General features: G+C 40.5%; 15 protein-coding genes across 25 annotated transcripts; 5 read left to right on the top strand and 10 right to left on the bottom strand.

The window, feature by feature from the left end:
* Nucleotides 1-13,321: 13,321 nt before the first annotated feature.
* On the bottom strand, nucleotides 13,322-18,505 carry krt8 (keratin 8). The gene is made up of 8 exons (XM_026368096.1): nucleotides 17,985-18,505; nucleotides 16,042-16,250; nucleotides 15,309-15,369; nucleotides 15,093-15,188; nucleotides 14,830-14,994; nucleotides 14,553-14,678; nucleotides 14,182-14,446; nucleotides 13,322-14,090 (listed from the first exon to the last, which is right to left on the bottom strand). Exons 1-8 carry the CDS (start codon nucleotides 18,390-18,392, stop codon nucleotides 13,867-13,869), a joined length of 1,554 nt encoding a protein of 517 aa, XP_026223881.1. The 5' UTR covers nucleotides 18,393-18,505; the 3' UTR covers nucleotides 13,322-13,866.
* Nucleotides 18,506-50,865: 32,360 nt separating this feature from the next.
* Nucleotides 50,866-56,254, top strand: krt18a.1 (keratin 18a, tandem duplicate 1). Its single transcript, XM_026367932.1, has 7 exons — nucleotides 50,866-51,413; nucleotides 53,333-53,415; nucleotides 53,837-53,993; nucleotides 54,728-54,892; nucleotides 55,019-55,144; nucleotides 55,375-55,595; nucleotides 55,689-56,254. The coding sequence occupies exons 1-7, from the start codon at nucleotides 50,982-50,984 to the stop codon at nucleotides 55,801-55,803; spliced, it is 1,299 nt and encodes a 432-aa protein (XP_026223717.1). The 5' UTR covers nucleotides 50,866-50,981; the 3' UTR covers nucleotides 55,804-56,254.
* Nucleotides 56,255-58,163: 1,909 nt separating this feature from the next.
* LOC113167163 (keratin, type I cytoskeletal 18-like) lies at nucleotides 58,164-60,900 on the top strand. Its single transcript, XM_026367574.1, has 7 exons — nucleotides 58,164-58,570; nucleotides 59,106-59,188; nucleotides 59,255-59,411; nucleotides 59,575-59,739; nucleotides 59,842-59,967; nucleotides 60,133-60,356; nucleotides 60,789-60,900. Exons 1-7 carry the CDS (start codon nucleotides 58,169-58,171, stop codon nucleotides 60,898-60,900), a joined length of 1,269 nt encoding a protein of 422 aa, XP_026223359.1. The 5' UTR covers nucleotides 58,164-58,168.
* Nucleotides 60,901-81,307: 20,407 nt separating this feature from the next.
* On the top strand, nucleotides 81,308-120,063 carry tns2a (tensin 2a). Of its 6 annotated transcripts, XM_026368803.1 has the most exons (29): nucleotides 81,308-81,652; nucleotides 81,746-82,071; nucleotides 94,140-94,245; nucleotides 94,584-94,621; nucleotides 105,535-105,573; nucleotides 106,005-106,046; nucleotides 106,369-106,418; nucleotides 106,587-106,770; nucleotides 107,058-107,108; nucleotides 107,199-107,321; nucleotides 108,414-108,478; nucleotides 108,903-108,986; nucleotides 109,395-109,507; nucleotides 110,025-110,085; nucleotides 110,443-110,518; nucleotides 110,860-110,989; nucleotides 111,769-111,834; nucleotides 111,972-112,088; nucleotides 112,281-113,840; nucleotides 114,073-114,238; nucleotides 114,416-115,608; nucleotides 115,709-115,840; nucleotides 116,002-116,097; nucleotides 116,251-116,328; nucleotides 116,467-116,544; nucleotides 116,822-116,990; nucleotides 117,316-117,384; nucleotides 117,712-117,741; nucleotides 118,079-120,063. In XM_026368803.1, exons 1-29 carry the CDS (start codon nucleotides 81,634-81,636, stop codon nucleotides 118,215-118,217), a joined length of 5,400 nt encoding a protein of 1,799 aa, XP_026224588.1. In that variant the 5' UTR covers nucleotides 81,308-81,633; the 3' UTR covers nucleotides 118,218-120,063. The 6 variants fall into 6 exon arrangements, with proteins under 6 accessions (XP_026224588.1, XP_026224586.1, XP_026224585.1 ...); XM_026368801.1 differs by having other exon boundaries at nucleotides 81,308-82,071; nucleotides 106,008-106,046; XM_026368800.1 differs by having other exon boundaries at nucleotides 81,308-82,071.
* A 1,025-nt stretch (nucleotides 120,064-121,088) lies between these two features.
* On the bottom strand, nucleotides 121,089-125,831 carry tmem106c (transmembrane protein 106C). The gene is made up of 8 exons (XM_026368970.1): nucleotides 125,695-125,831; nucleotides 125,177-125,466; nucleotides 124,802-124,865; nucleotides 124,416-124,575; nucleotides 124,148-124,288; nucleotides 123,200-123,249; nucleotides 122,734-122,787; nucleotides 121,089-121,915 (listed from the first exon to the last, which is right to left on the bottom strand). Exons 2-8 carry the CDS (start codon nucleotides 125,388-125,390, stop codon nucleotides 121,819-121,821), a joined length of 780 nt encoding a protein of 259 aa, XP_026224755.1. The 5' UTR covers nucleotides 125,391-125,466; nucleotides 125,695-125,831; the 3' UTR covers nucleotides 121,089-121,818.
* A 132-nt stretch (nucleotides 125,832-125,963) lies between these two features.
* Nucleotides 125,964-128,213, bottom strand: LOC113167706 (PTB domain-containing engulfment adapter protein 1-like). 2 transcript variants are annotated; one of them, XM_026368515.1, is made up of 7 exons: nucleotides 128,150-128,213; nucleotides 127,975-128,047; nucleotides 127,701-127,772; nucleotides 127,075-127,173; nucleotides 126,817-126,954; nucleotides 126,548-126,652; nucleotides 125,964-126,444 (listed from the first exon to the last, which is right to left on the bottom strand). In XM_026368515.1, exons 2-7 carry the CDS (start codon nucleotides 128,020-128,022, stop codon nucleotides 126,382-126,384), a joined length of 525 nt encoding a protein of 174 aa, XP_026224300.1. In that variant the 5' UTR covers nucleotides 128,023-128,047; nucleotides 128,150-128,213; the 3' UTR covers nucleotides 125,964-126,381. The 2 variants fall into 2 exon arrangements, with proteins under 2 accessions (XP_026224300.1, XP_026224301.1); XM_026368516.1 differs by having other exon boundaries at nucleotides 127,975-128,066; nucleotides 128,150-128,198.
* Nucleotides 128,214-128,433: 220 nt separating this feature from the next.
* sars1 (seryl-tRNA synthetase 1) lies at nucleotides 128,434-134,939 on the bottom strand. Its single transcript, XM_026368856.1, has 11 exons — nucleotides 134,804-134,939; nucleotides 133,706-133,776; nucleotides 133,512-133,592; nucleotides 133,230-133,388; nucleotides 132,237-132,380; nucleotides 131,947-132,102; nucleotides 131,070-131,291; nucleotides 130,790-130,919; nucleotides 130,064-130,221; nucleotides 129,599-129,728; nucleotides 128,434-129,454 (listed from the first exon to the last, which is right to left on the bottom strand). The coding sequence occupies exons 1-11, from the start codon at nucleotides 134,937-134,939 to the stop codon at nucleotides 129,294-129,296; spliced, it is 1,548 nt and encodes a 515-aa protein (XP_026224641.1). The 3' UTR covers nucleotides 128,434-129,293.
* Nucleotides 134,940-135,298: 359 nt separating this feature from the next.
* si:ch211-207e14.4 (interleukin-17 receptor D) lies at nucleotides 135,299-142,975 on the bottom strand. Of its 2 annotated transcripts, none has more exons than XM_026367099.1 (12): nucleotides 142,738-142,975; nucleotides 139,890-139,974; nucleotides 139,007-139,165; nucleotides 138,527-138,645; nucleotides 138,275-138,398; nucleotides 137,994-138,032; nucleotides 137,741-137,886; nucleotides 137,523-137,597; nucleotides 137,184-137,250; nucleotides 136,787-136,933; nucleotides 136,523-136,695; nucleotides 135,299-136,360 (listed from the first exon to the last, which is right to left on the bottom strand). In XM_026367099.1, exons 1-12 carry the CDS (start codon nucleotides 142,858-142,860, stop codon nucleotides 135,821-135,823), a joined length of 1,797 nt encoding a protein of 598 aa, XP_026222884.1. In that variant the 5' UTR covers nucleotides 142,861-142,975; the 3' UTR covers nucleotides 135,299-135,820. The 2 variants fall into 2 exon arrangements, with proteins under 2 accessions (XP_026222884.1, XP_026222885.1); XM_026367100.1 differs by having other exon boundaries at nucleotides 136,787-136,930.
* A 326-nt stretch (nucleotides 142,976-143,301) lies between these two features.
* Nucleotides 143,302-149,521, bottom strand: fam50a (family with sequence similarity 50 member A). The gene is made up of 13 exons (XM_026366926.1): nucleotides 149,263-149,521; nucleotides 148,159-148,243; nucleotides 147,935-148,034; nucleotides 147,056-147,204; nucleotides 146,715-146,791; nucleotides 146,499-146,565; nucleotides 146,317-146,378; nucleotides 146,121-146,197; nucleotides 145,627-145,681; nucleotides 145,309-145,357; nucleotides 145,119-145,189; nucleotides 144,813-144,923; nucleotides 143,302-143,556 (listed from the first exon to the last, which is right to left on the bottom strand). Exons 1-13 carry the CDS (start codon nucleotides 149,371-149,373, stop codon nucleotides 143,548-143,550), a joined length of 1,023 nt encoding a protein of 340 aa, XP_026222711.1. The 5' UTR covers nucleotides 149,374-149,521; the 3' UTR covers nucleotides 143,302-143,547.
* A 1,207-nt stretch (nucleotides 149,522-150,728) lies between these two features.
* Nucleotides 150,729-154,080, bottom strand: zgc:158296 (uncharacterized protein LOC791212 homolog). Its single transcript, XM_026368632.1, has 4 exons — nucleotides 153,676-154,080; nucleotides 152,836-153,071; nucleotides 152,193-152,380; nucleotides 150,729-151,009 (listed from the first exon to the last, which is right to left on the bottom strand). Exons 2-4 carry the CDS (start codon nucleotides 153,064-153,066, stop codon nucleotides 150,826-150,828), a joined length of 603 nt encoding a protein of 200 aa, XP_026224417.1. The 5' UTR covers nucleotides 153,067-153,071; nucleotides 153,676-154,080; the 3' UTR covers nucleotides 150,729-150,825.
* Nucleotides 154,081-154,518: 438 nt separating this feature from the next.
* Nucleotides 154,519-177,787, bottom strand: arhgap4b (Rho GTPase activating protein 4b). Of its 3 annotated transcripts, none has more exons than XM_026367550.1 (24): nucleotides 177,357-177,779; nucleotides 171,061-171,421; nucleotides 169,187-169,358; nucleotides 168,937-169,099; nucleotides 167,720-167,782; nucleotides 167,437-167,610; nucleotides 167,057-167,185; nucleotides 166,540-166,761; nucleotides 165,981-166,082; nucleotides 165,685-165,870; nucleotides 165,427-165,511; nucleotides 165,063-165,090; nucleotides 164,709-164,805; nucleotides 163,488-163,548; nucleotides 163,278-163,355; nucleotides 162,665-162,793; nucleotides 161,809-161,914; nucleotides 161,495-161,722; nucleotides 160,501-160,556; nucleotides 160,069-160,240; nucleotides 158,769-158,867; nucleotides 158,447-158,554; nucleotides 157,797-157,899; nucleotides 154,519-156,566 (listed from the first exon to the last, which is right to left on the bottom strand). In XM_026367550.1, the coding sequence occupies exons 2-24, from the start codon at nucleotides 171,128-171,130 to the stop codon at nucleotides 156,360-156,362; spliced, it is 2,838 nt and encodes a 945-aa protein (XP_026223335.1). In that variant the 5' UTR covers nucleotides 171,131-171,421; nucleotides 177,357-177,779; the 3' UTR covers nucleotides 154,519-156,359. The 3 variants fall into 3 exon arrangements, with proteins under 3 accessions (XP_026223335.1, XP_026223336.1, XP_026223337.1); XM_026367551.1 differs by having other exon boundaries at nucleotides 177,362-177,779; XM_026367552.1 differs by lacking the exon at nucleotides 158,447-158,554 and having other exon boundaries at nucleotides 177,357-177,787.
* Nucleotides 177,788-179,097: 1,310 nt separating this feature from the next.
* On the bottom strand, nucleotides 179,098-181,379 carry zgc:103759 (uncharacterized protein LOC449987 homolog). The gene is made up of 5 exons (XM_026367553.1): nucleotides 181,263-181,379; nucleotides 181,010-181,141; nucleotides 180,747-180,787; nucleotides 179,639-179,879; nucleotides 179,098-179,534 (listed from the first exon to the last, which is right to left on the bottom strand). The coding sequence occupies exons 2-5, from the start codon at nucleotides 181,139-181,141 to the stop codon at nucleotides 179,289-179,291; spliced, it is 660 nt and encodes a 219-aa protein (XP_026223338.1). The 5' UTR covers nucleotides 181,263-181,379; the 3' UTR covers nucleotides 179,098-179,288.
* A 1,589-nt stretch (nucleotides 181,380-182,968) lies between these two features.
* gss (glutathione synthetase) lies at nucleotides 182,969-191,420 on the top strand. Of its 2 annotated transcripts, none has more exons than XM_026369026.1 (13): nucleotides 182,969-183,063; nucleotides 183,475-183,616; nucleotides 185,405-185,550; nucleotides 185,732-185,807; nucleotides 186,399-186,538; nucleotides 186,712-186,828; nucleotides 187,139-187,219; nucleotides 187,431-187,508; nucleotides 187,672-187,741; nucleotides 188,324-188,518; nucleotides 188,858-188,939; nucleotides 189,311-189,500; nucleotides 190,081-191,420. In XM_026369026.1, exons 2-13 carry the CDS (start codon nucleotides 183,485-183,487, stop codon nucleotides 190,202-190,204), a joined length of 1,431 nt encoding a protein of 476 aa, XP_026224811.1. In that variant the 5' UTR covers nucleotides 182,969-183,063; nucleotides 183,475-183,484; the 3' UTR covers nucleotides 190,205-191,420. The 2 variants fall into 2 exon arrangements, with proteins under 2 accessions (XP_026224811.1, XP_026224812.1); XM_026369027.1 differs by lacking the exon at nucleotides 182,969-183,063 and adding an exon at nucleotides 183,068-183,159.
* A 2,313-nt stretch (nucleotides 191,421-193,733) lies between these two features.
* On the top strand, nucleotides 193,734-202,292 carry LOC113166867 (glutathione synthetase-like). The gene is made up of 13 exons (XM_026367051.1): nucleotides 193,734-193,783; nucleotides 194,571-194,715; nucleotides 195,013-195,158; nucleotides 195,448-195,523; nucleotides 195,627-195,766; nucleotides 195,877-195,993; nucleotides 196,084-196,164; nucleotides 196,608-196,685; nucleotides 197,490-197,556; nucleotides 197,736-197,930; nucleotides 198,179-198,260; nucleotides 199,771-199,960; nucleotides 200,336-202,292. Exons 2-13 carry the CDS (start codon nucleotides 194,581-194,583, stop codon nucleotides 200,457-200,459), a joined length of 1,431 nt encoding a protein of 476 aa, XP_026222836.1. The 5' UTR covers nucleotides 193,734-193,783; nucleotides 194,571-194,580; the 3' UTR covers nucleotides 200,460-202,292.
* A 13,452-nt stretch (nucleotides 202,293-215,744) lies between these two features.
* pim1 (Pim-1 proto-oncogene, serine/threonine kinase) lies at nucleotides 215,745-219,447 on the bottom strand. The gene is made up of 6 exons (XM_026368553.1): nucleotides 219,002-219,447; nucleotides 218,713-218,819; nucleotides 218,536-218,586; nucleotides 218,030-218,396; nucleotides 217,308-217,484; nucleotides 215,745-217,199 (listed from the first exon to the last, which is right to left on the bottom strand). Exons 1-6 carry the CDS (start codon nucleotides 219,081-219,083, stop codon nucleotides 216,985-216,987), a joined length of 999 nt encoding a protein of 332 aa, XP_026224338.1. The 5' UTR covers nucleotides 219,084-219,447; the 3' UTR covers nucleotides 215,745-216,984.
* Nucleotides 219,448-271,064: the final 51,617 nt, after the last annotated feature.

Below are 271,064 nucleotides of genomic sequence, written 5' to 3'. Positions count from 1 at the left end.
GCATGATGGTAGCTCTGTCAGTAGGGCAGTGCAGTAGTCAAGACGAAGGGTGAGAAGTGCATGCTCAAGGAGCTGGATAGTGGTACTAGAGTAGTAGTAGAGGGTGAGCCTGCATGCCTGAGAAATAGAGGTGATGTGGTTAAAGTTAAGCTGACACATGATGACAGTATGGTTTGCTCTGCACTGGCTATATGCCAGATGTCTGCAAAACCTGCAGGCTTGTAATGCACTATAGGCAACATTTTAAGGAAATCTGTTGCATTATTACACTAGAAGTATTAGAACAGTAGTACTACTACCGATACACTAACTCTCCATCGGCCATGGAAATGAAAAGAGACTGCATTACACTGCTTTTGTTAGTAAAATCTTATGTGTTAAGACGCAGGAAGCCAACAATAAACCTGCCATTTCTGTCAAGGATGAGTGAGCAACTGTCACTAAACAATTTTACCGTGTATCAAAGTATTAAAGTCATCGAACCATATCTTGTTAAACTAGCTAATAACAAAGTGGCTTAAACATGATGTGTCATTTTCTCTTCAGCAGTTTCTGGGAATTGCGTGAATAAAGAACTGAAGATGGACACACTGTCTGGTCAGTTCTGTCAAAATCTTCCACCTTAAATAACAGCTGCACAGACTATTTGTCTGTAAGTCCTTTCTACTCAGTGCTACTGTTCATTTCTATATTTTTAAGGGCTGTGAACAGAAACTTTACAGTATTACGTGATTCTGTAGTGTTTCGTAGCCAATATTTCAATTGCCTCTCCACTCTCCTCTGCCCTGATTCCTTTTTCATTTAGACACCTTCCTGCAGTTTGGTCTGACCTCTGATCCTGTTGTATCCCTGATTAGACTTTATGTTGTGTGATGTGTATCTGATCACGCTGTACGCTGGCCTTGCTATTTTCCCCCGTCTTTAATATTCGGACAGTGAACTACGAACTCTGTTTTCCTTCTCAAACTGTGTTTTGTGTATCATCCTGTATTTTACCCAACACCTGCTTTGGTTTGTTGTTTGCATTATACCGCTGCTGGTTCCCCCCAGTCTGCTTCGTTTAGCTGGATACTTCCCTGCCTCCTGACTTCATTACCCAGTATCTCCTGCTCGATTCCCGTCATCCAATTGTTTTTATGTTAAACCTCGGCTCATCGCTTCTAGTTCCTGTTTCCTGTTTAGTTCTCTGTTCTCCCTCCTTGTCTCCTAAGACAAAAATAAATCTTTGTTTAACCAATTGTAGTGTTTTTCAAGTCAACTTGTCATTCTCACAGTTAATTTATTTTGTCAACAAAGATCAGCGCATTCATCTCTCATCTCCTCTAAGCTATAGGTTAATAGTTGAGTAGCACATGCTATAACATGCATGAACAAAATGTATTTTTGTCCCAAAAAGTGGCAACATGTGTAAAAGTTAAAAATGTAAACTTTATTGAAACCAAAAATTTTATTAACAATAAAAATGTTTTATTTTTCTAAAACTGCAAGTGTGGCCACACCACAGTGCAATATTAAAGAGAAGTGAATCTTAGATATTATGAAAAATAATTAAATAAATCAGAAGTTGCTTTGTTTTTTCTAATTAGTTTTTGTCTGCATCATGCTTTATATTTAAACAAAGCAAAAACTATGCTGCTCTACTTTTATATGTGTTGATTGAAGTTGTTAAATCTGAGTTCTTGATAAACAGCCCACTCAGTACTAATACATTTCCATGAGGTGTGTGTGTGTGTGTGTGTGTTAAGGTGTGGCATTGACTACATCTACTCCCTTTTTCACATATGCACATGCTAAATTACTTTGTTGTCCTGAAGGTTACAAGGGAGTGTTAGTGGTCTGAGTTCATCACGCCAGGAGGGAATTCTACTACGTTGTATAAGGGGAAGATTATTATTGTTGCCACACCTTCAGACAAATTTGCAAGATGAAGAAAAAGTGAAGTACATTACTATGTGTGCAATGCTCCCTCTGTGTAGAACACGTAGCCTTAGTTTTATGGGTATAACGCAGATGGCTGCAGAACATGTCTGATAGTGAACAGCACCAGAGAAGAGACTTGATTGACTTGATAGGATTTATAGCCTAAAATAAATATAACTGCAATTCTTGCAAAACATTTGTCATTTGCATTGTGATGGTGAGCTATACTAAAGTTGCTAAAAAGCCGAGATGGATAAACACCTTCAAATTAAAACTAAAACACAGACAATTTGTGCACAGAGCCAACACTCTTTCATACTGTACTTTGTAAAACTGCAGATAACCCATGACTTCACAGCTTCTTCTTCAAGATTTGTGTCATAAGTAGCATAGAGTATATCAGTATACTGAGAATAAGTCAATCACTGGGCTACACCTTTCTACAATTCAAATTTTCTGCAACCACACCCAGTAATATATTAGCCAGAGGGGAAACTGGCACAGTACAGGCATTACTCAACTTGAAGGTGGCTGTGCAGAACAGCCTCACACGTTTCTTTGCTTCTTTGCTGCATTCACGAACAAGTAAAAAGGAGCAGACGTATGTGTGTGTCTGTCTCTGTGTGTTTGCACATGTTGTTGGTTTTGATAGTCATGTATCATTTTATGCTGTGGCCTGTATGTGTGTGAGTGTGTGTTACGCACCACACCCTGGCAACAATACCTGCATCTTGAATGCACACGGGCAGACAAAATAAAATAGAACCGACTTCAGAAAAGTACGGAAGCTGACACCTGTCTCATCCTCCAGAGTGATTTTGCTTTATTGCTGCAGATTCAGCGGTGGTTATAAGGCTACCAAGATTATCGGTGGTCCCCTGCTTCCCTCTTTCTCTACTTTCAGCCCAGTTCAGTCCTCTGTGATGCTGAAGGAGCAACAGGGGCAGGAGCTTTGCTACTAGCGCTTTACTCTTTGCTTTAAGTAAATAAATAAATATGTTTTAAATAAAATGAGTAACTGCCAGAAACTCCTACAGGAGCTGAAATAATTAACAGGCTGCATACCTATGATGCATTTACACGCATGCATAATCCCATGTTAGATTGACTTTATGAACAGCACTGAGTAATCTGGATCACTTCAGATGAGCAGAAAGCACCTGATACATATTATTTTGCCAGTTCTGTCTCCTTAAGTAACGCAGTAATGACACTTAAGGTACTGCTGTCTCGAACATGACAATATTTAATCAATCACTTCTCATTATGTGTAAAACGGCTCTAGAGCGGAGATGTTATTATTATCCATGATATTAAATAAGCTATAACACAACATCACATGTCCCGAGCAGGTCAGATTTATTATTGACAGCAAATAACAACACTAATCTGCATAGCTGTGCACCTGGAGTGAAAAAAGGTGACATTCAATTTGAATTAGACTTCATAGTTCGTGGGACAGGGTGTCTGTGTTGTTGGTGGCTGAGCTACAATCCCTCACATGATGACACTGGTCCTGTTTATGGTCCATGGTATTCTGGGTGTTCAAAATGACAAAACAGATAAAAATGGCCCCTGATGCTCGTTCAGCACCACAGAAACAGAAAGAGGGAGTAGGTGACTCTTTTTTTTTTTATTAGTAGCCCGCAGGATAACGGCAGAAAAATTAAGAATAGCATCCATGGTCGTTCCAAGCTTCCATAGAAAAGTGCTTTAATGTAAGCGTAGCCACAGTAACTCCCACTTATGTTGTATCTTTCCTATGAATCTCATGTTAGCTAGTGTGGACCTGTGACTAATATTCTTATTGGCACAGTTTGTAAATCACTTCACGTGAAATGATTGTGTTGTTGATCAGTGATCTGTTGTTTGTACACAGCCATTCTTTGGCGCTCTAACGAATCAGTTAAATTATGTTGACAGACACACAACAGGTTTGGAAAACCATGGATAACCATCAACCACAAATTCACAGGAAGAGGCTGTCCCTAAATCACACTGGAGAATAGAAAGAGATAAGTATGAGTGTCTATTTTTGTCCTTATGGTGTAACACAGAAAACAAAACAGGTGACTAACAGACCGGGGTCCACTTTGCCTTAAGCACCTCACTTGAAGCATTCTGACCTCTTGACCCTGAAATTAGTTTGGTCACTTGTGGCCACTGGGTGCAACACTAACATATCATGAATTGGGAATGCAAATATTTCAGAGTTTTCTTCTTTCCCTTGATTCATATTTGTGATGTTTTATATAATTTGAAACCATTTTAAAAACCTCAAAGCCAAAGGGAACTGCAGTCTCTCAGCAGAACCTAAAACTATTTTTAAACTATATAAAACTATTCTTTTTTGTAGGAAATACAAATCAGTCTGGTTCTATTCTTGTTTCTAGTGATGAACTCCTTTGACAGACGTTCAGCATTAGTTGCTGTAACTTTACTTATAAATAAAATGTGTTTTATTTCAGCGGATTAAGACCAGATCGTCCACTGTTAACCAGCCGTATGGAGACATTTTTTCAGTTTTGCTCCTGGATCAACTGAGTTCAAAGAGGAAAAACTGAAGGGGTTTGAAAGCTTTTTTTAAAACAAGCAGACCCTTTGCTCAGTTTCTTGTCAAATAGAGTAAACAGGCCTGTTCCATAGAGGACAGTGGAGTTACCTGCCAGATACTCTCTGGTCTGGTTCTTCTGCTTCTGCTTGTATTTAATGAGTTAGTTAGTCCTTGTAAGGTTTTCTAGCTCTTGTGCAAACTCATCTTATGTAATTTGTATGTCCACAACTCAAAGGGTTCTGATCAGTATTATTGTTTCTCTGATGACATTTTTAATTATGTTGTGCATTAGATTGTTAAAAATCTAATCTAAATAATTAAATATTGTTCTAAAACAAAGGAAACCAACTGAAAATGAGCACTGATCACAACATTTAAATAAAATCATAACCTAGACCGTATCTTAGATCAGATGGTCATTGAATTGATTTAGCAGCAGGGGTGGAAGGTCAGTTGTCAGCAATAAATAGTAAGTAAACAACTTCAAGATTTAAAAACATATGGATGCCGTATTGTCACAAACTGTCACGAAGGCAGGACAGGGGTGCAGGCTTCTATGACTATAAGGACCTTAGGTATTCTCATGTGTATGTTCCATATCATCAATCATGCTGCATTTGCCGAACAGAGCATGAACTTTCAAATGAATGCACACATATAGATTCCCTAAAATGCTCATTTTGCCATGCATGTATGAGTGACATGTACCTCTGAGATGATGGACTGGGACTCGTCCCCTGAGTAGCTGCTGCGAGCATGAGGCAACTTGCCAAAGTTCAGCTGTGATAATATACATTTTCACATTGGCAGCTGCATACGCTTACAGAGTAGGCTGCCCTGGGGGCTGCTCTTTACCTTTAGTCTAAAAGGTCCTCACACTGTGGGTTGTGGTATCATTAATTTCAGTGTTTTCGGTTATGCTTAAGTTAGTTTATAAGTGCATCACAGCGGTTTATTGATGTAATTCCAGACATCACACCGGAGACATCACATGACCTTGACCTTTGATCTTTGGCCACCAAAATCAAATCTGTTCGTCACTGAGGACAAAGTGACAGTTCCTTAGATATCACCTTCCCATGAACGGCCCCGGTTATCACTGGTGCAGAGGTATAAAAAAGAATTTACAGTATACATATAAAATAACCACTTATCATGCCATCATGTTGCATAAAACATCATGTAAATCACATAAATTATTCCCACTGCAGATGTTATCGAGATAAATCTGATCATTCATCTTGTTTTACTGCGCTTATACTGTATTAACATCACTACTGATGTATGTACATGTAAATAGTAACGAAAGAAAGAATTTGCAATGCAGGAATGCCAAACTGGATTAGAGACATCAATATAACATAATATCTTATCTAACATGTTGTGCAGCATAGTCAGCCCATTTTAGGCTCTGGGAGAGTCTTACAAAATCACCATGTATTTTTGACTTGTATAGTGTAAATCTTGGTCACAATCCAAATTTAAAAGAACAAAATGAGAGTTACGTATCAAGATTGGTCATGTTACTGTGTTTCTTTGGTTCTGTCGTTGTCAGATGATATACTGTTGAATGCATTGTAATTGTGGCATGTGCAGATTTTACTGCAACTCAAAGCTTCGTTAACATATTGGACCTGACTAACTGATCATTTGCTGCAAGTATTGGTATTTGTTTTTCCTTTTTCAATTTAAACAAATCTATTAAACATGGAATTTAACTCAGGGCTGCCCAAGGTGTCTTAATGGGGTGAATTGTTTAATTGTCCCTTAATTCATTTGTTTGTTGCTGTTGGCAAATAGTTAAGGTGATCAGGTCCAAAAGTTGCAACAAACAGTGTAATTGCTAAAAGTGCTTTTTTAGCCAAGGTGGCATGTTTCCACATTTGCCCCACCCTGCCCCACCTCGCTCCACCTGTCACAGAAACTCATCCTGTAGTCTGCACCTAAGATACCTAAACTGATCATTTCTTCTTTTCTCATGGTTAATCACTTCAGTGTGAACTATCCTGATGAACAGGCTTTCACATTTGCTTCTGAATTCAGGACGTGGTCTGGTATTCAACTTAAGTAGATAGTGTTACGACCTTTCTGTGTGACTGCATGCTCAAAGGACACTCACATGGTGATTACATTCCTCAGAGAAAGGTGAAAGGGACTAAGTTATATTGTTGTCTTTGTTTTGTTAAACCTGTTAGACTGTCATAAATGGGAAAATTTTAACGCTAAAAAGCTTTAAAAGCTTTAAGACAAACACCCCAGTTTAGTAAGTGGACAAGACATGCTGCAGATACAAGAATACATGAAGCACATAGATGATGAGTAGATTTATAGTATGCATTCCTCAGCAGTTCTTTTTTTGGCCTACATTTTACTGCTCTAGGCAATTGCATAGTCTTGTGCACACGAGATAATGTGAATTTATGAGAATTTATTTATTTTTGGCCCATGTCCCTTTTGTGGCTCCGTAGTTAGGCAAACTGTACTTACAAACACCAGCTAACTAGTTCCAGCTTTTCATACAGACTTTAATTCACTCTCTTTACGAGTTGCCATCGCAGCACATCCAATTCATGCAGCTTGTTGTTTGCCTCTGAACGGTGGAAGCTGACTGATTTACGTTTCGTTTGGATTTGTGCCTTTTTCCATCACACCTGTAGTTAAACACTTGGGACAACTTTGTCAGAAAAGAATGCCAACCACCTTGAGGTAAAACCACACCTCTAAGCATATCTAAAATAAGGACAGTGGCTCTTTCACGTTTCAATTCCCCCTTCAATCACGGCTTTATGCCCCAGTTCACTTCATTCAAACAAGATTTATCTAAAAGGTAGATACGCCACCAAAGACACTGAACCTGCTGGAAAAGTTTTGTTGATGCTTATCAAAAATGCCAACGCTGACACTAATATGTTAAATAACAAAACACATCTAGTTATTTTCTGGCCTTGTGTCAATAATAATAAGTAGACAATCATGGCAAGACGTGAAATCTTTTATGCCTTGTGTGCCAGAGATTCATGGGACTGTACTATTTTTGACCAGGCAGGATGCATTTTAAAGCCGTTATGTACTGTACATCTCTGGTTTATATGGAATTAAATATTTAAATTAAAAACACAGATTTGTATGGTGTAGTTGCACCAACTTCTAAACTGTAGTGTGTTGCATCATTTTATACTTTGAACTAAAAGTCTGAATAAAAGACAATGGATTAAAGATGAATCACATCACCTGACTATGAGCTCCTCCTCAACTATAACCCTGTCCTCTCTAAGTCTCTTTGCACCACATGATTCTGCTGTAAGGACAATTTGAACTACAACCCCGAACAACATGTTTTATTCCTAAAGATGTAGAGTAAACCTCCGCCTTCCTGTTCTTCCAGCCTTTGTCATGGCAACTAAACAACACTAATGCCTCACATTCAACAAAACTCATCAGCCGCTTATTTCTTTGGCAGCAGACTAGGTTTGCTGTTAGTCATCATAACTCTGTCTCCAACAGAGCTGCGATTTAAAATATATCACCAACACGGCCTGGACGAGTTAAATTAGACCAAGCAGCAAATGCCTAACAGGAGCAATCACTTAAGGAGCAAGAATGGCAAAAGTAAAAGCCACCGATTACTCTCAGATTGTCTTCAGTTGACTCCCATGGGACAGGTGTAAAGATTCATGAACGCTATCACTTGTCACTTCAGAGACTGTTTCTTCCCTGAAGCTGTCAGGCACTGAGTTTTTCTTTCAAAACTCCCCATTGAACCACAGATCTTATCTCTGATGCACTGAAGTCAATTGTTGTGACCAGTATTTAACATAATGCAAATACAATCTTTTTGTGCCTGAATGTATGCTTGAAATTTCCACTGGGATGTCTTCACAAAACCTTTCTGAGCTGCTACACTTTACTAGAGACTCTGCATCCATTATTTGTTCCACCACGCCCTTTCACACCATGCACACACCTACCAAACAAGCACCGACAATACACACGCTGACTGTTCTGCATGATATTATCTCTTGAAAAAGAGAGGCAGCGCTGCATGTTTACACTGTTGTAGTTGGTTAAAGATTAATTTATGATTCACTGCAATTAAATGATCTCAGATTTTCATTGATGACTTCTTCCATCAGTCTTTGGTTACCTTTGCTTTTTGTACCACTCCCTGCAGCACCAAAAAAAAACCTTACATGAAAACAGGCTTCGACAAGAACTAAACCTACCTGTAACCCCTTTGAGAGGTACTTTCTTTTTTTCTCACCGGTAGTCAAATCTGACTTGTTTCATACTTAGTGAGTTACGCCGCTGCCTTGCCTGAACCTGCTTTCTGCTGGCACTGGTAAAAACAAGCCCTGCCTACAGGCGCCTATGATAAAATGCACAAACTGTAATTGTGTTGGGTGAGCCTGATCAAAAATGCAATGACAATGAAAGCAGGTGGGATTACTTTGTGTCCCCGCAGACTGGAAAAGTCCCCAGTCCTCAGCCTGACATTTCAAATGATTCTTCAATCTACCTGCTCATCAGTCTAGTTTTTACTCCTACATTTTCCTGGACTTAGAGTGACAGTGAAGCTGGAACCCTTCCAAGCACATACTGTACTGGGTGAGGGGATAGGAAATACCCCTGCAGACAGGGTTACATAACACACCTCACGAAACAATCCAGCTGCTCGTACTGCTAATGGTGAGGATCAGAGGTTAAAATGAAGGGTGCAATCTCACAAGCACAGTCTTCTACCATGAGTATTTGTAGGTCATTGGTTTAAAAGCAACCAAATCATTGTGCCCAGGTACTGTACTGGGCTATTTTGATCTTGTTACAATAAATGATCACATTCATTGCTCAACTATTTCATACCACTACCTAGAGTAACTTTGCAGATCAAGATATTTCAAATATGTATGTATATGATTATTTAAGTCAATACAATGCCTTAAAATACTGAGTGACTTAGCTGAAGTGACCTTTAAGGAATTACTACTGACATACTGCTACTACTACTATACTATGAAGTATATAAAGATCAGCATTTCTTATACATATTATTCAGTCAGTTGTATTGTTCATTATATAACTGACTAACGAGCACTAAACTGAATCTGTGGCTGATGGAAAAGGTCAGAGTGGCACCAAATCTTTGATGGTCTGCAACTAATGGATGTAAAATCGAAGCAGCAGTGATCTGTGGAGCAGACATATTGTCTCCTTGCACTGTGGTCCTCAAGTTTAAACTACACTACAGGTATGTGAATAGACCAGTGTCAGAACAAATACAGTGTGAGTTGGCTGCAGCACGGTGCAACACAAACAAAGTACAGAGAGTACGTGGCATGCACTGTAAAACATTCATCTATGTATTTTTACACTGCGGTATGTCTATCACTTACTGCATGGAATGGGTCTGAGACACAGAAAACAGGAAATCTATTCATACAATCCAGTCAGTGAAAGTTGAAGTACCGTTTGACTGTTAATGTTGCAACAGTCAGCTGATAAAACATAAAACAACACCTGTCATCTATTAAACAAACAGTATTTGCGGTGAACAGAAGATGCTTTTCATACAAACCTTAGCTTTAAGATGTAGCGTCTTGGCTGTCATCCCAGTTTCTGATTGAATATATAGCACTGCTAAATATTTGTTCTTTGAAATGAATAAAGCAACAGCGTACAAGTTAAGCAACATGGATTCTTGAACGTACAGGTTGTTTTACTTTGCAGCCTGAGAGAACACATTAGCCGTTATTAACCTTAAATGAATTATATTAAGGTTAAAACGAAACAAAACTTTTCTACTCTGCCATCTTCAATCCTTTCATGAAAAACTAACTCCAAATGTTTGACATGTAGTGCACACATGAACAACATGCAGCTGTATCACTGATGCCAAATGCTAAACCAATGCAAGGTGTAGAAAAATCAGGTATTACTAAGGCCTTCTGTTGGTCCCTTGTGGTATGTATTAGATCAATGTAATGTATTAACAAATGTGACTTGTTGGATTCAAGGTTTTCATTGACAAATCAAGTGCACTATGAAGAGGCCTCAACCACATTGTGAGCTCAATCCTTACATAACAATTCCTGCACAGAGACACAGAGGGGCTTGTCGGGGAAACTACAGACAACACAGACCTTAGCTGCACAAATTGCATTAATCTTGGGTAACAAATGCTGGTTGGCTGAGGAAGAAACAAAAATCCAAACTACGTTGACACATTTTACTTAGTAAGGGCATCACAGGCCAAGTGCATAAAAATGCTGGGTATGCTGGCAGATCTGTGCATGTTGAAAGACCAGCCATCACAGGACATGATCCACCCTGCGTGCCCATAAATGATCATGAATCAGACTTTTTAATAGCATAAGAAGATGACACTTTGGGTGGGACTGCTGCACCTCATGCACACTTCAGACCCTGTTGCAGACGTATTGCATTGTTGGTCGTTTTGTTTGTTTCTTTGGTTTCAATTAATTTGAATCACAGCCACCTCGACAACATATTACGAGCTCCTTCAGGCAGAATTCCTTTCAAACCAGATCAAACAGCTTACTGAAATTGCTGGTTTAAAATGAAAAAGTTAACGTAATAAGGACAACAGCACCTCCTTGTGGCAAAGCATTTTGAATGCCAGCTCAAGTTGCTACATGCTGAAATTCTAGATGGAGCTGCTCCACCCTCCTTGATACCCTCCATTAAAGGAGATAATTACTGTAGAAACTATATTATGCAATTAATCCAAAGACTGTCAGACAACTGCTGTGAGACAGTTTTCTCCCCTTTTTTAAATGTTTCAACTGTGGATTTACTTTGTGAGAAGCTGCAGGAGGACACTAAGAGACAGCACAGCTCCATGTCAAGTATGACAAGTAAGAAAACGCGCACACACACACACACACTTTACACATGATGTCTCACTGAACTGAAAGAGGAAAGACTTTGTAAAAGGGCTGGTTAATGCACTATTACTGGGACCTCTGTTGCTTCTGTGGAACATGTTTTCTCTAATGGAACTCGCAATAACTTAAAACTTTGAGACTCCTTTCACTGCATGTTTAGCAATATTCTTTGTCATTATTTTAGAACAGTTCTTAGAAAAAAAAAGTAAATCTGGAAAAATAAGCCGGTTTTGTGCTGTTGTATTGTCGAGCAACAGTCTGTGTTGAACTTCTGCGGTTGACCACACCAGCAACATGCCCACAGACTAAAACGCTCATCACGACCTCCAGGTAAGTGCTGAGTTGTAGTGGTGAGCTCCTGCCCCCTGGTGGACAAAAGCAGGGAAACATTTTTATATTCACTCATATCTTGTGTGTGTCTGCAGCCAGAACCTACAGCATCCTCATGTTTATAATACACAAGACAAATCATGACTTCACCATTTGCAAACATTTCTTCCTCTCAAAATAGCATTTGGAGATTTCCATTTTTTAAGCATTCGGGCTGTGACAAAACAGGAGACGTGATTTACACAGCATTATAGGGTTGTGTGTTAAACATCAAGTCAGTCAAAGATGATGTTAGGAGCACTCACTGTATGTTAGAAGCAAGTACATCAACATAATAAAGAGTAAGATGTTTATCTAAGAAAGATCTTCGATAAAGACATCTTGATCAGAACCTTAAAGTTGTGATGCAGATTACAAAACCTCATTAATTTCATGAGGCTAAAGCTGCCACACAAACATGGCACACAAGCTTAACTATTAAAGTGACTTACAAATGCAATTCCAAAAAGGTGGGACACTAAAATCTATGTAACAAGCAATTAAAGTCTCAAAGTTGAGACAGAAAAACAAGCTGGAAAAGTCAGTAGTAGAAAGAAAAGTGTAGATTTTAATGTCAAGTCACAATTTTCCTTCCTAAATAATCTGTTGTCTTGTTAGAAAAACACAAGCTCCTGTATTTATGCCTTTTCATTTTTGCTGCAGATGTTTTCACAGTTCACAAAGTCATTAGCTAAAGTTAACAGCCATCTGACTCATAAAGGTTAGATAGAGCGACTAGTTTAGTCTGAAGTTTATTGTGTGTCGAACAAAGTCAAGGTTTAGACAAAATGGTGGACTCAAATGCAGGATGCTGAGGATTAAAGGGTGTTGTATTGTGAAATGAAACAAAACTAGGAAAACAAAAGAACAATGACAAAAATCACTCATAATGGAGATAAACAAGGAAACAAGACAAGAACAGAACAAACAAGAATTTAACCCCAAATTACAGAACTACCGGAATGAAAGGACATGAGTAAAGGGATATGGCAGGGGGAAAACAATCAGGCCAAATAGAAAGTGCTTAACACATAGCATGGGACATGAAATGCAGACTAGGAAATAAAACAAAACAGGAACTCAGTCCATGACCCAACTCACAAAAGTCCAGGATAAATCAATAGTCCAAGAGAAATGTGAACAGGGAACCAAGAAACACAGACACAGCAGCATGGATAAGAACACATCAACAGAAAAATCATCTGTGGGAGAAAGTATTTGTAGAGGGGCTGCAGCCGATTGATTAACTGTCTGCACCTGGACAGGTGAGAGGAGTGTGTGTGTGTGTGTGTGTCAGGCAGCGAGAGAAGGGGCGTGGCCAGTGTGGATCTGTGAGTGCAGCAAGAATAAAGGAGAAAAATACTAAATGAAGTCTGCATCACTAGGTTAATGAACAGATTGGGCCTGCACTCCATTTACGTTGTTGGGGCCTTGGTCAGCTCTATGACTTCCACAGAGAGCTGTTAAGTTTCAGCTTTATGACCATCCATCACTATAATCATTCATTATGTTTAGAGTAATTTAGTTTTAATGTAACTAATTTAATCAACTTAAATCAACGCACACACATATTGTATTTCAGTAAACACTTTTTTATTTGGTTTGGTAGCAAAAACAGCACCTCAGGACAACAGTATGACGTGGGCAGCCTCCTAAGGGGTCGAACAGTTTCAGTTACAGGACACGCATCGGGAAGACATGCACTACCTACTGTAGCAGGCAATTCTAAGACATTAGTTGACCAACTACTTTAGTATTGTTTCAATACATTCACATTCCTTTGACAACACCACTGTTTTGAGTGTGATAGCCCTTCATGTAAGAAATAGCTGTTGTATAGACTGGGAGCAGTTTCCCAATGTTTTTATTTCACTTTCTTCTTAAAATCTTCTTTAGTACAGTCAGACGTCAGACATACAAAATAGATTCTTTGGTCTCTTCCAGATCTTTGGTAGTGTTCGTTTATTGTCTCATGATAAACATGTTTATGCTGGCAAGCTTTTTACTTCAGACTTGTTTATTGCAATAGTTGTGGGGGGTAAGGGTGAACTGTGAGTATAAAACTACCAGAGGCAGAGGAGATCATAGCAGACAAGTAGCTACATCTCTAAACTAGACAGCTCAGTCTTCAATGACCTCAGAGGACTCAGACACCACTCTGCCATCCTTGGTCTCGATCATCTTGATAACAACGTTCTTCTTGCTCTGGGTGGTGCTGTAGCCGCCAGCACTGCCGCTGCTGAAGCCGCCCAGGCCGCTGCTGCCATATCCGCTAGAAAACCCGCTAGAGTAACCGCTGGAGTAGCTGCTCCTCAGTGTGTCCGAAGGGAAACTGCTGTAGCTTGCTATTAGGAGAAGGGAGGTAGAAGGAAATGGTTAGAACAGATGACAGACTGAAGCCCAACCATGAAAGCTATGTCTAAAAATGTCACTCACTGCTCTGTTGGGAGATGTTGATAGCCTTGATACCGCTTGCCAGTCTCTCCTCCTCTCCTTCCAGCAGTTTCCTGTAGGTGGCGATTTCAATGTCCAGAGCAAGCTTGACGTTCATGAGGTCCTGGTATTCTCTGATCTGGCGGGCCATGTCCTGTTTGGCTCTCTGCAGGGCTTCCTCCAGGTCCCTGATACGAGACTTGGCGTCCTTCACAGCCAGCTCACCACGCTCCTCAGCCTCTGCGATCTGGGCCTCCAGGTTGCCACGCTGGATTTTTATAGATTTTTAAAGAATGAGGCTCTGACTCATGACTGTTGTGTTTGATGTAAGATAAAAATACTGTACGATGGTGGTAAAAGACTTTTTCCCCTACCTGTGCCTTGACAGCGTCAATCTCTGATGTCAGTCTCTGGATCATGCGATTCAGGTCTGCGATCTCTGTCCTTGTACTCCTCAGGTCATCTCCATATTTGCTGGCTGATGTCTGCATCTCCTCATACTAAATGTAAATCAGACAAACAACATATTACAAACTGGAAAGTTTCTTGATGAGCAAATTCTATGCACTGATTGATGGCCTCATATTGAGGTAAGGCATGTTTCACCTTTCCAATTTGTTAAAAATGATAAACACAAGAACGAAAATTCACCTTGGTCTTGTACCATGTCTCTGCCTCAGCGCGGGTGCGGTTGGCAATGTCTTCATATTGGGCCTTGACCTCAGCAACAATGGCATCCATGTCCAGGTTGCGGCTGTTGTCCATCTCTACAATGACAGAAGTGTCCTTGATCTGGCTCTGGAGCTCACGCAGTTCCTAAAACAAAGCATAAATAAAAGAGTCCAGTCAGTAAGCCATGACTCGGCTGATTAATCACTAAGTATGCTGATGAAGAAGCTGATTCTGTGCCGTACCTCCTCGTAGATCGACCTGAGGAAGTTGATCTCATCTGTCAGACTCTCAAGCTTGGCCTCCAGCTCAACCTTATTCATGTAGGCCTCATCAACATCCTGGAACCAAGAAAGAAAAGCAAGAAAAATAATTAAATAGACTGAAGGCAATTAAATAAAAGGAATTAATTAATTAATTAAAATGAACAAATGTGTATTTGAATAAATCACGATGCCGACCTTCTTAATGAGGACAAAGTCGTTCTCACACTCTGTGCGCTTGTTGATCTCATCTTCATACCTGAGAATGGGAAAAAAATTAGGTTATGTTTAGATTTTGAACATTCAGGAAAAATGTGTGCTCATGCTCCTGCTCAGTTATTAGGGTTTATATGCTATTGTAACACTAGGAGGCGCAAGTGGTCCATCCCTAAGTCCTGAACTACCTTTGGGACGTGAGCCTCACAGTGTGTTGACTCAGGGCCAAGTGTGAGAGCTATTACTGATATTTCATCCTAGGGGAGTTCCTGGCTGATATGACCCATTTGTCTGTGGATAACAAAACAAATATCTGTGTCTCTGTTGAACCTGTTTAATTTAGAGACGTGTGCATGTCCGCAATCTTGCACAGAGAGGTTAGCTCACAGTCAGCTGAGGAAAATTAAGTTTTACATCTAGTAAAAGTGAAACGTGCTTCATCAGTGCTGTAATTCCCTTGAGTTTCAATGACGCAAGACAATGGACAGATGTAGGGAGGAGTCCTCAAAAAGATGACCTCAATGCATTAGTCGTGATGAGCTAACCTGACTTCAACAGTATGTTGGTTGTGATATAACAAACATCCAATAGTATTTTATTTGTGAATGAAGTTTGATTTCTAAATGAAATATGAATCCTCTTCACTGGCCTCTTCGAGGCCTGGTGCTGAATCAACCAGTACTCTTTTATCCTCCCTCGTCCCCTCCACACTCACTTGTTCTTGAAGTCCTCCACCAGGCCCTGCATGTTGTGCAGGTCGGCCTCCAGCTTCATCTTGTCGTTACCCAGGCTGTCCAGCTGTCTGCGTAGGTTGGCGATGTAGGCCTCGAACATAGCATCGATGTTGGAGCGGGTGGTGGTCTGTTGCTGCAGCAGGTTCCACTTGGTCTCAAGCATTTTGTTCTGCTGCTCCAGGAAGCGAACCTGATGTGACGAGAAAGATGCAGAAAGAGAAAAATAGTGTTATGATACTGTATGAATACAGGAATGTGAGGAACTCAATCAAGCAGCAATCCATAAAAGCCTTCAGTGATTTACCTGCTTGTTTACTGTTACTCATGTGAAGACTGATTCAGTCACTAGTTAGGAATTATCCTGAAATTCCTTTTGAAAGAGTGATGTGAAGATGTCTGCTTGCTGTGACATAATAACATTGCCGCTGGGTTAACATAATATTCAATCATGAGAAGAAATCCTGCTATGCCTATTTTCCACCGTCTGTGTTATTCTTTGCTATCTTTAGAGATTTGTAGGCTGCTTGTTGGATGTACTTCTATGCAGCCATGCTTTTCCAAAGGAAGGCCAGCATGACGTACGTGCATCCTGACAGGAGGTAGAGGGTGCAGGGAACAAGAGGGGGTTGGAAAAAGTCAGTGATGGAGAAATGGAGCTAGTTAACCCTTCTCCTACACGTCTTCCTGTTTTTGTACAGCGAGGTTCCCAACCACCGATGACAAATACAGGGAGGAAGAGAAGGGCGTGAGGCAAATCTGCATCTGCAGGCACACTCAGATCAGGTCAATATTTAACTGTGTCATACGTGTGATGAGAGTAGGGAGCAGAAAGTAAAGGCAATTCATTAGGTGAAGATAGGAGGGGGTGGAGAAGTAAGGGTAGAAGATGAACGGGGGGTGAACAGTACAAGTAAGGAAGTGAAAACTGATATGTGACAAGGTGGACCTTGCTCCTTTACACTTCACACTGTGCAGGTGGGAAATAATCTGGATCCCCTTATAGTATTGATTTGAACTGGACTAAATCCAGATAATAAGTTTCCTTCACATGGAGAACCACGACCAGACAGCTGATAAACGCTGCTCTGTGCTAAAGTATGCAAAATGTGCTTTATCTTCTTTTAATCATTGCGCTGGGAGAGTTGATATGTAGCCAGTCAGCTGGCATTGAACAGAACATGAAACCAATTAGCCTATTTAAATATTAACCCACTGCTGAGGCCTCAGAGAACAGACAGACTCCTGAGTATTAGACAAACTCTGGACTTTAATGCCGACTCGAATGATCTAAAGTAATTCTACTGATACTCCCAGTGGAAACTCATTTTAAAAGGTGTCACTCTGAATGAAGATATTGTCATTAAAGTAACAATAGCAGCCAGTACCGACTATGGGCCTTTTTGTGTGTGTGTTAGGCAGGGTGGGGGCCACCGGTGGCAGTAAAGAGAGCCACACCCAAGCTAAAGGAGGGACTAGTCCCAAGGTAACTCATATCACAAGCCCTGAGCTCTGCCCTGACACACCCTTAGCTTTCTCTCTCTCCCTCTCTCTCTGTCTTTCTGCATGTCTGTTTTTCATCACTATAAAAGGGCAGTCGAAGCCAAGAGATAGAGAGCCTAACCCCAAGTTTGAGCACATTCATTCTTTTCTGCCTTGACTGCATTTGTGGCAGGTGATGAAAGCAGAAATGGCTATAAATCAACTTTCTAACCACAGCAATGAGGAAATCAGCATTACAGCACATGTGGCAAACATATGGACTTCTAAATCTAAATATTGCATAACAGTGTCATGACACAAACGCTTTTTTACAATACTGTGACTGAGTTTTGCAGTTTCTGTCTCTTTGAAGAGGAGAATGAGACAAAGAAGAGTGACTGAGGAACCTGAATGCATGTCTCTGCACTCTATTACAAGTTCTTACCTTGTCAATGAAGGAAGCGAAGCGGTTGTTGAGAGTCTTGATCTGCTCCTTCTCCTGAGTGCGGACAGCTTGGATGGAGGGGTCAATGTCGAGCTGCATAGGGGCCAGCAGACTCTTGTTCACAGTGACTGCGGTGATAGGGGCCTGAGCAACCATGCCACCACCAAAGCCACCACCTAAGCCACTACCAAAGCCTCCACCAAAGCTAGCACCAGCCATGCTTGAGCCGAGGCCAAACGAAGAGGTGCTGGTGATGCCAGCCCCTCCATAGCCCCTGTTGACTCCTCCATAGGAACTCCTCATACTGTAGCTCCTCTGCGAGCTTGGTCCAGCATAAGAGTTGCTGCTGAAGCTCCGTGGGGCAGAAGAGGACTTCACAGTGTAAGTGGAGGATTTGTAATGGCTCATTTTGAAATCTGGAGTCAAGATATTCTTCTGGATGAAAAGAGTCTGAGAAGATCAGATGGAATGGCTCGGCTGGCAAGGCAGGCAGAGGGGAGAGACCAGCGTGGATAGGAAGAAAAGAAACTACTGAGGAGTTTTAAAGCCTGTTTCTGTGGGAGGGGACAGGGGTGAACTCCCATTGGCTGCAGGGCTGGCTGAAAGAGGGAGGCAGGGCTGTAACATTACCCTTGTATGACACATTGTCCAGTCATTCAAAACCATTACCTGGTCTTTCTACAAGATTCTCTGTGTTGTTAGAGAAAACCTGTGTCAAGGAGCTGTAGTTCTTCACTTTAATCTCTACTCTCTGTTTATATGTCCAGCTGAAAGTATCCAAAATACAACATGTAGGAGCTGGAGGTCTGGTCCAACTTTAAAAAGACTGATTTATGTCCAGTAGCAGCTATGTGTCAGAGAAAAGTGCAGTGTGTGTGGCAGGGCTTGGTTGGTGGGTGGCTGCTGGATAAGAGGTTATAATGTTATTGTATTTTTAACTAAGGCATGTTTATTATGTGTGTAAGGAGGGAGCCGATGATGATCTTCGTTTAGATAATGTGGACTGTACAGTGAGATGCATTGGTGTTTAATTCGATTCATTAAGGAAATCAGTAAGGTGTGATCAGATAGGTGTCCACCTGTAGCTACGTGTAGTACCACGAGCTCTGTCAGCTGCTTTACATATTAAAAAAGCAGGACAGGTCCGACTAGATGTCACGCTAGATGACGCAAGTCAAAACTCTTCCCAATAAAATGTAATTTGCTAATGTTACAGTACAGGAATGCAGTTTTTACTTTTTAAAGGAGTAGTTCAACATTTTGGTGAACACTCATTCACTTTCTAAAGTAAATAGATCCACCTACACTTTAGTTTTTGCATATTTTAGTAAAAATGCAAAAGTGTAAACTGCAATTTTACAGAAGGTTTCATGTCTGCATGGATCATGAGCATTAGAAATGCTGGCTTTTCAGATGTAGTTAACTTATCACACTAAATAAATCGGTCTATGGTTTGAACCCAGTGTAAGGCAATCATACATAAACGATGTGTGATACAAAATACAAATCTTTTTGTTGTTATTACATCGATAAATTCTTGCATTTAAATATTCAAACATCTTTCATACAGGGGTACAGTAAGTATTGCAGTAGAATCCTGCAGTAAACTGGTATTTTAGGGATCAATCACCCTGATCTGATTGCTCCAGACGACCTGCATGAAAACTCTAGTTATGTTCTGAATATAACACACGCCACATGCACTGTTTTGTATCCATGTAAACCAGGTGAACTGCACCAACCAGCTGGCTTTCATTACAGCTGAACCAGAGGTATTTTAGGTGAATACAACTGAGCCTGAGGCTTTTTAAATACAAAGAACACAAGTGTCAGAGTTTATTGATGCTTACATTCTGTATGATCGTGTGCTTGTGTCTGTTGATGTAGCTTACGTGTACTTTTGTCAGATAAAAGTCTAGCGGTATTAAAAGTGCGGTGTATTTGTATAATCTAGAAAAATATATTTCATTACTGATGCTCATTCATTCAAGAAAGAACTATGAACTGTGCAAAAAATTCCTACATCACACTGATTACAGAAACACTATCGCTTCTGTGATACCTGGAACTTCACACAATCTGTCACAAACTGTCCTTCCACCAATAACCGCCCCGTATTCCTCTCCTCCCTCGTTCATTTCCTTCTCCAGTCCCTCGCCACGATGACTCATACGTCTTGGCATAACCAGCGCAACCCCCTCCACCATAGCCTCTCTCCTCCATCGTCTCTAACGTTCTTCTTTTCCCGCCAGTGGCTCTTGGCCTTATTACTGTCATGGAAACATACCGAAATAAAATTCACTCCCATCTTCTTTTAGCCAAAAAGGTTGCCAGCTTAGGAACAGGGCATTTGCGACTGTCGTGTACAGAGTTTGCAAAAGCGCAGAGGGACTGACTCGATCATCCTAAAAAAGAACATGTGGCAATATTGATATGATCTTATGAATCTGAGTCGGTGCTTTCACCATAAGAAAAAGTCAGTATGTTAGGAAAATAAAGCGTGCCAAAGGGGAATTCCTTCCTTTGCTTTGTGAAAATTACAGTGAAATCATACAAATCAAATATTGTCACCAGGTTCTGAATCACGTAGGAACATAGAGGAACTGATCTTTTGCATGATCGTATGACTCCAATTACTCTGAACTAGCTAATGTAAATGTCTGTTAGAAAGTTAACATAAGCCTGTGCAGTTTTTACATTGCTAAAATAAAAATTTTTGCTAATAAAAAAAAAATCCTACTCATTATTTAAGAATTCAACCTATTTACCTAGTGTGTAATTCAGAGTAATGTGTTTTTAGCCTGGATTGGATTGGAGGTTCCTCCGCTCTTCTGCATTTATCAGGGTACAAACAACAAGACAATCTAACTTTTTATGGTTCCTCATGGTCTTAACTTGAATGCCATGACAGAAGCGCCATTCTAGGGTACATCCTGAGGGTCTAATGATGGACTACATTGTCGTTTAGGTCAGTGAGCTTCTGTTATGATTCGAAACTGAGATTTAAACATGTCACATGCATACATACAAGAAATAAATATAATACTGAAATACTCAATATATAAAAACATACAGTGGCAAGAAAAAGTATGTGAACCCTTTTCTGGATTCCTGCTATCCAGTAGGGGTCCTTAGACAAGCTCTCCTTACTCTCACCCTGCCTACCTTTTACGTCACGTTGGAGGACAGCGTCTGCTAAATAACTAAATGTAAATTTTTACATGTGATCATTTGCAACATATTCTTAAATGTTTTGACATTTGACATTTATTGAAGCCTCAGGTTTATACGTATGCAATTCTTTAGTAGGTTTCTCAAGCTGAGTAACACCACAACATTGCAATGAATGCACCACCTCTGTGATGATAATGAGGTAAATCCAGTCTGGAAGTGCTTAATTTAGAGTTTCAGTCATTTATCGTGGAATGGGTGGTGTCACAACACACCTGCCATTCATTCCATTCACCTGAGTGGTAATCAATGGCAATGGAGAGTTTCATCACCTCCAGTTGCATGTTTGTTGTGATTCTAACAATTTGTCATTACCACATAAATGGCTTATGTGTTGGCTAATCACTAGGTAACAAGGCCGCTGATACTTGTTGTTTGAGCGGAGCTGAGAGGTATAGTGAGGGGTTTTACCTCAGGATAAATGTGTGTACACAGAAAAGGACCTTTACTCTGTGGATGCTGTGACACTGTATAAACACCTCAGAGGACTTATCACTGTCATCTCTGCACAAAGCTGTGACCAGGCGTGTCTGACTCAGTGTGTCACAAGCTATAGTGGTGGGTGTAACTCTCTCTTAGCCCTGTGCTCCACTTGCAAAAGACAGGCAGGGTGGAGGAGCATGAAAGGTGTTAATCATCATATGGAATTCACGGAAATCACAGGATATGCAGGGTGAACAGTTTGTGACCCTTTAATAAAATAAATACAAGCTATAACACAAGCACCCATAATTGATTGATTGCTGTAGTTTTAATGCACACAGAGTTTTTAGTCAACAATAGCTGAGCTTGCCAGCCCTTCCTGACAGGATACTGTACAATACCTCAGTATTTTGAACAACCTTTGTCTTAGGGCCCTTTTGTTTTGCAACTGAACCTTCCATACCATTAAGCAGTGAAAGACGACCCTCCCTGTCAGATAACACAGACCTGTTTTTCTTCACTTTCCTCTGGATCAGCAGGTTAAGTGGGGCTGTCTGGTAGGAATGGTTTCAGAAATTATACAGACCACATTAACTCTTTAAAAAGATTCAATTTGATTACAAATGCAATGTGAAAATAAAACTGATGTTTTTTTCCAAACCAAAATGAAACCAATCAATATAATTACCAAACAATTCATTATTTAGTAGTGCATAGTTTATTTTCTATATATTTTAGAGACTCACGTTAAGATAAAAGGCAGTTAAAATATGCTATGAACAAAGGTAAAGAGAACACAAAAACTAAAATGTCTAAATTAGGTGAAATACAAGATGTTCTGCTTCTTTTTACATGTTGCTGACGGTGCACCTTTTCTCTGGGGTAATGAAAACTGAGCAGTTATACCTTGAAACTGTCTGAACGAGGAATAGAAATGTTTTCAGTTGCCTTTCTCTGCACTCAGGGGCAACAAAGTCAACAAAACAGCTCCAGGAATTCATGTTTTTTGATGGCACTTGTCAATTGTAGTCCATGTGCCAATGACCCAGCATGCAAGACCTGCAACAGCATCAAATAAAGTAAATGGTGCATACACTCATTATTTATTTTATTAGTTACACGTGTGTTTTTTGTGATGAGATTCATCAAATTGTGTTGTGTCATTTTTGTCCTGTGCAATATCTGTTTGTCTTTAACTGATTTTCTGATCTGACCACAAAGCTATGCAGGCACGCAGTGAGCTAAAGATCAAGGCTCAATTTAAAAGACTGTAAATTGCTAAATAAATGATTAATGTTTTGCCCCTCAGTGGGGAAAATTTAGTGGTGGTCATCCACACCCAAACACACAAGCAGACATCTTAGCCCTTCCTCTTCTTTCTGTAGTCATAATATGCTCATTAAAAACATTAAAGATCTTGTTTATTTATTATCAATATTATCTAAATATCACTGAATTATGACTTCAACACTACACACTGAAAGTAGATGACAGTGTTTTTTAGCAGCACTGCAGCCTAGAAAAGAAAAAGACCCACATAACTGAACAGCATTTTTACAAGTCATACACTTCTCAACATATGGCAGGACTTTCATGGAAAACATGACAAAGCAGTGTGTAATGGCAACAAACATGCATGCATGCAATCCCTATGTTTGTCAAATAGTAGAGCACAGCCAGGGTAAGATTAAGATTTCTACACACATTTAAAATGGTGCAACAAAATAAAAAACATGATGGCAATTATCAGTTTATATGTGTGACTCAATGTTCCAGATTTCAGATTTACAGTTTGTCTCTGAGACTCTGTAGGCAACCATAATGCTGAAATGGACAAAAACCTCAACCTCACCTCCTTCAGCAAAGGTATTACTGTGAAATGATCCAGAAAAATATATATCATCATGGAAACAGACTGATTTCACTTTCTCTAAATCAATTGTTAAAGCACAAGAGTAAATTTCAGTTCAGTTCAGTTTAGAAGCTGTATTTTAATGGTACTTTTCTGTTTAAATTAGTTGTTTCATTTGTACTTTTACCATATCTGGGATGTTAAAGTTGCAATCAGGCTACACAGATGTTTTCACTTGCTGTTGGTGCACATGGTATTTTGTTATTCAAGTCAGTATGAGTGTGTCAATGTGTCATTCGATTTGCCAAAAAGAACTTCAGTGGAAGCCACACCCATCTGGTTCAAACCAGCAATGCGCCTAACAGGTTTTGGAGCGCACCCATAAATGATAAGGATTTTAGTTGGCTTGTCTAATAAAAGTAGAAAACTCTGAGGAAGTCAATCAAACACAATCTGCACACACCCATACAGTCCAGAGCAGAGGTCTAACCAGACACAATAAATGACTACACTCCTTTTAGCTATCAGTTAAAACCATCCTCTGCATGAAATAAAAGTTCTGAGGCCGATGCTGGTAGGTTAAAGGACTTGGAGTAAAGCAAAGACTCATGAAGTGAAATATCACTTAATGTTTAATACTGTGGTTGAATTGGCTGTGATTTATGTGGAGATGATGAGCAACTGTAGCAGGGTTGATGTTTATACTAGATTGTGTGACACAAACACACTACGTAGACCAAAATAAAACATTATTAACATGCTGGTAGCACCACCTTGGTTCTAAGGACCACAGTGGCCTACCTACACCTGTTCTAACTAGTTGTAGTTCAACGTAAACTGACACCGTACACCTGAGTACTATTCCCCAGTATAGACTGGTGACACACCAGCTCCAGGCTATTCCCTAGCAGTAAATTCTTCTACAGACCCAGATTCATCCCCCCACAACAGGCCAGACCCTATTATTTCAAGCATACCTGTCATTCCTGCCCAAGAAGTGAAACTCGTGAGTGCTTTTATCTCCCATGACAGCTCTGTTGAGAGTAACTTTAAGACAGGTAATCACTCGCATTTGTGCAAGATTGAAAAAATATTATGTATGTGTTAAGAGTTTGAAGGCTGCTGCCTTTCTCTGGTTTCTTGATGAAACCAAAAAGAGCAAATGTGAGGAATGGATTACACAGTGTGTTGGTCTGCTTAAGTTGCCACCGCAAACAAGTTCAGGTAACTAGCTTACACAGGTTTTTACAAGAACAACCTATCATTACTGTTAAGGCCAAAGAGCCCTTCATTAACTACACACACTCAGGTTCGTTATTACATAAAAAAGCATAGATCACGACAGCACGTCCAACATAAACTACTTCCCCACTGTGCAGAAACTGGTTCAGGCTGTTCTTATTGATGTTAATTAGAGTGGCAAGAATAAGCATGTGTAATTTTGTGGTTTTTCTGCTTTAATTTGTCATTAAACATGATCTGATCTTTATCTAAGTCAAGAGTATTAACAAATGTAATGTGCCTAAAATAATAACATAAAAATAAATCTAATCTTTCATGTCTTTTTTGAGAACCTCATTGTGCTAGTGAATAATGACCTCAAAAAAGCTACCTGGAGTCTTGTAAGGAAAATTAGAATTGTTGATTTACATAAAGCTGGACGTTTACAGTTAGGAAAACAATCTACAAATGGAGACACTGTGGGACAGTGGCTACTCTACCAAGAAGTGGGCGGCCAGTCAAAATGACCCCAAGAGTACAATAAACAATCAATGAGGTAAAGAAACAACCCAGAGTGACAGCCAGAGATCTGAAGGCATCATTGGAACTGGCTAACATCTGTGTTCATGAGTCTACATTTAACTTTAGCTATTTTAGGGCCGTTTTGCAGGATCCTCGTTTTAATATGAGTCAGCAGAAAGTAAGCCAGAGGCAGTGTTTTAAACCAATTCATGCAGCTAATGATACTTTGATAAGCCAGCTAGCTGTAGGTGTTAAACTCGACCATTGCAGTTGGAATTTCACTTACATGTCTATTATTTTTTTAAATAAAAACTTAATAATGCATAAATGTGATTGACAGGTACATACTGAGGGAAAGCAGAGAGCATTCAGCAGAAATTTAAATTCCATTATCATTATTTGTCCTTTTATTAAGTTAAAGCTCAAACTATTCCAGAAATCCCCATAAAACATAATTTTGTGCATCATTGCTGCAGAACAATGAGCCAACTGTGATGTTTCTTTTTCATATTCATAACCCCCTCACGGTAGTTTGAACAAATAAAGCATGGACAGGGGAATGATGCTGGAAAAGAGAAGGAGGAGTGAAAACGAGCACGTTCCATGGAAAAATCTGGTCCTACTCAGCTCAGTGGCCCTTAGCCGAGTTTACCAGTGCCCACAAAAGTTGGGTTCCTTATTTGATTTTCTGTCTCCAGCTCTTTCCTTCCTCTCTCTCCGTTTGAACAGCCGCATTTCCTGATTTATAAAACAAAGGCCTCATTGGTAGCACGTGTGTGCATGTGTGTGTGTGTGTGTGTGTTCAAATGAATGACATATGCATTTTATCCATCGCCGTTTCACATATACCATGTTCCTTTTATGTTCCTATCGTGTTTCTGTGTGTGTGTGTGTGTGTGTGTGTGTTTGTGTCCTTGAGTGATCCTTCTGCAACAGTTTTTCCTCCACCCACCACCCGTGACACCCTACCCCTTGCCACACCCACAGTCGCTATGGCAACGGGGATTACTACAGAGCAAAGATGACTTTGCCAGATGCAAACGGGACTGCCATGGAAATTGTTTGAGTGTGGTTGCCATGGATATGACGCCACATACAATCTGTAATTAGGTATGGAGCGCAGTTATATGTGGAAACACTGGAGCATGTGTGTTTCAATGTGAGATTTGGAGTCGCCCGTCTTCCTGGCAAGTGATTGGAAAGCCAGATTAATTCAGAGATGTAGTCCCCCCTGTAAAAAAGATTCACAATAATACACGGACGCTCATACTTGAAGCATGAGTGTACTGCTCTTGGCACTTTTTCAGGGCACAATGACTGTGTGAGCACCCAAACAGTCCCTCCAGTCCTGTAGAACAATAAGAAGACAAATAAATGGTGACAAAGGCTGTAAATGGAAAAAGGAAGTTTATTATTCTGTGTGCTTTTTAAACAGAGCTTCTTTTTTTTTTTTTTTTTGCTAAGTTCAAGTACAGAAAGTTATGTGTGTGAATCTGTTTCCACTCAAAATGTTGCTCACAATAGTCTCCGCTGTCTTAGCTTGTGCGTGTGGTTTCGATTATTTGCATGCAAGAAATAGATTTGTAGGTCAAACATCATTTTAACTGATTAAAGAAAACAGCAATGAATGATCTGTCTTCTGCAGCTCAGTCAAAGTCGTTCTGTTTCCCGCAGGCAATAACCTTTCAAAACAGAATGTAATTGTGCATCTTCTGTGTCCTGTTGGTATTTGTCTGGACATGTGGTTCCTGGCAAATGCTGACTAATAATTCTTACTTTTAGGACTTTGCTAAACTAATTTGAAGATTTAATTGTGTAATGAATTACAATTATGAAAATATACGTTAATTTAAGAAACTTAAAGCCACAATCTAGTGCTTCCATGAGACTCAAAACCCATCCACTCTGCTCCACCCAGCCTGCCTTTTCCCTGCTCTACCGTGCTCTTCTACCATGTTTTACACTCTGCTGCACAGCCCTTCAGGAATTCGTTACCGTCAAATTACAATAATTAAGAAGCTGCAGAACTTACTAATCAAGCTGAAATTCTCTGGTTGGTTAGAAGATTGAACCTTATTTAAAAACCATTTAGGAGCAAATATCTCTAATGTGTTGACAAAACATATAGATTGATCCAGGCTGCAGGTATTTCAGCCTTTTTGTGCAAATTATTCAAATACATTTGAACAACAGCTGTATGAAATAAAGACTGTATCTGAAAAGTTTTACATTGAACCAAACTCTGTTCTTCAGCTTCATAATCTGCCACTGTTGTTACTGTAAACTCACTGTGTACAACTAGACTGAAAACTGGAATGCTCTAGGGCTTTTGGGGGTGCACTAAAAAAAACTCTATTGTTTACATCCCTGCTAATATCTGCAGAGGTAGATACAGTAGTGAGCTGCAGAGTGAAACAACCAGCTAAACAACCCCTGTTCTGCTTTCTCTACTTCGCCGTATACCATGTTTCATGCTTAAACAGTTAAAGCGCCGCTCTCCAAAGCATCATAAACTGAAATGCGATGAACCCCATGGAGCCCCAGAACAATACCGGCAGTGTGTTTCAAATGTCAGCAAATGTCTTTACATCCAGAAAAGCGGTGCTGAGAACAAGCATGGAAAAGGAAGGTAATAGGATAAACACTGGAGTCAAGCCTGGAAAATGGAGTGTTTTGGGTTGCAGTGTTGAATGCCCAGACCCTTGTAGGGATAAGTGCCACTTACCTCAACAAGTGGTATTTATCAGACTAATAAAAATCCAGCTTCAGCTCATCGTTGTGTCACAGCTGAATGACAAAGTGTTTTAGAGGCTTGGTGAAACCTATGGATGGCTGTGCAGGCCTGCAGCCAGTGCACATATGCAGTGTTATGTAATGCTTTATGAGAATGGTGTGTGAGCTTGTTATGGTTTCTGCCTTTTTTCTCTGCAACTGTGTATTGTATGTGTGTGTCTAAACAATTATGTGTTTGCTGTCTGTAATTATGTTAATTGCCAGATTAGATTAGATTGAAGAGTGAGATCTGCTCATACAGTAACCGTCACCATTGTGTGCAGTATGATTCATAGTCCAACAATGCTATTGACAGATATGTGGGAGATGTTATTCTTAAAAACAATGCCCTTATCCTATCTTTACAGTAGTGATGTCTGGCAGACTTGCTGTGCAACGAGGAGGCCGAGTCATGATCTATACGGCACTGACACACAGATACGGAAGCAGGCTGAGGTGGAGCTTTGTGAGAAAGGTAAAACTGAGCCGACATCCACACTAGAAGCTCTGTAAGACTCTACTTACTTACTAATACTTACACTGGTGCTCCAATTAAAAGTCTAAAACTGTTGAATGTCTGGACCAATTTTCTGGGCCTATAAAAAGTCAAGTTACAAGATTTGTTTTAAAACATTATTATCTATTATTATCTATAATGCAAAGATTATTATCTATAATGTTGAGATTTCTCCTGCAGCTGACTTCAGTGTTAATGACACCAGATCACAGTATAAAGTTCCTTGTACCAGTTGTGATGGTACCTTACTACCAGGATGAACCACAGATAAAGTTACAGACACTATTCCCACATTTTAGTGGGATTTCACCGTGCATGCTACTACATTCACATTCATACACAAAGACAGTCTAACGGGATCCAGCAGTCTCACAGAAAGCACCTTAAGCTTTATACACGTCATGTAGACTTTAATCTAATGCCGACATCAACTGTATCTTTGTGCTGACCTTCAAGGCATTCACAAAAAACAGAAACATATATCAGTGTATAATGTGTCACAGGTTTCCCTGGAAACCATGTTTTCTTTTTTGACTGTGTATCGCAGTCAAAACACAGATAAAAGGAAATGAGCTGTTACAGTATGTTGCTATGGAGATCAAATCTTTGGACAATCATACATAAGGAGGAACGTACATCCCCCTCCTTCCACCGTAACTCCACCTCCATATGTAACTAGCGAGGAGTGACTGACAGGAACAAGCTACGCCTTCTTGCCCCACACTGCTCCACATTACTGCTATGGACGTCAGCATATTTCAACATGAAATAAGACAGACGGAGAAATTGTACTGCATGCTATCCTGCTTGTGTTTGCTCACAGTTTTATTGCTTTTTATTACTTAGCTACTTCAATCAGTTCATGAAGTCTTCCAAGGAAAGAAAAACTTCTAAAACCTGTGTTTTAGAAAGAAAAATGTGTTTACTGGAGCAGTTAGTCTGAAGTTATGTAAAATGTCGATTAAAAAACTAAATCTGTCTCTCTGGTGACCTGACTGTCAATTTGAAGCCTTATTATTGCCATAAAAAGAATTTTTTTTTTTAAGGAAAAAGCGGCATGTATGATGCAAAGAACAGGATTTGAATGAGAAGAACGAGCTAGATGAGTCAGGGGTATGCCACTGACAGCCTGGCACTTTGTGTAACATTATACTGCAGACAGTCATGAGACAGTAGATTAGCACTGTGCACAATGTAGGAAGTCTGTGTACAATCTCAGTTCCACAGCATGTTTTCCTAGTTTTTAAACAGTATGTGTGATCTGAGAAGAGCTGTGTAGGTCTGCCACAGGTGAACAGACATGCAAACACCAAAACACGCATGTGTGCAGTATGTGTATACCATACATACAGCACATGTTCCTGACTTATCCTTCACTCTGCTTGCTTTGTCCTCAGTGTGCAGCTGGGTGTGTCTGTGTTTAAACTCACACAGAAGCATAGGATATACAAAACCTGATTGCAGTGTTTAAATTGGGCCTACTCTAATGTTTGACTAGTGAGTGAGGCTCTCTTCATCTCAGCATAATGTCGGGTATTTTGGGTTTAAAGAAAAAAAAAAGAGAGGCCACTTAGTGTGGGTGGTATGAGTGAGAGTAGAGTTACATAACAATTTGGTCCATATCTTATCTTTTGAACTTTGTGTTCTAATAGTAAATGAGGTGATAATATTGTATAGTGTTTAAAGTACAGTAGACAGCCTTAAAGGGGTTGAAATATCTTTTTTTTAAATTATTATACTATAAAAAACATGCATATTGTGAAGCTGTTAAAGTAGCACTAGCAGCTGGTTTGCTTGGTTTTGTGTGAATATGGAAGTAGGAACAATCAGCCAGCTTGCTCGCACGTTATCACGTTATCATTTATTTTTTAAATTGTTTAACGAAAAACCAAAATGTTTTAAAAAGTGGGGTTTTCCATGCTGGGATTTCTTGTCTGAGTGCACTGATTTCAGTCTGCTGGTGGCCTGTATGTGTCCAAACAAGATATAACGTTTTAATTATAGCTTGATAATTGGAGGACTTAAGGTGCTGGTTGGCATTTCTTGTTGTTTTTACAGAGTTGGGATAATTGTTTCCTGTCTCCAGTCTGTCTTCGCTAAGCTAACAGGACTCTGATCTAGCTTCATATTGTGTGTAACAGATTGTGCATGAGAGAGTTTAGTGCATGAACAATATATATTATCAGTTTTCACAGCTGACTAAACGTCGGTTTCTCTTTAGCTCAAACCATATTGCTATTCGGTGCCAGAGCTGCATGTGTGACAATTATGATTTATGAGAATGATTACTCTGATGCTGAGGCCTTGTAATATCTCGCAGAACACAGGAAACACACAGGACTTCTGAAATGTTTCACTATGTGGCAATATGGATATGAAACCTCTGTGTATACTTGAGGTTTGCAAAAGCATACTTCATCACAGAAATTCTTTGCACTGACAGGGAGGACACTAAATCAATGAGACCAATGCCAAAAAGTAGAGCTCCAAATTAGTTTGCTGTAAAAACACAAATCTCCACTTTAGAAATGGAGTCAGAGGAATTTTCAGTATGCACTAATCTCGTTACATCCAAAAATAACAGTAGCTTATACGTGTTGAGGATGGCAGTGTTTGTTTCCTGCACCGTGAGGAATTTATCATGTCTGTGAGGCAAACTAATGAACTATCTATAGAGAAAGTTGGGCAAATTGGGACATCACAATCAAATCTGAACTCCCCGTGTGTGTTTTTTGTAACAGATCATTCAATTTCACTTTGTGATACATAATAAATGCCATCTAGTATAACAAAGGCGATCAAAGATAACATAAAACACAAACAGAGGGGTGAAGGGTCATATGACAACTGCTGTTCTCATGCCAAGGTGACTTCTGTTCACATTTTTTGTATTGGTATCAAGGAGCCAGTATTTGGCCTTAGAGGCCTTAACTATTAAGTGTTTAAGCACATTTGATTCCTGTTTGGTCTCAGGTTTGGTTGTTTAAACATCACAATCCATCCTGTGTTTGCAAACCCTCACTACTTTCCCAAGCATAAAAACCTAAAACATTGGCATCTCAAATGCTGTATTCATCCCCAAAAGCATAACTTGAAATGTGGTTGTACAATTAGGCTGTTAACACCTTCCAAAGTAAGCAAAATTGTACGTTGGCACGTTCAGAGGAGAACAATAAAAGAGAAACACAATGGTGTAGCCAAACAGCAGGCACTCACGAAAGGGAAATAAAGCTGCTGTGACTCACACCCTCATGGCTACTCCTCAGTGAGGAAGAGAAAAAAGAAGTGGTAGAAAAAAAATCAACCGAACATCTCTAAATCTAAGCCTTAAATCTGGATCTGAGCTTCCTGTCCTGACCGCCTATGACTCATAAAGGTCTATTATATGTGGAAAGGATAAGAATCTGTGACTGCTCTCTGCTCTCGAATTTGCACACTTTGGTACTAGACTCAAGTGCTTTTTCAAACCAATGAAATGATCCCACAAGCTGAACAATCTTAAGAAGTAGAATATACACAGTGGGATAAAGAAGCATGATCAAAATCCTTAAAAGAAAACTTTCTAAATGCACAAATCCTCTGTTTCACTGGCAACTCCGCCTACTTTTTATACTCTTTTTACTGTGCAGTAGCTGGGAATGATGGGCAAAGTGTCCAGAGCAACACCAAAGAGCCTTTGTTGAAGACTTGGTTTACTGCAGAGAGGAAAACTGGTGGACTGCAGGGCCTGTGAGAAAAACAGGTATGATGGCAGAGGAATGGAATGTGCCAAAATGGGCAAATGGAGAAAAGGAACTCAAGGAAGGGGGGAAAACATGACCAGGAGTGGAAGGGAGTGACTGTAGGAGGGTGTATTTGTACAGATTACCAAACAAAAGTTGATCGATCAACCACGTTTGCATGGTTTTAAGATGGGGTGGTGATGGGTAGATGAACACATGTCATAAAGACTACTAATCCCTTTTTCTTGATAGTATATTTAGTATTTGTATGTTACGCTTTAATTCCATTATCTTCCATTTAATGCTGCAGTAGTTTTGTATTGGGTTCTGAAAGCTACCGAAGTGCAAGTGATGTACACTCAATATTGTGCCTGAATCCATCCTGTGCACACTGGAGCACTGGAGCTGCTACTAACGGACTGCTCATATAATGTCTCCTAATAAAACTCTTAAACAACGCTGTAACAAGGTCTTGTTAAGGTTAACTTTCCTTGAGTACTTAATGCCTGGCTTGTCAGTGTAGTTTATCCTACTTACAGTAGCTAATATAATGTATTACGTTGAGATAATAAAATTGCATTACAGAGTCTTCAGGCCTTCAAATTATATATTTGATTCCTGTACAGTCTAGAGGTGGAACTCTATCGAGATAATGTCTGCACAACCTCACAAACTGTCTCTCATCCAAACTATGAGACAGGGAATACAAGCATGGCTTGTGGGATAGGCAGTGGGAGTGGAATGAAGTCAAGTTTAATAAAAAAGAGAGAGTAGTAGCCAAACAAGAGCTTCAGTGTGGAGGGAGAGCCAGATTTATGGGTTTCAGGGAAGAATGTGAGGTGTCCAATTCCTCACTTGTCTTCTGTTAGTATGTTAGCAACCCAAAATCCTGCTTTTAGATTGTTGGTTGGTTGAGAAGCACGTATTTGAACCTGTACAAACCTGCCTTACAACCTCTTTATCCCAAGGGTCAAAGCTTTAGGCACCAAACTACTTTACATCCAGAACCTGAAAACTTTCTTCTGTAGCTTATGCTGAATTATTTTGATGCCTGTGTTTGCTGATAAAGGTCTTGACTTCTGGACTACACTCAAAAATAAAATGTGTGTAATGTTAGTGGACTTTATAGATGAGCAAACACTGTTTGCACTCCGCTCTAGTTTCTTGATTGATTTTTATGTATGTATGTCTAAACACAAGCTGCGTCAGTGTTCCTACTATTAATCACTTCACTTGCAATATTAAATCTACTTTATGGTTGCCATTATATTTCCCATAGTTCTTTTGTAAGCTATCTTATCATATGTTACATAACTTACTGTACCACACCCGGTTCAAAATTTCACTCAGACAATTGGACCGACTTAAGAGTGACCTGACCCCAAGGGGCCCATCAGGGAGCGGTCTGGGGGAAACTTGTTGCACTGGACTATGGGTGGTTCTTTATCCATTTGTTAGAACTAGCAAAATGTCTTTGAAGTCTCTTCCGTTCTTTTTAACTCCTCCGGCACCTGAAGCTACTTTTTTTTATACACATGCAAACTATCACGCCTTAAACGCACAAATTCACACATGCAGACATAAAGTAGATAAGAACAGCACTTCACTGAATGAATGTAGCACAGATAAGGAGCCTGACCACTCAGGTCCTCTGTCCTGTCAGTTGATATATGTCTTTGTGTTTTTGCATGTGTAACCAGTTACATCTGGTCACACAGGTTCAAATGAAACACACCTCCACACATCTGATTATCCTGTGGCAATGGATACGATGATAGAAGCTCATATGTTTGTTCAACAGGTTAAACCACCTGTCTGAATTGGGTCAACAGCTGAGAATATATGATAACTGTGTGTTCCTGTGTGTGTTGATTTAATACAAATGGTCTTTTCTCATTGAAGAGAACTTGTTGTCACAGAACTGGACTCCAATTAAATTCATAGAAGACAAGCTGAGCATACACACTTGCATGCTCTGTCTCCAGAGGGTTCAGATGTGTTGATACTAGGTTAATTTGTTCAGTGACACGATGAAGGAGGAGTGGAATTTTGTTTGGGGTTTTTTAGAGGCAACATCACCACATGCAGTTTCAGGGGCCACACAAGGCCAAATGATTCATTTGACAGCTGAAGGGGCTGGATCTGATTGTGTTGTGTAACCAAATTATGCAACTCCTATGACTTGACATTCTGCCTTTAGGTTCTGAAAATATTACTAATCGAGTACTGGACTTGATTAGTTGGCCTTCAGTCCAGTTTTCATTATTTTTAGCTTCATTTTATTTGCATAGATGGTGATGAGATGCAGGAACAATGTGCGTATCTATGTTCTGTGTTGGCTCTTTATCTGTCTGCATGCATCTGTCCATGTGAGGCTCCGTGTAAACCACCTGACTGCTGATACTTCAGCACCTTTTGTGGTCTCTCTGCCGGCTGTCTCAATTATTAATACAGGTTTACACCTGGTCTTTGTGTGTTCATGCCCTCAACACCAGTTATGAACACTTGAACGTGCCTTTCAATCTCCAATGAAGAGCACAAGTGAAGCAACACATGTTTAGGATTCAACTTTTATTGACATCCAAACAAAATTGCATGTGTTAAATATTTATTAACATGCAAATATTTGCTGATGCAGCACAGTGTTATAACATTGTGACAGTCAATGTGAGAGTAGTATTTCATTGAGTTTTTGTTTAAATAGGTACACTCCCATTGAAGTTAGCAATTCAATAACCTCTTTTTCAAAGCAGACCTGATCAGGACAGCAGCATTACAAGTAGCAGACAAACACGTACAATGGAACCAGACAACAATGTATAATAGATGTTCATTTCACAGTCATTCAGGTTTTCAAATAACTTTAAAGATGTGCACAAGAAGCCTGTTTGTAACTGTCTTCAGTATCTTTATTTGAACACAGGGGCTATTCTACTGTGCAAAGTTCTGTATGCATGCTCTATAATAGGAATTAGTAGGAATTCAAGTCTCCTATTAAATACAAATAACATCAAGAAGAATACCTGGAGACCAAACAAGGAGGAAATGTACTGTCAGTAGTTAAAAGTTGGTCTTTCTGCATGAAAAATTAGAGAAAGGGTGACACATACTGTAGAGACATACAGAAGCAAAATTTAATCAAAGCTTTGAGGTAGAGTTAGGGGAACAAATTGAGCCCCAGTGGAGCAGGGAGGGGTGCAGCATGCAGACCTGTTATTTCCTACTCCGGCTGTATGCCATGTTAAGATAACAGCTGGACACTTTTTTTATCGACATGTGGGAATGCATGGTTTATTTTCTCTATGAAGCATTGTTTTGGAGACCAGTCACAGCACCTTTAATGTTGCTGGCTGCCCTGCTGCTGATAAGAACTGATGACTCACACAAACACACCCACGCCCACGCATTCGAATTCCCACACAGAGGTACTTTCTATTCTCCACTGGATGTCCCTGTCTCTCTCTTGCTCACACACCCACTCACATATACACACACACACACACACACACACACAGATCCAGTCGCCCAGATCTAGCCTACTTCTGATAACCCGCATCTCATTACACAATAAAGAGCTTATACTGAGTGGGAGGAGCACACAGGTAAGGAAAGATTAAAGAGCGGCAGATAATTGTGTTCCTCAAAAGTCATTGAACCTTCTGCTGCTACCTGTGCACCCAACACCTGCACCATACTGCCCCCTTCTGCTGTAACTTCTGTTATAAAAATAGAAAACCACCAAAAGTGGCACTCTGACGTTACAGTCACGAAAAAGCTTTACAAAACTAGCACACTTACATGCTGAACATAAAAATGAGTCTGATGTTGCAGATACAAGTACAATATATTCTCACAAGGCAATATCCAGCTGTCAGTCCAGCACTGTAGTGAAAGTAAAGCAGCCTTTGTGTGGCCAGGCTTCATGTGTTTGCATGTAATCTGACACCATTATGTAATGCCTTACTTGGAGATTTGTGCATGAGAGGACCGAGATCCTGGGGATGTTGTGTCTATCAAGAGAACTGTCTGGATGTTTTTCAGTGAGCAATACATCCTATTTTGAAGGGAAGTTTATTCATTGTAGTCAGTGAATCAGCTGCTATGTTCATTTCTATACAGACTGGTGCATCCACACCCGTAGTTTCACGGGGTATTGGTGCAGGAATCCATGACTAATTAGTAACATCCAACTGCTACTCACTGTAACTTACCATCTCTCACTTTGTTACTGGGTTAACCATTAGTCAGTGACTGATTGGGAAGGTTAGCGTGTTGACACCAGCACAGTGTCACAGTGTCAATAAAGCAAACAAATATTTGTCATTTCGTGTCATTTCTGGGAAACCAGTGCATTCTTTTTGCAATAAATATTACAAAATACCTACACACTACATTTTGATCATATCTTATGCATTTTGCTATTTGAAGTTAAATTAGGTCAGTGAAGCACTAACACAGCACTAATTTAACTTGAAAACCTGATAGTGGGTTGTTTTGATGAACTGTGTATTCTTTTTAAACTTTTTAATGTTCATTTATCTGTTGAATCTGTTTTAAAGATATAAATATTAAAAGATAACAACTGATTCATTTAATGAAAGTTGGTTTCCTGAGATTTTCACTGCAGCTAGTTTTCATAACTTCAGTGGAAATTCAAGTCCAGACTTTTTCATGTGCAATATGCAAATGAAAACCCAGTGGATAAGAAATGCATTACTTTTAAGGAAAGACAGCTTGTTCTGTCAAATACTTGGTGAGATATTTTGGTTGTGTATAAATTAATGAGTTATGTGGAAAAAAAAACAGCTTCACTCTCCATTTTCATTATTTAAATATCTTGTATAAATTTGAACAGCAGTTTTGAATTAATTCCAGACAGAAGTTTCATTTGATAATGAATCTGAAAATAGTTTAATTCACAATTTGGGACAAGCACAGTGCATCATTAACCCATCACTCATCTCACCTGATGACAAATCTCGTCTTCCTTCCTTTGCAATCCCCCTAATAGTATTGTGTTACTGGTCAGAGATCGGCCTTTGTGCAGACACGTTCTTATCTATCTTCTTGTCATGTTTATGTACAAACATCACATTCCTGTGGGGGAGACGGGCGTGCAGGACAGGAACTGAGCAAGGTCAGGAGTTAGAAGGAGAGGGAGGTAAAGAGGGAGTGAGAGAGAGAAAGAAAATACACAGAGCCAGAAAATGATTAGAGGACTTACAATATTGCACACGACACCTGGACGGGAGAAGAATACAGAGAGTAACAGACAGGATGGTTAAGTGATAGAAAGGGAGCAGAGAGGAAGCACAACAGATGTTATAGCTAGTAGAAAGGAGGTAGAAAGTCAGGAGGCAATAAGGCCAAGGGCAGATAATGGGCTGTTCGACTAGGAGATGAAAGAAAACTACAGGACCATTCAAACACAAATCTAATAAAAGGGGGAGTTTCAGACATGATGAAATTCTGAGGAAGTAGGGAGGCCCAAGTGTGGTTACTTCTGCATTTTTCCACACACTCTCCAGTCATCAGGTGACACGCCCAGGTCAAGGATCAGGAGAAAGGACAAACACCACGCCCATGAGTTATAAGTGTAAACACTAAGAAGACACAACATGCACGTAATAAAATGAGCATAAATGGATCCACGCATGTTATCACAAAGGCAGGAATGTTTGCATAAGCACGATAACAGTCAAACGCACATGATCATGCAGTAGCTCAGTCACAGACATGCATATGATGTAAGATGGAAGTACACACACAAATACTGTTACGATTCCTCCCTCTGCCCCTGTCTGTTATGTTTGGTTCTGTGTCTCACCCTCCTGCCACACCATATATGGACTTCCTCTTCCCCCCACTCTCCAGTCTGGACTAATTATTGACTCATTTCACCTGTGCATCCTTTGTTTAAAAGCACCCCTCAGTTCTCTGCTCATTGCTGGTTTGTCGCACATTGACTTTCATGCTCTCACACTACTCCTCCAAGAATCTGGTTAGTCTGTCTGTTTGTTTGTTCGTCAGGAACCTCCATTTTGTTTGTACGTTTGAGTTGTTTGGTCTGCGCTCATGCAGTGTTTTTCAGTTGATACTTTGTCCTGTTAGTTTTGTATGTTTTGTTCTCGTTTTCCTGCCCTCTGCAGTGATTTTGGTTTGTTACTTTGTACATCTGCTTTGTCCGTTGGTTTGGTCCACATTAGTGTGTAGTTTCAGTTGTTACTTTGTATATTGGGTTATGGTTTTGTTTGTATGTTGTTCCAGCGTTTTTGGGTGTTTTATTTGATACTTTGTTAGTGTTTGTTAGTTCCCTGTGTCCCCTGCCCTTTTTGTCAATAAATGTATCTTTTTGTTCATACCCGTTTGGTCCCGTTAGTCAGTTCGTAACAGAACAAACCAGCCCTTATTGCGACCATGGAATCGCCACATTCCCCCACTGGTCGCTTCACACTTCCCCCCCGTACAAGTTTTGAGTGCTATGGGGGCCTGGCGGATATCCTGGAGGTGGAATATTTGGACCTGCGTGGTAGTGCTGAGCAATTGCTCAAGTGGCTGTACTCAGACGCAGGTCTAGAGTTCTTTGAGGCACTTCGCAGGGCAGCGATCAAGACCTTTGTGAAGAAGGGATACTTGATGACATATCCAGAGTTTCAGCGTCTTAAAGACGCTGTCATGGCTGCTCTGAGTTCCTTCGAGCGAAGGTTTTGCTTGACTGCCCTGCCTAGCCAGCACCATTTGCTCTCCTCCTCCAGTACTCCCCGGTCCCCAGCGTTTGTTAGTCCTGCAGCTAGAGCTGCTTTTGTTGGTTCTGCAGCCGATGCTGCTTCTGTTAGTCCCGCAGCCCCTGCTGCTTTTGTTAGTCCTGCAGCCGCAGCTGCTTTTGTTAGTCCTGCAGCTACTGCTGCTTTTGTTGGTCCTGCAGCTACTGCTGCTTTTGTTGGTCCTGCAGCTACTGCTGCTTATGTTGGTCCTGCAGCTACTGCTGCTTATGTTGGTCCTGCAGCTACTGCTGCTTTTGTTGGTCCTGCAGCTACTGCTGCTTTTGTTGGTCCTGCAGCTACTGCTGCTTTTGTTGGTCCTGCAGCTACTGCTGCTTTTGTTGGTCCTGCAGCTACTGCTGCTTTAGTTAGCCCTGCAGCCCATGCTGCTTTAGTTAGCCCAGCAGCCCATGCTGCTTTAGTTAGCCCAGCAGCCCATGCTGCTTTAGTTAGCCCAGCAGCCCATGCTGCTTTAGTTAGCCCAGCAGCCCATGCTGCTTTTGTTGGTTGTGCAGCTGAAGCTGCCTTTGTTAGTCCCGTTTTAGTTAGCCCCCCAGCAGCCGATGCCGTGTGTGTCAGTCCAGCAGCCGATGCCGTTTTTGTCAGTCCAGCAGCCGATGCCGTTTTTGTTAGTCCCGCAGCTCCCGCTGCTTTTGTTGGTCCTGCAGCCCAGGCTGCTTTGGTCTCGGCTCCTTTTCCTGTCACGGATCCGGCTCCTGTTCCTGTCACGGATCCGGCTCCTGTTCCTGTCACGGATCCGGCTCCTGTTCCTGTCACGGATCCGGCTCCTGTTCCTGTCACGGATCCGGCTTCTGTTCCTGTCACGGATCTGGCTTCTGTTCCTGGTCCTTCAGCTGTCGCCGCAGTTGCAGCCACCTTTATTGCTGCAGTCACCGCTGCTCTGGTGTCAGCTGCTGCTCCGGTCCCTGCAGCCGCCGGGTTCCCAGGCGGGTCGACGCACAGGCCGCCGTCGTCGCCGTCTCTTCAGTCTCCGGACGGGTCGACGCAGAGGTCGCCGTCGTCGCCGTCTCTTCAGTCTCCGGACGGGTCGACGCAGAGGTCGCCGTCGTCGCCGTCTCTTCAGTCTTCGGACGGGTCGACGCAGAGGCCGTCGCCGCCGTCCCTTAACTTTGAACTTTGTTTGTCACCCCAGGAGATGTGGTGGGATGACAATGAGGACACCACCACCCTGCTCCTGTCTCCTTGGGGGGCCCCTGAGAACTGTGCTCCTGTCCTGGCCCCTCAGCTCCAGCTGGCTCAAAGTTCGTCGCCGCCGGGCAGTCCGCCCGGGGCTCCCCAGCCTTGTTCGTCGCCGCCGGGCAGTCCGCCCGGGAGTCCGCCCGGGAGTCCTCAGCCGTCTTGCTGTTCCCCAGCTCACTGCTCGCCATCCGGCAGTCCGCCTAGGGGTCTCCTGCCTCGTGGGTCGTGTGCTGGCCCCTGGCCTGGGGGTCCTCGGCCTGCTTTCCGGCTGGCTTTCCGGTCCCCGGTTCTCCAGCCGGCTCAAGGGTCTCGGGCTCTGTCTTCTGGTTCGCCGCCTCCCGGCCGTCCGCCCGAGGCTCTGTCTTCTGGTTCGTCGCCTCCCGGCCGTCCGCCCGAGGCTCTGTCTTCTGGTTCGTCGCCTCCCGGCCGTCCGCCCGAGGCTCTATCTTCTGGTTTGTCGTCTCTGCCTTCTGGTTCGTCGCCTCCCGGCCGTCCGCCCGAGGCTCTGTCTTCTGGTTCGTCGCCTCTGCCTTCTGGTTCGTCGCCTCTCCAGTCCTGTTCGCCGCCTCCCGGCCGTCCGCCCGAGGCCCGGCTTTCTGGTTCGTCGTCTCTTCAGTCCTGTTCGCCGCCTCCTGGCCGTCCGCCGGAGGCACTCCTGGTCCGTTTGCCGCCTCCTGGCCGTCCGCCGGAGGCACTCCTGGTCCGTTTGCCGCCTCCTGGCCGTCCGCCGGAGGCACTCCTGGTCCGTCTGCCGCCTCCTGGCCGTCCGCCGGAGGCACTCCTGGTCCGTCTGCCGCCTCCTGGCCGTCCGCCGGAGGCACTCCTGGTCCGTCTGCCGCCTCCTGGCCGTCCGCCGGAGGCACTCCTGGTCCGTCTGCCGCCTCCTGGCCGTCCGCCGGAGGCACTCCTGGTCCGTCTGCCGCCTCCTGGCCGTCCGCCGGAGGCACTCCTGGTCCGTCTGCCGCCTCCTGGCCGTCCGCCGGAGGCACTCCTGGTCTGCTGCGCCCGGTCCCTCCTCCGGGCCTCCCTCCGCCCGCCCGGTCTGGTGTTTCGGGCCCTCCTCCGGGCCTCCCTCCCCCCGCCCGTCCTAGTTTGTTTGGGGCTGTCTGGGATCCGCCCCTTGCCGGGGGGGTTCTGTTACGATTCCTCCCTCTGCCCCTGTCTGTTATGTTTGGTTCTGTGTCTCACCCTCCTGCCACACCATATATGGACTTCCTCTTCCCCCCACTCTCCAGTCTGGACTAATTATTGACTCATTTCACCTGTGCATCCCTTTGTTTTAAAAGCACCCCTCAGTTCTCTGCTCATTGCTGGTTTGTCGCACATTGACTTTCATGCTCTCACACTACTCCTCCAAGAATCTGGTTAGTCTGTCTGTTTGTTTGTTCGTCAGGAACCTCCATTTTGTTTGTACGTTTGAGTTGTTTGGTCTGCGCTCATGCAGTGTTTTTCAGTTGATACTTTGTTTTGTTCTCGTTTCCTGCCCTCTGCGTGATTTGGTTGTACTTGTACAACATAGTGTGTAGTTTCAGTGTACTTGAATATGGTTTGTTTGTATTTGTCATTTTGGGTGTTTATTTGATACAGGTTGTTAACTTTTGTATAATGCTTTTGTTCAACGTTGGTCCCGTAGTCAGTTCTAAAAATGTCAAGAGAAAATGTCAAAAAAGTCAAACAAATTAAATGTATTTTGATTAAAATGTTCTCATATCTGTTTTCATTCATGTATTAAGTTGTATTTATGTTTCTCCAGTGATTTTCTGTTCTTAGCTTCCAATGGACAACTTCGATACTATAGTTTGATTGATGTATTATATAGAGAACCAGAACATTATTAGCCATTGTGTAGGCTTATCTGGGATCTGCCCACTCCTTTTGTTAATCCACGAACCTGCACATTAGTTACTCCATGTCATGATTTTAATTACATACTAAAGTACGGTGTGCAGAGGTTACAAGACTACAAGCTGGCAGTCTGGTCATTGACTGTCACCCCATCTAGGGAACAGCAGAGAGTGGGAAGCAGAGCTATGTAGACTCCCTCCTTTGCATAGTGAGGGTCAAACGGTGCTGAGTGAGCAAGGGCCACCAATGACTTTCATGGAAACCAGGGTCTAAGCAGTTAGCTAGGCTAGGCTAAGCTAGGCCAAACTCCACAGCACAATGTGTTACTAATGGTAAACAGCTGTGTTTGAACTGCACTGTTTAAGCTATGCATTATGAAGTGGCCTTGAAGTATACCATATCTTCTAGCACCTCCACCCCTGGGAACCGACCACCAAAAGGCCTGAGACATAAAAGGCTGTATAATAAACACAAAAGACAAATATGTTCTAAAAAGTTTAGATTAGTTTTTGTCTGTATTGAAAAAAATGGAAAATACATAGAGTATAATTTCAATTTGCTTTTGCTTAAAAAAAGGAGAATTAAAGATTCTGTTTGTTAATTATGATAAATACATTGGCTTTCTATCAATTCACACTAAATATTGTGAATTTAATGATGCAGGCACATTATATTCAGCACGAAGCAGAGCCTTAGCTCTACAAGGAGGTCACAGAGGGGGGACTCAAAAGGTCAGCGAATGGCATTCTGGCTGAGTTCCTGATGTGTCAACATATGGTTGCCAGACAAATTCCTTTCGAACCAGACATCAGACTCGAACAGAGAGGTACTGAGGTAGCTGCTGATTGTCACTTTGCATTTTCATACTCCTATGCTGCAGCTAGTGAACATATGCGATATTTATCAACTCCTCAAATTGGCTCTTCCTCTGTTCCACTCCAGCTTTGTTTCTCTCCAAGTGTGTCCCAGCATGAAGCAGCATGTGCACGCACTTCATTGTGCTTTCCTGTAAATGATAGAAGCAGAAGCAACATAGGCCACAGCAAAAACAACAGTGAAGGAGAGAGCTATGCATTTCCCACCATTTGGAATGAATTAAAACCATACACAGCCACAGTGGCGTGGCATGGAAAAACGAGGATGGAAACACAGACAGAAAGGGAGTGGAAAGCTGTAGGAAGATGTAATGGTTTCCAGACGTGCGTATGGTCGATGTGGATGTTGGAGGTTAGTAGAAATAAAGAGGCAAAGGGGGTATAGAGGGTTTTCTTGGTATGGGGATACCCTCTCAAGAGGGATTTCCCTCCCTTCCTGCACGTTTCATTTCCTCTACAATTTGGAGGCGATGACTGGTCAGCCAGAATCTAATTACATGGCAGGAATGAGTCAGCCCCTGTACCTGAAATAGACACAGCATGCGAAAAGACAGATGGAATAGGAAAGATTTAACCACAGGGTTTGGGGACCAGTGGAAACAAGGGAAAATAAGGGTTAACCAGTTATTCTTCTTGGGTTTTTGGCCGATTCAAAGTGTATCATAGGATATAATATAATCATTTATAGTTACTGGGTAAATATGATTTCAATCGATTCATAATGTCTGACAATACACCTTAAGACATTATACCTTTCAAACTTTTTAAACCTGTGAAACTTTTATAAATGGCACCATTGCTCACTCAATACATTCTTTTTAACTTCTTGGTCTTGGTTTATTGTGACTAATGCTCAGAAACTTTGGATAAGCAATGTTATGACTTTGTTGTCTTTATGACGCTCTTATGTGACAATACAGTTTAGCATTTACTATTATCACGTTATAGACACCTGCGGTCACTTAAAACGGAACCTGTGTGACTTACAATCAGCAAAATCTGACCTCTAGGCTGACTTATCAGAATGTGAATGTGCCATAACTTGTCATACCAAAGCAAGTAAAGCTGTGTCTTTAGCACCATGCATTTCATTCCTAATGAATTCAACATTTGATATGCTGACATTTATGACTTTCAGGTTTTCAGGCTTGGAAACATCCTGTGTACTGGGCTTCCCATGTGCTGTGACCAGGAACACTTGCCTCTCACAGTCATCTCAATCAATGGCTGATTCTTCTTGAGTCAGACTTGGCCACTTTTACCATTCTTTGAGACCAGACAGTGGCCATTCTTTCTCTCCCCCTTCTTTTCATTATTTTCTATCCTTGACTGAAGCACTTTGGAGAATTTCTTTTTTCACACTGTGCCTTTCCACTCAAATGAACCCATTGTGTCTGAAAACATCCAGCCCAGCAGCTCAGAAACAGAAGGGAGCAGTTCTGAAGAACTGGATCCTGGCTGCTGCACTGTGTTATTGCACATGCTTGTGAAATGTGGTGTGTCAACTCCACAAGGGGTTTGCCAAGAAGCGTCCATACAGGCCCACCATGTGTGCCCGGTGGGGTCGTAAACTAAGGGTCGGACCATAGTACTTTCCCAAAGTAAACTCAGCAAATTTGTTTCCCGTTGCCTTGGTGATGTGGAAAGACCCCAGTCTGGAACATTCCCAAGTAGAGGGAGGGATTCTGGGAGCAATTACTGAGCGGGAACGTGGGTTGTGACGGGGAAAAAGGAGGAGATACACTGACTAAGAATGTTTGAGGGTGTATAAATGTGAGGGATTGAAAGAGAAAAGGATTTAGACTGTACAGAATATGTATTAGAAATTGTATATATGTGATTTTCTAGTTTACTCTGAATCTATTACATGAATGTACAGAAATGTAGACAAGATACTGGCCTCTCCCTGTTTTGACACTACTCCCACCCAGAGCTCTGTAAATGCTTATGTAAAGAATTCTATACTGAACAAAACCCCACCCTGAAACCCTTTTTTCAGAACAGACACTCCCTCCATGAGCCTTTACTGCAACATCTTTATTTTTCACACACCATCATCCAACTACTCCCCTCCACCCTAAACATTATAACAATGAGATGTTCTACTATATCTGTCCACTGTGACTTGCTGCATATGACTCAACATGAATCCTACAGCAGGTCAATAAGTTAAAGAAACTGTGAGCAGCTTATCAAAATCCAAATAAGTCTTTCAAAAATGATTGGTGTACTGTTTTCTGAGATTCTATATAACCTTTAATCCTAACCTTAGATAAACTGCTTTTACTGCCTGAACCTCTTACCTCCAGTGTCAAATGCTGTGTTGTGTATGCCCTCTATCTACTATGGGAACCCCCCCCCCCCCCCCCATGAGCTCTGTTAAGTAGAAGAATGCAGCACTTACCAGAAGGGGAAATAAAAATGTTCTGACACAACCTGTCAGTAGTAATTTTACAACACAGAAGTCTGTACCACATCTGCAACATGTCAAGCAGGTCAGGACAGTATTTTGATAACCTTTGTGGTGTGAGATAGAGTTAATGCTAAAAAGTGGCCAAAGTTATGCAATGTTCTGCAGATTATCAGTACACAAGTCTGGTTTCACTTTTGAACTATAAAAAAAATATTCTCGATTCAAATCCACGTGTTCTCCTGTTGTTGGCGGCCTTGTGACTAACCTATCCCCCAGGGGGATAGGTTAAATGCATACAATTTCATTGTAAATGAGACTTATGACGATTAAAGTCATCAGGTCACAGAGTGGTTCCTATGACCGGAACACTGTAGTAGAACGGAAAAGACTTATATTTAACTTTTTGTATCCCAGCATTTAATAATTAAATGGTATTTATTTACCTTTACCTTAGTTACTTGAAAACATTTATCTTAACATTATCCTTTTTGCAACATGTGACGCTCTAGTTGCAGCTTTCCTTTGTTATTTACCAGTGCTTCCTGAAGACCACATCCCTAATTTCAGACCTCACTCTTGCCAGTGACCTCTGACCTAAACTTTCTTCTCTGGAGCCATCTGCTCCTCATAAAATTTCAGCAGTGATGGCACCCTGTCTCAACCTGTGACACTCTTGTGCCAAGTTTGGTTTCCAGCTGTCAAACTTTACTCATTTTTTACTTCGGTCTGTTGCTTTTCATTTACACCCTCTTTAAACGTACACACTGCTGATTAAAACCATCATAAAAGTTCAACAGGTTTCTCTGTCTCGTCGTGGCCACCTGCGACCTTATCCACCTCCTGCAGATCTGAATGGGCTTACTGGCACCAAGGAGCAATCATCCCATTAATCATCTGCACAGTACCTGCAAATCAGTTTGGTTTTTAACAGACACAGAAGAAAAACACCCCCTGACGCTGAGTCTGCTCTTTCTACTTTCTCACACCACAACGGGAACACTGACTCAGGCGTTTCCTGATTGTCTCAAACCATATCAGTGATTCAGTAGTCTGCAATGGGCCACTGCACCTGGCTGGAATGTTCCACACACCTGTAAATTGTCTGCTCACAACTGTTTTCCATCTGTGTGCCCGCCTCAGCTCCTTTAATTTGAATATAATCTCATGATGCTGCATATCCTTTCATCTAGTCAGATGTGTCACATAGATGTAGTGCTACCAGATAATAGCTTCGAGTGACAGTAAATGCGTGTGAGTAAGTTGTGACTAAAGGCTCTTGTGTGAAAGGACGTTTGAGTGGGAGTTGGATTGCACGATTGACTGTCCTCCTCCTGAATGAGATATTGACTGAGTGCCAGAGGATGATCCATTGGTGAGGCCTGTACATAAGGCTTCTCAGTGGTCAGTGTCAGAGTGGCTCTGATTTAGTACTTTAGTACTTTACTTCTGACCCTTAGAGTCAGAACAGAGCAGGGATGGCCCTGCTGAACAAGAACTCTTCAGTCTCAATAGGCCGTTCAAGCCTCTTTTTTCCAATCCCACTAAAAAAGAGTTTCAACTCATAATCAGATGATTATGTGTCAGCCTCTGTTGCAAATGAGTTGATTACCTCGGCATTAAAAACAAACACAACCCTTGTAACTAAACAGAAACTTTCCAAACAGGAAAGTGACTTCTTCTCAGGGAATTTCACGTTGACAGCATAGATGCCATAAATAGACAAATGCATCTCACCCTTTCCACTCAAAAGTAAAAGCGTGTATTTACCATACTGCAGGTGTGACTGTCGTGTGACTTCCCAGACTCATGAGGTTGATGGGTTTGTGGAGTGTAGGTGCACTTCCTTACCTTGCAAAAAACTCTTTATGTTTAAGTAAACAGTTTAATTTTTTTCAGTCCATTTCTCTTTGTAAACATTTAAGACCGGTACTTTCAATCTTTTCTGATTTTGATCAAAATTAGCCTGTTTGCTTTGAATAGAGAAAACAGGTCTGAACAGATCACTTTTAATCTTCCCACACGACTAAAAACGGTTGTTTTTACAGCTGCAAGTTCTTCATCATCATAGTTTATAGTAAATGAAGTGGTCCTGCAGTGAAGACAGCTGATAAAATGAAAAGATAAAAATGGAGAAAAGGATTTTTCAAAATAAAAACCAAAGGTCCTGTAAACATTCGCACCACATGACAGTTTAGATCTATTCAAATAATAGTTAAAACAACCTTATTAATCTTTGATGAAAGTGTTGTGGGAATCGAGAATAGTAAGTGGGAGGGAACCACTCCCAGTGGGTGATGAATATCTGGGCAATGCAGACAAAATTCTTGACACTGAGCCAGAAGCATTGAGGTAAGTCCAAGGTGGCATTACCGTCTGCCAAAGCTGAAACAAAGGATGGAATAATGCTGCACGTCAAACACTTTAATAGGATGTCCACAAAAACAGGTATTTTCCCCTTTTATGTTTTGAACCATTAGATCAATAGAAAGGCAAACATGAGGGATTTGATAATTAAGAGGTGATGATAGTTAGTTACAACTATTCATATCTAAGTTTTTATTATTATAATTTTTATTTTATAATATTGTGCAACAGAATTCTCAGAAGCAAAAATGTTGTTGAAACACACCTTGCATCACTTTTAGCGTTGTTTTTTCCAACACCGTGACCGTGTTTGTTTTACGTGGAATGAATGCTTCACTTGCAGCTGACATGTAGTAACACTTAGAAAACATGAGCAAAGAGGAAAAACATTACTGCGTCTGACACACCTGGATGAAAGACGCTTGTGTTGCTGATGGGCGACCAGTGTGTGAAACAAAGGACAAGGCTAACACGCATTTTGTGAAGTAATAGTTTTCTCGCCCTCGTTAAGAATCAGGAATTTGTGTGAGGACCGGAAGCCTGGTGTTTTCCAAAGTATAAAAATATAATGACTAATGAACACACACTCACAGTCATTGTTAGAAAAAGTTTGTTCCACCATCTCTAGTCTCAATGCTAGCCTAAGTTGAGCTAAGCCAAATCCCAGCTTTGTGCTCAATGCACAGATATGAGAGTAGTCACCTTTGCCAAATCTCTGAGCCCCTCTGTCTAAAACAATGCATACGATTCCCAGTCTTCAATGCATCACAGTGTCTTGTATGGGAAAGACGGAGGCCCGCAGTAATCTCCATCACTTATCTTACACAACAAGTTTGAAACTCTACACCGTTTATCTTCTCCATACCATCATCATCTCTGTTCCTAATCTTTGTTTTCTTTTTGGGTGTGGCAGCCATCAGGAACAGACAAAAACACTGCAGTGATCGCTGCCATTTTTGGACAAAGACAAACTCTACAACTGGAGAATCATAAAGAGACCCCTTGGGACCTGTGCTGGTTTAGTCTTGTGTTAGGATTAGTCATTTTTGGGAAAAGATTTGGAACGTCTGATGTTTATCTGTTTATGAAAACTGACGTTAGTGTTTGTCACTCAGACAGTGAGTAGTCACCCCGCCTTGAGTTTTAACTTACATACCTTAACAGGTATCAATGCATTATTCTGATTCTTTTCATTATTACACATTCTGATGTAACTTTATATGAAGACACGTTATTGCTATGCTTAACAGGAATCCCTTTTGTTTCCCTGCTCAATGACAGTACAAGAGTTGTTTTGATTTCCTCAGAAAGACCTTAATACTTTAATATCCTGTTGCATGTTCCTTCCTGAAAAACAAATAAAAACCTAAGAGCAGTGGATGAGACCGAACATGACTCCAGACGAGCGGAAAACCGTTAAGCAGCAACTGTATCAGAGAACAAGTTGATGCTGATACTTTGGGTTGGTTGACAAATGATAATTTCAAAATAGTTGCTTAATGGTGTACAGCCTGGAATTCATCCTTTTAAGCTCTGCTGACAGACAGGTATCTTAAACAAATACAAGCACAAGTGTTTTTTTTTGTAATGTTAAATAACCTGCAAAAGAAAACATAAAACTGCAACGAAACCAAAGGGGAAAAAAAGAAAAGCTGGATTTGGGTTCTTGTTATAAGCCAATAACAAGTAGCCTTTAAAGTTTTGTGTGCAGCATGTGTTTGTGTTAAAGACCTGGTGGGGGGTCTGGAATTTCTGGTTTAGAAAAGTCATTGTTCCTACGTATCTACCGAGCAATTGTTCCTTTGTTTGACCATATCCTTAATGGGAGGCGGACAATCAGGCGCACATCCGGCTATATAGGATAGATAACAGAATGTACTGTGGATACCATCTGGAGCTACACCTTTTAAACCTTTGTCTGATTCTGTTCTGTCCAGGTTTATTAACCATCCAGGTATTTTTAAAATATTTGATACCTATTGCTGTAATGCTTATTAAATGTCCTTTTCACACACTCCCAAGTCTTTCCTTTTTTTCTCTGTAAAGACTTTTACATCGAAATGAATGGAAAACAATACGTACCCGGAACGGTATGAAATCATTTAAAATGCTCACACCTTGAATAAAGTACACAATAGTTAGTTGTGCTGTGAAGTGTGCTCTAGTTGCTTATATCTGGTGCATTTCATTCTTTCATATCTCATTCTCTGAAATATGTACAATCGAATGAGGCATCTCACTCCTCCAGGTGTGACATGACCTGATCCTACCCACCCAGAGTGACTAAAAAGCTATGAGGAAATTGTTTCGGTGAACTGACTGACTTCTTTTTGTCCCACTTGAAGTCATTGAAAAAGAGATGTTCCCTCGCTGACATGTTGCTCTTAGGGTGGAGAGTGTGAAGCAACTGATAGCGTGTTGTGATGAGCTTAATGTAGGTGTCAGAATGAGAAATATTTGTTAATGCAACTTTGTGAGACACCTCGCCCATCTATGACCAACAAACAAAAAACGTTTCTCACGCTATGGCCTCATACACAGAGAAAAATCTATAACAGTCTATCTTTTTTTATATCATCCTATTCAATGAAAATCAACAACTATTGTCTATCAAATTATTTCCTCAGTGTCACTTTACTCAGTTCTTACTTAGCTGTACTGTTGGTTTTAGTATCACTGTGGGTTTTTCTGAAACTTCACTGTTCAATCTCTAACCTCCAAAGAATAATTCAAATAATTTTTTGTATAGGTCCAAATCATGAAAAAGTAATCTCAAGGCACTTCACAGTGTTTAAGGTCTAAGCCCTTATACAATATAATTGTATACAGACTTATATAGAAACCCAACAACCCCACTTGAGCAGCATTAGAAGACAGTGGAGAGGAAAAACTCCCTTTAACAGAAGAAACCTCCAGCAGAACCAGGCTCAGGGTGGGCGGCCGTCTGCCTTGTTTAATAGAAATGTGTAGTTTTATTTTCCATATCTCCAACTTATTAAATCTCAGTGTTTTCTCAGAATTTACCAACTTAGGAAGGTGGAAGGACAAAGGCATGCTGCGAGCAGACTGTGGTTAAGCCTGGTGGAAAATGTGGGAGGTAGCTCACATAGGGGGAGTGGTGAGGGGCGGGGCTGAGGGCCCACAAGGTTTATATAGTTCAAAATCTTCCCCTCTCCTCCTGCCTTGTGTCTGTGAGCGCTCATTTCTGCCTCCCCAGCCAGTACCTCTCTCTGTGACTCACAGTCTCTCTCTTTTTGAGTGCCACACTCTTCAGCAACAATGACAACAACCAGGCAAACATACTCCGTGCGTTCCTCCATGTCTAGCAGGCCCTCTGCTATTACAGCCACCCGTACCTCTGCTCCTGTCTACAGGGCCTCCAGTATCCATGGTGGGGCCGGTGGAAGAAGCATCAGCATCTCCTCCACTGTCAGCAGTGGGCTGGGAGCCAGTATGGGAGTTGGTTCTGGAGCTGGTGGCTTCTCCAGCAGCATGCAGGTGAGCGGTAAAGGCGCTGACATCATGGGCAATGAGAAGTTTGCCATGCAGAACCTCAACGACCGTCTGGCCAACTACCTGGAGACGGTGAGGAACCTGGAGCAGGCCAACCACAAGCTGGAGGTTAAGATCAAGGAGGCCTTGGAGAAGAGCGGACCTGACTTCAGAGACTACAGCAAGTACCAGGTCATCCTGGACGACCTGAGGAAGAAGGTGAGGAGGGGATCGGGGAGTTGTTCGCCTTTGATTGAAGTCTTGAACAAAAGCATGTGAGGGGGAAATTGGAAGGAGGAAGGGAGGGAGGCAGCATGGATTAAAAAATTAAAGCCAGGGTGAGGTGTTAAATGAAATGAGTAGAACAGAAGAGTACTACATACGTTTTGAAAAGACATTACACATCTAAATGTGATGTAGATTCTTGACAGAGGGAGTTGACTTGCTTCCATTTGCAGTGCAGTGCCCACTGCTACTTTACGAAATGGGGGCCGAGAGTTGGACCGGAAACAGTATGGTGGAGGAATGTTGGAGCAACAAGGGTCAGAGACACAGGAAAGAAAGAAAAAAACAAAGAAAAGCAGGACGCTGTGACTCTAAGTCAGATTGCAAACCCATTCATTAAGACTTTCACAACCCTTTTCCTTTTTTTTCTAAAACTATTAAACTATGTGTTATTGTTGGACAATGGGGCTGAAGAGTACAGTCATTACTATTGTATGTACATATACAACAGAGGCAGATAAGGAAAGAACAAGGGCAGGGAAACTCAAGTCACCTAATGTGAGAATGATGTTTTCCAGGTGGAGCTTATTAATTTACTGACTTTATTTTACAGGTAGTTAATTACATGATGTATTTCATTTCAAACTGACATGATGTGTCACTGGGAATTAGTTAAAAAATAATTCATAACTGAAAGTAAATAATGATGCTGCATGATGTCAATCAATATGAAGAAAAAAAATGAATAGACTGAATGAAAATTGGACTCTGTCTCCCTTCACTGGCTGCCACGTCATTCAAACTACACTTTCCTTTTCAGAAAATTAAGTCAAGTCAGTTTCCAGATGGAACATTTCAGTCGCACTCAAGGAGAAACACACAGTGGTTCTCATTGTAAGACGACGCTATGCCCTCATTTGAAATTACAACACAAATTAACTGGGGTAAATGGGAGACACAAAGACAAAATGTCTACTACATCTGTTTTCTGTCTAATTTGTTTAGATTTTTTTGCAACATTATCCATGAGCAAAACCTTTGCTCTTAATAATTAAGAATTAAGTTAATAACACCTGAGGGTCTCAATTGGTTAAAATGGCCCCTGGTCAGCTGCTTTTTTTTTGTGTTGCAAAATTCAATCAGGTCTCTCGACCTCATTCTCAATCTGAATAAATACAAAATCCCACTGCAACATTAAAACACCCTAGTTAGTAAAGCACGCCAAGTCCACTACATGTGCAATCACATGACTGAGCATATACACACAAAACCACCACCACAACCCCCATTATCACTATTATCATGCAAAACTCCCGTCTTTATCCTGCCCAACAAGATAGATCCTGTTCCTGAACAGTGACTGGACAGTTTCTGCCTGGCAGCCAATGATTGGCTCTTGGACTTTGATACCTGGATGGCTCCTCTGCCGTCCCTCTCCCCGCTTATCTACCAGACTGTGACTGTTAAAGTAAATACTGCAGGCATCTGTTTTTTGAAGTGAGCGAGTTGCAGTGTCGTCATTTACAAACGCAAACAATGACAAGTAATTACCTATTACTGCTCAGTGGAACGAACACCCATTATAAGCACACATATCAGTACACTGTGCTTGTGTTTCAGACATAATTAAATCAAGTAAGAATTTTAGAAAAGTATAAACAACGGCCCGTTTAGTTTTAACTAGTGAAGCTAATTAGTTAACACATTATTACCTATTGGTTTCTTCTTGATAATTCGTTGATCAGACACCGTGATTTTCTAATTGAGAGTGAAACTCCAGCCCTAACAGTATTGATTTATGGTAACACTATTCTTCTTCAGCTCTTTTGTGTAAATGACCACCCCACTTGTTGGGTCTGTCTGCCTCAATTTGCAATCTAAATAACCTCTTTCTTTTGCAAACCCCGTTGCAGGTGTTTGATGCCACCGTCGACAATGCCCGCCTGGTTCTCAACATTGACAACGCTCGTCTGGCAGCCGACGACTTCAGAGTGAAGTAAGGCCCACAAGCTGCACCACTGAAACTGCAAAACTCTAAGCAAGACAGCCGCAGGCACACCCTGTTTCACAGCTGAACGGGCAGTGGGATGAATACATAGTGTCACGATCTAAAAAGACAGTCATTTCTCTTGTAGTGATAAATCACCACCTTTGCATCATAGCTGGAGGAGGCGTTGCAGTTGTGTCATAAATTAAATGTCACAGCAAACACAGCTGGTTACTAGTGTGTAGAATATTGTATGCTGACCAAATATTGGTCATAGATACATTTAAATGTAAAACATAAAAGACGTTAGAAGACACACATCTATTCAGCGTGGGTTTTCAGACACAAGCTCTGATGAGTTTTAAAAAGTCGGACCAATCTCTGTGAATCTGCGAAAGTTGTCCTCACTGCCCTGTCTTGTGCTTTTTAGGTACGAGTCTGAGCTGGCCATCCGCCAGTCTGTGGAGGCCGATATTGTCGGTCTGAGGAAGCTCATCGATGACACCAACATGAGCCGCATGAACCTGGAGAGCGAGATCGAAGCGTTGAAGGAAGAGCTCATCCACCTCAAGAAGAACCATGAAAATGTGAGTATCACACGAAAATCCAAAGCTCGGCTTTTAAAGCACCTCAAAACTGTGTTTCAAACTTGAACCAGTCCAGTCCAGAGCAGTCAGTGAAAGTCAAAGGTTATGTTTATGGTACATAGTCCCAAATAAAAGTCACTTTTAAAACACCCTTGGACATCATCTGACCAAACATCTACATCTTGAGATGAGCTGAATCAATATTTGTTTCCTAGCTCATCTCAATAATGTCATTAAACACCATGTGTGCTTAAGGCACATATGGACGTTCCACGCTAAGCCACTACTGCTACCGACACATCCTGACAGCAGGGCGTTCTTCAAAACAAGCTTGAGAAAACTTCACTGGGGAGAGGGAGGGAGGTTTCTTAAGATATCTGAAATATCTGTGTGTGAATTCTGTGGGAAGCCTCATCATAAAAATAATTCCCAACCATATTTGGCAACAGAGAAGACACCAAAGAATTCAAATTACTGTCATTTAAGCACATAAACTGAAACACAACCATTTGTTTACTGAAGGGAAATATTGAATTAAATGTTTAGGGCCTCAGGCACTGGTTTGGATGCACGCCCTGTATATTTACCTGACCTTACCATATGATTATGGCTGGAAGTGGCTAGGAGTCACAGATAGGTCACAGTTCATATAACCGAAGGTTTTTCCCAGTCACATGAGAAAATAAAAGTTTGTGAATAAGTAAATAAATTAATCTATCTATTCTTGTTTTTAGGAAGTAATGGAGCTTCGTAACCAGATTTCCCAGTCAGGAGTCCACGTGGATGTTGACGCTCCTAAAGGACAGGATCTGTCTCAGATCATGGCAGAAATCAGGGCTAAATATGAGAAGATGGCACAGAAGAACCAGGAAGATTTGAAAGCATGGCATGAATCTCAGGTAAATTATTAGAATTATATATAATATTATATATAATATATTATAATTTTTTTACAAACAGAAAATCCCAGTTAAAAAACTCTTTAAGTGATTTTTAATTATCTTTCAATTGCTATAATATTTCAGATAACAGAAGTGCAGACCCAGGTCACCCAGAACACAGAGGCCCTGAAGGGTGCCCAGACAGAGGTGAACGAACTGCGCAGACAGATACAAACCCTGGAAATTGAGCTGGAGTCACAGAGGAACCTGGTGAGATGCACTCTGTCAGCACTCACTTCATTAACCCCAGAAGACGCCTATCTTAACTGCCTGCAACACACAACTCAGCACTCTCACTTCAAGTCTCTCACATTGGCCTTGTTGACACAAGCTTTGCACTCTGGTGAACCGTCACAAAGGAGCTGTCATCAGTGAGCCCAGTTCACTGTGAGATTTTAACCCGTTTTGTTCTTTGCCTCTTGCTCATCTTGTGCCAACAGAAAGCTTCTCTGGAGGGTACACTGAGGGACACAGAGCTGCGTTACAACATGGAGATCGAGTCTCTGAACAACGTCATTCTGGGTCTGGAGGCAGAACTCACACAGCTGCGTAACAGCATCCAGCTGCAGTCGCAGGAGTACGAGGCCCTGCTCAACATGAAGATGAAGCTGGAGGCCGAGATTGCAACATACAGACGACTGCTGGACGGAGGAGACTTCAGGTGGGTAGATGAATGATTCCAGAGAACAACCTTTATTGAGGTTGCTGATGAAAATTAATTGACATTTAATTTGCTCTTGATCTTTTTCTTCAGACTCCAGGACGCTGTGGAAGATCAGAAAACAGTAAAGACCAAAGTGATGACAGTCACACAAACCCTGGTGGATGGCAAAGTGATTTCCTCCAGCACAGAAACCAAGAACCTTTAAAGATCAGAAACAACATAACAAACACTGTCGCTAACATCATAACTCTAACACGTAATTGGCTAAAACTGATCTCTTTTTCCTGTCGGTTCTCCCTACTTCTTAATCATAGTCACTTCCTGGGTAAACAGCTTTTCACAGGCTAATAAAAAACTGGATTAGAAGAAAACTAAATCATCGTTTATTTATTTCATCGTGTCGTTATATATGTGTTTGTACACTGACTGGCAGATATGCACACAGGTTTAAAATTAAAGAACTGTGAGCTTTTCAGAAACAAACTAATTGGAACATGAAAATATCAGAATTGAATTTTATTTCAAAGTAATAAAAGAATCTAATTAGAAACAAACATTTGTTTTTTATAGTTCATCATCTTTTCTTTTTGTCCAGTTTTTGTCCCAGCTGTGCTGTGATGTTGAGACACTTCAATAAAGTTCATGTGAGAAATTTATCTTGGTTTGAACATGTTTTGTTTGGGACTATAAATAACTCATGGCAAATATGTCATATAATATCAATTATATATTATATTATCACACAATAAACATAAATAATAAAGTATGAATGCAGAAACACACATAATGACAGCAGATAGTGACAGTAACATCAATTGGAATCCACTGTGCAAGTCAGAGAGCTCCAGCATTGTTGAGGTGGAAGATAAAATGATCATTGCTGTGACAACTTTAAAATTTATCAGCACGGCATTATAAACCACTGGCATAGGTCTTATCACTTAGTCCTGTTACTCATTCACTCTGAGGCAACACCCAACAGTGCAGACTTGTACTGTTGGCCTGTTAAAGGTGTAATTCTAAACTTTTATTTTTGCCAGCAAGTCGCGTGGAAAGACTAAAACCAGTCTGTAACTGCCCCAAACCTGTTCTTTAAACATGCACTTTCATTTTTAAACAAAAGAAAATAATTTCCTCATACTAAATGTTTTATGTCACCCAGTGTTAAATGGTCTGCACTTATATAATGCTTTTCTAACTAGCTGGCACTCAAAGTGCTTTTACACTGCTTCTCATTCACCCATTCCCACACACTCACACACTGATGGTAGAGCTAACTCACTGGGGGGGCATGTGACAGGAGGAGTCGGGATTCAAACCACCAATTCCACAACTCGTAGATGACTATGCTACCTCCTGAGCCAAAGCTGTTACAGTTGTTGTTAATTTTAAGCACATTGATGTCTGTTATATGTTGATGTTTTTAAAAATGTATTGCTTCTGACAACGATCTATTTCAGAGAGTGATATATAAGTTCAGTCAGTGGAAGTGCAGGACGAGGGTCTCTATTGTCACCATGGGTGGTGGATATTACTACCAATCTTTGTCCTCCTGGTGCTTCTGAAAAAAATAGAGCTCCATTGTGCAGAACAATGAACATCAGTGAACATCAGGCTTTGTATGGCTGACTTAAGTCTTTAAGCTGTTGTTAGTATCATCGTCACATTGACTATCACTATAATATCACTATGAAAGTGTCATAGCACCTTTTTTGCGTTTGATTTGATTGAGATTAGTTCACAGTGGGTATTTAGTTGGGGGGCACAGTCTAAGCAAGAAGGCTAAAGGTAATAATGTATAAATATTGCCTTTCAGAGAGTGATATATACGAACCCCAAGGCGCTCCTCTGTCGTCTACTCTCAGCTGCCAAACTGCTCTGTGCCAAGACGCTTTTTCTTCTGATTGATCAGCCAACTTCTTTTCACAATTGAACCCCTGATTAAACAGCAGAGTTCTCAAGTTTATTGGGGTTTTAGCATGTTTTCCCAAACCTCTACAGATAGAGGGGGCCTACGCCCACAGTGTCATTGGAGGTGCAGGCGGCTGTAGGACCGGGATCTCCACTGTCACCTGTGGCTCAAGGTTTGGCAGCAGCTTGGGTGGTGGGAATGACTCACCATACGTGTCCTCTTGGTCCTACTAAAAACAGTAGAGCTCCAACGTGCAGAACAATGAACATCAGTGAACGTCAGGCTTTAGAAACAGACAAAATAAGCGCCTTTGTATGGCTGACTTAAATCTTTAAGCTGTTGTTAGTATCATCGTTACCACTGACTATCACTATACTATCACTATCAAAATGTCAGCACACCTTTTTCTTGCGTTTGAGAGATTGGTTCACAGTGGGTGTTTACTGGCGGAACAAAGTCTAAGTGAGATGGCTAAAGGTAAAAATGCGTAGATAAAATATAGATAGGAAAGGAGTGGCACAAGGGAGTATTGCCTTTTCAGAGAGTGATATATACGAACCCCAGGACGCACCTCTGTCATTTTCTCCCAGCTGCCAAACTGCTCTGTGCCAGGACGCACCTCTTCTTCTTCTGATTGATCAGCAAACTTCTTTTCACAATGGAACCCCTAATTAAACGACAGAGTTCTCAAGTTTATGGGGTTTCAGCAGGTATTTCCAGACCTCTACAGATAGACCGGGCCTATGCCCACAGTGTCAGTGGAGGTGCAGGCGGCCGTGGGACCAGGATCTCCACTGTTACTTATGGCTCAAGATTTGGCAGCAGTTTGGGTGGTGGGAATGACTCCCAGTACTCTGCTAACCTAGCTATTGCGAATGAGAAATTAGCCATGCAGCAGCTGAATGATCGCCTGGCCACCTACCTGGAGACCGTCAAGACTCTGGAGAAGAAGAACAGCAATCTCGAGATCAAGATAAGAGAGGCTATTGAGAAGAGAGGTCCTTTGCAGGAAAGAGACTACAGCAAGTACTACACCATCATTGCAGACCTGAGGGCCAAAGTAAGTCAATGCATAAGTTGGTCATAAAAAATAGATAAAGATTACTGAAGTAAAGAGATAAAGTAAAAGTAGGACTCTGTTTTACAGCTTTACAAAGATTGCAGTGTCTTCAAGCACAAGAAAATCAAGCATGTCTGCATGAAGGGCAACATGATGTGCACAAAATATATTTAAAATATGGTGCTGTCAGTGACAAATTTGTGAAACTTTTTATGAACTAGATCTAATTTTGCCACTATTCTTACTCAAATGTCACAGAATATTGGGCCAAAAATCACAACAGCATAAATTAATTATAATATCTTTTATAATATTTATCACCTATAATAAGAGTCTTATCTTTAAGTTGAAGTCAAGCAATGATAGTACATTGATAGCTTCCTCTGGTCTTGTAAGATTTATTATGCATGAATTTTAATGTATGAAGATTTATAAGTAATGAATGTAATTCTTTTAACAGACTGTGGGAGACCACTATAGTAGTGAGTTTGTATTTTACAGACAGGAATCACCAACAATTGTTCCTGTCTTTTAGATATTTGATATGATCAAGGGCAATGCACAGCTTGCTATCGCTTCTGACAATGCACTTCTGGCTTCAAATGACTTCAGAGTCAAGTAAGTATTCAGTTTTGATTCTCCACCCATTATGAGCGTATCAGAGTTACAATTCTGTGTGTTTAGGATGGAGTATGAGTTGTCCATGCGTCAAACGGTGGAGGCTGATGTTGCCAGACTGAGGAAGATTCTGGATGATACCAATGTCATTCGTCTGCACCTGGAAAGCGACATTGAGTCTCTCAAAGAGGAGTTGATCTATCTAAAGAAGAACCACAAGACTGTGAGCAACATTAGTCAAAAATGTTCAATTCAAAGATAAGATAGTGGCTCAAAGAGGAAAACTAATTTGATAAAACCAATATTTTAACGATCCACTAGCCCATTTGACAGGATAACCCTCATAACCTTGTTCTGGAAATCCCTTACTGTTTCCCCCTCAACAGGAGGTTGATGAATTACTTGCCCACATCACCCAGGTTGGAATACATGTAGATGTTGATGCACCTAAAGGACAGGATTTAGCCAGGATCATGGAGGAAATGAGAGCTAAGTATGAGAAGATAGCACTGAAGAACCAGGAGGAGGTCAAAGCTTGGCATGAATCTCAGGTAAAACAGAATTTGTGGCAGGTTTGTGTTCATGAATAGCACATCTTAGTTTGACTTGACTTGAATTGTTAAAGTATTGCTAATGTTTTATCATGTATACAGATTTCAGAGGTGCAGTTCCAGGTGACTGAGAACACAGCAGCACTGAAGGATGCCACAAGTACACTGAGTGAAACTAAGAGGAGGTACCAGGCACTGGACGTTGAATTGCAGTCGGCACTTAGTCTGGTAAACACCATTTTTTAACCATTATATTACATTAACTATTACATGTGTTAAAAACCAATACAATCTTAGGTTAGCTAAGTTATCACTGCCAAAGGGAACAATAACTAATTAACTACCAGCTGCTCATAAACTGGGTAATCAAACTTCTCTTTCGCCTCTTGACAGAATTCATCCTCGCAGGCCACTCTCTATGACATTGAGATGCGTTACAACATGAAGATGAAAGAGTACAACACCATCACCCTGAGTCTGCAGGAGGAGCTGACTCAGATCCGCGCTGACATCCAGCAGAACCAAAGAGAATATGAACACCTGCTCAACATCAAGGTGAAACTGGAGGCCGAGATCGCTGAGTACAGGAGGCTGCTGGACGGTGGTGCACCTTTAAAGTGAGTATGAACACAGGAGGCAGATAGGATGGGTGAAACAGGTAGAACACCTTGTGAGAATGCTTGTGCCACCTTTGTACCGCAAACATTCAATGCTGTCAAACATAAAAGCTTTGTTCGTCTCATGAACGTTTTTGCAAATTAGATTCAAATTAGCTTCATGCAAACATGAAGTGACATTGATATGGAAACTAAAAGTAATGCCTCTGGGTCAGTACTTCTACCTTGACTTACACTTTCAACTGCTGAATGTCAGGTATGTATTTTATGTCTATGTCTGAAGGTGCACCTTAAGACAGATAATATGTCTGAGGCCAGAATAGCGATGTGACAGATTCGATCCTAGCCTAAAAAATGTGACTGTGTTTTTGTTAAATTCAACTTAATGTCTAACTTGTCCAACTAAATAATGGTACTCTTACTTTATTCCAGACTGGAGGATGCAGTTGACCAAAAGAAGGTTGAGACCAAAGTGGTGACAGTCACTCAGACTCTAGTGGATGGCAAAGTGGTGTCAGAGAGCCGGGACGTGGCACTAGCCTAATCTAGTGAAGAAGTTGTTTCTGAAAACAACAAACAAAACAGAAATTAAGCAACAAAAATAAAAGAAATGCACAAAAAGTGAACCATCAACGCCTGGGACTGTTTTTGAACTTTGTGTTAGGGAGCAAAAGAATCATTACATAGATTATTATAAATGTATTACATAATAAATTATGTATTACTTTATTATGATCAGATGATCAATACCACTCTGTCTGTGCATTAAATGTGATTAGGTTAACTTAGCTTTCTGCTAAGCTAAGCTAGTCTGTGACTGTCAGTCAAGTTGTATCGCTCTTCTCCTTTTTCTGACAATATGAAAGTTAATAAGCTTGTTTTTTAAGTTTAGTATCAATTTTAAAATATTCAATTTTAAAATGTGCAGAAAACAGTAGAAAATGGAAACAGCTGCAGTTTTATATATAATTTATACCATGCGCACAAACAGTATGTTATACACTTTCCTGTTATGTACATACACACAGTGCTGACCGTAACTGTCTGGCCTCCTGCCATCTGGCTCCCACACACTCAAGTCTGCAGTGAATGAGGGAAATTATTTCAGCTTCTGAGAAAAATCACATTCTGATCTGCAATTCTTTACTCCTGTAATAGGAATACTCCTTTTCCCATGCCTTATTCAGGCAAATCAGTTCAGTCCCGTGTCTCTGCTTTCCATTTGTTTATTTTCCCATTAGTCAGCCTAATTCCTGTGTGCTCTTTGATACAAACTTAACTCTTTTGATCTCAGATAAATCAAAGTGTGACTTTTCTTAGTAGGCTGTCCATATGTTTTTAATGGATAAGTGGAGAGTGTCATTTTGAGGTAATTAGCTTGTTTTATTTCAGACAGTTGGAGATAATTAGACACATTTCATGCATCCATGTACTGTTCATAATCCCAGTGTCACATTTTTTGAGAAAATACAATTGCAGCATTCAACTGACAGCACCATTTATCATCCTGTCAGATTCTATGAAACTGTTTTTCCAGCCATCGCTGACAATGAGTGGTGGTTTTGCCCACTTGTGCCAGTTTCCAGTGCTACTCTGCACGCCCCATATCTGTTACTATTAGAAATGTATACGGCAGCATGTCTGTTGTTGCTGTTGTTAACATTCATCCCTGGCAGCCAGATGTGAGCAAAGGTCTCAATGAAAGAAGTACTCCAGAGAAAAAGCAGAAAAAGGGGGATGGTGGGACTGGTAGGCACTGGAGATATATGGTAGGATAGAAAAAGGACATATCTCTACTGCATGCCTGTGATTCCTCAGTGGGCCCCAAAGAGATCTAGCTGAACAATACTGCTTTCTGCATGAAGAGAGAGGAGAATCTCTGAGAAATAATTTTTCTTACTTGGTAACTCATCCAAACCAGTACAGCAGACAGTCTGCAATTCTGGACACGTATTCTGAAAATACATTATTTGTGAGTATTGATACAGTCGTCTATAGAAAGTGCTGAACTCTTCATTGTTTATAGACTTAATGTTGCAAGACCTACAAGCAAGAAAAGCCAATAACCACTGCTCTCAGGAGAATGAGCTAAATGAAACACTTTGAAACATGCTTCAGAGATGAGGACTGACTTCTCATTGGATTAATAAAATCTCAGGTGTCTCTGAATTCTTATCATCCTGTATTCATAGCAGTACCACACTTGTATCTTGTCATCTGCATGCTGAAAAATGTATTGGTTGCTGTAACAGCCATATTTAGATTTATTACTGACTTTGTATGCTCAGTACAGAACCACTGCACTGGTTCACTACTAAGAATTAGTTCACAGTATTTTGTAGTTCACTACAAAATACTGTTGGCCAATCCTGTTGGTTTGGCCAAGGCAGAGTGCTGAAAGCTTATTTTAGTTCAGATGAACTATTGCCTGGATTTGAACACATAATGAGCAATGTGGATTTTGTCCCTTATCTCTGAAAGTGTAGTAATGCTTGGAAGGTTTCACTTCACAACTAGTCCGGACATGAAGAATGATTACATAAACTGATAACGCTTTCAATATGGACGTGAGGATCGTGTTGAAACAGATTTGGAAAGTTGTGAAGCTGTTTTTAAATGTCAATAATAATTGAATGTAAAAAAATAAAAAATTATATGTCACTGAAGTGGAAACAAGGAAAACCCCAAGAGAAAAGTGGATCAAATTCTTCTACTGACTGTAATCTTAAAGTCTTTATATCACATGTTGCATGATTTTAAAAAACAATGTAAAAACAATGTAAATATGTATGTGAATATGACATGTTCAAGACCAACTTTATTTACCCTTTACTGTTCAGTCAGAGTGTAGAAAGGTTTTGATTTGACTAAGATCTGAAGATCCAGAGTCTATTATTTAATGTTACAAGGCTTGTAGAAAGTTGTCAGCAGCAATCTTGAAGTAAGACAAATTATTGAAGTAAGATGAATTCTAGCTCATTCAGAATTTTCTCTAAGCTGTGTATGAGTCACTCATGGCAGGTCAGAGTCCTGCAAACTAAACATGGCTGTTTCCTCCTCTTTCCACAGTAAAACAAGTTAACAAGCTTAACATAGATAAACCATGAATCATGTCTCACTCTCACATACACATAGTGTCGACCTTTCCCTTTAGCCCACACATCCGTTGGGTGTGTCGGGTGGGGATCAGTCACTCATCCAGTGCTCCCAACGTACTGGGTCTCCTCCCAGTTGGACTGAAAGAGGGGAGAAGTGATGGGCCAGTAGTGGAAGGAGAAGGGTGTGGTGTGTGTTTTATGTGTTCACAAAACTTTTAGGACACTTGATGATAGCAGGGCTGAGAGGTAAGAAAGTGAGAAAGGAAAAGGGAAAGTGACGGATGAAACAAGAGCTAGGGCAGGAAAAAGGACCCAAGCTGGTGGAAAAGCAATCAAAGAATTAATTAAAGCTGCAGTAGATTCCCTCTGATTGGCAGAATAAATCTTCTTTACTAGACATACGTACATAACAGACTTTCCACAGGAAGCATTTATAATCAAAACATGCAATCACAATCCAAAGAGTGGTGAGAAAGCCCCATAAAATGAAAGACTGACTAAGACATGACATATGATGTCCCCTTAAATGACTTCTGAGAATAGCAAATATTACTTTAAATAGTTACTGTAAGTCACGCCACTATTTGGAGCTGCCAATGTGCCAATGTGCTAAGTTGTGGAGGTCGAGGGCAGTGGAGAGGTAACAGGGTAAGGTGTAGGAAGAACAGTGAATATGAGAGAGAAAAGAAGGAAAGAAAAGAGTGTGGGAGAGCAGCAATGTGGAGTGGGCAGAGAGGTATGCTGCACAAAAGTGAGATTAAGTAAGAACAGAACTGGGCAGCGTGCCAGTGTTTTCTCTCCTATTTTCATTCTCCACTTCATGGAGTTGCACGGAAAAAGAGCTGGAAATCCAATTTTTTCCTGCCAAACTGAAGAGCTGAATTGGCTGAACTTGTTTGGTGACTCATTTGTCTGGTTTCTGTGGAAACCAGCTAAAAAGAACCTAGTGACCAGAAAGTCGCAAGCTGTACACCCAAAGGAGTACGATGATTACCACCTATCCTTAGCTAAAAATACAACTGTGCAGCTCTCTGGTGTGGATGAATCGAGCCTAAAACTACAGTTGCAGAAATATACTGCAGAGCTGAGCTCAACACGGTCGAGGCATCCAACTTTGCCCATGATGAAGTAAATATTTAATCTCCCTGAAATAGCAGTACAGAGTATTTTCTCCCCTGCAGACAAGTGACCATTTTTCATTGATACACTTGAAGCAGTTTCTCTAACCTTGACATTCTTTGAATGAATAACTTGCTCACATTCCAGAGCAAAGGGTGAATGATTAAAGCTGTGTGGTACCAGTCTGTCATGGTAGAAGTTAGGAGAGTTTATACAGTAGCATTCTAGTGGTTTAGCTGTAATGCAGACTGGTATACGCAGGGGTATGGTATTTCTGTGGTTTTAACTTCTTGTAATACCATGTACAAAAGAACAAATAAGCCTCAAATTGATTTGACAAAACTATTATTAAATATAAAGTTATAATTTCCAGAAACATCTGCATCAACATACTGTGCTTGCAAACTATACTTCTTTAAATGCACAATTATCACAAGTGAAACGTGTAAAAAACAAAAGACAGTGTTTTTAGCAGCACTCAGTGGCAAGTATGAACTATAAACTCCTCATGGCCACAGACCCAGCTCCACCCTAACTTTTCTCTCCAACCTCGCTCACACCCCCTCTGTCCACAAGATACAGGGTGGCCCATAGTGTAGTTGAGTGAGTGACAGAAGACACCGTCCGACATTCTCACAAGAGACTATAACGACAATTATTATTGAGGAAAAGATTGTAATGCCCCGTTCAACTGTTATGCATGTTAACATAACATCATACTACATCATGTTACGTTAAAAGCTAAAGAAATGGAATTAAAGGCCGGCAAAGTCTAGACGTGATTTAGATCAGAGGTCTTTCTAACTTGTCAAGCTGCCATCACCCACTGACTTTACACGGGAATAATCTGTTGTTACTAGCAACATCCTGTTTGCGTGCAAGCTACACATACCGTGTTTCTAGCATGGGAAAGGGTGATATTGACATTAACCTCATCGTGCCGTGACAGAAAATGGTGATGCCAGGCAGTTATGACATAATGCAAAATGCTGACCACAGCACAGACATTTAAATCAATTAGTTGGTGCATAACAACAAAATGTACTTTGTCTACATAATATTATCCCAGGTATTTAAATGCCCAATGACTGGTGCGGAGATGGAACATGTGTTAAATAACTTAAAAACTATGGAACGATGAGAAATACATGATTAAACAGAACAGGAGCAGGAGCATGTTTGTAGTCAGTAACAGCGAGCAGACAAGAGGAACTTCCTCAAAAGCCAGTGATAAATAACTCACCAATATGTGCAGAAATGATTTGTTTATCACTTCGTCAAACAAAGAAAACAGTGTCATGGTAAAAAAAATAAAAAAACTTGGCTTTGTTCTCAGCATTGTGCTGTAAATTTGGCCTGAGCTAAATATTTGTGTGTGACCCTGGAAGAACTGTGCACAACACCCCCCTCTATCTCATAGTCTGAGTCAAATAAGTCAAAAACAAAATATATTTTTATAAAGTTATATGAAGTCCTGCTGTGGTATGTGAATAGCTTTGACATTCTGTGCTCGCAGTGACAGCGCCGGTCAAACAAACTAGAACCCTGGTCATATTTTGTTAAGACTTTCATGACAGCATTGACACTTTGTTTAAAGACCTCTTTTCCTCACTCATTCGCTTCATTTAACCCCAAATAATCCACTTACTGCAGAAAGCTTTTGGGGACGGGGCTCTAATTATAGAGATTGTTTGGGGGGTTCTTTTTTGACAGGAGGAATTCCATCACACAACAGCAAAGTTCACGTTTAAAGAGCTTCAAAGGTTAAAATGACCCTTTGTTATGTCCAGATAGAGTGACAGACCAACACAAATACAGACACATTCACACGGTTTAAAGACGCACACAGCCACACCTGCACACCTGCACACTTCATGTTCTTGCACTTTCCGAGCACACAAAAGGTGCACGTAACATAATCTTGACAAAGCTTTGGCTTGGTGCCCCATGTGAAATCTAAATCTAAGTAAATGAGACAGAGAGTGAAAATGAGGAATACAAAGGGGGTGTGACTCTGGGAACTGAACTACTGAGGTTTAGTCTCCAATGGTTAGCAGCAAACCCATGGAGATTTAAGAGGGGAACAGGGTCTCTAAAAAAAACACCAGCACGGGTTGAGAACCCAGAATGAATCATCATTTAATATCTAGTGGTTTCCCACATAATAAATTGTTTATTACATTCCCCAACGAAGATGGGTGGGGAGCTGGACTATGTGTCTTGTTCTGTCGTTACACAGTCAGGAATGGGTAACACTAAACAGTTTGGTAGAAAAACATGTGGTGATGGCACTGGTGGACTTCTTACAATGACTGGCCCATCAAATCCTCATTTCTAAATGAGTGTTCAGGCAAAATAAGATCTGTTAAAGGACATGTAAGGTACAGTTTAAGATCAAAGGAACACCATTGTCACAGGCGAAGATTATTCTTATTGTTAAAGGATCCCACGAATGAAATGGGATCGCTCCATCACTGCAGTTAAAGTGAAACTATTGTTCATCCAACCATCACAGCTCCACACCCTCGCTTGACTTTTTAGACAGACACCATCAGATAACTTCATTCTTTGGCTACTTGTAATTTTACACAGTAGAAAAGAACAATGTTGTTTTTCAGGAGCCACATTCATCACATTAAGTTCTAAGATTAACGCTCATTCAACTCCTGCTGTCGTTCTCTGTAAAATGTTAAATTCATGTTTTAAGTTGGATTTTATGTGCATACGTTTTTCTTGTAAACCCCCTTATATACAGCTGTGTTTGTGAAACTACAGGTAGCTGTTTCCAGAAACAGGCTTAAGCAACTTAATTGTAATCTGAGTGGCTGGAGGTTAAACATTACATAGCAAACTAAATACAAAGAGTTGGTCAAGACTAAAGCAGATCTACAAGGAAAGTTCGTCAAATTCATCATGTGATCATGTACTGTCTATCAAACCTTGTCTGTACTGTGTAGCAGCTTTGGTGCCGGTTTGCTAGCAACTGCATTGCAGTTGTTGGTTGTGAGGGATGAGGGAGTAGTTTGGCCTCTTGTTCCCACCATTAAAACACTTAGGACAGGTCATGTGTTTGTTGTTCCTTGTAAACGTTCTATGTTTTAAATGAAACCCTCATTATTCCTCGGATTCCACGGACAATTATTCTCATTGAGAGCTTTTACTTGCATATAAATTCTCAGAAAAGAAAAGGCCCTCAGGGGCCCACCTGACATCACTGTTTATCCCGGATGTTTTGTGAAGGCTCGCGTATCTGTTTGGAGGAAACTTGCTCAAAGACACAGAGAAAACAGAACAGTTAATAATCCTACTGGATGGTGTTTGTACAGTTGTGGGTCAAAGGTGAAGTTGTTGCAGGGATCCTGTTGCATTGCATTTGTGTGGTTGCCAAGGTAACATGACAACATGATGAAACTGTCAATTAGTATGTAAAGCATGCGGGACACAGTGGTTTTTCATGTTTTGTTTAGGTTTTATGGAGAGAAGACTCACATACAGCCCTCACCTGGAGACAAGAGTGAATCGTATGGTTCCTTCTGGATCCTTGATTCATGTGGTTATGCTCATTCAAGTGCATGCGTGTGTCCTATTTTGTCTTCTTGTGTTTGCATTTCTATCCACCAGTGTTAGCAGAGGTCATCTATTGTCTGTCATCACAGCAGCACTTCCACCCAACCTTACAAATAGCCAGGAGGGACATGCCCAAACTGTCACAGTTCCCTGCAGTCCAGTCATGCAGGACAGCTTTTTCACTCCTGAAGCTGACACACACAAACAAACCTCTGGGACGTTAATACAAATCTAAATTCTTGAAACAGGATTGTATTTCAGGTATACCACGTCTGACCTGTGTGGGACTACCTCCGCTGGGTCAAACTCTATGGTACATATCCACCCTTTTCCCTATTCTTTAGCACATCCTCTCCAATGGAAGTGTCGTTCCCAAGGGAGCCACTTTTAGCAGTGACTACCAGACAGGAAGTGCGACAGTTTATTCCTTTCCTCTGCAAGTACTATACAGGACATCCTGCTGGATTTTGACAAGTGTTACCCGGCAGCACACTCATCTCAGACCTGACTTTCATTTTTGAGACACATGATGAACAGTTGTTACGCAAATAATAGGAGCATGTAACCAGAACCTAGTTCTAATCTCAAATATTTATCTATGGCAAACTTTAGCGCCTCACTCCCCCTTGTGTCTGTGTCGAACCAGAGTGAACCACATAAGTTCAATCATATCTATTTCACATCATTTGTATAAGATCTTTCACAAGACATAGGAAAGTCAATAAAATTCTGAACATGCCATAACCGAGGAGAAAAATCCAAGTTTAATTTAATCATCAGCACAGAAACTATTTCCTCGATCAAAATCTCTGAAAACAGCCGTCTCAGTCAGCCAGTGCATGCCTGTGAATTTTGCCAATGTTAGGTCAAGCAGTAGTAATGCAGCTCAGTGCTGAGTGAACAGAGTTCTTCCCAGCAGCTGGCTTATTTGGCCTCAGTTTACTGTAATATGACCAAAAAAGGTCTTTGGCTGTTCGCTGATATTGGGAATATGGACTTTATCTATCTGTTACAAAATGCTGCTAAAGGTCACCATAGGAGGTTTGGAAAGGACTGTGACAGCTGAGGGAGGTGGAATAGATTGCGCATAAGTTAACAATGGCTTTGTTTAAGAGTGTGGACATGTGAGTGCTTTAAAGCACCTAAGTACAGGATGAGACCTTTCTGAACTCATGTATTTATTAACTTGTCTACCTGATACAAGTGCAGGGATGTGGGAATAAAAACACAGTAAAAAAGAGTGATTTTATCTGTGCTGGTAAACATTTACAGCTCTGGAGATTATCTTGAGTTGACAGCTGCAGTAGACATAGCAGCAACACATAAAGAGCAATACGTTTTGCTGAGTTAACACCAAAACCAGGAGCTGATCATTTCCTCTGGTCAGTGCTCTTTCTTATCACACTGTGCAAACAAGTCCCTAATATGATGGGGAACAACTTCAAAGAGTGTGAGAGACTGAGGCAGAGTGGGAGGAAATGATTTCAAATTACTTCGGCCAGCTTGATCACGACCTCTTAAAGAGTGTCAAGTCTTGGCTCAGATACTCATTTATTACATAAGCAGGCTAAAGAGCGCTCTGATCTTCCTGTGGTTCGTTTGGGGCCAAGTTTGTGCTTCTGGTCACAGAAAGTACTGAGGCTATGAAAGGGAGACTCCTACAGTGATTTCATTTTAAAGGCATCTTTTATTTTGGTCAAATGAGCACGCTCAGTTGACTCTTTAATGTTTTGTCCTGACTTCACCTAATCTGGTGTGCCTCTGGAGAATTGGCTCACCTTTGCATACACACAGCTCATCCTCCCCTTCTGTTTAATTCTCACAACAACCCTTCCTTATAAGAGCAGAGAGGAGACTCCAGCTTGGTGGTGCTTCCCACAGGAAGCGTGTGAAAGGAATAACACTGTATTTAGTTCTCTTCTGATGCACAATGGAACTCAAAGTGTGAAACAGATATGACTGCACTGGCATTTCTGGCTCAATACAGAGCCAGATGATCTTTCAATCTAGCCAAAGCAGCTGTATGGTGTAAAAACTGACAGAATTTAAATATGGTAACTTTAGCATTAAACCTAAATTTTCTAGTCAGTGTCAGTTCTCCAATGTCCCTACCAAGGCCTTAACTTTGTAACCCAGCGCTAAGGGTGAGTCAAACTACCCCAAGCAGTGAAGATCCATTCACTTGTATTCGTGCAATTTACCATCCAAAGCCCATGACCATAGGTGAGGGCTGGAACATGGATCAACTAGTACTTCGAAAGCTTTGCCCTCTGGCTCAGGCATAACGCCCGCATTACTTACACTCCATTGTAGCCTGAGTTATGACCAGTCCCCCTAGACAAAACCCCTTCATTTGTGGAATTAACTCCCAAACAACTTTTTGAACTACATTTAATGATTTCATCTTTGAAAACACTGATCAGATTAGATTATTTAAATGACACAGAGTAAAAACCCACTTGAACCCTTTCTGACTGCATGTCTTAGTATGCACTGCATGTTGTGAGCTGCATTAGGATTGTCCCTATGTTTGTTTGTTTATTCATTTTTCTCCTTTATCTCCATCACTGGACAGGATTATCCTAAAAATATTTCTTTTTAGCCAGCAGCTCCTATATGGAAATCCTTTAAATCCCAAAATTGGCACTCACATCTTATCCCATGAATCGCAGAGACAAAAGGACATACGTCTTAACATATTGTTATGGGACCTCACCCAAACTCAAACTGACAATCCATCCATTTTGGCAGGATAATGCTGACCCATCCTTAAAGTGAGATCATTGTCTGCTGTCTCCATACTCAAGAGCCCTGACCAAGGCCTGGGCATGTCAGACAACAACATAGCAGCATGTGAAAAAATGAAGGATACTAAAAAAGTCAGTTGAGCCTTATGACTGTGTCTCATAGAACCAAGTGGGATTAGATGGGAAAACACTTGGAAATCTCCTCTGTAATGTCTAAGTAGTTTGATCATCTGTACCCACAGGTAATCCAGTTCTAATTCTGTGACACATACAAAGCTCAAATAGAAGTGTTAGGTTGTGGCTTAATGAAATAACTATAAGAATGTTTGGGAAAGCTTTCAAAAGTGATGATGTCAGTTTTTATAACACTGCACCTTCCTCCCAATGACATCATTGTATGAAACTATAATCCTGCAAGCTTTTTTCACCTGTAGTTGATGTCATACAAAAACATGACAATGGTTTCATAAGCTGCAAAAGTATTTAAACCTCCCCTTCATAACCTGAACTGTGATGGGTACAATAGACCTTTATCAGGTTCAAGAATTTATTGTGTTTTTTTAGGGGAGTAAGGAATGGGAAGTATTAAACTGATATCCCAGATAAATAAATGCAATAAGAATGTCTTCATTCTCCCCTTCTTGTCTTTCTTCAACTCAAGCAAACAAAACTGACTTTTTCTGTAAGCCAGACCACAGGAAAACCTCACGAGACACGTTTTCTTGCCAAGTTTAAGAAAAAAAAGCAGAGAAAGAGGAGGAGATGAGAGTAAGACGAGGGAGAAAGAACAGCTAGTTTGAGAAAGTGGTGAGATAAAGGAAGATGTAGTTATGGCAGCAGCTAATTAAAATGACTTAGTGCCTTCGTAAGCCTTTCACATGAACCACTTCACATGGTGCAGAAAGAAAAGCCAAACAAGCTGTATCTCTGCAGGGAATCACTGCCAAGCCACACCCAGCATCACAGCAACACGCTGTCAGTTCACATATGGATTTTGTGCAGATATTTTCACTTCTAAGGGTTTTTTTTAGCCAGGCTTGTGCTTCTGACTAATCAGAGAATTTCTACTAGCTTAAACATTCTTATTTATTATGACTCCAAAACAACTGATAGGCTACCTGAAGGGCTGAGCAGAATATAATGGAGCAGGTAGCGGCCAAATGTAGTTGACTGATGTTCACAACTATGTTACTGGTAGCTTGATTTCCAAAAGTTGCATATTGAAGCTTAAGAATAAAGTATTTCCCATTTTTGCAACATCATTTCCTCCCCTTGTTCAGTTGCCAAGTCATTAACGTCATCATTTCGTTTGTTACCATGTCGCAGCTCACAGTAATTCCTATTTTTGCATTTATAGACTTGCTGTTTATGACTGCAACACTAATGAGCATCTCTTTCTGTTATTCTTATATGGTGATAAACCAGCTGGGTTTGTTTGCCTGCTCTGTGCAAAAGGACAAGTCCTCTATCAATCATGCCCCATATCTGCTTCACTTATGTAATTCTGATAGCAGTGCTTGCACACGATTATGATGTTTGCAGAATAATCCGTGATGAATGTAGGACAGCAGCAGGTTTACATTTAAACATGTCTAAATGTATAGATATACAAATTGTACTATTATATAAGTATTGCATTAGTGAGCAACATTAATGATGTTTGTCTCAGTTTGCCTCTCAAAATCACAAAGCCATTCCTTTTAAGTTTTAATACAAAGATATTCAGTACAATTTAGCTGATTCACTTGATTTGAACACACTGTAAAATGATGCAGACAGTACTGGTCTTTCACTGCTCTCCAGAGCACAGCCTAGCTTGCCTAGAGGGGGTGAAGAGGTTGAGTGAAGTCTGAATTTCTGAAAGCCCTTCAGTCTTTCACAGTGTCTCCATGCTGAGGAATCCAGGAGAGGAGTCTGCCAGGAACCACACAGAGATCCTTCTCAAATCAAGCCATGTTTCACTCCAGAGGGATAATCACATTGACATTTACAGAAAGTCACTAATGGATATGGTGTGTTCTTAAGCACCCAGTGCGATCAGATTGCTTTGCCTCTAACGCAGGAAAATCATGATTTAAAGAACATTTATGCATTTTGTGCAAAAAATACAATATATTAAAAACAACTTTGTTGATCAAAGTGGAAAAATTCAGAACCCACTGATGATGGTGTAACGTCCTGTGTAGCCGGGCCAAAGTTTTGTTTTACTTTCCACAAATTCCTGAATGAAAATAACTTCAACTTGTTGCAAGTGCTGCTGCGAACTTTGCACATTAACCGTTGTATCATAAGTTTCAAGAGAACATTGAGACTCACTCAAAACAGTGTGCCAAAACAATAAGCTGAAAGGGGCTAAATTAATTAAGGATCGTTACTAAATGAGAAGCTTATGATATTACATGTGGTTATTTGATTTGGTTAAAATAAACTTGATCGGTGCAACTTTTAGAATTGTATTAGTGATGGTATTAGAAATGACAAGGGGCTGTGATACACCAAGCTAATAGCTAGCTTATCAGTTAATGTCAGTGAGCATCTGTTGGTCAGTTTTCGTGGTGTGTTACACACTGTTGGCTCTGGTCAGATCGCTGTCAGCAGCTTCTCGGTGGTACCTGTCCGTGAGATCAGCTTAGTGATCACGGCATGAAAATAGAGATGGACCCCAGTGCCCATTAAAACTTCTTTTCAGATATATTCTTGATTCAAATTAGCTGTAAACCGTCTGTGGTGAGCAAGGTTGATATGAGAGGAGGAAGCGAACGCTGCCTAATGCTGCTTTGTTTGCAGGTTGTATACCTGCCCTGCTATGCTTTTCATTTTTGGACGACGAACACAGACTACTGCCACCTGCTGGTATCGGATAAGTTGCCTCTAGTTTTTTGATGTCGACTTGGTGTAAATCTGCCCTTAGAGTACACACAGCAGGTCTGACACTGAGGACAGCTGTTGAACTTCCTGCAACCATTCATTCATACAGCTCAACACATCACTACCTATCGTCATAACATCACAATGCGAGGATCCAAATACAGATGAGCTGACATATCAATGCTTGATATGAGCTTAATTATGAGCGGTTGTTGAAAGTCTTGTGCTAGAATTCAATTAGAAGGTGATGACTGAAGCTTTGCGACTAACACACCAAGGTTAGCATTTTAAAACCACTTCTACTCTTCTAAAGAAGACTCCAGTCTTTAGTTTAGACTAGTTTTAAGGCCAAATAAGCTTTCTGGAATTGTGTCACTACCTGACAGGCTGCTGCTAACGTTAGAGTTTGGAAAGTGAGTTCTGAGGAAAAAATGACAGAGTCAAAACCACACTGGGAAATTTTCCACAAAAGCCATAGAGACACAGTCTCCAAACACACATGTGCACACAGTCTATTCATAGCGCAATAATTTATGTCTTTCAGTTACCCAGGCCCATGTGTTTTTGATTCAGTCATTTTAGTAGCACATGAGATATAAAGACACAAGAAGGACCTAATTCATGCAAAACTTTAGCCAGATACAGAACAGATGCACATATCTGCAGTAACAAATATATTTTCACAATTAGTACAGCCAGTGTTCTAAGTTAAAAAGCCTTTGTCAGTCTGTTTATTATAAATCCTTCCCAGAAACAAATTCTTTAGGTACATTAATTCAGACATTGTACCAAAGTTGAATGTCCGTCTGTGTCATGTCGAGTGTCAGTGAGTTCCAGCCATTAAAGAAAAACTTCAGTCTATCATACAAATGTCAGATCTCCAAAAATAAATTGCTCATTTCCTGTGTGTAACCACGGCGAGTAAGTCTGCTGTGCATTTGTGCTTTCAAGCGTTGTCATGGTAATAAAAAATGAATGAGAAGTACTGTACATGTGACAGTCGTGACGACAGTTTCGAAACGTCAGTCAGCCGGGTAAAAAATAAATTGCATTCTCAGTATGGTAACAGTTACCGAGAAAGCAACCTGTTACCACACAGATAAATGATTTCTTCCTCCCCTTTTTATATTTTTCTTGCTAATAATGAGCTCAGTGTGTGAGTCAGAAGGACACTGAAATGTTAAGGAGTAGACACTGAACTATTTGAGGTCATGTTAATATTTCCTGGGTGGTAAATAAATGAAAATCATATAAAACTGAAAAGTCCACCATAGTTCAGCTCCAGCGGCTACTGCAGGAATGTGAGGGGGAGAGACTGTTGTCAAAACAATGATTGAACTGTTTGGGAGTTACTAAGACTTTTCAGACTTAGTTTTGATGACCAACAGGAAAAATCTGTGAAGGAGTAAAAATCCTTCATAGCTGGCGTTCTTTTCTTCTCTATCTTAGTATCGTCTCTCAGGTTCACCATCATGTTCCCACAGATAATCAGTTTTGTACCTTGGCTTCAGGCAGACTTGTATTTGCATGTTCACAAACACACACCTTGTCCTTCAGTAAACAAGCACAAGCTCTTGCCAAAGAGATAATGATAATGAAGTTTTGGGCAAAACAGAGCGTGGATGCATGACAGCGCCACATGAAATAGTGGTGTGATTGATCTATTAATATGGTGGGTCATGCATTCACACAGAGATATAATCATCATGTGCCAGAAAATGAAATGGGCCTGATAACCTTGTGACATTTTGACTCACCAGCTGGTAGCATGCCCACTGTGCACAGGGTACATTACAATCACAAGAAGTCCCACTTCCTGTTATTTCCTAACAACAGTAACAGAAAAATAAGGGCATACTGTAAGATATATACACACATATATGCTGTATTTATCTATATTGTACATTTATATAGTGACTGGCCATTCAAAATAAAAGCATAAAGAGTGGAACAAGTTGCACTGTGCAGATATTTTTATTTCAAGAATGGAAATGACTATCCATGAAACGGTTAGATTTGTCAGTATAAGCTGAGCAACACTAATTTCTTTGCCTGCACTGCTCCCTAGTGACACCTAAATGTTTAGCTCACAGAGCTAAACTGTACGCAGGCTGTGGCAAAGGGTTGGAAATAGGTTTTCCTTGGCTTTAGAAGGTCACAAGCCAAAATGGTTCCAACAGTTGCCACAGCTTAAGCAATATTCAATGTTAGGACAGACTAATTTCCATGTACCTGTCTGCAAAAAGCACAGAACAATGTTCTGATCAGATGCACAGGTCAAAGAATCTTTAATTGTTTTGCCATCATAGTTTTTTATCTCCACTAAAGTGTTGACGTGTTCTTTTGCTGATGAGGACACAGCTGGGTGGAATCAGCATCTTTCTTTTCCCCCTCCTCTTATGTGGGATTGCCACAAGTATGTGACTGAACCTTCTGTCTTCTTCTGTGCTTGCTCCTCTCTCACTGTAATTAATCTCAGTGAAAAAACATCACTACTGTGTCTACATTAACTGAATTTGTTCTAGTGTCTCTGCAAACAGGAAATTATTTTAAAAACCATCGCCTAATGGAAAAAATACAACAAACTACCTGGAGTAACTGAAACAGGAAATAACTATTTGTCTTTTATATCCTGTGCTACAGTCAAGCGGTGTTCATGTTTAACCACAAGATGGCACAGTAAGCCTTCAGGTAAAGACACAAACATAAAAGGTTCAAGCATTTAAATTAAATGATTCCTGTGTCAAGGACATTTTATAAGTTATCAAATGTGTGATAAAGTGTGGTTTCAACATGAGCTTAATTTTATTCTTTAGCTAAAGAGTGCTTTTAGATAGCTTAGAAATTAACTCAACAATATATGGTGCTGCGTTCTCCAATTCCACGCTCACAAGAACACGTCTCTCGTACCACTAGACATCCATGGGAATATGTGGAATTCATAATCGACTCCACATGAAGCTGTTTTACAGTGGTCTAGATTAACCAAAATGGATGTGAGAATTTTTTATTTAAGGCTCAACCAGATATTTTAATCATCTACTGCAAGTCTATTGAATGTTACCCTTCCAAGAACTGTGGAACCACAGTCATCTGTGTCAAATAGTGGCAGTTTTAGATTATAGATGTAAGGGGAAGAAGGGTCTGCACAGTGAGTCACTATCAAATCCTGGACAGTTCATCTGCCATGATGTTCTTATGTTGGAGGGTTGAGCGATTGAAAACAAGATGACAGAAAGCAGTTCCATTTTTTGCCTAATACAGTAGGCCTTATAGTATTTATCCCTTAAAATGAAAATGTATTTTACTACAAATAATGCATACTTTAATGTTTCTAAATACAATCTGTCACACTGAATGTAGGATATTTAGATGCATATTAAATTGTACATATAGTAATATTTAACAAAAGCATATATTTATTTTCTTCAAGCTCCGTTTTCCTCACACAATTCAATGACAGGTTGTTAAATTAAAAGACAATCCCAAATGCCTATTAACTCATGAAAACCGCTGACCACCACTGCTCTACCCCAGAATGTCACAGATGCTAATTTGCATTAGCATTGTAATGGTATATTCCCTTTTGTTTTAGCATTGCGCTAACTGACTGGTCAAAAGCAAACTATGCTGGCTGTGTTTGGAGTTATTTCCTATTTTCTGTTTCAACTAGAAGTGAGTCATTTTGTAAATCTTTCATCTTATTTCAATTTTGCAACACTTTGATTTACTGTAGGAAGAATCAAATAAACAATCTGACCTTAAAACCTGTGTCTCTCACTCTCCTTTGCCTATTTTCCAAACTAAATATAATATATAACACTCACAGGGATGGAATAATATTCTGTTAGGCACAGTTTTACAAAATGTTGAGATGAAAAGGCCAAATTATGAAAAAATGCTAGTGTCCCTGCCAGAGTGTCCCACACTCATTACCCAATGTGAGCTGGGCAACATGTCTTTCCAAATTTAAATTATAATAAAAATCCAGGTTCAGAGCTCAATGATGGTGATGATGAAGGTATTAAAAATAAAAACTCTGATTGTCCTTTCTGTACTCTGCTAACATGAATACCACTTGTTTCTTCTTGGTGAAGCTTGTTGTTTGGGGCACTGATGCCAACAGAGTTAGTTTTAACTGTATAAAATGTGGAATTTAAGACACAGTTTTTAATCCTACGTTTAGCACAGACCAAGCATCAACATATCAACTGAACTAAAGCTACTGCCAGTGGAGTTGTTATGAAATACTTTTAACTTGGCCTTCTTTAAGCCTACTTATGTGCAGACTGAGCTGAAGAACGTAGTACTGGGCAATAATCTGACTATTCTGTCTGCAGCAACATCCAGAAGATTTGGATATGACACATTTCCAGCTTGGCTTGATTTTTATTCCAATTTCCTTCCATCTATTTCCATGATGACTAAGCTATTTTCCTTTCAGACCCAGACACTCTGTTTCCGGCTTTTGTGTTCACTGTGAGCTCTGTGTCAGATCTGACGTCAATCTCAAAGATGAAGATAAATCTAACTGATCATAAAGAAAAAGTTTGCCACCCTGATAAATAAACCATAATGTTTGCCTTCATTCGAGTTTGCAACCATTTATTCTTCAGTTTTTATCTTGTTTCTTAAGGAAATGGTCAAGATGACAGTTTCATTTTCATATTTCGGAGGGATCTAACAAGTTATTTATAGCTACCGTCTTCCTCTGTTTGTTTCAGTAATTGGAAAAGCATACGAACATATTTGTCATGTTGTCAAGTTACAGCTTTAGACCCTGATGAAGAGGAAATTATCAATTAGTTTGTAAACACTTTTTCTAGGCTCACATTAATACACTTTCTGTGTGTTAATGGGTGTTTGCAGCAGCAGGATGCTACAGGAAGAAAAGCTAAAACAGGGCTAGGCAACCATTCCCACTTTTGATTTTCTGGATCAGGTGAGTTCAGCCACAAGTCACTTAGGAAACAAGCAGGGCTGCAGCTTTGGAGGATCAGGGTTGCCTGCCCCTGTCCTAAAATAAACTACAGTGTCCATGTGGATCGTGATGACAGCCGTGTGATGCTTACTGAGATGTATGTAGACAAAATAAATGGTCTGAACAGCATGGAGGAATCACATCTGAATTAGTTTGGCCTTGACATATGTGTTGATGTGAAAAATCTAAAATCTAATGACCTTATCCTTTAAACGTCAACACTGCATTGAGTTGTCTTGGCCCAGTAGGGGTCAGACAAGCCTCAAAGGAAGCCTCAGAGGAAACTCAGAAATACACAGCCGTCAGCTCCATTCAATATATGAAATGTCTGTATGTAACATTCCAGTTGTTGTTCTGCCCTTTCGATGCTGTGGGCCTCATGCTTGGTGGGATCTGAGCTCAAGTGCACACACCCTTGGCATGGATGTGCTTGGCTAGCCTGTGGCTTGACAAACATTATGGTTGTGCATATTTCCCACACACATGGTGAAGCTGTGGTATAGTCCATTATTGACCCACAAAAACAGATGCATGGACACAGCCCAGGGGTCAAAGAGGGGGTTGTTTGTAATGCCTGTGCACAACTTTGGGAAAGTCCTAAATGTTGACAAAGTGGATAGAAGTCATCGACTTGACATATGATAGTTACATCACATTCTGTGATGATACGCTCATCACAGAATTTGGGTAGCGTCATCCCTGACATCACAGCTGTGTCCACTTCTGTATTCCTTTGTTTCTTGAGTTGGTTTCTTCAGATTACTGCACCGTCTTTTTCTTTCTACATATTTGGACTTTGTTTATCTTGTCTTTTTCTACTATTTTCCAAAATCTATCATCTCTCCTTCTCCTTCCATTATATCAAAATAACACATATTCCAGAAAACTAAAACTCTTTTCTTTTAACTATCTGAATAAGTGGCAAATATTCAGCAACACATTTATGCCAAAACAACTTTTTAGTTATCTTAGAATTGTAGGCCATTGCGAGTACCATTTCGACTTAGATTTGGCTGTTTGACAAAATAGATAATAGAAAATGAATAAAAAACCTAACAAGCCCCCTTAAGCAAACATTGGTCAATGGCAGAAAAGAAAAACTCCCTTAAATGGAAGAAACCTACGGCAGATTAAGGCTCAGGGTGGGCAACCATCTGCCTTGACCAGTAAATGGAAAGAGGAAAGAAAAGGGCAGGTTGGTAGGGCCAGTGTAAGATCCATTATAGTAATTTACAATTTTATTTTAAAAAGACAAAGGAGGCTTTAGGGGGAAATGTGTTCAATTTTAAAGCAATATGTCACAACAGGATCGAAGGTGTGATTAAAGCAATAAGTGGGTTTTTTTACATTTTGAGTAATATAATCATGTCTAATAGTGAATTAAATACAGTGTTGAGGTTGTTGTCAACATCTACATGACTGTTAAGGTCACCAACAATAATAAATTGATCTGTACTAAGAACTAAATCTCAGGCTCTCAAATGAGTTATAACTATGCTTACATTTAGGGTTGATTAATAAGCAGTAGATAATCGCTCAGTCTGCAAACCCCCAATTGTTCGCCATATTTTCCAGATGCAACACTTGGACTTTTGGCAACACCAGAGTTTATTAAAAGGGCTTAATTTCATGGCATGTAAAACCAGGAGGGGGGCTTCTTGTAAACACTGTCTGCAGTCTGAGCTCATGTCTCAGACCTTGACTAAGAAATACACGAAGGGGAGGGATTGGAAGAAAGAAAACACAGGGTTTGAGGTCAACTGGAGAGGGGTCTGCAAGACATATTGATGGTTGTGCTTAAGGGAGGAAAGAAGGACACCTGGATGGGGAAGAGGCCAAAATAACAAGTCTGCTTCGCCAGTGGATTCAGTCTGAAGAGAGAAAAGATAAATGAGGCAGCCACATGAGAAAGACAAAAACAAGTGAGGGAAAGGGGGCTTGCAGAAAATGAATTCAAAGTTGGTAGAGGGGGGGCTTTTGGAGGCGCGTCAAGAATTTGCCTTTTAAGGGGTACAGTCTCAGTCTTCCAAGCCTTGTGAGCTCTTGCGTAGCAGCCAAAACACTCAAGGGAGTAGAAATAAACAACAGTAAGGAGACTGTGAGCGAGAGAAACATTTAAAGTATTATATTCTTCACACTTTAGGGCAATATTAAATATGCAGGGGACTTGAAATGTATGTTTCCTTCCCAGTCCAAACAGAAATGATCTAAACAAACAGAAAACCTTTCCATGCTTTGTTTTGTGTTAGGTATGGTTTCTGCGCTGAAAGAGACCTTGTTTTACAAATGCAACAAGCAGGCATTTGCGTTTTAAACAAGGGAAAGCTCAGTCCAATGAAGGGTCAGTCCACTCTGAATCACTGCCTTGCGCAGCATCCTAACAGCTGCAATCACTGCTGTGGTTTTCTTGGTTGTTTTCTAGACAATACCAACAATATGTGTTCCCTGAGCTGGAGAGTCTGCCTGTATCTGGCAGCAGGAAAAAGAGGGGAGCTAAGGAGGAGAGATGGGTGGGGATGAGAACAGAGAGGTAATTGTATATGTAAGAGTGAGGCAATCGTACTAGAGGGTAGAAGCAGGAGGAAGGGAAGAAAGAAGGAAGGGAGACATGTTCTTGGGATGGGAGGACTGGGAAAGTAGACAAAAGGCAACAAAAGGAGAGAAAAGAGAGACAGAAAAGAAAGAGGAAGTGCAGGAAGGCTTCTGGGGATGGGAAGATGAATCCTTGAGCATTGACATTTGAGTCAAGGGTCAGAGAGAAAACCAGAAAGAAAAAGTAAAGTTGGGAAACTAAGTGTGTTTGAGGAAGTTGGTGATATTTGTAACAATGTGTGTGAAACAAAGACAAGCAGTCGTGGAAGCAAGAGGAGGTGCAGGCAGAAAAATGGGGAATCCACATGCAGCAGGACAAAGCTGGTGAGAGAGGTGTTTTTAAAGTGCGCATAGAAAGAAGGGGGTGGGTGGTGCAGAGAGAGCATGCAGAGTGTATCCTAATCTCTGTCCCCGTAGCAAAGCTGAACGAGAGCCAGGAAAAGGGGAAGGGCCTCCCTCTCCTCCACTCCATCTGCAAAAAACAGCTGCCCAGGAGCCTGAGCTGGATCCTGTTTAGAGGACAAGCCGAAGAGGACAGAGAGGGAGTAAGGAGGAGGGAGGACCGAAGGAGAGAGGAGGAAAAAGTCCTCAAGTCCAGGACCCCGGCCACCTATATGGGTTGCGTCCTGAGTTCGGACTGGTGTGGGGAGGAAGAGGTGCAACCGGTGCCTGTGGTCAGAAGCTCATCTGTAAAGAGAAGGACTCTGGAGAGGAGTGAGAGTGGCAGGATGAGGCTGACAAAGGTCAGTGTGCATGTGCTGTACACGTGAGTGTGTGATGATATTACAGATGAACATGTTTACTATAACTGGGCATGTGTATCTTGGGTATCCACGAGGGGTACCTGGGTTTATAGTCTCAGTCCTGGGTTCACATCTGGAGCATCGAGTGATTAAGCTGTTTATTGAGCAAAGGAAAAGGTTCAATAATAATAATTTAATCCACAGTAATGCACATCAAAGTACAATAATCTAAAACTATTTGCATGTACTAGAGTGATGTCACTCACTCAGCTGTCAGTGATCAAGTTTATTTTAATTTCTTGTAAGATAATCATTGCCAGTCACATATCTTTAGTTTTGTTGCATTCCCACAGAAGTTGTGCTGATGCTTTAGCAGCATTATATGTTGCACAGTTTTCACAAATATCCATTTGAAACAGTACACAATAAGATTCTGTTTTTGTATTGTGCTTTTAGTTGAAACAGACAAAGATGATGCATTTTATAAGAGCAAAATAAATCAAACTGGTGATGAATGTACTGGTCAGTCATCTACGAAAGAAATGATGTTACACTTTTCATACTTGATAGGATGCTAGGTGTCAATATTCAGCATGGAGGCGATCAATATCAGACCCGAACACCTGACATTCTTCTTTAATTGAAGCTCATTTAAATCTGATGTTAGTGTTATGCCTGTTTCCCACTCATGTGCAGAAGATCTGAAGATAGAAGAAGTGATTGTTTGTGTTGAACTCTTACAAGGAGCGTGTGTTTTTGGCCTCGATTCAAAAGCTGATGCTGATGACGATGGCTTCTCTGTGCTGGGGCCACATCTATGCAGATACAATAGTGCTGCTGTGATGCTGGCCAATTACCATAATATAAACAGAGACTGTGAACACAGAGAACCATGACTTCTGTGTACCGGCTTACATCACTTTTGATTACATACAGGGAGTATTTGTGGTATTTGTGTACTTTTTTTATCCAGATATGTGACCTATGAAGTCTGTTTGTGTGCATTTTTATAAATGTGCCAGGATTCTTTTTTTTCCTTGTTTTCCAATCGGTGCATGTTTTCCATGCGAGTATGTGCATGAGTGTGTGTGAATGCTTGGTTGCGCCACAGTCCCACTGGCTCCATATAACATGCCGAGCAGTGTGGGAATGTGGAGCCCTCTGGGCTACGTCATCCTGCAGTGACCGACCCCACTACATGGGTGTGGGAACCAGTTAAAGGGGGAGATGTTGTCTCTTCTATGTTCTTTTTTTTTTTTATGAACTTGTTTTTCATTTCTTGGTTGTCCTCCCTCGATGTGCACACAGTCCGGGGTGTGAATTCCTGCAGTTGAAATGCAACTATAAGTCACAACCTGCCACAAGTGTTATGTAGGTGGGCGCCTTTAATGTCTTTATATCCTGGCAAAAATCATGCACACACATTCCCAGAGAACATCCTGGAAACTTGGCAACAACACATCATGTTGCCATTAGGTTATGTTATCATAATTATGTAAGCACAGTCTGATTACATAATTTGCTTATATTGTGTCAGTAACATGGGAAAAAGACGTTTCATTGTTTTTTTTATCATCTGACGTTTTGCATCTGCAGTCTTTCATAACAAAACTGATCATTTCAACAAAATATCTCAAAGTGCATGAAGTGTTTCTTCACCAGTGCAGCTGTTTGCAGGGTTTTGCTGAGACACATGCTTGGCTTTGCACAATTGAACAGCTACTTATTGCTCTGTCCAAAGACTTCTGCTGTTTCATATCATCATTCACCTTATTTTAGCCTAAAGGTGCTGTTTTTGCTCATGCCTGACTGGGCCACATTTAACACTGTCCAGTGTTGGACAGTTGTTGATAGAGAGCAGCTGAGCATCAAAAAACAGTCTTGCAAAAAAAGGATTTGTGAAATAAACCATTCATGGCAATGAGAGTCAACAATTCATACAGTTCTCTTTTTAAAAGAACTAAATGCTGCTGCAGAATTCATGTGGGACAAATTAAAGTAGGTGAGCCTCGCACAGAAGTATTGGTGACAGAGACATGGTTATGGTCTACCCATTGAACCACTAGGCCACCCAAAATGTCATGAATTTAGCTTTTCCATTGTGTGTTGTGATCACAAACAGATCACATTGGCATTGAATATGTTAATATCTTGGCAGGTTTTATAGTAAAGATGCGTTTAATTCACAAGCAGGCACACGCACAGCTAGTGGTTCAAGAATGACAGTCATTAATGGAATCACTTAGCAGTTATGTTTTAATATGAAACACATTTTCTCTCAGCTTCTCTCAGCTTCAGTTGGGTTTCTTTTATCCATGCTAGCAGCAGGAGGGCAGCACCACTTCACACCAAACTGAATTATCTCAGTAGTATGCTGGCTTGATTGCCATGAACTTCTGAAAAGATATGCCCAAATGAAGAAAGGGCACTTTCTGTCCTCGACTCAGCTGACCAGTTGCTGCATGCAGTGGAGGTGACAGCAGGTTTCTGAAGCAGTTTGCGCATCCTCTGACAAAGTAAGAAACAAAAAGAACTAAGGCCATGTTAAGTTGACTAGTACAGTAGTTGCCTGCAATGCCAATGATCGAGAAATCTAAGTTCCTCCTTCAGTTTGAACCTGCCGTTTGTTTCTATTGAGGATAAAAAGAAAAACATGCAATTGCATCAGTTCTGCTCTTTCTCTTGTGTTGTTGATTTTAGAAATATATAGACACTGGTTTATACGTATTTATCCAGCTTCCCTGTAATTTCTCATGGACAACATAGTTTAGATTGGCTGTGACCAATACTGAGGCCTTGAACCACAAACATTCGCTACAAACACACCCAGCGCAGGAAGGAACACTGACCGCTTGGGGTTAAATATAGACCCCCAACATCCAGAATAGAATAGAAGTAATTCTCTCTCTCTGGACCATTGAAAAAGGTGAATTCCTGTGTAAAGTCCCCGTTCAGGGGGTGGCTGTCGTAGACTAGATTCCTGCGGCTTAAAAAACAATGATCTGTCCCTAAAATCTGAAGAATGCTTGTTGTGTGTAGCAGGCACGCAGATGTAAGCTGATCAAGGGAAAAGGGAAAGACATAAACCATTTCCCCCCTCAGTAAGTCTCCACACGCCCCCTGCAAATACGCACACCAGCCCAAAGAGAAACACCTCACAGCAAACTAGGCATGACATATTTTCTTTTCTTGCACGCAAAAATGTCAAGTTTCACACACAATTGGCCGAGTTTTGAAAAATATTTTTGGGACTAAGGAGTGTTGGCCCACAGACAGGATTTTATTTAATTCACTCACAATAAATGTCATTAAGCTCAGTTGTGTCCTCAGTATCTGTCCCACCCACTCTTCTTACTTCTTTCTTTCTCTTTCGCTCCTTCAACAGCTGGACCTTATCAGCCTTTGGCTTAGCGTTGCCTTGCACAATTCCTCATCAAGCTGCAGAGCCACTTTTTCTCCTCCCCACATTTCCTGTTGGCCCCAGTTCCCACTCTGTCCATATCTTTCTCATTCACCACTATGATCCAAGTCTTTCCACTTCCTCAAGATTCAAAACTCTGTGTTATGACAGACCAGGCACAATCACTTTGCATCAAGTGTGCATTCCTGCTGAAGCACCTTGCATCCCCTTGTCCTCTGTGATCATTTGATGTTGCTCTAAAGCTATGAAAAATGTTATTCCACATATTTATTCCTATTCCATCCCCTGAAAACGTTCCTCTCTTTTTCTGATCTTTCTTTTTCTCCACTGAAACTTTGTCCCCCCTCATTCCTCAACCACATCTTTGACATGACCATCCCCCACTTTGCTCACCGACTCAACCCTTCATTCCAATCCCAAGCACCAGCTTCCTGTCTCTCATGGTCTCTCAGTGGTCTCGTACATGTCCTCCCAACCTCTCCTATTACCTTTTTCACCTTACTACTTTGCTATGCACTGCCTAATCCTCTTCTCCACCTCTTCAGTGCGCTCCTCTTTTTCCCGCCACCATCCAAAAGAAAAGAAGACAAAAATTCCACAAACAGTCAAACTCCTCCAAGACCCCCGAATCCATCAGTCCCCCCTTTTTCGTACTATAAGCCGGAAATTCTTGGGTTATGAGCAAAAGGAATGGACTGCATTAGTGCACGTGTTGTTTTCAGTAGATTACTGTATACATCATGAGTCACAGTGGCATTCTGCACTGATTGGGAGGCATCTGTTGTGCAGCCTTCATACCTGCCTGTCAATCTATCACATATGGAATTGTCTAAGAGATAAAAGCAGCAGACAGAAGTAATGCTCTGCGCGTTAGCAGTGTGCGGCTGGGTCATATTATCAGCTAACAAGTTAAGACAGGCACCTCAAAAGAAATTCACTTATACTGGGATATACAGAGTGTAATCACAACCATGAGCATAAACAGACAGCTTGGCAAGGAATCAAAGATATCGTGTAAGTAAGTCTTTGCTTGTTTAACTGTGAGGAATCAGCCCAGACTGATGTCTAGATCCCCTAATATTTGAAAAATGCCTGTTATCACTTTAATGTGATTTATATTTAACATCCACAATCTCCAAACACTGGTCAGTGAATAATATCAAGGGATGTGCTCTCAGAATCAGCAATGCTTTGCCTTAACTGGATCATTTCTCTCATTTCACCACTAGATGCTGCTACTAAAGCACTAGTCTCTACTCAGCAGCTGCATTAATGCAAATGTTAATCAAGGCACATCCGTGATTGGAGTGCTGAGAAACCAGCACTGCCCACATGAAAAAACACACAAAGTCCAATATAAGGAAGGGAGACTTAATAAATTAATAAACTCAAATGTGGGAGATGTTATGTTTCTATATATAATAAGACATAACTGATGTTCTGACTCCAGTCACGTGTAGCAACTTGTTTAGTAGTAAACATGTGTTAAAATTATTAAGACAAATCACAAAAATCACATCATTACCAAACTGAAGAACATTGTTCACTCTCCGATTCTTTGCAGGAATATTCTAGTGATTCATTGAGCCAATCCAGATCAAGTCCCCTTACGCTCCCCTCCGGGAACAGACCAATCAGTGTGTGAGAGTCCAGTAATAGTACTCCACACATGCTTTGAGCTGCGTGTAGCTCCACCCTTCTACCCCAGTAAAGAGGGTGGACCGGGGTAAAGAAAACAAGCCATCTCACAGTCGCAGGCCGTGTTATTGGTGGCCTGCCTGAGAATGAGGGGCTGCTTTTAAACCAGGGGATTGTTGATTAGCGGGAAAATGAACAAGGTAAGTGGACTGCTAGTCTGGGAGGCAGGTTTTGAGGCTTCTGGGTGTGTTTGTCACTGGTGGTGGGCAGTGAGTGTTTGGACTTGGTGTGGACTGTAAGGATTTTGGATGGATGCGTGATGCAGACTTTTCGTGCGCATGTGTTGCCAGTGCAGTTGCGCACTTTGTCAATGTGGAATATCATCCGTGTAGAAACCATAACTTGTTCCATTTCACCTACATGACCTGCCCACTCTGCTAAAGTCTTGATGTTTGACCACATTGTATGTTGTTTGCAAAGTTATCCACTGTCGATGCGTTTGGAGGCGGATCCCCAACGAGAAACATGAGAAACTTGCTGCGTATTTGCGCTGATGCCTCTAATAAGATCTCACCACACCTGACTCCGTGCTCAGTTACACTTTGACAGTTTTAGCAGGCTTGCTGTTGGATTTAGGGGCTTGGTGACTTGTTGCTGTTCTTTGAGAAGTTGCTCGATGCGTCGCACTTCATTAATCTGACATAAACTGTTCTGGATCGGGTCATATGATGCACTAATCAGACCCCCCCCACCCCCATTGTTACTGCGTCAGCGCCTGTCAGCTGCTGTTCATTTCATGTTGGAGGGAAAAGCGTGACTTTAGTTGACAGGTGACTTTAACCAAGAGCAACAACTGAACCTGTTTATTTAAAGTAACCAACCTACATTTAAGTATGTGATGAAGTTAAATCTGATGTAGTTTAGCTGAAGGTGTCATTTTGTCACCACCACTAGTGTCCTGTCAACAGGTTGGAGGCTTAAATTGCAGATGTTCTATTCCAGTTTTACGCTGCCAACCTGTCAGGTTGTGATGCCAGGTTAGTTCTGAGTGCATGTAATGTATCAACACCAGTGTTGACTGAAAGGAAGCTGTGAACAACAATTCAAGCAGGTGTTTGTTTGCTTGTTTGTATGTGGACACTGATTAATGACCGTGGCGTGGTTCATACATCATGAGTGTTCGCTCCATGTCATGATCCCGGCTTGTCAGAGTTCCTGTCCTGCTTAGGGCCATGAGGGAAACAAGCTATGGACTGACTACAAGATAACATTGTCCAACCTCTCCATCCTCTCCTTTACTGATAACAGTGCAGTAATTTGCAGTTTTTCTCTTATGTGAACCAAATTTTTGTCCAGATAAGCTTTGGTCAGCTTACACGGGGATCAGATAGGAAAGGGAGCTTGTGAAGACAAAGGCACATTTTCTAGGAAAACCTGAAGTAATCCACGTGGTCCTCATCCAACAAAAATCAAAGTTGCCTTTGAGCAAGGCACTTAAGGCAACTGCTCCAATGGAGAAGCTCCGGAGTACAACACTGTAGTTGTGTTGAGCTTGCAGCAGGCATTCGATAATTGTTATTATTGGGTGTAACTGAGAGGTTTGATGGTCCAGATAAGTCACATGATGGGAGACCCTCTGTTTGCTGCCAAGTTTAGAGGCAGAAACAGAGGGGGGTTCACATTCGCTTGAGCCAGATGCAGTTCCACCGAGTTCAGATCTACAGTAGCAGCTATTCACTCCTACCTGAAACATCCTGCAGCATTAAAGCAGGGTGGGTGCAAATAGTTCCCTTCTACTCCAGCAACAGGTCTCCTGGATATACTGTATGTAGGCTGCAATCAGATCAGATCCGGTCCTAACTAATGTGCTTAATGTCACATAATCATCCCCCCTGGGTGATGTCATCCGATTACAGAGGCCACTTCTTAGTACACGGATAATGTTTTGAAGCAAAACAGATGGTGCATTTTGCAAGTAAATATGAACTACTGCAGCAGGGGGTGTTGGTCGTGCTGCTGGAGCAATAAGACCTTTCTGTGCGTGTGAGTCTCAGGGAACGGAAATGTAACTTGGAGGCGCACTGACCTCACCTCAGGAACAGGCAGTCTCTGTTCCCCGCACCGCCTGTCCCACCCTGTGGACACACACGTGCACTGAAATACAAATGAATTGACACACATTTATTACCACACGCCCGCCTTGATGCCAACAAATGATGTAGGAACCTAGATATGAGCCCACTCTCTATGCACGGTGGTTTTTAACTACACAAGAAAGAACAAACTGTGTGTTGAGGTGCATTAGACCAACATACAGTAATTAGCAGCCATTACAACATTTCTGATGGAACATTCTCATCACAAAAAAGAGACTTGGGGCATTTCCAGAGAAACTGAGAGTCACGTCTGTAAATTCCTTTTTAAGGACCCAAGAATTTTCCCCCTCTTTGCAGACGTTTTAGTTTATGATTGCCAGTGGAAAACCTGCTTTGGACTCATTTGCATTTGCAGATTAAACAAACAGTTTTTCATAGAAATATTAATATGAATCAGTTGCTGACATTAGCATTTTTTTCCGCTGTATCCTGCATTTTATTGACCAAATCATTAAACAGCCCCTTCTCATTCGATCATGAGGCTGGAGTGGATTAAGGTAACATTAGCTGCTATATAGTTCGTCATATGTAAGATTATATATTTTAAATATAACATGATTTAAATATTGACTTGTCCCAGCAGAATACACCCTTAAACATCTGGCATTTTTGTTGTTGCAGAAATGACACACAGCTGACTGACTTGAGCTCAGCCTGTTGAATAATGATCTACAGATCTGAAGACAAAGTTCAATTGTGACAATCATACAGTTCTTCTAATGACAAAATCAGTGAGAAGACTTTCCCCCTCGAGGCTAGTTTCACTGTGTGTCCTCGCTGACCATCTGCAGCTGAAGCTAAGGTCACAGGGCCCAGTCTTGTAGTGACTTATGAACCACTCCCACACAATGCACAACATTTCCTAAATATCAAGACTATATTTAGAAAGACTCAAGAGGGCAGGAGAGTTTCCAGGCCTGTGTCCGTGTGCACGAATGATCTCTCTGTTTCTGTGTATTTGTTTTTACATTTGTATTGCACAAATCTCTTCCTGTGTGAGTGTGTGTGTGTGCGTGCATGTGTGTGTGCATCTTTTGTGTATGTGTCCAACTGCTCCTCATTCAATTCATCTACTGTTCTGTGATGGCTGGCAGACATGCAGCGAGGAAGGGGAGGGGCTTTGATTAGAAAGCATCTCTTTGACTCCAGAAACCTCTGGTTTTTTTTTCTGCCAGAAGGCTAAAAATATTAGAAAAAGGACCTTCTTGTGCATAGCATATGTTGCAGGAGAGGTGGGATCTGTCCTGGCACATGGGGGGACATGGGGACGGGAAGAGGAAAAGGGAAGGCTGCCTGTTTCCACTGACTGTCTGCTGGGATGCACGTCTGCGTATGAGTAAGTGTGTGTTTTCTCTTCCTGAGGTCTCAGGTAGCCTTTTACAACTTGTCTCACTTCTGTGGAAATCCAGGCAGGTCCCAGCTGGTGGACGCATGGGTGTTTACGTTACATGGTCACATACTACAGTACATGCCTGTAGATGTTTGTCCACTCTATTTGGCAGTGATGGCAGATGGATCCAGTTTGGTTAATCTGTGTGTGTGTGTGGAAATGTGTATTTACAGTGTGTGAATAACATGGTTTGTTCAATTTAGTTCTTTGAAACTAACTTATTATGATGTTGAATGTTACATTTGCCTTTTTTATGTAGCAGTAATGTTCTAACCAGTAATGCTCCCATTTACTGAATACCCAATACATGTTTTACTAGAGGAAGATGTTTTTTATCCACTACTGTGGTGACAGTAATTACTATCCTGGGGACCGAGCTCATGCACTCAGACTCTACCAGCTGTTTTCTGCTTCCTTGCTGTTGTAATCTTCCTCGAAGCTGTAAACCTCTTTCACTGCGGTATTCACTGCTGGCTCCCAAGTTGAACTGAGAGGGACTGTTTCTTAACTCACATTGCACAGCACGTTTTCTTTAATTAGGCTGTGATTACATTGTTGCTTGTCAGGGAAATAGCTCCACGATACTGGAACAATGCGTTGGAGTGCCCAGATTGTAAAAATATGCCTGTTTTACCAGTGTAAGAGTCTTACAAAGGAAAAAGAATTTGTGATAAACAAACATGAACCAAAATGGGACAAAGAGAATCTGATTAAACAAATGGGACAAAGATACACTTGATTCATTTACTAAGTAAAAGTATCTAATCATTCATCTGTGAACCACGGTGGTGGCAGTATCATGATTTGGTCCTGCTTTGCTGCTTGTGAACTAGGGCATCATTAAGCCTTTTCAGACACTAGATAAGTTACATGGTTGGCTTCATCCTTTTCAGACTTTAGTCACTTTCACACCTTCATTTAGATATACACACAACTGTGATGGAGAGAGTCAGGGTACGTGTGTGATATTTGCCATAAAAGCAAGATTATTTGAGTTGCAGGCCACTTTGTATCAACAATATGTTGTTGTTTTTTTTTTCTTTTCATAAAAAGAGACTTTTCCCAGGACCAGAGCAAGGTGATTCTATTTGTCTTGTTATAGTAAAGTTGTAATCTTTACTATTATAATTACAGCTAGCTGTAATATAGCTGTGATTATAAGGGAGTGAGAGTTATGAGAGGAGTGAGTCTTCTGAGGCTTTGCCCCTACTGTAGAAATGCAACTCCAAATGCAGTAACTCCAGAGAATGTTATTGGACTTTAGTCCTTGGGAAAGAAAGTACCAGGAACCTGTTGGAAATGCACCCAAAGACTCAATCCTATATAAATGCAGAGGGAGGATCTGCAGCAGGCAGGTGATGCAAGGAAGCATCAGTGACATGAAGCTGTGAGTAGTTTATCTGTCCATCCAAGCCGATGAAGGGCTGATAAAGACTCAGCTACTGTTTCTAGGAATGGAAACGAATCTCACTGAGATAATTACTATTTTTAAACTAAAATAAGTTTCTGTTCAAACTGAATATTTTTGTCCCTTGGTACCCTCCCATGAACCATATTGTTGCAGCTTATATTGGTGTCAAATATGAGCCCTCATACAGCAGTAAGTAGCAGAGCTGTGTACCACTGTCTGACCATGATTGCATGTGGTTGGACTATATAGTGGTCTTGATTGTTCTTAAATAGAAGGAATGCTGCCAACCTCTCCTATGTGTTTATCTCTCGACCCACATCACCACTGTGGTTTAGCTGGTTGCTTTTTTAAATTCACCGTGAGCCTTGTGCTCATTCATAGTTTGTGCACACACATAGTTCTTCTATGAATCTGTGTATATTATACATTGAATCTTTAAACACACTCACACACGTTAGTGTTTGTTGTGTTTGTCACAGCGTGTGTCTCACACTGTTGGTCAGTAGGTATAAATGTTAAGTCAGAACTAATAAACAGAGAACACATGCGGTAGTTAAATTGAGATTTAATTGAAGTGAAGAAGTGTTTGTTTTGTTTGGGGTTCAGAGAAGGGATTTGGAGACAAAGACAGAGGGCCAAATCAAGTATTCATCAAAACAAGATCAAGATAAGACAGGATAACATGAAACTTTAATCAACTCTGTGTGGATTTTGGTTTGTTACTGTGAGAAAGGTATAAACTAGTCATACTAGTCAAAAAATTTAATAAAAAATCCTGAGAAAAACATCCATGGCTATACAGTTTTAAAGAGGGATGTCAATCCCCTGACCGCACCATATTGCATAACAGTAAGGCCCCTGAGCTCCCACTCGGTCCACCTCCACCATCCAGGGTGTTGCTGCCATAGTACACTTGTATTGGAGCAGGCCAGCAGCCACTGAACACAGCTGGTAGAGGATGATGCCAGGCAGGCAGCTGTCCAAACACTGTCCGGTCCTGAGAACAGAGTCAGAGCTTTGGGGATAATGGAAAAAGTGTGCAAACAGCTCCCTTTTTTGTTACCAAGGAGTAAAAGCACACAGAGGAAACAAAAACCCCTTTATGTGTATGTATCCGTTTAATTATCCAGAGCTATGGAAACAGGAGTAGCCTTAGCATGATCACTTTCTCATGGTGACGATGTCGATCGTGTGTGTCTTTGCCCTCGTGTTTGCTCTCAGATGAGTGAGCACAAACACTTTGTGTCCCAAGTCCTACTCTTTTGGCTGGATGCCTGTCAGTTTCCACAATATGTGCTCTGCCCCCTAACATGACATACGTGCCTGCCACTGATGTTTCCCCATCTTTTCCACTTACGTATCCATGCTTGATAGTTAGCATTCTCATTTTGAAAGCCTTTGTAGTGCCAGGTTAGGTCCAGTCGTCTGTGGATCTGATATAACACAGATTAACGCACACAGTGATACTGTATGGACATGGGAAAGAAACATCCTTGTCTCCCTCTCCTTTAAGCATCAGTCCCACACATGGGCTATTTTTTTGTCTATACACACACACATACACACACATACAATAAGAATTATAGTAGGGTATGGGCGGGAACCACAAGGATTATTACTGGAAGACAGTTACACAACCAGAACAGAAGTTCAAAAGGAAACGGCAGCAGGGAACAGATGAAGCCATATTTGTGCTCATGCATTCATAAACCCCATCTCATTCACAGAGCCAAGCACCCTGATTTAAAGTTAGAATCAAAAGTTAAGGGAGTTCTAACTCACAAACTATTACGCTGCTGTCTTCTTTCTTTTTGTGGAAAGAGTCGGGGAAGTCCAGTTCCTTTGTTTGACTTGTTTTCATGCCATCTCATGGGAGTCTATGGATGGTTGAGAGACAACATTTAACATCTGCCAAATCCAACTCTTGGATCAAGTCAAACGATTCTTGCATTGTTCCTGGAGGCAGCACCAGAGACTGTATTACCACATTTGTTCCTGTATAATGCTTCTAAACTGAGTATAAATCAAAGTTTTCTGTGTCTTTGTGAGCAGGCGGGGAAGGGAGAGCCTCACATTTTCAAGGAAAAGACCTTCAAGAAGAAGCGGCAGTGCGGCGTGTGTCGTCAGAACATCGACAACGTGGGCTCCTTCTGTCGAGGTAAATGTTGCAAGCATGAGCGTGTGAGGTGTTGCAGTGTTGACAGCTGAGCTCCTCTGAATGGTTTGAATAAAAGAAAATGACACATGATGGATGAAAACCAGCAGCGCATATGATGCATGACAGATGATTTAGGACTTGGAATAGAAGATGTGCTGCAGAGAGTTTAATTATGCAGTAATACATCAGAACAATAGTAGAATATGTACTTAATTTACTTAATTTGTACTTAAAGTTTAATCAATCTGCTGTTATTATAATTAATTAGACATTGCAGCCATGAAATTACTGATCATGTTATTTTTGTTTGTTTGTGTTTTTCCTATTCTCACTCCTAGTATGCAAGACAGCCACCCACAGAAAGTGCGAGGCCAAGGTAAGTACATAAAGAAAATCATTTGGTATTGATTACTGCAACAAATTAAACAAACTGAACTCAACAATGAGGATTTATCCTGGTCTGAACAAGTCACTGAAAACCATAAATATAGTATGACCACACTAAATGAAAGTTAAGCCCAAATCCTGACCTGCTAACCTTGTGTCATGAGACAGACTCTGGGAGATTGCCCTCCTTGTTCATAAATATTAGTGTGACTGCAGGAATAACATAGAAATGCTTATGTGAGCTGTTCAGTGGGTTGTTAAACCAGTGAGATGTGAAAAGACAAATGACAGTGTCTCTAAGAGGGAAGAAGTCTCAACATTTCTGCTAATACGAAGGCAGCTCAGTTGCATTCCTCAAGAAGAGCTTTCAGCTTTGCCTCAACCCCGCACTGCTGCCGCTGTGAAAGAGTCATTGATGGAGGGATGGCATAATGAATAGACAGGGAGATGGGGGGGGGGGGAGAGAATGCCAGCCACGGACAGAGTGATGAAGGCTGAGTCTGGGGGGTCTTGGCAGGCAGCAGGTCAAGGGGAGAAAGCCAAGTGCGAAGACAAGATCATTATTCTAGCATCTCTCCATCCTCTTGTCTTTTATCTGAGGAGATGACTTCAGAGTAAAGAGGATGGTTGAAATGATACATGCAGTTTTCAATACAGCTGTGATATGGCGCGATTTGTTGGGTTGCTTTCAGCAGGACATAGAGTGTAATTGTTGTTTGATACTCTGGGAACGTAGACATAATTATCTAATATTTTAGCGCAGGAAGTTGTACATTGTTTCCAGTTTTTTAATTAAGCTGCGTAAACTAAAAGTTTCAGTGCATAGACAAGACAGCAGGTATTGATGTTGTCTGCAAATCAGAGTTATTTCATGTAAAAAGGGTTCAAAAGAAACATTTTGCAGTCTGTAATTTGTAGTAGGAATTTTAAATTGCACGAAAACTGTTCAATTTCTAAAAGTCAAAAAACATTTAAGTCAGAGGATCATATTTTTCTAAATTGTTATCTTCATTTTGAACATCATCTTACAAATGTTGCCAACACACTCTGGGAAACAACAAATCATTAAAAGGGGGAAACATACAGTAATTCATTGTTAATACTGATTACAGAAAGGAGTAAGCAGGATGTTGTTTCACAGCCTTACTATAACTGTCTGATGTGTAGTTGTTGACTGCTTGTTAAATAGTGATATCCATCACAGCAGCCCAGGAAGGGAGAGGTCAGATAACATGAGGCGTGGGGGTCTGGATCTTGTATCCATCTCAGCTGTTATCTAACCTTGTGTGTAGAGGAGGAGGGATCTGAGTCTGGATAGAGCCTCTAATGATATCTCAATTCTAAAATCCATAGTTGACAATAAATAAGCCTCGACATGCTTATAGATTTAAAATCTTTAAACTTCCACGTGAATACATTATGACCTGGTTTGTGTTAAACTGCTGTTTTTACCTGTTTAATCAGTTCAGTGTGTTTGCTCACTTGCATTTCATTCACATTTGGCAGTTATTACCTATAACATTGTGTTTGAATCAACCATCTCAACGCTCTGTGATGAGCACATTTACTGTTTATGCGCATACACATCTGGAGGTCTGCCCCCAGTCATCTGTAAGTCATCCGGTTCTCACCAGGATTCTATTTACATCTCCACCCGGCTTGTGTTGCCGTAAGCTTGATGACAAATCATCTCATTACTACACTGTTCAGTATTTTGCGAGTGTTTCTGCTCCAGTTCTCTTGAAAACACCCCTACACTTAACTTAAACGTTCTTCCTAGAGAGAATAATGGTGGTAATAGGTTGTCTGTGTACTGTACATTTTGTTTTTTCTTTTCATTGTCTTAAATCAATCTGTTCTTTCTCTTTGCCCACAAGGTCAACAGGGTCCAGCTGGTCCATGTCAAACCTTTTACACAGACACTGTCTCATACAAAAACAGAAGGACATAAGCACTTTTATTTTAGCCTGTTTTCCTCTCAGAGAAATTTCCTCCCTATCTTTGATCCCCAGTGTACATTTGGGCCCACAGGGAGAGAGAGGAGAACTGGAGTCTAGTGGCACAGTGATGGAGGGAAGGTTGGGAAAAGTCACTGAGATATGGAAGGAGAAAGAAAAGGGAGTTGGAGGAGGTTGGATTAAAACGAGTGAAATCCGGGCTGTGACGAGCTGACCAGTCTGAATGTCTAATTAGGCAAGAAAAGGCATTTCCGTTAGCCTGAGACTTGCTGTTTAACTGATTGCTGCTCAGCTCACACTAGTCACACAGGAGAACACTCACTGATAAGAAATCACTAGCTGAATGTGACTGGATGGCTGATTGGCAGAAACAGAGGGACAGTACTTACAGTCTATGAACCATGTTGATTCTTGCTGTCTGATTTCAGACTACATAAAAATTAATGACAGTAATTCACACAGTGGCTATGAAATTAAAAATGAAGGCTTACAGAGTACGAGTGTGACTCTGATTCAACATTCTGTATAGTAAAACTGTTGACTGGTGAGCCACGCCGCAGAGGGTTGCAGTAATTACAGTCCCTGCTTCCCTTCTGTTCATCACGATTCCTCGTTGTCTCTCATCCTTGTCAGTCTTTTTATCTGTTGAACATGTCAAAATACATTTCACAATCGATGTGGCGGCACTGCCTGTTCCTCTTTACAAGATGTACAATCAAGCAAAGATAGATAGATTGGAAGTGGGGGAGGATGCAGGGGCGAGAGGAGAAGAAACATAACTCTTCTGATGTTTCTCTAGTATAAAAGCCTTTCATCCGCACAGTTGTGGTTAGAGTCCTGCTCCAGTCCAGCTCCTCCATTTTTAGTGAAGAGAGTGGATTTTAGATGAACACAGAAGAGGAAACCAGTCTGCAAACTGCCTTTCTTCCTTTGATACTTTCTATAATTGAGCCATGGTTATGATACATAGATTAGTTACTTAGATAATTTAATCCAGTTCCTTTATCTAAACTTATCCTTGCATAGTAAATATGCAGCAGATACAAACCATAGGAAGGAGGCAAGGTGATGATATGGAATGATGAAGTAATGGAAGAAGTGCTCTCAAAGCTTGTCGGCTACAGCTTTTATTTTCCAGTACCAGGCCTGCAAGACTGACGATTCAAGAATTAAACAGTTTAGGTATGAAGTAACGTTTAAACAGTTCACTATAAGCATCCTTCTTAATAATATTAGTAGGTGGTAGAAAGCATCACAGAAATATAGTTTGGGGAATCTCTGGGGGATGTTTGCCACGTTGGGCCCAGTCGTCTGGTTTCCCTCCTGCAGGCTCAGCACTTCATCAAGTACATGTAGCCATGTGAGTCATTCAGGATAACAGGATCCAACTGTATCGTTTTCATATTGCAGGGCCTGTGACTGTCAAGTCTCACTAAGGAGTCATCATTTTATCACAGACAGCTCTGGTAATTGCTAAGATAGGCTGGCATGTTTTTAGTTCAAGCTCTGCGTGGGCTTTTTTGTGTGTGTGTGTGTGTGTGTGTGTGTGTATGTGTATGTGTGTGTGTGTGCGTGTGCGTGTGCGTGTGTGCACAGCGAGTGCAGGTAGAGCAAGGGATTGAATGTGAGTGAGCGATGTTGATGAGAGTTAAAACCATAAGCATGACAGCTGACTTAGCCAAGTTGGGGGATCTCCCAGTCCACTGTGCGCGTGTGTGTATATACCAGCACTAATTGTCCTGTCTTAAATATAACAGGAAAAGATCATTTGGATATCTCTACTACCAGGAATCTCAAATATTGACACCAACACTGGTATAAACCATGAGTCATAGATGTAGTGATAAAACTAAAAAAAACAAATGTTAAGTTAAAACTAGATGTAAAGCTTAAGGAGAAGAGAGAGATGTGTATGAAGTACTGATTTAATTCCTAATCCTGACAAATCGAAATGCTTCATTAGTTTGCATTTGTAAATTTTGGCATTCCCGTCTTGATGTCTTGTGTCCCATCTGTTTAAATGAATACAAACACACACACACACACACACACACACACACACACAATAAGGACTTTGACCACTTCTTGTTTGTGAGTTGTGGTGAACCTCAGAGGAAGATGGGCCCTGAAGCAGCAGTTGACAGTGCACAATGGCTGTCTGAAGTATGCCAATACATTTCTGTACATATAGTAGCCACTGTTTAGGCTGTAGGGGGCTGCAAATATAGAAAGAGAAGAGAACGTTGTGCTCTGGGGAATCGAGCCTGTGCAAACCTGTCAACAGGATGAATGACGGATGCAGTTCAACCACAGACTGCAGACGCGGAGGGAAGAACTAGAAATCTGTAATAATCCCTCATGTTGTTTGATCCACGAGACATTTTTCCATTGTTGATCTCTCCCAGACTCATCCAGACCCCCGTCTTCCTGCTTTGTTTATTTACCCTACGTTTATTTTTATCCAGCATCAAACTTTGAACCCGTGTTTGACTCAGGAGGAGGGTAAAGACAGATTGATGAGAACGAGCCTTCCTTGTGTACCAGAAAAAACACTCTTTGCATCATGTGTACATCCCTGCTTGTGTTTTCCATCTGCATAACTTTATCAGTATGTTGTGTAGTGGGTAAGCTCTATAATAGGGAATTGCATCCCACTCTGTCGTTAAGCCTCACCACAGGGACCCATGTGACCTGTGATATCTTCAGCTTCCCTTTCAGCTGCTTGGAGTGAAAATGAAACAGCTCGACACAGAGAGCCTTTTCTTTCCTTTTGGGGTCAAAAAACATGTGGGAACAAGAGACAAAAACTGAGAGGGAGAAATGACAAAAAACAAAAAAAAACTTTGTTAGATATAACATCACATACAGAAAGGCACTAACGTGTGATCGCAGCTTCTCTCTGTGATACATATATTTCAGCCATAGTTGTTGTGTTTTCTTAGCTGCAGCCTTGAAGCCGAGTGCTCTCTGGTTTTCTCATGAAGTCCACCTTGCCATGATTAAGAGGCATTAGACATGTGGGGTGCAGTTGAAGGATAGTTATATGGCTAAGCTGGGTAACTCTCTAAACTGCCATAAAACGAGTCCTGCAGGTTTGTCCATTAGCGACATGTGCATTTTGGACTTCCAAACATACATACATAAGAAGGTTTTAGTCTTTCAGTTGTATGTCTCTTAAAGTTGGCCATTTCTATGCTTGGAGGTTAAAAGAAAAGTTCCATTCCAGTACAACAGCAGTCGGTGAGCATTTTATATAAGTAGGTTTTGTGTCATCTCGTGAGAAACAAATCATTTTTTTTATTTTCCAATAAACCTCATAAAGCAATTCAGTGCAAAGGTATTATTTTCCACCCATGTTAACCAAAAGGACAAAATGGTCTGATTGTTCTTCTTATATTTCAGCACTTTTCAGTTTGAAATTAGTGTGAAAAGTGATTAGTGCCACTTCTTTTACTGCTTTTGATGATTCACTGGCACCCAGTTTTCAACATGAATACCTCTTACTGTTCTTTTACAGTATTTGAAATTTCAGATATGACCAGTTACAGTTGTAAAGATTTACTATGCTTGCTTCACCTGGTGACAAGAATGAGCAGTATTGCCTATTGAAGGTAGTGCTGGACTCTCTATTTAGCTTCTCTACTACTTTAACCAGAACTCCTACCTGATAGGGGTGGGCTTTTATTACAGCATGTCTGACTGATCCAATTAGCACTGCAGTAGTTGGTGAACTTGTATTGTTCATTTGTGTAATCTGTGTGCACTGTAGCCATTGTGTTGGTGTAAGTGCTTCATTCATCACAATTACTCTCATAATCATAAAAGAAAATCAAAAATGATGTCAAACCTTTTGACATCTTATTTCTCCATGAGATCACTGTGCTCTGCTTAGCATGAGGGCCCCTGCATTCTTCGCTCACTCGCTCACTTAGGATGGTGACGGTGAAAGCGCACAATGTCACAGCCAGCATCGACTTTCACTGCTGTTTCGTTCAAGCTTTCATCAGTGTTCCCTGATTGGCCGTCCCAGGGGGAGCTTAAGGAATGAGGGGCACTATTAAGCCAAAGGCTAACCATCAAAGGAAATGCTGCATGACTGCTGTGTTCATATGTAAGCACGGAACAGGAATGGCTTCATCAGGATCTGGACTTGTTGCAGCAGTTCACTTTGCTCAACGATGTGGTACCTGCTCTCAAGCATCCGTGCAAAACAAAAAGAGTTCTTTTGCATAGATGCTGGACTTAATTAGCTATGAAACAAAAACCTGTTTATTCATCTTGTCAATAGCACAGTGTCTTTGTTACACGGGTAAAAGGTAACTCACTGCTCTGTTTATTTCTTGGGAGGAAAGGAACTGGCTGCTTCACATCACATCCAGTCAGGTTTAAACTTATAAGTAATTCTAATTAATTTGTAGATATGTATGACCGTGTAGAATTTAAAATCTCCATAACTTCCGGTGCCTTGGTCGCTTCTGTTGTTTTGTTTCAACGTAAATCCAAATTGCCATTCTGAATCCTGCATGAGGAGGCATCTGACTTTCTGAGGATGCTGAGAGATGACGACTTTCAAGTTTTTGCTTCAGCTCGTTCGTCAAATCATGCAGCAGTGCACGTGCAGGTCCTGGTTATACAGCAAAGACAAGCTGGTGCCTGCTGTGAACTGATGTCAGAATTCATGTTTCATTCAGTCTATTCAAATATAAAGGCTTTCATTCATTATTGTCATGACTAATGCCAGATACAGCAGCAAGTTCGACGGTATTGTGATTTCCATGGATCACTTCACTCTGTTTAGAAAGGTAAAAATAATTGCCAGGAAAAACCAATGTTTAATCCACTATTTCCACAGCATGGTCAGTGTTATAGGCCGTTTGTTAGGTGACTCATAGTGGCCATAAAAAAGGAGAAACTTAGATGCTAAAGTGAGGGCAAACACACTCCACATAGGTTGGAGTTGAGGGTGAATGGATGGGTTTCCTGTTTTAAATTGATACTCGTTTCTTTTTAGCGTGACAACAACTGATTCAACATGTTAATCATGTACAGTCCACATATTTGGTACATTAACCATACTGACAGCGATCCTTTACACCTTCTAAAATACAGTAGTGGTATCAGTGGAGTGTGGAGCTTGGTGACCTTTAATATTGTGAATACACTGGCAAAATATGATGAAGCCCGCATACATGGGATGAGAAATGGGTATTACTGTACAATCAGTATATGTTATCAGTACCTTACGGCAGGACATGTTGCTATCGTACAATATGAATTTTAAATTTGTTAAAGGCTATGCTGGATTGTGCCAGTCTGAGGAGCAAGTCTCATAAAACTGCAACTAAAAAAATGCTCTTATGTGCCCATTTCCCACACTAATAACATACCAAGGCTGCTACCTAACCCCCTAGTTATCCCGCTCTGAGCCCACAGCTCTTAAACCATGCGTTGAGATGAGAGAGCTGTGCATTATCCATTAGCTATGCTTCTTCTGGCTTTGGCGGATCAAAGAGCGTGCAGTGAGCTGAAGGAGCCGACAAAACAAAACAGACTAAGATGAAGAGGACAGAAGGCTGGCAGCGATGCTGAGATGGAGCGAACAGGGTGGGGAAAGGGGTGGAGCGGAGAGATCGGGTTATGGGGGTCAGGGGTTTTTGAGCTTCACCAGCTGGACCCACCTGGGAGAAGGCAGCAGAAGGGGAGGGAGTTCTTTTTACTGTTGAAGGAGAGGCGGTGGCAAAAGTGTAAGGGAGTGATGTAGATAGAAGAATAGCCGACTATTACCAAAGCAGCAGTGATCTGTGCCATGATGTGTCGTTTTGATCTCACTTTGATTAGTCAATTTGAAATGATGTTTTTGTTGCATTACTGTTTATTCTGGTTTTAAATTTAGATCAGTTTGAACTTGCAGCCACCATTCATATCAGGAGCAAGTTAGGACAAGATAGCTATTTGTGGGCTTCACCTTTTTCAAGGATACAGAGGATCAATCCTGTGACCTTTACGACCAGGAACATGAACTGTGATGGTTCAAAAAAAAAAAAAAATGCGACGGAAAACGCAAGAAGATCATAGATGGGAACTTGGAGAGTTGAGGGGAAAACAAACAGGAAAGGTTTTTGTTAGAAACAGATTAGAGAGAAAAGGAAGGAAAGAAAAAAGGAAGGAAATGTTGGGATTGAGAGAAGAAAGGGGGAGAGTGGATAAACATAGGAAGAAAGAGGGTGATTAGGAAAAACTGGAGTGAGAGACTAGAACAAGAACAAAGAGATGGAAAGAAGACAGAAGTAGCGTAGCAAAGACTGTGAATGAGCACAAAAAGTGAGGTTCAAGAAGGAGAACGGGGGGAGAAACTTACTGTGAGAGTAGAGAAGATGAGAGAAAAAGGAGGCAAGAGGGACGAAAAGAGGACAGAGATGGGTGGAGGTCTGTTAGCAGGAAGTTAGTACGTAAGAATTGGCCTGGGGAGATGGAATCTGGTGTGATGTGTTTGTTCTGGCTCAGGAGCTGCCCTCAGCAGGCCCTTCCACGGGGTGCAGGGAGAGTGGGACGTAGAGGAGTAAATAGAAGAATGAGAGAAAGATTAGAGATGAAAAAACAATGACTCAGTGACCGGTGTGAAAGCATCAACCCAGGTAAAGCCTGATAAAAGCACCAAAGGTTACAGTGTCAAAACGGGGTTACTGTAGTCATAACAACTGGAAATTTGAAACAGTGTGGACTCGGTGGACTCGTTCCAGGATCGTCTGAGTGAAAAGAAACTGGAACCAGTGGATGAGTCCAGACGATTTTGATTTTACTTGTTAGAAGCTGGAGTTGAACTGCTGCCTTTTCCAGCAATACCACTATATTTTATTAGGATTTTGTGGCATATATGTAATAGAACATGGCCTACATGGAAGACTTTGCCTCCACAAAGAAGAAATGAGGCATTTATTCACCACCGAATAATATACAGTACTTGTCAAACTTTGCACTTTTGCCAGGATTGATCTAATTCATATTGGGCCTATTCTACAGGAACTCTGCACAGCATAGCATCCAGACGTGTATTTTAAAGTACATCTAGATTTACCTACAGTATTTTAGCATAGAGTTTCCAGAGGAGAGACTTAAAAGCAAATGTTCACAAATCTGTGCTGTGTTTGGGTAAAATATGAAAATACACTATGACCTGGATCTGAACCATCATATATCAACCCAGTTCATCAACGCACATCGAACGACCTAATGAGGGAACGTCTGTCATAAGAAGGAGGTCCATCATTTCATTAGAGCTTCAGAAACTTTAAAAGCTTCTCTTCAGACTCAAAGCATCCAATGTTTGCTGTCTTTTATTTGCCTCATTTGTAGATTCACATTCACGTTTGTTCCTTGGAGCACTGGGAGATTTCACAACTGTCTGCTCGCCAACAAACATGTTGGCTAAATAAATGAAAAATGAAAATACAATGAAAATTTCAGTTATTCTGGCTTTTCCCGAAAAGCAGATGGATGAGTCAGAGAATAAAAATAGGGAAAGATGTGTTTGACTAACACAGGAAGGAAGTAATTGCTCGCTGTGGTGGTGGGAAATTTAGAGTTATTCAACTGAAGGATAAAGGATTTAAAGCTCTACTTTAACCCCACTGTCTTTTTAAACAGTGCCCCTAAGGAAATTAAGTTATTTAAGAGAAATTAGAACTTCATGCAGCCTAAGCCTATCTGGTTATGACTCGAAGAAATGAAAAAGAAAGAAATCTTTGAGTGAGGCATACAGGAGCATTGTTCATCTGGCCATTTGATAGCCGACGTTCCACCTGAATCTGTTTCCTGCGCCTTCTGTCAAACACGACAAGTCTGTATTTAGTTCATTATCTATTCCTCTGCCTTCCTGTTGATGTCTGTTGTTACGTACAAGCAACAGTAAGAGAGCCCGACTCTGAGTTAGAGGTTGATTCTTAAGAAGGGAAGAAAGAAAGATTAACACCAAGTGTACTTCTCACACACACACACACACACACACACACACACACTGTGGTGACACACCTCCAGGTTCAGGGCCTGTGTGACTTCCCTTTTGTGCACAATGAGATATACACAAGCCCTTGCCCTTTTCCTGTATCCAAATAAACAGTCCAAAAAGGGCCGTGTAGCAAGAACACTGCCGTGTGTGTGTCCATGTGTTCCATGTATTACGTAAGCATGACTGTGGACCTCACCCCCCCTCCATTAGGGCTGCTGTTCAGCTCTGGCTTCCTTTGGTCACAGTTCATTGGCCTGTAGGCCCACAACAGACATGGGAATCGGATGTGTCAAACTGTATGGGTACGTTTATGTCTCAGTGCCCCCCCCAGCTGTGAAGCTGTGTATTTGACTTCACATACTTGCTCTCAAACATCAGCTGTACTTCGGTTTACTTGGCACTGCTTTTAGGTTGGTTTACAGACGGTTTGTGTTCTGTTTTCAAATGTTCCTCATGATGCAGCTCTTAAAAATGTTGCTGTCTGTGTATTCCTCCCCCTGTCTGGTCTCAACGAGCTGTCTGATAGTGGTAAAAGGCTTCATGTTAGATGGGCAGCGTTCCCAGCACTAGTTGACAAATTGAGGTACGAGGTTAAAATGTCATTATTTTCTTGCCAATTCATATTCAAGCACGACAGTACGGAGGCAGTTACTGATGACGGTTAGCCAGAAGAGAAAGATTCATCTTTTCATCTAACTCTCAACAAGATTAAGGTCACAACTTTACCTAACGTATTTAAAAAGAAATGGATGTTTCTAATAGTTTGATAGTTGCTCAGTGTTATGTTTGTGGATTTTTTCATTTTTATGTTCTTATCTCAGGGAGCTTTGCTCTCCACTTCACTAGTCCCTCTTCCCTCTGTCCTGAAACACAAAATGTTTTCTTTTCTTTGTGTGTGAATCAGTCTTTTATTGAGATGACTGTCTTTGTGTGTTCCAGGTGACCTCTGCGTGCATCCCAGCTCCCTCCAATGATATGGTAAGTCTCCTTTATTTACCCATTTCTTGTGTTTTAGTACAAACAAAAGTAGTTCACCCACTCTGTCTATACATAGTTAGAAGTTATGTCTTCCCAAAACCACTGTATGGTTTCCTCTTGTTGAATTTCTTCTGGCAAGCCAAGCCCTCAGTCACTTTTGGGCTCGTTTCATTCCTGGAGTTCTGCAGCTTTCCAGTCCAGAAGAAGAAGAAGAAGAGAGGGGGTGTTGTGTTAGGAAGTAGTAAAGTTTACCCATTAGAAAGTTTGTTAATTTGTTTAATTAACTCTTCTTTCTTTCTCCTGTATCCCATTCTCTTCTCTTTCTCCCTTCCTGCTTCCCCTCTCTATCCCTCTTCTAACAACCCCCCCTTTGCTCCTCTTCTCTCCCTCCCTCTCTTCTTCTTTTTATGCCACCACGTATTTGCATCCAGCAGCGTAGAGGGACTGCTCCTTCCCGACACGTCCAACACCTGGTGAGCAAAGTTGAACTTCCATCAGTTCTCCTTGCAGTTCTCCTCACCATCATCACTTTTCTTCATCTTTCCTTTAGACAGCTGTGTATCTGTGCACAGCAGTTCTTTGACGTAAATGCTAGTGTCAGCATGTTGAAATGCTGACAGTAACCATACATACAGTACAGTGTTGAATTTGTACTGATGCTAACCATAGCATGGTAACGAAAGTTCAAGGGTAACGAGAGGAAAAGTCTGGTGTGTTAAACAGATGAATAGACAGACTGATTTCAATAAGAGGGGTTTTAATCAGTTTCAGCTGTATTTGTGTTTTATTCTGCAGGGGTCCACCAAGTCTCTGACCTGTACCAAACAGAGAAACACTCTGCCGAGGTAAAGACCATCACACTCAATTCATACACACCAATAGGTGTTAGACTCTTTCTTTCTGGTATGACTGTTGGCCTTTGGCCTTAACTACATGTCACACATCCAGTCATGAGTTTCACTGGAGTCTATGAAGAAGCACATGTTCTCTCTTGTCATGTTGTTCTTCTCCAGGAGCTTCAGTGTGGACCGTGTGATGGAAAGAGTGATGGAGCGCCACTACGACTTCGACCTGACCTACATCACCGAAAGAATCATTTCAGTCTTCTTCCCCCCGAAGCTGGAGGAGCAGCGATACCGGATCAATCTGAAGGAGGTGGCTGCCATGCTCAAGTCCAAACACCAGGACAAATTTCTGGTGAGGGAACAGAAAAGCATCAATCTGCCAGTAAAGTAAATCCAGCAGTTGTCACAAGCTGTCGTGGACTTTCTCTGTGGTATTTGTTGGAGCAGTGGTTTCACCTCTCTCCTCACATGCTTGTTACACAATAGACAAAAGAGACAATATGTTTTGACATAGTGAATGGCCACAGGAAGCCACAAGATACACTTAGCAACCCACAAATTACCAGTCTGTTTTTACTTCTGTCACACCCATGTTACAATGACATTTGGTTACAGTGATAAACACTGTTTTTGTTCCAGCTCCTGAATCTCTCTGAGAGGCGCCACGATATCAGCCGACTCAATCCGAAGGTAGAACTTTTTCCTGGTAACTTTATGATGAGCATGCGATTCACAGCATTTCAGAATTGAACCTCCTCAAATCACATTATCCACCAACAGGTTCATGACTTCGGCTGGCCTGACCTCCACGCACCACTGCTGGATAAGATCTGTGCCATATGTAAAGCCATGGAGATGTGGCTGACCTCTGACCCACAGCATGTGGTGGTCCTGCACTGCAAGGTGCGTTCAGGGGGCACCAGTTTTTTCAGACGTCCCAATCTCTAAAATAGGTGGAATGTAGTAACAAATCAAGTCGAGCAGTTTATTGAATTACTAGATACTGCTAGTTTCAAATTAATTGTTAAACATCACAGGTATTCCTAAGACCCAGGTACAGTGTAAATAGTTGGATTGAAACACAGCCTGATGACGATTGTGTTACGTGCTGTTGGATACATTTAAACATGAACTTTTTCATTTCAGTTTACAACTATACTCAGACTAAATCACTATTTCTGATGTAAAATGCGATGAATTGAGTTCGATATGGCAGTTAAAACACAACTTAAGTAAAACCAAAATTACAGAGTGCTTCACGGAATTCGATAAGTTGTTCCCACCCTCACCAGAAAATTAACCATTCAATTTAGTTCAAACTGTGTCAAGGAAGCCTATCACTTCCACACTGTCATGCCTCATTAAGTGATTCATTAATGTTTGCTTTCAGGAAAAAAGTGGCAATTTGAATTTTTCCACTATTATCAAACGGTGACCACCAACACTGGAGGTGTCCGAGCACCCGCAGCTTGTCTGGATGTTTTATTTATTGGTTCTGGTCAGGAGACTTTAAGTACTAAAACCAGACAACCTCTGTGGTCTGCTGACTTTCCAGAACATTCCAGCTACAGACAAGTTTTTCCCAGCTGCAGATTTTGCCAGTGATGGGAATAAAAGTTTTTGTCAATGATCTTTCTTTAAGAGAAACACTGAGCTATATCAGTTTTAATTTGTGCTCAGTGGATGTGCAGCCTTCTTTCTGATATCTGGAGGGGTCACATTAGGAATTCGAGACTGGAATGTCTTTGGAATGTGTCAGGAAGTGTGGAGCACCCAGTGTGAGAAAAACACCACAGGGAGCTTTTTAATTTGAACTCAAACTGCTTGTCTACAACTTTCTGTGACCCTGCCTTGCCTCATCTCTCTCTGTCTCTCCTGCTGTCTAACCGTCAGCTCTAACAAGCTGTGGAAATCAGCTGTCCCAGTGTAAACCACTGTGCCTGAGGATGGAATTAGCATATCATGATTCACTCTCTGTCTCTTTCCCATCTACAGGGCAACAAAGGTAAAACTGGTGTGATTATTGCTGCCTACATGCACTACAGCAAGATCTCTGCAGGGTGAGTGTCTGTGTCTGTCTGCAGTATCCAAGGTCACGATTTGACAATTTCTTGTTCGTCAGCAAATCCACACATGGAACACATAAAAGATCATTAAAATGACATTTAAAAACCCATTGGATTTATATGTGACTACTTGAACGTGCACGCCAAAATATATTTTACGCTAGTACATCTAATGGCTGAAGTGCTCTAATTCACGTATATGCAGCACAATGATTTCTATTCAGACTTTGTTGATAAGTTGTTAAATTATGCCCTGTGGATTTAGCACAGGAACAGTGGAAACTGGTTTATCCTGTGGTCAATGCCAGCTGTATCCTCTCCCTGTACTTTCTGGCATCTAGAGGGTCTGGTGCAAATCCCATGATGGAAATTATGTGTGTGTGTGTGTGTGTGTGTGTGCGCGCGCATTTATGTACAGGGCGGACCAGGCTCTCAGTACTCTCGCCATGAGGAAGTTCTGTGAAGATAAGGTGTCCTCTTCCCTCCAGCCGTCCCAAAACAGGTAGAGGCCACAGCATGATCGGGGGGAAATAGGGAGTGGGTGCGGGGCATCACAGCAGAAGTTATTAAATGCACACCCCCCATCGTGCATACTGACTCTCTGTCGCTCTGTCATATCCTACTGCGACACTTGAATAGGACGGAACCATGCTACGTAATTTTTACACTTGCATCCTGCTATGGGCAGATAAGTTTTTATTTGCTGCAAAAGTACACTACAAAAAAAGCAAATGCCTAAGACTAGCAAGACATTAGTCACAGTGAAATAATTAATTAGAAAAAACATTTAAAAAATGAGTTAATATATAATAAAATGTGGGTTAATTCTGTCTTGTAAGTATGCTTGTTATTCTAATTTACCAAGTTAACCTCACTTATTTTACATCATCTCTCCTACTCTTCCTCTCAGGTATATCTATTACTTTGGGGGTCTTCTGTCTGGGGCGATCAAGATGAACAGCAGCCCTCTCTTCCTCCATCAGGTTCTCATCCCATCACTCCCGAACTTCGAGGGTGAAGGAGGTATGTGTGTTTCTCTTATATATATATATATATATAGTATAGTATATATAGTATATCTGTCTGTTGTGGTTTCCTCATTTGATTGTTCCTCTCTCCTCAATCTTGGATCTGCTCATCAGCATACACAGCAGATAAAAAGGCAGAACCAATTTGTCACATCAATCCCAATTTAAAATGGGCTTTTTATGTCACATAAAATGTTGTTTTCCTTCACGTTTATTCATGACTGAAGTCACCTATTTTGGACGGCAGTTGAAATAACGCTGCTTCACATGATGCCTGAAGAGATTTGTTAGTAGGAGGGACCAACAAGCCTCTGTCCTGAAATCACAGCAACGTTGCTGACTGCAGCTCTCAGACAGTCACAGTCACCCTCCTCCTCCCACACACACAGTTGTCTGTTTATCTTTAATCAGATGATCAAGTCCAGAAGGAGGGGTGGCAGTCAGCACATTCCTCTGTCTTTACGATGATAATGCTCTCCATGTTTTAATGTCTCCATTTTATCTCTCTTCAGGTTACTACCCCTTCTTAAAGATCTACCAGGCCATGCAGTTGGTCTACACTTCAGGCATATAGTGAGTCTCTCTGAAAAATGGGCATATTTGTTGGTACCAGGGTGTTTTCGTTTATGAGATGAGGTCTAAATGACGTCATAGAATAAAAAAAAAAAGAGGAATATTATGGGCGTCTTTCTTCTTTTAACTCCTATCTTCAAGCTTTATTGTTTATTTCATAACCTTTCTGTGTATTGAATTTGAATATAGCATTTGTCAAGTGACAACATGATCAAAATTTAAAGAAATTAAAGTGACAGAATGTATCTGCTTCCATCGTTCACAGTTTGTCCACGTTTAGTCACAAGCTGTATCTTCTGGTGTTCACTTATTATTTTAGTTTTTAGTTATTGTTTGTTTTCACTCTGTCGTCTGCAGTGACCTTCAAGGCAGTGGAGGCAGGCGCCTGTGTGTGACCATTGAACCAGCACTACTGCTGAAGGGTGACATCATGGTGAGTCATATGGGAAGGAAATGACAAACAGAAGACCCCTGGCATGGGTGGGGTCATCATGACTTTAAAAATGTTATTTATTTTCATTGAACATGAAAAACAAAGGAATACTTGACAAAGTAAAACCACATATGCTGCAAATCTTTGGTGAAGTTGTCATATTCCCTGTGGAAACTGTTTTGTCACTTTGTTAACGAGGAATCCTAATTTGCCTCTGTGGGGCAGTCTGTCATCTCCAAGTGTAGGTGTCACTCATTTTGGAACAAAAAGCTGTAAATTTACTGTCCAGCCTCTCATTATCCCACATGTGGTTTTCCTTCCTTCTCTGCTGCCCTCTGCAGGTCAAATGCTATCACAGGCAAGCGCACAACGCTGACAGAGACACGGTGTTCAGGCTGCAGTTCCACACATGCACTATCCACGGATCCCAGCTCTGGTTTGGCAAAGGGGAACTGGATGAAGCTTGTACTGGTGAGTTTATTTAGGTAGTAAAAAAGAATTAGAGGATTTAAAATTAACAGAATTGGAACAGGTTTCAAGGCAGTATGCTGGGAAGATAAACCACACATTTCTTATGTACTTATTATGGGATGACATTACAGAATTTTAGATAAATCCTCTTATGAGACTTGAATCAAACAGCAAGAAACGTTAGAAAGTAGCTAGAGGAAACCAAAGAACAAAATGAGAATGAATAATAGACATGGATTAAACATAAACAACAATAACTACATATAATATTGCCCCGTATCTGCTATGACATGCCAGCTATATCAGTGTGGTAAAATGTTAAAACATATTGTAGCTGTAGCACAACACGAATTATGGTAGTGTATTAAATTAAACAAGGTTTTTTCTATTACTTATGAATTTAGCTTTTGCATGTTCCCTCCCTTTAAGGCTTGATTTTGCTTCTTAATTATCATTGAGTCACAAGTTGTTGAGGATAATCACATTCAAATAATTGACATAATAGCAGCTCATTGCAGGCATGTATTCACAGTGGTTTGGCTTCATCCTATGGTGGTTGAATAAATCCCTAAATAGTAGTAGCACAATCACCCTCTAAGACATAATAACAGCTCTCTGGAGGTGAGGATAATGAAAATTATTTGTCCTGTACGCCAGAGCGAACGTCTCTAACTCTTTGTAAAGGAGGTCCAACGAGTACGGCTCTATTCCTTAAGCCCATAATGAATACGCTCATTACTTACTGTAATTTCCTCCTATTTCACTTTTTTATTTCTTAGATGAGCGTTTTCCATCTGATGCCACAGTGGAGTTTGTCTTCTCCTCTGGACCTGAGAAGATCAAGGGTTGGTTTACTTCAAATACTTCTGCTCCACTTCCAAAATGTAGATCACGTAGTTAAAGGAGTAAAACAGAACACCATGTAAGTGCTGAACAGGACTCCACTTGTTACTTACTAGAAATGAAATACATCTTTCTTCAGGTCGCGAGTACCAGAAGAATGATCCAGCTGTCACCGTCGACTACAACACTGCTGACCCAGTGGTTCGCTGGGATTCTTATGAAAATTTTAACCAACAGTACCAGGACAGTCTGGAGGGTAACACGTGAACTCTTTTTCTAACATCACAATTCCACTTGATTTTAAGTGATTACAAATGTTAGAAGAATGTAAAAAGCTGGCACTTACTGATGCCACCAGCTCTAATCCTAACCCTAGACTTTGCCAATCATTTCCAAAAGGACAACCCAAACTTTGAGCGCTGATCTTCCCTGTGTTTTGTTGTCTTAGATATTGCCCACACCCGAGGCCCTCTAGATGGCAGCCTCTACGCTCAAATAAAGAAGCGCAGGGGACCTGGCTCTGGTTCTCTCACGTCGACCAATGGCAGCAGCCCAGGAGCAATCCTTGCAGAAGACAGACCTGATCATCTCATCGCTCAAGGTTCTGACTCTGCCCTGTCAGGCCATTCTATGCATTTGATTCAATCGTCTATCCATCACGACCGCCAGGAGGAGCCCCTTCGTCCACCACCTCCAACCAGACAGGAACGAGAGGAGCTTGAACGTCTTCTTGGAGGCATAGAAGGGAACCGAGATGGAGAGCGAGAGACCGCCATCTTGGATGATGGAGATTCATTGCCCTCGGAGCAATCTGGAACACTGAGGCTCAGTCGGTCATGTTCCTGCCGGGAAGGTTACCGCTCCCAGCGCTGTGCTGAGCCTGGCTGCGACCGTACCCTCCTCATGCCTAATGGATACTGCCTTGATCGGGCTCCTGGAACCAATGGGCACCACGGTGCGACCCCTGGTGGCTCCAACCTTGTTGCTCCTCCATCACATATGGATCTCTGCCAGCACTACAGCCCTCACCCCCATCAGTCTCTTCCACCCCCAGATTTGGTCTGGGATCGCCAGAGTGGCCTGCCACACTATCTACACCGCTCCTGCTCCGAGGGTCCCTCATCCCGACATATGTGCACCTACCCATCACCTCACTCTCATAATCACCCGCTTCACCACCCTCTGTCTGCTCCAGGTCGCCTCTGCTGTCAAGACGATGAGTACAGCCCTTACCACCGCCCTCCTACAGTTCACAGCCACCACCACCCCCATGCACACCGCCCTAAACCCTCGACCAGCCCTACCTATCATGACATAATGCTTATGGATGGTCTTCCAGCATCTGGCTGCCCCTGCAGAGACTGCAGCATCAGGAGAGAAGACTCAGCAGCATATCACAGCTTAAGGTTGGACCGAGATGACGGCTTCCACTGGGACAGAGAGGGGGAGCTTCAGCAGAGGGAGGTGGGCCTTAGGAGAGCCAGGGATGCAGAGTTGCCCCGAGGGTCAGAGCTACATTGGGAAAGGGACCCAGGACTAAGACGAGGCAGAGAGCTGTCCCTCCACTGGGAGCGAGACAGGGAGACCGAGCTACAGTGGGAGAGGGACAGAGAGGCTGAATATTGGCACAGGAGGGCCACCGTAGCCTCTTACGGCCCACAGGGTCATGATCTTCCAGCCTTCGCATTTGACCCCTTGCCATCAGGTCACCCAGCTTATCCAGAGGCGTCAAGATCCCACTCACATTCCCATCTAGATTTGAAGTACAGCAGCAGCAGCAGTGGTTACCAGACACCCCGCCAGGTGTGTCCCTGCTCTCCCTACCAGCCCTCACCGTCTGAAAGCAGGGGCTATGCCTCGGGCTACCAGTCTGAATCCACGTCCCCACTCCCTCCTCCTTCATCCATGACCGGCCCCTGCAGCCATAACAACGGGCAAGCAGAGCATAACCACCACCACCACCATCATCCAGACTCGCAACAGTCATACGGCTCTGACTCACACACTGGTGAGTCATGTTAAAACAGAGACACTCAGAAATGTGTTTTCTTTTAATAGGAATCAGGAGTGCATAAATTATCTATTATCTACAACAGCATCCACTGAATATTCGTGTTTAGTGGGACTAAATCCTTACACATTAATCACCAGCTGAATCTTCTTGCCAGTCTGCCACATCAGCTGATATTGTGACTGTTGGTTTTTCTAAATATTTCCCATTTTGTCCCTTCCGATATCAGATGGTCTCCGTAGCTCTGGTGAAAGCGTGGGCTGGAGAGATCACATTACACATGGATCCTTCAAAAGGGCCCACAGAGACGGACACGCCACGTGCTCCACGCCATCTGATATGTCTGGACCTCCCACTCCTGTTCACACAAGCAGCCCTCTGCGTACACAAGAAAGGTACTTCATCTTAACCCTTTTACTAGGCAAAAGAGTTTTGTGTGTGGAAAATGTGCCCTTTCAGCTGAGGCTAACATAATTATTGTTGTCTGTTTTGAGAGCATCTGCTAAAGTAGTTTACAATAAGTTAAAGTAGAAATTTTCTGTGACACTAATACTCGTGTCTGTCCAATTAAGCCCCAGTCCAGGAGGGAGGGAGTATGAGATCCGGACCACAGACATCATCAGCAGTGACTGTGAGGCTTCCCAGCCTCCTGATGGACAGTGTTACGCTAATAATATCGTCCAGGAATCGGCAGAAAGCCAAACAAGCAGCACAGAGCCATCAAACCTGCAACAGGCCTCCAAAGACACGCAGTCAAACACAACCACACAGTCACAAACAGAACTCCACAAAAACTGCACTGCTCCAACAGATCCATCCCCTACGGCTCCCCCGCAGCAGAACTGCAGCACAGATCTGCCCTCAGCCTCTTCTTTTGACTCTAAGACACCAGCCACATGTAACCAGGCTCCTTTATCCCCTAATCATACTTCAGTTGCACCAAATACACAACCTCAATCTGGTCATCTCACTCCCCAGAGCCCCCATCCTTCAGAAGCTGCTGCTGTGCCTTCTACTGTGGCACACACTGTGTCCCAGCCTCAGAGTCAGGCTCAGACCCAAGCCACTGCCTCTGCAGGACCATTCCAGACACAAGTCAACGGTTCTTCTCCAACCAGGGAACCTCACCCTGAAGCCCTAAAACCCACCAGCACCACCAGTCCTCAAGCCCCTGTATCTCCCACCCTAGCTTCATCATCATCTCCACAGCCTGCATCCAGCAGCATGGAGGGCTCCCCTGTCTTCGAAGAACCAGTTCCTGGCTTTGCCACCCTGGGAAGGAGGTTGATGTTGTCTGGGCCTGACCCCCACCATCCTAACCCCATCCAGCAGCACCTACATAACAACTACCCAGCCATGGAGCACAGTACTACTCTGGACACTAACAAGAAGCACTGCTACTCCGCTCATACTCCTCAGCTCCACCCCTCCTCCTATTCAAACTACTCCACCGTCTCCATCCCTCTTCCTTATCCCCAGCCACCTTTGCCAGAGAAGCGCCACCTGCCAGCTCAGTCAGGATCACCCAGCGAAGCGGTGGGGACTCTGAGGCCAGCCGTGGGCTATGTGCCTCCATCAAACACCAGTCCCACTCAGCATCAGCACCATGTGACCTTCTCTCCCACCGTGGGTGAAATTGCACCCCCTGCAGGCCAAAATGACGAAGTGGCCTCTGTGGAGTCTGGGAATGCAAATAGGGTCAGTGTGAAGTTTGTCCAGGATAGTTCAAGGTTCTGGTACAAGCCCGCCATCTCCAGAGAGCAAGGTAGGTCTTGAAGGGTAAAACTCCTTCGATGTTCTTAAATTCAACAAATAATATCTAATTTTTACATTTTCCATAACATTTCGGTTGTGCTTACTTGTAGCAATCGCAGCTTTGAAGGAGCGAGAACCAGGAACCTTCCTCATTAGGGACAGTAACTCTTTCCAGGGGGCCTACGGCCTGGCCCTGAAGGTGGCTACACCTCCACCCAATGTAAACAACCACAACAGCAAGGGTAAATGTACTGGTTATGTAAATTAGATCTCTCATTTCCAAATGTTGGTCCTTCTACTTGTCAGCTAAAGTTCAATTTAGCTATTCAAGGTTCTTCATGTGACATCTACTGTTGCTAACAGGGATATTTGGAAATTGTTAACAGAATCTTTGCTGTTACAGTGAGCGACCCTCTGGAACAGCTTGTCAGACACTTCCTAATAGAAACGGGCCCTCGAGGAGTCAAGATTAAAGGATGTCAGAATGAGCCCTACTTTGGTAAGCTGGCCTTCCCTGGCTTTGTGGACGTGCTTGCACTCCAAGGACAATATGAAAATTTAAAGTCTTCACTAATGGGGTGTCTTAAGAGAGACAATTAGTTTTTACCTTTAAAGCATGTAAAGGATTTTCATTGGTATCTGTTATCCACAGGGAGTCTGTCAGCATTAGTGTACCAACATGCCATCACACCGATCTCTTTGCCCTGCACTCTGAAGATCCCAGAAAAAGGTCGGTGCTCTCGAGCATTTACATGGACTGTAAATAATAAATAAATGAATTAACAATGTAAATTTAAACCTTGCAGTGAGACTCCTAGTGATATAGAATTTTTATTTCTAACTTAACATTTAATATATGTGTTGTCAGATCTGATAGGAGAGGTGCAGGAGATTCAACCAGTGACTAACATCAGTACAGCTGCTGACCTGCTTAAACAAGGAGCAGGTGAGTTCTCCACTCAGCCTTCTTTCTCCTCAGACACTCTGTTGTGCTGCGGTTTCTATCTGAGTCACATTATTATGAACGTACTCTACAGCCTTAGATGCAGGTGTTATTTCTTAAGTGAGTGATGTAGTATCAACTGAAGACATCCAAGAACTGGGTACCTGCAGAAAAAACATTAAGTGTTACACATAATGCTGAGAATCTATTTGCCAGCTCTGTCATCTCATAGGTCAATATGCTCAACTCTTCCTCTTCCTTTCTGTCCCTCTCACTTTAGCCTGTAACGTCCTCTACCTGAACTCTGTGGAAACAGAGTCTCTGACCGGTCCCCAGGCCATTGCCAAGGCAACAGATGCTACTTTGGGTCATAACCCACGTCCTGCTGCCACTGTTGTTCAGTTCAAGGTGACTTCACAGGGGATCACACTAACTGACAGCCAGCGCAGGTAAAGAACATCCCATAGATTTATTATATTAAAAATCAAGTTATATTGTATTTTACTTTAAGATTTACTCTAATCTTACAGTATTATTTGTATTGTGACCCAGTTTGTCTTTCTCACAGTAATTTCATCATCATCTAATGAAATAAACTAATAATTGTAATTATGCATAATTTTATTAAACGCATTACAGTTTAACACCTCTTATTTAATAAATAACGATTATGTAGCACTGTAGTGGCAACTTGAAGCCTAATATACACTGCTGTCATTACGGCTGTTTCACTACTTGTCCTGTTTTTACTGTTCTGTATCTTTGTTCCTCTAGGGTTTTCTTCAGGAGACATTACCCAGTAAACAGTGTAACCTTCAGCAGCATTGACCCCAAGGACAGAAGGTGGGAAATAAAAAGACGAGATGGATGTTGTAGCTGTAGTTGGAATAATAAAAAACAGTAATAACATAAAATCAGCAGAAATCCTAGATGCATAACTGCTATCAGTCACTCACAATGACAGCATTTGCTCCCGTTAGCTTTTGCATGGATCTGTGTCTGTTTTATGAGCAGGTTACTGCCCCGTCTGCACGAGAAACAAATCCTTTTGTTTGCAAGCATGCTGGCTGTGGCTGAAGCTGCAGCTACATCAGCTTGTTTGGCAGCTCTGCCCGTGTCTGTTTGTCTGAGTCCCGTTTCTGTGTGTGTCTCTCTCTTTCTTGGCTTTAGGTGGACTAACTCAGACAACACCACTGTTAAGTAAGTGCTCTGTTTGCATATGGCGACTAAGAAAGTGAGCGAGTTAGTGTGGATTTTAGAAGGGTGTGTAGGTTCACCCGTGGCTGACAAGTAGGTGAAATGAATGCCCTTGCATGGCATTGGATTGTGTGAGAGCCTCAGCGAAATAATTCCAGCACACATGATCTTATGTGAGCCCATATAACAAAATACTAATTATTTCTATGTAGTTAACCCTTCTCTTACAAGACACACTCAAGACACACTTCAAGTTACCTTGTTTTCACTTCCTCTTCTTAACTCGTCTCGCCCATTTCCTTCACATCCTCTTTGCTGTTCTCTTCCCTTTTCCTCTCAGGGTGTTTGGTTTCGTAGCCAAGAAGCCTGGCAGCTTGGCAGAGAATGTTTGTCACCTGTTTGCAGAGTTGGACCCCGATCAACCTGCCTCTGCCATCGTCAACTTCATCAACAAGGTCATGTTGTCACAGCGCCGGTAGATGAAGACAGAGAGGAAACCAAACTCAAAGCATACAAGCAAGACACATGCAGTATTAGTAATGGGCCATGACACTAACATTATCTTTGTCAATCACTTGATAATGTTACAAAGATGTTCTTTAATCGAAAGGCAAATCTTAGTGTATTATCCACACTGAAGGTTTTTCATTTTTTTATTTCCCATTTGTTTGCGCCTCAACATTTCCCTTTCCTAAAGGTAAAGGGAAACATTTCAGCTTTCAGTAAAGAATTAGTGGATTCATACTAAGTTCAGACCGACAAAGCCATGATATACGGATTTACAACTCTTCCAAGGATGAGGAGGCTTCAAAAGAAACTTCTACAATCCACAGGGGCCTGGATCATGAAGAAATATTAGTGGGTTAGTAAACAATCTTTAGCCATAAGCAGAACTGAAGTTTTCTGGCATGATGAAGGTGGCTCACTGTTAATAGGTGAACAGTATATCACCATGCCATGTGGTTTTACGAATCCAGAGCAGGTTAAGTTTGGAGGTTCTCAAAACGTGATGAAGAGGTGTGAAAACATTTGTATACTTGATTTAACTTGCCTAAAGCCATAGAAATCAGAGAAATTATTGGTTAAATGGTGCCATTTGCTCAAGTGTAAGAGTGTAAGGCTTAGGTTCCAAATGTAATTAATTAATGTAAGTTCATGATACAGGCCCCTGGTTGAATGGTGGTTAAATACAGCTTTTATTATCATTGTCTGACTTGCGTCCAGTCAAGCGATGATGAATATACTAAAGGTAGCTTTGACGACACAGCGACGACTGTATGGAGTGGTTACAAAGAGGATTTTTTCCTTGCACTGTTTGAGGGCAACAAAGCCCTGTAAAGGTTCAATACTTATACATAACTGCATTTCAAAACAGCAGGTGTTTATATTTTGTATTGTTACAAAATCCCTTTTTTGTTTAAAAAAATAAAAGTCACCAAAGTCCTGATGATGTAATGTAGTTTCTACATCTACAGATGTTCAGGTATTCAGATGTATATAGAGCATTTTTACAGCCACTCTTGCCTTCAGCCCCCCCACAGCACTCTCAGCAGCATAACACATCTGACAATCAAGTGTTATTTTTTGTTTGTTTAGTTCTTCCACTCACATGCACTTAGGAGTGTGATCACATAATCGGAGCGAGTGAGAGATGAAGCTCTCGAATGAAAGTAAACACGAATGTGAAGTTTTTAAAACTCTTTACAAGTGTGTGAGGGGGAGGCGTGCGTGCATGTGTGTGCGTTGAGGTTTGTGTGCTGAGGGTATTAAGGCTGTTGTGTTGGGTCATGGTTACGTTCACTTTTAAAGAAATGTATGTGAAAATGGAGGAGGGGGGGAGCTAGATGGGGAAGGAAGTAGAGAGTTAAACCACACCACTGCCGTGAAATGTTTGCTTATTCACTGCTTCACATCTTGTTACCAAGTCCATTATAGAATTCATTCACTCATCTTTACTGTCAAAGAGAAGACAGACGCCTAAAGACAGACGTACTTAACCAAAGATGAAGCACTCTTGTATTAATAAGCTTATTATCTAGCTATATTTTTGTACTTACTGCCTCTTGTATTTTTACTATGCATTTGTTTAGTGCGTTTCCTCATTTGGTAAAATCCTAGAAAAACACTAGTCATCTTACAGCGATAATATATTGTGGTCTGTTTTCTTGTGGATCTCTATATTGTGTAGTAATATATTTTCACATGCAGCTATAGGACAGTGTATGAGACATTAAAAGAAGACATTTTCTTTAAGAAGAATATTATGCTATTTTGTATGCAAAAAAAGAAGAATTGAATTAAACTGACAATTATGTGGTACCTAAAGTGCTTCTGGCTCGGTGCTCGTTTTTGGGTTCATATTCACAAAGCTGCAACTAACAATCATCTTGGTTAATTATTTGGTTTAATGCATATCAGAAAAAGTCAAATGTCTTATTTTGTCCAGCCCAAAACCCAAAATTATTCATTTTCTAATGGTTCTTCTACAAACTCAACCAGCAAATCCTCATTTTAAATTTGTTTTGTTTGAAAAATGACTGCAGCGACATATCTTGTGTGCATCATTCATTTTATTTTTTAATTTACAACTCTCTTTAATATTGATATATTTTAGAACTAAGCACAAAAATATAATATATAAAAACTGGTAAAAAACTTTCAATTACAAACAACTGTCCCTTTAAAAAAAAAAAACTTAAATGACAATTGCTTTCTTCCTACTGTATTTACACAGGGACATTGTCCTTGTGACAAACTATGCAGTCCAGAGCAGACATTGCAGCAGAAAACATTTGAGGATATTCAATGAATATTTATCAACCAACACATCCTGAGGCCAAAAAAAAAAAAAACACTTATGGAAGATGCAAAGGCTGTTTGATGGTGTACATTAACATTAAGGCTAAAAACTGCAAAGGTGGGTGAGTGTATACACAGTAAATGTAGCACAGCTCATACTGGATGAGGCACGTGGGTGGTTATCTTTCAAATGTCTAACCAGGAGTGTAAATGGTAATGTAAGAAGGTTCTGAGTTTTACAGGATCAGTTAACAGACCCTCGCTGATATAGTAAAAAATTAAAAAAAACTATCTGAGAACAGTATGACCCTATAAGACACTTGTGTGAGCTGTACCTTGGATCTAACAGGAGTGTGCTTATACCTGCTGAGATGAAAACCTGAGCTGTTCATTGAAAACATCTCTGATGCGTGAAATGTTTAAATGCTTCAGAAATAGTTAAATAACACTGCAAACAGTTTTTAATAATATGCCCCAGTTTCAAGGTGCAATAACACAATCGCCAAATGATCCCCTGCATTCAATCTAAAGTAGAAACAGCAGGGCAGCTCCTTTTCTTTCTTTTTTTTTTATATATACAAAAATTTCAGCAGCATTTAGTTCAATTTTACAGTGCCAGAAGGTATTCAAGCTATGCTGAGGTTTTCTCTCCTGATGTCACAACAGCAGCAGGAACAGACAAAACTCTGCATTGTTAATTAAAGCTTTGGCAAAAATGCCATTTCTTCATTGTTAGCTAGGAATGTCGGCCATTTTCCTTAAAGAAAAGACCTTTCTCTGTCATTTGACTTGTTTCCAAAACCGGGCCACATGGAGCTGGTTGGCACCGACTCTCAATTTGCCGCTCAGCTTTCACCAGAGGAATATGTGACTCATCCTGTCAGCAACAAAACTGGCTTTTGAAACTGGTCACTCGCCTAACAACAACTGCAACAAAACAGCTTGTCTGCTGCCTCCAGGCTGCTCAACGAAAAACCAATGCAGAAATGGCTGTTGCCGTTTTAAACACAGTTTTGCAACAGTTGTGCTTTCCAGGAAAAAGCTGCATCATTTAGTGTTAACAGCAACATGATTTTTTCTACCAATTCTGTCTAAACTCAGGAAAGCACCACTAGTTACTAGAAGTTCTGTCTGCAAAAAAGAGGAAAAGTCACCCTGGAGTTTCCCCTAACTTCCTCATGGATGTTAGTGACATGGTCTTAACAGACTTCTAATACTGCTTCACTCACGAAGATGGATGTTGGAGGATGAAGAGGAGAGGTCCCTCTGATACTTAACAGTCTAGTGGTATGTGGTATTTGAACCGCAGTCTATGTAGCGATAGGCCTCGAGGCTGTTCTGCGATGTTCGCACCATGTATGAGGTTTTCACTGAGGTTCTGAAAATGGGCAAGAAGAGAGAGAGAAATAAAGTTCAAGCTGCTTCAAGCACAGTTGCCTGTCAGAATAGATTTGCTACAGACGCAAAGCACAATGTGACCACAGCAGGGATCTCAACATGGGCCTTCCCACAGCTCTCTTTCTCAGAGAAAAGTGTACAGGCAGAAAATATAGTTCAAGTGATTACAGTTGTTACAAACAAGAATTAAAACATCACAAAGAATTTAAAAAAAATTTCATAAGAGCTGCAGACAGGAAGTAACACGAAGGAAGTGGTTTAAGTGATCACTCTTATTGCCACCCAGCATGACACGCAGAAGAACTGCGTTTCTGGCTCTTTGCTGAAATGGTGCAGGTAATTAATGGCATAATTAGAGCCTCGCAAAACACTGCCCAGGTGAGAGTTTTCCAAGCACCTTTATTTGTTTGCTGTAATAATAATAATAAAAGGAACATGAAAAAATATCCCGAAGGTGAAGCATTGTCATTTTGCTTTGCTGCCTTTTCCTTAACATAACAGAGATGCTGGGAATGGGTTCAGACAGCTGTTCACACCAGACAATGGTCCAGTTAGCACAACTACTGGATATTCTTGTTTGACGTTACCACTGTCAATGGACATTGTGTTCATTCTCTTCTTCCACCAGCACTGTGAATGTTTAATGGGTGTGTTCAAAAACTTGTACTTGTTTGCGTGTAATAAACTTTGTAGAGGTGTATCTACTCAAGTAAAGAATCCATATATTTCAGAAATGCAACAGCTATAACTACAGAAAAAGAATAAATGAATAAGAATAAGTTTTTAATAAGTACTTACTGCATTAATACAACAATGTTGTGGACCTTGATGCTGGGCATGGTGCAGAAGGCACTGAAACATGCACAAAACAGAGTAGGTTTAGATTGTTAAACATAGATTTGTGTTACTGACTTTCACATAGGCTTCATACAGACTCTTTTGCTGATAAATTCTAGTGACTGTCACCAATTTTCTTAGTAAACAACAACATGTGGCCTTATTGTCAGCACATACAAATCTTAATGTTGGTAGGTGATGTGTTAAAGGGGCATTCTACAGTGAATACAGTGATTTTGAAGCTTTACCCACACTGGGGACTTCAAGTCTGGAGGATTTCTGCCACTGTATTAGTGGAGGATCATTTCAAGCCAATGAAAGTTCACTGCTGAGGAAAAAAAAACCTCTACATCTAGGATTTTATGTTACTACAAGACAGTGTTTGGAAACTGTTTGGATCAAACTTAGGCAGAGAATCAACACTTACTAGACGTAGGGGGCGCTGCTACCAATCTCCACACTGACAGTGTAGTTAGCCTGCAGAAGATTGAAATGGTAAACAACAATAAGCAAGAGGAAGTAGCTGAACAGCAAACATACAGATGTTCTATCAGCAGTGAGTCAACAGAATTACACCATGTTTAAGAGGGTTTGCCTGATAAAGTAACTCTTTCATCAACCTCAAGACATTTTATCACACATTCGTGTCAATGAACGCCTGGGCTGCACTATGACATGACATGATGTGATGTGATGTTGCTGACTGTTATTTCCAACTAAGTTCATAAAACAATAAACCAATATGCGTTTCCAGCTTTCTCAGCATCATGCAAAGTCAGTGTTTCCCCACACAAAGACTTCAGTGTGTGTGGTTTCTGCAATTTGGTGGGGAGACAGGCCTTAATACAATACTGCACACAGTACATTTATTTCTACTATTTATACTGGGCATCGTCCAGACAGATATTTCATAGAAGATTAATTCGATTAAATATCAGATGATTTAAATCACATTAAAGCAAATTCACTGTACTTCATTGTACAAAAACTGCTGGTTTTACCATGTTGACAACATCACCTGAATTACTCTTTAAGTTTCTGTTATTTTGAGTATAAGTGCATGTTGCTTTAGCACATATAGCATGCGAGTTTGTGGAGCAGAGCTGGAAACTCATATTCAAAACAGTACATCAAACAGATATGACATCCTGTAGCACATACAGCTACATCATAGAAGAGGCATTTGTTTGCATAGTGAACTCTGCACCAGGAAGCTCTGATATAGCAACCAATGAAAATGTTTATTATGTAAACCAAATATTATTTACTCAGAAGATGCATCATTCATTTAAATATACATGTAGATATAATTTCATGTATACTGAATGAATTGAATGTGTTTCCCTGTACATTTAAATTCTCTATTTCCCCTTACCTGACTCTGACTGAGTGGCAGGATGGTGGTGACGTTATTCAGCTGCCGAGTTCCAATCACAGTCTTCATGTAAAGGACCTGGCAGTTCACACTCTGAACCAGCACTGAGAAGAAGTTGGGGTTGCTGAGGTTCAGCGTGCTCTGAAAACCAAGTAAACAAGTTTAAAAGAATTAGGAAAAAGCATATAGAGATGAGTGACTTAACATTTCTTAGTGAAATCTGAATTGTGTAAGTTTTGGTATGATGAAAGTATAGCAGAAAGCCTACCGTCATGTTCATCAGGACCCTCATGTTAGACTGATCGAAGTGCACCGACACTGAGCGTATGCCACCATCTACCACTACCACCGGACGAGGGAAAAGGAAGAAGGCAACGAGCGAAGAGGCCAGGAGGCAAAGCAAAACCGACAAGACTACGTACAGCTTCCTACAACACAGACATGATGCGTTCTCTCTTTAATGTGTTGTGCAGGATACACTACTAATAGAGTAAAGCTTATGAAGATCAACTCAACGTTCTACACAATAAAGTATTGAGCAGCAAGTAAACACCATGTACAGTTTGAGCACTGACACACTGGGTGGAGAAATCCAATGTTAAAAACAAGCAACACTATCTACATCTACATAGTAGATAGTGTTTATTTACTTACGTCCTTTGTGGCTTCAACCTTTGGTCATTGTATGGGATCAGTGCAACTAGTTCATTCACTTGATCTATCAGGAAAGAAATAAAATGCCATTTATCATATTTAGTCATGTGTTCCTTTAAAATTAAATTACAACACAATACATGCAATGGAAACATGAAAAAATGCAAGATGGAGACCTGCAAGTGTGTGCTGTACATCCTAAAATACTACATTCTGGGAGTTAGACTGAGTATTCTTTGTGTACATGTACTACTGTTACACCCTTGGCTTTATTCCAAACCTTTCTCCAGGCTGAACCATAAATCCTGTGTTGGATTTCTACTCCTATTTATTTATTAAGCTGACTAATAATAATAATCAGCTGTTGCTCCTCACCTGAAGGAATTCGTCCAGTGCCTTGACACGTTGGACATGTTATGCTGTCCCTGCCGGTGAACTCCACGTACGGGAACTGGGCTATGTCCTCCCGTCTGTCGAGCCCATCCAGAGAGTCGTTGTCGAAGTCTCTGTCCTCTCCTCGCCGCCCAGAGAGCTGCCTCTCCGGGAGGAGCGTCAGGCTGCTGCCGCTTCGAGACAACCGTGTCCCCATGGCGGCTAGTCTCGGATGCGGGTGGTCGAGTTGGGGTTTCTCATCGACTACTGTCCGTCTGCAGGTGGATGAACCACTGAGCCGAATAAAATAAAAACAAACAGACTCAAATAAAAAGTTTGTGTGTTTCTCAACTCGTAATAATCAGTTTTAAATAAACATGCGGCGGTTAACGGCGGCGTCCTCAAGCTAATTAGCTAACAGTTTGCTAACAGAGACTTTTTCTAGTGAAGTTAGCTGTTGGCTGCCAGTGACTATAAGTGACTGTGACGTTAGTTGGTATAATTACACACACTTTACTTACATTTTAAACTAAATAGATCCCATGTGGCAGCAGAAAGCTGTGTTTACATCAGTCCACGCACTCGTCCGTCTGCGACTGATCTGTCACGACGATGTGTTTCCTATTGTGCTGCCTTCACGTACCCGGTGCACCGTCGGTGATCTGACTATTCCAGTAAGTGCGACTCTTCTGCGCGTTTAAGTAGAGCTCCGGGCTTTACTTAGTATTTGATTGATTGATATTTGATTGACGCTTTACAAAGAAACACAGTACAAAATAGACACATTGACATGCAAGTTAAATTTATTACTCAGATGCAGTATGGCTTTAAGCAATTAATAAACCATTTGTGATTGACATTAAATATAAAGCAATAGCAAACATTTAGCACATTGTGCTATGAACTTGAGTTGTTGTTAGTCTTTGGTATGTGTTAAATAGCCCACTAATATTTTAGAGCTAGTTTAATTCCTAACAGTCGATATGCAAAGGCAAAATATCTGTCACTGCAAAACGTAGCCTGAACGCAGCCTCTGCAGCGCACATGTGCAGAGCTTGTTGCTGCCACCTGCTGTGACAGAAGCAGAGAAATGATTAGATTAAAGGTTCCAGAAACAAAACAAAGTACTGCATTTAAACTGTGAAGAATACTCATACACCAAAATCATGCTCTGAGTGTACAAACACAATCACACGCATCCTCCTCTGTCATTCAGGTTGTCCTGCAAGTCTCCTCTTTAGCTCAGCATTCTCTCTCTGCAGCATTTTATTCTGCAGAAAAATGAGAAACCGGATTGTAAACTTTTAATAACGTAAGAGCAGGCATTAATTCCCTTTCTGTTTAGCCATTTAAAAAATAATAAGTAGAATTGACCTTATGTCTGAGTGCTTCTACTATCAGGTCTCGTCCTCCTCTGATGCTATCCTCCATCTTTGATGCTTGGAAGGCATCCCCGATAATGGAGACCAGCACGTGAGACTGAAAGATGTTAAGGGAATTCATATCTCATTTATCGATGGAACAGTATTCCATGTTGTTATTCAGTGGCAACATTAGTGGTTTCCTTATCTAATCACTTGAAAACAATCAATTGCTCCTGTGGGGATGTGTGGCGTCTGGTAAGCTCTACTAGGATTACTTACAAACTTCTTGCTCTGGAACAGATAGCAGTGGTACATGTCTGCAGCAGGGTGTCTGGCCACAAAGCCAAAAACTTTAGGTGAGGTTGGCTGGACGCCACAGAAGGAAACAGTGGAGAGAGGGCACGTGTACAACAAAAACTGAGGAAAGGGAAAAATAATGAGATGTAAAGTGACCACTGAAGGTCAAAGAAAGCTAAATGTGGAATCAAATTGTATGACTGAGAGGACGACATGCAACATGTAACTTCTGTTACACACCTTGGTTTTGTTTTCCAAAATGTCTATCCCACTGCGGGACAGGAAGAGATGGACTTTGCTCTTCTTAGCGGCCTTTTCTGAGGAGTATTTATCTGGTGTCTAGGAATGAAAGGGGAAAGAAAGGGGGTGCATTAAATGTCATGTCAACGTTTCTGTGACCAGTCGCTAATATTAAATATTAAACTTTTAAGATAAAAAGTCTGGGGATCACCAAAGTCTTTAGGAATCAACCTCCATGCACCATGAATAACTGCAGGATTTTTGTGGATCGATACAGTAGTCGATACAGTAGTCTGAGTTTGAGTCTGGACCAAAGTGATGTAGTCACAGACTACTATATACACAGATATTTCAGTCCTTTAAAATCATGCTGTTAGTTATCCTGGGTAGTGTTTTAAACGCTACCAATGACTTCGAACTGGAAGAAGTCACCCTTAGGAGAAATCTAGTTTGGTTAATTAAAGCTGCTGAGAAAAAGTCGTTTAAACTACTTTGTAAAGAATTGATCAAATTAATAAATATTATGTCATGTATAACTGCTAGTTTAATTACTGATGGAGGGAAGGAATATGTTCAATGCATTCTAAAAACAGCAGCTGTGGTTAGTGTTACAGTAATTTTCTGACCTTGATGCTCTGTGCTGCTTCATCCAGGATTTCTAGTCCGGCAGGCCGAACTACCTCAACTCGCCCAAGAAACTTCAGTGTAAAGAAAGCATGAGTGGAACAAAGTGTTTTCATTAAGAGGTATCTTCAATTAAATTAATACTGAACAAGAAAGTCAGGAAATTTGATTTAACTTTCTACAAGACCAGCTGAGCCAGTACACAAAATAGCTCAACTGCCAAAACACAACTACAGCATTATTGTTAATTTGTAAAGAATAAAAAATGGTATTTACTTTTACACGAAAGGTGATCTCATTGTCATCCTCTGAGGTGTCACTCATGTTGACACACCCAACGCTGTACCTGCTGTTTGTCACAGAAATTTCTTTACAAATAAAGGAGCAACAAAGGGAAGAGAGCAGGTTCACAGAATCAATTTAGTAAAGAAAGATGTTTAATTATTCTCACCTTTTCGTAAATATCCTGCAACCAGAGTGAACCAGCTTTTTGCTGTATTAAAAATAGATGAGTGCAAAGTCTACGGGGGTTAATAAGTAACAAATATGTCTTCCTTATTGCCCTTGCTGCCTGGAAGTTTCATGGTATTTTTATGTCCTACCTGTGGACTTGAATGAAGGCAGATACAGCATCTGTTATTTAGAGGCTTCTTTCTTGTATACAGAGTTTAATGAGAATTAACATGCAGCAGATTTAAAACTTCACTGAAAAAAAACACACACACAATAAATAACTTTCATTTGAACTGTATTTATTGTTTTTTTTACAGTGAATGCCAATTCATCAATGCTGAATCATATATATAGATCTTTAAATTAGCAAGTGCATACAATGTCAGTGTGTCAATCATAAGCTAATGAGCAGCATTATGGTCAACAATGATGATGCTGAAAATGATGACTGTGATTAAAGACAAATGAAAGGAAGCCTAAAACAGACATTTAAAATACCTGATGACACAAGATGGTTTGTAATATTTTATAACTGTAAAGCTATTCCAGACACAAGATTAAGGTTTTGGTATCAACCAAGAGCCCGAGAATAAAGACTTCACACAGTAACTGATCAGTTGTCCTATTTGTACTGTAACACCAAATGAATCATGCACCTGTATACAACCAGTGGTTCATCTGCACTACACACCAGTCACAGAAACTACTACCTGCTATGGAAATTAGGCCAGAAAGGTACATTTAGGCTCTGTCCCTCAGACACCTCAGGTCATCTTATCTGTCTGTTTTAGGCTCAGTGTAGCTGCAGATGGGGGGAGATGACAGACACAGATGGTCACTGGACTCTGAAGTGGATTGTGGATGGGTGACTGAGTGATCCCTTTCTCAGAGAGCTTTATATGAATGAGATTAGGAACAGCTGAGATGAAGAACACCATCCATTCAGACAGACACAGGTGGGAAAGAGTCTTCACTATAAGAATAACATTGAGTCCATACTCAAAAGAGTTCCCCATTTTTAAACCTTAACCATTTTCACTTGGGATAAACTGACCCACAACTGACCCCAGACCAACATATATGAGGCTCTGTTCCACCAGTTTCTATCTGTAAGGCTGGTGCGCAACACTGTCATCGTGTCTCTAGGAGTCGTTGACGCACATGCTCTCCATTGCGTTAGGCAAGTTCTGGTCTCCTCCTCCCTGCTTTTTCTTCTTTCCTCCTTCTTGTTGTTTCTTTGCTTTCTTTGACATCTCCTGATCAATAGGAGCAGGCTTGACAAACTTGATAATTTCATTCAAACCTGGAAAACGGAGAGAGATGAACAATAAATTTAAACCTCTAAATCAAAATGAATGACAAAGAAACAAAACAAAACAGAAGACACGAGTGTTCCACATGAATCAACACAGCACACACCAGATGAAAAGCCATAAGCACAGCTTACCAGGAGGCATGAACTCCCTGAGCTTCTCTGGAACAACGATGCCCTCTTCAGTTTGGTAATTCTCCAGGATGGCGCACATCACACGGGTTGTGGCACACATGGTGGCATTCAACATATGCACAAACTCTGCCTACATAATGCGTAGAGAGGGGAAGTGTGTTAGTGGGGAGATGGGCTTCAATACAACAATGCTGTGTGTAGCCAAAGACTGTCTGTATAAGAGGTATCACTCTGAAAACCTCCGTTCACTGGATGGAAGTGCATTCGCTTTCCAACAATAACTGAAGCTGCGTTAGTGTCGTGTGAACTTTCTTACCAGAAACAATATCACTTTCAAAGCTCTAATAAAATAGGTCTTGTATGCTGTATAGAGTGTAAATGTGTGATCTGTGATGTTGAGCTACAATTAAAATTGAATTTGTCTTTAAAAAATTTTGTCTTTGTGAGATGCACATCTGTGCTCACCTTATCCATCATCTTTTTGGTCTGTCCATAGCGGATGCGGAGGCGCCTGGCCTGGTAGTCTGTGCAGTTTGAACAGGAGACCAGCTCTCTAAAAGCGCCTGAGCCAGGGAACCAGGCCTCGAGATCCAGCTTCTTACTGGCTGCATGGTTCAGGGCACCTATAATGATGTGTAATAATAAGAAATTAACTGACATCATACGCAATATTTATATACACTGCCCTTATGAAAAAAAGTCAATAAGTGTCTTTACACATGACATTAAGTAAGCTGGCTAAAATAATCTTGACTGGTAAATTACTGCCTCAACAAAACACTGTTACCAAATGTTCACTAATCAGTGTGTTATTTTGCACTAATTGAAGATATTGATTGATTTTATTAGTCCTCCACCAATAAATTTGTTCCTAAACAACAAGTAAACTACAAATCCTTTTATTCTTGATTTTCACAGCAATCTTCAAACAATCCATTTTTTGCAGCCGAGTTCTAGCTTCTCTTTTCCTAAATGTTCCTCTCACAAGCCTCTCCCTAGCACCAACCTGTTTTAAATGTGTGCACTTCCATTTTTGTACGTGTATTTTGCCTAATGTACCCCATTCTTGAGACGTTGTAATTAAAAAACACAAAACAAAAAACTATCGCACAGTGTTTAAGTCTAAAAAACAGCTGTAAGAATGTTCAATTTCACAGTGTGATATCAGCACAGTGTGTGTGTCGCACTTACCAGAGACGATGTTCACAATGCGATAAGGAATTCCTAGTGACTGGTAGAACTCTTCTGCTGTGTCGATCATCTCATCAAACATCTCCCACGATTTGCCGTCATGAGGGGAGGCATAGACAAACTGTTCAATCTATAAGGATAGAAAGAGGAAAAGGTTATGGATCATTCTCTCAAGCTACTTGTGTGTTTCACAAATAGTCGTTGGCTAGAAATTTGAATTTTAAGAGTTAAAGTGACCATTTATTTATTTAAACCTTATTTAAACCATATTTCACTTTACCTTCTCAAACTGGTGCACTCTGAAGATCCCACGAGTGTCTCGGCCATGGGAGCCCACTTCCTGTCTAAAGCAGGTGGAGAAGCCAGCGTAGCGGATGGGCAGTTCTTCAGGTTTAAGCCATTCTTCCCTCAGGAAAGCTGCGATGGGCTGTTCTGAGGTGGCAATGAGGTACTTCTCATCTATGGAGTTGTCATCTGACTTCTCACTGCTCTTACCAATCACCTGATGTGGACATACAGAGATGGAGGGGAAAAAAGCAATAGACAGAAATCAACATCTGTATTTGCAAGAATGAATGAAATGAAAAAAGTGTTAAAGTACTTTAAGCCCCAATGTAAAAAAAAGTATACAATGTCCTCTTTTTAAAACCAACTACAGTTAACTACAAAGCCACATATATACTTATTGTATCGTATATATGTGTATGCAATTGCATGCAAAATCATATAAAATTTTTTAATTCATTTTTAGTGTGTTGAATTGTTTTCCCACTGTTCTGATAAAGACAACATTTTGATCTGTGGGACATTACTGAGTATTTTAAGCATGTTCTGCACTGGAAGATAACCTTTTCTTGGAACAACACGGTTCAAAGGCTGAAAACTATTTATGTGAAAGTGTAACGCTGCCCTCTTTGCTCGGGCTTCAAGATGGCATTGTCACAACACATTACATCACCAGAATTACATGGACATCTATACATCTCATTGTAAATCCATGGTAATAACGTAGTTATTATTCAATTCCCACACTTCTAAAAATAATTGAATTTCATTCTCATACTGCTCAATGTTGTAGCATACAGTAACTACAGTACACTGCTATGACATGACCTTGCTAAGTTAAAAGTTAAAGAATGCAGTAAAAGGCTCTGTACCTTGTAAAGCTCTTCATCAAACTGGCTGAGCTGGGCGACTTCCTGCATGACCTCTTTCCTCATGAAGAAGGGTGTGTAGAGCATGGTGTATTTCTTGCTGTAAAGGATCCTTAAGGCATAATTAATAAGAGCCTGCTCCAGGAACACCAGTGGTCCCTGAACATAAGAGAGGAGAGGAATACTGCTGAGTGACTGATCTCTTGATTTACAAGTGCTAGTTCACACTGAATTATAAGTTTCTGTGCTGCATGTGTGTCCATACATGTGATGGAGCTTATCTGTGAACTCACCTTCAAAAAGTATCCTCTACTTCCAGCCACAACAGCTCCCCTCTCTCCATCAAAACCATCAATCATAACCACCAAGTCAACATGGGAGTACTTCTTCTGGACATCGCAGTCCCCCCATGTACGTTCCACTTTGTTATCTGCATCCTGTCAAGAGGAAATGTGTGATTTTAGAGATATAGTAGATTAAATATAAAAAGAAGAAGTAGATTAGTCTATAGACAAAAATACATTAATTTGACAACAGATAACAGTTGTCTAGTTCATGCGAGAATCAAATAATACTGTTTATTTGACCACTGTGAACTGTATCATTGGGTTTTAAACCTATACAAGACATAGTTAGACATCTTCCTTTTTGCTTAGAGTTATGGGAGTAGATTGAGAACATGTTTATAACTGTATGATAAATATGTAGTTAGAATCAAGAAATAATTAACTTAGCATTAAGACCAGAAAGACGCTTAATGGGTAGCATGAATGTGGCCACAGCAAGAGGGTTAGACATTTCCCATCTTTATGCTAATCAGCTCCTGACTTTCATTGTTACAGTGGCATCAATCTTCTCACTTCACGTCTGCAAGAAAAAAAGTAAGCAAGCCTATATCCCAAAATGGCAAACTATTCCTTAAAAATAAAATATCAGCATCAGCAAGTGGACAAAAACATAAATGCCTTGGAATTTGGACCTTTTTGAAATAAATGTTTTCTGGGGAAAACAATAAATTATCATTAGCTGTAGCAATTCACAAACATCACAGATACACACCACAATCACTAAAGCTATTCCTGTTTTCATTTTCAGACTCGATCCCACAACCAGTGTTTATGGCACTCATGGTTTCACATTATGTGGTCATTAAAGTGGAAGCCTATTCCTTACTCATATGCAGCATCTAAAGGTGACATCTTAGATGTAAGCAATGTAGAATTAAACTTAGAATTCCAAGTAATGTATAATAAAGAGACAGGATGGCAAGAGGCCACTCGACCCACCTCATCATTGCTGATGGGTACAGAAGGGTGCAGAAGGTTGCCGATCTCCCTCAGGTATTCAAAGCGCTCTGCCTCTAGCTTTATCCTCTCACTGTCAGTTTTCACCACTGCCTCGTCCACCAATAAACGCACCTTCTTGATTTGTGTGACTGTCAATGCCTGAGACAGAAAAATGCAGAGATGCAATATAAACATACAAACAAGTTAAGAGAAACCATGGCAGAAATTGCTAATCTTGCAGTTATCTCTGGCTTCAAGCACTGAAAGCACAGACAGTCCTACCGATAGCGTTTCCGCTGTTAGGGACTCCAGGTTCTGTGCATCTTCGGGTAAAGACTCATCATCTCCAACAGGCTCCTTTTTCTAAAATCACAAGATTAAAAAAAGTGTTCAAAGAGACAAACTGAAACAACAACAACAACAACAAAAAAAACAACACAAAACTGAACCTCTCTCGAGAACTTCTGCATCCTTACCTTCATTTTCTCTCCAATGCTCTTGCTGCAGAGGTTCTTTGCTTTGTTGAGGTTGTCTGCAGTGAAGCGGCCTGTTATGGTGTAAATCACAGTCAGTGACAAGCCCTTTGGGACTGTGCTAACCCTCATGAGGTCATGAGGGCTGGCGACCTGGTGACAGCTGTTGCTGCTGTTGTCAACAACAACTCACCAACATTATGACAATGATAAAAATGTAAATAAACTATCACTGGCGCTTGAGTAGTGACAACAACGTGCAGACCAGAATGACACTGTGTGTAGCTGCACTGCAGGGCGAGGTTGACTTCTCGTATTGTTGGCTGAGATTGCATCAGATTGCACGTTACCCGGCATCGCTAAGCTAACCCAGTACTAACGTTAGCTAACACTTCCTTTTAGCTGTACTTAGCGATAAAATGAATAAGAGGTGGTTAACAAGAGCTTGGTATATCTTAAAGTTAATAAGAGGCCTGACATTAAGTAAGTGTGGTGATGTTAGCTAGGTGGAGGATAACCATATGGCTCAGTTGGACTCGTTGAATGCTGATAGCTATGCTAACGTTAGCGTGCTCTAACCTTTCTGCTGTGAAATATCATACCAGACTCCATTCAAATCTACTCTAAATTATTGACTTGTACAATGTATTTTTATATCCTGTCACAAATAATGTGTATTATTATGTATGACATGAATATAATACAGGACACTTTATTTACTATTCCACCAGTTAATTCATTGCAATGATTCGTAAAGTCAGTCCACTGCAGTACAGCGTTGGCGACCAGTTTCCACTGCAGTGGTAGTGCCTATAAGTGACGTTAGCATAAGTAAATCTACTATAAAAGTACATTCTTAAGAGGTATTTCTGAAAACCAAACGCACCGAATGGAGGAAAGAGTCCTAAAAATGACATAAATATTTTAATGCCCCACACAGGAGATAACAGTAGGCTATATACGCATATTAACAGTGAAAACGGGACGATTTTAAATGGAGTCCAGTGCAGAATACCCTGACGCTATGCTAACATGAGCATCATTAGCCACCATGCTAATATTAGCTGCTACGGCAGGGACAGCAGAAAAAAGGGCGCTTACATTTTCTCCACTCTGTATCTGCGGCGACGAGTTTGTCAACAAGTGTTACATCTTTAAATCTCTTCCTCTGAGTCTCACGGACGATCTCTGGATCGCCGCCTTTGTCGGTCCGAAACAGGTCCAAATCGAGCACCATCTTTCCACGTTGTCTGTCACAGAAGCCGAACGAGCGTTCAACGATGACGCGGCCACTCGGGTTGCCAGATCCTGTTTTTCAAGTAACTAAACCTCATATTTTGGCTTGTTCCGTACGTTTGTTAATTGTTATAAATATCAAAGCAAGTTATCTAATCACACATTGCATTCTAGTTCATTTTTATTAGCTTAATTTACCTAAACGATTTAATAAACACACATTTAAAGATGTTAACTTCTAGTCTGGCAACCTACAGCTGAAGTAGCCTTTTGTATTGCTGTGTTCAAGCAGTCACAAAACTTATTTTCATTTTACTTTATTTGAGTAGATTTTTTTTTACAAAAGTACAACAGATTGGCACATGTATAAATAAACTGAAAACATGCATGTATACACTGTTTGTTAAGGTAAACAATCTCACAGAAGAACATCAGTAACTTGTGTGATAGTATGCCTAGTAGTGTAACAGTTCATTTATGTACATTATTCATTATTCATTTGATATTAACTCTATAATGACAAGAAAATAAGCAGAATATTTCTGACAAATGCATTTGTACATGTATCGACCATTTCACACATTACTGGGCCCATTGCTTTTAACAAATCCTTCCTGTAGACACATATATTGGATGAAGCATGTTAACACAAGGTCAAAGTGCACAATTGCTGTCAATGCAGCCCAGCTGAGGCAGATTAGTGGTTAGTTGATGCTCAAGAGCATATCAGCATAGAGTGTAAATGTACCAGTCACCCTCCAGCTGTTAGCTCACAGCTGCCAAACCGCATGCTATCTGGTCAAGTATGGAACCAGCAAGTTTGCTGCTATCATCCTGAGGATCGCCATTAAGTAGAAGTATATGGATTTCTTTTCTTTGGGTTTAGTCCCCGTCCTCCACAGAGTGATCCCTTTTTACCCTCATTGCCATCCCAGCCTCATAGATGGCACACTGCAGAGCTGCTCCAGCTGGTAAAGTTTTAAAACCTTCCTCTGAGATGTGATTTATCTTCAGATAACCCCCCGGCCTGTGCAGAGCCACTCCATGGAGGTGGGAGAAGAGCAGTGGTAAGTCACTTGTCAGCACATAGTGAGGTATCAGCCTCAGCTCAGTGGGGATGTCTGTTTCCTCAGAGTACTCAAAAATGGCTGCCATGTATTTGGACAGGTCCTGGCCTCTAGCTTTGGCTCGGCACACCTCCGCCCCAATAATTTGGATGACTGCATCTGAGCTAAAAGAGTCGGTCCCAAAGTTCGCTTGCTCATCTTCGTCGTCACCCTCAGGCTCTGGAGGCTCAGGTCTGTGGTTGAGTCCCCAAGAACAGATCACTAAAACAAAATCACTTTCTCTGATCTGTCGGCAGTTCCAGGCCATACTGCCCTCCTCAGCCACGCTCAAAGAGTCCCACAGGTCCAGGCAAACCTGGGAAACAACAAGAGAACCGTTTTTTATGAATAGAACAAGTAAATTAGCACCTTGACAAATATCTGATTTATCTTCTAAGACATAAACCATTTACTATAAATAGAAAACTTGTTGCCAAATTTGAAGTTTTACATTTTTAGCCATTAAGTATGACCCTACCTGAGTAGCCATGTACTGCTGTATGAAGGCTCCTAACTGCATGACGGCTTTGACATGTGCAGGGCCATCATTGCTGCTGTAGCAAATCAGAAGACGAGGAGGGCTCGAACTGCTTCTGGGCAATGACACCACTTCCTCTTGAGTCTCGCTGTCTTGATGCTGCCCGATAATATCTGAAGGTATGATAGGAGAAAAGAATTTGGTTGTTTTTCACATTAAACTAGAAAGACAGACTGCAGGTACACATTTAGTTTGCCTTTGCACCTGGTTTTATGTCAAGTTTCCTCATCTGCAGTGAGGGCCTCCTCCTGGTGAGAACAGCCAGGGGGACTACAAGTAGGATTACCACAGCCAGGCACAGAGGAAGAATCAGAGCCAAGGAGGGAGTGACAGAGAACTGCAGGGCACCTGCTGAGGAGGTTGCATGTGATTACATGATACATCAGTGACAAATCTTAATGGAACAACTGGACATTCAGGAAAGGCATGTGTCAGCATTTGTGCTACTGAGAAATAAATAAGAGGAATAATAACATCACATTTATGTTTTAATTATGAAGACAGAATTGGGAGTAGATATATCTCCACATGTCTACAAGAAAAACTAAGGACAGGTTTGAGTAACAGCTAATATAATACTTTGTGATTGCGTTCCCCCTACCTTCCTGAGTGTGCAGGACAGAAACATTGAATATTTTCCTCACTGCATCCACCTCATTAGCTGCAATCTGTGACACGAGAAATGCTGAGAGTGAAACTTCTTGACCATTAAAACTGTACTTGGCTTAATGAACCTGTGTTAATGGAGTTTTTAGCCACTTGAGTGCAGAACCTACAGATTTAACACAACATTGACTTGTTAAACAATTGCTATACATAATGAACATGTGAGCAAAGGGTAATCGTTTGCCCATTTATTTAGCAGACATTAATCAACATTTGCATTAGTGGGAACTAAACTTAAGTACATAAGTGTTATAATTTTTTGTTTTTTTTTTACCTCACAAGTGTAATTGATTCCTTCTTTGAGCTCATACAGCTGGTAGCTGTGGTGAGTTTTGTTTTCGGTGAAAGTCTAAGGAAATATAATTACTAGGGTTAATACAGTTGTTAATATAAATTATCTGATACCTCTGTGAATGTAAGTAAGGCATTTACTCAAATGAAAATAAAGAACAGCTAACTAAACATAAAGCTGCAGAAGCCGAAACCACTCACAGGTGTTATGTCTGTGTATTGTTTCGTGCCTTTTGCATAACACATGGAGAAGTAGCTCCTGATGCCCAGGTTTGGAGGAGCCAAGTTAAAGGTCACAGTGATGGTGGTCCCTTCCTGCTCGACCGCAACATGTTTAGGGTACCAATCTGCAAACACACCATACAATACAAAAATTTGTAAAGCTGCTTATAAGAAGAAGCATTTGATCACAACATGCATTGTTGTTTAAAAGCGAGAAAACAGTTTCTCTCACCTTTTTTGCACTGCTCAAGACCATTCTTCTCTGCACATGCTGCAGAAACATATTATCACCACATTATAAGTTTATATTTCCATAAATTCACTTCTGTTTTTACTGAACGATACATGTAGAAAGGTGCAATGGACTAGGAGCACATGCTTCCGGATGAGCATCATATTCATGCAGCTATCACACTATGTATGCACTGAAGGTGTCAGAAAAGTTCAAACACAAATTTATGTGTGTGTGTTTCTTATGAGACAACATCTAGTCATAACTTAAAGCTCCATTACAGCGTGTGGAGAAAATCTTGCTGTGGTAGAACCTCTCCCACTCCTCGGGGACTGGTAGAGCCATGACAGTGACAGCATACTGGGACCCAAGGGAGAGGCCAGGGAAAGGGTCTGACGTGTAGACCTGCAGAATACAGCAAGTTGTGACCTTGGTTTTCTTTAAACACACTGCACACTTCACCTACAGGGTAAGATATAGTTTCTGCTTGTTTATTACCATTAAACATAATATCTAGGAAGAACACGTCCTACCCTTTGAGCATGTGAGGCTGAGAGGGAGACATTACGGTGAAAGAGAAAGAGTTGACAAGCAACACTATAGCCTCCCAAAGCCTGGAGGGACACCTGAAAGCCTCGCAAGAAGGAAATTCCTGCAGTAAACAAAAAAGGGATATCAGTGAAATCAGTGTCATGGACTCAGTGTCAATCTATCATCCCTGCTGTATGTCCAGTAGTGTCCAGTGTCAAATACAGTTCAGTGCACTGTCTCATAAGCTTTAAACATGAAAGCTTGTTACACTGTCACTTGTCAGACATGTTATATCAACAGAGCAGGTTCTCATACTAAGCATTCTCCAGTGACAAGGCATATCTATACCATCCAATAAATAATCCATAATTGTATGTAAAATCCTATTTACTATGGAGGCGGTTCCTCCTGTCCCCAACAGCTTCATGCAACTGTACACAGAAAAGAAGAGCATGTAATTATCTCAAACCATGTCAACATACCAAAGTAACTGGGCTTCCAGGAAACAACAATGGTGTCAGATTCGGGGTTTGGCTCATGCACAAACTCAACTTTCACATCATTTGGTGCTTGGACATAGTGCTGACAGATTCTGGGGTCTTCTTTTCCCAGCAGCTCAAAACATGGCCATGGAATACAACCTGAACAAAAGTAGCAAAAAAAGTTTGAAGTGTTTCTGTGGAGGCATTTTCTGTATATTATCATGAGCTCTGTGAGCCTATACTTAGTAATGCTAGTGAGTCAGCATGTCAATCATGGCACTGCTAAAATTCTGACCCCTAGGTGGCACTAGATAAAACATAATGGTTTAGTAAGATTACCTACAATGAGTATTACAGCTAATTCTTGGGGCAACATTAACATCTAGAAATTCCACTCAGATGTCAGGGGAGTTCAGGGAATCACCACCATCCATTCATCCTGTGCTGTCCCTAGAGTCTATGTGACAGACTCAGGTAAAGCTAATTAGAGCTGATCCTGTTGGGCTAAATGTTGAACCCTGCATATCTGTGATCTGTACACTAAAGGCAGAGTCAGCTAAATATTTGAAATGCAATTACAAGGTTTTACATTTCATTTTTTTTGAGATTTGACATTTGTTCTGTGCACAAGCATTCTCAACAATGACAGCTGGCCTTGCTCATATTCATATTTGCTTTTAGGGCTGGTTTGTCTTCAAATTCTAATAGGAAATGCAAACAATGTCATTCATGTTATGGACAGGCAAGCTAGATACCCCGAGGGTGCAAATGAAACAGCAGCTCGTTTCTGACAAATGCATGCTCTAAGCTTCAAACAGATTATCTGTGTAATTAGTAAACGGAGTCATTTATAATGCCAAGATTTGCAGGTAATCATACTTACTTCCAAATGCTTTGAAGGCGTTAAAACCTAAAACCTCTTTGACATCATCTCTGGTTATCCTGCAGTATTCACACCCAGGTCGTCCCTGCAGAGGAAAAAGTAACAATGACTTATATATAATAAGCAGCAATATGCAGCAACACTATTTTTGTTTTTAATTACTTTCATCTTTTATTCTGTTTTGGCTTTCAATGCTGCATTAAAAAAAAGAGTTCCTTTACATCTTCACCCCCGTATGCTACAACTAGACATTGTACATAATATTTACATGGATATATTACTCCATGCTTCATCTACACTGATATCCCATACAGGGGGAATCCTAAATGTTAGAAAGCACAGGTCTGTTTCTGAACTGTGTCTTTGTAAAATGTGGTTCCAGTTAACAGGATCAGCTGCTGCTGGACAGTAAAAAATAAATAACAACAAGCCTGTTACTTCTAATACACTGTACTAGTGAATAGGTATTTATAGAATTCCCAAACATGACTTGCAGATTTAGAGACAATAACTACAGAAGACTAACAGGTGAAAAAACTGAGCGAAGGAGAAATTCTGCAGTCGCCTCTGGTACTGGAGAGACGGTGAGAGAGTGTTGCCATTCATACAATACTAATTAAACTCACAAGATAAGTAACAGCAATCAGGTTTTAATAACCGAAATACATTCCTGCACGCAGGCGTATGAGCAATCATAACAAACAATGCATTACACAAAGAAGTCTCCACTGACACGGTCACAATGTGGGTGACATATACAGAACACATAGATGACCACAGTCCAGAGAGTCACTTTGTTTAAGGGAATTTACTCACACACTCAAATACTGAAAACAACAAAAAATGCCAATACCCTGAGAAAAAAAAAAAAGATTTGTACTTGAATTACCACATTGTGGTTGAATGCCTCCGTCAAACAATCACCTTGCACTTTACATGCATGCATGTCTGTCTAATGACTTTATGCATCAGTCAAAGGATATGCTCCATCAAACTGCCACTAGACACACAGATGTGGACAAAACGTGTTGGTATGCGTCCACAAAAACAGAAGAATAATAAATAATTATATGACAAATTTAGAATCCTATAAAAGATAATGTATTAATAGAAATTATAACTTTCAAACCAGCTGTGCCCTGAAATTAGCACCACTTGTCTTAAATCTTGCAAACATGTTATTCAGACATCTCACTGCACATGGACCACAGAATGCAAGAAAGAGAGTTGTCTGAGGAGATCAGATGAAAAGTTATAGATCAAAAAAGATAATTAATGCAAAAGGTAAACAAAGACAGGGACAGCTTCCAAAGAGATATAAGTTTCAGCTTCACGAGTGTCTGATTGCACGACTGGTCGCTTTCTGAGTGAAAAATAAAACAGACACAAGTCAGTCAAACTTAAAAAAAGAAAAAGAAGATACGGGTACCTACGGTAGGGGACATGGAAGTGGCTTGGCTGTGTTTGGTGCTTTGAATCTGTGCACGCCACAATGAAGTCTCAAGACTATCAAGGAATTCTGAAGCAAAATGTACTGTGCTGTAAGAAAAAACACAGCTGAAAGCACCATGAATGAATAAAAACTAACTAACGATGGACTTTTCGGATGTGGCTTTCTATGGGCCCAGATCTGAATCCTATTTTAAAAAAGACACTATCTGTGGAAAGAAATTAAGTATGGCGCCTGGAGAAGCAGAACAGAAGGGATCCAAACTATCCGTTTGCACTTGTTTGCAGTGATTCCTTCTAAAGGTTGTGCAACAAAATATTACGGTAAAGATTTGTTTTAGTGACCCACATTTTCTGTACATGAATGTTACCCATCATAACCAAGATAACATCTAAAGCATTCATCTGTTAGTCATCTGATTTATGACAAGACAGCTGCGTATTATACAGTATAACGTGGAAATTGCTCTTCTTAGAATACATAATGGAACTCCAAAGCATGCATGTTAAAAATAACCCTACTGTATTTATAATCATGTGTTGCACAAGACACTGTGTAACAGAACATTTGGAACTTAATGTCCCTAAAATCTCAGAGTCACAATTATCCTGTCAGAGGCGATTCTAACTTGTACGACCCCCTGAGTGGACTCTTCAGTGCTGCAAAAAAACGGTTCGCCATTCTGCTCTAACTTTAAAGGAGCACCACATCCAGAGCCTTAAGAAAGTGTAGAAAGCTTTTGATAATTGGCTGGTAACTTAACATGGTCATCTAGAGAAATGAGAAACTATTGCCTATTGTAAAATCTACTTAACAGAAACAGACTAATTATAACATCTAGACAGACACAAACTAAACTGAACGACAGCTTCTGAAAACTGACTTTTCTTGCCTTATTTGAAGACATCAGGTAAGTCTGCTTAGCAACTGTAAGGTTAATAGGGCAGCCTGTAGCAAGTTTCTTTAACTTGGTAGACAGGACAGGATTTGATGAGCTTTGAAACCACAAAATACCAGAAAACAAATAAACCCATATAAACCTATCTATCAGCTTACTGAATTAAGAAAATAAAAACAGCCGTAACAGAATGATTTAATGTTAGAACCAGTTTTATCCTGTCAAGGTTCCAGCTCTATCAGACATAAAACCACAAACATAAAGTTCAGGTCTGAGCAGCTCCTCGACTGCACAAGTAAACAGATGCACCTGGCGGGGCTTAATGCAACGAGAACCTCACCAGCAGCAGTAGTTCAGGTCAGCTGTGGTTTTAATAGTTAGTTACCACTCACATCAAGATGAGCGAAGTGTTTTAAATACACTGGAGCACCTGCAGCAAATGTGTTTGTTTACTTAACACATCTGTAGCAGTAGTCCTGTAGGTTGGAAATCTGGCCTACCTGTCTGATACAGTCCAGACTGCAGTGCTGAGGTGTGATGGCAGCTGCTGAGACATCATCCTGAGCCCAGAGTGGCTGACCAAGCGACAAGAGCTGGTACAAAACAACAAGTGCTCTCCACATGCTGCTACAGCCAACAGGACATTGTTCCACAGCGAGCACCAAACCTCGGAGTCACAAAAAAAAACACTCTCTCACGCACTCTCCGGACTAAACAGCTGTCAGAAGCCACCACTCACTGTGAAATGTGATGATGTGCACAAGTGACAGGAACCTGAGAGGAGGAGAGAAAGTCGATGAGGGGAGTGGCACCCTCAGGGTACGGGTGGAGGTGCAGCCAGCGATCTCGCTGTGCATGTTTTAACAGTTATGATGCCAGAATTCTTTAGGAATGGGAGGCGCATGTCAGGTTTCAAATGCAATTTACATTTAATAGCTAAAGGCGAGAAACAACCAAGTTCATATTTAAAATAAACACACATGAAGGATGAAAATCTTTTTAAACAAGAGCCAAAAACATCCAAGTTCTAGTTCTAAATAAATCAAGTGAACACAGCTTGGTGGTAAAGGATAGCCAGGCTCATTTTATTACGCACAGACAGTTCAGCATGTTTATGAGCTATATACATATGAATGTGAAACATTATATTGACAGCTCTAATACATTTGGAGAAACTAGTACTTCAAATACAAAGTAAAATCATGAATCAATATTTGATCAAATCTTGATGTATTGACAAAACAAATAAAATGGAAATTAACAAAATCCTTGCGCACCAAGGATCGAAGAGACCAAAGAAACCGTCTGTTTCACCGGATCTAAAAAAACAAACAAAATACAAAGTTACTGAAGATGAAACACATCATGTTTCAATTAGCTTGAAACGACTTCTATGCTACAACGTTCCATTTTCACCCTTTTCTCTTTTGAATATGATTCAATGCAGCCTGTTGTTAAATGACTGAAGCTCTTAGAGAGCCGCGGGTATTGTGTTTAGTTGAAGTTGTAACAGTCGGGAGGACTCTCTCTTCAAAACAACTGAATTTAAACTGCTAACGTGCTCCACACAGAGCTGCATATCCAGTTTCCCCAAGGGAGTAATTAAAGTTCATACTTTAAAACTTAAGTCATACACTAGTTTGGAACGCAAATACAGGTTGAGTGCAGTTTAAAGAAAAAGGAGCGAAGCTGCTCCCTTTGAATTCTTTCCAGTATCAGCCAATAAAAATTCTAAGGTTGATTTTAAAATCCTACATGTCCAATTAAGAGTTCTGTGTGGTGGAACAGGATGTGGGCCTCATTCGAGAACCACTCGCACAACCATGTGTTCTTAAATGGGATGTGCGGTTTTAGGAGAATGTGCGGAATTTATAAATTTCCTCCAACTTTTCTAAGCATGTAAAAAACTTATGGCCAGTCTAAACTTGTTATTCTCTGAGAGTTATGTACAGATAGTCTGTCTCTCTCTGCAGGGCTAATGCTAATTTGAGCTGAAATAATCTCAACCCTCATCTGACCGAGTTTCAATATTACACATGAAGCAGCTAGAAAACGTGATAAAACAAATATTGTTATTTATATTGTGCTCGCCACATTAAGATAATCAAAAACAGCATATGTACACTGTACATGTGTAGATTTCAGCTTGACAAAGATGGCTGCCCTGATTTTAGTTTTAAACCACCTTGTCTTTACAAAACGAGACTTCACCAACAGTGTTTTAATTTGCCCAAAAATGTTTTACTGACATGACCTGACAGGAGAGTATCATAATATGATTAGTTAAACAGACTACAGTAATGAATTACTCCCCATTCATTAATTATTGCTAGAAGACAATGTGATTGTTGTTTTGCCTCTCTGGCTCTCAGTCTGGTGCTCCACTAGGACATAACTGAATATCTGGCCTCAAGCTTTCAAAGCTTTTACTGCACAGGGATGAATAAGGTGGTGCTGTAAGTTTAGTACCAATAAATTCTGAACAACCGATGAACCCTGTTGGATGAGAGGCTAAACACACTACACAGCAACTCCTGGTGTGTTTATTTGACAAAAACAGAAAAAACACTCTCACCGTATATTTGTCCCATTTCTTCTCAGGATCATACGGTTCCCAGCGACTCGCAGGGAAGATGTGCTTGTTCTTCTCGTACCAGCTCCTCAGCACTACCTTACCCGCATGAGACTTCAGGCAAAAGAGCACAAGTCAGGACCTTTACTGGCATGCTGCATGTTCAAATCTGAATTTTGAGTCTTATATATATAAACTGCAGCACAGTTAGTTAGATGGGGCACAAATTTTACTTCAATTCAGTTTTGTGAATAAATTTACTGAATTTATTAGGTTTATTTTTAATATTTTTAAAACAAACATCCTCACCTCATCTTTTTCTACAGTGGCGTCATTCACGAGTCGAATATCATCGTGAACATCAAAGCTAAACAGAGGACCTGTGGGAGAAAGACAAGTGTAAAAAAAGCAAAAAACTAAACTACACATTGTTAAATATGTTGTGAAGAAACTAGGATTGTGTATTTGAACGGTCTTGAAGGCTGTAGGAGTCACTTACCAGATTTCCCTCTTGCTTTGGTCACAATAAAGTCGTAAAAGCTGTGGTGCTGAATGAGATAAACACATAAAAAAGCATGAAGATACTGAATAAGTGAAAATGTGTCACAGACAAAGTCAAGGAGATAATAAATATATAAAGACTGAAACATAGATTTTAAACATTTTATTTACTGTGTCATATTAATTTGAGCTATTAATTATATTCCAAATTAATCGAATTGACTGTAAAATCTACCATTATATAAAAATGTATGTTGTGGATTGTGAACAGCTGTGGTTTCCATGGACGTGTCAGTAACACACACACTGTACTTACATGTGGGATTATCAGATCCTCTTTGATGTACATCAACTGCTCTACTCCAGCAGACCTGCGTACACAGGAAATTAAGTCAAATCAAACATGTCATGTTGCAATGACTTGCAAATGGAAAAATTATTTTTCAGTTAAAAGTTCCTGTTTGCAGGATTGAAATTGATTTAAAAACATGTACCTATTGGCCGACAGCAACCTTCAGAAATTCAGCATAATTTATACCATCTGTGATCATCAAGCGTAGACTTTATGTTTTGCGAGTGACTATAGGTCATGTGTTAGCGTTTTACTTACAACGCAGAAAATCACATCTCAATGTTTAAACAAAAGTCATGCTGACAATTTGAAAGGTACACTTGGCCACTTTTCCCATGGACATGTAAAGTCTTTGATACTTATAAATTGACTTGACCAACCTGTCAAAATCATATTTAAGACTTTTTAGAGTGGTCTGGTAACACAGATGGGGTGCTGGTAGAACGTTAACGTCTCACCTGAGCTCACTGAAGTCCTTCCTGAGGACTTCCAAGGCTCTCTGCAGGAAGTTCTGGATGGTATTTCCCTTCTTCATCTGCAGGAGTAACAAACACATAGATAATGAAAACATGAAGATAGTATCAACTTGTGAATTTTGGTTCAGATGTGAAATTAATGTAGTCCATACTCTCCCCCTGTGCTGCCGATCCATACCTTTATGGTCTTTCGGTGTCCAGAGCCATCCCAGTAGCTGAACGTAATCTCAATCTCCTCGTCTGAAGACAAACATATGCAACATTATTATGCTGAAATAGGGCGTGAGTTTGTTTCCATCTGTACTTTTACCAGTGAAAAGAAAAAAGACAACTGTGCATGGATTTAAACTTGACACTCACTCTTAATCTTCTCCTGTTTGAGCTCCCATTCCTGCCTGAGTTCCTCTCTGAGACGATTCTCCTCCTCCTGAATCAGACATAATCAATGCAGTGAGAATGCTTAACTTTAAATCAGAGGACCATGTTTCACTTACATGACATCAGAAACTGAACTTTTAAAAAGAAATCCTACTGGATAAAACTGGAAAAAACAAGTAACATTCACATTGACCTCACCTCTCTGTCCCGATCAGGAAGGAAACTTGTGTCCACGTCTGGATTTTTCCCAAGTTTCTTCTTCTTAGCAGGAAGATCTAAAACAGAGACATAACTGCTGAGCAAACACACTAACTGAAATGTTTATTCTGTGAAAACAACCCAGGTATATGAGTTTTAAGTTGTGTTTGAACAAGGGGTTTTGTCAAGGACTAATTCACAGGAACTATGAGGAGTCCTCATTGGTTGCAGCGCAGGGACAACAAGCTTTCAGCAACTAGTCGTTCCCCATGTTAAACAAAAATCAAATGAAAAACAAAAGAGGGGGTGCAGTCTAGAGCTAAAACAGATCTAGGTCTCACAATCCTGCTCTTCTTCTTCGTTTTCGTTTTCCTCCTCCTCTTCCTCCTCCTCTTCTTCTTCTTCATCGTCTTCTGGATTGAATGATAAACTGGCGATTTTCCTTTTCTGTTCCTCCTTCCGCTTTTTCTCTTTCTGTTTCTCAAGTTTGCTGCAAAGACAAAAACCAACCATGAACCAACAAAACGGTTTACAGTGCATGTTTTCTTTGTGTACAGTCATTAGTCAGACAGTTGAAGACAGTTACAGGCAGTTGCTAGTGTTGAACTACAGCCCAGTACAATAATGGTTTGGTTTGGCACCTGGTAAGGAGTTACTGCAGCTCCCTGTCCTGGCTTTGAAAGCATGTTGTGACGTCAGGCTGGACGTCGGCCAGCATTATCATTACTTCCATATATTTTTTTGCGCACACACAAATCAACGGATTATTTGATTATAGATTTAATCGTGCCAGAAATTAAATTTTGCAATCAGTCTCATTCTTCAAAAAACAAAACATATATTAATAATCTATGCATAAGAGTCACACTGATAATAGTTAATACCAAAATAGTTGCTGATAGCATTTCTGTCTAAGTGATTTTCTCTCAATGGACTCATTTGAATGAAAAAATGCATTTCTATATTTAATCTTATGAGCCCTCAGATCTTGGGATTAAATATCTTGGGAACCCTCTTTATGACATGATCTACAAAATTTCTGGTTGAACTTTTTTGTCAGATACATTTTTCAATGCTTAAAGCAGCAGGGAATGATTTTTTTCTTGCAGAAATGTGGAATGAACTGTGCCACTTGTGCAGTAGCAGATTTTTGACATGAAACTTTAAAAAAAGAAAACGTGAAAGACTGAAACCAGACTCGTGGTAATACTGCAACTTACAGCTGGAGCTCCTTGGACTGCTCCTTCTTAGCCAGCTGTTTTTCTCTCTCCTTCACCAATGCCTCCTGCTTTGCCTTCATATCATTCAGTGTCACCAGACCTGAAAATATTGTAGACATGAAACAACAAGATTTATGTGGAGTTGGTAATGTTATAAAAATCTGTGACACAGGTTTATGTGCATTTTTAAAGGAGCATCCATGTGCAAAAGGACCAACACTTACCAACTGTGCTGGACTTCAGCTCTGCCTCTACAGCGTCATAGTGAGCTGAGAATTTCTTATCAATGTTGGCCTTGACCATGTTGTCCTGAGAGAAAACAGAGACACAGCAGAGATGGTGAGTTAACATTACTTTGACCACTTTACATCCTAACAACAGCTGTAAAGGTGACTCCTTTGCATAGTAACTGGCTAACTAACTGGTTCGTCTTTTGAAAAGTTTCTTTCTTTTAACAGACGTCCTTCACAGTTTAATTTAATCTTGCATTTTAGCTGCGTTCTTTCATGTTCTGTGGTGAATTATGTACGTAATTTTCAGCAAAAGTCAATTTTGACAATAATGTTGAAATATATTTATATGTTTACAGGTAATGGCACTGCACTGTGGCGCGGCACATCTGGCTGTAGATTAGTCACTAAATGTGTCCTTCTGTCTTCAAATGCTGCAGAAATGTAAGAAACTGATAAAGAGCCTCTTCAGTCACTCCCGATAGGTTTGACTGTGTGACCCATACTGTGATATAACCTACCGTGCGCTCTCTGCATTACACACAGGTGCAGCCATCCTTGCATCTGCACATCACTAGTTACAGTATTTAACTGCAACCTCTTCTAAATTTGTGTTTTCTTCTTCTGAACAGATGCAATTAAAGGTGCTTAAGTCCTTATTCTAATTATCAAACTGTGTTTATGTGCTAAAAGACCAATAATACTAAAACAGCATATTGTCACTACTTCATTCATTCTCAACAGGTTAATTTATTTATTCTCAGACTTTCAAATTTAATATCTACCTGTTTGTCAGGGTTTTAGTAGAACTATTTTGGCTTTGTGCTCTAATTTTAGACTTTAATCGCAGCATGCATTCAACTTTCTTGAAATTCTGACTTTACATTTAAATGTAGTTATTTAGCAGAAACTTACAAGTGACTTGAAATCTTCTTCCTCATGAACTTATACTTCTTAAACTGAAGGTTGCTCCGTTTTATCTGCTGTTTCTTTGCTAGCATTAGCTTCTGTAGTTCCTATATTAACCCAGTTCTTATTATTACATTATTAGAATAATTAGCTCATCGTTTTTTTATCATTTATGGTAAAGTTACACACCTCTGCTATCTTCTGTTTCAGCTGTTCCAGGTGTTCTCGCTCCTTCTCTCGTTTTTTCATCAGCTGCATCGCTCTTCCAGCTTCACTCGCCGCTCCTTTATACTGAGCCATGTTGTTTTTCTTATTTCTAACGCTCCCTAAGAGGAAACTTTAAGTCACAAACACCAAAAAGAAAAGTGAAATGCTAAAATAACACCGATATTCTTCCAGAAATGTGGAGTTAGACCAGCTCCGAGCACATCACAACAAGAAAAATGGCGTCGACCAAGTGCATGATGGGTACTAACTCCACGGTGCCTTCACGCACCAGAGCAAACCTTGGAAAAACGAGAGTCGCCTGTACACAAAGTAAGTACTCAAGTACTACAGCAGGTACTTGGTTAAAAAAAAGTACTCTACTGGAAGAACTACAATTTTTGGAGTTGAAGAACTGAGTGCATACTCTAAAAATGTTCAACACAGGCCTGATGTAACATGTGCTTTAATCATTTTTCACAGATTTTAGTATTAAGTAAGTATTAAAATTTAGTATGAAGTAACTAGACTAACTAAAGCTTTCAAATAAAAACAAAACAAACATTTCTCTCTGATTTGTAGCGCAGTAAATGTGTGAAAAATGTCAGCCTACAAAGTCGAAATACCCCAAAATTGTACTTACAGTACTTAAATAATGTACTGTCTACTGTAATACATTCACTTACTTTATAAATGTGTGCCACTGCTTTTATTATTTTGTCTCACTGATAAAGATTGAAACACATTTTCCAAAATGATGAGGGGTTACTAATTTAATTGTATGATCATTTTGACATAGCCTACACCTAAGTTAGTGCATTAATGTCGTCTAATACAATAATCCTGCCGTACATTCTCATTTCCAGTATCCTATATAATGACTGTGCAGTTGAATTGATGTGTCAAAGTTTCAAGCACAACAGAACATTATTTTCCTCACAAAGGGAGAATATTTGACAATAATCTTGTATTAGACTCCATCAGCTTAAACTAGAGAGTATGAGGTGTATTGATTTAAATTAAGAAACACATTAGGATGTTTTCTTTTCTAAAATCACCAAAATGCTATGTGCAACAAAATCATTTAAAAAGTTACAACAATGATTTTCCTATTCGTGTATTGATAAATTTAGAAGCAGGATGAGTAGCAAAATCCTCCAATTTGGGAAGCTGTTTTTGTTTTTGCTTGTTACACGACTTTAATGATTATCTGCTCATCCGTCATTATTACCAAAGTGTTCAGTCAAAGCATTTATTGATTCAATAACTCAATTTTTTCAGCTCATGTGGTAAAATAAAATAGAAATACACATTTTTGGATTGTTTAATACAGTTTTATCAGAATTACATCTAAAGACAGTGAAAAATAAAAAGCATTAATCATATTAGTAGTATTAAGTAGTAGTAATATTAAGAATTTTTTATGAATTAGCTATACATGTAGAAAACAGTGGGACAGTGCCAACTAAATAATTCAAAACAAAATTATCTCACTCTTTCTGTCGCTCACTCAGTCACTCGCTCATTACATATCACTATATCTCATGCTCAGACATCCTCTTTGCTTCTTATTTGATGCCAGTCCTTGTTAGACAGATGTATGGCAATTTGACTGCAGCAGAGGGCGATAGACGTACAAAAGGGAATCAGGAAAATGTTCACAGCACACATGCACATGGACCGCAGGCATGGAAGGAAAGTGTTGCTCAGCTGTACGCAAGGCACCAGAATCCTAAAGAGAGAAAAGAGATTCAAATGACTGATTCAAACTCTCATTGTGAGGAGGAGAGATAGAAAGTAATTCATTATCTGCGTTGAGTGAGTGTTTATGATAATTAATGGAGCTACATTCCATTTTTTACATGAAAAATCCCTCAGGCATAAACATGGTAAATGGCAACTAATGACAGTTTCCCAGGTTTAATCACTGGACTGGAAGAAGCCTTGGGCTCTTTCACATGTCTGATGTGTTTTCTATTGAATGGTAATGTGGCGAGTAGTGATAGTAATTCTATTAATTTTATAATTACTGAGCGGGGTGATAAATTGATGTAAATGTCAAATAAACATATCCAGAGCTGCCACATTCCATCCCATTAGTTAATCTAACAGTTTTTGTCCTGTAGCATTTTACATGTTAAGAAATGGTAGAAAAGATTTCATCTGATTTTATGTGTGATGTGTTGGAGCAAAAGGTTTCTGAAAATGTGAAGGTGTACAGCAAACAGGTATATGAAATAACACACAAGACCAGTTTTTATGTATTATACCTATAATAAATATATTAATTTCCAATGCATAAACTGTAGCTCAAACAAAACCTCGATTCTGACTAAACCTGTGTTATGACCAAGTATTTACTGAATTATTAATCATTATGTAAGGCAGATTAATTTATAGTGAAAATGACTAAAGAGGGTGTAGCAAAATATGAAGTACTACAGTAGTCTAGGGAGTATATACAGAGTATATACAGAGCTATAGCCACCAGAACCACCAGACACAGAGTCAGCTTCTTCCCCCAGGCTGTGGCTGAGCTGAACTCTCGAATCCCCTAAAGCAAGGACTCAGTGCAATAACCCCATGTGATATAGTGTGCGGTATATTATGTAAATAATTGCAACTAAATATGTAAATAATTAATGTTTCATGCAACCAGAGGGTACAAAAGATGGAGTCAGACCACATCCAATTCCTTGCTTGTCCTGTGCAAACTTGGGCCAATAAAGCTGATTCTGATTCTGATTCTGATAACATTTATACATAGGTGATAAGTAGACATTAATTTGCACTGGACAAAAGGAACCAATAAATACAAGCTGTGCTATTATATTGTATATAACTAATGTGCATATTTGTAAAAATATTGCATTTTTATGCCTTTTTAAGAGAATGTTTATGTAGCATCATCATACCAGACATGTAGACAAGCAAGAATGGCCAGGAAAATGCCACAAAACAGAGCGAAGGGCACAGCAAACAGTAAGGTGAGGCAGCGGTATGTCCAGATACGAGCCCTCTCAAAGCCAACTACACTGTGAAGCCACACTCGGTCTATGGTTCTAGGTGCAGCAGGCTCTGCCAGCACGTCACTGACCTCCACCTACAGACAGGAGACAAGGCGTAACTAATAATGCAGATGAGCTGTTTGACATGGCCTGCATTTATGGTCAGATCTCCATTTACATTGGAATTATGCACAGACATAATCTGTTTTAATTCATAACACAAATCGTTGGTATTGGTCATGAATGTATTGAGTCCATGGCTGGACACCATGCAGGAGGCTGCGTTACTTCCTCTTATTCAGAGGAAAATGAATTCTCAAGTTTATAAAGGTATCCTTATAAAGGTCGACCCGCTGGTTTACTTACTTTATTGTGTTCGTTCAAAAGACAAAAAACTGCTGTTTGTGTGTTTTTAGCTTAAGCACACTGCGTTCATCTATACTTAGATAAAATCATGTTTTATGATCAATTCATGGAGAAAACCAGAGGCTTTCAAAGGGTTCAAATACTTTGCCTTGCTACTGTAAATTCATAATGAGAACAAAAGGACCTTTAGGTGCTTGTTGATGCCATAAGGGTCCCTGGTGGGTGGGTGACAGGTGGGTGTGGGTGCAGCAGGGGCTGTGGGAGGGGTCCGAGGTTTGGGCGCTGGAGTCGGAGTTTTGGATGCAAACTCCGGAGGAGGAGGTGGAGTGTTTATCTGTTCCCCTCCTCGATCCTCTTCATCAGTGTCGTCATCAATCTTACACTCCACCAGGCAGTCGTCGCTCACCATCGTCATCTTCACTGCAGGAGGAAGCACATGTTGTTTTCACATGTAGATGCAAATTGACAGGAAGGCCTTCAATACCGGTTTACTTCAGTATCTATCTATTATAAAACCACTGCTCTCTCTCTCTCTCTGTCTCTGTCACACACACACACACACACACACACACACACACACACACACAAAGTTAATACACACTCCTGCAGCAGATTGCATGCATGAAGAGTGTAACAGCAAGCTGAGCACTGGCTCTACCACCTGTTCTTTAGCCCCCAAAAAAGAAGTCATACCAAAATCTGTAAATAGCAGCCGGTCGTTTTAAATTTACATTTCAAAAATGAAGCACACACTCTAGAGTTTAGTCATGTATCTCATCGTACATATTACATAGTACATATTCTTACATATAAGTAAATAACAATTGATAACATGATTTTTTATTTTATTCAATTGAATTGAGGACTTCAACTCAAACATTTTCTGGGTAATGATAATTTGATCAACTGGCACATATCTGATATGCAATATACAAGAAACAGGTTTTGTAAAGTGACAATAAGTATCGTGGTAATCATATCAGTGTAGCAGATCGGCAACAATGATGATTCATATCTGACTTACCTTACTTCAAAGTTCTATCTTAATCCTGTATCAGTGACAGAGCCCCTTGCAGAGAATCGTGGCGGGGGACCCCTGCAGAGAGTGTTAATTTAAAATGCCAATGAGATCAGTTCAAAATCTTAATCACATGTCCCTCAGAGGTTATGTGGATTCATACAGAGGCAGTCACAAAGACAGACACCTACAGGGTTTGACACTGAATTAGAGAGGCAGAAGTGCTAATGTGGTAAAGTGTCTCTACTCTAATCCTTCTATGTGTGTGTGTGTAGTGCTTTGGAAGGAGTTATTTTAGGAGAAGGAGTGGATGGGTCTAAAATATCACGTTACAGCACTTGAGTGCCGTCTCAACACAGAAACGGAAACAATGACAAACACACACATCAATAACTCAGCAAACAAGTGTAAATGTAAAACTCTGACTGTCAAATTGTTGCATTTGACACCGTGATTCTGAATATACTGTGTATGTTTTTACATGGACAACATGTTATGAAAAGGTGTCCTTCATCATTCATCATTCATTTAAAATCATATATGATCTCTTTTGGAACCAGAACAACTTGTCAAACAGATAAATTAAAGCAAATCAATCAAACCAATAAATAAACAAGTGATACTGTATTCATGGAGGCAGGCTGCCGGTGTGTAAATCCAACTAAATGAATCCAACTAAATATGACAACTCATTCTCATAATAAACACAGGTAGTTGTCTCCTGGCTGTGCTCTGTACCTTTGGCCTCATAGTGAGTGCAGCTCTCCTCCCATGCAGCTCCACCCCTGAAATACAGTAAATTATGCATTTGCATTATGCATTTGAAATACACTGACAACCCCTTACTCATTCATCATTTTATCATATTTATTGTATTCATGTTTTTTTTTAATCACATATACAACCGGACACAGTAAATTTAGTGACATCATCAAACAGTGATCCAGAACTACATGATTGTTTTCATCATAGGAGCAGAATCAGTATTATAATAAAAAAGATTCTGCTTCTATGTTTCAAATACTAAAACACAACAAAGGGGAGATGTTGTATGTTAAAAAAAAAATCTCAATTGCTTTTGTAGTCAAGCTAGTTGCACACCTTGCTGCAGAAATCATCAAACACACATTTAACTTGGACCTTGTGGATGGTGCTTGATATATAGTAAAGGGGGCAAAATGTGTCAATGAATGAGACAAGTTTTTATCATGGTGCCAAAATGTCACCACATTCACAGTTTAAACCAGAGCAAGTCACTATATCCTCGCTGATATGGGGGCCATGTTGGCTCTTGAGGCTAGGGCACAGTTTCCAGTTGAGTCCAGTAAGTCAATCAAAGCCCTGAGTGAGAAAAACTCTTACTTATTCCTTTGAAGCCGTCTCTAACTCTGCAAAAGCCCTGAGATTTGGCCTGTGCACCAGGCCGTGTATCACATATGAAGGGAATTGTAGTTTCCATCCATTTGTGTGCGTGTGTGTATGTGTGTGTTTGTGCTAATGCTGCATGCTTCTATAAAATACTGACCACTGCTGTGTAAAGTTGTCCCAGCTAACATCTATGGAGCCCCAGAGTGTTCAGCGTTAATATGAAATATTGTAAATAACCACTTGAATAAGCCGTGTACAAGCTATAAATGAAACAACAACTGGTGAAATAGTACCATGCCATTATTATATTCCCTTTTTCAGAATTACATTTGATGCATCTTACTATTTTATGTCACTTTCAGTAGTGTAGTCACCTCGTCTTACATTTCAGTAATTATTATTATAGTAGTAGTAGTATAACAATAATTCCTCATATTCACATTCTTCTTATTATTATTATGTATAATCAGAGACCATGTAGATAAAAATGTATCTCATATAATGAGAGATATGTGCTGTTGTTGTACCAAACAGGAGCTAAAAGGTTAAATCTAATAGCAGTTTTGAGCTTAGCTACTCCACTGAACAAGACACTGGAAAAAATTCATTATGAAATTTTAAGTAAAAATATCAATAATTAAATAAAAATTATACAGACGAGTTGGGTTTTAATAATTTCTTAATCTATTTCACTAATTGTTGGTTCATTTATATATGTTGCACAGCTCGTACATATATCCCAAAATGTCTTTTTAATTTATTTTTGGTGTTCTGTAGACATCTTCCTCAATCACATCATTATTATTTTATATGAGATGCCTATCATGTCTTTCCATTTGAACTAAATGTGAAGAGTAATGGATGTGAAGGCACTCCTAGGCACAGGCCCCAGATCAGTTTTGTCATTTAAAATAAAGAATTCAGGGAGAACTGATCTCAGACCTGCCGCTAGGGGGCAGCTTAAGTCTTCTGTTGTTTTTGATAAAACATGGCAATACGTTTTAGTAGTCAGTCTGGTGAAATCACTGGTGATGTCACGTCCCTGATTCTCCAAAAATTGCAGAGGCTTGGAGAACAAAAACAGACCAAAACACAAAAAGACCAAAACCAGCCAAAAACAGACACACTGGACATACAGTAACACGGCACCGAGACTAGTGGCACTATGAGATGGCAGAGACGCAAATATTATACATGTGTCGAAAAAGAGCAAAAAACCAAAACAAAACAAGATCTTCACCAAATGCATCATCGTCATCAGCGTAATCATCATCGTGTCATCAAACAATAAATCAGTTACTACAGTCTGCCTCTGCTTTCTCTCAGTCGACCGGCCTGAAAAGAGCCCGTCCTCTGAGGCCAAATCCGACTTTTTTGGCAGAAGGGGCAGCTTGAGGAAGAGAGGAAGAGGAGGATGAGGAGGAAGAGGAAGAGGGGGCGGCAGGGCTGGCGAAGGTGGCAGGCTGGACAGGAGGCTGGCGTGACAGGAGTTCCTTAAACACTGAGTTCATCTGACGGTTGATCATCTCCTGAGAGAGCAAGAGGAGAAACAGAGGACGGAGAGTGAATATGTAGCCTCAGTAAGAACTAGACAAGATGCTGCATGACTGAGGTGTTCGAGCGACTGTGGCCATAATATTAATTTTAATTCTCATCAGTGATCCTGGATGATTCATTGTCATATCTACATCTGTGGGGCGCAAGTCTGTTTTGTGAGACAGATATTTATGATAACGTGTTACAAACCAAGTTCACTCAGACGAAGAAGAAGAAGAAGAAAAGCATTAAATACATTAACAGTTCAAACGCCATGCATTATCTCTATAATAGAAACATCAAAACCACATTTTACAAATTAAAAATGGAAACAACTCAAACTGATATTAATATTTGTATGTAAATGTGAGTGGGAATAATGCAACAAAAAGACATAGGAATAAATCTGCATCTGATTCTCAACCACACTGTGTATTGTGTCAGTGACCTACAGTATGCCGTCCCTCGTTAAGAGGGAAAATACAATCTGTCTGTCCAAGCGTGGGCAAATTTGGCATTAAATATGGGAACTTTGGCTAATTTGTATGTTTATTGTCCTTTTAATCATATTCAAAATGAATTAAAGTCATCTTTGAACAAATACAACCGATATGACCACATTACATCAACAAGACATTACACAGTTTCCCCCTTGATTTTGTTTTTTTAAAAAGATAATGATGTGGATCACTGTGTTTTATACATAATAATACATTTTAATTTGAGGTTTCTTACACACATGCACATGCCCGAGGCCTTTTGTGCACGACTACCACAGTTGGCTTTATATTTATTTAGAGATTTTGGAATACAACATAGTTAATCCTGTTATAATATTGTTACAGATCTACTGAAGCTACCAACAAATCGTTTGGAGACATCTACCATGTTTGTCTAACCCAAAACTGAATTTAATGAACTGCCCATAATTGTGATGCATGCAGTTATAGTGCAAGAAGGGCGTTATCTTTTAGTTCTTGACATCAAACACTGCAGGATGTAACACTTTAACTAACAAAATTCACACTGGCCGGTAAAACAGAACTTGAATGGTAGCTAATCAGATTCAATAGTTAGATTACAGCATCATCTATACACTGTATGCGTGACATGACTCACGTTTACCGAGAAACATTTTTCTTAGTCTTTCTTTTTCTCTCTTTCTCAACTTGTAACCTGTGACTCAAAAGATAAGTTGAAGAAAGATACGATGAAGTACTAACCTTGTCAACTGTTGGTCTTTCTGCCTGACCAAATGGAGGTTTGTCTGTGGGTCTGAAGCTGCCCTGTCTCAGAGTATCCAAAGTGTGTCTTCTCTCCTGAGACCTGAAAAACAATTAGAAGGAATCATAGGTCAGAATAAATATAACAAAGGATTCTTCACTGTGTTCTTCTTTCACAAACAAAACTAGAAGATCCCTATTATAAGCCCTCACATGTTTGACATTGACAGTGCAGTGTGCAGGACTGTTTGTAAGGACACCTTTCATTAGCTTATGTGCATGGTGCACAATTACCGGCAGCACATTTTAATTTTGAAACCTGCAATAACTAATGACCCCTGAGCACAGAACTGACATCTTATCAATGCCGAAAATCAATATGGTGATCATGTTAGGAAACATGCAGCACACAGAGCAGTGGTAGCATTCAGTGAAGGACATGTTTCTATCTGTGAGTGTATGTAGGGTCATTATTGGTTCCTTCTAGCTCTGGTTTGGTCTCCACCAACATTAGCCTTTTTAGCTGCTGCATGCTCCGGTTTATTCCTCATTTAGTTGCTACACCTCGATGCATGCGAGCCCTGAGTCAAAGATGGACTACTTTGATATGTTATTTAGCACATGCATATAGTGTGCACTGTCAGTCTTACACTGGCAAGTGTCTTGTGGCAGGGGAGGTTGGCGGCTTTCGACTGGGGCTCCCCTCACTTCCTCTCTGTCTCCCTGGCAACGAAGCACTGTCACTGTTCACCCGCATCCTGTCAGGACGTACACAGAAACTTAGTGACTTTGTGTTTCGTGCATTCCTCTCTATGTGCACGGAGCTGTAGCGCAATAATGTGGAAGTGAGTATTTCTGCCTGTGTGAGTCTGTATTTTACTGTCTGCACACTGGTTCGTCTGTGTGAAAGCATTCATACAGTATATTGCAGTGTGCTTTTGACAGAGCGTGTGTTCATGTCTGTGTGTGTACCGAGTTGTGTTCTCCGTCTGTGGATCTTCTGCTGTCAGGTTTCCAGTACTGCCTCCTCCTCCTCCTCCTCCTACTTCTTCTCTTTTTCCTCTCTCTGACCTAGGGGAGGGGAAGAAGAGATATAAATAAAGCACATATTTCACTACAGGAAGTACAACAAGTTTGAGGATGGGATAAAGAGTGAGTGAGGAGAATGATAATTAAAAATGTTAAAACCTTTTCTAAACAAAATGAGGCAGTAAACTATATCTATATATGCACCACGTCCCTATAGTCAAAGATAACTTTAAGTGGGTATAAGGCAAAATGAATTAGACATGCAGTTTAAACACCGTCTCATGCTCAGTACCTCAGTCTGAGTCTTGAAAGTAGTTATTCCAAAACCTTTTTAAACTATGGCACCTGTTCAGTATGCTTTTTTTTCATGATACCTGACCACTACACAAACACATTTTTCCTGCTGGCTTTGGGTCTTAGACACCTGAGAGCCGAGACACAGCATTTCTCTCAGACCTATTTTTCTATTGCTTCGTCCAATAGCTGCTATTTCACTGTGTTATAGGACCTTGACATGTATCTGTGTGAAGGCATTTAGAAATCCTTTGCCAAGCTGTTGTTGTGTTTTACTGCTATTGTGGCAGAAATCCTACGTGCTGCAAAACTGCACATTTTAACAGGTGGTTTTCATGATTTTAATGCTTAGCTTAGCTTAGCTTAGCTTAGCATACAGACCGATAAAACAAAGGTCCATAAAGCTTATTAATTAACACATTATATTAAATTATCTTAAGTTTGATGTGACAGCAAATGAAAAATGTGCTTTATTTATGGGAATTATGTGGCAGGCATTTTATTTTTGGCATGTAGCACATACACCATCACTGCCAGAAGTCACCTCCAGCAATGGGTTTAACATGCAAATCCACAAACTGGTAGCTGGTATGCTACCTGTGCCCCCTTGCTTCCAGTGTTTATACTAAGACAGGCTAAATGAGAGTGGCATTTACAGAATATTATATAACATTTTATAAAACAGAATTGAATATTTTTCATTCCTTGGTTCCTACAAACAGGATGTGCCAGGCCTCAGGAGACCCACGGGTAACATGGTGTTTTGTATTGTCCTTGGTGGCAAACACAATCAATCTGGCACCCAAGAAAGAGCTTGGAAGCAAGTACAGCAGGTTCTGGCAGCTTAGATTCAAATTAAATCAAATGTGTTAAGAAATAGTGAAGTCATCAGGGAACATAATTGCCTCAATGGGTGTGAATGGTCAGAAGAAGCAGAAACGTCACTCACCCTTCCAGCACGCTGATGTACTTGTGAGGGATGAGACCCTTAACCCCGCCAACTTCGCCTCTCCACCAATCACAGGACGCCTTGCTGTGGAGGGTTATAAGATCTCCCTGCTTGAATGATAGTTCTGCTGGAGATCTCGCCACATAGTCAAACATAGCCACTGCCTCCCACTCTGTATCACACACACACACACACACACACAGAATGATTACCAACTCATCTGAATGTATCTTTTTAATTAATTATAATTTAAAATCATTATGATTCATGTATGCTTATGATTCACGATGCAAAGTGGTAATTCAGAGTATGAATGTTAATTGGCTTGCGCTACATGCATGTGAAGGATGGTGAGTGATGCATAGCCTATTATTAATGGAAATCTGACTGTGTGTGTGTGTGTGTGTGTGCGCGCGCGCTGTATGTACTCACCATCCTCACTGGGCAGATGCTCGGTTTCTCCGTCTCCCTCCTCTGTGATTGGTTCACTGCAGATAAGCAGAAAGAGGTTGGTGATCGTGCACATTTCTTTTTGATGCACACACCAAACGTCACCACAGACTTCCTTAAATGACCCTAAATCCTGAGTATTCCTCAGAAAATAGCTGCAAATGCTCTCTCAAACAACAAAAACTAAAATGATCAGTGCTCATATACAGAGCAGACAGTTGTATTGAATTACCAGAGAGCTGATTTGGGGATGTTGAAGCTACACTGTTGATAGGCTGGAGGCTTGTGTTCAATTTTAGGGAGCATACAGCTTAATAGTATTAAACAGTTGTTGCACAAAGCATGGGAGCTTCACAGAAATGCCTCTGGCATGGCATGAAATTCAGTTTCAATAGGATCAGCCATGAAAAAACAGGGGTTAAGACAAAGCTAATCTATGTACTTGGAATCATCTCAGCTGGTGTATTAAACTCTAACATGATCAACAAACCTCTGGAGCAATGCGAGGCTATTGCCCGGTCAGTATTACTTTTCAACAAGTCATACAAGGACAGAAATGAGTCAAAACAGCTTGACTAAACTGCAGTCAAATGGTATGAGACAAATATAAAATATACAGCAGCCTTAACTGGATGTATAAATAGAGTCAATTATATTGGCATTTAAATCAATTCAGTGAAGTGTTTAAACTTGGGAGTGTTCACACATTATTCCAAGGTGGTCAGCCCTAGTGCTAACCTCGTAGTCTCACTTAATAGCATAAGTCAGTTGCCTTTGCTGCCACAAATAGATTGAATACCTGAATCAATGCCGCCTGTGGTCACGCATTTACAGATTATTATGGCAACTGATTGCCGACATGTAGTTCTTTTCTCCAAGTAGAAGATAAATTGTTTGATTTACAAGTTGAAGTTTGACATATTTTACCTCTTGGCTACTGGTAAATAACCAGTAAATATATCAGTATCTATCTCACCAGTACTCCTGCTCTAAAGTCATGTGCTTCTCGTAGACAGGGCCTGGCAGTTCTGATTGGCTGGGGAAGATGATGTCGTGTTGGAGGATCATGGTTTTGACGAGGTCATTAACCTGTGGCTGCCTAGCAACCGCATCATCAGAATCTGTTCCCCTCAACAGGCTTGGTCCGAAGCATACGGCCAGGTTGTAGGGCTGCATCATGTTCTCATCACTGTACTGAGACACACTGAGAAAAAAACACAGACACTTAGTATGTTTAAAGCTTTATGATCATGGGAAATATTACAATAGTAAGAGTGTGTCGTTGCTTACTGATTGAGGAAAGCAAAAAGGTAACGCATCACGACGAGGAGAGGCCGTGGGAAGGTGGAGTGAATTGCTTTAATCTGGGCAGCTTTCTCCGCCTCCTCCTCGATTTCTGATCACGATAGGTAGGAAAGAAAAATCATGGGATCACAAAATGAGAAAAAGCTAATCTTTAACCATCACAACAAGCTTCACCCAAAAGTCTAACTTAAAGAAACGATCTGAGAAGTACTAGAACTTGTCATGGCGGTGAGGTGTTTGATTTGAATCTATTAGGCTACTGACAGGAAACCTAAGTATGTATGGGGAGGAAACAACATTCACAACCTTGGCTAGGTGTGCAAATTGTGACTCAGTGTGTCTGTACTTAAAAGTAGAAATGGGCTACTGTAGTAACACAGAGACAGTGAAAAAGATAACAGCAGAGCGCAAACGAGTCAGTGAGAAGCACCAGGCGAGAGAATAGTAGTTGCACTGCCTTGCATCAACAGTTTATGTATTTGTAGAGAAGTGTCTCATAAACAAGCTTCTTTGTGCTTCGGTGGTAGTTATCAGGGAAGTGATAGCACAGCCACTGTTTAAGGCTACAGCCTTAGCTCTGCAAAGCTAAGCCAAAATGAGCTCTTTTGTGTTAGAAATTCATTGTGTATATCAAACAACACAACACTTCCATCACGCATTGTGAATGAAGACCCACAGTAGGGGGTGGGTGAGCTTAACCAAGGTTTTATAAAAAAGTACTGCACCTAGAAGCCAACCACCATATAATTAACTAAGAAACTGAAAGTAGACAAACCCCAAGTGAAACCTATGCAAACCAAAACACACACACAAATATAGAAGTTGCATAAGGGAGTCTTACGGACACACTCCAGCAGCTGAGAGTAGCTGTCGTAAGGGAAGAGAGGAGGCTCAAGGTTCCTGAAGTAAAGCTTCAGCACACCGGCCACAGAGTCCAGGTCACACTCACTATCTGAGAGAGGATCCTCTCCTACAGGGAGTCAAACAGACATGTGGGAGAAATGTTTATTTAGTTTAAAAGTTTATCAAAAAAATGAGAGAGATAATTGGGAATATTTAGTGGATTTAATTTAAAAGCAGCAATTATTCTTATTTTTAGAATAATAATGGAGAAAAAAGAACTCTAGTGGTCGCTCATACTGATAAACCCAAGAATCACCTGAGGCCAAAGCTCTGTTGAGCTCTTTACCATCTAAGTTCATTGTTTTGACTCCCAGAGTTGAATAAAGTTATAAATATTGTTTTAATGACTGTGTAATTCTATATTATATATTATGTTAAGTGGACCAAGGGATAGACACATGCTTTCTACATGCACTACATGGCATTATAAAGAAAGAATTACAGGTGAATAAAATACGTTGCACATGTCAATACCTACAGTGTATAGAAAACGTTTAAATCAAAACAAATAACAATAATAAAAACATTTTAATGACGAGGTATTTACTTACCTCTTTCAAATGCATCTCTAAGAAGGTTAACATCTCTCTGCGACCCAGGAACTCTGAAAATTCCTTCGTGGTGGAGGCCTGAGAGACAAACACACACACTTTACAGCTACATGTTCATAAATGTCTCATACACTTACAACTACTTCCACCATTTGTTTTCTTAGTGTCCAAAGCTCCCTCACCGTGTTATAATCATACAAACGGACTCACCGTGAAGGTTTATAAAACGGATACAGCTTTCAACCACCACAGGAATCTGCTGGCCAGAGCTCTGGAGGAGACAGATGATCACAGAAGGAGAGCAGAGAGAGTTTTAGAGACAGAAGGACACTTCTGATATAGATGCAAAGAAAGTGAAATTATTAGAGGAAAAATGTGTAAAGGAAGATATTATGTGAGGCACATCAGTAGGAGCTGAGCTGGGGAATACTACTGTGTGGATAATACAGTTATTATTCAGGTAAAACGCTTAGTGTCACTGGCAGGGCTGTAGCAAGATAGTTAATTCTGAATATTGCAGGTTTTGTTTAAACAGCAGTGTTCTTTTGGATTCTTATGGAAATCAACATACGCTAAAACATAACAACTAACTAATTTTGTTTGTATCTTCTCTGTAATTTGTGGCAATTTACAGTTTCTTCTCCTGGGAACATTAAGGACCATCGCTAACCACTTTAAATACCAATATCTGACTCTGTCTTGTGTTTATTTAAGACTACAGTAGATGTTTCTGCTGATTCTAGTCTAGTCAGTAATATGATTTAGGCAGAGGAATGCAAATGGTTTATCGTTATCTGTGTCCTTAGTGGTAGCTACAGCCCTGGTCACTGCTTGTGTTCAGTATATTAGCAGCCACAGATGGGGCCGAGTACCTGTGTCCGAGACATTCTCCTTCTTCTTCTGCACCAAACCAAGCAGCGCAGAATAGAGACAGAGAAAAAGCACAGATTAAAAAGGAAGAGTGGGAAATAAGGGGAATAAAGATTTAGAGGCAGTGGGAAGAGGCGCACACAAAAGCACACTCACACACACACACAGACACTCAATAGAGGAGTCGAGAGAGGAGGCAGCAAAGAGGCCAGTGCATTTTAATCCCTTTCACAAGAGAGGAAGAGATAAAAGGGGGGAATGGATTGAAAGGAGAGGAAGTAAGCAATAAGCTATAAGCATGACCATACACATGAAGGCAGCAGTAAGTACACTGGAGAGGGGGGTGTGGGGGGTGGATTGTCAGTGTGTGTGCATGTGCTGCAAGAACAGCCCCCCTCCCTCATTCTTCTGCATCAGTATGACAGGATTTTCTAAATAATTTGCTTCGGAGGGTTGAAAAGCAGTGCAGCACGGTGCAGCAAGCAAAAAAAATGAAGGTTAAAACAATCGTTCAACGGCATTTGTTTTATGTTCGTGTGTGTGTGTGTGTATGAGTGTTACCTGTATGTAGGAGAGTATGTCTGTGTTGAAGAGTGTGTGGCAGAATTGGGAAACTGGCCTGGACTTCCGAACGCGCACTGACCGAGCACATTGCACTCTGGGAAATATAATAAATAAAATGCATGATGCCATTTCACATGTGGGTATCAAGATTCAAGATCTAATGATGTTGGATAACTGATATGACCATTTTCACTTTACAGCTCAAAAAGTTTTTGTTAAGAATAAATTCTTTTTGGGTTAGATTTGGTCAATCGCTTTTCCCGTCTCCTTGTCCTCTCTGCTCTCTCCGTGTCTCTATGCCTCTCTCAGTCATACTGTTTTTATTCTCGGTTGTGTAAATACACTGTTTACCTGGAAGGGTCACTGTCGACGGCCTCAGCTGGAACACAGAGACAAGAAAAAAGAAAAAGTATGGTTTGGTTTGGGATACAGGTCCAAAGTATGTGCAGTGGCATTAAAGGAGAACTCCACCTATATGTGAAAACTGCATTAGCCATAACATAATAACATAACACAACATCATGTATAATGTAGGTACAAGATTTTGATAACAACTGTAATTATATCGCTGGTTGAGCAGTGTTGATTTTGATCAATTTTTCCTAAACTGTGTGCAGCTTTGCAGTAATCAGAGTTACCTGTGGCATCATCTGTAAAACTGCAATGATATTTTACTGATTCACCAGTGGTAGAAATACCATCAGTATGAAAGTACCTTTCTGTATGGCATACTGTAGAAGGTCATGTTTGGCTTGAAGTTTGGAGGCCAGAGAACTGCTGTTGAGGAACTCCTTCACTTTCTATAATAAAAAAAAAACTGAATGTTTATGTGTGACTCCTTGTGCAGATGGAAAAGATATTCAAACATTAATTAGACCTTTCGAGTTCTCCCCAGAAAAATCCAGCGCAATGACAGGATAATAATTAATGATCAATCAAAGAAGTCATCAATCCGTCCTCTGCATTAACTCACAGTAAAATAGTAGGTCTCTGTCTCCTGCTGATTGGCTCGACGCTTGGCAAGGGTAAGTTTGGGGGCAGTGCTTCCCCCTGGGGGCTCATGTGATTGGGTGCTTGGCACATCAGGGGAAGGGTTACAGTCGCTGTCACATATAGTGTCCAGCAGAGCTGTGAGTGTGGCTTTAAGCGTTTTACTGATCTGAAAAAGGGAAACAATTCAGTTGGTTAATCCAGCTTAGATATTTAGTTCAAGAATTTTGATATGTCACAAGTTATTAAGGAAACATGCAATGGGAATTATTAGCTCACCTCCTCTGTTTCCAAAGTAACGGCAGCAAGTCGAGACTGAAGCTGCTGGAACCTGGTCTCCAGTTCATACCTCACCTGGCTCTCCGCACTCACCTCACACACCTGAAATGTACAAACAAATCAGAGTTGAAATAACTACGATGGATCATCAAGGGTAAACCACTGGCACATTATATGGAGAGAGAAAGGTGTTTGATGTGAGGGGTGGAGTGAGTGGAGGTCACACTGAAAAGAATTCTTCTTCAGAAATGACAACAATGCATGTGTACTAAAGAATGCAAGTTGCAGAAAATAGATCATAAAATAGCAACATAGAGGATCAGTATTTATGAATTAGGAGAGGCAACAAAGTCAAACTCTACTACTGAATATCAGTCAGCCTTTCTACAGCCTCACACAGATCCATCCATCCTTTATCCTAACTGCTTTTCCTCAAGGGCTGCAGAGGAGTGCTGGAGCCAATCTCTGAACAGCTCGCAAGTCTATGTCAGCCCTGACATATAGATACCAACCATTTACACCTGTGGTCCATTTAGAGTCACCATGTAATCTAACTAACCTGGTCTCCCTCGTGTGGGTGGTAGTTGAATTTGAACGGAAGGCAGAAGGCAGCATCATGTTGCTGCAGTAACCCATCTCTATCTCCTCCCTGGTCCAGGGATGTCACAGCCGCCTCCAACTGCTTCAGCCCCGTCTCCTCTGTCTTCTGGATTCGCCACCTACTGGCCAGGTAGCATTTCATCACCCTCTCCACAGACAGATGGAAACCCAGGTCACAGCACTGCCAGGAGCAAAGACAAAACAGAACAACGAGGATGGGGGTAAGGAGGGAAAAGGGAAGGAGAAAGGGAGGAAGCATGGAGAAATAATTAAAAGAATATATGTGGTGAGAGAGAAAGGAAACATAGGAAGCTTTTTATCAGGGATTCCTCCAGAAATCAATACTATTCTATTCTCTCTCTCCATAATAGCTCAGCTTTTCTTCAGTAAATAACAGGAAAGAGGCACAAAAAGTGGCCTCTTGCTTTCATAAGCACACACGGACATTAACACAACCCAAATTGCATGTTTCTTACGTCAATAAGAGTGCTGACGTCCTGCAGGTAGTACTTGTTCATAGCTGCATTAGCTGCTGCTAGATTCAGCAGGTAGTCATTACGAGCCTTGGTACACTTCAGCTGGGTCTCCTGTACTCTGCCATGCCTCTGCACGCACACACACACACACACACACACACACACACACACACACACACACACACACACACACACACACAATGCAAGAGAAGACATACACAAGAACATCAATGATGTGAAGATCATAACACGGTACATTAGGAGGTGCCTATGATTATGGCGTGCCCCACTGCACTCACCCAAAACAACAAGAACAGGAAATGGTTTGTTCTGTTGAAAACCCACGTTAAGACTTCCTGTGACCTGCTCCCCACACTCACCTTCTCCATCAGTCTCTCCATCTTCTTGACAGAACTCCGCCTCTGTCCTCCTGACTGACCGGGGCCGAGCTCAGACGACTTGCCCGTGTGTCTCTCCTCCAACCGCTCGGCTTCCTTCAGCTTCCCCTCAGCTATCAGGCAGTCTGTGTGGTACTGGTTATACGTCTTCAGAGCCTTCATTAGCACACAGGTCGAACAAAACAACCTCCATGTCAGCTGTCAACCTGTTTCTGTCCTTTATTACAATATTTGTCATAGTTTCATGTAGGAATAAAGGGCTCACCATCTGCAGCTCGTTGGTGACCTTTAGCAACTCATCCTGCATCTGGGTTCCAACTTCTTTACTCTGCAAATTACAGTAAGTTGTTAGCCAAAATATCCCAAAAGATATTTAGAGAAGTAGTTTCTGAGACACAGGTGAGAATATTGGTGCTGTTCTCATTTGTATGTTAATTATAAGCTACTGCCAGCAGGTAATTAGCTTAGCTTAGCTCCAGTATGCAAGCAGACATTAAGCAAACAATCAAACATGTTAACTGAGAAACTTTACAGGTGTTTGTATTGTTAGTTTAATATTAATCCTTAAGCTTAAGTTTTAATGAAGCTAAATATCTGCAGTAATGCACTGGGGCAAATGTGTTGTTCTACTTTTTTAGAAAGACTTCCTGGTGGGCAAAATAATATTTCGTTATTATTAATTTAGCCATTATCACTGGTTATCATCATTTTTTTATTTAGTACAGTTACATAGTGCTACTTTAATGGTAGCATTAACACATTCAATATTCTGCCAGCACTGATTTTAGAAAAGCTAAAAGGTCCTGCTCTGCTTGGCGCTGGGCCCAACAACACCTCTTAGCTTCTCTCCGATGAAATGAGTGTAGTGGCTTAATTAAAATTCTGCTCACTTTTCAACTCGAGGTACAAGGTACAGAGAGTGTGTCTGACAACCAGTAATTTGAGCAAGATGAGTCTGTGTAGTTTGCAAAATGAATAAGATTGCACATGTCACAGTGTTACCAAGACAGATAACAGCAAATATACAAGAAGGAAGAATTACACTGTAGGAAGACTTGCACTGTGTTCAGTATGTGTCAGCTTAAAGAGCTTTTTCTGCAGGTCTGTTTAACTGTGGCTGCCTGTTCAAGGTTGGTACTAAAAACTAGAGTACACTTGGGATTCTTCCACAGTTTGACATGCACAGCGACTTGTATGACTAAAGTCAAGGAAATGGAGGAAGGCAGAGCTTATATCTGACCCTGTGGCCCGGTCATGTTCACCCTAAGGGTTTTCATATGTTCCAAAAAGTGGCAAACCATTTCAGGACGCCTCTCTGCGCAAATAGCAGACTTTGTTATGGAGCAGTGCAATCATGTTTTTGTGTGACTCCACCCATAATATATTGTCTGGAAGTATTTACATACATTACACACATGTCTTACTGTCTGGTGTGTTTGTTTCTCCATGCATATATCATTGCACAAACCATCCGCCACTCACCCGTTTGTGCAGGCGGTGTGTGTCCTCCGTACTGTGTACCAGCCTCTGTGTGAGTGTGTTGCAGCAGGTATCACCCAGTGCTGCATGTTCACGGCTCTCCAGACGAGTCTGAGTCAGCAAAACAGACCAGACCTGACACACAGACTGACCCCACTGCTCCTTCCTGGAAAAAAACAAACACAGAGATCCTCACTTAGATATGGCAAAGCAAAAACACAAATGTGCAGTCACATAGTGGACACATGCTCACTTCTTAGTCTTGTGGGTGAACCTCTCTGTGAGTTTGTCGAGGGCGCGAGCATATTCAGCCTCAATGTCTCCCCGACGCCGAAGAAACTCAGAGAGGTCAGAGAGCTGCTGCTGTTTCACGTCCACCTGGGAATCTAAAATCTTTATCTGGTCTGCCAGCTGGGTCCGCAGGTCTGACACACAGAGACAGAAACAGAGTAAAAGATTTATTGAGGTTATCTTACAGACAACTCTCACTGAAGCTACAAACCCCACATAAGCACATTTAGAGCTCACTGCCTGCAAGACAATAAGTTGGGACAGAGGCATGTTTACCACTGTGCTACATCAACTATCCTTTTAATTACACTAATCTTTTGGAAACACACTCTTGCTGGATACAAGACTTCAGCTACTTGACAGTCTGTTGACGTTGTCTGATTCTCCTCTCCGTCATATACAAAAATTTTCGATAGGAGACACATCTGGACTGCAGGCAGGTCAGTCAAGCACACAGGCTCTGTGTCTATGAATCTGTCCTGTCACAGCAGGTTCACGATGAGACTTGGCATCACCCTGTTCAAATATCCTTTGGAAAAATCACTTCTTTTGTTGGATAAATACAGGCTCAAGTAAACTGACAAACATATTTTGATTCCAACTTTGGACATGAGGTTTGTTTTAGTCTCTGTTTATGAAAGTGATAAGCAAGCATATGGAGAATATGATATCAAAGGAAAACAATTGCATATACATATTACGCCTGCACCTCCTTGTAAATGCGTGCATGCACACACAGGCATACAGTGTACAGTATGAAGACATAATAGCATGTAACTAATTTCGATCATTTCAGATCTGTGATGGTGACTGAGGACACAAATTACTCTGTGAGGAATAGTTCCATCACGCAGTAATTAAATTAATAAGAAATGATCCAGTTAGAGAATAGATAACACTGTCTTGTCTAATCACACAGTCCACTTGAATAATCACCTTATCTACACAGTTAAACGACTTAATTCTAAATCAATGACAATCAACCCACTCCTTCAGGTGACAAGGTTTAATAAAATGCTGCCCATGCTGCCATTTATGGGACAGATAGTCTATTTTTTACAGAACTAATCAATAGCAAATAGAGATTAGTACATGCAGCTCACTTCTAAAAACACAAAATAGCCTTTTAGTGTACAGTAAAGCACACAAACTTTTACACAAACACAGCCAATCGGTGGCAACGAGGGCTGGTGCAACACTTTGCTTAGAAAAGCCTAATGCAAACCTAGAAGTCTCACAAGTCACACCAACTTAACATGTACGTTGCTGTCTCACTTCTTCCTCTCTTCTTTTCTTACCCGTTCTCAGCTTTCTTTATTCTTCTTGCCCGCCTCCACCACCCCCTCCACACCCCTCCTCCTCTTTCTTTCCCCTCTTTACTCTTTTTCTCTGTCTCTGTGTGAGTACACAGCCCTGGGCTGACTGGATGTGAGGAGACAGCATCACTAATACTGGCTATAAATACACCCTTGTAGTACAGTACAGAGAGCCAGCCAGTCAGCCAAGGCATGCACCCTCCAAAACACAGCACATTTAAAGGCTCCTGTGCAGGAGAAAGGATCTTCTAACCTATTGACATTAAGACTTTGCATGGATCGTCTCTGAGCTTCAAACCGAAGCGATTTTCGCAGATCCTGGCAACGTATGCACAAATACATTCAGTCAGAGAGTATGCGGCTGAATGAACGTGCAAAGAGCATGCATGAATGCGCATGTGCTGTTTCCTATGAATTCAGGCACGCAAGTCATTGCACATTCACAAACAGAGGTATGGTAAAAGGGCACAGATGCACACAGAGACAAGCGCATGTCACACACAAACACAGAGTGACTTACCTTTCATCTGCGATTCGTACTCGGCCAGACTCCCCTTCTCCTTCCTCAGTTTTCCATGTGATGTCATCATTTTTGACCCCTTAAAACGAGTCTGTCCGCTGAGACCTTATTTCCTCGACCTTAATTCTTCTTATAGCCCCACAGTGTCCCCTCCTGAAACCTTTCGATCTCAGTGCCTTCTCAGGCTCTGTAGTCTGTGACCTTTCACCCCTCACCCCTTGGCCTTGCTGTTTTACAGCTGCATGCAGCGTATCGGCATCAGTGTCGATCGGCTATGCTCAGCGTGGATGTCAGTCGGGTTGATGTGTCCATGGAATCCCTGGGGTTTCTGGTATGAATGCTGATCCATAGATGAGCTGGCCTGAGGAGGAGACAGTGGGGAAACAGAGCAAAGAGAGGATTCTGGTAAGAGAAGTGGATAAAGATGACACAGCGACTAATGGGGCAAGTGAGATTTACTGAGAGCACAATGAAAGAATGAAAAAAGTCAGGGCAAGGGCATAAATGAGGCCAAAGCGACAAGACAGAAAGAGACAGGGACACCAGAGAGAGAGATTTAATAGGAAGGAAAGTGAGATGGGGGCAGAACACAGAATGGACAGTGGGAGAGCAGAGTGATGAGGACATAAAGGAGGAAGGATGAAGGATGGGGGTTGGGAAGACGAGAGGTGATGAGTAACAGCAGTAAAGAAAGACATTCAATGCCTTGAGGGCGAGGACTGGGGACATCCATAAAGGTACCGGTAATAGTCATTTACACAAGCAAATCTCTCTATAATAAATATACGCTGATGCAAGCTTAACTGGATCTAAAGGAAAAGGGTCAAAGATGCAAATCTCAGTCACAGGTCCAGCCCACACTGGCCTTTAGCCCCCTTTGTGTATCAACGTGCGGTTTAGTGATGGTTTAGTTATGTTTTAATTTCTCACAGCTGGTTTTGTGGGTTACCTTTGCTGTCTACAAGTGCTAAGTGGGACTCTACCAATTATACACGGCAAAGTTGAACCATCATGAGAAGTCTGTCATTCTGTTATTTACAAGGTTGTCGGTGGCTCAAGAGTGATGAAGAGGTGAAGATTCATTTTGAAAATTAAATAATAGACGTCTGTCTCAGTAGAAATGTGGAGACGAGGGAAGAGTGTCCAGTTTTTTTTTCCTATATTATGGTCATTATTTGGATTAATTTCAACTCAATCCTGTTTTGAAATCAGTTGTTCCTGACAAATGAGTGTACAAACCACAAAAGCTGTGATCCTTGCTTTAAATTGCTTTGTCATTGCAGTAATGAATGTATTTTAGACTATGGTTTTTGAACTCTCATCTCGTATTTCATCTTTTGTTTTGAATACTGACTACTAACTTCTGGAACCACGGGTGCCCAAAATATCCCCCCCCCGACTTCTCACCACTACTTGGCTTTTTAATGGAAAGAATTGATCAGTTCAGGGGCATCTCTAACAAATGCATATCAGACAGCAAGTATGTATTGAATCATGTTCCATGATGGGAAAAGAAATATCCATCTCTTTTGGGATGAGAATTTTGGACTAAACTAGAGCCTAAACTAACTAAAGTGCTCCTTTAAAGTGCAGCTAAGACTCATTTGAATTACTAAAACTCAATGCTCTTAAAAGAGAAACAACTTTTAAGAAGAACTCTTCATCAATTTGTGTGCTGCTTGTGGAGCAGAGGTTAAGACACCAGCTGTCCTACATGCACAAATAAATGCTTACATTGCAATACATTGTAAACTATTCTAGGAAGATGAGTTATCTCTTACACATACACACATATCACAACTTGCTTTTTACTTTCAAACAGGCAGGCAACACACACACACACACACACACACACACACACACACACACACACACACACACACACACACACACACACACACACACACACACACAGGGGCAACTGAATTTCCCACATCCTGTGTCAGTTTCTCAACAGGTTTCAGCAGCGAGTGCCAAATGTGCTGTTTTCACACTATACATATTAGTCAGCCTCAAGTAATTATTTGAGTTTCATTAAACCTCAAAATAGCAAAACGTGACCTAAAGAACCTGACATTGTCCAATACATGTAACAACACGTGGCCTTTCAGCTAGTTTCCTGTAACCTAAAACACTGTGGGGAAACTAGTTTGAAAACAGGTTTGAACAGGTGCAGCACATTTGGAAAACCTAAAGAAAATGGAGAAATGGTTTAATACGTTGCAGAAGATCAACTGTTACCGTAACTAAAGCCTATCACTCATGACTTAACATGTGCTTCTGTGCCTGTGCTTTCATTTCCTCTTCCTATTCTGACTAGTGGATGTGATCCAGACACAGTTTAAGCGACGGTTTCAAACAGAACTAGAAAACACTGGGAGATTTCTGCAAATCAAACTGCAAGAGCCCAGAGACCTTTGAGCCTCCAGAGGCCTTCATCAGCGTGCGACCTTAATCTGCACAGAACAAAGCGAATGTAAATGATCTGAGAGCGAGAGGAGGGGTTTTAGGAGATTCACCAAAAAGACCACGAAGGAAAGAAGCACAAAAAGGGCAGAGAGATCGAGGTTATCGAGGAACAGTGTTTCATACTTAAAGTCAAGGTCAATGAAAGAAAGAGGGCATTTGGTACAAATGGAGAATATGAAGTAGACTCAAGACAGGAGAGGATACATGTGGTGCCGTGTGATAGATTCTTAGTGCCACTGAGGGGATTTTCTGCTAATTTCAGAAGAAGAAAATGGAGCACTAAACAAAAGTAACGCAGAATACAAGTGGGGGATTATATTTGATGTTATGGCCGATACTGTATGGGGATTTCCTGACATTGCTGGGAGCCAACCACACTGGTTCACTGACCCCGTCACTGCACAGACAGAGCGTTATCTTGTGCCACATTTCTTGCAGAAATCTATTTTTTTCTTCAATGCTTACAGCTGCGTTGTCTCTTAACAGCTGCCTTCCAAGAGCAGAAAATCATCCTTCATCTCTACAGACCTGGGACAAAGCCAAACCATAGCTAATGCAGAGTAAAATGTCAAAAAGAAAGCACAAGGGTGTCAGCTGCACCCTCAGCCAGATGATCTCACATCCTACAAAGTTGACTTTTGGGAAATATGATGTTTCAGCTGTGCTGTGACAGCATGCACAGGAGTTGAACTGTTGTCTTTATCAGTGCAGTATGACTACAAGTAGGCATTGCAATATAACAAGGATGTGCGAGTGTCAAATATGATCTAATGGCAGTCTGTGCTGTCAGACGTGCTACAGCTGAACTGCTGTGAACACAAGTCAGGTAGACTCAGACTGACTGGAGTGGCTCTCATAGAGCTAGACGTGATGAGGAGAAGATGGAGCTTGTTGCAATTTCTGCCGCAGGTGAAAGCGGTCGAACAAATACAGTTGGTAAGATCCCTGCATTAATGCAATGTCAAGACAAAAATAGTTAAATCATCACACTACAAAAATACTACATCAGGGTAAACTCTGCTTCGGCTTAGAGGCTACAGATTTCAGTTTGAAGGCCTGCATTCAAAACTAGGCGTGCAGTTTAAATAACAAGAGTGTTTAGCAGGCAGAAAGTTCCCAGAAGTAGGATCCAGTGTTTTCCACTAGCAGTAAATACAAATCAGCAAATCTTTGCCTCTGCTGTTACTGGATGTAACCAACCTCAACTCAATGCAACTTCTAGAGAAATGTAAAAAAAAAAAAAAAAAGCAGAACTGTAAAATAAGTGCTGAATAATAATAAACTCAATAAACCGATTCAGCACCACACAGCAAAGTCTAGCATATAAATAGGTTACTAATGTTAGCTACCTGTAACCTATGTGAGCTAATGGTTATACCAGACTAAATAAGGCTGTCGCATTGAAAAGCCTGATGGTGCTGAGTTGCTTTTAATTTGTAACAGGAAGACGGTTATTTCCTCTTTCAGATGTTTCAAAGTCTCAAATACTCTACTGATCAATCAGGTTTGAAGCCTCTACGACATGTTCTCATAGACATCCTGCCACAGAACACCGGAGCTGATCTACTTTGAATCACTGGAAGCTAGATGATACATTAGTTCATTCATTGGCTGATAGACTGCAAAGCAAACACGGCTCATACTGCCAACCTGACGGCACTACAACGGGTAGAGCGCCCTTTCACTGCCTCTGGTCCCGGGTTTCATTTAGAACGTGTCATGAGATTTAGTGTGATGCAAAATTAGCTAAATCCAAATTCTGCACATTAGTGACAAAGTCACTGACATAGTTTAGCTCTTGCCTGAGTCCCTCTACACTCACATGTCCTTCTCCACTGCTGTTTGTCCAGCAGCTGCTGTAGCACACAGGAAACCAAATCATGTTAGTGTGCTCCCCCAGGTTTCTACTCCTGTATCATGTTAAGACAATCTGTACCTGCAAACCTCACAGAAGGTTTTCAGCAGCAGATCATTCCTGGTTCTTATCGCTGCCAAGACACACACCACAGGGATGATGTATGTTTCAAATAATGTATCACATAAAGATATAGGGTATACTATTGCAAGAGGGTGAAAGGGAATGGTCTTTGGCAGTACATGCCTTCTAGATTCTGGCATGGTACCTAATTGCAGCAGCACTGAGGGCAATTATGCACCAGACAAGGCTGCAAAACCAAAGCCAAAGACCACAGAAAACTTTCCACTGCTGTGTACATTTTCTCTGGAGTCTTATGCAGAGGATCATTTACAGGTAATGTTTGTTGAGTGCATACCTGTAAGTCCTGGCAGAGGGCAAACAGATGAATAAAAATGAGAAGTGAAAACACTTTCTGACAGGAGGGCACTGTGAGAGGTTAGAGGCTGTCCAACTGCCTACATCCTCTCTTCCGACCCTGCTGAAACCTATACTTCTCTACTAGTGTCTGGTGTCTTTAAACTTTCTAAGACAGAGATAATTAGTGGGCAGTTTAGGTTTTGCTCTGCTGTGAAATTGTTACTAGTTCCTTATGTAATTGATGTGGGCTGGGTAGACAGAAGGGGAATAATGATGTATGAGTAAATACACACTACACTACAGCATAATAGTGACTTATTAACAGCTTTAGCTATTCTACCACATCTGAACAACTAAATAATATGTTCATTCTCATGCAGGTGTTCATTTAATCCACAATTTGAAACCGGGCACTTCTCCTCTGTCTGAAATTGTAAAAATTGCTGATACTGGTTCAAATTCTGAGGAAAATTATATGTTCAAGTTCTGTTATTGTCACATTTTCTTCAGTGAAGTTGCCCTTTAACAGCTCACAGTTGAAGCTTAGAAAAATCTATTAAATCACGATCAGTTTCAAATGAAATACATAATTTGTCCTATGATCCTCACTGTTACAAAAAGATATGCATAAAGAGTCTGTGATAAACGTGTGGTTTCTTGTTTATCTCAATGCATCGATGGAAAGATGATTAACCATCAGTCTGTGTGAAGTCAGGGATTTCTATCTTAGACCAGACTGAACTTTTTTTTTTAAGGTCAGTTTTCAACTATATGATCTCAACCTGCAAGCTGCATTGCCATGATTAAAACCAACATAGACTGTCAACAGAGAATCACAATCTTAACCTTACCTTGAAAAAAGAAACTGTACCTGAAACCGAAACAGGATCTTTTGATCGTTGCATAAACTTTAACTAGTCAAATTAAAACAAGCCTGTCTACAAGACCTCTTAATGCTACACTTCCGTCCTATGCCTGTCTACCTTGTCACATTACCATCAGGTTCTTTGTCGTTAACCTGTAAAGCAGCATCATGAAGGGAATGCTCCTCTTCAGCCGCATCTGAACTGACACTTGAAGCATTTTTGCTTATCTTCACGATATAATCCCAGAATGGTGTATGTGATAAGCAGAGGGGGGGAATTAAGGTCCTGCTTCTCTAACAGCAGATGAGCGCTGAGTTATATTTACAGTGGCTGTAAATCACCCCATATGGTCAAGCCACTGAAGCAGTGCTCCACACAATAGCCACATAAACACCTCAGCATAATTACACAAGCATGTAAACACACACAGAGACACTCGCACAGAGCATCAACACTGAAAATGGTGCACACATATTACATAATTGATACCCCTAACAGTGAGTAAGCCACATCCATTTGTCCACTTAGAAAACCCCAAGTGAATAGAATAAAACACTAAACTATATATAAACACACGGATATATTCACTTCAGTCACGCATGCACACAAGCATGCATGCACTCTTACACACACACACACACACAGGTTGTTATTACGTTCATGAGCAGCATGACAGCCATACATACCTTACTTTATGGTGCTCTGTTGTCCTTTTCTATTTGTTCCTCAGCTCTCCTGCTCTCTTCTCATCCCTGGTTCTCCCCTATCAGACACACACACAAACACACAGAGAGAACAGTGTGTTTGAATCTGACAGATTTCTCTCAGCTCAGTTCCCTCCTCCCTCTCTCTCTCTCTCTCTCTCTCATTTCTCAGGCACACACTCAAAAACAGCCCTCCCTCCCTCCTTTCTTTCTTCCCTCTCCTGCCAAATATGCCAAATAGCCTTCCCTCTCGCTCTCTCACTGGCACTGGAGCTGCCTCTCTCCTCCCATCCCCTCCCTCTCTCCGTCTCTCCCTTGTGAAGCAGTGCGAAAGGCACAACCCAAGCCACGCCCCCCGCGCTCTCCTCTCCTCTGGGCGGCTATAAATACCGCTGCTGCTATGAATATACCGCCTTTCTCCCTCAGCATCCCTCGCTCGTGCTCTCTCTCCCTCCATCCATCCATCCCTCGCCTGCACTGCCCTCCCTCCCCCCACTGCTACATCCCTTTCTCTCTCAAAATGTTTTTTTTTTCTGGTGACCTTGTATTATTCGCCCTCACAACACCATCACATGACAACATCCTTTTTTCATTTGCACATTTACACATGCATGCTTCAAGGTGGCATGCCATCAAGAAGCCTCACATACAAAGACAGATGTGCATAAACACAACCACAAACGACAGTATTTTGAACTACTCGTCTCCTGTGCTTCCTGTCTGTTGCACCGGATGTGGTGCATTTTTCCTCCTGACAGCTGAGAAAAACGCACACTGATCGAGAGATATGCATTGACGGCAAATGTACATCACAAATAAATTGTACTGCCATCAACCTGTTTAAAGATGAGTCAGTCTCTATGTAGTTATGGTTAAAGGATGTGTAAAACAAACCTCCATGAACTGTATTACACAACTGAATGAGTGTGTGAGCCTTTACGTCTTTTACATCCTGTATCCAATTTATCACACTCAGATTGATTTATCACGCTGAATGCAGTGTGGAAAACCTGCTGCATGATTAATAAATCAAAGATCAAGTCAGTGTTTTGTTGTGTTCTCTCTGTCTGTTTTTCTTCACTGTCCATCAGCACACATAAGTCAGTCCATTTGATTCACTGGAAAAATATAATGAGATAGATGCTCATTCTACATTTACACTACAGTAGGTATCATAGACATTAGGCAGCATCATGGCTCTGCTCTTGCTCACTGCCAGCAATATTGTCTGGGAATGAGGTTACTAACATCTGGTGCAAGCGCGTTATGTGCACCCAGGGTACACTTAAACAGAATCAAATCTTCGCCTGCAGGCTATATAGTATGTCACGGACGTAATTAATCCTTGGATTGCACCAGCGCTGGTGCACTATAACTTAGTGGATAATACCACCAAAAATGTGAGCAGCACCAAAACAGACAAAGAAACAGACATGATTGAAATCGAGGTATATTTCTGCTGATCATGCCTCTTTGAACCTAGGAGATATAGAATACCACATGGTGCTTATATGTGACCATAAAAGGGCAGCTCATAGTCTTATGGGGTTCACTTTTTTGTTGTCACGTGTCAACTGCCTTTATCTTACAGGATGCTGCTGGTGTGCAAGCGTGCAAGAATCATTAAAATGTCATTTTTAATATAACATTAAGATATAGAACCAGTTTTGTTTCAGTTTGAAATCACTCTGATGATTCAAAGCAGTAAAATGACAAGCTAGAATATGGCAGCGTAAATCATTTTATTTCTGTTAATGGTAAAGCGGTTGATAATGTGCTCTCCAAACTGTTTGATGCTATGTGCAATTATGAGTCACCGGCTCAGAAGCGGTATGACAGTGTGTGTGAGACTGTGAGTGAAGGATTATGTATCTGTATTTATGTGCATGCTTGAAAAGAAGCGCTGATGCACTATCAGGTGTGTTTCCTTTTCGCTTCTGTCAGCTCAAGGGCTGCTTGTAGGTCCTGCGCAGTCTGTGTCTGTATCTTTAGAGAGTGTGTGAGAGCTTTGTGCAACTCCTTAGGGGCAACCAGGTTGAGGCGTAGCAGAGAGTCGACCAGCTGGGAGCGAGCGTTGCCGATGAACGAGTGTGACAGAAAACATGCAAGACCCCCTCCGCCTTTCGTGGTGTAGAGTGGGACTCTGACCATTCCTAGAACCTGGAGAGGGGGAGAGAAAAAACAGGTGATGAGGAACAGAGCATGAGAGCAGGTAAATTGCTGCTATCAGTTACCCTACAAGGAAAACAACACACACACACTACCTCCTGTCCATGATCTGTTGCAGTGGATGCAGCCGCTCTCTCCACCTCTCTAATCTGCTCTTCCTCCATCTTTTTCACGTAGAAGTGGGTAATAAGATGGGGGGAAGAGGAAGAGGATGATGCAGGGGCATAGCAAGAGTCCACATGATCTTCTATTGATACAGGAATAGCCACGCCCAACTCCTCAGACAATTCTCTGCTAAGGCCTGCCTCCAGGGTCTCCTTTGATGGGTTAACCAGCCTGAAATGTGGGGGTGGAGGTCAAAGGTCAGTCAGATTTTAAAATAGATAAGTACATCAGCTCTATTGCTCTCCCAAGACTTCCCAGTGCAGAAGTAAATTATTTCAGCTGATTGAAAAGCTCATTGGATTTTAAAGCCCAAAGGTACAAGAAGGTCACAAACAAAAAAACAAAAACTAATTTAAATTCTGTATGATTTAGAAATTAAACTGTTTCCATCATTGAAAATACAATTTAAAAAAAGTAGAGCAGTAGAAATAGTGATAAAGAAACATGTCATTTGACTAAATAACAGAAATAACACAAACACAATTTCACAATTTGTGAGGAACAGAGACACACAAAGAACTGACAGCTGGATAAAACATAAAACAAATTTTGAAGCTGGTAAAACAACTGTGAACACCTCAGAAAACCAAAAGTAATTTAACATTTGTAATCTGCTACTTAAAACACTAAGACAGTAGAATAAGACAAACTAAATTATTTTACATATGTCCCAATGTTTCTTTATGCCTTGTTGCATAATTTCACTGTGTTGGCAAATGATGCCCCAGAAACTCTCACAGCCACTACTGTTAATCACAGCTGCAAATGCACATGCTCATATTATGTTAAATATTAATTAAGCAGTGTGTGTCTGATAATGACAGGTGGCGTTAAAAGCAAGACAAGGCACCATACAGAGGAGCCTGTCATTCATATTTTCTTATCTTCCTATCCTAATAGGAGTATCGTGATGCCATTGAATGTGCAAATCTTTTCATCGGGCTCCTCTGTGAAGAAAAACACAGACTCGCAAATCTAAGAAAAACATACCTGTGCACATTAAAGCACACAACAAAAGCAGCACCAGGAAAGACTTACCCGCCAGGGAAACCCAACAGACCGTCAAAGCGCATCTGCATCTGTGGGAAGTGACAAAGGCTGTTATCCAGTTACACACTGATGCAACCACACACGCAAACACAGAGATGCACACACACACACAGAGGCAGACATGCTCAAACGCAAGCAGAAGTGTGTATTTTTCTGTTTTACAAATGTGTGTATGACATGTACATGTAGGAACTCAACCATTTCCATTGATACACCACTACAACAGAAACATCAACGCATGCATAACTCACTAGTATAATATGTTTAATGGGAATTCTTCCAAACAGCTGAGTTTTCGTGTCAGAGTAGAGCATCACATGGCATGCATGCCTGCAGCCTGAGCTCGCCAATGCCTCAGCCCTCGACAGCTGTCCACTTGCCATCTACAAATATACACAAACACAGGGCAAAATTATACAGTCACAGTTTAGTGACTCCTGCTAACTCTGGATGACTGCCCCCGCCCTTGTCATGTGCTCCCAGTGTGACATCATGCAAACTTACGTGCTTTCTGTTTATTGCTCTTCTTTCCTTATATTATTTGTTTTCCCAAACCTCACTGAAATCTATTAAACAGCTTGAAGGCCTGCAGACACAAATAATCACACAAAGACCAGGAGGAAGCAGGAAGTGTAAAGGAAGGACTATGTGACTTCTTAAAAGCTTTAGCTCCCTCTGGTGGTGTGGAGTAGACAGAAACCTGGGGGAGTCGATGTCCTGGATGGAACTTTTAACCGTTATTTAAGTTTACCATTTATCTTTTACAGAAATTTGTTTGCATATCATTTGTTTAAGTGTGCCTTTGTTATTTTCCTATTTTTTTTTACTTTTGATTAAATCATGTTCACTAATTCTACATGATCAGTTTTATTATTACTGAGAATGATCCACTGTGTTTTGATTTTAAAAAAGAGCTAGTAGCATGTATGTTTTTTTGTCTCAATCTCTACCACTATAGCATATTAATCCAACATGTTTTGCAGCCCAAATGTTTGAAAATAATAGTTTTAGTAAAACAGTCACCTTCTAATAGATTTTTGGCTGTTTACTGTATCCATACATGTATCCCTATATGTATGTCATTTCTAAAGCTGTGATGATGTCATTTAAGAGCATGTTTTTTTATTTCATTACTAACAATAAGGAAAAAAGTTATTTATCAACCTGGACCAGAAAGATCAGATCCCACTAATTCACTTACATTTTACTTTTAGTCATTTGGCAGAGGCTTTCATGCAGACCAACTCGCAAGTGGGATACAAAGAATTTAAAAAAGATAAATATGGGAGAAGGCATTCAAAATTGTGAAACCCTAATGCCAAAGAGGGGAGAAAAATATGAATCCATATGTTGGAAGAGTGCAGTGGGTAAGAAGGACTGTAGACCGAGATTAGGGTGTTCAGGTAGGAAGTTGCTGTTGAGTTGACCACTCTGTAGGCAACGGTCAGAGCTTTGAAAAAGAAAAGTTATGTTTATTAAGTATATGTGTGGTGATGTATGCACATTATATCAGCCCTGTTAACACATGAAATTTGATATTTAATAGCTACAATCCACAATCAAAGATGACAAAAAACAGAATCCCAAAAAATAGCTATTCAGGCCATAAAGCAGTGTCTTTAGTAGTGTCCATGATGCTTGCCAAAGTAATGAACGGCCACACATTCATATATATTTTTATATTTAAATATTTTTATATATGTTTATTTTTTTTTATTCTACATACCATATATCACTAAGACAAATAAGTATCATGTTGTTTTGATAGCATGTATTTTTGACAGCTTATTTCGTTTCATCTTAATAGTTGAGTTGACAAAAAGCATCCTTGATCCTTGAAATGGGAAATGAAAAGTTTGCAGTGGGAATAAGAGGAGAAGCACGTGACCTCCTACAAATAAAGGCAACAAACATGTCAATAAGCCGGTTTTTAAATAGTAATAATAATAATAAAGGAAATTCTCTGCTCAGAAATGTTCTGCTTTAATCATTGCTGATAAAAAGCAGGAAAACTTCCTCAAATATGAACCACACACACTCAAAGTGCTGTCTCATACTTCAGTCAGCAGATCGACTCCGACGACGCACCCTCAGCTGGGCGGGACTTCAAGTCAGCGTTGTGATGACGTTTCAAGCAATTATTGGCCAAAGTCGACCACGTGGCACTGTCTAGCCAATAGGAGGCGCCCACCGTCCAAACACAAGGAACTAATGAATGAGAGTCCGGGGCTGTCGCAGCACAGGCGGCGTTGGACGGGGTCGTCGTGTTCTGGGTGTGTTACTGGATAAAAGTGGACCACTGAAGGTAGCAATAATCGGGTTTTTTCCTACACGCTGTGTGTTTGTTAAGACTTTCGAATAGGACGCACACCTGTGACCGGCGAAAACTAATAGCCTGAAGGTACTTAGCTAATTAGCTGCTACCTGTGCTCACTCTAAGTTAGCACACATGCACCTGGTTGAAGCCTAGCATTATTATTATTTTTGTTGATATCGATGCTATAGTTTGTAGTAGCCTACTGGTAGCAGTACTATAGCTGTAACAATGACCATTTCTGTTGTAATTGCCTTAACGTTACATTGGTAATTGAGGAAAAAGGTCCTAATTTGTCCTTTGTTGTTGTTTTTCGTTGTTCTGTGACTTTGTGACAAGGTGTCACCCTGTTTTCTACCAGACTCCTGTACTAGTTATATTTCACAAACCTTCATATCCCAGGTGATTCAAAATGGCCCAGGGGATACCGGACGAGGTGCTGATGAACACTGAACTGATAAAAGACTTGGTGGATGTGGCCAAAGATGCAGCACTTCTGCAAGGTGTTTTAATGAGGATCCAAGAGACCCCCAACTCTTCAGAGGTAGGTGGACAGTTGACCATTTGTAAAACAACATGAAACATATTCTTTCATTCGATATCTCAGAAATGCATGTTTAATTGGTTTAACCCACATCTTTAAGAGAACTTTCTGTTACACCAAACTGACTTAATCATGACTTAATGATTGATTGATTTGATCTTCCACCTGTACAGCCAAACATTACCATATTTAATTCTACTTAACCTTTTTTAACTCAATTTTCCAAATGAAGCAAATGTACAAAGCATCTAGAACAAATATACAAAGATTTGTGTTTTCACTGTTCAACTTAATTATATTTTGTAAATATAAGCAAATATTATAATTTGATGCCTATGACACACTCAACAGTGGGGCAGTGGTGTTTTTTCCACTGTGTTAAGTGATTAGAGAGGAACTAGAAAGAAGAACAGACAAAGATCAAGTGGATAAATGATGGAACAGTTGTCTCTTGCGGTTAATAAAGAGATAACTGAAGTGTGATTACTTTGGTTAAATGAGCAATTACTCATCCAAATATCAAAGATGAAAAGAACGGGGAAAAAGGAATAAGATCATAAAGGATAGCCAGAGGAGAAATCTGCATGAAAAGACAAAAGTTAGCACAAAAGTGCCTGATTATGGTGGTATGATGGTTACTCCTGAATGTGATATTCCTAAAGACTCTTTGAGGTTTTTACAATCTCACTAATACTTTTGAATCTCTGTTCCTGACCTCTTGCCATTGCTTAAATAGGAGGATTACTCAGAACAGTGAAAGAAAGTTCAATTGTAGGGAACAATAAGAGAAGAGAAGGGAGTTTTCTGAGGGTTATAAAATGATTGACGTCCAACCTAACAACTTAAATATAATTTAACTGTCAAATTTGACAATACACCATTGTGAACAAGCAGAATTCCACCAGAGTGGCTAAAGTTAACTATCATAACAGGACTCTTTGAGTTTGTACTTAATTAGGTTTAAGTCTAAACTAGTTGGTCAGTCGAAACAGTTTATGGAAATATGTTGTACAGTCACAGTAGTGATCAGACTAGCATCCCATCTCTATATTTTCAGTTTTTGTTCATTAAAACTTTATAGATAGGCTTTAAATTCTGCTTACAGCATGTATAGTAAGCCACCAGGAATTTGACAGATGGCTTATTATCTTATCTACGCACTGTCTGACATTAAGCAGTACGATTTCTTTTTTTAAAGTGAATTAAACATGCATTTAGAAGCAGTGATGCTGTGCTCACATTGGTCATTATTTTGATTTAAGCAAAAGCAAAAATTCTTCTTAATTGACATCATAACCTTTCAAGTCACTCATTTTCTGCAGTTGCATTGCTCTCTCTCCCAAGATACTGTCCAGTTAGCCGACTATGTGACAGAATAACTGTCACAATGCTAAATACACCACTGGTAGTTCAGTTGCATGCAACGGTCAATATGTCTTATGTAATTAAATAGGGCTGCTTTGCTTTGTAATTAAAATATTGTAGAGAAAATGCATGTAAATGTGCATTTGTGTGATGTGACAAAGTAAGCCCCTGGAAGAGAGTACATGATTCCATAATAGTGCGCTGTTAAGCCATGGTTGTTAAAAGAGGCGAGTTCAATGTGAAGTCATGTTAGGAATTTGTTCCGCTTTAGATCAAAGGATTTGCCTGTGTTTCAGTACAGGGATTTTTAGCCCAAATGCTTATTTTCATTCCTCACATGCCATGTCCAGGGGTTGTGTTTTTGGATGAATAGCTTTTTCCACATCAGCATTCTTTTCTTACGTTTTATATTTTGTTTTTCAGTTGGTGACGTACGCTCCGTTCACACTCTTTCCCTCGCCTGTGCCTAAAACGGTGTTTCTCCAGGCGCTGGCATTGCAAACTCACTACAACACATTGGTGGATAAAATTAGCCAAGATCCAGACTTTTTGCAAGAGGCTCTTGCTAGGTATGATGTTTGTAGCATATGTCCAGTATTTTGAGGTAGCACCATAGCATGGAAAGACAAAACTTCACCGAAGATCAAACTGTTGTTGCATTGTCTGAATAGTGCTGTCTTCATATTCTGCAACATTATACAAAAATAACGTCATGTTTTAGGTTTTAACAGTGACTTTCTTTGTTTATAGCACAATTGCAGTGGATGATTTCACTGCAAAGTTGTTCAGGATTCACAAACAGATCTTGAAAGAAGGACGATCTCAGGTATGTCATCCAGCCTCTACCAGTCTGAAGTGCCAATAATTGAGCCTAACATACTAACATTGTGTGCAGTTGCACTCAAAACTACTCAACCTTCATTGTAAATTAAGTGTATTGGCAACATTTACCAACTTTCACCTGTTTCACCTGCAGTTAACAAATCAAATAACAATTATTCAACACAACTAACGTTTCAAGTGCTTCATTCAAATTCAAGACAAAGTACAATTTCAGATGGAGGAAAACTGTATACAGAACGAATACATTTCAAGTCAAGTCAATAAATACAGCAACATTATGTTGTTTACGACACAAAATGTGTGATTTTTAGTTATTACAATTTAATATTAATTGGTATGTCCCTGTAAATGCAGTGAAGCATCAATACTTCATACAAATACAGCATAGAAATAGTTTATTCATTTAATTTGATTTGACAACACTGACATTCAAAATTAATGGCTACAACCAACAACTGTATAGATGAAACAAGAAAAATAATGGTCAGATTAATCAATGAATCGTTTGGTCTCTTGGCCATATGCTTTGTTTGCTTTAAGTAGTCTGCATTGTATTTCTTCACCTTCTTCCCAGTCTATTGTGTTGGGTCTTAATCGGTCCGACTACATGCTGGACCAGAGAGAGGATGGATCATCTTCTTTAAAGCAGATAGAGATCAACACCATTGCTGCCAGTTTTGGAGGTCTCTCATCACGCACACCAGATGTACACCGGTAAGCTAGCTATTAGCCTATCACTCACAAAACTGTTGATAACTGTCATCATGAATCTCTTGCTGATCAGTATATTGCATCAACAGTTGTATTTTTGCCCACTTTCAACCATTAAATGAAATGATGTGTGGTCTGAGGTGATTGCCTAAAGTGTCTGTCATCCTGCTTGACAGACACGTCCTTAAGGTGGCTGGTCGGCTGGAAGAGAGTCAGCGCATCCTAGACAACAACCCTGCATTTGGTCTGACTGCAGCATTAGCTAAAGCCTGGGAGCTTTATGGATCAGAAAGGTGAAACCCAAACTTTGAGTTAAATGGAGATCCATTCATATTGACTCAAACCTAATCAATATAAAGAGAGGGGATTTTTATTGCAAGGTGAAAGTGCTAAATCAAGTGCAGGGTACTGAAACTGTGAACTACAGCAAGTCTTTGACCTAAAACAGAGTTAAATAAAAAATCGAGTAACGTTTACTATTAGAAAACTTTTTTATTAGAAGAATTAATGTAATGTAATGTTTTTTCACTGCAGTTTAACATGGTCATCACAAGGTGGTGCTCTGTCGCCAACCACTAATTCTATCTTTTACTTTCATTACAGAGCTGTTGTCATGTTCTTGGTGGAGGAGACCCAAAGGAACATCTTTGATCACAGATACATTGAACATGAACTGTGGAAAAGGTAAGATTTTAGGACAAACAAGCTGCTTTTGTGGAAGGAAGCCATTCCAGAGCAGTATGAGGCAGTCTTTCTATCATATGCATTAAGTTATAATGTCTTATCAGGAAGTTGTAATCATCCAAAAGTTAATCATACACTTTGAAAAGGACATTCATACGTTAGCATGTGTTGTGAATGTTAATTAACCCAGCATCCTGTCATTGTGTTTCAGAAACATTACCACAATGAGAAAGCAGTTTGAGGATGTTTGTAAAACAGGATCCCTTGATCAGGACAAGAGGCTATTTGTGTGAGTCCCTTTCTGTATAATTATATCGAATCTGTTACTCATAAATTCAGATTGTAAAACCAATATGAGTTTGGAACATTATAACTGACAACTAAATGTATTCTTACACAAATAGATATGATCAGTTTGTACTTACTGTGTATTTATATGACTCTCTTTTCAGTGATGGCCGAGAGGTTGCTGTGGTGTACTTCAGAAATGGCTACATGCCACAGAACTACGTTTCTGAACAGGTCTCGACATATAGTTGTTCACAGCTACTCAACAAGTTTACACGTTGTCACATAATGTATTTAGATGTCCTCAGAGTTTAAGGGAATTTGAAGTGTGCTTCCTCTTGGTTGACATTCCTGACAAAGCAGTGTGCACATTGGCCAGCAGAGCATAAAAGGTTTTTCTATGACTGGGGGTTAAGTAGCATGTGACCACAATCAAAACAGACAGGAGGATGGAGAGTAACTCAGTCACACAGTTGGTGCTCACATGGTAGATTTTAGGAGCTGTTGAATTCAAGATTGTAAAATAAATCCAAGTTTGGTCAAATATATCTGATTACTGGAGAGCTCTGTATAATCACTTTATTACCCTGCATAAACGGAGCTTATTTTTTAAATATTGCGTAGCTTAATAAGAGATTAAAGAGTTTAAGTGGAAGAAAATGTATGAGCTATAACAAGGTTTAAGTCAGGTTCATTAGTAATGGAATGCTGATAGGTTTGTGTCCTGTGTTTAAAATGAATTAAAGCTGAAGGTTTTCATCTTGAGTTTTTCATTTTTAATTAGTTTTTTTTTTGTTTTCTGGATTTGAATTGTAGAGTTGGGATGCTCGTCTTCTGATGGAGCGCTCTCGGGCTGTGAAATGTCCAGACATCAGCACCCACCTGGCTGGAACCAAGAAGGTCCAGCAGGTGCTCGCAAGACCCGGAGTTCTGGAGAAGTTCTTCCCCGATCAGCCTCAAGTAGTGGAGCAGATCAGAGCTACATTTGCTGGCCTCTACACTCTAGACCTGGTGAGAGAATTACACAGCTGGCACACTAACCTTTTATCTGTTTTTAGTTTTTAAGCGACATTATAGTACTGGTTATTAGAGGAGAAGAAGGAAATTGGAAAGTAGAAGATAGAATTAGTGGTTAGTGACAGAGCACCACCTTGTGATGATCATGTTAACTGCAGTGTTGTCTTGTCTTGACACTAAAATCATCAACAGAAATGTTATAGTAAAAAATGGTTGGAATCTAATTCTCAAACTAATGTCTGGTGCGGTTGTTGTTGTTATTGTTATTATTATTATTATTATTATTATTATTATTATTATTATTATTATTATCATCATCTTGTGTGTGTTTAGGGCGCAGAGGGCGATAAAACGGTAACAATGGCTTTGGCTGCACCAGACCGGTTTGTCCTGAAGCCTCAGAGAGAAGGAGGAGGTAAAAAGAGAGAAACATCTTTAGAAATTAATTAATTCCATGTAGCAACCCAAAATTGTTTGTATGGTCAACAGTGGGCAACAAATATAAATGAGTATTGACAGCCAGTTTCATTTCCAATATGATTCAAAGCTGGGTACGTTACGCTTCCTGGTCAAAACTATACAAACTCAACAATGCCAATGTAAACAAAATTGCAGAGCAGCTTAAACTGCTAAATGCTTTAATAGTGGGATAAGTACAACAGGCTAAGTCACAAGTAAAGTCTCTATAAGTAAGTCTGTAAGTAGCATAGTTTCTGTCTTCTTTGACTTCCACTGCTTTCGGAGGAGACTGCAAATGAAAGTTGTTCTAATACTGTGGGTTCCTAGGTAACAACATCTATGGGTCAGAGATCTGCCAGGTCCTGGAGGGAGTGAAGGACAGCACAGAGAGGACGGCCTATATTCTGATGGATAAAATTTGTCCCTGGCCTGTACAGAACTACCTGCTACGACGAGATGCTCCCCTCAAAATCAGCAACTGTCTCAGTGAACTTGGCATATTTGGAGCATATGTCAGGTATTTAATCACTAATTCAATAGTATAAAATGTTTTGTGTTTAGCTTTTAAGAAAGGATTCTGTTTCTGTAGAAGCCTTCCTGTCTGCATTATTAGCTCCTTATCTCAGGGTAATAAATTAAACTTAATCTCATAACCCTTGTTCTGAATAGAAGCACAGTTTTTGTGCTTTATCTTTAGGTGGATTACTGTCTGCCGATGTGTTATAGTGAAAAGATTCTGCACCTAAAGGCAGACGTTGTTCCTAGAGTTTTGGTATAACCAAACTACAAATGTCTTGTGTTAATATGGAGCTTGTTATTTTGGCTTCATTACTTCAAACATCTTTCTAAAGCATTACCTCGCCCTGGTGCGACGTTTAAGAAGTGCAGGCCTCAGTAGTGATTGCTCCCTCCACAGTACAAAGTATGAAATATCCTTGTTAGATTACTTTTGACGTAAAGAAAAAAATGCAAGCAGTGTAATGAAAACGCACAATACATATGAGGGCCAAGTGATCGCAAGATGATTAATTACAATAAATGAACAATAAATTGCCTGAATTAATAGTCATGTCTGGTATTTCTGTGTTTTCATACAGGCATGGTAAAGATATGGTGATGAATGAGTGTGTGGGTCATCTACTGAGGACCAAGAGTTCAGAACACTCAGATGGAGGTGTAGCAGCAGGAGTGGCTGTGCTGGACAATCCTCTCCTTGTCTGACAAGTTTGATTTCTACTCGCTGAGGTTTCAACAAAACAAACACATGAGAAAACTGTAAAGTGAAGGTTGGGGTTTTGTAGTCACACTGTGGCTGCTACAGCATGAAATTAATGCTGACCACATATGATACTGTGTGTGTGTGTGTGTGTGTGTGTGTGTGTGTGTGTATATGTATGTATGTATGTATGTATGTATGTATGTGTGATCTGACAAAGGTTGGATGGGAATCGCAGGCTCAATAGCTCCCAACCCGGACATGTTGGAGTTAACAATGCTGCTCACTTAAGAAATCATTTCAACAGAATTACATGCTCAATTGAATGGGGAGTATGTATAATATATAGCACTTCTTTTATTTCAAAAGAAGACTGAAGTTAGTATCTCTGGTTGGATAATGTTCAATCTTTTAATATTTTAATTAAAGCCATGCTGTGATACTGGAACATTTCCTATATATGTTTGAATATGTTTGTATGCGTTTGCACTGAGAGCACCCTAACATTAGAAACCTGCTAGCTGTAGGTCCTCAGTCAAGTGAGACTTTTCTATATAATCATATTTTAGTTAAAAACGAAGATTAAAGATTTTTTAATGTAAGATCAGATCCTCCTTTTCTCATTGTTTATTTTCACAAGTCGCATATTGTCCAGAAATCTAAAACTCCAGCATAAGAAGAATCCTAATAAGACAGTTCTTTAATTAAAAAAAAAAATCAAGTAATCAAGTGTCCTTAAAGCTGAGTGTTTCACTAACAAGTGATGGCTTTTCATTTTTGCTAAGTACTGTGTTTTTTTATTGAGCAGACAACTAACAAAAGAATGTCAGTTTAATCATACAGGGACTAAATGATCTGCTGTGATGTGTAAATCTTTGAATGCAGAAACAAAATCAGTGGCTCTAATGATAGCAAATATTTTCAACCTACAATTTTATGTCTACACATTTATGAACAGTTGGTAAAATGGTGTTTTAAGAGCTGCTGTTAATTTTGCAGCCAGTGGTCTGTAGTCACAGTTGTAGTCATGGCTGCTAAATGCTGATTTTGTTTATAAAAAGGATGCTCTTCTCTCTTAAAACATGAAATGCAGATGTATTTATGCAGAACTGTGTAAAGAAGTGATTCATTGAATTAACCAAGTGATTCTCTGGACCAAATGTGTTTCCCATGTCCAGTCAAAAATTAAACTGTAAAGCAGCTTTTTTTGGCTGTTAATTTAATTATTATTAACAAACCAGTTTTTGCATCCTCACCTTGGTGAACAATGAATGTAATTCTGGATGGAAATAAATGTGTGGTTTACTTCACTTTTAGGTCCAAAATAACGCTTGGACAATAAATTTGAGCGCGTCATTTACTTTTTCCCCGTCCAGCATCCCCTCAGTGGCTTCAAGTTCAGCTGCACCTCTAGTTAAGAGTGTTTGTGGGACTTAGTCGGGGTTAATGCAGTCTCCAGCTGATTAAACATCGGAGGTCTTCTCCAGTGAGAGGAACCACCTGTGCGCAGCGGTGACATCGAGTCATCAGCCCAGAGACTGAACTCCAACCCGGAGGCTTCAGCGTTTGTTGAAGTATGTGTGGCTCTGCCAACGTTATAGATGGTCATTTAAAGTAAATGTGTGCACACATGTTGAGCCTATTTCCAATGCGTTGCTCACCGAAGAGTGACGATAACTAAGTTTGTATTTGTAAAGAGAACTAGACTTTGCAAAGTTTGATGCAACTGCGCCATCAAACGGTGAAAAGGTAGATAGATTACAGACTAGGAGGAAAGTAGAGCTAAATAAACCCAGCACATGAAGGAAAACTATTCAAAGTTAAAGGTACTTTTGTCTTTTTTGTTTTGTGTGATGAATCCAAATCTAATCATGATTCTGTGATGGGTATGTTACCTGAAGATGGAAAAAGAACTGCATGACAGCAAAAATTGAGTGATGAGTTTATTTCTGAGCTGAAAATATTTCTTGTTCTGACCATGGTGCATTTGCATAGTGCACATGGTGTTGATGATTATATTAATCCAGAATATAATATATCTAATGTTGATAGTAAACAAGAAAATACACCACTGTAGAAAAGAGGAGTACAAACCTGTAAGTAAGGTGGAGAGATTTAAAACTCAAGTGGATGCTCAGTCACAGCCTTTGGATCTTCACATGCTCGATCCAGTATTACACACATGATGAGAAAGAACCTCAGTTTTGTGCCTGAAAAACAGACTGGATGATGATGGGCTTCATACAGTTATGTGCAAAGTTAAAGCCATCATCACATGCTCTGATGATCCAAGTGACCTTGAACCAGTAACTCCAAATCATCCTCCTCAAAGGAAAGACCAGCGTTCGACCCACACAACCTGTACGTGAAGTAAAGATGGAGGCAGGTTCAATATATTGATGACCTCTTCTGGAAAAAATGGAATCCGAATAAGAAAAATGGGAGATCATAATAATTAATAATAATAATGTTTATAATGGATCCTGGCTCCTGGCCATTTGGAAAATATTAAGATTTCTTGGTCTGTGCGTTTACAGAAAAAAAAACTAATGTAATGAACAGATCTGCAGCTAAACTTTGCCGGCTGTATGAGTCTTGTGTTTAGTAGGTTGGACAATACATGTGTGAGACTAATCACACACCACTGATGAGATTAATAAGTCAGTAGTTCAAGGGAGCATGCACGCCTCAGCACAGCAGCTGACAGGCAAAACTCAGTGTCAAACACATACAGCTCTTATAATGGATTCCAGATGGGAGGGAGATGTTTGTAACTAAAGACATAACAAATGGCAGTTGTGTAGTTGCGGTTGGTTCTCGTCTCGAGGTGAATTCCACGCCAGAACATCCTATCTAACTCCCTAAGATAAAAGTAAGGTGCACTATCTCACAAGGGCAGAGGCAAGATTCACAAGAGTCACTTTAAGTTATACAGTGTCATGAGAGAAACAAATGTAAAAATAACTCCATGGACTTTTTTCTCTAACAGTGACTTTTTTTCTTTGGGACGGGGAGTGTATTTTGTCTTCTCCCAGTTCACATTCATCTGTCATGGTTTCTTCTGGCTTCTGATTGACCGGACACAGGTAGAAAAGGGAGAACTGAACATTTCTCCTGCTGAACTGAGACATCAAGCCCCATCGTCTCGTGTTGTAATCATCAATGAAAAGCTTGAGCTGTTTACATTTTTGTATTGATTATTAGCCATTGTGCGTTATACTGCAAATGCCACTTGTGTGTTTATTTCTTGTGTGTGTTTATGTGATTTTTAATTAAATTATAGCCGACCGTTAATTGTTTTGTTGGTTTGTTTGTGCTCTTTAAGGTCCATCTTTGTCAGCCCCTATCACTATATATAACCCACCTACACTTTTATTTCTGGTTCCACCAATGATTTTAGAACATATTTTGAAAATAAAAGTGAAAAAAGCTTCAACTCATCTGGTGTGCGGTGCCTTTAACTTTATACACTGCCATGCTGCTTTAGAGGAAGAGATCCACTGTGCACTTATTTTCTCAGCATTACTGCGTCTGTACAACACTTCTCAGAAGTGCAGTCACACTGAAAGGAGTGAAAAGAGCTGGTGAGTAAGCACGTGTGCAATTTAACTTATGAATTTGAATTAGTAGGTATAGTTTCTAAGTGACTTAGATGAGTATATTTACCCAAAATCTTAAGTATAAATGAAAATACAGATACATCTACAGTATGAAAATGAAAGTAAATATGATACAATAAAGTCATAAGACAGTTTTCTGTGTAGTTTTAAGCAGTGATAAACACGAAAATTAAAAATACAGAATATTTTAGTAGAGAAAAGTTCACATTCACACTTTGACATGAATTAATAATCAAACTTAGAACAAGTGTAGTAGAAAAGTTTTCCATTGAATTGAATGATCCTTTGAATAAATAGCTATTGACCAGCACATATCTCTTATTACAGCATGGAAATACTACACTGATGAGCCTTCCGCTTCAGTTCTCTCTCTTGTGGTTTCAATGTTGATCTTAATCTGTGGTTATGAGCTTTAGCCAGAAGCTCAAGTTAAACAAGTTAAAACAAGTTCTTGTTTTGGTTCGATAAATAAATACATCAAATATCATGACTGTAAATGTTTTATCAGTTTAGATATATTGTGTTTGTTGACATTTGGGATTTTGGTAAAGGTCAGACCAAATTTTATGATTAATTTATACACAAAACCAGGAAATGACAAATAGTTCACTGTGTGGTGGATGTGTTTTTAATAAAACAAAGCAGGAGTATGAAACAGACAAAGGAAGGTTCTGGGTTCAAATTATACTAAGTAGATGAAACCTATTGTACGTTTATCAACAGTAAACCTTTGCTGTGTTTTACCTAACAGGTCCATCTTAATGGCAACAACAGAAATTCTTGAGCAGCTGATCAAAGATCCTGACAAACTAAAGAATTTAGTGGATGAAGTGAAAGACTTGGCTTTTCTGTACGGCATTGTGTTCCGCACACATGAGACCCCCAATTCATCTGAGGTAGGGGCTACAACAAAGATTTATCATTGCTCATTTAAAACATTTAAAACTTACATTTTAGTCATTTGGCAGACACATTTATGCAAAACAACTTATAAAGGAGGAACAAACCCTTAACCCATAAGAACGCTCGATGACATGTGACTTTATCTTTTATTCTTATCTTCACTCTACACAATAAAATGACCTAAAGCTATGATTTTTTCTGATTGTGTGACAGTGGACGTGTGTTCGTTACCTTGATGTTAGTTGGTATCACATTCTGTCCTATAAATTATGTTTTTATTGTGTTTTTAGGTTGTGACCTATGCCCCGTTCACACTCTTCCCTTCCCCATTCCCCAAAGCTGCCTTCCTACAGGCTCTGGCACTACAAACTCACTTTAATACACTGGTGAATAAGATCAGCCAGGACCCAGACTTTCTGGAAGAGGCGCTTGCCGGGTAAAAATATAGATTTGATGATTGGATAAGAATGTTATGTTGATTATTAAAGTGTTTTATTATAAAATAATATGCATATTCTGTTCAGTCTTATTCAGTAATTACCTGACCACAAAATCATAATACTAACTCTTCGATATAAATCAAAACATTATAAAGAACAGTGAAGACTATGTTGTAACTATAGTTATGCAGCCTGCATTTAGCAGACAAGATCTGCATAGTGGCAAATAAAAATGAGGTCAGAGATGTATAATGTTTGATGATTTGTCTTTTTTCTGCATTGCAGTACTGTACAGGCAGATGATTTCACAGCAAAGTTGTTTGACATATACAGAAAAGTGCAGCAGGAGGGACGGACACAGGTAAAGTCAATATACGGCGTTGGAAATTTAGATAAAGTGATTGTTAGAATTCATTTTATGAGTGAAATTAAGATTTAAATTGTATTGTGTATCTTCCTGTTAGTCCATTGTGGTGGGTTTGAACCGGTCTGACTATATGGTGGATCAAAGGGAGGATGGGACAGTTTCCCTAAAGCAAATAGAGATCAACACTATTTCCGCTGGTGGCTTTGGTGTGTCTGATCGGCTCTCTGTGGTGCACAGGTATCCTCAGACAAGTTGATTAAATGCTGGTCAGTTTTACAGTTTCTAGGTGACACAATACACTATGTGATTTATATTTGCACAAAAATATGGTTATCCGGATTTTCCAGACACGTATTAAAGTCAGTCGGTCTGTTGGAAGAGAGCAGAAGTGTCCCGGATAACAACAGGACGCCTGGAATGTGTGCTGCTCTTGCTAAGGCCTGGGAACTCTATGGTGAACGGAGGCAAGTGTAGCAGAGATCAACACACTGTATGAGACATCAACAAAACACTGACAAGAAGCTAATGATAATAATCTAATTCTCTTTCTGCAGGGCAGTAATTCTGTTTCTAGTTGAGGATATTGAGTTAAGCAAACTCAGTCATCGCTACATTGAGAAGGAACTTTGGAAAAGGTGGGAAAATAACTAAAAGACCTAAAACTAGAGAATGGAAACCAAATTAAACAGGAGAAATACACTCATTTGTTTATTTATTACTGAAGGATACTTTGACATTTTCCTGCAGAAGAGGTTTGTACTACTCTGATTTCCTATTAACGTCTGCAATAGAGACCTTTAGTTTTCTAGATGTAACCTTGGGGTTACACACCCTGCTCTAGGTGTGATCTGTGTAGGTCCATCTCTCCTGTGGAGAGTAAGAGTGTAGCTGACGGACGCCCAATTACCATCCCAGTTGACAGAAATACCTAACTGTAATTTCACATTCAAATGACTGATAATCCGAGAGGTTCACATAATTTTGCCACATATAAATATGTTTTTTGGATACATTTTCTATAGTAAATAAATGTTTGTTTGTTTTTAAGTTTCAAAAAGACAACTTTCTTTCTCTCCAGGAATATTCCTGTTATTCGCAGAAAGTTTGATGAGGTATCGAGAAATGGATCTCTTAATGCAGACAAAAGACTGTTTATGTGAGTATGCATTTTTAATAGCTAGTAGTATAATAGTTGAATAATTTTAGAGGGTGAATAGTGTAGTACTTTCTGCTTGCTTATTAACCTGTGATTTCAGACCATGCTATTCCCACCTACCTTGCAGAAATCCCACTTTTCCTTCCTCAGGAAGCCGACCTTGTCTTCTTGTCTGTTACCAGCTATTTACTGCTGTTCTTCCTCGCCCTTTACTCTGCCTCTACCTCCTTTGTTAGCAAAGTTGTTCATGAAGCTGAATTGTGAATTGTTCAATCTGAATCTTAAACGTTTGACAACTTGTCATTAGGATGGGGTGCCACCCACTGGACGTGGATTAAGGTTTGTGCTACCCCCTATTATAAACCCAAGGGATGATAGGAATGCAAACTGATGGTGAACTCAGGAGTTGATGCAGAGGTTTGGTGGCCTGCCTCCATCTCCCTGTTGTGCCTAACATTAGGGCAGCAGAAGGAAAAGTTTATCAAAGTTTTTTCAAAGAACAGGGTGTGAGTCGTTAGATGTTGGAGGGATTTATGTGCTGAAACTATTGAACCTGTTCTCAGATACAGTGTAGTGTGTTAATTAATGAACTGTTTCCCTCTGTTTGCAGTCTTAATGTTAAGCTAAGCTAAGTGCCTGCTGGCTCTAACATCCCACACACAGATAACAGATGTTTTCTCATCTAATTTGCCGAAATGTAAAATTGTTGTTTAAATTTTTATGTAACTAGCTTTTAACCATCACCACAATTAGATTATTGCAAATCAAACCATAATGCTATATAATTTAAAATAAACTGTGCAGAGACGGGCTGGAGGTGGCTGTTGTTTACTACCGGTATGGCTACATGCCAGACAACTACACTGCACAGGTAAGACTATAACACTTTGTAACCTTTAACATTGGTTCTTCAACAGATGAAGATTTATACAGATGTACTGTAAAATGCAGTTTCTTTTTTGCACATCAAGCTGATTTGTTCATCAATTTCTGCTTTGAGTTGCTTGTGTCAGACTCTTGAATGTAACACAGAATTCCTGTGCAATTTAGAGTTGGGATGCTCGTCTTCTGATGGAGCGCTCTCGGGCTGTGAAATGTCCAGATATCAGCACCCACCTGGCTGGAACCAAGAAGGTCCAGCAGGTGCTCGCAAGACCCGGAGTTCTGGAGAAGTTCTTCCCCGATCAGCTTCAAGTAGTGGAGCAGATCAGAGCTACATTTGCTGGCCTCTACACTCTAGACCTGGTGAGAGACAACCTCATAGCTGCTGTAATGTTTTAAATTCTACTGACAGGTTTTAGCCATTAAGAAAAAAATGAAAAGAGGTGAAACTGATTAACTTAATTCTCAACAACAACAACAACATTGTGTTAATGGCTCAGCATAACCTTGTTTTGGCATTAAAAGCTAATGTTAAATTAAATGATTTACATTCTAATGCTCTCTGTTAATGTCCAGGATTTTATTTATTTATTATTTGTCATCTTCTTCAGGGCCCAGAAGGTGACAAAACACTAACGATGGCTTTAACAGCACCAGAGCGGTTTGTCCTGAAGCCTCAGCGAGAAGGAGGAGGTAAAATGGAAATTAATTTACCCATAAAATAAATCCTAAAATCACTACCAAACAGGTTCTTACCATATTATCATATGATATAAGATTTGACAGTAGAAATAGTCCATAGTGACTAGTCAGCCATGGATGTAAAAGAGCTGGTTATGGCCGTTTGTCTTGGTGGCTACTTGTGGTACTGCAACAAACAATCCTGCTGTAGCAAATGGAGGTTTTATATGTGTAAAACTTTCCCAGAGCATAGAAAGGTAAGTTTTATTTTCATGATGCCATCGCATCTGAAGAAATGCGCAAACGGTTGTGTGCATGTGGAGAGAGCTGCACAGTGCCAAAGATATTATATGTTGGCAGGTGAGTTTTTCTTTGTTAAAACCACAGTTTGAAACTTTCTCTAGTTGTGGCATGATTAAACTGAAATTCAATCATCTCTGCTCCACCCTGCCCTCCCTACTGCACGCTGCACAGCCGTGCAGGTGTTAGTCATGATCAAATTACAATAAATAAGAATGCTGACACGTTAGAAGGCAGAACGTTGCTCAAAAACCTTTAAGAGTGAATATCTCTAGGTATAAAAGGGGCGGAGCTTTAAGCAGGTAGAAAAAAAATGTCTGACAATGCAGCCAACTCCAGTGAATAAATACAGGTCAGACAGAATTAACAGACTGGATGCAGTAAACTCCAAAGGGCAGCATGTGTATGGACTGTTGAGTTGTTGAAGATGAGGTAATTTAGCAAAGGAGGATTATCCTGGTAACAAAATGCCCACTTGCTGTTGCCATGTGGTAGCATAAGCTAGCTCACATGCAGTTATAGAAGAGGTTTGACTGGATTGTTTGTGTGATTATCGAGATAGGGTGGATGCTGGTTGCCTAACAGAAGAGGGCTGGCTGGGTTATTTGAAACGTTTGGGGGCTTAAGCAGCAAGCTGCAGATGATTTGGCTGATTTGTTTGATAGTGTAGATGTGTATGGAGGGTTGTGTTGGGTGTAGAGATGAGGGGATAGGAAGGAGTCGCTTCTAGGATGCTGGAACAAACTGAGCGTCGCACTTGATGACCTTGTAGACTTACCTGTCCCCTTACCCAGCATTACATTGTTGTTGGTAATGCAGATGATATATTCAGATGAGTTGCTAGTCATATCTTTTTCTTGTTGATCTAACTGGTGAATAATAAGACAGTAAGGAGAGAGGAGAAAGCAGCTTAGCAACATATATCCATGACACCACAGCCAGTGCAGCTGAACAGAGCTAATGCTTGTGGCTGTTTTGGTCACAGGATATAAAATCTCGGTGTCTGTAAAGTCACTGATGTGCTCTCTCACATCCATTTTGTGATGGGTTATGGTTAGGAAATGGGGTGCCTTATTATGGGGCCCTGCTGCTTTATGATGGCTTGGTTTTAAAACCCGTCCTGGGGTTCAAAAGATCATGTAACATGAAAACTGAGCTTCAGTAAAAATGCACAATTCATGGCGCAATTAACTTTGTGTTAACTGTAATGTTGTTTTTCTAGGTAACAATATCTACGGATCAGAGATCTGCCAGGTTCTGCAGGGAGTAAAAGATAGTACTGCAAGGATGGCCTATATCTTGATGGATAAAATTAATCCCACCCCTGTACAGAACTACCTGCTGAGTCGAGGCACTCCCCTGAAAATCACCAACTGTCTCAGTGAACTGGGAGTGTTTGGAGCATATGTCAGGTAATCACTAATTCCTTGGTATAAAATGTCTTGTGTGCATTTATTGTGATGTGCTTTACTGTAGAGATACTTGCTTGGTCCAGTAATCTGTTGAAAATGTGGGTAAAGATTAGGACCAGAGGGTTACGCTGTCTGGGATTGGACTGTTATTTCTGGTTTTGTATCTTTGGAAGAGTTGTCTGACCTCCTCTTTTCATACCCTGAGTGGAGTTTGAGTGTTTGAAGGGGGTGTTCATTAAGTTTGACTGTGACGGCTGTGGGATTGTGTCTTGTGTCTCAAAATGTCTCAAACTTCTTCTTAAGACACAATGCAAGACTAATACAAGTCAGGAGACTGTACACTTGTGATACTGTCTTGTTTTTGTTTCCATGCAGGCAGGGTAAAGAAATGGTGATGAATGAGTGTGTCGGTCATCTGCTGAAGACCAAGAGTTCAGAACACTCAGACGGAGGGATACAAGCAGGAGTGTCTTTTCTGGACAATCCTCTCCTCGTCTGACAATTTGAATTCCTACAAAACAAATGCATGTATCGAAAATGGTGAAATCAATGTTTCAGCTTTGAAGTCAATAATTTTAGCTGCTATATGTGTATAACAGAGTAGATTAAGTAAAAAAGGGATAATCTTATTTATTCCAGTGATTAATGGCGAGCGTATTTGGAAAACATTGTACAGTTAGGTCAGAAAGAAGTGTTTTGAATTTGTTTTTTATACACCACCATCTGAAATGAAACGGGGAGCAAATTCAAGACTTTCAGCTTTAATTTAATGAGTGTGACAATAGTGTGGAATCAGCCATTCAGCAATCACAGCCATTTTCATTTTATATTAATTTCAAATATACCACAAAACATTGGGAAGGGTCAATACAACAGTTTGGAACATTATGCAAAAGGGAATTAACAAACAGCAAATAACAAATAAATGGGATATTCTTCATTGGCAAAAACTGCCACCTGATCTCAATCCAACAGAGCAGCTTTTCACTTATTTAAGGCACGACTAAAGACAGAAAGACCCACAAACAAGTAGCAGCTGAAGACAGCTGCAGTAAAGTATTAAAGGCAACCCATATGTTTGTAATTATGTATGTTCCATTATTTATTTAGTTATTTATTTAAATATTTTTTTGTTTAAAATTTAAATATCCATATAAAAAAAGCAGAAAGTCCAAACTATGCTCACGTTTTGAACGTCTCATTTCAAATTCAATGTGTTGGTGTTCAGATGACAAAAAAAAAAAAATTATCCTTGTTCCATTACTTACAAACCTGACTGTTTACTGTAGCACACACTGCCTGTGTGCTACTGTGAAGCTGCTAGAAGCCTATTCTCATTTATTTAAATTTTGTCTATATTTGGGAGCGTTTTAAAGTACTCATACTGTAAAGACTACTTTCTCTGAATTACTTAAAAAAACTAAATATGTGGTGATTCTCAGGCAAGTTTTGATGCATCTTGCTTATCATATGTGGTTGGTTTTATTTCCCACCTGTCCCCATGTAACGGTAATCCCAACTACTGGGTTTTGGACTGAGACTACAATGTGGTTGCATTATCCCGTACCCAGTACGAGTCAGAAAAAGTTACTTCCACTTTGCACATCATCATAGTTTGCCAACATCATACTGTGTTCCTGCAGTAATAGTCACTTTTGCAACAAGGCTGAAAGCGATGAGACGATCAACCTTTAACATCTTTAATTTATAATAATCACATAACTAACACAGATGTTTTTAATCATGTATTGTAGTTTATAGCATTTTATATTCAGATCAAAACAAACTACAAACAAACAACTAAATTCTACATTCTACAAGTAGATTTGTGAGCACTAAAGTACCTGCATAATCTATCATTTCTACTTATATATGGTGAATCGGAGGTTTGTTTTGTTTGTGGGGTTATGTTTTGTAGGACTTGAGGGATTTCAGGGAGGCAGGTTTGGGGATACCGCTAAGGCCACTTGGCGCACTTGTTGGTGATGTTGATTGACATCCATTGTAGATGATGAGCTAAGGGATTCTGTCTGTCATGATTTAGAAATTGCAGAACTTTTTCATGCTGTGGAACGTACTGATGAAACATGCTCTTTTTTTGTTGTTAGTTGGACCTCTACATGTGACCGAGCGTAGGTCAGTGGAAAACTGAATAAATGTTTGAATAAATGTTTGAAGAATAAATGGAGAGGCGACGTTGAAGAAAAGATACAATTCTTTTGTTTTGGATCTAATTTACGTTACGTTCTTCTGTGATTTTGTTTATATAGCCTGTAACCTGTCATCAATATGCAACATTTGCAGTTCCACATGCAGAACAGCAGGTGGCAGTAAAACCAAAGGCATTTTCCCAAACTGTGCTTGCCTGTAATAATAATAATAATGATAACTACTTGTTGTTGGACAGCTAGCACCATCATCTTCTAGATGATGGTGCTACTAGTACAAAAGTAATACAATATAGTGATGGGATTTTATTTATCCCCGGTGCAAAATTCATAATCCCACTGAATGTAAAACTCTAATTATTAGATTAAAAACATTCGATCATCAAAGCAACGTGTATAAGGCAGCTAAAATAAGAACATTGAATCAATATCACACTGATAAAATGATAATGCATCATTAATTCTAACCCAGTAATACGTTTACTGATAAAATGAGCCTTTGAGTATATTTCTCCTAGTATTTTGTTCACTGTCTTGTTTCAAGTCTTTGGTGCTGACTTGCAAAATGTGACACATTCCAGTGACCATCCTGGGTCATCAAACAGAGACAAAGGTCATTGTCAGCGAGAGCTGTCAGCACCAGAGAGTCTCCCACAGGAAACACTCCTGCATGTTCTGTTTTACTGCCAGAGCAGCTAAAGAAAAACACCTCTGTATGTTGTTCCCTGACGTTTAGGGTGAATGCAAGGTTACCAATGTGAATATTGGAATATTTGTCAGGTTTAAATGACATGATGGGAACCAATATCAAATTGAGTGTGTGTCATCAAATTTTATTTTATTTATAATTTTTTTTATAGCATCAGGTTAGGGAAACAATTCAGCAGAAATTCAGTGAAACCAGAAACTCTGATTGTTTTCTCTTCAAATCCCACTACTCCGCTCTAACCCCTCACAATCCATCTCCAGACCAAAGATTTGCAGTGTAATAAGCCAGTTACACAAGCGTTGGCCCAGTTAGCGGTGACCTCTCTGAAGTGTGTGGATTAGAGTGTGTGTGTGTGTGTGTGTGTGTGTGTGTGTGTGTGTGTGTGTGTGTGTTGCTCATGCAGTCAACAGGGGGAAAGAGTCCAGATGTGGGTCACGGCAGGATGCAAGTGGGTCACAGTAACCCTACTCTTCTAGCTGTTGCTCTGCAAAGAGGAAGCTTAGGAAGGAACATCAGCAAGATTTAGATATCTTGGAGTGACTGTGTGCGCGTGCATGTGTGTGTACGCACACACACTTATCCTCTGGCACTCTATGGAGGGACGCAGAGAAGCGTGCAGAGTTTTTTTAAACCACATAACACTCACTGCTTTGTTCCTACCACTTCCACTACATCCTGTTAACAAGAATAGCTGGAAGTAAAAGCACCGCTGTTAGTGGCTGGAACATGTGCCCCCTGACTGTCTTTGTACCTTTCCATTCGACATTCTTTGTGAGGACCATCACCACTCCAAATTTCCTATTGTGGCATCAATGTTGACTTTCCTGTGTAAATTCTAGAAACCAGCCTTTGGATTAAACCAGCAGCTGACGTCAACTTACCTTTATTACCTTTTGTCCCGGAAGATGCTGCATTACGGGCATTGCACTCACAATTGTGCTAAAATAAACCTCCCATCAGTAGAACAAACACCCTGCCTGACACTTGTTTAGGTGATTGTATGCTAAAATTGGGTCTCGGCAAGGAAATCCTGTGCAAAAATAACATTTGGTCTGTCTGTCAGTGGGTCAGCTAACCTATCAGTTTGGAAATTTTGAAGAGCTTAACAGTGAGACCTTTTAGTAAAATGTCTGAAAAAACTATCCCATTGATTGCCTACTTATCAGGTCCAACATATCAAGTATTCTAATTACAAGTTCTGAGATTCATGGATACCTCCTGACAACTTTGACGCTGTCTAACTTGTATTTTCTGCGTCTATCTTTTGTTATGCTAGCATGCTAAAACATGGCAGTAAATGTAGTAAACATTCAGTTTCTTCCTGTCTCATTGTCAGCATGTCCACTGCACACACAAACATTTAGACACTGAACCTTGACCTTCCACATCTGATGCCACATCTACAGTGACTGCAAGGCAAAGAAATGACTGCTGCATGAGTCAGTTATGGTTCATGTACGTATCTTACCGAATATTTCAAACTATCAGTCAGTACGTTACCAAATGCTGCTTATGTGTTGACTTTGTTGCTTCACACTTGACCCAGATATGTGACTTCAGTTCAATTCAAGTTTTCCTGTGTAATCTGTATCATGCCGTGACAGATTAGACTGGTGTTTCCACGTACGCAGTGATTTGGTGGTAAACGCTACCAGCATTGAGTTTTTGACTTTTATATCTTTTTCATCATCGCTGTGTTCTGCTGTCTACATGGTTTCATATTTGTAGTGTTAATGGGCCTAGTTGTGTGGTCTGTAGTTAATTATCGTCTTCTGTCACCACTATGTGATATCCTGTGTACTGTTGTGAATGGAGCCAGTAACCGTCAAGACGGTGACAGATGATGTCAACACATCAAAACTCCAGATACCACGCACACACGCACACATGCACAGAGATTCATACACCTGAGCTGATTCAGAGGAACTGGAATGAGCCTCACATACCACACAAACAACCAGCAGGAAGAGTCAAGGTCAGTTCCTGTTTTTGTACCTTGGACTTCTTCATTACTATAAACTGCACATTACACGATCCCCAGTTTCCTCTGCTAATAAAGACGATCAACAAACAACCCGATGGAAGGTTCAGTGAGTACAGTCAGGAGGGCTTTATATTGTTGATGGTCAGTGGCTACTGACAGGCTCTCCCTACTCAGCAGTTACTATCAGCCCGGCTGGAGCCGGAAAGCCTGCACTCTCCAACAGAGTGTGTGTAGGAAATTCATTATATTATTTTAGTCTCTGCTGGAAAATAAGTCATTCAAGGAAGGCGCCAAAACATGATTAAAATGTGCTTGCTCCAACATCCTCATTGCAGAGACAGTTCATAACATAGTGAGTGTGTGATCCGAACTGGTTTCACTTGTTTCTATCAATCAGTCCAACTTTATTTCTATAGCACCTCTTATACAAGTTCACGTAAGTCAAATTGGTTTAAATTAAAAAATCAGGAAAGGAAATAAAAAGATGAAAGATGCAGGTTTTAGGGTCGTATGTAGAATAAATCAACATTTAAAATAGCTGTCAGCAAGTTATGTTCCGATATTCAGGATATATGTACTTTAAGTCTGCATTCAGATGGCGTTTAATGTTGTGTTGAAGGGTATTTTGACAATGCGAACATATGTCCTCAAGAGTAGGACACGCACTGGCCACAGATCAGTAGTTACTATATTTTAATGACTTTATTACATCTAGATGACACAGTAGAGTTATAGTTTGAACTGTGCTGATTTTATCTGGTGAAAAGAGCAAATAAACTATGCTAAGATTATTTTTTGTGTCTTTTCCTCCACCTGACCAATCATTGCAAGCATAATGACTTAAACACACACATAAACACTGTGTGGTTATGTCAATAGAAACCGTCTTCTGCACCTGCATCACTTTTATGTTGCGATGTTCTTCATAAATAAATCAGTCATTTCCAATTACCAACTCACAACAAAACACATTAAAATGCATGTTATCAACATCACACATCTCATTTCCTAACAAACACACACACACACAAACACACACTGAGAATCAAAGCCCCTGCAGCCTGTACCAGCAAGCAGAAGCTTGAGAGTTGCCACATCATTGTTCTTTATTGGTTTTTCAGGAATGAGGAAGTGAGTGAGGCAGTATCTTTACGGGAAAGCAGCGATTGTAGGAGGGAGGGGCTAATGGGAATGCATGTGGGTGGGGAGGTTATGACAAGTATTTGTTAAGCCGGACAAGAAGAGCAGGATGAGAAGAAGGGCAAAGTGCAAAGGTGGAAAATTTTAATTGCATTTGGGACTAGGTAATCACATTTCCCAGCTTACTCACGCTGAGGTTGGTTTCTGCGTTCCCACCCAGCGCTCAGATTCTCATTGTTACTGTGTTACTACCTGCAGTGTCTTGGCACATGTGATGCTTATTGTGAAAGGAATTCATATCAGTGTCTTAATTGGCAAACTGAAGGATTATTTCAAAAGGGAATTATTGTAGCTTGGGGCAAAGATACACTGTGTCCTCTTTCACAATGTCATGTTAGGTATGTTCCAGTTGAAGAAATGTGTGCGCAAACAAACATAAGACGTGGTGCAAGGCAGCAAAAACACATTATGTAGAAACATATACAAACTCAGAATGATTCACAGGTGAATGACATGCACATGTTTACACTACCTTGTTAATATGTGTGTGTGTGTGTGTGTACTCACCCTTCTGTGATTGTAATTTTAGTTCCAAATCTGGTGTAGCTGTGTATGTAGCTGTAGCATTTTCTTACTCACCAACAGACAGGGAGAGGAGTGTGACCTTTCACCTCAAAGGATGTGGCAGCAGCTTGCATGGTGTGTAATGTGGTGAATCAGTCAATAAGGAATGCAGCGCTTCCTCGGCATCTACTGGAAACCTCTCACAGACACATTAGGAGGTTTGAGTGGGAGTTCTGGGAGGGATAACCTATAATTCACCTCTTAATCCATACTGGTGTCATTGTGTAGATGGTGAGATTATGTTTTTGCAGAAATCTTGTGGAACCCCCTGTTGACATGTTTTGTAAACATGCATACTTTCCAACAGTCAAGTGTGTTGATCACTGGTTTAAATTCATCTCTGTCATGAGCTCCACCCAGATTCCTTGAACTAGATGGAAACTTTGAACCAGGTCGGCCTAGTTGACCTTGTTGCAGCAAGCTTGTTTAGGTCTACATTTACTTAACCTCAGGTCTAACCTGTTAGGAACCAAATACAACTTTTACTTTTACTTCTGTAAAAACAAATAACTTTGACTTTTGTTTTTATTTCCATTTAGAAACTGTGGTAAGCTGTGTTAATTGACAGATGAATAAAGTTTATTAAAGCGAGATGGCTGCACTTAAAAAGAGCACGAGCATTTAATTCAACTGAGCTTCATTTTCATGTTTCATGTTTCATGAAATACTGAAGTATTGTTTTAGCCAAAACATGTAGTTAATCTGATCTCCAAACATAACAGTTTAGGCAGTTGGAGTGGGGAGATGCATTTCATTTCATTTATGGTAAAATAATCCTCCCTTCACTTCTTTTTAGCTACTTTGTGAAGACAGCGTTAGCAAGGTGAGCTGTGGAAGTGTAAAGATCTTCACTTGCCTTGTTTTAGGGAAATTACAGTGTGGTAGCCAAGACATAAAATGAAATAAAATAAATTGATTGCTAAAACAAAGCTAAAAGAGGTTTAGATTAGATTATTTTGATTATTGCATTTTGTTCCTTTTTGTCTGTTTTCACTTTTTTAATGTATATAAATTAAAGCACCAAGAAACCCAATTATTGTGTCCTGATGTCAACTCATTTTTCATATGAATGTCTGAAGAGTTCCATGTTAGTTGTCATGTCATGTAAGTGCTTGTAGACCTGGTACTTTTGGTTGTCTCCCACTCCAGTTTAGGCTAAGCTAATTGCCTCTGGGCTCCAGCTTCACACCTAATGAACAATAACAAAAGTAGTTATTTAGTTGCTTGTTTAACTATTGGCAAGAAATCAAACAACTGTATTTCCCATTAAATGTTCCTGTAAGGCTAGGCTCCTCAGTAATTGGACGTTTATAGAGACAAACAAGAGAATGACATGGCACAGGTCATGACACCACCTCAAACACACACATCTTGAATGCTGAGCAGAACCCTTTTTTGGTGATTTTGTTCAATTCATTCTTCTGAGCTTCCCAAATCTCCCCTTCCCATAACCTTTTGGATTCGAGGAACTGGTGGTTCTCCCTCCCACAGACCATCAGCTGCTTACAGAGTTAGCCAAAGAGAAAGTCACGGTCACCTTTGGCTCAGACGAGTAACTCCCACTACCCTGGAAACCCAACAGGCATCCTGGAGACAAACACAGAGCTACCACAGCGAGTTCCCGGGTTCCCACAGTTCTCAGTGAGGCCTGGGAAAAATACTCACTGAAAATGTTTTAACTAAGGCAAATAAAGAAAGAAGAGACTGTTCTGTGAGGAGCTCCAACTGGCCTGTGTCAGCTCAGACCTCCTAATTTCTTCCTTAGTTTGAATGTTTTTATCTCTTGTTTTATTCAAGTGGACAGAGGAGAGCAGTTTAGCTCATCGGGTGTTGCTTGAATACTTATTTTTCCCCTCTGGCTTAGATCCAAAGGATCCTGATCTCCTTGTAAATATTGTTAGGTTATCATTTGACTACAGTTACACTCATTTGTAAAGTCACCCAGCCCGGCACTAAACAGCAGTTTTGTGGTTAGTGACTTCCTGGTGACCACATTTATCTCAGGATTAGTAATGGATTGAAAATGTAATAATTTACTTATAGCAGATTTGTTATGTGTGAATGTGAAACTAGCTGAAAGCTAATGTTGCTCCATACCTGCTTAATGCGTAAATATTTAACTATTTGTGATGACATTTCATGAACATTCACTTTCAGTTTACTGATCATTAGTTTGTTAGCAACCATGTCTCATGTTTGTTATGTCACTAATGTTGTTGCTAAGAAGTTGTTAAGTTCCCTGGTGGAAGTTTTAATCAATGCAGTCATGTAAATGTCCAAATATTAACTAAATGTACAACAGAGATTGCTATTTTTAATATATAGTTATAATAAAAAAATAAAAATGTAACAGTTGAGAATATGCAGAGAGCTGTTAAAATTGTATTGTAGCAGCCAACATTCTTGCAGTTCTCTGTTACAAACCAGCTTCTCTAGTTCCCATACTTTCCCATCCCCAATTCTGGTATTTCTCTAGAGAACTGGGTGGGAGAAAAAAAAAGGTTGCAACAGGAGCACTTGCACAATAAGATGGTACTTGTATGTTAGTGTAGCCTACACAGGCCAAACCGACCACATACACTCAGCCTAGACCTTCTCCCTCCCTCCATGTCCAGACATGTCAGACATGGAGGTGTTCCACGGTCAGAGATGGCCACAACCCATGGGATTGAGAGTAACTGTTGAGAGAGGATTGGGGTGGGGCGGAGAGCTGTCCGCCCATTTTCTCTCCTCCTTTCTTATTAGAAAGACTGAGTCATTCACAAAAATGTGAAAACAAAGTCAACAGCATAGCTGTCTTCATGTGACTACAAGTTGAAAAAGTGTGAGTGCCGGTTGTCTTGTCATACTGATTAAACAAAACAAGAGGAGTTTACGCAGAAGACAGAGAGAGAAAACATTCTTGCTTAATGAGGCAATAAATAACACCACCATGGGAACATCGGTTAATGAACAAATTCTGTGCTGCTGTGTTTACTTCCATTAATTTTACACTTGACTGTTTCCTATTGGCAGAATGTGCAGATGTAAAAACAACCACTGGTGATCTGAGAGTACTTTATTGCTCTGTGCTATAACTAGATAGTAAAGGTGGCTTCTGCAAAATTGAACATTGCAAATGAAGCCCTAACTGATCATGCAACATTAATTACAAGCATGACATAACTATAATATTAAGCACATATGGACACAGATTCATTCATCAGTTGCTGGCAGTTCTTCCTTTTTTCCCCACTTACATATGTTTTCTGCGTGTATGTGTTGGGGAAGCAGATGAGTGGGCTACTGTAACTGACATTGCATTAGAATACAATGTATTGCACAATCATCCTGTCGCATAAGCAGCCAATTTTTACTCTGCATTACGCAGCATTGACGCTACTGAAATCATCATATACATGTTGGTTTGATAGCTGTGTAAACCTCAGGCCAAAGGGCGTGACACTTTATAGGCATATTTCTGCAACCTGTTACTGGGCTTGTTCTTCCTAGGAGACTCGTGTACACTGGAGGAGAAACAGAAAGTTATCGTGCATTGATTGATTGGGTTTAGATTTGTGCAAGCAACGTGGTAGAAACACGATGCACAACAACGCTGTTTACGTCCAGGCCATGTATTTTATGTGCACGACAACAAATTTACTTATGCCTCCTATTTTTGTGCATTTTTGAGTGTGTGTTATACTGTTTGTGATGCTGCACATAACATCGGTGTAATGCATTTTTGCACAGAGCGAGTGTTACAGATTTACTATCCCATTATTATACTGAACTTATGCAATATTAGGACTGGATATTTATTGACTGGTTTAAAAATGTGGAACTATTACAGAAAACAGTACTTTCATTTCCAGAGTACATTTGGATTGTGTAATTAACCTTTGAAATTTTACTACTTGACAATTAATTTCTTAGCTATTACTAAATTTAATTCCATATTGAGATGCTACAATAAAAATTACTTTAAGATAGCAGTTTGTGGATATTGTGGGGATTTCTGTAAATGTCCATTGCTCTGCAATAAAGACTTGTACATTACACATAAAGGACACTGTGATGGGAAAATTGAGCATAGTTTTTACTGACAATGTGAATCACTTTGTACTGAATTTACTGATGGGTGGAAATTACAAAGCATGATTGAACACCTTTGAATGCTTCAGTCCAGGTTGACATTATTACCCTTTTCCCCACACATCTTTAAGATGCTCTGTGGATAAGATAGTTTAATCTAAAAATAAATCAAAGCTGAGTATATTATACTTAGTGGCTTTGATGACATGAATAGACATTTAGGAGGTTTATTGGTTTGGCGGGTGCTCATCTTCACATAAATCCTTATTTCTAGGGAATTGAAAAATGCTTATTGTATGATAGTACGATATTATTAATACATAAATCACCAGTAATTACAGTTTCTCATGCCATCCATGATAAGACGACACTGCATACATATCAAATTAGGGATAAACTGAGGTTTTGTTGGTTGTTTTCCATGTGATGATCAGCAGTTGGCAGCCATAGTTCTACCCAGTTTTACCAAAGCATCATTGTGTGACTCGTGTAATTTGAAGAGATGGAAACTGTGAGTTCCAGACCCCCCCCCCCGGCCATCAAAATGCTGACAGCTAGAACGGCGTGTTGCTGCTTCACAAGGAAGCTGTGGATGTCGACCTTTACCAGAGCACTGTACCCTCTGTTCTGATGGAACAAGACACCGACTGGCTACCATCCATTATTCACTTAATGCCTGCATTGTAAACTGTACCTCTGCCTGTTAGAAGGCAACTTCATCAAGACAGAGAGGTGCAAGAAGAATTTCTGATTCTCATTGCTATATTGCTGTGCCATTAAAGGGGCAGTCCACCAATTGTACAGAACTACTTTCTGAAACGTAGTTTTGATGAGAATGGGGCATACATGATGTCACAGTGACCTTCACTTTTTACCTTTACGCCACCAAAATCTAATCAGTTCAGGACTGGGTCCAAGTTGACAGTTGTGCCAAATTCGATATAATTACCTCCGAGCAGTCTTTAGATATCACATTCACAAGAACTGAGATGGATGGTCAAACATAAAAACATCATGCCTCCAGCCCTGGATGTTGCTTGGGAAGAATGACACCTTTTAGTGCTAAAGGAAAAGTCCCACATTTTGGCCGATGTGGTTATTTGTCAAGAGTCAAATGACAAGAGTAACACTACGCTCATGTCTGTTTGTTTAGTACAAACCGACAGCCAGCAGGTGGTTACCAAAGCTTATATAAAAAAAAAAAACGGATTTATTTATATCTTGTTGTTTACACAGCATATTTTTCATAGAGACATGAGAGTCTCCTATTGGTTTTAATTATAGATAAATTAATAGTTGAGTAGAATTAAATGCTTAAAGTAGCATGATTCAAATGTGTTAAATTGGCTTAGACAGTATATTAAATTTAAAGTTCTATGTGCACTTATAATATGCTTTTATTATGACTTTTAACCAGGAACATTTTAAACGTATTGATGGCCAACTTGTGGTTTTATCTATTACACATTCTTTACTAAATAGCCAAGTATCCGTTTCTCAACATTATAGTTTACACTCTCAATTAGAGCTCACGGGACCTCCCGTCAGTCGATTAGCAAACAGCATTTGTGCAAGAATGTGAATACATGTATGTGTGCCTTTTGTGTATTTGTCAAAGCAGACAGCTAGGCAGAGGACAAACACGTGCAGATGAGGACAGACAGTAAGATGGGGTGGGAGTGTGGGGGGGTGGTGCTGCAGGAAGTTCCTGACATTACCCAACAGCTCCAGTTCTGCCGCTAACAGTTGTAACAGGGAGGAGGTTGATTATGCAACAGCTGTTTCTTTCTCATAAGAAGGTGTAGCACACAGCTTACGGGAAAAGACCAAGATGAGCCAATGCAGACAATAGTGAGGCAGTTCGACGGCCCTGCTGTAGAGGAATTACACACAGATGAGAGGAACACATTGTATCCTCTGCACTCAGATCAAAACTGACTGACTCACTATTACACGTTAGGTCTCATCAAAGACCACTAATTAGCCATTGAAGTGCGTTTTCTTCTGAAGACTCAACATAGACAGTGTTATTGTAAAGTGTGTGTGGTAGCAATCGGACACTGTGTCCTGTTTTTGTGATGACTCACTGTTGAACAGAGATAGAGTGACTCACTGACACTTCATGCAAATACCCAGCTCTGTTATTCTGACCTCGTGGGGGTGGTCAACAAACAATAGTATGAACAATAGGACAAAAAGGTCAGTGTGATGTCTAGATACGCCTTACCTGTAGTTCATATTCAAATACTGTAGACATGCTGTGAAACCGGCTTGTTCACTTCTTTAGAACAGGATGAGAAAATCGATATCACTCTCATGGTTATTAATTTAGTTAAAGCTGCCACCAGTTGCCTGTAAGCTCATCTTAGGCAAACCCTGGTTCACTGTTTGATATTTTTTAGATCACAGTTAGTTTATCAGACAAGAGGTGGAAATTCCACATAAACTATGATAAACTATCCATAAAATACAGTAAAAAAGCAAAACATGTCTGGTATTAATACAAATGTAGCTGAAATAGAAAACGTTTTCTGGAAAATCAGCAAAAGAAAATACTAGTTATTGTGTTGTTCATGCAAACTGGTAATGCACTAAAAAGCATGCTGGCCAAACTTTGAACATGCAAAACCACATAGGAAATGTCCTGAAAATGTTGTTTTGCTCCACGTGAATCTGATGTTTTCATCAGATGAACCGCTATTTTTCAATTCCTCTATGACTAGTGAAGTCAAACGGTTCATGTGCATCACAATTTCTTTATTTATTTTAATTTGTTTCTATTGCCTTTGGTTTAATTTTGATTTCATCTGCACACCACCACTGTCAGAAAATAAATAAACTGTGCGTAATGTCAAACTATTTTTTAAATAGCATTTGAAACAGTACAATTGTTGACTGGCTTTTCATGACAGAACAAACCTACATGCAGAGTTTAATGTAGCATGGTTCTCAGAATGAGAGGGGAAATGAATGGTGGTGTCGTTTTCGTGGAAACTGCCTGTGGCCTCCGATAAGCTGTAATGTCTTCAGGGAAACTGTGCGTTGTTTAAATACCTGCAGAAGAAAGTCAGTGTCAGATCAAAGAATAAATGAAGACTGACTTTCTGAATTCATGCTGGAGATGACATTTTATTTTTAGGGCTGGTTTCCCGTCTATTATTATCTGATATATAAATATGTACAGTGAGTTATACAGAGTCCCTAAACAACTTAAAATTTGTGCGTTTGTCAATGAAAATGGTGATATAATCTTAGGAATGAAGCAATGCGCTGAGGGTTTAAACAAGCTGTTTGGGGTCCAGATATCAGCATTTGTGTGTTTACCAGCTAGTATCATCTGTAAGTGAACCAAAACTGTCGTGCTGAAGTCCGGAAAACCAAAACAGTGAGCTGAAAGATGCTACAAAGCTCTTGGAGCTGAGGGCGATGGCAGATGCTATTTCAGCTTACATTATAGCTGCATCCCTGTTTTTCAGTCCCCATCCATCTGTTTGCATTAGAGCTGGCGAACACACATTGTATTTACCTGACAGGCACTAACTGGGGCTGATGGGAGCAGCGGTGTTCCCGGCCTCCATGCAATTTTCTGTTGTGTAAATCTTCATTGCACAGTGGGTGAGATACCAGCAGTGCTGTCTAGAGGAAGATTAGCAGGGAGCGCAGGAGTGTCACAACTGATTAAACCTACAACTCTTATCTATCCAAGAGGGCAGATCCATGATAGGCGGCTGCCTTCTGGTTACTATCACTGATCATGTCTAGATTAACCTAGAGGAGCATCTGCAGACTGGTAAACACATGTAGACAAGCAGTGGCCCTCATCCCAGATTGTTTTACAGCATTTAACTGATGTTATACTGTAAAGAGCAGGAGTGGAAGGAGTGCAGAGATCTGGAAAGCTGAAAATCAAATGGTTCATTTGACTTTGAGTAGAAGTACAAATGTAATCAATACTCAACTGCAAGTCCTGCATTGGCATTTGTATTTGTAGCAAACCTGTAAATTGTATTATGCAGGTTATATGTGTGTGTATTTTAAAGCTGTCAAATATTTTGTTTTAATGTAAAACCTTTATCTGTAATTTAAGTGTAGCTAATTTTAAATACTAAATAGAGAGCATATACAGACTCTATGACCCCACACTACATGTACAGACTTCAGTGAAAAATTCTCAATTTAAGCCTTTGGGTGTGGTTTGTTTGACAAAGCTCAAATCCTGAGGTGACTTATGTTAGTCTTGGAATTAGGGAGGCATGTCCTTTTGTCACCTTGTCATCTCTATGAATAAATAAAACTATAATTAATAATAAATAGAGTTGTGTTTGCCATGCATGTCACAGTTTGTAGTAGAAAGATGATTCTGAGAGTGTTTTGAACTAGCTTCTTTTTTTTTCTACTGTAGCAGTATATGAGCGCCCTATTCCTTTTTGTTGCCATCTGCCTTTTAACAACCTGTTTTCTCTTATCTCTTCATCTGTTTTCTGTATCTGCTGCTTCTCTGCCAATGTGTGAACAGGAAAAGGAAACTGTTGTTTACCCTTCTGACCTAGTAAATTCTATTTATGTTAAATATATCTAGCTACTTTTGAAGTAAATAAATTCTATGATATAAAAAATATATCCCCCTGCATGGTTTGCTACTCTAATACACGTATACCATGAAGTCTCACACAATATTTACCGTTTATTTTTTGAGCTACACAGGAACACAGACACCGTTTGTGATGTTTGAAGCAATACGAAGGAGTCAAGTGTCATAGTTAAAAAAATATTTATTGAAATCGTATAAAAATATTTTCTAACATAATTTACAATTCTAATTGAATGGATGAAAAAAAACAACAATCCAAGCTGCAATCATGCAACCAGAAGATTTTTCTCATCCCCACATCTCTCACACACACACACACACAGACATCCAACATTCATTGTTCATTCACTCCTGCAGCAGACAACACAGTAACAAAACCAGTTACCATCAGTAGACGTTCATCGTTTAGATACATTAAGACGGAACTATATACACGTTATTTACATTACATACACAAACATACACACACACGTCTGCTCTTTTTAAAAATTTTAAGCCATAAATATGGTCAAAGAAATTCATCTCGCCTTTGTTTGTCTTTTAAATAATCTGTGGGCCCTCCAGTGACTGTGGAATGAAATATATAAGTACAGCCGAAATTCTCTCATAAATAAATAAATAAATTCTGCAACAAAATGCTCATCAACTGTGAGTCACAGCAATAATAAATATTGTTGTTATTTACATTTCTTGTCCTCACCACGCTTTAAGACCTGTGTGAGGCACCGTTTTAAAGTAAAACTACTGAAGAGAAGAGCAGAGGTTGTTGTATTTCGGTATGGTTAAACTTGCATTGTGGTGTGCGTTTAGGTAGGTGTGAATGAGCGGTTGCCTAAGCCTCTGTGTTTGTACACAGTACAACACGAGAAGAAGAGGAAGCGGAGGTTGTAGAGTAGAGGTGGATGCTGTAGTAAATATAGAGGTAAGTCCAGTGTTTCTTTGTTTATGGTTTGTTTGCACAGGTTGCTGTCACAGCTATGAGGTTACCTTGTTGCTAATGACATTGGAGTAGTAGAAGCAATGATAGTAGTGGTTGTAAATGGCATAGGCTTTACTGATCTAGGCCCATGAGAGGAAAAAACAGCAATAAACAATATAAAGCCTTGTACGGAGTAAGGAGCAAAAAGGCCGCCTGGAAGAAGAGCCTTGTTGCATTCGTAAATTCAAGTATTTTCAGGGTTCCCCAACAATCTCACAGAAGGCACTTTTTGAGAATAACACTCCTCTAAGCTAGCGCCTCCGCTCTTCCCATACTGCTGTGACAGACAGTAAAAATGGGAGAGAACAGAGTACAGTGTAGCGGGAGCTTACATAACTCAGACTGTCCGCTTGCCATTCAGCAGAACAGTGAGCACATGTACTGTTTGCTCAACACAGGTGTCCATGCATACAGAGCATGCCCTCATACAGACTAATAGACACCTGCTGCCTATATCAGAGTCCATTGAGAATGATGTTCTGACACTGACCAACAACTGGGATTATCAAGTAGTTGGGGTGGTGAGCATGGAGAGGGTCTAGGCTGCCAGGCTGAAGCTGTTGTTGCAGCCCTGGCTTCCTCTGCGTAGTCCTTTACACCTTGCTCTTGCTTGTATCAGGACCATTTCTCCTGTGCGCTGCCCACCCTCTCTCCGCTCTGCTTCAAGTCTGTTACATAAGTCTTTTGTAATAGTCTCTTGTGTCAGTGCAGGCCACTTCAGACCAGAGCAGGCCAGAATGAACCGTTTGCATCCATCACCGAGCCACGGCCACAGGGTTAGATGTGAAGGATGCAGGCTCGTGGCTGATGCTGTGCAGTCTGATCTCGGTCGTCGTCTTCTCTGTCTGCATTGAGGACTGGACTACAGAGGACGATGTGCTCTGCATCCACGAGTGGTTGAAAATGTCCTCGAAGGATGGACGGTCGGCAGGCCGCAGAGACAGACACCACTTAATTAGCTGCTGGCATTCTGGAGAGGGAGGAGCAGGAGGGGGAATGAGTTTGGTTCAACATACTGATTGTGAAGCATTCAATCAGTGACCAAACGGCCAAGATATGAATCGCAGTGTGAATTTACCTGTTGAGATTCTCCTCCGGAAGAGGATCTGCCCTCTTAAGATCTCCTCATCGTGTTCAAATGGGATGTCCCCGCACACCATGTCATAAAGCAACACACCCAGCGACCAGACTGTGGCAGAGCGTCCGTGATAGCGATGGTATTTGATCCACTCTGGTGGGCTGTATACTCTTGTACCTGCCAGACACAAGGAAATGCACATTTAGAAATCATGGATTAACTGTAAGGGCACTTATGCAACATCTTCTACATGATAAAATATTTTATGGTTGTATTTTACCGCCCAGTGAAAATGAAAGTGTTATTAGTGCTGAAGGAGGAATGCGGACTTATCAGCTGAGCCTGATTCTGAGGATATTATCTGGGCTCAGGTGCCAGGGAGCGTGACAGACTGGGTGTGTGTGTGAGAGAGAGAGAGAGCTAGGTTTCTGCGTGGGAGGGGGAGCAGACATGTGACTTTGTTTACAAACTTTGAGTTGTAAAAATGCCACTTCCCTTCAATGGGGGGCGCCAAAGCTAAGGCAATGCTGCTCAGCCTGTATCTACTGGCTGCTGAGAGGGGGATGTCAGAGATGACACAACCCGGGAATTTCTGCAGGCGTCTGGGCCACACATCACAGGACTAAAAAGGTTCACTGGCTTACTGACATTGTTATGATGTTACGCATACCACTGTGTACAAATGACCGTACAGCCAGCTTGTTTTGAGCCTGATGACTCACCATCAAAGTCTGTGTAAATGGTGTCCTTCAGTAAGGCTCCAGAGCCGAAGTCGATGAGCTTCATGTCTCCGGTGCGGAGGTCGATGAGGATGTTCTCATCCTTGATGTCCCGGTGCACCACCCCGCAGCTGTGGCAGTGGCGCACGGCCTCCAGCACCTGGCGGAAAAAGTTCCGCGCCAGCTCCTCCGATAAGGCACCTTTCTCCGTGATGAAGTCAAACAGGTCCTTGACGTTTTCGGGCCTCTCCATGACGATGATGAAGCTGTCGGGTCGCTCGAACCAGTCCAGCATCTTAATGACGCCGCGGAAACCAGTCCCGACCTTCTTCAGCAGCACGATCTCCATGGGGACTCTGGATCCATTAGGCTGAAACCATAAAAATATGAAAAATATGAGTATGTGAATTACAAATTCATGTCGAATACAGTAGATATTTCACTTTAAATGACGCTATTTCGCTGTCTGTGATGTAATCTCTACATTAATTAAATAAAATCCTTCTTACCAGCTCTCCCCACTCGGAGACTCTGTCCTTGGCCACATGTTTGACAGCGACCTGGCAAAAGCAAATAATGATTTAATTTAAAAAAAGGGTCAAACGACATTTGCAATAACCCAACAGGCACAGCAGCTGAATTAAAATGCCTAAATGTGTTATTAATAACCCCTGAGGCACACTCACCGGAGCTCCGTCGGCTATCCTCGTTCCGGAGTAGACGGTGCCAAACCCGCCGCTGCCCAGCACCGCGCCGACCTGATAAAGCTTCTCGAAAGGCTCCCTCTCCTTCACTGCAAATAAAAACACAGGGAATAAGCTTGGATATCGCACCTAAACGCCACTTTTAATGCATATAATCACAATATATCTTGTAATATTATTGCTAATGAGCGGTCTAAATGCGGTGTCGCCATTGCTGCAGCCTCGTCCTCCATGACGCGCCAGCAGAAAAAAAAAAAACAGGGCGTCTAACCTTGATGAACTTGAAGCTGGATTTTCGCCGGCATGTCTACGGTGGAGATGTGGGCCAGAGAATTGAGCTTGGACAGCAGCATTCCTTTGAAGATCTTCCCCACAGGTCGACGACGCGTGTCTCCGTCCGCTGTTTTATTATTATCAGTGTTAGAATTTGTTGCGTCCGTTTTATTCCGATAGTGCGACTCTCCCGTCTCCCGTGTCGAGCGTAAAGTCCACGTTGAAGGAGCTGAAATGCGGCAGAGATCCTCTCATTCGGATTGAAGGGAATAAAAACCCGGTGCTTGTGATCCAGGTAAACGTCGCCCTCCAAGAAAACACCTGTCGTCCTGGTGAGTGGATATCACACCGAAACTACGGCTGCTCCCCGCAATGTTTTGTAAACAGTCGTGCGAAATTCACACATAAACAGATGAACTACACCAATGCCTCCGTCAGACACCGGCTCCTGGACGCGCTGAGTGGGGGAGGACGCTTATAAGGGAGTAGTAAGTGGGCGTGGACGTCCTCCCTTTCGCCGCCCACTTCCGCTCTCTCCGCCAATAGGCTTGCGGGAGCGCGTTCCAAACGCGCGTCAATCACAGGATGAAAATAAAGCCAACCTCATAACCGGCCGAGCCAGACACAGACGTGGCGGGAATCAAAACGCGCCAAAAAGGGTGGAGACAGAAGTAATAACTAGGAATTCACGTTAGAAGGAAAATGCAAATTCAAAGCCAAGTGCTGCTCTGGTCTCATCCCTGGGAAAGAAGATATGAACAGACTATCATTAATGGGCGTCAGGGCGCATCAGGTTACTGGAACTGGATCCGGTGGATGGATACTTTTCCAGTGTGCATTGGTTGTATTGTGCCTTAATGTGTGTTATTATATTCACATTTGCTGTTTCGGTCCATCTTCTACAAATGCAGTCTGCAGCAAACCGTGCACAAGACTTCATTAACATTTGTGCACTAAGACGCACATAGGAGCAGTTCATCAATTGCGTCCCAGCTTTTCTAACCCCCCGTCATTTACCTGATTATTTTCACGTTAAACACTTGGGTTTATTGGCTGAAGTAAAGACCAGGACTATGCTCTTTGTCTGAGCTGCCTGACAATGCCTCTTAAATGGCTGCGCATCAAAGCGCGCCAGGGAGAAATAGGCGCATTCCACTCATTCTTTCAAATTGGGTGGCCGCGTTTGCAGCCGTTCGCAGGATGTGGGAAACTACAGATAAAAGGAGCATTTACCCCACCCCCACCCGACCTCCTCCATCTCTCCCCGCTTTGCTTTTCCCGCGCATGTTATTGTCTGAATGGTGCACACGCTCTCTCTCCCCCCCCTCCCCTGCTTAAGTTTGGTTTTTATTTGAAATTCCATGCACGTTTCAAATCGCCATAACACGGTTATATTGTAGCTCATTTGTAATGTGCCCACTTATCTCTGTACTTGTCTTATAAAAACAAGCCTTTGTAAAACGAAATCCACCTGTTGCATGAGAAAATTAGGAGATTTATGCACAAAAGTTGCTTACACTCTTTACTTATCACTCATACATACTAAAATTCTTGCAAAGCCTGTTATATTTTTTAAACTCTTTACAGGTCGTCCCTGGCTGACTGGAATGGCAACGAAAGCACAGGAGTGTTCAGCCCAGGGCAAATTCCTTCAATAACCTAACCCTTAAATATTTAAAGAAAATATGCAAATCATGTGCTGGACTGCATAACTCAAGTTTAAACCTTCAGTCATGACAAAGCATCAAGATGTAAAGATGCAAATTATTAAACTGTGTCACTAACATCTTTCGAAATTTGTGCAATTAATAGTTTCATACTTTTAGGGATCTCATTTTGCTTTTCACATTTGAAATTACATTTTAATAGCTTTTTTTATGCTCACTGTGACAACACTATAGTAATAATAGCGTAAGCGTTGATTGTACAGGCATTGGCTTTTAGGTGCTGTAATGTTTAGAGAAGGCTGTACACATGTTCTGGGCAATTGGTGAGGTGTGTGAAAATGGAGAGGTCCAACGCAATGAGTGTGACAGTGACCACAGGCGTATGAAATGCCACCAGTGACCACATCACTCTGGGTCTGCAGATATTCCTGCCTGCATGATCAGCAGGACTCAAATAACAGCCACCTAACTCCATCTGTCAGAGGACACATTATTAGTTGCATCGCTCACTTTAGGGCCCAGCTGCTCAGTCTAATCTTGGGAAGTCTCATTTTCCCCTGAAGAGAGAACATGTTTTTACTGTAAAGCGGAATATGCTGGTAACACCAAGAGTCACCCTGATCCGTGCAACCCAGACGAGCTTTAGTGTCAAATTTGAGGCATGTTCTTATTTACATATCAGATCTGGCCTGAACGGTAACACAGAACAAAAGTGAAAAAGCACCATGGCAAAATGTTTGGCTTACATAACACCTTCATGAATGACTTCCTCTTTCCAGATAAGTAGAAACCCTACCCACATGAAGGTTTCAAAACAGCAAATTTTATTTTTACATGAAGAATGTCCAAAATAAATTGTTGACATTTTTAGAACGTGATGTTTGTTTGTGCTCGTTTTGTGAACACTAATGTGGTACATTTTAATTTAAGACACATTAGAGTACGCAGTGCGCGTTCCACTTGATCTTGATATTCATATTTTGTTTCCTTTTGTGCAACGTTGTGTGTCAATTGATGTCGCAAAGTGAAGAATCCAATGAACTTTGTTATCTGCCTGACCCTTCAGTACACTGTAGACCTGGTACTCCACTTCCACCCTTCGTCACAAACTTATAACACTTTCTGTGTAACATATTAACCCGGCATACTTGTTTTCAGAAGATTCACTTTCCCTTGTGTGGCCTCATACTGCAGATTCCCTGCAGCCTTCCACTGTCTTTTTATTTCTCTGCCTGTCTTTGCTGTCAAACAGGGTGTAGTAAAAGGCTCAGCCGCTTGTCTGTGCTTTAAACACTTGTTCATCCATTAATCATGATGGGTAGCCAATCACCTCTCCAGTTGTCCTCAGGTCCCACCTGCTGTCCCTCTGAAAGTGGCAGGAAAAATAATTATGGTGGTGGAGTAGACAAGCATAGGCTCGCAGAGGAGAATATCTCCCTGATAGATTCAACAGTGGATAATGGAGAGATATGTTTTAACACTGGCCTCTGTGGTCACTTACACAGAGATCTATAATGTGCAGAGATGTTAGTATTGTATGCTGCCTTTCTTGAGAAACCATTATGAATGTGGACTAATGGTGACATTAATAAACATGTAGATATGAATGTTGTGCTGTTTATTCCAATTAACCTTGGACATGTGAAACCTCTGACAGCAACAAGAGCTCCTTTGTATGAACATGAAAAACTAAAAAAAGACATTAGTGTGTGCAAAACGTTCATGAATAACAGGTCCAAGTATAGAAAATAAACAGCAGTGCATGCAGATGCGGAATTAAGAGCTAATTGATGTTCTCTGTAATTTTCCCTGTAATGGTTTTGCTCCTTCACTCATAGCCATGTCATTCATGACAGTAACTTGTAAATATTTCCAACTGAAAGATAAGTGGTGTTTTTATGTTATAATTGCCTGGAGACGTGTGAGCCTATAATGGACTCACATAACCTTTCAGTGATAATAATGGTAATTCAGATAAATCGTGTTCTCTATATACAAAGGTTCGAATTCCGTTTTTTGCATCATTTGATAACAGTAATTAGTCTTCATACATGCATTAAGATAACACACATGGAACAACCTTTGCATGGATTTTCAATAGACATTTGATTTTGAAAAATAGGCTACATTTGTTGTAATGAAGCTTTTATGTCTGTGAAAAGTCTTTTTTCACACTCTTTGATACTAAATGAAACCATTAAACCATCATCTTTTGAAGTGCTAATGTTAAATCACTCAGAGCACTTTAAAAATCCTTTGCATATTCAGCCCATCATCCTTGATATGATGGGCAGTAACGTGTGCAGAAATGCAATGAAGCCAGGTGTCTCCTGGTGTTGTGCGTACTTTGACAGTGATTGACAAAGATTACCCAATAATTAGAGGAGGGTCGTAATTCTGCCCTGCAGCTCAGCAGGAGAAGCTGCCTTGCTCCTCTCAGACAAACAAAGCCTGCCCATGTCAGTTATGTTGATTGGGTTGCCAGACAATGAAGCCTGCAGGGTTATCATTTCATGTTACATTAGACTTGATTATAAGGAATGTATTGATGAATACAGACTTAAACAAATGCAGAGGTATGAGCATTTAAGCATCATAACCTGTTCTGGTCCGGACATCCCTTAGTTTTCTATTCAAGCTGTCGCATATTATTATTTCGCCAACTCTCTCAACACTCATGTCACTGTATAAAGATGTCTGAAGACAAAGTATTTTTTGCAGCTGACCACATTGAGAACACATTACCTGGAAGTCGCTAACCGCACCACGCTACACAGTCATGCACAAACACACACAAACACTAATGATATCTGTCATGCCTCCAAATTAGCTGTGTAGTTTTTAACTTGCCCCAAATAAGGAACGCATCAGCATGTGTGAAAGTTTGTGTACACGCACGTGGGGGTGGTGGTGTAGGGGCTGTTTTGGGGAATTATTTTTAGAGGTGTCTTAAAGGATGAAGTAGGAGCTGTGTGGTGGGTATTCTCCGGTGTGGCCTGACCTCTCCTCAGGTAGCCTCTCACCCCCACCTCTCCTCCTGTGCTGTTAAGTCTTGAGTGGCAGAACCATGGGAAAAGTCTCCAATGGACATCAAAGGCAGTCCTATGTGGGAAAGCACCACAGAGGGCCTGTAGAGTACCCTAAAGGTCACCAAGGTTCAACTTTCACGTCAGCACAGACCTGGTTTAGGGTCAGAGGTTATTTGCATGCCTGCCCAGCGTCATTCAGACTGTTCTTCCAGGAAATTATCCCCACTTGTCTCAATTAGGAGTTTGGCTACTGAAGGGCCCATGCAAGGTTTGTTTATGGCTATTGTTGTGCTTGTAAAGGGAGAGTGAGTATAATTTGTGTTTAAAAAGGGAAGTGTGCTTTTAAGGTTGCCAGTGGTTACAGTGATAGGACTGTTATCAGCTTCAGTCCATATGGGAATTTGACTAGTAGAAATCAACACTTCTCTAGTTTATTCCTTCAATGACTGTTGATAATGACACCGCTGACAGACGGGATTACACAAATTCATGATCTGCTGTTGCTTTAGAGTAAGTTAACTGTGTGATGTTGTATAATGCATGCTTTGTATTGTCTTACGATCTTGAGAAAGCATTGCGGTGGCTATTTCTATTCTTCTGCTGTACAGTTAATATGAACAATCTCCAAACCCTTTGCACCAAACCTTCTGTATATTACACTTATAATACTGTACTACAACGCTTGGACAGCAGCGTTGTTCCTTAATTTTTATGTCTGCTGTTGTTACATATTGTTTTTAACCTCTGGCAATGGTGAAAACAAGTGACAGCACAACAAGCAAGTGCCTGACCGGCATTATAATATCTCACAGACACATTCATATTGTAATTATTTTTCACATTAAGATAAAAATGATCCTTTATTGTTTTAGCAGAAATTTTAAGGCAAACCTATGAAAAACGTTCTCTCTCCCCTCTGCTTTATCAAAAACATACCAAACCTAGCAATCGTTAGGTAGAATTGAAAAGCCCCTGTGTGTGAAATGAAGAACTCCATGTTTAAACATATATGGAAATATTTTAAGTGCCATTGTTTTCATTGATGCCAATTGAAACTTTTAGCAGCATCTAAGGAGGATTAGGCTTAAAAGGGTCATTATATTTCTCTGTCATTTCTGCAAATGAAACCCTGTCCAAGCTGATGTCTGTTGATTTGCGGTTCCACCTTGGCTTTACACCAAAATGTGTCAGCACTGCCCTCCCAATGGTGCTGTAATGGCTGTGATGGCCAGAGAGAGAAGAGGGTGAACTAGGGGGAGCATGTAGCCATGTGCCGTTGGAACGTGAATAAGAGATGGGGAGAAACGTGATGAACCAGATTGGAGGCTGCTTCCCATGGAGGTTAAGAGGACAGAGGGGTGGGTCGTGGGGTTGTTGTTTAGTAGGGGGCTGTACACATTTATCCACATGGGAAACAGACATTGACTGCTCAGTGACACTGTTGCCAGTCACTGTTAAAGAATGTCAGTGGTGGAAATATTTTAAACTTCCCACCAGGGCAGAATCGGGGGGGGTTTATCTCTTGCCCTTCTTTTATGCTTGGCAATCAGCTGGTCTGTTTTCATTTTGAGCAGTGTGAATGGACCAGTTATTTATGTGAGAAACTAAATTAGACATAGGTTACACTCTTATAAATAACCCTGTCCCAAATGACTTCTGGTTTATTTTGTGGAACATTAAAAAAATCCCCATGACTGTAGCAGTAAAGTTTATTTTTTCCTTGCTTTTTTTTTTCCATTTCAAGTTTTTCTTTATTTTGTTTCTGCTTTTTGGACTCCCCCCCACCCAACTCTCTCTCCCTCTTTCTCTCTCTCCCCTCTCCCCCACCCCCCTATGGTGTTTACAGTTGATTTGCATTGCGGCCCAGAGAGTGTAGTAGGCAGTTATTGTTGTTGTCGTGATGGCAGAGGGGTTTTCCCACCAACTTCTCCCGCTAAATCAAAACACCTCTGTGTTGCTGCCGGTGATGTCATGGCCCAGAAATTACTTTAAGCTGTTTCCCTGGGAAACCCCATATCAGGAAGTCCAGACAGTTTTCCCCCCTTGATTGTTATAGCAGAGCAGCTTGGAGGAGACAGCAAGGTTTCTGATTAGGTTCCCACACGCTGCCAGTAGAGATGGCCAACACGAACCCACTGAACTCAAACAATGGGTCTGAACTGCTCAACTCCCAGACTTTTTTGTAACTTTGCTTTAGAATAAACAGATTTTTGCTGAACAATCCCATTGAACAAATATTGCAAAGCAGCTATATGAAGTTTACCTTGCACTTAAAATGACTGCATTTCCCATTATTCGTGAGTCACTGGTTTTCTTTTTTTTCTACATTTGTGTACATACTCATCTGCAACAAGCAGTGAGAAAATACTGAAGATGTGTCATATAGTAAATGTCCTCGTGCTTAAATATTCCACAAGCATGGGATAATAAACCTAAACATAAAATGTTTCAGGTCCAACCCTGCCACCAGCACCATAAAAGTCACAAGTTATGTCATATGTCATTTGAACCCTAAAGGAAGTCCCGTAGCTGCCTTTTAGCAAAGGCTTGTGTAAGTATCTGTGTGGTCATTCTGGTGATATACGTAACAGATTCTGTTTGGCATTTTACTATGTGATTCACAAGTGAAACCTCACTGACACTTAACAAAAAACATTTACCTCAAGCTCCAGTCTGTGATTATTCATGATGATCATGTTCAACATTCGGTGTCCTTTTTCACTAGAGCTGCAGCCCTGCTTTGTAAATTGTCTTGTATTTTACAATGTAAATCACGACTCTATTGTGTACCGGCCCATTCACATTGAGGAGGTGACGTTTGTGTACCAACACTGTCCTGGTGTGATCTCTCATGAATGGATTAACCTTTGAATGGCTGGAGAAACAAAACAACGCTCTGCTGACCTCACCCCGGTCTCCTTTCTCTCTTGGCCGCGTACACGTGTGGCCAGCACATCATACTGAGGGGCCCTTAGCATGGCTGTTTTACAGTTTGTGTGTGTGTAATAGCCTTGGAGGGGAGTGGAAAGCTGTCCCTGGAGGGAAGGGTGGGAATGCATAAATTCCTCAGCTCCTCACCTCCTTGCCAATCTTAACTCTTCCCTATCTCTGAGCTGATTAGGCTACATCCTGTCTCCATGCCATCGCATGATGACACATACCGTACATTCTTCACATGATGTTTTTTCCTTTATGATAAAAGTAAATGAAAATACCGTTCACTTCATGGAAGTCTTGTAAATAAACATCAATACTCAATTAGTGCTGGACTTGAAGAACATGCTGTCCTGTACTTCTGCAGCAAATGTTCAAATATCCCAGCATCCGGTACAACATATTCAAACCATTCAGGATGTGAAGATTTTTCTGCTTTTAAAAATGGCAGTGCTTGTATCATTTTTTAAAAGGACGTTTTCTGTTTCTCTCTCTCTCAATCATTGGCAGGGCATAGCCTCCACTCTTAGCTCTCAGCCACTGGCACTCTCTTCATGGCTTTGGAGATCTTGAAGGTCACCGTGGAAGTTAATGATAGAGGAAGCTCAAAGTGAATCACAGTCTTGCAGCAGTTCAGTGAGTTTGTAGCAGCTGGCTTGCTGGATGATTGAGATCAGTGGCTGTCAAACTGAAAACCTTTGTTTGTTTAAACCTGTATGAGATGAGGACAATGGTAAAACTGCTTTATTCATAATAACTGTGTGATCACTTAGCAACTTGAGAGCAGTATCAGGGTTGCTGATTTAATGGTCATATTAAGATCAAAGAAGAAACAGATATACAATTGAAATCTGTTTGAAAAATGTTTGACTGATAAACTGAGTCTTAAATACTGCAGAATTACAGCGTAAAAAGCGTCTGTTACAGCGTCTGTTACTTACTTTTTGATATTTCTAGGTAATTATAGAAATGTGTGAAGGTATTTTACTATTAATTTCATATACTGGTGTGTTGTTTATATAAAAACATCTCTTAAAGAATGTAATTTAAAGCTGTACCCATTGACATTACTTAAATACTGGCTGTCATTTCCATATAATTCTTTTTTTTTATTTTATGAGGAAGGTGACCTTTATTATATGTCAAACCAGCTGTTTACTTTACTGCTCTCCCACAGATGACCGCCCGCTAAACTCACAGTGCTTCAGAATGTGGACAGGTCAAACAAAAGCTATGCAAAACTGCGTCCTGGTGCCATCCTCTACAGCCAGAGTCTTAACAACGCACACGGATATGTCACTTTCCTTTCATGCTCCTCACACGCCATCGCTGCCACTTGTGCACAGGGAAGCCTACTATAAACACTGTGCATTGATGTAAAGGGAACATTAGAGAGGCACAGCCTGGAGTCCCAACCTCTGTTTACATTCTCTGGCCCTGACGTCAGAACAAGTGCAGGGCTTGGTGGATCAACAGTGACCATACGGGAGAGTCCTGTTTACTTACCTGGGAGAATTAGTGTATGGCTACTACATCTTTAGCAAACAGGATATGGGCAATAGGGAGACACAGAGCCAGAAGGCGTGAGATGGTAATAATAGGTTGAGATCTACTACACAAGGACAAGAAAGAATTTAAACCAAAAGGAAAGGGAGAAAATACAGGGGGAGGCAGAGCAGCAGTAGATAAATCATACACGATGGGAATGCTAAACAAATATAGGACCACAGAGTGGTGCAGTGAGTGCACTAGAAGTCCTGTCAGTCCAAATAAAGCTTGTAATCTGAGACACCAGCAGACGTCAACCGCTGACACAAGAGATTTCCATTTTGAAACTCCAAGCTTGGTTAATCACTCTTCACTCCCTTTGGTTCTCACTTCTCGCATGTCTTTATATCTCTGTCATATAACCCATTCCCACACATGCCCTTTTAGAAATGCATGTATAATCTATTGGTGTGTGTGCACCCGACCCCTGTAATCTCTCTTGCATTATATGCAGCAAGCAGCAAACCGAGTTCTGCTAATTTTAGACTTTGGTCTTTGTGATTTGGCTGCTTAGGAAGAATACTCATGGTGAGGTGGAACAACAGCAATGCTCCTGGTTCTCACAGAAAAGGCTTAATATTATGCAACATGCAAGCCATCTGATAGCTCTGGTTTGCCTTTAACTTTTACTGCAGGTGAACTGTAGGAGTGAACAGACTTCAGTCAGCAGCCGCGCCCCGATGCTCCGGTTCTCCGCCTACTCAAAGCTATAACTCATTCAAATTCCATACATTTCAGTGTATGCGTCCTTATGCTGTTATTCATGCAAAGTCATGTCAGTAGCTTAAAAAGGAAAACTGTGCAGGCAGGTAAGGATTGTTGTGTTAGTTTGAAATGTAGTAACTCTGCCAATGATAAACGTGTCCTAAATCTTCCTGCTTTCATACCTGTATATCATTTGTCTGGTTATGTAACTTTAAGTAAATTAGTTCTGCACCTGCAGCTCTCCAAAGGAATTTCAACCACACAAAGTGAAGACATACATGCAATAACTATAAAGTTTGATAATTTGCTTGTAGTACATCTTGATAATTGCTTAACAGCATTTAAAAAGAGCAGAAAGAGGGGAAGCAGTTTCATCATAATATCTTCTGTTTTAAGAACAAATTAGCCATGTTCTCACCTAATGGAACAATAATTCTGCAAGTTTCTGCTCGTCAAAAGTACCTAGTATGTTTAATTAATAAATAAGTAATCAAACTACTTTACTAATTACTAACACATACAGTCAAGTTAGTTACATTACTGGCTAAATTATCATTGTTGTTGTTAAATGTAACAAGCAGTCAGCCACTGCTTGGTGGTATTTAAGGTAAAGTAGGCTCTACTGACTGTGCCGAGCAACACCCAGCACAGCACACAGCACAGAAGACTTTTTTTTTATTATTATATTTCTTATTTTTCTTGTTATTCCTGCGTGCAGACTTACCAGTAGCTAATGATGGCATGCCAACTCAGTACACATATAGTTAGGTCACATTTCTCGTCTTTTGATTAAGGCTAGCTGTCTTCCACAACTTTTAATCCATGTGTCACGAGTGTGCCAACATAAAATGTAAGTAGACTACCAAAATAAAGTTCAAGAACCCCATAAATGTACTTAGGAAGGGTACTTAAATGAATGCACTTCCACTTTACCTGCTCCAGGTCCATCAGGGTGAGCTGGTATAAAACAGAGACACTCAGTCCTATTTCTTTACTTTGGTGAAACCTTTCTGCTGCATTCCTCCTGAAACTTGTTGTTCTTCATATCAGTACAAGAACTTTATACAACTTAGACTTTATAGGACACCATGTCCACTTCGCACTGAGAGAGTAATGAAAAAGACACATAGTTTTAAAAGAGAGCAGGTGGATAGAGGAACACAGTGCACAGTGGGCACAGTGTTCTGGATGGGCATTTAGGAGTATTTCATTTAATGGTACGACGACTTGCAGTATTAGTGGGCCAAAATGAGCTGAATTCAAACGTCCTGGCCTAGTTAACATTTAGCCTCATTTCTGAGTCTGTGTGTCCAACAGGAAAATAAAAGCTAAACTATTTTACTGACGAACAGCTGCTTTGGTTAAACTTTACTTTTGTTAAAGGAAAATTACCAATATGCTGTAAGTTCACTAAGGTCGGCAAGAAAGAACAACAATAATACGCACAAGCTGAAATATACTGACGTAGTAATAGTCATTCAAGTCATTTTTAAGGAATGCAATGTTAATTGAAATGTTTTTTGGTGAAAGTTTAACTTTTTACCTGTAGATAATTAAAAGACATTATTTTTTCTATCAGTAAAACTGTTGCATGATTGATCAGGACTCTTTTTCCTTATGGCCCATTGAAGGCAGCGATAGTTTAGGTGTCTTTCTCTTGCTGTCTGTCCTGTCCTGATGCAGTGCAGCATTCTTGTTGTGACAGACATACCGTCTCCACCTTGTTCTTTTGTGTGGTTCTTAACTGGATATGTAAACAAAAGGCACTGAAAAAATAGATTTTTAAGCAGGCATTTAAAGGTAATAAGTGGTTTATCAGACCTACAATTTAATATCAAAGCCTCATTGAGCCCTACCAATAAAAACACACTGGTGCCGCCAGTTTGTTGCTATTTGCTCTTTAAGGTGAAAACTGACTATGTTCAAGGCCAGACCATTACAACATTTGGCAACTTAAAATAGTGGTCACTGACAGACACTGGAAATTCTGTCATGTTGAAATATTGATTTTCACATGTGCAGGACTGGGGAGGAACTGGGCTCAGGGCAGACACATTGATATGCGAAGTGATCTGAACGTTTGTGCTGTTTCAGTAAGTCTCAAGGCTAAATCTGCACAATGCCAGTTATATTCTCTCCAGAGTGGACCAATCTGAAAACGTCAGTTTTTCCAAGACAGTGAAACATGCCTTTACGAATGAAACACTGAAATGTCTGTTTTATCTGCCTGTAGGTCTTCTTTCAAGGCTTTGAGGCAGTAAGCACCCGGTGAAGTGTCCTTCACTGGATACTGAATCACTTCTATCTTTAGTACTACTTTGTAGATGACCATGACCTCTGACCTCTCTGAAAAGGAGGGTATGTGAGGAGGGTATCTCCTTCAGGGATCAATAGAATATCACCAAAGGTAAATGAGCGTTGGGTGTTTTTTTTTTTCATGAAAATGAAGCATTGCTCTGGGGAAATTCCTTTTGGATTGCCTCCTGTGGGTCAGGACTCTAAATAGGCTGTTACTCTATTACTCATGGATCCCCTCATGATAATATGTTTTAATGAGCATGTGTCCCAGGGCAAGAGATTTAGGATGAGAAAGCTTAATGGGGTATTAGAAAATCTTTGACCTTTATTGACTGCTAGTGAATGCTGCATATTGTGGATAGTTCTTCAAACTCAGAAGTCATGTAGAAATGTACATATGAGAAACCAGAGTGCTTGGTTTTGATCAAAACTACTACTTTTTTCTTCAAGGCAGAATAAATGTGACTTATTTTATGAATTGTTGTGTGGGTGTGCAAATTTGTGAATTGCAGTCTCCTTTTCCCTGGTACCACTTGGCGGTTTTTCCTGTAATTTTTCTTTTCTCTTCTGTCCTCTATGTGGGCGGTCGATGAACGCCAGTTAGCATGGCAGCAGATGAAGGAGGCTACCCAGCATGGAGCCATAACAGTGTCATCAAGGGCAAGTTCACCCACGTGAAAGCTCCTCGAGTGACAGCGTGGTCACGGCACAGCCAGACCACACACAGGCAAACATGCACACTGCAAGCGGGGCAGAAGACTCGGTGCATTTGAACAAACCCACAAACCATGTTCATGAAATGCTTGTGCACATACATATACATACATATATAGGCAGTCACACCACCCATTCACCTATACAAATACAGTAACTGGCTGTGGCTGCAAGGCCCAGCAGGACTGGAATGTGACCTATTGTTACTGTCGCCATGTAGCAACAATGGAGCATCACAGACAGTTAGCACGACAATGCCTTCATGCTGATCTGTGTAGAAGCCTCAGAACTACTGGGTGCTGTGGCGACCTGCTGAGCTCATTTAACTACTTGGGAATCAGGTCGCTTGTGCAACAATTACTCGAGACACCAGGGGAGTTGAATATTTGGAGCCATGGTGATAGGTTTGTAACTGAAGCTGAATACAGAATATGTAACAGAGCTGAACTGAATAAATATTATGTGCTGTTTGTCACTTATATGAAAAGTATTAGCAAGTAAAGTAAGTAATTATTTCACTACATTTTTGAGAGACACATACACATATCATTACAGCTAAATAATGAACTAAAATTAGCTGCAAAGTTCCATAAACCAAGGGAAATGTGGATTATCACTCTCTGCAGGTTCATAACTTTTACTGCCCAAATTGTGTTTAGTTTGTCATTTGATATTGTTTTGACATATCCATTACAGCTGCCTTAAGTGTTAAACATTTGAATATTATTAAGTTCATCTTACTGTACACACACAGTAATATTCTATGAGACTCACACACTGTAATTTGTATTAGTCCTACACATTACAGATACATATGATGAAGCATGAAGAATATTAGTACTCATTCAGTTAAAGCATTATTTAGCATTGAAAGCATTGAAAAAATATCCAAAACAAATAGTTGTGGTTCCATGTGCGTCACCTTAAGGAAGAAGTGGTGGTGACATGAGGCAAATATTGTAAAACAGCTGCCTCCCACTCTACGACAACACCCATGCTAATAGGTTACTGGCCGTCCAGGAGGCTCAGTATGAGGAAGTGACTCTACATTTGCAGGAAGGGAACTGGAAAGCAGTTGTCAATGGGGATTTCTTTCAACCTAGTTTCCATTTGTCAAACAATGAACAGCGCTGTACTGTTAAAAGGAAGTTGGTATTATTATCAAGTGTGACACTGACACTCATGACCAGGTCAAACATGCATCAAACTAGATAAAAACAAGTGAATCAACAACTGGTGTTATTTAAGATCAATGGGCCAAGGGCATGAATTGAAGCTTCTTATTCTATATTTCACTGTCTCAGCTTTTACACACAAATAGGATCATTGCAGACCAATAACACAAGCTTGGTGCTGCAAGAACAAAAGCTCACTGTCAAAATTTATCATATAATTTCTTCTTTCCCCGAGGGTATGGTATGGCTCATTATGTGGAGAGGAGGGAACATACTGTGCGCTTTTCTTCTCCCCAATGAAAGAAAGATTAACATTAAAAGAGAACGTACTGTTATTGCACTACATGCAGGATAACCAGGCAAGATCTTTGCACCTGAAAACAGATGCAGGTTTTAAAACTGAGAGTTTCCACTGTATTCATAGAAACACACGGAGTGAGCGCAGGTGAAGAAGGGCGAGGCAGGTGGGAAAAAAGAGACAGACGTAACGAAACAGAAACACAAATTTATATATGGTTTTCCAGACTACCAGAATAGAGAAGTGGACCTCCACATGGACTTTAGATTCATTTTTTTTTGCCCACTTGAGCATTCACTTAAACGTAGTACAGCAAAGAGGATGTGACTCATGTACAACACCAGCTACACACACACACACCTTTTTCTGTTTATGAGTCACAATGCAAGTGAGAAAGTAAGGGGCTGGATAACAGTCGTATTCCACATCCAACCACGTGACAGAGACAGTGAATAAAAGGACACAAGTGGATAACCTACATGGGGTGTGTTTGTTTTTCATTGTATGGAATGGGTGGGGTGAGACAAGGGGAGTCAGTGAGGGAGGGTGTGGCACATTTTTTGGCAATTTGTTTACGCACATTGATTTTCTTTTTCCCACAATGTTTTGTTTGTGCACGTATAATTATAGTTCACACACACACACACACACACACACACCACCGTGTGAAAACCAATGTGCGACTACTTTGACATTTTCATGCTCTTTTGCGCTCTTTATGTGTTTTGAGTTTCCTCTGCAGTTAAGGTATCCTAGTAGATTTAATAAGGGTGTATTTACTAAGTGAGAATGTTAGTATTAAGGAGGCTGCAGGTGCCCATGGATGCAGTATTTTAGATTTCTGCATACAGTAGACGCAGTCATTTGCCTTGCTTCTTTGTGAACTGCTGAAACAGCACATTTTTACATCTCTCCCTCCGCTGATGTCAGTTTTCTTCTGTTGTTTTCACTCTTGCAGTGTTCAAGATTTGATTCAAGCTTGGCAGTCAATTCGTCATTTTCCTTTTCTTCTTCCTCTTGGAATTCCCACTGGGATAATTGAATTTCATGTTTCATTCTGCTGTTCAAACTCTTGCTTGTTACAGAGTCAAAGCTTGACCCCTGTTTGCAGCAATTGAATGTTTACATTAAACTATAGTCGGAGGCGGGTGATAAATGACGTGAGTTGAGTGCATTTTGCAGGTTATTGCAGGGTAGGCGATTTCGGTCTTTTAATTAGAAAGTCAGTTTGGAGCCCCAGGCAGCAGCCTACTTTTGCCAATGGTGAAGTCAGTCCCTATATTAAAGTTTTCATATCCTGCTGTGGACTAACATGTGGAGCCAGAGTGATTTCAGTTTTAAGCTTGAGGGATGTAAATAACCCATGTGGTCCAACACCAACAACCACCACCAACTAGATTTGTTCTTTTTTTTTTTTTTTATCACACCCTATTCCCAGCACCTCATCCTCGTCCATTTTCAGTAAAAGTATACTTTGCACAGTTTTAGATTTATAGTAATTTCTATACACCTGTACCTGGACACACCTGTTGAGTAGGAGTTACATTGTCCCCAGTGTTTTGTTCTTTGGTCAATGTGCTCAACTATCATATTGCTTAAGGTAGGTTTTGTTTAATCAGTATTACTCATCAACAGAGTCATTCAAACTGCATTCTTCATCCAGTAAGTTGAACATTTTCAGTAACAATTGCAATGTGCAAATCTAACATGGAACAGCATTGGATTTATTGTGCTCATAACTCTAAAAACTAAATTTTAAATTGCCACAGCATGTGCCTTTAAAGAATGTAGAGATGACTTCATTAGTTAATATTTTTTCAACAAGACATTTCAACTGGACAACAGAAACAGCAGAGACCCAGAAAATCTAGTGTGTGTTGGGTTAGGCATGGTTAGGGTTATTTATGGTGGGGCCACCCATGTTAAACATGTGTGCAGCGATGATAGTGCGACAGTGCTCGGACACAGCCGGTCTATTAACTGACACTTCAGAGGAGGGATTGTGACACCCGAGGAAGTATTACCTCTGGTCCAAATCAGGCCTCTAATGAATGCAGCGGATTCAGAGCAAACTCTGCTGCTTTCAATGCAACATACTGCAGCTTGTCCATCAGTCTGCAGGTTGTTTTTTTGCATCCTGACGTGATCCTGGGGTAATCCCTCTTCATTAATTGTCAGTCAGACTATAGAGGCCTCGATCTATTTTATGAACCCAATAACCTAAGCAAAATGATATCTGTGCAATACTGTGGCAGCAGCAATGGTGCTCTGGGTGTGACTCCAGAAGTAATAACCGGACAGAGAATTGGCACAGCATCGAGTGAATGCACGACTTGATCTGGCATACTAACATTAGCACATGCTGCAGTTGTGGAATGTGAAACACATATTATTTTTTGAAACTAGAGATCAGGAAATATCTCCACTCAATCAGGAAATGCAGGAACAATATACTGTATTATACAGCACATGATGATACCATATGAAGCAGGTGTGTCATATAAAATAATAATTCAAGCCATTTCAGTAAATAAATAATTTGGATGCTATCTAGGATAATTCTGGTGTATATAATCTGGGTCTTTATTTTATTGGCCATCATTCTACTACTTAGTGTGTTTCTTTCTTGGATCCCTTTGGCAGTGCCACCAGATCCCTATCCTAAAAGTATAACAATGAAATCTGGGTTGTGCACAAAGACAATTTTTATTTAGGGTTGAATATGAATTGTTGGCTGGGTTTGCCCAAAATCTGCTGCCACATTTCATTATGCAAGAACAGAGAGAGAACTGAATGCTACTACTGCATACTACTGGTTGCCATTCCCAGAGCTACATACATTGTATGTGCATTTAGTAATGCATGTATTTCTATTTATACATTTATCTTTGCAATGAGACTAAATCTATGGAACATTTAATTTATTTTAGGCTCAGGACAGTAAACTGTGACTTATAAGGAGACAGAGAGCAATTTAAACAAACTATCAGTAAGCATTAGTGACCATGCTGGAAAACATTTAGTCTCCGAGCTGCAGTTCATCAGTATGTGCTCAGCAAACAGTAAAATATTTCCACAGAAACAGAACAGCTCTGCTAGTCATTTACTACAAACAGGTTCTGGAGGGATTTGCTTACATTCAAGTCCACTCTCCATTCTTCAGCTGTCATTTGAGTGCCTCACACTTGTTCTGTGGAAGCCCCAGCCCGTCCTTATCTCATACTCCCACTTCCACGGAAACCAACGCACCAAGTCCTCCACAGAATTAGAGAGACATGCATATTGAGTGCGCGCGCAAACACACTCACACACATGCATCAGTTGTTCTGTGTGTGTACGTAGGAAAGGAGGGGTGGTATGTATCTGGTTGTAGTGGCCTGCAGTCAGTGTTGTTTTCCTGGAACTGCACGGCAGCCCCTCTGACACCTCCATGTTCATGCCTCTAGCCTGTTTGTTAAACTGAAAATTATGAGACCCTCTCTGAGCCCCGGTGCCAATTCTTTTTTCATATTAAGCAGTCGCGCAGGCTGTATGTATAATGCATAAATGAGAAGAAATCCATTTAGATCCCACATATTAGCCAAGCCAAGGGCCTTTTCCTCTGCTTTTGCAAAGAACATGGTGATTTTGCCTCATGACTTATGATTCATAAAGTGCCCTTTCTCATAAGAAAAACACAAACTATACACATAAATTGTGAACAGAGGTAACAAGAGGGCTCAGGAATAATTTTTAAATGTGAAGGACTCAAGTAATCACTGTTTGGGACAGGTTAAAGTTTAATATTTCATCTAGCTAGAACTAAGTTCTGTAAGTGATATCATATTTTGTACGACACATCAAAACTGATTAAGTTCAGTAAACTCTCCAAAATCTATGACTGTATGTAGTATCAATGTGTTTAGGCAACTGTATCATGGTAACGGGTGGTAAATAGACTGTTTCACCATCACCATTTTTGGATTGCCAACAGTCCTGTCTCCACTTTAACATATTGAAGGAAAAACAAAGCACAGAAATAAAAAAAATAAAAATAATTGTGCTTATTGCATTGGCAAATATGCTTTTCTTTAAGGTAAGATACCTACAGATACTACTTCTAAGATACTATGATATTTCACAATAGTTAAAGAGCAGGTGTAAATAATCAAATGATAGATGTATGAATAACATTTAGCTGCTTCAGTTTCAGGGTCCTGGTATTTTAATACTGTCCACTGTAACTTAATAAGGCCTGTGAGCCTTTTAGGAGACATTTTTGACTTTCCGAGCAGGAAAAACAGATGAAACTTTTTTTAAAATGATGTGACAAAAAGTGTGACAGTAAATCATGAACCAACATGCAAAACACCAGGGGCCTAGAATTAGCTCACTTAAATGGAATGCACTCGGCTTGTGTTATTAGTTACACCTGTACCTTTCCTGCTATGACTTGCCAAAATATCTGCTCTAAAAAACATCAATTAGGTAAAGATAGTGGTTATGGTTTGACAAAAAAGGAACATAATTGTAGTTGAGGGGACATAAACTTCAGTCTCCCACATGAAAGTTGGACACCTAAGCACCCACGCACTGACTTCACTAAATATGAACACTAATTCCTTCACTGGTTCACGACAGGATGAATGAAACAAAATTAGTCTACAGCTATTTTAAAGGCTCAGAGGCTGCATATTGGAGATTTCAGGCTGGACCAAAGTGACTGAACAACCAACTCCTGCAAGCTCTCGCTGCTAGGATGAGGTGCAACCGTAGTTAATACTGATAGTCATCCCACAGCTATGAGCTTTTCCAAGGAAAGCCTCATCCCTCTGTGCTCATATTGAAAACAGCTAAAAAAACACATGGGATGCCATAATGTAGCATGGGGAGGACATTTGAGGAGATTCATTTAGTCTTTTACATCTACAACTACTCCCAATACTTCAGCCCTGGCTGAATGCTAAACAGTGATGTCAGTGCATTCCTCAGGCTTCAGAGACATTCTCCAGGCAGCACCAGTGAGCCTAAAAGGATTTCTCACAGTACTGGAGCCAAAATCCACCCTATAAACCATTTTCATGTGTTTTTAAAAGATGTCTTATCTACAGCAAATGATTCCAATATTATTGTGTTACATTTTGCTTTCAGAAAACTTGGTTTTCAAAGTTGAAGTGTCCTGACAAAGAGTAACTGATAAACTGAAGCTTGAAGCAATAAATGCAATAAATAAAGTAAACTAAATGCATGCAATAAAGGCGCTAGAACCCAATGTTTTTGACATGAGTACAAGTTATGATCTTCTAAAAAGTGCACACTAGTAATGTTTTGTGCATGTTGTTTCAGCTGCTTAGTCAGTGACAGTGAAAACTGGTGAATGAGTTAGAGGACACTGTAAAGTTCATATCATAGATAATTGTGGCAGTGTTGCAGGAATCCTATTCTGTGCAGTTTCCTGTAAGGCTGTGGGTTTTATGTGCAGGCATCTTCTCTTCCACTTGAGCCTAAAATGTTTTTGTTGAATTTCCCGGGAATTCATTTCTTCTTTTTATTTTTTCTCCTTTATTTCATTAGCACTTCTGTAAACAATTATCACCCTGTGCTGCCTTAGAGGTTAAACCATGAACTGGAGCATCTTAAATTAGAACCCTGCATGATCATCTCTCTCTCCCTATTTCTTGTTCTGTCAACTGTTTATGGTCAAACTCTTTTAATAATGTATATAAATAAAAAGGTCGTGCCTTTTTGTACACAATCCAGGAGGTAGATCTACATGTATCTTTTCAACATCCTATCTAAAGGTTTTTCTGAGCCATAATGTGACATATTTTGTAGGCGTGGCACATTGAATTTCTCTCGTATCTCCTTTTAGTTTGGGTTAGTTTTTCCGTTCTACTTGTGAATAAAAATAAGATAAATTGTTAGAAATCGTATACCTAGAGTTTCTGTATACAATATATTGCATACATACAGTAGATGCTGTTGCAACAATGTTGTATGACATCCCATCTATATGAAAGTGCTTTGAGTCAACATTCATACAGTAACATGTTCTTAAATTTAGAATTAAAAGACAACATTTTGAATTAAATGCACCATCTTGAAATCACTGCACCCAAATGGAATTGTTGTCTGTGCAATATGTACTTTCTGCTTGCTGATTTGCACCATTAACCAAGCATTACACTGCCAGAAAAATGCCAAATGCACCATCAATACCCTACCTCCTGTAGGGGTCCTTAGGCAAAACCTCCTTACGCTTACCCGCCTTTGATTTGTAACTCGTAAGTCGCTTTGGATAAAAGTGTCTGTAAAAGTAAATGCAAAGCAGCACCGCTGCATACTTGAAGATGTGCTGTCACAGATGTTCAGCAAAAAAATCTGCGTTTGTTTGGGACCGGACAGAGGTTATATCCAGTAAAGGCTCTAGTAGATCTGGGTGTGATATCACTGCACCAATGGAGAAAATTTATCAAATGGTTTTCGACTAAACTAAACAAGGTGGATGTGATAGAGGAAGCTATCATAGTTCGTGTACCAGCTTTCTTGCACCATCCAGTTTTTTAACCTTATGTGTCAGAGAACAAACTGCCCCACAAAAGAGGAAAGGTTTTCAGACATGTCATGTGGAGGAAGTGATACAACATGTCTATTGAATGAACTGTGTGAACCTGTGTGAGTTTGTTTTGCTGTAAAACACAGATCTTTAATGTAATAACGTTATGGTGAAATACTGAGCCCAGTGCAGAGAAAATATTATTATATTGGTTTTATTCTGTTGTGCTTGGTCTTTCCAAACAGAAGGCTAACAATTAAATGAATGAGTGATTGGTTGTTTGAATAGTGTGTGGTTGTGTGTGTTTCCCTAACTGATTTCTTTTTCCGTGGATTATCCCCATAAAAGAGTAAAGCTCTGGTGTTTGGTACAGGGTGGACAGTTAGACATGTTGCTACAGGTCACATTCTTTCCAGGAAGACACAGCATCTCCAAGGTAGTGGGTCTGTTTCATTGCCATGTCTGGTTAATGCTGCAGTTCTGCTCTGTCTCACCCTCACTTAGGTCTCTGTGACTCTATACACAGCTGATCCAAACACACACACACACACACACACACACACACACACACACACAGGTGGTTTGCTTCTCCTCTTGCACCAACTCAGTGACCTCCTTTTTACTGTACAGCTGATCTTCCTCCCTCTCTCTCTCTCTCTCTCGCTGTCTCTCTCTCTCTCATGCACACACTTGCTGACCCCTGGCAGCTGATTCCCCTCGTCCCTTCCCAGAATATAGTGAGGTGATGAAAACAGCTGCAGCGCTGATCTCAGTCCAGACTCAAGTCAGACCGAAATTCTTTTGAATCACTGCAGATATTATGATTCCATGGAAACCTTATTATTTACTTTTAGCGTAAATGGTGACTGGAGATAAAGATGAATGATTAATTATGTAGCCACTGATTAGTTTCTGGCTGCTGCTGGCTGATCAGAACAGAACTTACTGCACTAAAGGGAATGAAAGCTCAAGCTAAGCAAAAGCTGTTTCTGATAAAGATGAACAAACTTCCCATCAAAGGCTGACTGCTTCTTTTGTCTATCAGTCATAGTGATACCAAGCTAGAGGACCAGAATGATTAAGCACTTGCTTTCACTCTGACTGTGGCCCCTTAACACAAAACACCAAGACACACACCCGTAAACCAACAACAAAACAACAAATGAGTGTCTGTCAAGCTCATAGCAAATGCATCTCGTCACACTGGATCACCACAAACACATGCAGGGTAGGGTACAGTTTAACAGTCCCCACGGTGCAACTGTTCTGCATTAGAGCTGCATTTTTGTTGTTGTTTTCCAAGCAGTTTCTTTTGGTGATGGAATAACAGTAGAGCAGCAATATGCTTGGAAAACTGTGCTGAGCAAAAAAACAGGCAGACGCTTCTCACACTGTGTTTGGGTCTGTTAGAGAGAGAGAGACAGTTGCTCAAACAAACCAAGCAAGATATTTGACATTGATAGCTAACAATGTATAGAATAGCTAGAAATGAACTTTCTTCAGTTGAATCTTAGAGTTTTATTCCTTTTTTGATGTATCAGCGTAAACCGTGTCTTGGTTTATCTTCTTATTAACCTGTAGGTATTGTTGCAGGTTGTTGCTCAATCAAAGTCGGCATGATGCATGTTGCAATTAAACTCATTACTCAAGACCCTACTGAAGGTCTCAAAGTGAGAGAGCGACAACAGACTATAGACAGATGCTCCCACATGTGAGCTTGCTAACGTCACCATCCATCCAGAAGTACGGTGTAAAAGGCTAAATGAATCCCCTCAAATGTCCTCCTCTCACATTATGGCATCCCGTGTGTTTTTATAGCTGTTTTCAATGTGAGCACAGAGAGACGAGGCTTTCCTTGGAAAAGCTCATAGCTGTGGGATGACTAAATCAAAATCTCAAATATGGGACAAACTGCTGTCTTGACAATTTTTACAGACATTCATGGTCCCCAGGGGGTGAAATGCTACTTTGCCAATGTCCAGCCTTGAAAATAGCTGTAGACTCATAGTAATAGAAAGCAAACAATTAGCTAAAATAAAACTTTAACCATATGAAATAAAAAGAAAAAAAAAATCAAAACATATAAAAACAAGAAAACAAAACAAAACAAAACACAAATGACAAAAAACAAAACCCAAAAACCTGGTCTTACAAACTGACTAATATTGAGATGAAAGATAACACGTGCTCATTTTGAGATGCGATTTTCCACGAAGATAACTAACCACAAACAGCAACACTTCTATTGCTCTGTTGACTTATTATCAGCTGTATGGATGAATACAGCGACCGTTACCTAAAATGAACCTAGCTATGGGTTCTGTGGTCTATTTTCTCAGGCTGTCTAACGCGGCTAAGTGGTTTTCTAACACACTCATCTGCTCACTCGCTCTTTCTGCCTCTCTGCATCTCCTCCTGCTCCTTTCCCCATCGCCGTCCCTAAATGACTGTCTGTCTCTTGTGTCTCACACTGCTACAGTACTGTTTATTCACCTCACCTCACGTCTCCATTTCTGTTGCTTTTTTTTTTCTTCTGCCATCACCATCTGCTTGCCTTCCTTCTGTGAAGCCGTTATGTTTTTCTCATGCTTGCAGAGTTTAGGCTTTCACAATGTTTGTTCTGCGTACTTCACCATACACACATTACTCAGTAAAAACAACTTTTATAGTTCATAATAAATTCAAGGTAACATACAAGAAAAGCAACAAGCATGTTTGTATTGTTGGAGGAACTTTACCGGTGCATTGCATTCCTTGACATGCATATTTAATGAGTGCATGATGGTTGACTCTACCTCCAAAAATCACCTAGATTAACCCGTGCGACTAAGAAACCACACAGGAACCCGGCTATTGAAGCAATGACATTGACACAAACACATCTGTATAAACATAGCTATCCACTGTAACCAAATACTTAGAAAACTGCACAGCGGGTTGCAGTACATGCACACTAGTCTGCACACAACGGTAAATATGAACAAGCAAGCAAGTGATGTCTTTCAGTGTCTTGAATATAATATGTTTTGAAAGACATGCAGATAAAGATGGGTAAAAGGTTGGAAAGCACGACTATAACATTTCCTGACTCACAAATAAGCTCTGGGTTTTGGGGCTTTGTGATTATTATTCTGTGTAGCTGCATATTAAATGTTTTCTCTACACTTAAACCCTCAGTAAAACCTTAAAGTAATATGATATTTTAGATCATATATGATATCACAGATATGACTCCTGATCTAGGCTGCGGCGGTGCAATGACGCCCAGTGTTTCCCTGCCTGTTCCTGGAAGAGGAGAGGATCGTAGTGGGACCAGAGCCAGCATGGCAGCAATACAGCATCAGGAACCAGGGCAACAGATTTTCTGAACAGATTTAGAAGTCTTCTCAGAGCCAGAGCCACTAAAAGAGAGAGCTTGGCTCAGTTGTAAGTATTATCTGTAAATACCCTTTTTCCAGTGCTTGGTTTAGTGTAAAAGGGTCTCTGTTAGAAAACCCTGGGAGATCTCAGCTGTTGAACTAATCCAAACAATGAATCATAACTTCAGAGCTTGTGTGGCTGAGATGACAAAATCTCGAGTGACTACAAGTTTATATATTTTAGCTATGAAACAAATATTTTATTATATTTATTAATAGTTTAACATGACGCAGTAAAAAGGATGAACACCTCCTCACAGAGAGCCACATTATGTATCTACATGATAACACACAGCGTCCAAGTGAAGTGACACAATAGTTCACTTCTCATTTCCTTGTAAATTTCACATGTATTTGTTTTCTGATGCAACCGTATCAATATATTGGCCAGTGCCTCCTTTTTTACATACAACCACCACAAAATGAATCACGTGACTGTTTTCTGGTATGCTGCTTCTATTGTTGAGGTTTGGTTAGGTTAAGTTTCTGAAAACACTTGGGGAAAGATCGCAAGCATGGTTACAAGAAACCAACTTTGACTGTTGGCAGGAAACGGGGTGAAGCGGTGGTCTGTCTTCTCAGTGACGTGAGAAACACACACTACCCCCCTTTAGACGTCATTTTACCTACACATTCAGTTCCATCAGTTTGACTGTGACACTGTTTTTGAAAGTGTTTGTGACTATGACAATCAAATGCCACATGTCAGCATAACAACCTTATTCCACTGTTGTGATTAAGACCTGGTTTGGACCTTGTATTAAAATGACTTGCCATCACTGATGGAGCTATGAATTAAGAGTTGTACAAGAAGACTGTGCAACGTATCCATCAGGGAATTGAAGCTCAACAGGAAGTGGATCATGCAGCACCACAATAACTCAAAACACACAAGAATGGTTAAAGCAAAGGAAACATAATAATTTGAATAATGGCCAAGTCAAAGTGTTGACCTTAATCCTTCAGAAATGTTGTGGAAAGACCTGAAGCAGTCAATTCATGCAAGGGAGCCAACCAGCATCTCTGGATTTAAGCTGATCTTCAAGGAGAAATGGACAAAAATCCCTCTAAGCCAATCTGCCGGGCTGATTAAGTCAATTCTGTGAAAGGGAGTCACACAGTCACAGGTTCACATATATTTGCTTCACAAATATTTAAGATTTATTAACTTTCAACAATAATGTTTAATTTGATTTGAGTTGTCTTTATCTAGTTTTGGCACAAATAAAAATCGAATCATATCTTTTTTCAGCAGAAATGAAATTATAAAAAGTTCACCACTGCACTTTCAGATTCATTCATAAACCCAGAACAAGCTAATTCAGATTTATCTTTAACAATAGTAAAGACAAACAGATTTGCCATGTGTTTGAGTATCATTGTAGACAACCTCTATATAAATAGAAAGTGAAAATGCTGTTTTAAAATGAGTTTTTAACAACTTGCTGGGAGAGAAATTAAATTTTTATTTACACCATCTCACTGCACTCTTCCTCAACAGTAGCTTAATAGCAGCCAGCTGGCGAATTGTTCTATGCAGATTTCTTTATTATTTATTGTACGAAGTTAAAGCTAATAAGTAACATGGCTCAGCACTTGTTTAACATGCTGTGGTTAGTGGACACACACACACGCAAAAAGTCAAAACACTGAATCCTTCTGATCCAAACAGCCCTGTTGCCCTGGTGTGACTCACACATAATTCTTCCTACTCAACCTTTCCACACCAGCTGGTTGTGGCTAAACAGTTAAACCTAGATCCAGCTAGGCTATAAATCAATTGGTCTTCAGTCTGTCAGTCAGCATCAGTGTGACTGTTCAATTATCAATTATCAATCAGTCCCCAGAGGAACTAGCAGTCTGTCCCTGCAGTACGATATCTACATGGGCCACCTGACAGCAGACTACTGAAAACCTATCATAACCCTGCAGGCATGACTGAGTAATTCATAGACACACATGCACACGCTCATACTGAGCCACAGCTGTTTCTTTTGGACGAGTGAGGAGAGGAGAGAAGATTAAGATGTTTTCCAACTACTCTCAGTCTGTGATTCAGATAGAGGGCCGGAGAGGAAGGGTGAGGTATTGTCTCGTGGTTGGAGAGTGAACTCATTCCCCCCACATGAAAACACTCATAGACAGGAAGACAGAGGGAGAGAAGGCAAAACAGAGCAGGAATGGATATAGGCCAGGATGATGTGACACACAGGGCCAGACGTGGTTTTTCAGACAGACTTAAAAACCACCAGCAGCGATGGAAACGATGTGTTGCTAGTTGGTATTGAAACCACAGACATTCTGCCTACAAAGCCTTGGCACACACAGGCTGTCAGTGACTCTGCCAGAGAAATATGTCGGGCCAGGAGTGACTGTAAACAGCTATGTAACTTGTTATTCTCCAACTGGTGCAGCAGTCAGATAACCTATCAGTAGCAGCCTTTTTTTTTTTTTTTTAAGGATGAACCAAAACTGTCATCGCCCATGAGAAGAGCTTCTTCTTGGAATACTTCACTCTAGTCTGTGTTCACACATGTAAAAGACAGACAATTACTCTGAGGATGATTTTCTGATGATGATATTTGTGTGAACATCACACTACAGTTGTAAATTCAGGACTTTTCATTCCAACTTTACAGATTTGAAATGGGGTCAAATCAGCAGCTGTGCAGATGTTGTTTTCTGTGCTACTCTTGCATTTTCATTTGCCAATTCAGGCTCCGACAGAAAGAGGAAATTTCCAGGACCGCATGCTGTTGTTTGGTGTTTGGTGACCTTCTCTGAGTTGAACAAATCTCAGACAGCAAGTCTGATTTGTTTTTTTCATTCTGTTTTAGTTCAGAGCAAAGAGCATGGCAGTGGTATGACTGTATGGTTTGGATTTCCTTTGGTGCTGTCTGCACGAATGTGAACTCTTTAAGGACACCATGGTTGTAATACTAACTACCAAATAGCATTTGAAGGATTTAACCTCAAAATGCAAAGTATCCCTCTCATAAACTCAGTGTAAGATGAAGTGGTTTTCAACACTCACTGAGTAAGAAGTATTCTAACATTTAACATTTTTGATGACTATATACAGCAAACAGCCACAACATTAAAAATACCTGGTGGTTTTATTGTTGTGTTGGACAGAGGATCAGTTAACTTAATGATCCACAGGTCACAGCTTGCTGTGTTTGGAGCTGTATAGTTATAGACCAGTCAGGGTGCCACACTCTGTCCAGGCTGAGTCGTTCTCCGTTAGACGTAAACCGAACTAATCTTGTTTCTGAATTCTGTAGCAAACACTACATCTCTCATGAGTGTTGATAGGCAATTGAGGAATTAATGCATGGTGCTTTAACCTCTCCACAAACTGGTCAAATTAGTCCCATTGATGAGTGAATGGAAATGAATTAGGTTTATTTCTACGTAAAAAGGATTAGTGTGGCGGGTTTAAATGCTATTTATATTGACTCTAGAGACAGGACCAAGAGAGGAAACCTCTTGTCCTAATAAACTGGCTAGTGATAGTCTGTGTTAATCCCAGGTAATCCTGTCTCTGTTTGGTCCTGATCCCCATTTAAAATTATTCCAATTTCACAATTCAAAAAGAATTTAAATGCATACTAAATACCTAATTCCTCAAACATATAGATCTGATATTTAGTGGCTGTTTGTTTTAAATGTTCGTATCTACGTGCATGTATTTCTAGGAATTCTGGCAGATAATAAATACATATAAACACAAGCCTCTTATGCATATTAGCAGTAGGGATTTGAAAACTGTTACATCACGAACGAAACATGAATGTGACATGGTGACCCTTAGATAATCCAATAACAACATGAAATCCATGTTGATCATATTATCATTCATATTGGAGCCAGAGGGCTGTAGATGAGAGGACGAGAGTGGGGCTGCAGACTACTTCGTGTCTGTCTGTGTTTATAGTTGGTGTGCTAATTGTTGGTGTGGTGAGAGTTTATCGTTTAGGTGGCATGCTATTGTGGTTTGCCAGATTAATAAACCCTGCTGTTCAGGAAGTTGCAAAAGACACAAGTAGCTTAAAATGGAGATGTACACAGTCTAACAGTAATAAATGCCTGGGATGGGTGGAGGTGTATCATGTGCAGGGCTGTTAGCTTAGGCTAAGAAGAAGTAGTAGACAAGAAAGTAGTGACTGTTATTCTGCTAGGCTAACTAACTTCACCTTCCTGAGTGAAATACAAAGTGCCCTTCCAAATCTTGAAGCTTAAATCATCTAGGTTATATAATTCGTTTTTTATTAAACAAATGGAAAGCAGGCAGGAAGATGTCTTGAACTGCTGTCAGGACTAAAGCCACTCAGAGACATCAATCTAAAGGCTCTTATTGAAGAATTATTTCCAGCATGGAAGTGTTTCATTTTCAAAAGACTGTGCACAATAGCTTTATACTGTATTTCTTTCATACAATAATTAAGAGAATCCAAAGCTCTGATGTCTGATGATTAATGTTCAGTGAACATTTGTGAAGCTCAGGATAAAAAGCCTTGAACCTCTGCATTTGTTCTCAAATCAATACCATCAACCATGTTAGATATTTAACCTTTGAACCTCTCATAATCATGCTCTGTCTCACAGTCACAGGAGTCAATCAATGTCAACCCTCGTTGGCTCACCCTGGGAATATTGTGTTGATGTACTTTACCTCCTCCTAATACTAGAAAGGCATGTCAGGTCCTTAAGGTACTAAGAAAAATCCCTCTTTAACCTTTTGATAGAATTGACAGAAGCTGACAAGAGAACAGTGGGTGCAGGGAGGAAGAGAGAGTAAGGACAGAGCCCTGGATGGATTATGAGAAAACAGACCCCTCAGACATCTAAAAAGTGCCTCTAGCCTTACTGGACCCACTAGACCGAATGAGCCGTTTTGTGCCTGTTTTTTGTAGTTTGTTTTATCTTATGTGTATTTTTTTAACTGAGCCTAACAATTTTCAGACAAGTAATATGTACAGTCTTGTAGTTTCTACTCAGGCTGTTGCCCGGGGCCCCTTCACCTCTCAGACAACTAGAAATAAAGGTTTTCCTCCCTGCTGGATGTGCCCATAAAACCTCAGACAGGCAGCTGGGAGGCATCCTGAAATGAACCACCTCAAATAGCTCATTTTGATTCTTTGATTTGAATAGCTCTGCTCTGTGGTCCCTCCAGTTGTTTACACTTCATAACCTACCTTTAAGGCTGGGCCCTGTCGTCCTATGAGGGAAGCTAGTTTTTTCAGTCACTACTTTTTACTACTCTCCTGTAGTTGTCCTTTTTGCTCTCTGCCTCTTTTTTTCTGTACATTTCTGCAGGTGTCCTCAGCCCCAGTTTTTAGTTTATGGCCCAGTGTTTGTCTGCTGTTTTTTGTTTTCTCTGTCCACTTTCCATTCACCCGAACCGGTTGAGGCAGATGGCCACCCACCCTGAGCCTGGTTCTGCCGGAGGGTGGGTTTCCTCTTGATCGTTGCCCACTGCTTGTGATGGTACATAATGTTGCCCTGGTTTTAATTCACACAACGGTTTATACACACTGGTTCTTCCGTTTCCTGCTTCTACCATGCTTTACATCTTCCTTACCGACTCAGCTCATGTTTCTGTCCTGCAGTAGTTTGGTTACTGGTTACTGGAGGATTTAGTTATCAGTTCACTTCTGCTCAGTTCTATGTTGTACATCATGCCACAGTTGCCCTGTAGCTTTTTTCTTAATTCCCCTGTGTTTGTAATCTTTTCTTTTCAGACCACATTTGCAATTAGTCCCATCTCTGTTCAGTTCATTATTAGACATTAGATAAAATTTAATTGAAAAACATGTGACCATAAGTGAGTATGTGGCTCAGTTTCCTCCACCACTCCCTTCACCTCGGATCTCTATTTCTCGTCACAGTGTGTTTCCAATTGAAATCTCAAATGTTTTTACAGTAAAACACTTACTGACTGTCCATCATTTTGAAGTTGGCATATGAGGGGAAACAAAGCCATCAACACTGACAAGATCAAGCTGTCATGATAGTCACAACTAATAAAAGCAGAGAGCTGAGAAATAGAAAAACAGCTGAGAACAAGCTATATAAATCTATATAAGATAGATAACAGGTATCATTTATTTGCAGTTGTTTGCTTTGGTGTGTTTAAAAATGAAAGCATGCTTTTATTCTGGGATTATTTGTTGGGGAAAAAAATCTACTTTTCAATAAATCTGTCGTGTGGACAGAGATGAAACGTCCTGACAACATTTGGATGAATTGGTACAGTTTATTCACATTGACCACGGTAACACTATTCATCTAGGTTTTATACAATGCAGCTACTTTTAATTATTAAATACTAGCATGCTAATATGTGTAGTAGTATTGCAACTTTTCATGTGGTCTTATTCCAGTTGTTTAGTGTGCACCAGAGTTTTATTGACAGCTTTCACACTAGCTCATATATAAGTTAAGCCTAAAGCTAAAGGAAACCTGCTAAACAGTAGAGTTCAACCAGTTCTGAATGATTGAGTGATGCCAATTTGCCAGAGAGATGTATGGTGGCTGTAACTTTGATTCATGTGCTATATGGGGTAAGTTTTGATATTGAAATAGCAGTAATTTAGTGAACTTCAGTGAATGAACAGGGAGGGAGGGATTGAAAGGGAAAAAAGAAGATTTTGTCAATAAAGTCCATGTTGAATGAACCTGAGGTATTCAATTGATGCTGCTGCTTCTGAACAAATCTTTTGTATCTTCTCTCAGAATCAAGGATACAGTCTTTAAATTGACTCATTGATTATGATTCATATTTTTTTAAGAATATGTCGAGAATGCTTTACCTTGTGTGTGTGTGTGTGTGTGTTTGTGTGTGTGTTTGAGAGCAAAAGAGAGACAGTACCACAGTCTCAAGGTCTGATGGCACAATGATTGTAGAAATGTATGCTTTTAACAGACAGCAGTGGACAACATTTAAGTTTTTACTTAAGAGTCTGTCTTTAGAGTCAGTCTTTATTGTACTAACATACATATTCCAGAAGAGCAGGAAAAACAATTGAGGTCATCATGTACACAAGGTCATAAACCTGGATACTTGTCCAAATACCAAAGAATCTCTTTACATACCTATATATAGGTTTACTCATACTGCCCTCAACCAGAAGCTATTGCCTGCTACCAGCGTCTTGCACACGACGATGTAAACGAGCAGCAAGGCATACACACTGACAGACTAAGTGACATGTACAACTGCCATAGGACTCCCTCACTTAATTAAATAGAGGTGTGATAAGAAACAGCTTAGTGTCTAATTTTGCACATTGTGCTTGTGACTCTGGATAATACTGACTCATCTAATAGACATACAGTAAGTCACATTTATTATGATAAAAGTCTGTTACTGATGCAACATTCAGAAATCAGTTTACACAGGGCAAACTACAAAGATGAGATAACAAGTCTGCAGCCATGCCAGCAGCTCAGTGATGTTTCGCCGAGGCACAGTGGCGCTTTGAGCTGAATCCTAATGACAGCAAGCTCCCACACTCACAGTGACAACGATAACATGTTAAGAAGGCAGAATGGTTGACAAATCCACTGCTGAATCTTAGCTTTACAGCCCCCTAACATAAAATTATCAGCATTAAAACACAAAGCACAACTGCGGCTGGTGGGGATATCACTGGTTTCGCAGTCTCTCCTCACTCCTCTCTTTGCACCACCTCTCTGTGTCTAGTGTTTGAAAGTCAAGCAGCTTTCAGGGTTGACTTAACATGTTTCATTTTCTCAGTGGAGAAGAGAATCAAAGAACTTAAACACAGGCAGGATTCATCTTCTAATCCTTGTGCACAAATTCACACTTCTTTTCTCCTCAGAGATGGAAGGTTGATCACGCATCTATGAATTATACATAGTCACATAGACAAGTGGTGTGTCAAGGGCTATTCATGTATGTAAACACAGAACAGTCACCGGTGTAGCACAGGCATCCTCAGGAGGGAACGCAAAGCTGTGCAGCCTTTACCATTAAAGATGCATCCATCGAGGTAGCAGCCTTTCATACGTGTTATACATATTTTATTAAAACAAATAAAAACATTCTCATGCACAGACGGCATTATAGCTGTTTGTAAGTGTAGTGTTTATTGAATAAAGAATCCGTGGTAACCACACAAAAAGAGAAAAACATAAACACAGACTACATGTCTAATAAAGATTTACTTGTACTTACAACTATTGTTGATCTGTTAAAAATAATTTAATAAATCATTTTTAATAAATGATAATAACTAATTCATAAAGAAAATAGTTTGACTTTTAATTGTCTTGCTGTGGATGTGCAGGATCCTGTGGAGATTGAACGTGATGTAATCCCACTAGCAGTTTCCCTAAATATAGGGAAGATACTATAACTGTTGGCATCTATCAATGGCAAGACTGTGGAAAGGTTAACAGCACAAAGCTGTGTGAGATTATTTATTGGTTTTCACTATATAGTGGAAAATCAGAGAAAACAGAGATCTCAAGTCATCACTTTCTCCACAAAAGTCTCTCAATCACAAAGAAACAGGAAGAAGGAACTGCACTGATAATGAAGAGCAGGGAGGAAAAAACTACTTTCTTCCCTGTGGGAATGAAATCCCACAGAAATCTATATAAGTCCATTATACACTGCAGGCTTAATTGCCTTGGGGTATACACCTGAGCATCACCTGCAGAAGAGGCAAAAAGAAGAAATGCTGGCACTTGATTTTTCCTCAATACCTACCTCTCCACATAGGGGTTTCTGCTGGTGTGCACATAAAATATGCCTGGGAACCCAGGCATTCACCCAAGGCCGATCTGAAAGATTGTACAATGAGCATTTAATTAAATTCTTTTTAATAAAATAAACAACAGGTTGTAAACTGTTTTTGCAACTGCAACCCACAATATTTGCTGGAAAGCAGGAGAGAAGTGCTGTAAACTAAACCTCGATCCCTCTTGGATGTTTCATGTGGCTGCAGATTTCAGCCACCAAATCAGCTCTATACTAATAATTAACCTAATATTACCAATTACAAATTTCTAATATTATGACATTACATTATTCATCCTAACTAATAACCATAACTAAGAAACAGTACAGTGCTAATGGAAATCTAGATAATTTAGTTGCAGAGACATGTGCATGTCAACAAACTGCTTACATCCTGCTACAAAGCAGTGTTGCCAATATTAGCCATTAGCATCTTCTCTGGGGAGTCCTCCATTTAGTTCCTGTCTGAAACACAGCTGATAAGAATATGTGAATACAAGTGACAACTCTCAGGCACTGATACCATCTAACAATCTGACAAAACCCACTGTAATAAATACTTAATGCTGCTGTTTCATCATTTTGAGGTCTGAGAGCCCCAGGATGTTTTCTTTGAAGATGCTTGTGCTTAATAGTTGCGTTGCTGTGGTAATAATAAGCCATTTCAGTTTTACAAAGCACAGAGCACCATTTTATTAGCTCTCTGTTTAAAGGATACCACACTTTAGACACTCATCCTTGGGCTTTTTGGGGTAAAGATGCATATTTGGCATGCTCTTATTCATCCTAGTATTACTAGGCTACATTGTCAGTTAACTATTCATATAAAAAATAAGAACCAAAGCGAGTCTCTTTTCTATTATTGCTCCTACAATCAATACAGTGCTTGAACACATCCTGTGTAGACACACATGGATGACCGAGGCTGCTCTGTTAATGTGCTGATCATGCTAGGCTTCCTGTGCAGACACAATGTCAATTTTGGAGAGAGAAATGGGGATGTGATCTTAATGCATTTCATTATATCAGTTGCTATTCTTCACCTGCTCCTCTCTCTCCCACACACTTTCTACTTAACCCCAGTGATAATCTGCTGCAACGCTCCCCATGCTCCATCCTCTATCCTGTGATTAATGGGTAAGCGTAAATATTCTGCAGACACTCACTCACATGTTGTCCATGCATGTCCATGCAGCAGATGCCTTTAACAGAGGAAGTCAACCTTGTGTGCATACAAACATACAAACGCACACACATAGATCACACATATCACAACAAAAACACTCTGCAAAGAAAGTGCATTTGTGTGAACTAAAGAGAAGCTGGGAAGTTGTCCTAAGGCAAACCTTTGCAGGCTGGTAGCTTGTGTGTTGCAATTAATAGATTTAAGTGCCTCAGAGACACAACAGGCAAAAAAGATGGAGCGGATATAGCCATGTCGGCTGAAGACCATACACGCATGTGGAAGTGTGTGGGCATGTGTTTTTTGAGGATGTGTTTGCGTACATGAACCTACGAGTGTTTTTCGAAGTGTATCGGTGTGTGTGTGGGCGACAGATAGGTGGAGGAAAAGAGTGGCAGAGTGGAGTGATAAAATGGAAATAGAGAGTGAGGTGGAGGGAATCTGACAGCTCAGCTTTAACAGAGGCTCACACGCTCTGCCCCCGGCAGGGAATCAAGGAGTCTCTGTAAGCACGCACATGTGCATGGGCCCATGTGTGTATGAAGCCTGAGTGAGGTTTTTTTTTCTTTCTGTGTGTCAGCTCCTCTTCCACTGACTGGTGTCACACTTCATCCATGTTAGAAGTGTGTGTTTGTGCCTGTGTATGCATGTTGTTTGCATGTTGTGTTGAGCACAGAGGAATGTTAGTTTGTCTATATATATTGTCTGGTACATGTATGTGCAAGTCAGTCTTTAACAGTATTGCATGATCTTGACTATTGTGTACTTGAGGTATGGATTGAGCTCACTGTTTGATTCATGCCTTCACATATTGTATCACACTGTTGGCAGAAAAGCAAAATTGTGACAATAAAATGAACCTGGGTGCTCATTCATCATTCCCGATGACATGCAAGTATCTGGTCCGTTTGCTGACAATAGCCCATTTTTCACAACAGCACACTTGAGTTTGCAGACACCCCACAATGTCATTTTTCATCCTTTTCCATTCCCTACAAAATCAATCTTTCTAATGCACTAGAAGCACAAAACAGGATTAAATTAGCCTGTTGTTTGAACTATTCTCGTGCACATCAGAGACCTAGAAGGTGTCAGCTGTAACCTTGTCTGCCGTGCCTTTAAAGGATTGTTGTGTAGTAATAAGTTGGTGACCACGAATCAACACAAAGCTTTGACTTGAGTTTAACTTTACCCGAAGCCCACTTCGACTCTTTTTGTAACATCCACTTTTTCCTGAGCTTAACTCCGGCCCTGAAAGACACATCTACACACTACTCACTGTCACTTCATAGCTTGACAATGACGTTGATTTAAAAAAAAAAAACATTTTTTTAGATTTGAAAGTTATTATGATAATAACTCGTGAATGTGGAAATTAATTCCAAACTTCTCAAATACCAACCTTTTATGGAATCCACTTGAAATCTGATTTCACGTTGACATCCTAAAGAAATGAGAAATTTTTGTATTTCTGCATCTCTTCATTGACGTTTCCTATTAAGAATCATGGTTAAATATTTGGCCCCAGAAGACGATTTGTTTTTCATCTGAATTGTTGCTTTAAACTTTCCACACAAAGGGCTCCTTGGCACTAGTCTCTCTTAAAATAAGTACAGTTTAATGAGAGTCTGACACATTTTCTGTGAGAATACCTTTAACATTTTTCAAAAATGGCACATACTGTCAATTTTTCTAATAAAGCAACAATAACAAAGGAGATGAACTGGTTTTGATACCCTGTGAATGTCCAGGTTTTGGTTACAATGAATTTACTACATAACAGTGCAGATTCTTGTAATTTGCGATTATTTTTCTCTATCTGCAAATGAAAGTAAAAGGAAACAATCAACGCAAAACCACTTCATGCAATTATTTTCATATGACACACCACAGAATCTCTGCTATATGTGAAGGAGAAGCAGCTTATACACGATTCATTTTTTAGTTCCCATTTGCTGTGTTTAATGACGGTTAACTGTGATCCTGATAACATCAGCGTATCTTGTGAGGCTGCATCATGTCCACTTGTGTGCATGAGCAGTGACAATGTAATTTGGACTTTTTAGCATCACATCACATTTTATGTCTGGGACAAATCTGATTTAGGACTGTATTTGAATCAGAGCAATTCTGATTGGCTGAGCATGAGCATGAGGGCTTAACTGACATTAAATTAATGTCCCCCCTGATCTACATCGGGTGCACCTGTCACTGTAATCATCTGGCTTCAGATACGGAGAGAAGCACACGCACATACAGACCTCTCTCTCGCACTTTTATTGTGTGTAGTCAGTCAGAGGAAGATATTGTAGTGGAATTACATGTTTGGAGCTGTCAGAGTGGGGGAGCCCATACATAACGCTGACTTGATTTGGGTGTGGCAGCCTGCTGGATGGTGGATGTGTGTAAAATGATGCCATAAGCTAAAGAGCAGCTCATCACTGCTCCGCCAAGTATACGCCCGCTCAGCGCTTTGCACTCCGCTTTCTCCTGTACCCATATATATAAACCTTCAGGCGTGGTGGGACGATAAATCACACGACCAGCAGAGCGCAAGACCCTGTCAGCTGTGAAAAGATGGCCTTTCATGAATATAAATGGAATAAGCATGTTTATATTTGCCTACTCACCATCTGAAGTCTGCTCTCCCTGACATGATTGAAAATTCAGTGATTATGTGATGATGGCGGTGGCACACCTACTATTTGACAGTGGGTAGACATATAGATTCTGTAAACACGCAAGTGCAGAGAAACACATGTATAAATCATAGATAATGCGTGGAATTATGGCAGAGACAGACATACATACATAGAGACTGGACCTAAGACTGACTGTCATCGTGCATCTTCTGCAGATTGAGGAGGGTGATAGATTGCTCTTCAACAAGATCGAAGCGCCATGGGTCCCAGTTATCCAATCATACCAGAAGAGAATTGAGCCAAATAAGAGGCCCCTCAAGACCACATCAGGCACTCTACACCCTGGTTCACCCTCCTCTCCTGTTTCTCCATCTGTCTGCCGCTTTCTAAAGAGGTGTCTGGGGGCTAGTGTTGGGGATTTCGCTTTTGAAAGTCAAGTTATTTCCTCAATCAGCTCTAGCAGCAGCTATCATTCGGAACTTGAAATATCTGCCTTTGACAATTCAACCTCTCAGGCATTTGTCCTCTGAGCAGCCAGTAAGTTGTCGTCTATGAATATCAAACACCTGCGTGCCCCAGCCACATATCTGAAGAAGCCTTTCGGATAAGAGACAACATCTCTGAAAGCTTCTCAAGCAAGTCCAGTTGCCACACTCCTCTGGGATAACCATGATCTCCACAGACATTCAGTGTTTGTGTGCTGTGCTTCAGGTTTCCACAGCATGGACCTGTGATGTCAGGTCAAAATCATCTTGTGTGTGCACGTCTTAAAGTCATCTGAGCTGAGCTCAAAGAACTTTTCCTCCTTCAGCAGTTGAATGTGAAAACAGCTTTATGGTGTGAAACTCTTTGCACCATGGAACCAAGAATGTATCTCTGTTACTCAGTATGAACATCAAAACATGTATGTATGGATGCACATGTTTAGAGACGCTGAACTTTTTATCATGTCCAGGGAATAACTTTCATTGCACTTTGATCCTAATCCAAGGAATTTCTTTTTTGCTCCAACACCATGATGTTAACACTGTCATTGTGCGCTTCATACTATGCTAATATTAGCATTTAGCCTAAACGTGAATTACAGCCTCCCACGGTTTTACCCACATGTAATGTTCTCATCCTCTGATCTACATATACATGTTGCATTTAGGTACTGATTGATCATTTGAAGACTTATTCAAATTAGCTTGCAATCATTTGTGGATAGGAAAATGCATTTGTGAGAGCAATAATTTATTCGTGCGTTTGCCTACACATTTGTAAATCATGTTATTTGTGGAAACATGCATTTGGTAACAGTAACAAAGCTAATTTTTCTTCACTGAATTGAACTACCTCAAAGGCCTACACCTACCCTTCACACGGAGGAAAATAAGGGAAGCAAAAGGTTTGCTGCACTATTCTTTAGTCCCTACATCCATCTACACTTCAGACTGCTGCAGCATTCCTCCTCTATTCATCTGTCTCTACGTATCTCAATTCACTTCCTATTCTTTTACTTTCTCCCATTCTCTTCCATTCTCCACGGTTTCTCCCTCTATTTTCGATCAATGTGCTCATTTTTCTTTGTGTCATCTCCTACACTTTTTACTTTTATTGACTGGTTTCTCCAGCCATTCACCTCTTCTTCTTCTCCTCCCCTTTTATCTACTGCTCTACTCATCACTTTCATTTCAAATCAATCTTTTCAATTTTTTTTCCATCAAAATCTTTCATTTTCTCCAATTTCTCGTGAATGGCAATCTCTTTACCATCTCTATTCTTCTCTGTCAGTCACGTCCCAACTGTTCATACCTCTAGTCACCGGCTTTTCTATTTATCATATTCTTTTCTAGCTGTTTTATCCCTGTGTGCTGGCTCTTTATAATGGTTTTCATCATTATCAATCACATCACACCCAAGCCCTCACTCACTGTGTCTCTTCATCCTCCATCACCTTCTTTCTCCTCCTCACCTCAACCACCACTCCATCAATTCTCTTTTGCACCTCTTCTCTCCATCTTCACACTTTAGAACTGTGCACTCTCTGAACCATCTCTCCTCTCTCATTCCAACCCCTCCCCTCTTAATGCCATCATCATCAGCTTTCCCAGCTCTTTTACCTTGCACCTTGGGGAAGACGCTGCATCCAGGTCACCATAGCAACGACTCAAATGCTGTTGCTCTGGCAGCCCTATCAGCTAATTGAGGCAATTATAACTTGGCAGCAGCTGGTGTACCATTCCTTCCCTTCCTCCTCTTTCCTGGTTCCTCCTCCTCCTCTCTCTCTTTCCTTCCATCCCCTTCCCCCCCTGCTTTTCCATCCTTCCATCTCAATCATCCTTTTACCCTCCCCCCAACTCTGCTTTGGCTTCTCTGTCCCTTGTTGCTCACCCGACCTTCTAACTTACATCAAATCTTTCCTGTTCCACCTATTTTGAAATTACTTCCATATCCTTCATCCCACCATCCCTTTTCATCCCTATTTGGTTTTCAAATCATCTTACCCAGTCATTTAACCTTTAACTTTGTTGTTAGAGCCCAGCTAACTGGTTCTAAACTGTTATAAAATCTGCTTTTTGTTTATTTTCTCCAATTGAGAAAATGAAAATGAACATTTTTACAATAAAAAGGTCTTTGTGTATTTGGAAACTGAGAATATTTAGAGGCCATGAGGAAACCAACTGCTGCTCCTGTAGTAATATGTGAAAATTATTCAGTATCCCAAGAAAAAAATATATCAGATTTTTTTTTTAAAACAAATGAGATCAAAACACTATCATAAGTAAGATAATAATGACAAGGCTATGGCATCAGCGACAATAAAGATATTAATGTAAAGTATTTTTTTTCCTCTACTCCTTGTCATCAGTACTTTATCTTGCTCTCATTCGCTGCCCCCTCCCCCTCCTTCTCTCTTTGAAAATGATGATGGTGTTGGTGGTTCCCCTTCTTCCTCTCATTCGCTGAAGAAGCACATGAGGTTTTCCCCCCTCTAGCCACCCTAGACCACAAGCGCTGCTCTTACGGGAAAGGAGTGTGGGGGGAGGAGGATAGTAAGGGGTGGTGTTCACACATTCACACAGATGCACCCACAAATTAAAATGTGTACATTCAAATGTGTACACATGGATGCACACACAGGCGCACACAATTCCCTGGTGTGTGATGGCCGTGTAGCGTGTGATTCAGGGTGACTGCTGAGGGGCTTGTAGGCCCTCGGCTCAGAGGAGGAGGTTTGAGGCTTTGAAGCTCTTTTATGTTCTGGAGATATTTGCCTATGCAAATGTTCAGGTTTATTAAAATAAGCTGCCTCACATCCCAGTCTGAGATGATTTTTAGTGCATGTAATAAATATTGAGCAGTCTTGTGTAACTAAGTAAGTGTGAGCTAAAGATATTTACTCAATATATATTCCATGACGATGACGATATGTAAATAAACAGTTCTTTACAGCTTTAATTTCATCTGCAACACTGGCTGGATTTTCTTATGAAGTGCTTTCAGTCTTGTAACAAAGCTTTAAATGTTGTTAAGTTGACACTTAAAATAATTGTTCACCCAGTTTGACTTTTTATTTTCTGTTTCAGCTTTGCTCTCCAGATTAATATGCACTTTTAAAATTCATCTTCTTGATTACATTTCCATCTTAACCAGGCAGATGTTTCTCCAAGGATTTAAATTTTTGTGCACACATGCAACATCATACAGCATTTTGAGGAAAGCACTCGACAAGGGAATGTCTGGGAATTCTCTGAGCTTGTTTTTGAATCTATAAAAACAAAAACTTATGGAAAATGCGGCATGAGTGCTTATGTTGTATGCATGTAAATGCATTCTTAATTAATGTGCGGATATTTGTCCTGATGCTCAAATGTGTGTGTGTCTGTGTTTGCATGTGTAGAAAAATCTGGGAACTCCAGTGCGTGAGCAAATGTATGCCAAACTCCTCGTGCTAAAGAGCTGCTTGCATGCAAACTCAAATGATTCTTCAGGCTAGTTACTGAGTGTGGCTGCTATGCGTGATGGAGAGCACACCCAAACCAGTGTGTGTTAAATACATGGGCATGTCACACAATGGATGGGTGGCTCAATGTGTTGCACTCTCTCAAAGTGCTACTGTGGAGCTTTACAAAGCTATGGGAGGTAGGAAGTGTTGTATCAACAGGAATTCTCATCAAATACAAATCTGTAATCAGAGAGAAAATAAGAAAAACCTATCACATCCACAGGCTGACTGCTTAAATACTGACTATCTAACAAAAAGTGAGCAACATTACATCATTTGTATGCAAGCTTTCCTTTGCACCTTAAAGAGTCTCTGTAAAAGAAAATCAACAGGAGACTTTAGAGTAACTGAGATTGATGCACGTGGAAATTTTATAGGGTATAGTGTGTGCGGGCAGGGCATGACAGGGCGGATAATGTGTGTTTGGAAGTGAAAAGAGACCGGGTGAGGAGGGGATTGTGTGTTGAAGTGGCTCTTGTTCACCGGTAGTCTTATCTACCTTGCACAGATGTATTTCTGTCTTTTTTTATCACGTGACCACATGGCTCTGTGCTTGCATGTGTGTAAATGCTGCTTATCTCTTTAGCCACTCAGCTGGAAGACACTGTATCACATGCAGAACACAATGCCGAAGAAACAGCAGATTGGCTGCCAGTAGCAATTCTGCTTTACGCTAGGATGATCTGAATTCAGCCACATGTTACGGTAAAGGAGGCATGCAGGAAGGCCATGGCCGTTGTGTTGGTAAATATTTTTCTATGTGTATGAAGGAGAGTGTCTGAAGTCTGTGCTTCAGGTGTGAGCACGTGCACGTGTGCAAGTAGATGTGTGAAAACTTTTGGTTTAACAGTTTATAATCTGTGGTGACTGGTTCACCTACAAAATTAAGGAGCAAAGATGCAACACATGAAGCCAGAGAACATCTCTGTGCTCTTTCAAATGGCCTTTGTTGCTGTTCTGATGGTAGCTTACTAAGTCTGTGGAATAATGGCTGCTAACCCTTGCTGAACCTCCTCCTGTTTATTTTAGTTCAGGGGGTAAAGTTATATATACAATAATAGTTTGACTCCTGGCAATGAATAAATAATTAGGTTCTGATAATGTAGAGGGATGAGACCTTTAGAGCTCATATGTAAAGGCCAGGGTCAGGAGGACTGTTATTTGATATTCAGCCATGGCATTTTCTTTTGCTGCTTGCACACACACACACACACACACACACACACACACACACACACACACACACACATGCACACAGCAGCCATCTGCTACATGATTAATGCCCCAGTATTTACCTAGAGATAGTGTATATGTTAAAACAGGGGGAGAGTTGACGTTAAACCACTTGCAAATATTCTGTTCCCACAGAGACTTTTATTTGCTGCCATTATATACGTGTACGGTTTAGTGGAGACTTAACTCATATATTCAGTTAACTATGGTTCTAGAGTTTAATTTAAAGCGGGAGCGGCTGTTCATTGTTCCTATCAGGCTGCACGTAGAATATAACAGTCTGACTGTGGAAATAGGTGGGAGGTTCTGCATGACTAGGGATTCATCTTCTAGTGACCATGAATCTACAGAAAATATGGCATTTAGATATTGAAATACTGGCATGGTGGTGCACTGGTTAGCACTGTCGCCTGACATCAAGAACAGCCGGGGATCAAATTCATGTCTGCGAGGGTTTTCTCCAGGTCCTACCATCATCCAAAGACATGCATGTTAGGTTCATTGGTCACTCGAAGTTGCCCATAGTGTGTCTGTATGTCAGCCCTGCGATGGGGTTATTATAGATGAACACCCTTTCACAGTACTGGTCAAGAAGGTCAGCTTCAGCCAATTAATGGCCAAGGATTAAATTCATACGAAGAGCAGCTTTCATGATAATAAACAGTGACCGATGAAGTGAACATTTTACTGCAGTCCTTGATTTGCTTTGTGTGGTTTAGTGTGAGAGTGAGAGAGTACAATTGCAGCTGAGCTAATACAGTACGAGCTGCCTTTGATGTTTCCAGACAAATGTTCAGCTGTTCCTTCATGTTCTCCCCTCAAAACACCTGAAACAACAAATGACCACACAAGCATGTGCATTCATTCACACGCACCTGCTAGTTGTGTCATTTCTATAAACACAATAGACCTCATAAACACTTTTATTGGCAGATATGAGGGAACAGCTTCCATTCCCATCGAGTTAAGCACACAGAACATGTCCACTGAGGCTCGTAGCAGAGGAACACATGGGAAAAAGTGGAGAAACTATTATAAAGTAGTTGTTTAAGACTTTACCTTTGTATTTCTAAAGTTCCTTTAACATTTGAATTGTTGGAGCTGTGTTACTTCAGGTTTAGAAAAGGAGATATTACACTTTTTTTACACTGTTTCATGACGTGTTGAATGGACAGATTAAACCGAACTGGTGACTGTCACTAGTGTATGTGTTTGTATTTTAGGAGCACCTTGGTTACAGCTGGACCAGCGTCACAGTCACCCAGAATGGCTACTCAGTGCACACACACGGTTACCCGAGCTCCCTCTGCCTCGCTATATATAGACCTGCCCTATCAGCCTGCTGCCGGAGCAAGTTAAAAATAGCTCTGCTCCTTGATTTCACACTGTGTCTTTTTCCCCTCTTCTTCTTACAGATACAAAACACACTCCTAACACCCTGTCTTCCACTTCTCTGCCCTAGCTGCCCCCCCCTACACCCACACCCTCCCAATCTCTCCACGTCTCCTCTTTCCTAATGCTCTTCTCACTGAGCTTACACCTCCAGGTGTGAAAAAGTAGGCATGTGGCGCGAAGAGGAGGAACAGGGATGTTGGATGGGACGCAGGGAGGCAGAGTACATAAAGGCTACAGAGAGTGCAGATGAGGTGAAGAGGTTGTTAAATGGATGAAACAGACGAGTCCATTTTTTAAAATTAGGGGACTGTGATGAAGTAAGTCACAGTAATCTGACAACTTTAATTTGGTACTTTAAGGCAACAAATAGACAACATGTGTGATATCAGCACTGTGGCTTTAGGAACAGCAAGAAACTAAAAGATCATCTTCGTGATTCCCAGACAACAGCTTCTTAAAACTTACTTTGACTTAACGACTTTTCTTTTAGTGCCTTCATGAGGTTGGCAGTGATGGATTTGTGTGAAATGCCTCTACAGTCATTACACTGGTTGCCAGGCAAAGACGCTGCACAAACATGGGTAGTTCCAAGGTGACGTATCCAAATAATCTCCTTTGGCTTTTGGCCTCATCTTTCAGTCATGTAATATTCAAACACTTTGTACTAATCAGTTCACTTAACACTTTGTCAAACTTTTTTTTTTTTACCGCAGCCTCCAGACTCATGTTTGGTGCATGTGTGTCGTCACTTGAACTATGTTGCGAAACAGAGAAACAGGATTCAGAAAAAAAAAAAAAAAGCAAAACCACACATGAAGCTAAGAACTCAGTAACCCTGCCGTATCATTTGTTTATTCAACTTGAAGGGGGGAAGTGGTGCAGAAGGCATGACTTGTGTTTGCTGTAAAATCCATCCTGTCACCCATGTTACACAAACATGTTGTGGAAACAGAGCTGCTGTATTTTTATGAATGGGCTCGGAGGTTAATGACCACTCACGCTGACATTGTCCGTGTGTGTACACAGGAAAATGGTCCATCGCTGTCACATCCTGAGTGGGAGCTCGGAGGGAAGCTGGCCGTGGTTTAGTTTCCTTTTTTCATCAACACCAAAGTCACCAACAACTTGTTGACTCAGAAGGAAGGAAGCCGTGTGTGTGTGTGTAGGTGTGTGTGTGTGTTTGTTTGAATATGAACATCTGTGGGTGTATACACACCTGTTCATGGATGCATGTGTGTGTGTTTCTGTGTGTTTATGTACTCTATCAGTTCACACACATACGTCTCATACACACATCAGGAAGTGCTTTAGCGGGAGACCTTAGGAAAAAGTGGAAAAAACAAATCTGCAGGTGAGAGGGGACAAACACAAACAAAGCGTTTGCTCACTCCTTCAAACAAAGCAACAAAACAGTTTCCTTGTTCCTGACAGGTCACGTCTATACCTACAGCAGAAAGACAGACTTTAAATACACATTATCGACAGATTGGTGCAAAAAGAGTCATTGAACCTTTTCAGCCTCCTGGTTTTCTGCATAAACTGGTCATGACATGATCAGATATCAACAGATCCAATTTTTCTAAGCTGATGAAACACTTGCGATCTTCCATGTCTTTAGTGAAAACACCTATTGAAGCTTGATTTTGAGCATCAATTGTGTGCATCAACAGATATTAACACTGTGCACACACAAGATGATATTCTGTGCATTTCTGCCGCCTGTCTGCAGCAGGAAATGAACTCAGCAACGGCTTTGAATGAAATAAAAAAATGAAAATGTCTTATGCATGAAACTCAAACTATCATATGTTTGCAAAACTTTTGCACAAGCATTCAGGAGTTTGCCTAACACAGGAAGCATAACTTCCTTGCAATGATAACATGTCACAACAACTATTAATGCATTCAGAGTGTAATGACAGTTGTCAGACTCGATGGGCTTTAAAACTATTGCCAGATGACTTATATGCTTTAATTTATTAAGAGAATAGGGGTAGAATAGTGTCCTTTCTATTTTGGCAATACAATATATTTAATATATACAGTTTATTGAAGCATTTCAACACTAATAAAGGCTGTCACACATAATTTATTCAGTATTACAAATTCCAGGTAAAGATCACAAAGAAACTTTCTCTCTGACAGTTGAACAACCTCCATGAAGAATTTCTACGATGAAGACCTAGAACAATAGCATACAATTCTGAAAAGAAAGAAAAAAACATAAGTAGATATGAATTTTTTAGGTCAAGAATGAACCTTGAAGCTTCACAAATCCTTTCAGAGAAAGAAACTGCTCTGGGAGTCACAGGGATTCTGTGTCAAGATGAAAATGACATATTCCATTAATACTGTCATTATAATGTGACCAGCACTATTTTTAAAAATGTATTTCATCCTCTCCACTTCCAGCAGCTGTCTGACTTTGGCGTTTTTCTCTTGTACTGACAAGAACAAACACCCAGATGTGTCACAGTTCATTCATTATGCATTCCTTATTTGCCTTTGCCTTCTCCACTAACTCTCCTATCAGTCCACATCCTGCCACACCCACCTGGCCCTTCTGCACAATATGTTTTTAAAATCAACACAAACACTGTGAATGCTAAACACCAGTTTACTACTGTACACTTGTGTCAAGCTGTGCCTCAGGGCAGGAAGCTATTGGATGCTATGCTTTACAACAGGATATGTGTGGGCACAGGGGACCTGCAGTGGGCAGATGGAAGTGAATATTCATTAGTAATAAAAGAACAGTTTCATCTGCTGATATAAATAGAAAAAAACAGGAGAGCTGAGGCAGTCGAATATGTATCATTCCCATGCAGACGGCTCGCTGCTGCTGCTTTTCTGCTCAAAAGCCAGATGTAAGAAGTTGTAGAGCAGCGGGCTGCAAGAAACTCTCTGTATACAGCTACTGTAGGATGTATCCAGGAAGAGAAGACTGTGCTTCAGCCAAAACACATCTCTCAGGCAGCTGAGATGCTCTGCATATGCACATGTACACCCATGCACTCTGCGCTCAGCCTTAATGCACCTTAAATGGTGGACAAGGAAAAGCTTTTTGAAAGCATATGTATAAAGACAGGAAATAGTTTATGAATAATTTGTCTCCTTAAGGGATGTATGGTTGGGTGGAAGAGGTGATCAGGGCAGCGTCTTGCCAGAATATTGGAAATAGTGAAGAGCTATGTGCACACACACTCACAAACACACTGCTCTATAAAGTATATATTCTATAGATGCACTGAACGGAAAGGAAAGGTGTGTGTGCATGAAAGAGATGGATAAACACATAAAGACAGGTATATAGAAACACGACACACACACAGAGGGGCACACTGTGTTTCAGTCTGTCACTCAGACAGACAAGTAGGAAGGGGGTCAATTATGGTAGTAATGATCCTGCTATGAATAAACCAGTTGGAGGAAGTAGAGCTCCCATTAGACTTCCCTCCTCAGGCTATTAATAACCAGAGAACTAATGCCTCATCCACAATCAATACACACACCCACTAGGACGCAGTTAAAGACACACTCTGGGCTCAAACACTGCTTAGTGTGTTCAAAGGGGATCGGCGTGACTCTTTTATAGGCGTTGCTTGTAGCTTGTTACAAGCATATCAGATATTAGGACCATAATTCATCTTCCTCCTCCTGATACAAGGCATGATGGGATATATTTGTCATTTATGAATTGCAAAGAGATATAGAGCGAGAGTGGGACTTTACCTGGACTGCATATTAGAAACCTGATTGTAATTCTCGTTTAATTCTCCCATGCTCTCAGATTTCATCCAGACATGCAACAAATCAAACAAACCCTGCATTATGTGTGGCAGAGTTTTCCTGCCCTTACCGTGTAGTTCTCCTTCCAATATGGAGATAAAATGTGTTTTCAGATTTAACATACACATTCAAAGAACTCTATTAATCCCAGAGAGAAATTGTTCATCCTCATTACAGCTGAAAAGCAAAAGAAATGATAAGAAATGATAAAATGATAAAAAAGAAGATGGACAAATAGGTCAATAATAGTTTCCAGTATTAACACTGATGAGATAATTCTGCAAAACCCTGGTTTAGGTTTCATTATGCTTTTTAATGTATCTGTGCAGGATAATTACAGTGGTTAAGGTTAGAAAAAAATGATTATGGCACAAAAATGATTGTCATGTTCATCATACAGTTGTAAGAAACGATTTAATGTAAAATCACAGTGATAAAAGTCAAACGTCTGTAACAAGGGTTGTTAGTGGTTCATGAAATCATATACTGTAAATTGGTTCAGTCTCTTTAAAGTGCTCATTGTGATTTTATTGCCTTGGAAGAGGAAAGTGGAGCAAATTGAACATTTCCTGCGAGTGGAAAAAGAAAGCTGACCACACGTGGATACTCGAATCCATCAAGCTGGTCACCAGAGGTTTGGTTCATGGCCTTTTATAACCCAGCTGAAATCATGAAAACTCCTGCAGGGCTGAGCTGTTTCTTGATATTATGGTAAGATAAAAAAAACAGCGGGGACAGATGTGTGGATCAATACAGCAGTTTGCTGCCGAACAGATTTTTTACAACGAGGGAAAGAGTTTTGTTTTGGTTTTTTATCCACTATTCAATAAGACTGGTGTTTGCGTTTGGCACTGCCGAGCACGTACAGTAGTGTAAATTTGAGATAATTGAGTTTGTTTCATCCTTAAATTTGAATAACATGCTGAGATCTGAATGACCTGGCTGACACTAAAACACAGGCTTGTCTGCATTAATGCTCTTAACATATAAAATGCGTTTGGCTGCTCCACTGGCTAATGAGACGCAAGCTGAGCTGGGTGCTTTTAAATTCATTTAATATATGAAGATGATAATTTCAGAACACTGATATCAGTGTTCTGCTTTTATGATCAAACTGATAACTGTTGTTTGATAAAGAGGCAGTGACTGTTGCTGGCTCAGACAAAACGTGTGTTTACTGCATGTGGTTGTGTGTGTGTTTGCGTGTCTAGGGAGTATGCCCATTATCAGCCTCACCAGCCAGCTGAAGCACATAACAACGATGAGGAAGAGAAAAGAAGAGATGAGTGGGCTTCAGCTGTTGAGGAGAGACACACACAATACACAAAGAAGCAAAGATTTCTAGACAAACATGTTTTCCCCACTTGAATTAATTTATTTGTGGATTAACTTCCTCTGTACGAATGGCCGTGTTTTTTTTCCTGCATGACACAGATTAACTGACAAACACGCAAGGGGGCAGACCTCCAGAGTGACCTTCTTTGTCCAGGAACCCATTCGGGAAAATATTTTCTCTCTAATTGTGATCATTTGTAACAATAATAACCTCATAGCACTGTCCCAACACCGCACACATCAGGGCAGTCTCTTTAATAGGCACGTTTTCTTACTTTTTTATTCTTTTACAAATTAAATTAATCATAATTATCATTTTCAAAGGTGACTTTATCCTTTAAGTGAAGATTTTGTTGTCTGTTTTAGTGATGTTGTTACGCATGTTTGAATTAGTTAGCTTTAGGATTAATGTACCTAACTAGGACATCAGCAAATACACAATCTCAGTGGGAGTAGCAGGAGCAAAATGTACTTTTATAACTCTGGAGCAACCTAACCTGACAACTGAATCGACAGCCAGAGCCACAGAATCTCTGTGAAGCTGCCAAACATCAAGTACAAGTACACGTACAGTACCGCATGCTTACTGCACCTGACCTGTAAATGTGAGTTCAGCTTGTCCATCAAACCCTTCCTCCCCACTCCTCTCGTGCAATAGGCAATTTTGGCAATGACTTTACTGTCAGAGCGGAACATAAAGAGAGCAGAGAAAGCAGCTATAACATTGATTTTCAATAAGTCTCGGCCCATTACGTTTCTGTGTTTGTTTGTATTGGTTGAGGATGAGACTGAGCTTGATGGCTGCTGAGGCTTTTTAATAATATAGCACCTAGAAGTGAGGAGAAAGGATTACAGAGAATGAATCCTGCAAAAGGAAAAACACATTGTGAATATTAGGGGTTAGTTCATGAAGATAAAAAGCTGGTGGCACCAATGAAGGTGCAACTAAAACCAGCTGCTGCAACAAATCCCCAGTCAAATATTAACTGTTGAAAACAATGTAGAAAACACAAGTGAAGTATGACATTTTCATTTCAGTTTCATGTATTAAGAAATTATAAAGCATAAAAATAATTATAATATATAAAGATTTTTTTTTCCATTTATGTTTTTTATTTGCAAATGGAGAATGTGCATAAACACTGATGGATGGAAACACACATTGAGCGATTAGTTGGCGTAAACAGAAGAACACTCCACACTTCTGCAATTGCCTCTCCAAGTGATAAAATGCTTAGGAATGAGCAAATTAAATTCACGCATGGTCCCAAACCAGTGGAGTAGAGGCAAATCCCCACAGGGCCTGATTCCACTGATGAGTTAGTGTGAGAGCTCACATCATACACTTTAATAGCAAAAATGATAAAAACAAACTAATCATGAAGAAACTGAGTTAAAATGACACTAAAAGGATGATTGGCTTCCCCTTAACAGGACGTCAGAGTTCGCAGACTGAATTTCTGCAAAATTCCTCAGGCGTGTTAAAGTGTTAATTTCCAATCTTACACAACACATTTCACATTTGGGAGAAGATTGTCGTCCCATTCTCACCAGTCAGACGTCAGGCAGGTCAGTTCAGCACCCAGACTCTTATCATACGAAGCAATGCTGTTGTCACAGATTCAGTATGTGGTTTAGTCATATTAGTCCTGCTAAAACATGCAAGGCCTTCCCTAGATTAGAGTATATGCTGCATTAAAACCTGGATATTTCTTTCTGCCTTGACGGTTACCTTCCAGGTGTGTCTGCCTACTCCACAGACACGATTGTGTGAATTTAATTCATGTCAGATTTTAACATGATACAAAAACATTATATAAACTTATGCTTATGTGCCGATTTTCAAACTTATTTGTTTTGAATACTCCAGTCCACAGTGTCTTTTTTTCAATATATATATATATATATCTGTGATTTTAGTCAGCCATTATCAGCAGTGTTAACCACACCAGCCCTCAGTGACCATACATCCTTACCCAGAGCACTCCGTTTTGACTCATCCTTTATTCAGAGATTTCCTTCCATGCATTCATCCCTCTCTTCAGCAGCACACCGTGTGCTCCCCTGTAACTGGCCATTACACTCTCTACATTGTATGTATTTTGTGTGCATGTGTCTATAAAGCATCTTGGGTGTGTTGACTTTCAGCTGTTTGTTTGTTTGTTTGTTTTGCTTTCCAGATTATTTTGCAGAGTAGATATTTCATTGTCGCCTGTGTGGAACTCGTTATTTTTTTAAATTATCTTGGACATTGCTTAGCGTTGCATTCATTGAACTCTCTGAAATAGGAACCATATGAGCAGATGGGCGTTTGCTCACATTGGTTTAAAATATATCGGGTACAGATGGTCCATGAGACTCCATCACAATTTTAAATAGCCTTTAAATAGACTTTTATTGCCTTCTCAGTATTATAAGATCAGGGCAGGAGGGGGTTCGGGAATTAAAAAAAAAAAAAAAAGAGCTTCACAGACGTTCTGGAAGTTGGATCATGACTTCCTTCTTGGTAGGTCGAAATGTTTCACTATTCATCTAAGAGCTTCTTCAGTCTGAAGATAGTGGTTCTTGTGGTTAGAGACCACAAATGTATGCTCCAGGTTTGGTTTCACTCCACCCTTTGACCTGAATACGCTCATTAGGGGTAAACATGGAAGGGGAGGTTGTGAAGGATGTAATAGTCACACCTCTGCCAACCCCTCTTATCCATAAAGTGGGTTGTGAGTTGTGTTCAACCTGGTGCAGGTGTGAATTGAACCTCATCTTTCTGGGGATTGATGAAAGGGCAGCATGATAAATATGAGGCAGGTGGTGTCTAAAACCTCCACCCCTGTTGACTGAGGGGGTGTTGATTTACACATGCAAAGTTTGTTCTCCCCTCTTCGTATATATTAAAAATAAAAGTCAAATATTAAAAACACCTCTCAATATCAAGCAATCCTGTCAAACATCACTGATAAACAAACAGCATAATCAAATTAATACCATGACAGACATTGTCAACCAAAGCTGATTGTCATCTTTGTAAAAATAGAATTTTTCCACCCAGCAGATTTTGCAAAAGACATGGGCTTTTCCATTAAAACTTTCTTTCCATAACTTCTGAAATTTGCACAATGATTTCTTCCATGTCATGCTCTGCGTGGGAGGAGGAGGTACTATTGTTGTAACTGTACTGTTGTTGGGTTGGAAACAACACTCTTATGATGCACAGTACCACAAACAGGTTGTGATAATGAAATGGGGAAAGGTGTGAAATAAAAAATTTGTCAATCGGAGGAAATGCAGAAGTGTTTTGACCTCAGGAGGAAATTAGGAGAGGGTAGTGAAATAAAGTCTCCTGGGAAAATCAGGAGGGTTGGCATCTACAGTACAATACAACAGTGCACTACACTACACTTATC

The sequence above is a fragment of the Anabas testudineus genome, chromosome 7 (genome assembly GCF_900324465.2).
Source record: "Anabas testudineus chromosome 7, fAnaTes1.2, whole genome shotgun sequence".
Classification (NCBI taxonomy): Eukaryota; Metazoa; Chordata; class Actinopteri; order Anabantiformes; family Anabantidae; genus Anabas; species Anabas testudineus.
The sequence above is the reverse complement of the archived record's forward strand: the minus strand, read 5'-3'. Positions and strand labels throughout refer to the sequence as shown.

Excerpts from the sequence above, each read along its gene's own strand:
- krt8 (XM_026368096.1), bottom strand. The coding sequence starts at position 18,392 with ATGAGCCATTACAAATCCTCCACTTACACTGTGAAGTCCTCTTCTGCC. Across the intron at positions 14,447-14,552 it reads TTGACGCTGTCAAGGCACAG|CGTGGCAACCTGGAGGCCCA; the intron begins GTAGGGGAAAAA and ends ATAAAAATCCAG. Across the intron at positions 14,091-14,181 it reads CAACATCTCCCAACAGAGCA|CAAGCTACAGCAGTTTCCCT; the intron begins GTGAGTGACATT and ends TTCTCCTAATAG.
- krt18a.1 (XM_026367932.1), top strand. The coding sequence starts at position 50,982 with ATGACAACAACCAGGCAAACATACTCCGTGCGTTCCTCCATGTCTAGC. Across the intron at positions 53,416-53,836 it reads GCCGACGACTTCAGAGTGAA|GTACGAGTCTGAGCTGGCCA; the intron begins GTAAGGCCCACA and ends TGTGCTTTTTAG. Across the intron at positions 55,596-55,688 it reads CTGGACGGAGGAGACTTCAG|ACTCCAGGACGCTGTGGAAG; the intron begins GTGGGTAGATGA and ends CTTTTTCTTCAG.
- LOC113167163 (XM_026367574.1), top strand. The coding sequence starts at position 58,169 with ATGGAACCCCTAATTAAACGACAGAGTTCTCAAGTTTATGGGGTTTCA. Across the intron at positions 59,189-59,254 it reads TCAAATGACTTCAGAGTCAA|GATGGAGTATGAGTTGTCCA; the intron begins GTAAGTATTCAG and ends CTGTGTGTTTAG. Across the intron at positions 59,412-59,574 it reads TAAAGAAGAACCACAAGACT|GAGGTTGATGAATTACTTGC; the intron begins GTGAGCAACATT and ends CCCCCTCAACAG.
- tns2a (XM_026368800.1), top strand. The coding sequence starts at position 81,634 with ATGCAGCAGGACAAAGCTGGTGAGAGAGGTGTTTTTAAAGTGCGCATA. Across the intron at positions 108,987-109,394 it reads CTCCAGCCGTCCCAAAACAG|GTATATCTATTACTTTGGGG; the intron begins GTAGAGGCCACA and ends TCTTCCTCTCAG. Across the intron at positions 117,742-118,078 it reads TCAGACAACACCACTGTTAA|GGTGTTTGGTTTCGTAGCCA; the intron begins GTAAGTGCTCTG and ends TTTTCCTCTCAG.
- tmem106c (XM_026368970.1), bottom strand. The coding sequence starts at position 125,390 with ATGGGGACACGGTTGTCTCGAAGCGGCAGCAGCCTGACGCTCCTCCCG. Across the intron at positions 124,576-124,801 it reads AGGTTGAAGCCACAAAGGAC|GAAGCTGTACGTAGTCTTGT; the intron begins GTAAGTAAATAA and ends TCTGTGTTGTAG. Across the intron at positions 122,788-123,199 it reads AGCAGCGCCCCCTACGTCTA|TGCCTTCTGCACCATGCCCA; the intron begins GTAAGTGTTGAT and ends TGCATGTTTCAG.
- LOC113167706 (XM_026368515.1), bottom strand. The coding sequence starts at position 128,022 with ATGAGTGACACCTCAGAGGATGACAATGAGATCACCTTTCGTGTAAAA. Across the intron at positions 127,174-127,700 it reads AAGCAGCACAGAGCATCAAG|ACACCAGATAAATACTCCTC; the intron begins GTCAGAAAATTA and ends TTTCATTCCTAG. Across the intron at positions 126,653-126,816 it reads TGTTCCAGAGCAAGAAGTTT|TCTCACGTGCTGGTCTCCAT; the intron begins GTAAGTAATCCT and ends AACATCTTTCAG.
- sars1 (XM_026368856.1), bottom strand. The coding sequence starts at position 134,939 with ATGGTGCTCGATTTGGACCTGTTTCGGACCGACAAAGGCGGCGATCCA. Across the intron at positions 130,222-130,789 it reads CATTGTGAACATCGTCTCTG|GTGCCCTGAACCATGCAGCC; the intron begins GTAAGTGCGACA and ends ACATCATTATAG. Across the intron at positions 129,455-129,598 it reads CAGGGAGTTCATGCCTCCTG|GTTTGAATGAAATTATCAAG; the intron begins GTAAGCTGTGCT and ends TCCGTTTTCCAG.
- si:ch211-207e14.4 (XM_026367099.1), bottom strand. The coding sequence starts at position 142,860 with ATGTGGAGAGCACTTGTTGTTTTGTACCAGCTCTTGTCGCTTGGTCAG. Across the intron at positions 137,887-137,993 it reads TCTTGAGCAGTGCAAAAAAG|ATTGGTACCCTAAACATGTT; the intron begins GTGAGAGAAACT and ends GTGTGTTTGCAG. Across the intron at positions 137,598-137,740 it reads AATACACAGACATAACACCT|ACTTTCACCGAAAACAAAAC; the intron begins GTGAGTGGTTTC and ends ATATTTCCTTAG.
- fam50a (XM_026366926.1), bottom strand. The coding sequence starts at position 149,373 with ATGGCTCAGTATAAAGGAGCGGCGAGTGAAGCTGGAAGAGCGATGCAG. Across the intron at positions 148,035-148,158 it reads GCTGAAGTCCAGCACAGTTG|GTCTGGTGACACTGAATGAT; the intron begins GTAAGTGTTGGT and ends CAATATTTTCAG. Across the intron at positions 145,682-146,120 it reads AAGGACTTCAGTGAGCTCAG|GTCTGCTGGAGTAGAGCAGT; the intron begins GTGAGACGTTAA and ends CTGTGTACGCAG.
- zgc:158296 (XM_026368632.1), bottom strand. The coding sequence starts at position 153,066 with ATGACGATGGTGAGCGACGACTGCCTGGTGGAGTGTAAGATTGATGAC. Across the intron at positions 152,381-152,835 it reads GCATCAACAAGCACCTAAAG|GTGGAGGTCAGTGACGTGCT; the intron begins GTCCTTTTGTTC and ends TCCTGTCTGTAG. Across the intron at positions 151,010-152,192 it reads CTTGCTTGTCTACATGTCTG|GATTCTGGTGCCTTGCGTAC; the intron begins GTATGATGATGC and ends TTCTCTCTTTAG.
- arhgap4b (XM_026367550.1), bottom strand. The coding sequence starts at position 171,130 with ATGATGACATCACATGGAAAACTGAGGAAGGAGAAGGGGAGTCTGGCC. Across the intron at positions 165,091-165,426 it reads ACAGTATGCCATACAGAAAG|CTGAGGCCGTCGACAGTGAC; the intron begins GTACTTTCATAC and ends TCTGTGTTCCAG. Across the intron at positions 163,356-163,487 it reads CCGTTTTATAAACCTTCACG|GCCTCCACCACGAAGGAATT; the intron begins GTGAGTCCGTTT and ends TTTGTCTCTCAG.
- zgc:103759 (XM_026367553.1), bottom strand. The coding sequence starts at position 181,141 with ATGGCAAGTGGACAGCTGTCGAGGGCTGAGGCATTGGCGAGCTCAGGC. Across the intron at positions 180,788-181,009 it reads CCATTAAACATATTATACTA|ATGCAGATGCGCTTTGACGG; the intron begins GTGAGTTATGCA and ends CACTTCCCACAG. Across the intron at positions 179,880-180,746 it reads CTGTTGGGTTTCCCTGGCGG|GCTGGTTAACCCATCAAAGG; the intron begins GTAAGTCTTTCC and ends CCCACATTTCAG.
- gss (XM_026369026.1), top strand. The coding sequence starts at position 183,485 with ATGGCCCAGGGGATACCGGACGAGGTGCTGATGAACACTGAACTGATA. Across the intron at positions 183,617-185,404 it reads AGACCCCCAACTCTTCAGAG|TTGGTGACGTACGCTCCGTT; the intron begins GTAGGTGGACAG and ends TTTGTTTTTCAG. Across the intron at positions 186,539-186,711 it reads CGCACACCAGATGTACACCG|ACACGTCCTTAAGGTGGCTG; the intron begins GTAAGCTAGCTA and ends CCTGCTTGACAG.
- LOC113166867 (XM_026367051.1), top strand. The coding sequence starts at position 194,581 with ATGGCAACAACAGAAATTCTTGAGCAGCTGATCAAAGATCCTGACAAA. Across the intron at positions 197,557-197,735 it reads CAGACAACTACACTGCACAG|AGTTGGGATGCTCGTCTTCT; the intron begins GTAAGACTATAA and ends TGTGCAATTTAG. Across the intron at positions 198,261-199,770 it reads GCCTCAGCGAGAAGGAGGAG|GTAACAATATCTACGGATCA; the intron begins GTAAAATGGAAA and ends TTGTTTTTCTAG.
- pim1 (XM_026368553.1), bottom strand. The coding sequence starts at position 219,083 with ATGCTGCTGTCCAAGCTCAATTCTCTGGCCCACATCTCCACCGTAGAC. Across the intron at positions 218,587-218,712 it reads GGATAGCCGACGGAGCTCCG|GTCGCTGTCAAACATGTGGC; the intron begins GTGAGTGTGCCT and ends TGCTTTTGCCAG. Across the intron at positions 217,485-218,029 it reads CATTTACACAGACTTTGATG|GTACAAGAGTATACAGCCCA; the intron begins GTGAGTCATCAG and ends TGTGTCTGGCAG.